Below are 288,358 nucleotides of genomic sequence, written 5' to 3'. Positions count from 1 at the left end.
TCTCTCTTCCTCTCTGTAAAAATCAATAAAATATATTTTTAAAAAATTTAAAAAAAAGGTAAAATTTTGGTTCGTTCATACTGGGCGGCTATTGTATTGGCTGTTGGTCATTTTTTTATTTGCCACTCTAAGAGAAAAGAGGTCAGTGCCCCTAATTATATAGTCAGGTATTGCATGTTTTAAAAATTCTTTTGGCACATCAGTTAAAAACCACTGGTTTATATCATATTGCTATTGAACAGCACTTTTTTTTTTTGCTATCTTTTTTTATTTCTTTATAAGGTATTACATATGTGTCCTTATTCCCTCATTACCCCCCACCTCCCATTCATACCCCCACCCCCCTGTTGTCTGTGTCCATTGATTAGGCTTATATGCATGCATATAAGTTCTTTGGTTGATCTCTCCTCCCTTACCCCCACAGCCCCCTACCTTCCCTGAGGTTTGATGTTCTGATTGATGTTTCTCTGTCTCAGGATCTATTTTTGTTCATCAGTTTATGTTGTTCATTATATTCCACAAATGAGTGAGATCATGTGATATTTATCTTTCATTGCCTGGCTTATTTCACTTAGCACAATGCTCTCCAGTTCCATCTGCTGTTGCAAATGGTAAGAACTCTTTTTTACCACAGCATAGTATTCCATTGGTGTAGATGTACCAGTTTTTTAATCCACTCATCTGCTGATGGGCATTTAGGCTGTTTTCAAATCTTAGCTATTGTGATTTATGCTGCTATGAATATAGGGGTGCATATATTCTTTCTGATTGGTGTTTCTGTTTTCTTGGGATATATTCCTAGAAGTGGGATCACTGGGTCAAATGGGAGTTCCATTTTTAGTATTTTGAGGGAACTCCATAGTGTTCTCCACAGTGGCTGCACGAGTGTGCATTCCCACCAGCAGTGCATGGGGGCTCCTTTATCTCTGCATCCTCGCCAGCACTTGTCATTTGGTTGACTTGTTGATAATTGAACAGCACTTTTATATTGTTTAGTGATTAGGAGCACAGTCTGGAGTCACTTTGAAAACCAGTTGTATGATGTTAGGCAAATTACTCATTTTGGGGGGTTCCAGTTTCATCATCTGTAAAATGGAATTAATAACACAAATCTTATGTCATTGCAAAGCCCCTACAACAGTGTCAAGTACGTACTGAGCAGTCATATGTTTTATCTTTATCTGCATCTCTATCTCCCTAATATATACTAACTTTTGTTTATGGACTCCAAATTTTAGTATCACTTAATCTTAGTGACTCAGTGGGTTTATTAGTCTGCTCAGACTACCATTACAAAATACCACAAACTGCCAAAACTGGTTTGGCTCAGTGGTAGAGCGCCGGTCTGCAGACTGAAAGGTCCCAGGTTCGATTCCGGTCAAGGGCATGTACCTTGGTTGCCAGCACATCCCTGGTAGGGGGTGTGCAGGAGGCAGCTGGTCGATGTTTCTCTCTCATCAATGTTTCTAGCTCTCTATCTCTCTCCCTTCCTCTCTGTAAAAAATCAATAAAATATATTTTTAAAAAATACCACAAACTGCATGGTTTAAACAACAGAAATTTATTTTCTCACAATTCTGGAGAACAGAAGACCAAAACCAATGTGCTGGCAGAGTTGGCTTGGTTTCTGGTGAGGATTCTCTCCTCAGATTGCAGATGGTGCTTCTTGATGTGTCCTCACATAGTAGTCTATTGTTTTTTTCTCTTCTTATAAGGACAAGCAGTCCTATGGGATTGGGACCAAACCCTTGTGATTTCACTTAACCTTCATTACCTACTTAAAGGCCCTTTCTCCAATTGTAGGCACACTGGGAGTTAGGATTTTAACATGAATTGGGGGAGGGGGAACACAAGTCAGTCTATAACAGTGGTTAGGTGTAAATCGTGCCTTAGACACATATAAAACTGAAAACCAATGGATTCATAATTTTGGATCCATTCACAGTCTACCATGAGGAGCAGGTGACCACCAATCAACAAAAAATGCTAATTTCAGTCAATTGATTTGACCATGACATAAAGGTATTTGGTGGAAGGGCATGATGGTTCCCCCTGACATCAACCTCAAAATACTTTTCCTATATTTCTAAACCAGCCCAAGTTTTAAAACTTGGTATGAATGGAATAGCCCTGAATTTAATACAGTGCTTGCTCCATATCATCTCTTGGACTACTGAGTTTGATTACTGCTGTGGGAACCCCTTTCACATCCCACATGGTTCAGGGTTCTGGTTCAGGGTTTGGGTTCTGGAGAAGGCCGCACACAAATGAAAAGAGACTAGAAAAGCATTAATTTGGGAATATTGGGGGCCAGGCAGGAGCCCACCTCTAATGGGAGGGTGACTCGCTGCTCTGGCCTTATTATCCCTTTTATTGAGACTATGGGATACATCCATAGCCCTTGGGCAGGAAACTCCAATAACAGAACTTTACATAAGACAAACAGAGGTGGAGGCTGCTTCAGCTAACAATGTTTCAACTAAGCAGTGAGGGAACTAGCTCTGACCTTGCAGAGCAAGGAAGGTTGTTGACAATGATCAGTTTCCGGCATCTTTCCCTTCCCTCCCCCCACATCCGTTTCTTTCCTTTAAAAAAACCTTGCATCTGCAGACTAGAAATAAACATATAAGAACAAAAAATGTTTGAGTCCCAATTTCAATGTCCAACAGTTTTGAGTCCCACTTTCAATGTCAAAAGTTCCTTATGTGTACATGTCAGGAATGGTATCTAGATGATGGACAAATGGTGGCAATGCACATCTGACCCTCTCTGGTTTGGTCCTGGGCAACCTGCAGCTAAGCACAGCTGCTGTCTGCTAGTATAGCAAGGCTTCGTCAGCGTCTTCCATCTCTGGACTGTTTCTCCTCTTGTCTTCATGGCTGGAGCATTCCTGTCAATTCCTCTCTGTTGCAGGAATCCACATGATCTTGGAGTTGTTTTCTGAAAATATACAAACCTATTCTTGACCAAAAGTTAAGGAAGGAATCTTTTCTATAAATTTGACTTGGGATCATTTTTACTTTTAGCCCAAACGATTTTCCTTTGGCTTATTTTGATATCATGTGTGTTTTTCATGGGAGTCCTGCTGTTAGCATTACAAATGAAAATTAGTTTCAAAATAAAAATTTCTAGATGTAATTTACTTTCAGGATATTTTTCCTTACATAATGTTACTTTACTATCCCCCCTTTATTTTTACTTAATTATTAGGAGGCTTTTGGAAAATTTTTATAATGCAATCTTGATAACTTTAAATTTTAATTTTTTTGCACAAAAATATGACTGCTTTAGGTTCATTGCATGTTAAGTAATTTTACCATCAGATGACCTACTATAGAAATTCTAGTTAATACTCTAGGAATAGCTTTTTGTCCAGTACAATTAAATTTTCTTTAATATTCATTTATTTCAATTAGCCAATTTAAATTAATCTGAAAACTTGCCGAAACCGGTTTGGCTCAGTGGTAGGGTGTCGGTCTGCGGAATGAAAGGTCCCGGGTTCGATTCTGGTCAAGGGCATGTACCTTGGTTGCGGGCACATCCCCGGTAGGGGGTGTGCAAGAGGCAGCTGGTTGCTGTTACTCTCTCATCGACATTTCTAGCTCTCTCTCTCTCTCCCTTCCTCTCTGTAAAAAATCAATAAAATATATTTAAAAATAAAAAATAAAAAAATTAATCTGAAAACTTGACTACTATTTTACTGTCAAATTTAATACTCTAACAACAATCTTAGTTTACCCTACAAATATTAATGGAAAGGATTATTTGCATCCTTGAGTAGGTTCTGAGCATTCCTGGTGTCAGGCTGGATTTAGATATAGGGCAGCTGCTGTCGGCCAAGTCTCTCTTTGTTACCTGGGTCCCGATCTGAGCTGGGACAAGTCTGTTTGTTGCCTAGGTCCTGATCTGAGTTGGGTGTGGGAAGCGAAGCAGCCATGGGGGCAGGAGACCTCCTTCAGAAGGGGTGGGGGCTCAAGCCCCTGCAATGTTGGGGGGTGAGGGTATGACCTCTGTTGACCCCCAAGTTCTCTCCTGATGGTCCCTCTGTGACTGTGCTTGTCTTAGGTTGTTCCTTCCCTGAGGAATTATACCCATCTCTGGCTAACTAGTCATCCTCCAGGGCCAAGCAGGGTGATGTGAGGTTCAGTTCTGTCTCCTTGGTAGCCTATGCTCCTGTGGCCTCCATGCCCGGCACCTGCTTTGGGATCTTCTCACATGCTGGCAGGGCCCCGGCACTGATCACATATCTTGGGGAACCCAGTATTGTTCTCCAGGGAGGACCCAGCTCATACCGTTGGGCGAGAGACAGATCCCTGGTACCAGCCACCACAAGGCTTCAACCTCAGCATGAACAGAAAGCTCAGGCAACAGCTGTGGGAGGGTCCCTCTTGGCAAAAAGGGCAAGAGAGGCCAATATAGAATGCTCAAGTGCCTTCCCAGTGCCTTAATTCCTTTCATGCCCTTTTTTCAAAGAATTAGTTTGTAAGTTTGGAATAATTGTATAATATGCTGTTGTAAAATATCAAAAATTATGACATTGTAGAATAATACTATGTAAGGATATTCTTTGCTCTACGCCATGGCAATTCAATTTCAAACTAGCTATCAATTATTTAGTTCATTTTGCCCTTCTTAGAGGCTAAAACCTTCATAGCATTTAAAATATATTTATTAATTTTTTTATTTAATAAGGTTTTCCATGCAATTACAAGTATATTAAATCTGTTAAATTTAAAAAGATTTCCTTTAAGAAGAGAGAATAAATTTTTTAAATATATTTTATTGATTTTTTTACAGAGAGGAAGGGAGAGAGATAGAAAGCTAGAAATGTCAATGAGAGAGAAACATCAACCAGCTGCCTCTTGCACACCCCGTACTGGGGATGTGCCCATAACCAACGTACATGCCCTTGACTGGAATAGAACCTGGGACCTTTCAGTCCGCAGCCAAACCAGTTTCGGCTAATTTTTTTTTATTACTCCGGGCCCTTGGAGCTTTCTAAGAAAATCATCTCTGTTAAGACCTTGAAATTTTAACATGGAAAAAAACCCATCATATATATATATATATATATATCCATATATGATTTAAAGATTATAATATTTTTTATAATTATCTTAAGATATCAACTAGATTTTAAACTGTTTTTTGCATAGAAAATTTTTGGTTGAAATCACTGAATTAATCCTCTTTTTAAATTAGACCAACAATAAGCAACTTATTTTGAATTCCTAATTATTAGAGAAAACACAACATTTTATTTTCTCAAAAATAAGTTCTTATACTTTAGGCATTTAATTACCACAACTATATAATTTCTCCCCATTTAATTTGCACTTTGAACTTGTAAAGCTGGCAAGTCAAATATTTAGCATTGTATCATTTCAAAATATCAAGCCTTTAACTTTATTATTTACATAATTAAGCAAACTTCCAAAAAAAATGTTTTGCTGCCTAAGGAGTTTGAAGGAAGTTTGTAGCCATTCAAATGCAAATTACCACATTCCTTAGCATACTGGGAGAGTGGGCTTTCACATTGGATCTCCACTTCTCTCTCTTCCCCCACAACCTCCTATTTCAGGGGAAGCATCAGCAACAGATCTGGCCATACATTTTTTTTAATGCTTAATAGATAAAGACAGATCTCAAATTTTTTCTTTCTTTTTCGCTTTCTGAAGTAATAACTAACATCCAATTTGGCCAAGATCTACATTTCCCTGCGAGTTCTTTTATAATTTTTAAACAAGGCATTGGGTAATCTTATTGTGGAAGAGCAGATAGCCTTGCCCTCTCCTGTCACCTTTGAATTTCTCCACACCATAGGTGGTTTCAGCAGTGGAGTTTCACTTCTTATTACATATTTTAAATTCCAAATACAAACTAAGATTTTAATTTGAACAAGAATCCACATTCTTTAACCATACAAAACAAAAGTCTATAATAAAGTTTACTTTATTCTTCTCCATTAGCCTGGCTGAAAAAGACATTCCCACCCTATTTTCAGATCCGGGTTTTGCAGCTGGCCATTGGCTTTGGGTGTGGTGAATTTCCCTCACCTGTTTTTAGGTGAATTTTCCACACCTTTTCTCCATTTATTTTTTCCCTCCTTTGTTCTAGGTGAAAAATATCATCTCCTCCAGACATCCCACGTTAGGCACCAGATGTGGGAACCTCTTTCATGTCCCATGTGGTTCAGGGTTCCAGTTTAGGATTCAGGTTCTGGAGAAGGCTGCACACAAATGAAAAGAGACTAGAAAAACATTAATTTGGGAATATTGGGTCTAGACAGAAGCCCACCTCTAGTGGGAGGACTACTCTCGTCCTCTGGCCTTCTTGAGACTATGGGATACACCATAGCCCTTGGGCAGGAAACTCCAATAACAGAAATTTACATAAGACAAACAGAGGTGGAGGCTGCTTCAGCTAACAATGTTTCAACTAAGCAGTGAGGGAACTAGTCTGACCTTTCAGAGCAAGGAAGGTTGTTGACAATGATCAGTTTCCAGCAAAAGGCCATAACAAGAGATAAGGAAGGCCACTTCATAACTCTAAAGGGATCGATACAACAAGAGGACATAACCCTGATAAACATATATGCACCCAATGCGGGAGCACCCAAATACATAAAAAACTTCTGAAAGATATCAAGGACAATACAATCAAAAAGCTCCCAGAAAACAAAAGCCCAGGGCCAGACAACTTCACAGGGGAGTTATACCAAACATTCAAGAAAGAACTAAAACCTATCCTCCTTAGACTATTCCAAAAAATTCAAGAGAAGGAACACTTCCAAGCTCATTCTATGAAGCCAGTATTACCCTAATACCAAAGCTAGATAAAGACAACACAATGAAAGAAAATTATAGGCCAATATCCCTCATGAACATAGATGCCAAAATCCTCAACAAAATTCTAGCAAATCGGATCCAGCAATACATCAGAAAGTTCACACACCATGACCAAGTAGGATTTATCCCGAGGATGCAAGGATGGTACAATATCTGCAAATCAATAAATGTGATACATTACATAAATTGAGAGATAAAAATCACATAGTCATCAATTGACACAGAAAAAGCACTTGACAAAATCTAATACCATTTCTTGATAAAAACTCTCAGCAAGGTAGGAATAGAAGGATCATATCTCAGCATAATAAAAACCATATATGACAAACCCACAGCCAACATTATACTCAATGGACAAAAACTAAAATCATTTCCCCTAAGAACAAGAACAAGACAGGGATGCTCACTTTCACCACTCCTGTTCAACATAATACTGGAAGTACTAGCCATTGTTATCAGACAACAAGAAGAAATAAAAGGCATCCAAATTGGAAAAGAAAAAGTAAAACTGTCCTTGTTTGCAGATGACATGATACTGTAAATAGAAAACCCTAAAGACTCCATCAAAAAATTATTAGATTTAATAAATGAATTTAGCAATGTAGCAGGATACAAAATTAATGCCAAGAAGTCTATGGCATTTCTTTACACCAATAGTGAGCTTACAGAAAGAGAGACTAAAAAAGCAATCCTATTTACCATCACACCAAAAAAAAATTAAGATTCTAGGAATAAACTTAACTAAGGAGGTAAAAGACCTATATGTGAAAAACTACAGGACACTGAAAAAAGAGATAGAGGAAGATATAAACAGATGGAAGAACATACCATGTTCATGGATTGGTAGAATCAACATCATCAAAATGCCCATACTACCCAAAGAAATCTATAGATTCAATGCAATCCCCATTAAAATACCTAAATAGAAATTTTTTAAAAGAAGATAGAAGGAAGGCCAAGAGACATATGAAAACATGCTTAAAGTCACTAATTATCTGAGAGATGCAAACCAAAATGGCAACGGGGTATCATCTCACACCTGTCAGAATGGCTATCATCAACAAATCAACAAATGACAATCGTTGGCGAGGATGTAGAGAAAAAGGAGCCCTCATGCACTGCTGGTAGGAATGCAGATTGATGGAGCAACTGTGGAAAACACTATGGAGTTTCTTAAAAAAATTAAAACTGAAACTCCCACTTGACCCTGTAATTCCATTTCTAGGAATATATCCCAAGAAGCTAGAAATACCAATCAGAAAGGATATATGCATCCCTATGTTCATAGCAGCACAATTCACCAAAGCTAAGAGTTGGAAACAGCCTACCTGCCCATCAGCAGATGAGTGGATTAAAAAACGGTGGTACATCTACACAATGGAATACTACGCTGCGGTAAAAAAAAAAGGAGTTCTTACTATTTGCAACAGCAGATGGAACTGGAGAGCATTATGCTAAGTGAAATAAGCCAGGCAATGAAAGATAAATACCACATTGTCCCACTCATTTATGGAATATAATGAACAACATAAACTGATGAACAAGAAAAGATCCAGAGACAGAGAAACATCAATCAGAACGTCAAACCTCAGAGAAGGTAGGGGACGATGGGGGTAAGGCGAGATATCAACCAAAGGACTTATATGCATGCATATAAGCCTACCAATGGACACAGACAACAGGCGGGGGGGGGGGGGGGGGGCACATATATGGGGAGTTGGGGAGTTAATGGGGGGATGAGGACACAAATGTAATACCTTAATCAATAAAATAATAAAACCAGGTGAGACTGTTAATACTAATCACTACCGATGACAAATAATCAATTTGAACCATGCTTTGATTGTGAAATGACCAGAATGGGCCAGAAGACACAGCAAAGTAATTTTGCTTCATGATAATGCACCATCACACACTTCAAACCAGTTAAAGACGTGTTAAAGATCTTGCCTGGGCCAAAACCTGTTTGGCTCAGTGGATAGAGCGTTGGCCTGCGGACCGAAAGGTTCCGGGTTCGATTCTGGTCAAGGGCATGTGCCTTGGTTGCGGGCACATCCCCAGTAGGGGGTGTGCAAGAGGCAGCTGATCGATGATTCTCTCTCATCGATGTTTCTAACTCTCTATCCCTCTCTCTTCCTCTCTGTAAAAATTCAATAAAATATATTAAAAAAAAAAAAAAAAAAGATCTTGCCTGGGAACTATCAACCCACCCACTGTATTCACCAGACCTTGCACCTTCAGATTACCACTTGTTCCAACTGATGGACACGTACTTTCTGAACAGCACTTCAAAACATATGTAGAAATGGAGCCCTAACCGGTTTGGCTCAGTGGATAGAGCATCGGCCTGTGGACTGAAAGGTCCCAGACTTGATTCTGGTCTAGGGCATGTACCTTGGTTGTGGGCACATCCCCAGTGGAAGGTGTGCAGGAGGCAGGTGATCGATGTTTCTCTCTCATCGATGTTTCCAACTCTCTATTCCTCTCTCTTCCTCTCTGTAAAAAAATTAATAAAATATTAAAATAAAAAGAAATGGAAAATTGTGTCTCTGAATGGTTTGCCTTAAAACAAGAAAAGTTCTAATGGGATGGTATCCCCAAACTAACTGAAAGATGGGGGGAATGTATAACTAGCGATGGACATTACTGTAGATAAAGCACTTTTGATGTTTCTTTTGAAATTATTGTGATTTTTTAAATTACAAAATGTGCCATTATTAACCACTATACCTAGTAAGTGTATCTACCTATACGTTACTTGGTTATCAGTCAGTTATCAGACAGAGAGCATGACCTTATTCACCTAACTTTTATTGTAGCACATTTTTATAGACCTGTTCTATTTTATTATTTGTTATTGTTGTTAATCTCTTACTTGCCTAATTTATAAATTAAACTTTATCATAGATATGTATAGGAAAAAAACATAGTACATACAGGGGTTGGTACTATGCAAGATTTCAAGTGCCCACTGAGGGTTTGGGATGTATTTCTTCCCCATTCCCCCGCATAAGGATGTACTATTGTATATGCTACAACATGGATGAATCTTGAAAACATGGCAAGTGAAATAAGCCAGACACAAAAACATAAATATTATCGGATTTCATATATATGAAACCCCTAGATGAGTCATGTTCATGGAGACAGAAAGCCTAATAGTGCTTCCCAGAGGCTGAGGGGAGGAGGAACTGGGGAGTTATTGTTTAATGAGTACAGACTTTCAGTTTGGGAGAAAGAAAAAATTCTTGAGATGGAGAGTGGGTGATGGTTGCACAATGTGAGTACACTTAATACCACAGAATTGTACATTTAATGATTTCATTGGTAAATTTTAGGTTACATATATTTTACTGTATGTTTTTTTTAAAAAATCTATGCCTGCAAGAATAGTAGAAAGAAGCAGAGTTTAGAGATTAGCGGTAGTTGAGAGTTCTAGTCTGACATCCATAGGCTCTGAGCACAGGGGAAAGTCATTTAGCCTATCCAAGGCCCAGGTCCTCATCTCTAACATGAGACAACAATCCCTACCTTGCAGGGCTGTTCTCAGATTTCAGGATGATGTATGTAAAGCACCTGGCATCATATCTGATATTGAGTAGGTGCTCATCAAATAATATTTTTATGAACTGAAAAGATATATATATTTCAATTCAGAGGATAATATATGCAAAAACAATTTACTTTTCAAAGGCTGAAGCTATATACACAAATTATTTAGATTACTTTTACCAATGACTATTTGCAAAAGAGAAACTATTCAATATCTAACTACCTTATTCCAAATTTTAGCTTCACCATCATCTTTTATTCCTAATTGGGCCATAAGTCATACCAGTAAAATGCTGCCTCCCTGGGGGTCTGAATCTCTGAGCTCCAAGAGCCAAGGATTATTCTATTTTTCATCTCCCTTTGGGTTGCAGCTTACTGATACCTTCATTAAACATTTCATTACTTTGCCATTAAGTGACTCTCTGTTTAATGCTCAATTAAAAGCTAAACAAGTGGAAAGATTTCCTACAACCTCATAAGAAAATATCCAGGACTAGAATTAATCCCTAAATTACCTGTATGTAGACATAAATTTAAGCAAACACACTGAGGAGAGCAATTCCTTGTGTGCTGCTGACTCGTTAGGGAACAAGAAGGTCGAAGGTGGCAAAACAATTCTGTTCGCAGGAGGCCCCCAGTGAATTAAGGTTAAAAGGACCTGCCCTTGTAGGACCCCAGATCTCTAATTGGGACCTTCAATTCCTGTAATCCAGAGGGATTGGGACCAGACGCTCCTAGATTATTGCCAAAGCCCACAGGTGACTCATGAAGAAAAAACAATTAGTGTCCCCAGAAACCCTTCCGTTAGAGAAGAGACATCTAATGAAACCTGATGCGGGCCCAGCCGGGGAAGGCGCTGGGGAAGGCGCTGAGTGAACATTCAGCCATTAGCAAAGGAGAGGGAAGTCTATCTGGTCCCCTTTTCAGGTTTCATCTAAATATCTGAGGGTGTGTTGTTGTTTGTTTTTCCAGAGTAAAGAATACATTTTAAAGAATACAAGGGAGATTAGACCTATATTTAAGAAAGATGCCTTCCTTTGTAATTCCATAATCTTTAAGGGGACAGTAATAAAAATAAAACACATCATCTACACAACTCAAACTTCATACAATTTGCTCTTCTAACACACAAAGCCTGTGTGAAGAATCTAGACGCTTGCAAGTCCATTAAACCACAAGGGCAATCCAAGCAGGGGAGATTGGTATGGAAGGAAGCTTCTGGAAATTAGCCTCCCAACTCACAGTTTTCAACCTGCACCGCACTCTGGAATCACGTGAGGAGTTGTTTTTTTTGTTTGTTTTTTTGTTTTGTTTTTTGTTTTTGTTTTCTTTTAATACCAATGCCTGGAACCCGCCCGTGAAGACTGTGATGTGATCTGTATGGGCACAGTCCGAGCACTAGAGTTCTCAAAAACTCCCCAGGTGATTCTAAAGTAAAACCAAGGACAAGAACTTTGATTTACTTTTCTAAACAAAAGCCAAACAGAAGGATGGAAGACAATCTTTTCAACCACTCAGGACCAGCGCGTAATTTTCAGGGTCCAGTGCAAAATGAGAATGTGGGTCTCTTCGTTAAAAAATTACTAAGATCTCAAAAAGACAACAGGAGAGCGTTCAACCAGCCTGGGATCCTTCGGAGTCTAGGGCCCTGTGTGACTGCACAAGTCACTTACCCATGAAGGCAGCCTTGGTTCCACTCTTTCCCAAACCAAACTGTCTTACTTTGATTTTTAGGAGCAAGTCTCTCTGGAATGGAAGAAAACATGTCATCTGCCCTCAATGTGATGTTTATTGTGTCTCTAAATGTTCTGAAAATAACTAATCCCTGCACAATATCATTGTCTAAGCAATTGATTTGCCTTGAAAGGTCTCTCACTTCGCCAAGTTTAATAAAAAAGTCAAACCACAGAACCAATATGTACTTCATAACCTCATCCACAGTAGGGAAAACACCTTACTATGAAGTATTAACTCTGAGTAAAGGCATGTTTGTTTTTTCTTTTGTTGTTGCTTTGTCTAGAAAGAAAAACAAACCAAACCTTTGAGTCCGGAATAGTTACTCTCTTTTAAAAACTCATTAATTCTCACATCCCTGTCCCACACATCTGGCAATTATCACACTCCAAATTTTATTCTCTAGCTTCTACAGTAAACACTCACGCTTTCAAGTCTCCTTTTACTTATTGTTCTTTTCTATTTACCAATTAGTGATTTTTAATTTTTTTTTATAACTTCAGGGAAAAACTTAATAATTAAAATAGTGTAGAAACTCCCTAGTTGCAAATTTTGTCAAACACTCTATCCAGTCCTTTCAGTAAAGGATGGCTTCCCTTTCTCTCTTCCACTGGGACAGTCTATGTTTAAACAATGTTAGGAGAGCCCCCTGGTGGCCAAAGTAAAATTCTAACATTGGCAAATTAAATAAATTTAAACATTGGCACAATAGGAAGATTCTCAGAAATGAATAATTCCATGCCCTACCCCTCCCCACCCAGCCTGTTCTCTTATTGTCACCACGATTGGAACTAGTAGGGGAATGGATGGGATTGGGTTACAGATAAGAAGGCCTGATTTGGGGAAGGGAGGCGGGGAAGGAAATCCAGTTAGAACTCAAGATATCACCTCTGCCCAACAGGCCTAACCTCTCAGTCTTTCCCGCTTTCATTTTGCAGTGCTCCACTGTCTGAGATCCACTTGGGCTAGTAAGCGTACTCTTTTAAAAAATGCAAATATCTCAATTCCACAGAGTCTAGTAATAGATTAATGGTTCTCCAAGTGTGTTTCTCAAACCAGCAGCATGAAGGTCACCAGGGGACTTGTTAGAAATGAAAATTCTGGGGTCCATCCCAGACCTACTAAATCAGACTCTGGGGGTGAGGGCCCAGTGATCTGGGTTTTTAGAAGCCCACCAGGAGATTCTGGTGCATGCCAAAGTTTGAAAAACACTGGCTTACACTAGTAGCTCTCTTTTTTACTTGTGGTTTTTATTTACTTTTATTTTTTAAAATTATACATTTGGACACAACATGGTGTTTTGGTAGGAATATACATAGTAAAATGATTGCTATAGTCAAGTTAATTAGCATTTTCATCTCACAAAGTTACCATTTTGACTGAATGTGTGTGGTGAGAGCATCTGAATTCTGCTTTCTTAGTAAATTTGCAGTTATAATACAGTAGTATTAATACTAGTGGCTTGGTGCACAAAATTTGTGCATGGAGGGGTGTCCCTCAGCATGGCTTGCACCCTCTCCAATCTTGGACTCCTCAGGGAATGTCTCTCTCAATCCAGGACCACTGGCACTTAACTGCTCACTTGCCTGACTGCTTGATCACCTCTAACTACTCTGCCTGCCAACCTGCTCGCCCCTAACTACCTTTCCCCCACCGGCCTTCTCGCCCCCAACTGCCTCCCTGCCAGCCTGATCATCCCCAACTGCCCTCTCCTCCTGGCCTGATTGCCCCTAACTACCTCTGCCTCTGCCCTGCCACCAAGGCTTTGTCCAGAAGGACATCGGGAAGATCTCCCTGTCTAATTAGCATATTACCCTTTTATTAGAATAGATAGTCATCTTGCTGTACATTAGACTTCTAGACTTATTCTTCCTGCACATCTGTAACTTTGAACCCTCTACCCAAAATCTTCTAATTTTCCTGCCTCCCCACTATGGGTTTATCCATGTTGTCACACATGGCAAAATACCCTTATTTTTTTTTATTATTATTTTTTTAAATATATTTTATTGATTTTGTACAGAGAGAAAGGGAGAGAGATAGAGAGTTAGAATCATCAATGAGAGAGAGTCATTGATCAGCTGCCTCTTGCACACCCCCTACTGGAGATATGCCCGCAACCAAGGCACATGCCCTTGACCGGAATCGAACTGGGACCTTTCAGTCCCCACGCCGATGCTCTATCCATTGAGCCAAACCGGTTTCAGCAGAATGCCCTTATTTTTTTAAGGCTGAATAATACTCTGCATTATTGGCTCTTCTGGTAAAATAAGAGACTTCATTTCAGAGGTACCCAATCTAAATGTGATTCAAGGACTTTATTATAAATCTAAATATATTCCTTCTGATTCACAGGAGGTCTAGAGTGGGATCCAAAAATCTGTTTTTAGCAAGCACCCCAGATGATTCTGATGCAGTTGGTACAAAGACCACGTATCCCAAATCACTAATAGAGTGGGTGTGGTATTAATTCTAGCACATGAGACACATTAGGGATTTTAGACTTGAGTGGGCAGCCACAAGTTAAGAAACATTTAGGATAGCATACGAGTGCTGGATCCTTAGAAGAAGGTACAGAAAGGGAAGTTGGCACTGGTCAAATATAAATGTTCTTGTTTTAAAATGTGTGCCCAGGATAGGCTCTGACTCATAACAGCAGCAGAACTCTACTTCCTTCTCATCTCTACTTTCTTCTCATTTCAACTAATGCTCCTTCCCTCCAACACCCAGAAATCAGATTATATTAGTTGTTATATAAATCATGATGGCTTAATTGAGCTTTTGTTGGGTATCCAGAGAAACTAACTAACATATATTATATTTTTAATAGGAATGTGTTCTAATTTACAATAAAATATTTAAAAGAAACTTTTAAAACTCAACCCATCTATAACTTGGATAGTGCCCTGACAGGTGTTGCTCGGTGGTTAGAATGTTGGTCCTCGAACCTAAGGGTCTCGGGTTTGATTCCTGGTAAAGGGCACATACCTGGGTTACAGATTTGATTCTTGGCCTGGTCAGGGCATGCGTAGGAGACAACCAGTCAATGTGTCTCTCTCACATTGATGTTTCTTTCTACTTTCCCGCCCCCCCCTCTACTCTCTCTGAAGAAGCAATGAAAAAAATATCCTCAGATGAGGATTAAAAGAAAAAAGAAAAGAAAAGTTGGATACAGGCTGATTCATTTAATTTTTATCTTGTCCTGAACTTTTTGTATCTCAAATAGTGACTAGAGATATTTCATAGAGAGTGAATGTCAAATTAATATTTAATTTGATTTGAAGTTTAGAATATATAATCACTGACTATATAACCTTAAGACTTACTAAATAATAATCTTTTATTGCTTGCTCTATCCCATAATATACAACAAGAGGCAGTTATATCCATTAATGTATAACTAAAGTATGTATTATATGCCTATATTATTGCTACATACATGCACAGTGTATTATATAATCATCTCATATAATATGCATATTTTACATGTATTGTACTTTACATAATATAGTATAATACGGTACATATGTATTAAATCAATTTAGGCACAAACAATATCATGAAGGTTATGCAACAGTATACTCTGTTTTTACCACCTTTTTAGACTGAAGAGATTAGAAGGATATGAACATTGGGCCCTTACTCATACCACTTATTCAAACAATATTTTGAAAAGAATATCTCATAATATTTATAACCTTTTAAACATCTTATAGATTTCCCCCCAGAATATTCCAAAACTTGAATGCTAAAGAAACTCATGGCCAAATGCTAAATTCTGAATAGCAATTGTGGCCTGTGGATTAGATGAGAAAGTAGGCCAGGCTAAGGCCATTCCCACACCTGCTCTGTAAAAAACAATTCAAAGCAACCTTATCTCTAATGTGGGGGGGGGGGTATTTTATTCTAAAACACCAAAATTACCAGCCTAACATACTTCTGGTGGATACCCCTTGTGGAACTCTGCTTTCTTACCTTTTCCCATAAGCCTGCTTTCCACCGCCCCTCCTGGAGGAGGCAGACAAGGAGATAACCCTCCATGATCTGAGCAGGGCTTTCCCTGTTTGGGACCACGTCGGTGTGACTCAATAAGAAAACCTATATTCCTGATCCACCTGGTCAAGCCAATGCATCCCCCCTGGGAATGCTCTGGCAACCCCTTTCCTCTTGAACCACATCCAGCTGACACCCCCTGTTAGAAGCAACTGCTGCTTTACGCTGATCACACCCCTTAGCATTCCCAACTTAGGTTCTGTTCTGAGTGTTAAGGGTCCCCAAGTGGATATTTTAACATGGAATCTGCTTTTTTTTTCCCTTGGTCTTTTGAAACATCCATAAACACCTAATAACTTTTCTTACCAGAAATACTGCAGCAATTGTGAAACACACACACACACACACACACACACACACACACACACACACACACGCCCTCTAATGCAGTTTAGTGCTTTGGGGCCTCCTTCTCCTGCCTCCATTCCACCCTTCCAGAAAAGTTTTCCAACAGCTAAGCCTATTCCAAAAGCTTGTGAGGCCAACCAAAACCACAAAACAAAATAAAAAACTCCAGGGAATTCAGGTAGTAAATCCCATATTTCTCAAGAGCTCTCTCAGGAATGCCTTGATAACTTTCAGTGAAAGCAAAAGCATTCCTCCTAAGATGGGAGATGAATAGCCCTTCAGAGATAAAGTAGATCTTTTCACTCAGAAAGTAAATGTACCTGGGAATTAAAAGCTCTAGAAGGCCAATGAGGGTCCAGTCTAAGAATTCCGTGTTTCAGCACAAGCCAGGAGACAATTGGAGACTCCCACTGGCCTTGGGGAGGGATGGCCAGTTCTTGCTACAGAGCAGCAGCACCACCTCGTGTGCAAAATCTTACTGCTTTGTTTTGTTTCCTCAAGGACCAAACTGGAAAGCCTACATCCCTCTGTGCTCTGAATCATGGAGTCTTCATCGTTTTCAGGAGAGGCCGCAAGTGGAGAAATATCAGAAAGCACATCCCTGACTTCTCTGTCAGGAACAAGTAATAGCAGGAATTTGCTGTTTACACAGCCTCCAGCACAGCCCTTACCATGTTGTATTGGATCGTTTGTTTACTTATCTGACGTGTTCTTGACTGTGAGCTCTTGAGAGAAGAGACTGTGCTCATTCTCTGCATTTCCAAGTTACTCCAGCCTTTAACCAGGGATTGACACATGGGACAGACTGACAAGTGGAAGGACTTGTTGGAACTTTTAGGTGGGAAAACAAAGCAGCTGTGATATCAGCACTAAATATTTTCCATCAACTAGCTCTGTAGGTTGAATTGCCAGATTTACCATTAGATTTTGATCAAATACAAGAAACAAAATCTACTTTGCAATACTAAGGTCCACTGATGTGACCAGATGTTTCCATGGTGGAAAATAAAGTGATTTCTAACTGATTTATCTGAAGGATAAATTATGACATAAATGAGAATGTCTTAAGTAGATAACCCAAGCCTTAACACTCAAACAAATATGCTGGAGATCATTCTACAAATGCCCATAAACCTAAATCAAATCTCTTATTATATCAGTAAAGGATTTAGGGGAATCTTACCATGATAAAACAATCCAAGAGCACTCATAATATTTATCTTCTTTCTAGTAGTGCTCTAACATTCAGAAAGTCAGCAAAACTGATTTATTAGAAGTCACCCAGTGGAGAACTTTGCCTGATACAATTACGCCCAATTCACACACACCCTTCATCTGTTGAGAACCACAGCAGTGAATTCAGCAAGCCAAAAAAACTTGAACAAAATTATACAGTCCTCAGCCTCCAAGAACAGTCTCTCCATCCAAAACTTTTACAAATTCCCAGGCCAGCAAACAGTGTGACTAATTCTGACTAAAATAAAAACCAGCTGTCTGAAGCACTGTAAAAACTATATATAAAAATTTAAGAACAATGCTCTGTGATTTCAGTAAAGATACAGAAAGGTATAGAACGTAGTTGTAGTGGGGAGATGTGAGTTTGAGAGCAACTCTAGACTTCTGCTAACTCTCAAAGTTCTGCTTTGACATTAGCTCAAAGGGAATACTCTCTGATGTACTGATTTCTGAATCAAAACCTCCAAAGGTGACATCATTCCTAAAGGGATTCAGTGACAAAAATGATGTACATGGCATCATTACAAAGCCCCGATTACTGAAACAACTACACCAATGTCCTGGTAAAGATAGACATATTACATCATGGATGAAAATCAGAATCTTCATCTGTTTAACAGACTCAATCTGTAAAGTACATGAAATGTATATAGTGGCCCTTTGTGTTTCTATTATTAATTATTATTTTCCTTTTGAAAGGAATCAATTAAATCTTAGAGAATAGATGCCTTTTGGAATTGAAGGAGGAGGAAAATAGAAGGGCCAGAGTAAGGCTTAAAAGGAGCTATGTCTGAAAATGTAATTCTTTTTATAATTGGGCATTTATGCAATTCATATTGAAATAACTATTCACAATGAGATAGCATAATGTTTTTGTTTTGTTTTTTGTCAAATGATCTTTTATTGAAATATTTTCCTTTGTAGTTCTTCTTTTTTAAAAAAATATATTTTATTGATTTTTTACAGAGAGGAAGGGAGAGAGATAGAGAGCTAGAAACGTCAACGAGAGAGAAACATCGACCAACTGCCTCTTGCACACCCCCTACCGGGGATGTGCCCGCAACCAATGTACATGCCCTTGACCGGAATCGAACCTGGGACCTTTCAGTCCGCAGACCGACGCTCTACCACTGAGCCAAACCTGCTTCGGTGAGATAGCATAATGAAAGGTTGTGCTAGGACATCTGGTGATACCAGCCATGTCAACCTAATGTAAGTACTCAGAGCTCCAACACCAGCTGTGGGGAAACTTGGGTCTGTTTTCTTTGAATTTTTGCAAATTGAAGGCATACTAGAAATGCTGAGGTGCTATGTGGACTTTTTTTTTTTTTTCATAGCAGTTCTGGAAAAGAAATTGAAATAACTAATTCCCTCCCTTTCCCAGATGAGGAAATCCAGACACAAGAAACTGAGAAAACCTAATAAGGATCACACCAGGCAGGGCTGAGATTGGCATGTGTGGAGCCTGCATTTTAGTCATACTAAGGTTCTCTTGTATATCCAGCTCTCTGCTAGGCACCCTGATATGAAAATCAAATATAATGTCTTATAGTTATTGGAACCTAGTTAGGAAGGAAATATATACATATAAAACATTTCCGAGCCACAGAAATATATTTCCAAAGTTGTGTATCTCTGCACTTTGTCACCGGCAGGACTAAACAGAACTGATTACCTGGATGAAGTAGGACACTTGAAAGTTGAGGGATTTCTGAACAAACCATCTGAAAAGCAAAATAATTCCACTAGCACCCAAACAGTTTCAGGGAATGGGATATTCTGTAGCTCCATGAATCCTAAATGCTAGTGTGCATCAAGAACCATATAGGGGTTTGTATTCATTGATAAAACATAGTTAACATCTATTCAGAGTTTGCTATGGGCAACACTTATGTAAAGCATTCATACATATTATCTTATCTAATCCTTATGACAGAGTTAACTTGCCACTTGGGTCACTGGAAGGTGTGGCCGGCCTGCAAACCACTATAGGCCCCTCTCCCAGGCCACCTCATGCCCCAAGGGAACCTCCACCCTAATCCAGGATACCCTTCAGGGCAAACCAGCTGGTCCCCATGCACCAGGCCTCTATCCTCTCTAATAAAAGAGTAATATGCAGATTGATCATCACTCCAGCACACAATATGGCTGCCCCCATGTGATCAAAGATCCTGCCCCTATGTGGACTGATGGCCATCAGGGGAGGGCAGTTGGGAGGGACCAGGTCTGCAAGTGAGCAGTTGGGATCAATCAGGAAGGCAGGCAGGTAGGCGAGCAGTTGGGAGCCAGCACTCCTGGATTGTGAGAGGGATGTCCCAGATTGGATAGGGTACAGGCTGGACTTAGGGTCAAACCCCCTCTGTCCCCATGCATGAATTTTGGGCACCGGGCCTCTAGTTATATAATAAAATAACAGTGAGTAGTATATAGAAAGAAAATAGAATTTTTTATAGAAACCCTTAAATAAGTCTCAAGCTGCTCCTTGATAGGTATATTGAGCCCTGGCTGATGTGGCTCAGTTGGTTATACATTGTCCCATGCACCAAAAGGTCACAAGTTTAATTCCCGGTCAGGCACATAGCCAGACTGCAAGTTCAATCCCTGGTTGGAATCCCTGGTTGGGGTGCATGCAGGAGGCAACCAATCAATGTTTCTCTCTCTCTCTCTCTCCTTTTAACTTCCTCTCTGTCAAATCAATAAAAACATATCCTTGGGTAAAGATTAAAAGGAGAAGAAGGAGAAGGAGAAGGAGAAGGAGAAGGAGAAGGAGAAGGAGAAGGAGAAGGAGAAGGAGAAGGAGAAGGAGAAGGAGAAGGAGGAGAAGGAGAAGAGTGAATTGACTGGGTAGAGGAAAGTGAGCCCATTCAATGAGTGGGAAACAAAATGAGCTAAGGATAATGATAATGCTATTCAGTGCAAGGACACAGAAATGAGACACCGTCTCACCAGAGCAAAGAATTCATGTTAGAATAGAAGAAAATACAATTAGAGAAGAAGGGTAGGATTTAATTTTGGAGGTATCTTCAAAATTATACAGAAATATTTAGAATTAAATAAAAATAAGGTGTGAAAGCCCTTAGTACGGTGTCTACTCATAATTTAGGACTCAGCCTCCATTAGTTGCAGTTACTGCTGATGTTGTGCAATGAAGAGCCACGGGAGATTTCTAAGAAGAGATGTACCGTGAAAGCAGTGCTTTAAACAAAGCTGGCGGTGGTGCACAGGACAGAGTGAAGAAGGAACAACATGACAAGACTAATGAGGAGGCAGTGGTTCAGGAGTGAGGCAATGGGAAAAGAGGAAGGGAAAAATAAATTCCACCATAACTACTACTTTCTGTCTGTCAGCCATTTCTCCACACAGCCACCAAATGAACACTCAAGAGCAAAACCTTCCCACATTAAGAACCTGTAAAAATAAGGGTTTGATAGTCCTCTAAGGCATTCAGAGATTATTCAAGCAGTCTCTGGAGTGACTAAGATTTTTTTTTTTTTTGTACTTTTGTGAAAAAGAGATCAAACAGCAAAGGGGCCATTTATCCAACCATTAGCCCTTTCCATTTATACCCTGAAACCCCCAGTGGTACTTGTAATAATACCTTGGGAAGTATCCAGATTCCTTAGAAGCCCTGCTTTCACACACTTCACCTAACCCTGTAGAATCTACCGATCACACCAGGTGGGAATGAAGCCCAACTTCTGAAGAGAAGACAGAAACAGTCTCCTGGTAACTTTTCCTCCTTCACTTAGATAGGGTTACCTCCATTTCTGCATAGAATGCAGGCATTCTGATGCGTCTGAGAACTTTAGCCAGGGCACCAAGGCTGATTGGCCTTCTTTCAAACTTTGTCTTAATGACTTGACCTCCACCAAGTAACTCTATAGTGTTGCAGGTTAGAGCAAGTAACATAAACAGTCCCTCTGGTTCCTGATGGCATTATTCCACAGGCTACTCTTGGGCAGCTTCTCAAGTGTTTTTACATCTCAGTTTGTTGTCCTGTCTGCCAGGAAAACAATCATATTCACTTCATAGGGAAGATGCAAGTCTTAATGAATGTTTGCAAAACATTTCGACATCCTCTAATGAAAAATGCCATAGCTGAGCAACACATAATTAGAGGCAAGTTTGTCCCTATGATCCTTTCAGAGAAGAAAGTCACATAGAAGCAATAATTTGCATGTCTATCATTGTCACTCATTCGTTGATCAAATTCTTGACAAATATATATCATCATCCTACTTTCTGGTTGAGAGAGCAAGTCTTTAATAGCTAAAAATAAAACACATAAAATCACCACATCACCTCCTCCTTCTCTAGCCAAGGACACATTTTCCTCTTCTACTCGAGCAGCAAATATGAAATCATGTCCACTTTCCTTAAATGCAGCAGAGGTGGGGGGAATCCAGACCCAAAATGTTAAATGACTTGCCCAAGGTCAGTCCAATTTGACCAAAGACACTTTGATTCCAATTCTACAGCTCTAATTTTTCTTAAAATAGTCTGAATTTATTAATCAAGTCACCAAAAAAGAATGTAAAAGACAGAAGGAATATTCTCTATGCCAACCAGAGTAAGGATTCCTGAAATGTACCAATTAAGTGGATAGGGGCCAATGACTCTCTTCCAAAATATTTTATGTTTGCAAGTAATGTCCCTTCCATATCTGAGTAAGAGCATTTCTAATACATAGCAGATTTCTTTTATTTTCCCCTGGATGCCTTCCCCAAGCTGTTTTACAATAGGAGGCTTGCTTCTAAAGTCCATTCTGTTCCCTCAAAACAAAAGTGTCATAGCAAGTTCAGCTACTTGGCCCCCAAAACCATAGCATATGGACAGATACCAAAGAATACTCTTGAAAATTTCTGCATTCTTACATTTAAATGCCTGACTTATGTTTTCTTCTATTAAAAAGAGTTATGAATTATAAAGTTGTTTTAATCAATTTCCATTTGCTTATAAAAAAAATATGAAAGAGCCAAAACCGGTTTGGCTCAGTGGATAGAGCGTCGGCCTGTGGACTGAAAGGTCCCAGGTTCGATTGTGATCAAGGACATGTATCTTGGTTACGGGCACATCCCCAGGAAGGGGTGTGCAGGAGGCAGCTGATCAATGTTTCTCTCTCATTGATGTTTCTGGCTCTCTTATCTTTCTCCCTTCCTCTCGTAAAAAAGCAATAATATATATATATATATATATATATATATATATATATATATATATATATATATTTTTTTTTTTTTTTTAATTATGAAAGAACTCTAATTTTGCTCTGAAAACACAATGATATATAAAGAGTGGACATTTAGATGCTGATACATTTTTCTCCAACATAAATGTCTCTCCCACAACAGCACATTTCATAAGACTCCTAAAAGAAAATTCCTGACAAGAAAATAAAATTGTAAGAATATAGTATTTATGTCACTTAAATACATTTTTTCTCATATTGCAATGTATAAAAATTAAATAAAGGCACTACAATTATTTATATATGGTAATGTGGGAAATATCCCAACATTTAGTTATTTTTACTATAAATATATTAACTGATCCCAGTTTTTCTAAAACGAAATTGTAATAATTGGAGAGGGGGGTGGAATTGAGGAGGAAGACTCTAGATGGAAAATTGCTCATTTCTAGAAAAGAAAAGGTAGGATAGTCCTCCCTTGATAATCCACATAAAGTGTTTTTACTTCAATGAAATGAAAAGAGCATTGATTAGAAACGCATTTACAGGTTCATAACTCTACACAATTTTTAAAACTCTGATTAAATAGTGTAATAGCCCTGAAATATACAATTGGCTCTTTATTATTTAATCCAGAGGTTGGCAGCTCCAACCACAAAGCAGAGCCAACTACATCCCGCCACAAGAACAACACCATAACTTCACGCTCATGGTGAGAATTGTATGGAAAACAAATCTGATAACAAAAACCAGACTTGGAATGCATGTGGTGCCTGGTGTTGCTTTTCCAGAAATGTTTTTATTATAATAATTAATAGAGTTTTTCAAGGAAAGAAAACAGGAGGAAAGGAACAAGAAAGCATCTGTGTCGTTGGGTAGTAGTAGAAGAAATGCTTTTGTAGGTGGGGGTGGGGAAGACATAAATGTGTGGAAGTGGCATTTGGGCTAAGTCTTAAAGGACGAAGAGAGGTTTGAAGGGGAGAAAGGTGGGAAAGAGTCTACTCCAGAATATGGAACTAACAGCCTGGTGTGAAAGGATCAAGGGCAGAGGGAGGGAAGTGAGCATAAAGGAGTGTAGGAAGTTGGCCCATATTATGGAGAGCTGTGTGAGAGATACAGTGTGATGGGCTGTTATGGTTTATTTGATGTGTCAACTTGACTGAGCCAGAGATGCCCAGACATAGGTTAAAAGTTATTCGGGTTGTGTCTGTGAGGGTATTTCTGGATGAGATTTGCATTTGAACCAATACACTGGATAAAGCAGATTGGGCTCCCTTCTGTGGGTAGACAGCATCCAATCAGTTGAAGGTCTGAATAGAACAAAAAGGCTGACCCTCTCCCAAGTAAAGGAGAACATCTCCTGCCTGACTGGCTGGAACATCTTTTTTTTTTTTCTCCTTTCTTTTCCTGTTTTTGGATTGTCTGAAACTTTGGCTCTTTTTGGGTCTTAAGCCACCGGCATTCATTAGAACCACACCATTAGCTTTCCTTGGGCTCCAGCTTGCCAATTGCAGATCTTAGGATCTTGACTAATAATTCATGGGATAAAAATTTCAAGCGTCGTTTTTCACAGCTCTCTTTGCCTTCTGAGTACAAGTCTGCAACTGCACATAGATTCTTTAATGTGTTCCCAGGGTTCATAGATAAGTTGAAAATTTCAGGAAGAGTGAAGAGAACAATTTGATTTACCAAAGTGGTGGCATGAAGCTTCTCTTGAAGAGAAGTTTCAACTCAAAGATAGAAGTGAGAAGATGAAAGAAAGGCGGACAGAGTTTTGAGGAGGAATTAGCAAAGAGAGACGGGGAGGAATATAATATAAATTAATCTGTGACTTTGGGGAGAAAGCTTTACAAAAAGGATTGGAGGAAGTTTTGCTGTGAGCTATATGGGACCATTCTCCCTGTGCTCTAGAGGCTCCAATAAAACAATTATTGCTTTAAAAATTTTTTTTTCCCAGAGAATAAGAGAGAGAGAGAGAGAGAGAGAGAGAGAGAGAGAGAGAGAGAGAGAGAGAGAGAGAGAGAATCATCAGTTGGCTGCCTCCTGCACCCTCTCCCCACACTGGGGATCGAACCCACAACCTGGGCATGTACCCTGACCAGTAATCGAACCATGACCTACTGTTTCATAGGTTAATGCTCAACAACTTAACCATGCTGGCCAGGCACCATTACTGCTTTTTGAAGTCAGATTCATGTTTCTTTTAGATAAATCACCATGCTGAGGGAGGCCTCAAGGAAGGAGCAAAAAAGAAACAATTTTTTTTTTAGTTGTTCAAAATAAGCCTTTCAGAAAAGATAAAGAAGCAAGTAGAAAGGAAAATAAACTACTCACCAGAACTCCTTTTAGGAAGAGCACTGCATTAGCCAAGATGACATAACAGAAACCCAACAAACAATGATTTAATTAAATATGAGATTTTGTTCTTTCCCATGACAATAGTTCCAGAGGCTGATAACGAGGGCAAGTGAAACAGCTCAACAAAGTCTCAAGGTTGTCCTGCTGTTTTCCTGCTCTGCCATTGATCTCCAAAGTTACAAGAGGACAATAACCTTGAGAACCACTATGTCTGTCCAGGCAGGAAAGAAGGGAAAGGGCAAAGGGTAATGGCAACTGAATCTGCCCCTTTATATCAGGAAATCATAGTTTTCCCCAATGCCCCATATAGCCTACGTACATCTTATTGGCTCTAATAAAAACTTGGGAAAATTAATACTTTATCTGAGTTCTGTTGGTAAGGAAAAGGAGTGAATAGATATTGGGAAGGCAAGTGGCAGTCTGGCCACATACAAAACATTTACTTGGAAGAAATCTTTTGATTAGTCAATTCAGATAAAAGCTTAGGCCAAAACCGTTTTTGGCTCAGTGGATAAAGTGTCGGTCTATGGACTGAAGGGTCCCAGGTTCGATTCCAGTCAAGGGCATGTACATTAGTTGCGGGCACATCCCCGGTAAGGGGGTGTGCAGGAGGCAGCTGGTCGATGTTTCTCTCTCATCGATGTTTCTAGCTCTCTATCCATCTCCCTTCCTCTCTGTAAAAGATCAATAAAATATATATATTTTTAAAAGCTTAGACCTTAAGGGAAACTGAAGGAGGGCAAAACTGCCCTGTGTGAGATGAAGAGAGGAAATACTTAATTGCTCAGGGAGAAACTGAGAGGACAGAGGGAAAGAGCCAGCAAGATGATGTTAGGGCATTATTCATTCGTGATTCTCCTCTTTGATTCTCTGCAAACCTTCATTAAAAGGGTATTTCCTCCTCACTCCTTTAAAAAAATCATAGAACACTTGAAGTTAGTGGATTTCTTATGGAAATAAGGAAGGTATGGAATTCAGCATCTAATATAAAAATTCTTGTTGGTTTTGGGAGCATGGATATAGGGAAAATTAGAAAGAAGTAACCCACCAGAAATCCTATGAAAGGCCCATGGAAGTGCTTTATTCAACCACAAGCACAGCAAACACCCAGAAGACAGAACAACCAATAAACCAACAGACAAACAACAAAAACATTCATGTTAACGTTATATCAACTGTCATCAGAATTCAGTTAGTGAAAAGTTTCAAACTACTGCAATGAATCACTTATTTTCACTATTTCATTAATTCCAAATCACCACCAGCTATAGCCTATGTATAAAGTAATATATGAAATGTATTATAACCTTTCTTATTTGCCTGGCAATATTCTTTTCTGGGCACATAGGTGATGCTCTTTGATACTCACCCCAACACAAACGTTTCTATGTGTACTACTGCTATATGTGGCAGGTTACTACACATATAGTGCCTTAAAACACCACACATTGATTATCTCACAGTTCCCATGGATCAGGAGTCTAGATATAGCTTGACTAAATCCTCTGCTGTATCAGTCTCACAAAGCTGCAATCATGCATCAGCCAGACTACATTCTCATTTGGAAGCTTGACGGGACAAGAATCCATTTCCCAGCTTTTCAGGTTGTTGATAGACTTCATTTCCTTGTGACTACGTGTCTGAGGGCCCTGGTTTTTTGATAGAAGTTGACTGGAGATCTCCCTCGGGTCCTAGAGGCTACCCATAGTTGTTGGACATGTGTGCTTTCTCAATATGACTGTTGATTCATCCAGCAAGGAGAAACATGAGCATCAGTCTGCTGTCATATATTGTAACATAATCACAAAAGTGACAGTCTGATCACCTGTGCAGTATAACATAGTAACCTAATCAGGGGAGTGACATCCCATTATCTTTATATATATTTGAAGTTAGTGGATGCTGTTTGATACTCACCATATATCTATATCTATATCTATATCTATATCTATATCTATATCTATATCTATATCTATATCTATATCTATACCATCTATATCTATCAATATATCTATACCTATACCAATACCTACACCTATACCTATACCTATATCTATACCTATACCTATACCTATACATATACTATACCTATACCTATATCATTATATCTATATCATCTATATCTATATCTATATCTATATCATCTATATCTATGTCTATGTCTATGTCTATGTCTATGTCTATGTCTATGTCTATGTCTATGTCTATGTCTATGTCTATGTCTATGTCTATATCATGCATACTGACCACCAGGGGGCAGACACCCAATGCAAGAACTGCCCCACAGGCCCCAGGCCAGAAGGCAGGTACCAGCAAGGACCCCCTGATCTCCCCGCACTGGTTGCCCCGCAGAGTGGTGGGGGGTAGGGCCAGCAAGTGGGCAGCACCAGGCTGGTCAAGGTGGGTGCCAGTGCCCCCCACTCCCCAATCACCCTGCCAATCATCCCACAGATTGGCCCTGAGGGCCAGCCAGGCCTTCGGACCACACTAGTTTCCTTATAGCTTTTGCCCAATGTGTCTATTTTCCATTCTTTTGCTAAGAATGTATCTTTGCTAAGTGTGTCTTATGTTTTAGATATATGCCTTATAAACAGTATATCTGGATTTTTGTTTGTTTGTTTGTTTAACATAGCAAGTGGTTCAAATGGCAAAAACTTCTTATATTTCCTCTACTTTTTCATCTTCATTGAGGTATAATTGACAAATAAAATTTTCTTATGTTTAAAGTATACAGCATGATGAGCTAATATTCATATATTATGAAAGAATTCCCACCATCAAGTGAATTAACATATCCATCAAATATTTGCAAAACATATATCTGAATAGGGATTACTACCCAAACTATATAAAGAAGTCACAATTCAATAGCTAAAAACACCAAACAAACCTAAAACAAAACAATCCAATTTAAAAATTGGCAAATGACCTGAGTAAATGTTTTTCCAAAGAAGATAAACAAATGGACAACAGGTACATGAACATCACTAGTCATTAGGGAAAAGCAATCACAATGAGGTATCACCTCATGCCTGGTAGAATGGCCTTACATTTAGCTTAAACCTTAAACTTACACAGTAATGTATGCCATTATCTAAAACTAGGGAAAAATTAACATCCATCACACATCACAGCGTGTGTGTGTGTGCGTGCGTGTGTGTGTGTGTGTGTGTGTGAGAGAGAGAGAGAGAGAGAGAGAGAGAACACAAGCTGTACTCTCTCAGCAAATTTTGATTATTGGCATAAAGTCATTCATAGCTTTCTTTTACTATCTTTTTAATTTCTGCTGAATGTCACTATATATCTTTTTCATTACTAATAGTGTTTTTACATGTTCTCTTTTTCTTCATCATCTGTCTTGCCAAAGATTTGTCTATTTTATTAGACTTTTCAAAGAAACAACTCTGGCTTTGTTGATCTTCTTTATTTTATCTCTATTTTTTCTATTTCATTAATGTGTATTCTTACCTTGGGTTCTTTCTATTCTCTTTGGGTTTATTCTGATGATCTTTTGCTATTTTAAGTTGAATGCTTAGCTCATTAATTCTTCATCCTTTCCTTATTTATAATGTAAATATTCAAATATAGACATTTCCACCCTGGATCAGTTGGTTGAGTGTTTGCCCTATTCGTCAAAAGATCACTGGTTTTATTCCTGGTCAGAGAACATACCCAGGTTGTGGGTTTGATCTCCAGTTAGAGTGCTTGTGGGAGGCAACTGATGGATGCTTCTCAATCAATCTCTCTCTCTCTCTCTCTCTCTCTCTCTCTCTCTCTCTCTCTCTCTCCTTTAAAAAAAATCAGTAAAACGTATTTTTAAAATATAGACATTTCTCTCTGTTTTTGCTATATTTCATGAATTTTAATTTAGTATTTTCTTTACAATAATTCTAGGCATTTACAAATTTCCATTTTGACTATGCTCTTATTCATGAGGTATTTAATAAATGCTTTTAAATTTCTAAATATATAAGGGTCATATGGGTTTAATTTTAACTTTTCATTGAAGAATAATATGAACACACAAAGGACGTATTATAAATGCACAGCTCAATGGATTTTTTTACAAACTATTGTAAATAGAGCCATGTCACCAACACCAAAATCAAGAAACAGAACTTTCCCAGTCCCACAGAAGCCTCCCCATGCTCCCTTCCAGTCACTACCTCCTCCACAAGAGTAAATACTATCCTGACTTCTAACAGCATAGATCTGCCACCTTTGTATTTAATATAGACAAAATCATTCAATATGTGAGCTGTTTTATCTTCTTTCGCTCAATCATGTATTTGTGAGATCAACTACTGTTGCATATAACAGTAGTTTGTTAATTGTCCCTGCTGCAGAACACTTGCACCGCAATTTCTCTCTGTTCTACTATTGATGGACATTTGGGTAGTTTCCAGTTTAGGGCTATTATGAACAGTGCTGCTGTGAACATTCTAGTACTTTTTTTATTGAAAGATATACACTCCCCTGCAAGCCCGATTGCCCCCGACTGACCTGGTTGCCCCCATCTGCCCTTCCCTTCTGGCCTAGTCACTCCCAATTGCCTTCCCCTGTTGGCCTGGTCACCCTAACTGCCCTCCCCTGCAAGCCTGGTCTCCTCCAACTGCCCTCCCTCCCCTGCAGGCCAGTTTGCCCCCAACTGCCCTTTCCTGCTGGCTTTGTCACCCCTAACTGCCCTCCCCAGCTGGCCTAATCACCCACAACTACCCTCCCCTGCCAGCCATCTTGCGGCAGCCATCTTTGACCACATGGGGTGGCCATCTTGTGCCAGGGCATGAGGGTCAATTTGCATGTTACCTCTTTATTATATAGGATTATACTATCAGAATAGATTACTAAAAGTAGAATTTCTGAAAATGAATGTATGAATCTTCATACAGTTTCCAACTTACTTTGCAAGAATCATGTTAATTTATCTACTTCAAAAATGATGTTAGACAATACCTTTTTCAGCATACTCCCAAATTATTATAATCAAGTCTGCTAATTTGATTAACTATAACAACAACAACAACAACAACAAAATAACATCTGCTATATACCTATGTGTGATGCATCTAGCAAGGGCAGTTTCGGTGAGCCTGAGGAGGGGCAGTGAAGGATTAAGAAAAAACAGACAAGAGAAAATAGTTAGGGCTTGAAGGATCTCCAGTGCCTGGATGAGGATATGAAAAGATCCAGCCTGCAAGCTGAGGCTTTATTTTATAGTCAGAGAAAAACAAGAAAGTGGTCAACATAGTTATAATGTTCTTGTGAGTGTCACTTGTTTTCACAGCATTTGCTGTATCTCCCACAGCCCATTAGCTACCTAGGAAGTAACTAGGGATGGCTATAAGGTTAAGCTTAATTAAGCTAAGAGGACTCTGTCTGCCCTCCAAGCTGGGACTTGTTTGTGGCCCTCCCACAGGTCAGTCTGAGGCTTAACCCTAGAGTCGCTCCCTACACCTATCTTTTGTGGAATGTTTGTTCATATCCTTTCTTTACTTACCTAAGTAATCTTTTAAAAAATATATTTTTATTGAGTTTATTTATTTCAGTCAGGAAGGGAGAGGGAGAGAGAGATAGAAACATAAATAATGAGAGAGAATCATTGATCAGCTGCCTCCTACACGCTCCATACTGGGGATCAAGCCCACAATCCAGGCATATACCCTGACTGGGAATCAAACCCATGACCTCCAGGTTCATAGGTCAATGCTCAAACACCGAGCCAGGCCAGCTGGGCCTAAATAGTCTTATTGATTTTCTTATACATTTATGTAAAGTTCTTTATGTAACAAAATTAGTAATCTTTTGTCTATCGTATTTTTCTGTAAATACTTTCTCACCATGTTTGCTTTAAAATTTTCATTTATATTTTTACATAGAGTGGTTTCCAGGATTTTTAAAAATAGGATACACTTACATTTAGGAAAAGGAAAATCATGGATAACTTTAGAATTCTCTTTCAGGCATATGATATCACAAGACATTAATTATTCATCCCTAAAAGAGTCAAATTCTTCAAGACTAAGTTTTCTACAACCAAGCCAAGGCTTTTGCATAATATTTAAAACAAATTGGCAATTAACCTTGCACAACAGAGCAATGATGTAAGATGACCTTTGCAATAAACACTATTTAAAAGTCAGGTGGCTTCAGTCAACACCAGCTGGAACTACTCTATAGAATAAAACGTGTCTTATTTTCTGCTGCTTTCAATGCCAAATACAACTAAAATCATTACTAATTTGTACCAAAGATTCCAGAGCAACTAACAGACCATAACTAAGATATACAATTCTTATTTTTTGAACAAAGGCCAAACAAGTTGAGTTGTCATTGATTTCCCTTCATGGAGCCTTAGTTTTCTAAATCTATATTTTGAGAATAAGCATCTTTTCTTGGTAGGCCAGATAATAGAATTTAGGGAAAGAGTAAGAAAAGAAAAAAAAAGACCACAAACATAGAAAATATAGAAATTATTATGACCTGGAGCAAGCCACATGTAATCCCTAGGATATTTGCTTATGCACCTGGGCATTTATGAAAACTAGAGGAAAAGAAAAGATGCATTTGTTGTGACAGTAACACTCCACTTTGCTTTGCAAGAGGAGGGAGTCCTACCATGGTTTCTGTGCTCACATCTGACATGCCAGGGCATTTTGCAAAAGAAATCAGTGAGGATGAAAATTCAAGTTATTTAATGTCTGCATGATTCAAAAGGCAAAACTAGTCTCAGCTTCCTCTTCTACTCAAATCGGAGTGAAGATTATAACTCTGAGGGATTAACAGTGGATGAGATGAATGGTGTTGTCACAACCATAGTCTCCACAGCTTCTGAGACATAAGAGTATGAACCAAGTCCAAGACTGATTTACTGCCATTCCTTATGTCCAGGATATATGGTGTAGAAAGGTAACAACATTGGAAAGATTTGACCTTTGGGCCAAACAAGCAATAGGAAAAGATGTATTGATTTGAGGTTCTTTTGGGAAAATATCTGCTTATATAAAGCAATTTTCACATAAACATATTATCTTACTAATTCACTTGAACCCTTCCTGGGAGCCAGGTATAATACATCTGTATCTCCCATGTATCCATGCATCTAAAAGTGCTTTGAATATAGTAGATATTCAATAAGTGCTTTTTGAGTAAATGCATATGTAAACAAACCTCCCTCTTGTAAAATGACCACAGGAATAGGTCAGCCATCACATCCCAAATGTAAAGAAGTAGTGGTTTGCTTCGTGGTGATTCACACACATGCAAGCACACACAAAACAGCATGATGTACTAGGTGAAGAGGGATAATTATATTTAATTAAATGGGTCACATCAGTCACCATATCTTTTCTATACTCAAACCAAAGCAATTCTACTTTCAACACTATAACAAGATTTCTGAAATAATATCTTTTTAAAACAAAGTAAATTTCCCCAGTAGTGGGTGTGTAGGAGGCAACCGATCAATGATTCTCTCTCATCTAGCCCATTATTTTATCCCTGGATTGACCAGGTTGTAAAAGGTAAAATAGACAGTATTTGGAAGTTCAGGAGTGTGTCATGGTGCTTCGTCAAGGTTTTCCATAATTATACAAGGAGAGTCCAAAAGACAGGGTAGGAAGATCATCTGTAAGTCCTGCCTTTCTCCAAACCCATAATTCTGAGTCCTACAGTTGAAAACAGGAATTTGCAACAACTTCTGTGGGCCATTGTGGCTAAGAAAGGATACATATTGGAGTCTTATGCCAAAATGAGGGGGAAATAGCATGAAGACTTAAAAGTGCTTGAATGAAAAATAACATCAGATAATGCATAGTATCCACTTCAAGACAAAGAAATAAAAAGGTATTAGATGTTTGGGTTTGAGAAACTGAGATCATTGATAAAAATTACTTTAAAATATTTTAATTGATTTTTAGAGAGAGTAAAGGAGACGGAGAGAGAAACATCCATGTGAGAGAACATCGATCGATGGGCTGCCTCCTTCAAGAGGGGATCAAGCCTGTAACCTGGGCATGTGGCCTTACTGGGAATTCAGTGCACGAGACGGAGCCCAACCAACTGAACCACACCAGCCAAGGCAACAAAAAATTACTTTATGTTATAATTTATTTTACACAATGTATTTTCCATGGCCCTTCTTTAATTTTCTCTTTGAACTACAATATTTATGAGTTTCTCTCATCCACTGGACTTTTAGCTTCTGGCATGTAATCATGCATATTACATCATTGTGTTTTCAGGAGCAGGAACATTAAAGCTGTGGGGGGGGGGGGGCAGGGGGGAAGCCCTAGCTGATTTGGCTCAATGGACAGAGCATCGGCCTGTGGACTGAAGGTCCCCGGTTCCATTCCAGTCAGGGGCACATGCCCAGGTTGCAGGCTTGATGCCCAGTAGGGGGTGTGCAGGAGGCAGCCAATCAATGATTCTCTTTCTTCATTGATGTTTCCATTTCTCTCTCCCTCTTCCTTCCTCTCAGAAATCAATTTAAGAAAAAAAGATGTAAAAAAAAAAAAGTTTTTGAAGGAATAAATAAGCAAACTCATTTTCTTTTATTTTCTTCCTACTCTCTCCCTTTTATCTTCCTTCCCCACACCCCCTTCTCCCTTATTAAGATAGAAATAAAAACACCTGTGCTCCAGCTCTGGTTCTGATATTTACTAACTCTTTGGGCCACTGTTTACCTTATCTAAAAATGGGAATAATAGTAGTAATACCTGCCCTTCTCTAACTCACTGACAGAAACATCATGTCAATTCCAGTGAAATGAATCATAGGATATCAATCAAGAGACAGTAATTAGATAAACCAAATATGTTGTTTTAATAATTTTATTTATTTATTAACTGAATCATGGACTGATCTGCAAAATGAAGAAGCAATTAGGAAAACCTAGAAGTGAATAAATACGTGCAGCAAGGGAAGAGTCATAAACTTTCAAGTGCTGTCGAAGGGCCAGTTAGTGCACCATTAACTTGACTTCCTTTCCCAGTTAAAAATACAGCATCACTACAAAGTATTCACCAGGAGATTAAGCAAAACTAACTCCAAATTGGACAACTGACCACAGGCTACATCTGAGTTTCCCAAAGGCTCTGAGGGAGTTATAGCCCTTTAAGATACCAACTTATTTACAAAAGCAACATTTTATAGACCTTCTTAAACATAGGATTAGAGACAGTATCTCCACCACCACCGCTCTTTCCCCACCAGCTTACTTTCTGTCCCACACCTAAAATATACTTGAGATCTGACTCTTTAGATCACTTTAACAGTTCTGTGGTGGCTTTCTCCAATGAAGTGGAGAGGGTGTTCCTGCTTAGCAATTGCTAGATTGCAATTCCAGAGCAATTGCAATTCCAGAGCAATCTCCTTCAACAGAAAGTTGATCTAACTAGTAACTGGCAATATGCATCACGAAAAAGAGAAACTGTAATAATAGGAGAAAACTAAGGCATACTTGGCTCACAAAAGTCTTAGCAACTGCCAGAATTCCTCGACATTTGCAATAAAAAATAAAAACCAGAGAAAAGGTAACTTTTCCTGTAAAAAAACACACACACGCGCGCAAAAAAACGAACTTGCTCATTTGTAAAATAAAACAAAACTTTATGTTGGTTTATATGTGTACTTGCTCCTCATAGGTATGTAGCTGTGAAATGTTTTAATGTGTTATATCTGTGGAATGTTTGCATATGCTATAGTAGTAATGCAATTACATAGGAAAGTCCAAAGGTGAACTTTTTCAACCAAACTAGTAGACTCACACTGTTCTCTCATCGGAGCTCCAGACTTCAGCACTGAACTGCATTCTTGACATCACTTCTTGTATGTCTCAAAGGCACTTTAAACTCAAACTCAATGTGCCCCAAACCAAAATCATTATTTCTTTCGCTCCTCAAAACTTGGTCCTCTTCCAAGGATCTGTGAGTGAATTAATCCACCATCCCTCCTGTTCCACCAGTCAGAAACCTATCATGTTTGACATCACCTTTTTACTCTACAATATTCAGTTGTCAAGTTCTGTGCATTTTATCTCCTTAAACTCAGAGGTAGACTGTGGTCAGTTGTCCAATTTGAAGTCTCTCCCCTCCATGTTCACCACCACCACCACCACCACCCTAAACCACTCTCTCACATGGACAACAACACTGGCCTCCAAAGAGAACTAAGTATATTCACTGTGGCCCCTTCCAATCTCTTCTCCTTACTTTAGTCAGAGGCATCACTTCAGAACACAAAACCAACCTGTCACATGCATGTCTCATTTAAAATCCTTAGCCCTAGCTGGTTTGGCTTAGTGGACAGAGCATCAGCCTGTGGACTAAACAATTGGTTCTAATCAGGTCAAGGGCACATGCCAGGGTTGCGGGATCAATCCCCAGTAGGGGGCATGCAGAAGGCAGTCAATCAATGATTCTCATCATTGATGTTTCTCTCTCTCTCCCTATCCCTTCCTCTCTGAAATCAATAAAAATATATTTTTAAAAATCCTTGGATGACTCCCCTTACGCTTGGGATCAGCACAAAACCCCTTAAGATAGTCTACAATGCCCCACATGATTTGACCCCGACCCACCTCTCCAGCCTCAATTCACACTATACTCCCTCTTCCTAGGAAGAGAGGAGAGATAGCAGACATGTCTCCAGGTCATGATCTATCTCCAAAAGTAATAATGTTCCAAAAATTTCCCTTTAGATAATTTGTTGATAAGACAGTCTTTACACTGATGAAATAATGTTGGAGGAAACAAGACAAAAAGACAGAGAAAGTATGTGCTTGCTCCAAATTTGACACAGCCTGCCAACACACACACACACACACACACACACACACACACACACACAGTTATAAACCAGCCAATTTTCTGCTCTTGCTCTCTTTGTTCCAGCCACAGTCCCTTCTTCCTCTGGACCTTGGGAGGTAGGTAGGATTCAAACCACATTTGTCTGACTTTGAAGGTCATGCACTTTCCACAACTTCATCTCATCTTCCAAGAAGTGTATCTCCAGGTAAATTTAGACATTATAATAATAAGTGTGCTAAAAACTAAAAAAAAAAATGCTCTATTCTCTATTTTCTAATGAAAAATTTCAAACACACACAAAAACAGAGAATAGATAATGAGCTCTCATAAACACATTACTCACACTCAAGAATTACTAACATTTGCAATTATATCATCCATTGTCTTTTGTTTTTGTTTCTCTTTGCTGAAGCATTTCAAATAAAATTTAAAACAACACATCATTTTACCCCCATATGCTTCAATATGTATCCTTATGTAATCATAAGGCCATTATCATATTTTTTAAATTAACAATAATTCTCTAGTATCATCTAATATCCAGTCTATGATCAATTTCTACGATTGTCATGAAAATATCTTTTCATAGTTGTTGTGTTTGAATCATGCCCCAAACAAGGTTCACATATTTCATTTAGTTTTTTGTCTCTTAAATCTATCTAGTTTTCCCTCTATGACATTGACTTGCAGAAACCAGATTAATTGTCCTGTAGAATGTTTCATAGTCTGGACTTATCTATTTTATTCTTTGAGAAATCATTTAATTTGTCCATCTCTCCCTCTATTTCCTGTAAACTGGAAACCTTGATTAGACGTATGTTCAACTTTTTGGCAAGAATATTTTATAGGTAGTACTTCAAATTGTATTTTATTAAGAAGCTCACAGCACTCATTTTTCCACTTTTTAAAAAATGTCTTTATTGATTTTAAAGAGAAATAGAAACATCAGTTAGCTGCCTCCTGCAAGCTCAAAACCTGGGTATGTGCCTTGACCAGGAATGAAACCACTGACCTGTTGGTGCATGGGACTACACCCAACTAACTTAGCCATACTGGCCAAGCTCATTGTTCCACTTTTAATGATACTTAGTATTTGAGAGAGAGAGAGAGACAGACAGAGAGAGAGAGAGAGAGAGAGAGAGAGAGAGAGAGAGAGAGAGGAGAAAGTACTCCTGCCATTTGCATAAAATGAACAAACCTGGAGGATACTTTGCTAAGTAAAATTAGCCAGACATAGACAAATACTGTATGATCTCACGTGTGGAATCCAAAAAGATCAATCTCATAATCTCATAGAACCAGAGAGTAGGAAAGTTCATTGCCAGGGGATGCAGGTGGGAGAAATGAGGAGATGCTGGTCAAAGGATACAAACTTTCAGTTATAAGGTGAATAAGTTCTGGGGATTTAATGCATGAAATAGTAATTGTATGTGAAAATACAATTATCTCAAAATAAAAAGTTTATTAAAAGAAAAATATTTTTTCAACAAAAAGTGAGAGTGAGGCCATGCCAACCATTATTCCTTGTGAAGTTAGAGGGCAGAAAGAAGAAGGGGTGTTTTGTGATGCAAGAGCAGAGTAGGAAATGGCTATTTTAAAATTGCACCTTTATACCATGTGAATGTGATCAGTACTCCACCTACCACCAGCCAGGGTGTTTGTATTGCCAGCTGAGAGGAAGGTCATCCAGCTCTAAAATCCAATTCTAGATCCCGCTTTGCCAGGAGTCGTAACAACTGTCCTCGGTCAGGTTTCCTAGGAAATAGACTCCGACATGGACATTTGTGTCCATGATTTTACTGGGGATCATACCTAAAAGGGAACAAGAGAAATAAGATTGGGCAAAGGAAGAAACTGCTCTGTGATATAGGCACAGTTGAGGTCTCAGCCAGTGTCACAGGAAGCTCTCGAGTTGAGATGGTCTTTCAGAGTTGTTCAAAATTCAAGCAAGACAGCCACACCTTCTGCTCTTTCCTGTAAACAACCAGTCAGTAGATACAGTCTGTAGGCCATCAGCAGCTATAGTCAGGAAGCAGAAATCTGGGCAGAGCACTACAACGTAAACACCTTCAAATTCTACAAAACTCAAGGGTCTAGGGCAGTGGTTGGCAAACTCATTAGTCAACAGAGCCAAATATCAGTAGTACAAAGATTGAAATTTCTTTTGAAAGCCAAATTTTTTTTTTTAAGCTTAAAGTTCTACCGCCACTTCTTCAAAATAGACTTGCCCAGGCCGTGGTATTTTGTGGAAGAGCCACACTCAAGGGGCTAAAGAGCAGCATGTGGCTCGTGAGCCGCAGTTTGCCGATCACAGGTCTAGAGGGGAAAGAGAACCATTATATAGAATACATGATTTAAAAGGCAAAATGACCAAAAGTAAGGCGTGGGCTTTGCTTTGATCTTAACCCAACTATAAAAAGGCATCTTTGAGGAAACCGAGGAAATTTGCATGTGGAATAAGAAATTATATGACTATTATTGACTAGAGGCCTGGCCTGCAGGGATCTGGCCAAAACCATCCTGGTGTACGGATTCATCCAGGGCATTTCCAGCCTGTCTCACCCAGTCCTGATTAGGGCTGATAGGGACCAGCTGGGGAGAAACTGCGGGAGGGCTCTAGGGTGTGTCTGGCCTGTCTTGCCCAGTCCCGATCCAGACCCCTGCAGCAAGCTAACCTACTGTTCAGAGCATCTTCCCCTTAGTGGTCAGTGCGCATCATAGCCACTGGTCAAATGGTTGAACAAACAGACACTTAGCATATTAGGCTTTTATTATACAGGATTTTTTTCCCCTATAATAATGGCATGGTGATTATGTAAGGAAAAAAATCTCTTCCTACTTGAGGTGCAGACTGAAATAAAGTTTGAACTGGCATGATGTCTGGAATTTGCATGAAAACATTTCAAGAAAATAGTGGAGAATTTTAAAAAAATGTTTTTAAACAATGAAGGAGGAAGGAGATATAACAAGACTGATAAAATGTTGGTAGCTGTTGAAGCTGAGCAGTGGGTGATAAACATTCATCCCTCTATTCTCTTTCTATTTGTTTACGATTGCCATAATAAAAATATTTAAGGACACGTGATGGGTAATTGAGGTGCGTACCAAACATCGCCCATAAGCACCGTGAGATCTGTTGCCACCATTGGAGCCCCAAGGCCCCTTCCACGGTGTCTCTCTAGATAGAAAATGAGGTCCACATTTAAAATATTAGACCTGAGTTGCCAGGAAATTCTAACTCATTAGAACACACTGGAACCATCAAAGGTTACTTAAGACAGAACTTTTCTGTACATTGTTCATCAAAGAGTACCCAGAGCCCAGCATTCTGCTTGGCCCAGTGTAGGTGATGAATAAATGTTTGTGGAAATTAAAATGCAACAAGTTCTCCCTTGCTTCTCCTTCCTGTCACAGCCACCTCTCCCTTAATTTGTTTCTATCCTCCGGACTCTCTGGATTCTATTAGGAATCTGTGCCCTATGGAACAGGGTCAGAAGTTCCTGCTGTCTTGTTTTTGGCTCTGTGTGAGCATTGGCACTTCATATTCAACTATTATCCTTATTGCTATTATCAATAATGACCTCCCTCTCTTCAAAAACAACTCCACTTCCAAGTGGGTGTTCCGCATAAGTGAAATGTTGGAGAAGAGCAGTAATAGGTAAAACATGTTTCAGGGAAAGCAAGAGAGCAGGAAGTTGGGGAGGGGGAAGCTGAGCTTCACTGCAATTGGATAGAAAAACAGGGAGGGAAGAGAAAGAGACTGCAATCGGGGCAGATCCAAAAAACCCTGAGGACCTGTGGGAAAAAGTGTCAGACTTCTGGCCAGGAACTGAAAAATATGTCTGCAAAATATGTATAGCACAGCAACTAACCACTCCGACCCCCCAATATCCTCTCTCCAGGCCCCCGAAGAGCTGTCTTCCCGCACCTTCCACCCTCCTTTCCCCGGCAAAGTCCAAAATCAGCAGTCCGTGTTGACATCAATGTGCAAAGGGCTGGAGACCCAGGTAAAACAAAAGATGCCTGAAAAAGGCAAATGAGAAAGGAACTCAAGGAAAGTTTACGATGGAAAAATAAACACAGGCAAAACAAACATCCACAGAGAGGAGAGGGGGGGAAAACAGAGACAAGATCAGCCAGAAAAAAAATTAGAACAAAAACAATGAGAAAAGCCAAGAACTGGGAAGAAAAAAAAAAGAATGGACTAAAATAAAATACAGGCATAATCGTCTGAGGAAAAGAAGAGGAAGATGAAAAGACAGAATTAGCATTGGGGCATAAAGCTAAAAGCTGTTATACACATTGTCTCAATCTTCACACCACTCTCAAAAGTGAATATTGCTAATATCCATTTTACAGAGGTGAAAATACTAGTAGAGGCTTAGAAGCTTAACAACTTATTTGTCTAAGGCCATACATATGAAGATGATGAAACAGAATTTGAACACAGTTCTGCTCATTTCAAAATGTACATACTCTTGTAGGCTATGCTAGATTTAAAAATCTGACAAACGTGACTTCTAAATCTCCTCGATTGCTTTCATTAATATTAATAACCATATTTCAATTATTTCTTAAATTGGGATAACTTCTTGAAGCAGATCCTGGAATGCTTTAATACCTTCAAAAACAGTATCCCTCTCAGCCACTCAAGCTCCTACATTTGACCTAGGAATCTCTCCCACATGGATGAACCATCTAACCACATGCAAGCCGCTGAGGTATTATAAAAGGAGACAACAATACCCACCTGTTCAGGTGACTCTAAAGCTGTCAAAAAACAACAATAAAACATTCCTCTGGGACTAATCTGGAAAGGCAGAAAATTACAGGGGGATAGAGTCAGGAACAGCAGGTGACTGCCACCAATGTGAAAACGTCCTTGAAGCTGACAATGAAAGAGTGGGAGCAGGAGGGGTGGTGGAAGGGGGGGAGTAGTGAGAAGGGTCTAGTGTGTGTGTGTGTGTATTAGGGGCCTGAATGGTATACAACTCTAATGGTATATCCTCATTAGATCCTAAGTTTACAGGGGTCTTCAAACTACAGCCCGCGGGCCACATGCAGCCCCCAGGGGAGTCTGATCCTGCCCGCCAGGTTGTTTGGGCAGTGAGCGCAGCCAAGGTGTTACAGTAGGGATTAGTAGTTCATATAGTCCGGCCCTCCAGCTCTCTGAGGGACCGTGATCTGGCCCCCACTTTAAAAAGTTTGAGGACCCCTGTCAGACTCTACTTTCATTTTGTCCATATCAGCTCAGTACCTTAAAATTCACAGGCACTTGAAAATAAGTTAAATAACTAAATAAATATCGGGGGGTTATAGCCTGGGGAATGTCCCTATCAGGATGTCCCTTTCCTTTTGAAAAACAAAGTTACTCTTAAATTTCATTTTTAATTCTAGAAGGAAGTCAGGACAATGGCATGACTAACTTTTAGAACTAAAGTAGCTCTCTTTTCAGCAAAAAAATAAAAGTAAGTAAAGGGCTGGGACATCCGGGAGACATCAGAAAGAAGCCAACCTGACAGCAGTCAGAACATATTGGTTTTCCTTTATTCCTTAGGTTTCTTCCCAATTAACTTTTCAGTGCATTCCCACCCGTCAGTTCTTGTATTCCACGTTTAATAATATAAGACACATCAATTAGAGTCTGTGCAGATAAATGACAACCAAGCCTGGCCTTCCAGCGGGAAACCTTGAGCTGTGGAAGTCTGCATCCTTCCACAAAGAACCCCTCCTCCAACATGACTTTACAGGCCCCTTAGATTTACTGACTGGGCTCTGAACACAGTGTTGATTTTCCTGGTTCATAAAGCCAGGCAGAGTTCCTGCTGCCAAGCAGGTGTATTTGTTTTTGAATGATAAGGACACTCACTTGCTCTCAGTTTAGGCTAATAATAAACACTTTCGACATCCTTCTAAGTCTGAAAAGAGGAAAGAATAAAAATCCCTCCAGCAACAAAAAGTCTGTTAATGGAGTTTTATTCCTCAGAGAGCATATGGCCTTGTACAAGAGCTGGGTGCTTGCTGGCTAACCTTTCTGGTAAGCACACCCTCTGAGCATTGCTTTTGAAAGCCCTCTCCTGTCAATAGAGCCCTGAGGTTAGGTTTGCCTAATTAAAAGGAAAGGAGGCTTGAAAGTCGGGGAAAATGGAATCATGAAAAGGAGTATATTGGTCCCAAAGAAAAGCTAGTGGAAGTCAATACCAATGAGGAAACTCTTTTCACCCCTTTACCCTAGCTGCCTAGAAACATGCTGCCCATCAGAGTGGAGATTTGATGAAGGAAATAGTAGCATAAGTAGACAAAAAGAAAAAAAAGGTAACCAGGGAAAATGCAGACAAAGGAAAATTCAAGAAGGAAGAAAGCAGCCTGAAAACTTAACGTTGCAAACAAGGAGGTTTAGGAAAGAATATACATCCAAATTCACAGTGCTAGCTCTCTCTGCTTTGGCTATCAAGGTGGTGTAGATGACTTCTGGATCAAGTTGTTCAGCACCCTGAGGAGGAATAGAGGCGGCGTGGTAGATTCTGGGCAATGAGCCACTCACTTTTCACCCTTGATTCTCAATCAATCCCACTGTGTGTTTGTTGTTTATTTGTTTGTTTAACCACCACAATTCACTTGCTTTGGCTGGAATCTGACAAACGTGGACACCACCAGCCACAGATGGGCTCCCTCAGCTTTTGATGTATCCACTGTTCTCACAGAGGATGAAAGAGGGTGCCATGTGGGCACAGCACACCCACCATTTCTGGGGCCTCCTGGACTGGCCATCAGCACTGCCAACAATGAAGACTAGGCCTTAGCTGAACGGATACTCAGGAACATTGACACCTACAGCAGAAAGAAAAAAAAAAATGGCGGCTCATTCCGGCTCATTCTACTCGTAGGCATAAAAGAACGCCTGGAAACAATTTATCTTGTTTTGTTTTGCCCTTTTCATGTAACTTCATCCTGAGGCTTTTAAAGTCTCCACAAATCAAACTAACCCTTCTCTCTCTCCATTTGTTACTACATGGTTTTAATTCCTAAAACAACCCTTTCCTGGGATATTTTACTTACACCTTTACTTCTTTTCTTCCAATACATTTGCATTCAAAGATGAAGATTTGCTGTTCTCTTTTGAAAATGCAAAGCTACTCCTAAATTTTCATTTTTAATTTTAGGCAGCACATACATGGGTATTTGTTTTAATAACTTTTCTCTAACTTTAAAATTTTTCGTAACTATAAAGGCAAGAGAATTGTAATAGAATAACTTGAAAATGTTTTATATTCTGATTTTTTTCTCTTCCCTAGAGTTAAGATATAGCTAGAAAAATTACTACCTAGAGAATTAAATTTATATTTTCTGTGCTATGTCTTTCTCTCATGTGAGTTTTATATGCAGAGAGCATGTGTTTTGCAGGTGATGACTAGCGTGGCATTATTTTTAAGGTTGAGCTGTGCAGATACTCCCTATTCTGTGCATAATTGCTTCATGGGTTCCTCTTGTCTCACTTTCTTCATCAATCATATTTCTTTATTTCAGTCTTTTTACCACATATCTGCCCTACAGTTACACATCCAGACAGAAATGTCTCCTTAAGAGATGTATGTGCAAGTATTTAGGGGTAAAGAGTCTGAAGCATTTTTAAATAGTTCAAAGATAGGTAGTTAATATATATACAGATGTGTGTATATACATATATGTATATTATACATATGCATATATGTTTCTATACATTTCTGTTTATACAATGTTGTATATATGAAAGATAAAATAAGTGAATGATAATTTATTGAAACTTAATGGAAGGTATGTGGGTATCCTTTTTCTGTATGCTGAGATTTTTCAAGATTGAAAACTTAAAAGGATGAATGGAGGGAAAGAAGAGAAATAGAAAGAAAGAAAGAAAAAAGGAGGAAAGAAGAAAAAGGAAAGAGGAAATGGAGGAAGGGAGGATGGAAGGAAGGAAGGGAAGAAGATAAGAAGGAGGACAGGAAGGAAGAAAAGAAATGCTTCCTTAAGACCCTGAAAGGTATGGGATTTAATTGTCTTGCTCATTCAGAGAATTCGAGTGGTCAACAATAGCTCATAATATTACATTTTAATCACCTCATGTCGAATTACTGCCATTTGCACAATTACTTTATGGTCATTTGATACCAATTGACCTGGATTTTGTTAACTTTCACAAAGCACCTTCTTGTTGAGAGTCCACTGAAATTTAGCTGTGATGCTGTCTGCTGGCTATTGTTCAATTCCATGGTTCTGACCCTAGCCGGTTTGGCTCAGTGGATAAGGCATTGGCCTGAAGACTGAAGGGTTCCGGATTCAATTCCAGTTAAGGGCACATGCCCAGGTTTCAGGCTCAATCCCAGTAGGGTGCGTGCAGGAGTCAGCCATCAATGATTCTTTCTCATCATTGATGTTTCTATCTCTCTCTCCCTCTCCCTTTCTCTCTGAAATCAATTAAAAAATATTTTTTAATTCCATTGTTCTGATTTGTAGGTGAGACCTGCCATAGCATAAGTACTTCACACCTGCTCACCAAGAAGCAAAGAGAAAGGACTCAAATAAACAAAACCAGAAGTGAAAGAAGTGAAGTAACAACCGATCCACAGAAATACAAACGATTATGGAAAAAATACTATGAACAACTCTATTTCAATAAAATGGACAACCTAGATGAAATGGACATATTCTTAGAAAAATACAAGCTCCAAAACTCAACCAAGAATAAAAAAACCTGAATAGGCCGGTAACTACTGAAGAAATTGAAACAGTGATCAAAAATCCTCCCGCAAACAAGAGCCCTGGTCCGATGGCTTTACAGGGGAGTTCTACCAAGCAAAGAAGAACTATTATAAAACCTATCCTCCTCAGACTATTCCAAAAAATTCAAGAGTAAGGCATACTTCCAAGCTCTTTCTATGAAGCCAGTATTACCTTAATCCCAAAACCAGATAAAGACACCACAAAAAAAGAGAACTACAGGCCAATATCCTTGATGAACATAGATGCTAAAATCCTCAACAAAATTCTAGCAAATCAGATTCAGCAATACATTAGAAAGATCATACACCATGACCAAGTGGGATTTATTCTGGGGATGCAAGGGTGGTACAATATCTGCAAATCAATAAATGTGATAATCACATAAACAAACTGAGAGACAAAAATGACATAATCATATCAATTGATGCAGAAAAAGCATTTGACAGAATTCAACACCCTTTCTTGATAAAATCAAAGTGGGATTAGAGGGATCATACCTCAACAAAATAAAAGCACTATATGACAAACTACAGCCAACATCATACTCAATGGCAAAAACTAAACTCATTTCCACTAAGAACAGGAAAAAGACAAGGATGCCCACTTTCACCACTCCTGTCTGACATAATACTGGAAGTACTAGCCATAGTGCAATCAGACAAGAAGAAGAAATAAAAGGCATCCAAATTGGAAAAGAAAAAGCAAAACTGTCCTTATTCGCAGATGACATGATACTATATATAAAAAAACACCAAAAACTCCATCAAAAACCTATTAATCCTAATAAATTAATTTGGCGATGTAGCAGGATACAAAATTAACACCCAGAAATCTATGGCCTTTTTATACACCAATAATAAACTCACAGAAAGAGAAATGAAAAAATATCCCATTTATCATTGCATCAAAAAAATTAAGATACCTAGGAATAAACTTAAGGATGTAAAAGACCCGTACTTGGAAAACTACAAGACATTGAAAAAAGAGATAGAGGGAGACATAGACAAATGGAAGAACATACTATGTTCATGGATTGGTAGAATCAACTTAATTAAAATGCCCATAATACCTAAAGCAATCTATAGATCTAATGCAATACCTATTAAAATACCAATGGCATATTTCAAAGATCAAGAACAAATTCTACAAAAATTCATCTGGAATTTTTTTTTTTAAAAAGACCCCAAATAGCAACAGCTATCCTGAGAAAGAAGAACAAAGTTGGAAGGATCACAGTACCAGAAATCAAGCTATATTATCAAGCCACGGTTCTCAAAACTGCCTGGTACTGGCACAAGAACAGACATATAGACCAACGAAACAGAATAGAGAGCCCAGAAATTGACCCAAGCCATTATACTCAATTAATATTCGACAAAAGAGGCAAGAGCATATAGTGGAGTCAAAACAGACTTTTTAATAAATGGTGCTGGGAAATTTGGTCAGATATATGCAAAAAAAAATGAAATTAGATTAGCAACATACACCATACACAAAAACAAACTCAAAATGGCTAAAGGACTTAAATGTAAGATGGGAAACCATAAAAAAACCTACAAGACTCCATAGGCAGCAAAATTGCAGACATATGTTGTAGCAATATCTTTACAGACACAGATCCTAGGGCAAGAGAGACTAAGGAGAAAATAAGCAAATGGGACTACATCAATATAAAAAGCTCTGCACAGAAAAAAACCCCACAAAAACAAAACAAACAAACAAACAAAAACCATCAACAAAATAACAAGAAAGCCCACTGCATGGGAGAACATATTTGCCAATGTTATCTCCATAAGGATTTAATCTCCAACATTCATAGGGAACTCATATAACTTAACAAAAGGAAGATAAACGATCCAATAAAAAAATGGGCAAAAAATCTAAATAGCTACTTTTTGAAAGAGGACATTCAGAAAGCCAAGAGACATATGAAAACATGCTAAAAGTCACTAATCATCTGAGAGCTGCAAATCAAAAAAACAATGAGGTAACACCTGTTAGAAGGCTATTGTTAACAAATCAACAAATGACAAGTGCTAGAGAAGATGTGGAGAAAAAGGAACCCTCCTTCACTGTTGGTGGGAATGCAGACTGGTGCAACCACTGTGGAAAACAATATGGCATTTCCTCAAAAGTTTAAAAATGGAACTGCCATTTGACCCAGTAATATCACTTCTAGGAATATATCCTAAGAAAACAGAACACCAATCAAAAAGGATATATGCACCTCTATGTTCATAACAGCACAATTTACAATAGCTAAGATTTGGAAACAGCCTAAATGCCCATCAGCAGATGAGTGGACTATAAAACTATGGTACATCTATACAATGGGATACTATACTGCTGAAAAAAAGAAAGAATTCCAGCAGCATGGATGGAATGGAGAGCATTATGCTAAGTGAAATAAGCCAGACGGTGAAAGAAAAATACCACATGATCTCACTCATTTATGGATAATAAAGAACATTATAACCTGATGAACAAAAAGATAGATACAGAGGCAGAGAAGCATCAAACAGACTGTCAAATTACAGAAGGAAGGCTAGGGAGGTACAGGGGGAGTTAAGAGATCAACTGAAGGACTTGTATGCATGCATATAAGCATAACCAATGGACGCAAGACTGCGGGGGGGGGGGAGGGGGGGGGACATGTGCTGAGGTGTAGGGGAGGCCAGGGGAAGGTCAACGGGGGGAGGGGGGAGGAGATATATGTACTATTATTTGTAATACTTTAAACCATATATATAAAATTCCATTGTTCTGATTTGTAGGTGAGACCTCCCATAGCATGAGTACTTCACATGTGCTCTTTTGTGTGGTTGCAGGGTATCCTTTTATTGTTGACCATTTGTCTTGAGTTAGTTGAGATAGGTATTATTGACTGAATCACCCAACCAGTATCTTCAACCTAGCCACGCAGCCCTAGTCACTTTCTACTGAGACGGCATGTGTCACAGTTCTAGCCACCATAGCATATATGAAAATCTGCTGGGTTAGCCTTCTGGATAAGCCCTTGATTTTCCTCATAAAAGGGGCCTTTTCACCATTGTGTCCTTAAGTCTTTGCCATTTGCCCTTCAGCTCCTTTTTTCCTTTCCCCTGTCTGGAATGCAGGCATGACATCTGGAACCACAGCAGCCATTTGGAAATCCCAAAGTGACCAGAATGAAGATGACAGTGCAGTGAAAAGAAGAAAAGGAGTCTATGTTTCTGATGGCAGCAGTAAGCCACCTTGCCGGTCTTGGACTTCTTGTTGTAGATAACACCCTGTAAGATTGAAACCTTGTGTAGGAGAGTTATCTATAATTTGTAGCTAAAAGCATACCTCATTGGCTTGATGGGTTTTGCCACCCCTTAGAAGACTTGGTTCTGGCATAGCTAGAGTCGTTCCCAAGCTCATACCACCCACCGATGATGCCCTCATCAGAACTTGGGCTGCCCACAAGTTGACAAGGGAATGAGTATTTTGTGTGTCACTTTTCCCACACTCCACTGAGGGACAGGCCTTAGGCTCTGAGCTTGACTGTTTCTTTTATTTCCTTCAAATTCTTATTCTTGAAGAGCACAATGATTTTTTTCAGACTATTAGACTAATTCCAATTTTTTTAAAGATTAGGCAACCTTGCTACCTTTTTCCCTAGAGAATTACCCAAACATTGAGCTGAAGAAATTGAATGTAGTCTGTGAGTGCTGGTAAGTGCAGCCAGAAATTTTTTCAAGAGCTAAATCTGTTCGTGGCCTTTGAAAATGTCTGGAGACTCTGGAGTCCTGGTCTTGCAATAAGGCAGGGAAACAGGGAGAAAAGACATGCTTTTGATTTTGTAAAATTTTTTAAAGAACAGGTTAAGTAAATAAGGTTTGTATAGAAAATGCAGATAAAATTCCTCACCTTGGTACTGCTAACGTACAAACCAAGCCAGAACAACTTTCCCATCCCCATAGACTCGAGGCCTTAGCTTTGGGCTGGGCCCCATAATGCTCTCTGTTTTGGAAACCCCAAACCATGCAAAACTCAGTAGGTATGGGTTTTGGACAGGCCAAGTTTCCGCCTGACCTTGGCTAACCTTGCAATCAATCATTCTTCTAGTACTGGTCTGGCCAACAGTAAAGGTTGTGGTTTTGTCCTGGTCTTACCACAAAACTTTGTGATGAAACACTAAGAACCCACTGAGATCTGCACTTCCATTCTCCTCTTGTTTCAAACCCTTTTTGCAAAACCTGATGACTTCCATAGAATGACTGTGTAACTGGTTTCTTTTGTGTTCCACAAAATTTCTCAGAACCAAATTTCTGTCCAGCAATATTTTTGAGAACCCAATAATGAAAAAGCAGAGAAAACCACCGAAACGTATTCAGTGTAAAACCAAGAGGATCTTACAGATATGACACAAATCTATACGATACTACTATTACCGGTATACCAATTATAACAACAACTCAAGTACTTTGAAAGTCAGAGTAAATAAAATTGCTGGGGGTTGGGTATCATGTGGTAGAGGAGCCAGAGGAAGGAAACCCAAGAACTGCCAAATGTTGCCCCAGACTAAAAGTGCAGGAAACATAGAACCTGGATAGCATCATGAGAGATCCAAGGGGATTTACTCCCTCTGAAGAGCATCTCCACGTTTTCCAGCCCACAACCCTGGGTTAAATCAATAAAGAGAAACCAGAAATATGAACATGTAATCTTTGGGAAGGACAGAGTACCTCATTCTAATGAGCTGATTTTGCCATTAGAGGTGTAAGAAATAACATCTCAATTCTGTAAACTGGCAGGGCATTGATGTTGGTAAAGACAAGAGTGCCAAAATGTCATATGATATCATACAATATAGATTTTTGTCACCTAGAAATCTGGGGAAATTTCACCAAGCACCAATCACTTCCCCATAAAATACTGAATTCCAACCACCTTGAGTTACCGGGGTCCTGTGCTAGACATAACCAGCAATAAAAACAGAAAGCTTCCTCTGCTGTGAGCCCTTTCCAAATCTGAATCCCATTTTGTAGGTTTAGAAATTGAGCCACAAAAACCTATTAATCAACTTTGGAACGGAGAAATACAATTTTTGCTTTAGCCCAACAGACTCTTCTGTGAATTATTCATGATGTTTTGAATGATAGGAAAAAGAACCAGAAGAGGAGAAATATATACCACAAGCTTCTGCAAGATCCCAAGAGGAGAAAACTGGTCACATCATGCCAAGAAGACAACCCTACAGTCAGGAATAACATAGGGAACAACCTCCAGAACTTTAAAATTTCTGCAAAAGTGATTGAAATGCCCCAAGGAGGAGAAGGCTAAATGATTTTCCCTTTTCTAGTGCCCCTTCCCTCCACCTCTCCCATGTAGCTACCACACAACCTCTATCCAATTCTCATGTCCTTCCAAGGATTAATCTGGCAGAAACTTCATGAAGTTCTTAAAAGAGCAAAACATGTTTTTATTTCCCCTCAAAGCCATTTCTACCTTCTTGCCCTCAATGGAAATTATGTTGTCCCAATGCTCCTATGAATCCCAGTCCACTGAGTTACCCCATAAGTCCCAGGTGACGTTATCTTCACAGAGCCCACTAGAGTAAAGTGATGCAAAGGGACATGTCTCCTGTAGACCCCCAAATAGGGATGACGGTGGCAAAACCAAAATTCTAGGATGAAGATACACGTTTGGCATTGAAGTCAACACATGGTCGCAACCAAGGGGATCACAAATTTCCTACCCTTCTGCAAGATATAGGTGAAGGCTCCTGAAGGTAAGTCACCACTCACAACTGCCTAGGTCACCAGTGTATAAAAGGCAGGGAGCTCATAAAACAGAGGACTGGCAAGCTTCTACACAATAGCTCAGTATAATATGTTTGCATTGCATTTGTCTCCCGAGTATGTTTTTTATTTATTTTTATTTTTCCCCACTGTGCAACTTGCTTCAGTCCTATGTTTTTTATAAATCTTCATGCTTACCCAAAGATCACATTACTTGAGAGGCATTACAGCTGTCCTTGTGACCTAAAATCTAAGGGGTGTTACTTGGGCACTTTCCCATGAAGGACTGCAACTGATTCACCATTCTTGGGTTGAGATAAAGGAAAGTGTGTAGAGCATCCACCAGGTGGCACTCACACCCAAGGCTACAGGAAGCTGTCCTGCAGGTCAGAAATCTTCGTTCACAAAAAACTGGTTCATTATACTCAGTAAAAAGTAGACAGAGTCCTTCTTATTAAAAGATCATTAATTTCATTCCTGGAGTCTTTTTAAATGAAATTTTGACATTAGATATAAGCAGCCAGTCAATTGATGTCTTTTTTTTTTTTCTGGTATAAAGTAATCGAAGAAGAGATAAATTCTTTTATGAAAATATAGCTTTGTGGAATGTTATGAACTGAATGTTTGTATCCCCCCAAAATTCATATATCAAAAATTTAATCCCCAGTGTGGTGGTATTTGATAGCAGGGTGTCTGTGGGCTGATTAGGCCGTGAGAATAGAGCTCTCATGAATGAAATTAGTGCCCTTATAAGAAGAGACCAGCCGAAACTGGTGTGGTTCAGTGGATAGAGCCTCGGCCTGTGGACTGAAGGTCCCAGGTTTGATTCCGGTCAAGGGCATGTACCTTGGTTGTGGACACATTCCCAGTAGGGGGTGGAGGCAGCTGATCAATGATTCTCTCTCATCGATGTTTCTAACTCTCTATCCTTCTCTCTTCCTCTCTGAAAAAAATCTATAAAATATATTTTTTTAAAAGAAGAAGAAGAAGCAGAAGCAGAAAAAGAGACCAGTGAACTAGTTCTCTTCTCTTTCTGACATGTAAGGACCCAAACTAGGAAGAGGGCACTCACCAATAACCCAGCCATGTTGACAGCCTAATCTTGGACTCCCAACCTCCAGAACTTTGAAAAATAATTGTTTGTTGTTTAAGCCATCCAGTCTACGGTAATTTGACCTAATAAATATATTTCTGTTGTCCCTTTCCTAACTTAGCAATATTTGAAATAGGAGTAAGGAATCACATACCACTTTGAATGTTAAAAAAAAAAAAAGCCAAAACCTGTTTTAAAAGAAAGACTTGAGGAAAAGAAAAGACAAGAAGGCATTCCTTGTTAAAGATTCTCTTAATATAACAAAGTGGCTACAGTTGCCAAATCATGTTCATGAAGGCCCAGGAATAGTTTTGCAAAAGGGATGATCATAGATAATGCTTAGAGTGTATTTGCCCTTGAGTCACACATGTACCTGTTTTTATTATTAACCCATATCATCTCTTCCTGGACAAGCAAAATCAATCATTCTATTATTTTAGTAAAATAAACAGAAGAACAATAAGGACTTCCTGGCTGTATAAGATCAGGTGTACTAAAACTAGCTAATATTGCCACCCACTGAGCACTTATATATCATACAGTGAATAACCTGCAACATCCAGCAATTTAATTTTTTTAATTGAATTTATTAGGGTGACATGGGTTCACGAAGCCATAGAGGTTTAAGTGTACAACTCCACAAAACATCATCTGTCCACTGCATCGTGTGCCCTCCCCCAAGCAAAGTCTCTTTCTGTCCCCATTCCCCCCTTCTTTCTGTTTATCACCACACTGTTCTGTGTCTATGTGTTTTATATATACTTTTTTTTTTTTTTTTTCTTAATCCCTTCACCTTTTTGCATCCGGCAATTTAATTTTTACAGCAATACTATGAAGCAGGTGGCACAATTATCTTGTAGGAAAGAAAAATGATGTTTAGAAGCAAGTTACATAATATATTTTAGCCTCATCTCTTCCTCTCTAAAGTGGGGATAAAAGTATGGACTATTGGGGGAGAATCCAAGATGGCTGCTCGGGTAGGCACCTAACCGCAGCCGCACGCAACAATTTCAATAAAATACAACTAAAATATAAAATGGACATTACCCAGAACTACAGGAAAGTCGACTGACTGGAAATCCTACAACAAGAAGCAAGGAGAAAACCAGAAGGAAGCGCGGAGGAGCTGTAAAAGCCCAAGGTACGGAGACACGCGGCGCGCGCATGGAGAGGACGGAGCCGGAGAGGAGGGAGGCCGAGTGCCTGGCTGGCGTTCCCTAGCGGGAAGGAGATAAAACTCCGACTGTGCTGGGCCCCTGACTGCTCTGAACCCCAGTTCTGGGCCAGACCCCGGGGACTCAGGCTCAGCCATAGGGAGCTGGGCTGTAAGTCGGCACCCCGGGGTAGCGGAGAAAGGAGGTCCCTGCGGCGAGCACACTGCGCGCAGAGAAGGGAAGGCCGGCTGTGCCGTAGGCCTGCCCTGGCGGGAAGGAGACAGGGGCTCCAGACTGCTCTGAACTCCATCTCCAACTCCACTTCCAACTGAACTGAACCCCAGTTTCGGGCCCATTGCGGGAGAGCCTACACTGTTTGGTAGCAGGCAAAAATCGAGGGCACCTTTCTCTCAGAGGTGCTTACAACAAGTACTCAAGGACCCTGAGTCTCAGGAGTCGCATAGGGCGGGGCTGACAGAAGCCAAGGCTGTAGGCTCCACCCTGAAACTCCGCCCCATCAGAAAAGCTGCCTGTGAAAATGCCTAAACCAAATAGATCACAAACGAAAGAAATGGAGGACAAAAAGCAACTGGATATAGAGTTCAAAACCACACTTATAAGGTTTTTCAAGAGACTCCTAGAAAAGGCCGATAAAATAAATGAGACCTATGAGGATATGAAAAGGGATCAACAAGAAATAAAGAATACATTGTCTGAAATAAAAAATATTATACAGAGTCCTAAAAACAGAATAGAAGATCGCAAGAATCAAGTCAAAGATTTGGAATATAAAGAGCCAAAAGACATTCCTCTGCAGAAGCTAGAAGGCAAGAGAATCCAGAAAATTGAAGATAATGTAAGAAACCTCTGGGACAACTTCAAACGATCCAACATCAGAATCATGGGGGTCCCAGAAGATGAGAGAGAGCAAGATATTGAAAACATACTGAAAGAAATAGTGACAGAAAACTTCCCCCACCTGGGGAAAGAATTGGACTTACAAGTCCAGGAAGCACACAGAACTCCAAATAAGAGGAATCCAAAGAGGACCACACCAAGACAAATCATAATTAAGATTCCAAGAGCAAAGGACAAAGAGAGAATATTAAAAGCAGCAAGAGCTAAGCAGGTGGTTACCTATAAAGGAGCTCCTATACGATTGTCAGCTGATTTCTCAACAGAAACCATGCAGGCCAGACGGGAATGGCAAGAAATATTCAAGGTGATGAATAGCAAGAACCTACAGCCAAAAATACTCTACCCAGCAAAGCTATCACTCAGAATCGAAGGTCAGATAAAGAGCTTCTCTAATAAAAAAAAGCTAAAGGAGTTCATCACCACCAAACCAGAATTATATGAATTGCTGAAGGGGGTTCTTTCAGAAGAGAAAGTAAATAAAGATAAAAATTATGAACAACAAATACGTAACTATCAACAAGTGAATCTAAAAACCAAGGAAATTAAATTTAAAAAAATCTGATGAACAATATTAACTGTTGAATATAATAGAATCAGAGGTATGGAAGGGGAGTGAACTGATGATTCTTGGGGAAAAGGGGAGAGGGGAATGTGGGAAGAGACTGAACATAAACTGTGCACCTATGGATGAGGACAATGGGGGTTGGGGAAAGGGCAGAGGGTGGGGTGGGAAGGAGGGGGGAAAGGAACACTTGTAATAATATGAACAATAAAAATTTATTAAAAAAAAAAAGTATGGACTATTTCTTAGGATTGGAGAATTAAAGGAATCCATGCAAAGCAGTTAGCCTGATAAGAGTAAGTCCTAAATATATGATTACTTTTACTGCTATGACTACTACTATGTATTTATTATTATTATTATTATTATTATTACTATTACTAAGGTTAAGTTATTTGCTAAGTATCACACAAACAGTACATTCCAGAGTCAGAATTTGAACTCAACTCCAAAATTTGGGTGCTTAGCCTGTAGGAGACTTGCCTCTGAAGGTCTAGCCAGGGTAATCCTCAGAATAAAATTATACTTCGGGAAATCTGGAAGTTACTCCCTATTATGAAGAAATTATACAAGAATGTTCATCAGAAAATAGCCTTATCTCTAAGTTTCTCCTTCCAGCCCCAAAATGCACACATGGATAAAGCAAATGCCTCGCCTCCCCCAGTCCATCTGTGGGTCAAGATGACCTTTCCTCTTCCTGACCAAAATATGACATCTTATTGGTCATAAAATTACATCCTTCTCAGGGGAGGAGGGTCATTAGCAGGAATTTAATGAAGAACCATGACTAGTGCAAGCCAGAACCACCAGCACTGAGCCAAGGTGACCACACCATAGAATGCAGAGCCAAGTCTGGATTCTGGTTTATCCAGTATCAGCAGCATGACCTAGGTTGAGCTGTGTAGTCCAAGCACATCAATCACAGTGAATGGTGGTACTAAACCATGGGCATTAAGGGACAAGTTCTTTACCTAATAACTTTATTAAGCTTGGTATAATTTTTTAAGATTCTTGATATAATTCTAATCCATACACCCAGTTAGTTTCACTCATTTGCCATTCTTCTAACTGCCTTGGAATATATATGTGAAATTCTTTTGGAGCTGCACATTAATATATTGCACCTATACCCCATTCTTAGTTTATCAGGATAAATTTATTTAAGTTATATTATTTTGGATTTTGGATTCCCAAAGCTTCTGTGTTTTACTCTATCATTTCTTGAACATCTACCATGTACTAGGCACTATACTTACATTTTTTTAAATATATTTTATTGATTTTTTTACAGAGAGGAAGGGAGAGGGATAAAAGAGCCAGAAACGTCGATGAGAGAGAAACATCAACCAGCTGCCTCTTGCACACCCCCCACCGGGGACGTGCCTGCAACCAATGTACATGCCCTTGACCAGAATCGAACCTGGGACCCCTCAGTCCACAGACCGACGCGACGCTCTACCACTGAGCCAAACCGGTTTCGGCTATACTTACATTTTAAACACATTATTATATCCTTAATTTTCAAGTGATTAGTCTAAGCCAGGGGTTCTTAACCTTAGATTAGTTTTAGGGTGCACATGTATTTGATGAAGAAAAAAAAATCACATCTATATTTTAATTAATCTCTAAATGAAATTTAACATATCTTTCAATTATCGCTATAGGCAGCAAACCAAGTAGTATTCATAGTACCTGTGTCTTTGTCACCAATAGAAATCACAGATATTTTCAAGGCACATTACTGCTGCAGATATCTCAAAATATCACTTACACTAGTCATTGCTTTTAAATTACACTAATTATTATAGACCAATTGTTTTTAATTACTGTTAGGGTCTAATACCAATGAATAAAAACAATATTTATTACTGGATCACAATTTAATAATTGTACTAAGAATAGTTCTTAATTGATTTCAATGGTGTCTATTTAAAGACATTCTGAGAATAAGAATCCCTGGTCAGGGCTGATCACAATTACCCCAAACCCTCACCACGGATTGGTTTATAAACTAGCATGTGACCCAATTCTTGTCAAAGAGACAACAAAACATTGGTTGGCGGAGGCTTCCTTCCTCCTCAGAGCTTAAGGAAAAGAAAGTTCTCCTGTCCCTCCGGATGCAGCTGTGACTAGATGAGTTGCCTAGAACTACAGCAATCACCTTGCAACCAGCCTAGGGATGGCATCAACTCACGGAAGATGGTCTAGCCAGGAAGATTCCTATGAGATACTGCCTAGAGGCTCATACCTGGAACCTGCCCTACCTTCAGCCAGTTGAGGTTGTGGTTTTCTGATATTTACAGCCATAGCACCTAAACTCTGTGCTGCAATACATAGATCTTAAAGAAAAGGCCTCTGAGGTGGTAACACACAAATGGCAGAAAGGGTTAAGGTGGAAGAGGGGTGATCTTAAGGGTCAGAGGAAACGGTGTCTGTAGAGTCCTTGAAGAGTGAATGACTTTGACTTATTTGAGGCACTAAAAGCTCATAGGACTGAAGTATGGTGCCTGAAGGGAAGAGTGAAATGAGATTTAAAAACGATCATCCTGGGCCTTCTAGACCACAATAAGAAGTTTAGACTTAATTCTAAGTGTAATTGGAAGCCAAGGAAGGACTTAAAGTGGAGAAGTGACATGATCCAAGGCTCATTCTGGCTGCTGCTGCTTGTCGGATATACTAGAGAAGGAAAGTATGGCAGTGGGAAGACTTCGAGGGTCTATTGCAGAAATCCAGGTAAGAGATAACAATGCCATGAGCTATAAAATGGGAATATTACTTGGAACAGTTGTTCTCAAATTTTAGTTCGGGGAAGAATCACTTCTGGATGTTTGTTTAAAATACAAGCAAGCACACCAGTAGGTTTTGATGCAGGTGGTCTACAGACCACACCTGTCAAACACCAACATAGAAACATTGGTTAAAACCTTTTAATCTTGCCATGGCCAGTGTGGCTTAGTTGGTTGGAGCAATGTCCCATACACAAAAGGGTGGCAGATTTGATTCCAGATCATGTGTTCCATCGCTAGTGCAGTGTGTGCAGGTGCAGGAGGCAACCAGTAGATGCTTCTCTCTCATATATTGATGTTTTTTTCTCTCTCTCTCTCCCTCCCTCTTTTTCCAAAATAATCTATGAAAATGCATATCCTTAGATGAGGATTGGGGAGTGGTAGCCTTTGGGTGAGACCACTTTCCAAAAATAATCATCTGCCGTTCTTTAAATTCTCCCAATATAGCAACTTTCAGATTTCCCAGGTAAAAAGTCCTGAAGTCCCAAACCCCTTAGCATCACATGGTTTTTCCTGACAGTTTCACTTCAATCTCTCCCAGCTGTTCCCTCTAGTCCTGTACTCAATCTGGACTCCATGAAAGACGAAAATAAGGTTTCTATCATTCACTGTCCCTTATGTCTCTTCTCTGAACATCATTTTTTCAGCCATTCAAAAAGCACCATCTAGGTGTTTGGCAATGAGCTGGGCATTGGTCATACCAAAATAATACACTTTGTTTTATATGACAGTTGTCCATTTTCTTCCTTTATCTCCCCTCAGATGCCGTCCATGCTATAAAATGTAGCATTGCGAAGTGGGGGGGGGGGGGGGGGAGAGAAAGAACACAGAAGGAAATTAGACTCAAGAAAACAGGAGCAGAGACATACATGTTCAGGAACAAGAATTCAGAAAAATATAGGCTGATGAGGCTCCTCTGGGATCCTGATGTGGATGGGATCTTATTAAAAGATCCTTAAACAAAGAACAAGCAGCCTCTAATATCAGGACAACATCTGACAACTTGAGAGTACTCCAGAGACATGTATTGAATACTCAAAAGAGAGAACTATGTGTACAGATTGTTTATAAACCACTGGGGTCAAGGTGTTCTTGTTGAGGGGTGGAAGAAACAAAAAGGAACTATAATGCCATCTTCTGAAACTGACCAAGACAAGGTCCCCAGATCATTGAATGCTGATCCCATCTGAAGGGTGAACAATTTGAGAATTCATGAGATATTGTTTGGATTTTAACCCCAGTTCTAGACCCTTTGAAGTTTATTATAATTAATGTGCTAAACCTAGGCTTATACTCACCTCTCTAACCCTCTCTGAAATGTGACTAAAAGCATTTTATTGAGAGCATAATTACTGTTTCTAGAAATAATACCAGAAATTCTTTTTAAAAGATAAATATTGAAGTGTTTTGAGTGGGCATCAATGGTTACGGTAAAGCTTTAAACGCTTCTGCCAAGAGCCTTACAATCATTATTCAGTAAGTAGCAGCCTGTTCTCAGGAATTATCTAGAACCTCAAACATTTTTTCTTAGCCACTCTGAACTCGTTTTTTAAAAATATATATTTTATTGATTTTTAACAGAGAGGAAGGGAGAGAGATAGAGAGCTAGAAATGTCGATGAGAGAGAAACATGGGCCAGCTGCCTCTTGCACACCCCCTCCGGGGATATGCCCGCAACCAATGTACATGCCCTTGACTGGAATCAAACTTGGGACCTTTCAGTTCGCAGACTGACGCTCTACCACTGAGCCAAACCGGCTTCAGCTGAAGTAGTTGTTTTTTTAATAAAATTGTGATGCTAATGTACACAGATAATAATTTAATAAAAAAAAATTGTGATGTTAGTTTTATGTAGGCATAATCTTAGGCACTTGGAAGAAGCTAGTTTAAAAAGTGTAACTGTAATTCATATACATGTTTATACTTGTTAACCAACGTAAGTACTATTGTTCCAAAAAATAACACTGTTTATATTAGATGTGTTTTTCCTGGTTTAACACACAGTTAAACACCTACACAGTCACCAAATCTAGTTAGATAAAAATCTCTCATTTATCTTATGACTATTTACTATAGTTAACATTTTCCTGAGTGCTCTGGCAGCATATTTTTTGTTTTGTTTTGTTTTGTTTATAATGAAAATCCTGCCTGGCAAAGGTCTGGAGTCACATTCTAAAGACAAAGATCCTCTTTTTAAAATCCTTATAATAAAAATATTTACCACCCCCCTCACCCCAAACATGAGTGAGAATATTCATACACCGAGTGTCCAGATTATTATGATCTCTGAATGCATAATAATCTGGCCACTCAGTGTATATCCAATATAATAAAAGGCTAATATGCAAATTGTCACCTCAACCAGGAGTTCAACCAGTAGGAAAGCCGGCCAACTGCCCATGTCCCCTCCCCCTGGCCAGGCTGGCCGGACCCCACCCATGCACAAATTCATGCACCAGGCCTATAAATATACACTATATATAGAGTGAGTGGTCAGATTAACATGTATTCAGAGATCATAATAATCTGGCCAGTCAGTGTATATTATAAGCAATTCAATGAGTCCAGTTTGTATTTGGTTATAAAATATGTGAAGTAAAAAGTTTGTACTTTGGTTATAAAATATGAGAAGTTACGATGATGTTTTTCTGTGTGATTATACTGCCCATTTCACAGGGACAATCTGTCTCAAGACCAGTCATTCAGCCACCTGAACAGTTCTCAGTTTCCGCCAGCACAATCTTATCAGGAGAGATTGGGCAGGGAGATAAAGCTATCCCATATAAGGTTGCATCTAGAGTCCATGGCCAAATCCCCTCTGTTAACGCTACGTTTGATCCAAGAACCATTTTGTGGATTGCTCATGAATAACATTTCTAACCATAATTTCTCCACTCATTGTTAGAAAGGAGAGCTTTCTTTATACTTAACTGGTCAACTTTTTAAAACAAATGTGACTTCAGTTCTATGAATTAGAACTGAGGCCATGGGCAGATTCTTTCTGAGACAGCCACTTTAAATCATACTGCCAGGAAGGGAGGTGCGTGTACATTTGTGGTTTTCTAGCTATTGCCAAATTCTCAAGGTAGAAAAATGTTCCTATAAAAGCTAAAGGTACATTCCACCACCCCTTCCCCTTGCATCTATCATAAACAAAGACGTTACTGAGTCGGAAATCTCATGAGATGTTTATTGTTTCAAACCTTACTTTTATTATCTATCATTGCTTGTACATACATGGCCAAGAATTTCACTTTTTCTGAGATTTCATTCTAGGCAAAATTCCTAATTTAATTGCAACACTGAGAGCATAACTAAATATTTGGATTCATTTCTGGTGAAAGCAAGGGGGGCAGAAGTTTAGCAGAGATCGCTGTGCTGACATGTCAGCCTCCTATATGCAAAGCCATTGGCTCAGCCAGGCAGCACAAGCACAGAAAAGTTCCCTTAACCTTCTAATCCCTTCTAGCATTACATTTCTCCTTTTCACAAATCGTTGGCTAATTAGAAGCACAACCTTATCAGAAAAAAAGAGAGAAAATATTTTTTCTTATCCCTTTTAATCCACCTTCATTACCAACTCTACTGTCTCCTCTCACTAGACTTAATTAATTGCCCACTGTTAATGAATCAATCAATAAACATAGTGTTTATTTCCATTTGTAAAGACAATTAATTGCATTGAATCTACTGGAATGGTAATGAGGATGTGTAAAAAAGGAAGACATTTAAAAAAAGGATACAGGTGTTTTTTAAAAAAATATATTTTTATTGATTTCAGAGAAGAAGGGAGAGGAATAGAGAGACAGAAACAGCACTGATAAGACAGAATCATCCATCGGGTGTCCCCTGCATGCCCCCCACTGGAGATCAAACCCACAACCTGGGCATGTGCCCTTGGCCGGAATCGAACCTGTGACCCTTCAGTTCGCAGACCGACATTGTATCCTAGCTGAGCCAAATCAGCTAGGGCAGAATACAGGTTTTAAGAAATGACTGGATAAATCAAATTGCTGAGAAAATAAGTTACAGTGGTCTCTGGCTTCCCATACATTTCAAAAAAACTATGGACATGGAAATTCACTAATGCTCTTGTTTATTGTCTCTAAAATAGCTGGTCCAAGATAAAACCTTTTTTGACGTTGACCTGAAGCATGACTGCACTTTGAGATGGTATTTCATTCATCCTAGTAATCCATTGATTCCTATAAAACCCAATGATTCATTTTTCTTAGTAAAATATTACCATCCTGGTAGCCCAAGTAGTTACAGTATTAGTATCATAGTTTCAATGATTTGCCAACATTTTAGAAAAGTTTCTATTTTCTTCCATTAAAAGTGTTTGTAGGTATTATAATCTTTTGTTCAGTCTTAAGAGGTTAAACCAATTAAAATATATCTAAACAGAAAGTCTTCAAAACTTCCTTGGCCATCAGCTTATCAGCCATCAACTTAACAACTGTACGCAGAAAAATACCACACTGCAGTCCAGAACGGGGAAGGAAAAATAAATGCCACCTTCAGTTATGGTTAGTACTTAAATGAGCACGGAGGAGGTCTCAAACCTGAGTTTCCACCAGGTTACCAGGATTATTGATACCACTTCCAAGAGAACTAAGGAATGTAAGGTGAATTATGTGGTCAGAACCTGAGGTTTTATTTCTCAGCTAAGAAATAGGGCATGTTAGAACTCTCTTCTCTTAATGAATGAAAGATACGATTTCAACACCGGTGTTGGTATGTTCCGTGAAAGAGGGCCAATGCTGAAATTATAAATAACAGTGTGGCTCAAATTAGTCTTCGTAATACAGACTGGCCTGTGAAACAAGACGGAGCTAGAAATGAGGCCCTGGGCCTTCTGCCTCTGACCCACTCTATTCAGGGGGTAAAAGGGGGGATGCAATCACCTAAAGAATTTCCCATAGGAAACCACAAACCCCAAAACCTCTGGTACCACCTGCATGTCCTTCTGCACAAGGGTTGGCCCACCCCAACTCTGTTCAATTCTTCAGAGCCAATGCGTGTACAACTGTACCAAACCACTGAGTTTCACAATGTAACTTGAGACAAACTGAATCTGAAAGGCTATTTTATGGGTATTTTGCCTCCACTCCCGCAGGTAATACAATCCACAGTACACCCACTGGCTAGCAGTATTTGACTCTCCTAATCCTCATTACCATACTTCCTTTGGTACACTTCTCTAGGGAAGTATGGCTGAGAGAACCGTCAAAGAAAATAGGTCTTTCTTAATCACTTGTGTTGTTCATAATAAGTGTAATGGAAGATTAAAATAAATCTTGAGTCTTGTTTGTGAGTTTTCTTCATATCTTCACAAAAACTTGATACTTCTGCTTTACTATATTTTATCCATTTCAGGTAACTATTCAATATCAAGTCTTTATTATCCCAAAGTCACATGTGATATAGTTGGGGTGGGAGAGGGGCAATGCTCACAAATTTTAACATCTATCACATATATGTTTTTACAGTAATTTTGACACCATATAATGCTAAAAACTTGAACACTGAAAAACAAAGCTTATTTCATTTCATTCCTTGTTTAGCTCAACTAATGTTAAAATATTTAAATTTTATTTAAAAAACTGACTGTTTTTCCATTGTTGTTTTTTTTTTTGTGTGTGTGTGTGTGTGTTTTGTTTTGTTTTTTGGCCTTAATCAAAAGAGGAAAAAAAATACTTGTAGCAGTTGAAGGATCAGTCAGCTGAGATTGCCCTAGAATTAAAATCATGAAATGTCATGCATCATAAATATACTGAAAACCTCTAGTATGCTATTTTCTAAGCACTCCATGGGGGCTAATTCATTTTAGCTATAACTAATTTCCAGTAGAAAGTTAATATACGTCTGAGGATATTGATAAGTCTTTCAGTTTGGGGAAGGTTAAGTGATTGGATAAGAACTGCTGATTCAGCACTTACCTATAAGTCTTTTAGAGAAACTCTTAAGTTGAGGAGCCTGTATTTCCACACTTGTTTTATTTCACTCTAATACATCTGCAGCATAGAAATAAGACTCCCCTCTTTATCCAACCTCAAGTTCAGTCATATATTCTTTTATTTGAAAAGAACTAAAGCTGATTTAGAGCGGACGTGCCTTTTGGAACTCCCCAAACCATTTCATTTCTTGAATGATATGCTAACGGTTGGAATCTACCCAAATCTCCTTAAAGAACCCTCTGCAAAGTTTCATCTAATTTAAACTAACTTATTCCTTAGTATAAAATGCTCTTTCTTATTTCTCTTTATTTTTTGAGTGAATACACAGACATATTTCTTTAAAATATGTTTTCGTTGATTTCAGAGAGAGGAAGGGGGGAAAGAAAGATAGAAACATCAATGATGAGAGAGAATTATTGATTGGCTGCCTCCTGCACACCCCCCACTGGGGATCCAGCTTAGAAACCTGGGCCTGTGCCCTGCCAGGGAGTCCAACTGCGATCTCCTGGTTTGTGGGTCTACACTCAACCACTGAGCCAAATGGACATATTTTTCATTTCTAAATATGTGGATGATAAAACAATTTAGAAACAAAAGCATTACATAGTTCTTTATCTCAATCACGTTTAAAGCAATGGCAGAGAGCATAATTCTGATAACTCCTGGCCCTGGCACTATGCAAATCATTTGATAACATGCAAATGATTTAGCAGCAATATAGTCATAGTTCCAAACATAGTTCCTAATGTTTCTGTGAATATAGGACACATTCTTAAAAGTGATGGCCTTGAACTCTCAGCTTTTCTATCATTTCTGTCTGTGTACAACTTAAATTTAAATATTTACTCCACAAATAAAAGTAACATTTCAACAGGTATTTGCCAAAAATAAGCATTTGTGAGGACATGTGCAATTCTGCAGGCACAAAGCAGTGTATCCTAATAAAGAGGGAATATGCTAATTGGTCCTCATGCCATCACAAAGATGGCAGCACCTACAGCCAATAAGGAGGGGATATGCTAACTGACTCCCCCACCTTTAAAGATGGTGGTATTCACAGCCAAAGATGGCAGCACCCAGTCCCCTTAGCCCTGCTGAGGCAGCAGGCACACTGCAAACCAGGCCCACTCCACAGGACTGCCTCCAGAGTCCCCCCGTTCCCTCAGAGACCCCCAGCCACCCAGGGCCGCCTGAGGCTCAGGTAACCAGGGCCAACCAAGGCTTGCGCTGCTGGCAGTGGCAGCAGCAGAGGTGTGATGGAGCATCACCTTCCCCTGATCACCAGGTTGCCTCCCACCCCTGAAGGCTCCTAGACTGTTAGAGGGAGCAGGCTGGGCTGAGGGACCCCCCTTCCAGTGCATGAATTTTAATGCACCAAGCCTCTAGTATGTATATAACAGACTTTTTGGGTAAATTTCTAAACATACATCTGCTTTCTCTACCTCAAGGAAATCTGAGTACAGCAGGTCCTCAGGTTACATTGGAGATCTGTTCCTATGGCGCAGTGTAACACGATTTTCGCCGTAAGTCAAACCCACCTACTAAGCACCTATACCACTCATATGGAGCACATACGCAGCAGTAATGAAGTGAAACAATAAAAAATAAATTTTAAAGAAAGATAATTCCTGACCTTTACTTGTGGTAAATAAATAATAAAAAACATAAAGCACATATGTACATACGTCAAAATGACGGAACTTTTTTTATATAAATAAATGGGAGATGGCGACATAACCACGAAACAACGTATGTCAAGTCAGACATAACCTGAGGACTGCTTGTATAACAAAATTTTTACACAAAAGAAGTGTTGAGCAATTCCTGAGCCTATATGGTGATTGACTATAAATTGATCAATCCCATAAACTAAAAACTTAAGCATATAGATTTTAGTTGGCTAGGATACTTTTGAAGAAATTGAAGATGCTGGAGGAAAATGCAGTATTAAAGAACTGAACACAAAATGTTTTTTCCAGTAATGATAATGAAATCATTGGGAGGGAATTACAGTGTGTGAGGACCCATCCTTAAAGACACCTACCACATGCATGCTCCAACTACTCTATAGGTTTTATATTTACCTTTGCTGGGGCTGTTCCTCCTACCATTAGTTCTCTGGTTCTACCACTGAGGCAGGCTAGGGAGCAAAAGTCCCAAATATAAACCTCAAATTTCCCCTCTCTCTCTCTCTCTCTCTCTCTCTCTCTCTCTCACACACACACACACACACACACACACACACACACACAATTTGCCCAAGCAAGTTTCAGCCATGCATTTTGCTTTCAGTAATACCTGACTGAGAACATCAGAAAGACCTTGAAATCAGAGAAGGATGTGCAATGTGTCAAAATGAGCTATTCATCCCTGGTGATCATTAGCGAGTGTCACAAGAGAAGAAATGTACCCAAGAGGGTCCTGCGAAATTCCAACTCTGGGAATTGTGTTCTATCTAAAGACTCTCCGTCATTTCAACAGCCCATTCATTTACTCAAAAAATATTTATCAGGTGCTATTATATCCAGCACTGTGTTAACATCAGCAAGGCATTAAATCTTCAAAGTAGGTTCTTATTCTACACTTATGTTGACACATTTAGGTGGGGCCTTAAATTCTCTACTCAGCTGAATGCTTTAGTTCCCTCCCAGGTAATTTGTCATTTTCAGGCACATTTAAGTGGCTTTTATTTTTCATCAGTGGAATTCTGCCACATATGATGGCATCTACATAAGTGTTTAAGTCACGAAGAACAACAGAGATGACCAGAATCCAATCATTATAGATTAAATATCATTTCAGAATTAAATTGCTGGAGTTAAACTTCTAAATCCTAGACTGAGAATTTCAAGAAACGTTTCCTCTTTGCCTGATGCCCAAGGCTAGTCAGATCTTAGGTCTCTATCAACCCTGAGGGGCTTCCCTCAGTGATTCCAACAAGAGCAAGAAATGGCCATGATCTGCCCTCACTGGAAACTCTATAGGATCATGGGAATTTTCCCAGGCAGCTTTGCAAAAAAAGTATAAGAAGGCTTCCAGGGTGTTATAAGTATAGCTAGTATTCATTTAATCTTTTGTGGCAAGCACTTTACATTTAATACTTCAGTTCATTGAAGCTTCACCGTACCCATGCCCTGTAAGCATTAGAGTTCCAGTTTTCCCTGATGAGGCTCAGAGAAGTTAGGTAACTTGACCAAAGTCACCCAATTTGCATGTGTGTGCAAGTGATGGATCTGTGACAACACATTATTTGCTTTACACCTCAGTTCTCTCTGTAATGTGTTTTTACGTTAAAATAAGGAGGGGGGGGGGGAGTGGGGTACCGCCTGCCTAGTCCCCATGAAGGTTGGAGAGAGAGAGGGAGATGGGGACTGATGATGCCGTCTGGGAAGGATTCCTGAATTCATGCAGGAAGCAGAAGGAAAATTCTGGAAGAGAACAAAGCAGCTGTCTGGGTTAAGGAGAAACACTGGCCTCGAGGGGCCTTGAATTGACTTCCTCCTGCCAACCCTGAGGTTGCAACAGCTCCGGGTGCGGTGATTGACAGGGAGCGCTACCCGAGGACGGTCAGCCGGGCGGGGTGGGGGTGGGGGCGTGAACTCCTCGGCTCCCCTTTCCCCCATGCCCACCCCCCCTCGCCCTCCCAGCCGCCCTGGAGAGCCCGGGGCAGGGCCGGTGCTGAGTGACGGGCGGCCGAGCGCGAGGGCGCGGAGTGAGGCCGCGAGTCGCCAGCCGGGGCGGAAGGGACGCCTCTGCCCCAGCGCCGGCGGGGGTCCCGGCGCCCCCACCCCGGCCAGCGGGGCCCGGCACACGGGGGCTCCCCGGGGTCTGCGCTGGGCCTGCGGCCGGGTTTGCCTTCCCGCTCCGGGTTGACCCTGAGGCCGAGGTGACCGTGGCGGCGGCCCACGCTGTCCCGGGGCGCAGGGCGCTTGGGACGCGGCGTGGAAACTGGCCCCGAGGGCGCCCGGGCCCCTGCCCCGTCCTCTCCTGCCCGCTGCCCGCTGCCCGCTGCCCGCTGCCCGCTGCCCGCTGCCCGCTGCCCGCTGCCCGCTCCCCGCCCGCCCTGGCTCCAAAGCCTGCCAGCCGGCTCCAGCCTTCTCCCTGCTCTCCCCCCGCCCCGCGCCGGGCTCCGCTTTCCCTCCATCCACTCCAGGCCGAACTCAATCCGAGAAGGCTCCTTTGAGCTTTTGTGCTCGCTGGGGAAGATGTGGGCGCAGGAGGGATCGCGTTACAACTTTCATTTCCTGAAATGTTTGAGGGAACATCCAGGGTTTTTATCCCCCCATCAGGCCGGGCGATGGGCTCAGGTTTCAGGCCTTGTCACTCAGCTGTCACCAAACAAACGGAGCTCTCAGAGCCGCGGAGAGGGAGAGCTACCTGCTATTCATGACCCCGGGAGCAGGTGATCGCTCATGGGAAAAGCAGGTAGAATTAATCATAGGGCTGCTCTCTGTTTCCTCTCCGCGCTGGCAGACCTGCCCACAGTGTGAAACCTGTCAGAAGACAAATTAACTCTTTCTCGTCCCCCCCCCCCCCCCCAGGGGAACGAAAAGCACATTTTCAGAAAACCCAGTACCCACCCTCACACCAAATGGTCCGAATGAGAGTTGGAGAGATCACCTTTACCTCTTATTTTTGTGGGGTTCCAGTCTTGGGGGGAGGGGGGGGTTGGGGGGGGAGGAGGAACTTGGAATCTGGAGGAGCCAGGAGAGGATGAAGCGTCTTCAAGTCATCTGATTCCACCTAATGAGAGGAGCCCAGGTGTGGTCTCTGCATTTAGGTGGATTCCAAGCTCTCCGGCCTGTCAGGGTGCCAGTGAGGGTTGGGCTGACTCTAACAAAAGGGAAATCTCTATCCTAACTTCCTTCTGTACATTGGTGTTTCTCCTCCCCTACACTCTGTATAAATCAACGTGTTTGAGCATCCATGTTGGGCTCGAAATTACAAAATCCAAACAGTTTCAAATCTCCTCCATTCTTTTCATTTCTAACTTAACTCAGAGGTAATTTTTTTAAAATGACTTCTTGCCTTAGTTGCACAAAAGCAGAAAGGTTCGCCTACTAGTGTTCTTTTGCTGTGTGGGTACAACTGCTACTTGTTAAATATTATAATACAAATTTTAAATTAATTTTTATTTTATATTGTGTTCTTGTTCCCCCCCTATATCTCTTTCCCTCCCTAGAAAATCAGAAAATTAGAGGGAAAGAGAAAACGCCTACAGATTTTGCTTCTAAGATATATTAATGTTGGAGAAGTTAACCAGGATAGTTTGGAGGCCTTAAATCAGCCTGAATTTTTAAAAACAGAAATATGGTGAGGGGCCTGCATTGCCAGGCTGCCATTTAGTTTTTTCCATAAGGGTTTGTGTGTGTGTGTGTGTGTGTGTGTGTGAGAGAGAGAGAGAGAGAGAGAGAGAGAGAGAGAGAGAGAGGAGAGAGGAGAGGAGAGAGGAGAGGAGAGGAGAAGAGGGGAGAGGAGAGGAGAGGACAGGAGAAGAAAGGAGGAGAGGGGAGGGGAGGGGAGGGGAGGGGAGGGGAGGAGGAGAGGAGGAGAGGAGAGGAGAGGAGAGGAGAGGAGAGGAGAGGAGAGGAGAGGAGAGGAGAGGAGAGGAGAGGAGAGGAGAGATAAGGTAGTTAAAATAATCCTCCTGGCCTTCTTCATGAAGATTTTGCCTGTTTATTTTGAAAACAGCCATTGGTTCCAGATTCCCAGAACTCGTTTTCTTATTTTAGCTATTTGTTCTCAGAGGTAGAGCCCTGAGCAATATTATTCTTCAATTAAATCAAGAACTTGGCTTTCAGAGGAAGCATGTTATGTTCATCAGCAACACATAGAAAATATTCACCACACTTATCTGTAGACAGACAAGGCTTCAATGGTTGAAATGTTCTTTTTTACTTCATAGATACAAAGGCACATTGACCTTCTCTCTAGCTTAATTTTTAAAAAAGCTTGTTGCCTTCTTTCATAATTGTAGCATTATTAAAAAATTCAGAGATAATGCTTCTTCCTTGTAATTACCTCCTTGACCTAGAGGTAAAATTGCCTTTTGCAAAATATTGCTGACTATGCTATCTCACGCTAAAAAAAAAATGTGCGTTTCTATACAAGCCCTGGAAGGTTCTGCTCCCTTCCACCAATCACACCAGTCCCCACCACTACCACACACACACACACACACACACAAGCTGCAAAAGTTAAGGGGAATATTATTGCATACTTGTGCTTACAGTTTAAATATAATATCTGAGTAAGAGCCAACTAAAGATGTCACAGCTATGTGGGTTTGGTTTGGTTTGGTTTGGTTTGGTATTTTTTTCGAAGTCCTGTTGCCTTTTCCTGGCATTTAGATCTTTGGGATAACTGGCAACTCAAATTAGAACTGAAGTGTTGCAAAGCAGCTAAAGCCCTGCCTTAAGGGGGATGAAAAGGAGAGTGGAGTTTGTAAAAATACTTAATATAAAGTAAAGAACACTAGAAAGTCAATTTTACAGACTTGCGGCCAGATTCTGCAGACTCCGTGTCAGGGATGCTGACCAGCTCTGTGAGATGTTAAAGAATACTAAAATGTTCTTTAAGAATCTTAAGACAATTGAATGGCCTGTGTCAGTAAGAAGATGTATAGTCTAAGACTGTTTTTTCCTTTACCATCCTACATGTATGTCAATTCAAATACTGAACCATCACCATGTATCTAGTATAAATAAGCCATGGCATTTTGAAAAGCCATACTCAATGGAAAATCATAAATTAAAATAAGTTGTATAGCAAATGATTATAAATGTGCCTGTGCAAATCCATGGGTCTTTCTATTTGGATCTGCCTATGTCAGTCCCATAAATCTTTTATCTTCTAAGTTAAGGCTGGTGGGAAGAATGACCAGAGGGAGGAAGCTGGTATACATTTCTAAAGCCTCCTTATTATTGTAAGAAAAGGGCCAGGATCTATCTTTCTATTTATCTATCTGTCGTTTTAATGACAACCACGAATGGCAGTGAAGAAGGGAGCGCAGGCACTATCGCCTAGTAGTATTTTGATTACAGCTGGGTAGCCATTTCAGGTACACTTAAGTGTGTGTTAAATCTGAAGTTCACCTTTTTCTCTTTCAGAGATAAGACTATTTGGGTTTTAGTTTTTTTGTTTTTGTTGTGTGGTTTTTTTTCTTTCTTTCTGCGCTTTCCTGTTTGATCAGGGGGTGGTGGTGTGCTTTTAAGAATATTTTAACGTTATGGCAAAAGAAAACAATCAGTAAGCACTCTCCCAGAAGGAGAGGGAGAAAAAAGCAATAGAGAGGAGCAAACCTTAAGGTGGCAGTGCTCCCTACCTGCTGAGAACTGGGGTCTCAGCTGTTCATTAACAAGTGGAAAGGAAAGAGGCTGAAACTCTGAGTGGGGAAGAGGCCGCGCATCCAGCGCCTCAAGCAGTCTCTCTTTGTTTTTAATTGCTACTGCAGTGTTGTTTCTCGCTGTCTGGAAGTTACCACAGCGTCTAAAACCCTGATTGTCATCCTCAGTGGGAGAACGGGTTTCCAATTTCATCAGCTGGAACCAAGTGGTGTGCGAACACTCGGTGGAAAACGCTAGAGAAAACTGCGGCCTCTCCAGGGCAGCGCTTTTTTCTGGGTAGAGAGGGGATAATAAGCCCACGATGTTGGCTCGCTCTTTCCTGGCTGGCTCACGCATCTCTTCCCGGTGGGGCTATTGGATTCAGCCAGACTGGGGAAGGGGTCACTAGACGTTGGGGCCGCAGAGCATACCTGCAGGCTAAGGGCCTGGGCCCTGGGGAAACGTCAGCGCGCTGCCCCATCCGGGACGAAGCGGGTACCCACACAGGTTCTCCCGGCTTCCCGGAGGTTAGAGGAAATAGCCTAGGAGAGCTTTTAGGCTTCTACTCCCGGGAAAGGCTCAGAAAGAGGAGAAACAAGGAACACCAGCGCCTCTCCCCACCTTAGCTCTGTCTCACCTTTCCCTGCCTAAGCCACCTACCTAACCCGCCAAAGGACAGAAAGTGCGCCCCGACATCGGGAGGCGGAGGCCAAGCGCGCTGCCCGCCCTGGCAGTGGCTTCCGGCTGGGGAAGGGGCGATGCCCTCACCAGGGCCCGGACCGGGGAGAAAACGTCCGCCCGTGCCCCGCGGAGGCGGTGGAGCTGCCGCCGCCGGTCCTGCCCGAGACTCTACAAACCGAGCCGCTCTCCTTGGCCGGGGACGTCCTTGCGACCAGGCCGGGGAAGGAGCACGCTCTCTGGCTGGCACCCCTCCGCAAGGGCCGCGGCCCAAAAGCCCGGGTCCGAGAGCCCAGGCCGAGGCTGCAGGCAGCAGAGGAGCCAGGTCTGATCCGGAGCTGGAAAGGGAGAGCCAGGAACAGGCGGCAGGGCCCAGGCCGCTTCCCGGCCCGGCTCAGATGTCTGAGCCCGCCGCCCTGGGCGCAGAACGCGGGTCTGAGAGCCAGGGAGCGCCCACCCGCGGGGACCTCGGCTCCAGGACTGCGAGAGGTGGTGCCCCTGGGGTGCCCAGGACAATGGCACCTGCGTGGTCCCGAGAAGTTCAGGCCAAGCCTCCTCCACGGTCTGGCCCTTCGAGGCCGGCCGTGCAGCCTCTGCTCTCCCGGGCGCAGCGGATCGGCCCCAGGCCCCGCGCTGTGATGCGGGAACAGCGGCATCTCACTCAGGGAGGAGCCTCGGTGATGCCCTCGGGAGAGTGCGAGTAGCAGAAGCCATAGACCCTCAGAAAGGAGCGAAGCCTGGGGATCCCCAACGTGGAGATCTGCCTGCACTTTCCCAAAGTCTCACAGGCGGGGAGGCCGGGGAGTGAAGCCCCTCCAGCCTCGGGCGCCGAGCCGAGGAAGGGCCGCTGCGCGCCAGGTCAGTGCCAGGTGCCCGCGGGCCCTCCGTGTCCGGGGAGATCGGCTCCACAGACTCTGTTCTCCCATCCGTGCCAACGTCACTGCCTCTTCCTGAAGCTTCCACTCCAGCTGGGGGAAGGCCGAGCTGTCCTCGCCTGGAGAATGGGTTCAAGAGCAGCGAGCCTGCGCCTCGATGGGGCCTTTGGGGCTTTGGAGTCCCCCCACCTGCTGAGCCCAAAGGGGAAACGGCCCGCCAAGCCCCCAGACCTCTGAGGACTGAGGAAGCTGCGGTCTCAGCCCAGAGGTCTGGAAGAGGAGGCAGCCGGACCCGGACAATCCTGTGCTCAGACTTAAACCATCAAAAAAACAAACCGACCTAGTATTGGTTCTGTTTTGTTACTTTTGTCATTGTGCTTGGCAAACGGCTGTAAGGTTTCGTCCTTAAAAACACTTTACGGATAAGCCATTGTCCATTGCTTTTGGCTATGGTTAGGAAATCTGTGGGGGGAGAAAGGAAAAGTGGCTTTGATTCAGTTCAACTGCGAGGCCAAGGAGGTAAATGGGAAGTCCTTCAGCAGCTGGTCCTCAAGGATTTCCTCCAGGGGGGGGGAGGATATATATATATTTTATCATATGGCCCTCATGATCGCCCTACCATGATTGCCAAGAAAACTCAAAACAACCCACTTTCTCACCTCCTCCTGCTTCTCCCTCGTCTAGCCAGACCGAGGCGAGGGTGGCAGAGGGCATGTATTGTGCAATTTCTTATTAAACACATCTGGAATATGCACTCTGGATCGAGTGCCAGGGATTTTACAAAGAGTTTATGACTGCGACAGAAAATTGTCCTTTTAACGAGTTTACAAGCAGTAATCACAGGGGCTTTTATAGGATCAGCCCGCTGCTCTGCTCCTCGCCAAATCTGCTGACATTTCCAAGATTCACCGACCGAGGGAGCAGGAAGTGGGCTCCCGTGCCCAGGGAGACAGCTTCCACGAACCTAAAATTATACCAGGCAGAGCTGGAAGGGTGGGGGGTAGTCCGCGGAGGAGGAAGAGAGGGCATGTAAGAAATTAAAGTAATTGGCCCTTCCTTATTTTCCAGGGAGATTTCCTCGGCGTCCTTTGAAGCCTGTCAGGGTCACTGAAAGCTATCTTTGTGCAGGCTGTTTGTTTTGGGGAGTGAATGTGAAGAATGTGCGGAGATCCCGGTGAGAGCCCCCTCCTGCAGAGGGTGGCATTTCTCCACGGCCCAAGACCTGGAGAATAAACACCCTAGTGACTTAAATAAACACCAACTTAATGATCCAAAACACTAACAAGGGAGATTGGGACCCTGAGCTCCCAATCCAAACGATTGTCTCAGAGCGGCTGTGTGCACATCTGTCCGTCACCGAGGGGAAAAATGACTTTATAAGTAAAAGTGACTACAGTTAAGTACAGTGACCCTTTCTCCCTTGAACTCCGTCAAATCCATTTGACATTTTAAAAATACCCTCCTACTAATAAGGCCTTAATCCCCACCCCACCTCAGTTTCCTAGATCAGCACAGGGAAGAGGAAGGGAAAAAAAAAAAAAGAAATTGCTATATTAAAGGTGACACGGATGGGGAAAAGTTAAAATTATGAAACTGTCATGTCAGAAAATAAATAGACTCTCTCTGGGGAACAATATTTTACAAAGCACAAGCAAGCCAATCCTGGTATCCTGAGTAGAATTTTAATAAATAATGCCATTGGTTTCACTAATTTTAAAAGCTAAATACAGAGATACATCATTTTTTGCCCCCGGCAAAAATTAGTATGGAGCCTACCTGATTGCTGCGATTTTTCCAAACGCTCCCTGGCAGCACTGCCGAGAGCTTCTGCGCTGCCGCCGCTGGTCTGCTTTCTATTTGTACAGGTTAATTCACACAGCTCCTCTCCTTGTCCGAGGCCCCCTCCTTTTTTTTTTTTTTTTTTTTTTTCCTCCAAACCGATAAATTATTTTACCTTCACAGTCTGGTCATAAACTTGTTAGTACAAAAGAGTTGAGTTAACAAATGAATGCTGTGGAGTAGAGCTAGTGGTAAACAAAATTGCATATGTAAATAATAAAAATAAATTAATAGCTCAGAGCCAAATTCACTCTTTTTCTGTCACATAATTAACTCAGTCACCACTCTTGGTTCAGGTACCCTGCAATCCATAACCACCATTAAGTAGAAAAGCGACAAAACTATCTGTTAAAGTGGGGGGTGGGGGTGGGGGGGAAGGGGAGGTGAGAGAGAGAAGGGGCAGCAATGGCAGCAATACACAACTCACCTTTGAGAAACAGAATCATACTCCTGGTGTTCTACTAAGTTTTAATTTAGACAGGTTTAGGTACAATAGAAAAGAAACCTGGAAACACATGCTGTTTTAGTAACAAATACCAGATTGCCAGATTTGTCCCATATTTGTTGCAGGCTAGAAACTAGGAACAGGGGCAACCCTTAACAGGAGTAGGATACAGAGAGGAACGCTGTGAGGGCATGAAAAGAAATGGCATTCAGGAGTGTTTTGTTTTCTCACATTGTTACATTTTTAAAGCTTGCCATAAAAAAACCCAAGAAAACAAAGAACCACCAAAAACCCCACTAAATTTGACAAAAATAGCTGTATTACTGCTAATGGTCACTTCTATCTCTAACTGCCTCACACAGAGAGCATTAAGACATTTAGGCACTTGTTTTTCCCCCTAATACTGTTATTTCATGTTAAGCTATAAAATTGTTTAACACTAAATATGAAAAATGTAAACTTAATTTTCCCCATCAAAAAAGTTATAAGATCGTATTTGTCCTTTTCACCTTAAGAATGCAACTATTTCCTCCTGGGCTAGAGGCTCTTGTTTTCACTATTTTGACTTATTTCTCTCTCTCTCTCTCTCTCTCTCTCTCTCTCTCCCTCCCTCCCTCTCTCCCTCCCTCCCTCCCTCCCTCCCTCTCTCTCTCATTTCCTTTTCTTCTTCTCAAATTTTTTTCCATAAATAAATTAAGAGGAAATAATTAAAATCTAGTTGATTTGTAATTCCCATTCTTTGAAGGAAAAAAAAGAAGGACTACTGAAGCAGGCAGATGGGTTGCCTAGAACTAAGACTGGGTGACTGGGTGCTTTTGTTTGTTTGGGTTTTTTTTTTTTTCTTTTTTTTCTTTTTCCTGATTTCTGCACTGAGAGGGGAAATGCAAAAGTAGAAAGAGCTGGAGAGAAGGTGACTAAGTTTGAGATCACTGTTGGTTTTGAGTTTTAAAAAGATATTTGTGAAAGTCCACCGTTCCTTTATGCACAAAGAACCCCAGAAACAAGCTGCAAAAATGTTCCTGAATTCTATTTACAAGTGTCCCTAGTCGCTGCTGCTTCGAGGCCCCAGTCCCCCCCACTTAGGACCCCAAGTCCACCAGACTGGAGGTGAGAGGGCCCAGCAAGGAGTCCTGGAGCTGGTGCTGGTGGGCTTGCAGGCCGTGGCTGGGCTGGGAGGCCGGTAAGCCCGGGAGAGCATAGTTTGAGCTCCTGGCGTGGCCCATACTGCCCTGCAGCAGAAGGACCGAGTTCTGGTCTGGACTTTGGGGAGGTGAGAATTCTTCTTCTGAGCTGGACATGAGCGGCTTGCCCCCTTCCAGAGGAGAGAGTTGGTTCTGCTTGTTGGAGGAGGAGTTATTGTTTTCGGTGTTCTCCCTGAGAAATAGAGGACAACACCATATGGTTAAAAAAAAAAAAAAAAAAAAGTGTGAGCTGGAGGGAGGGGAGCTGGAAGGGCCATTGTGCAATCAGTCACAGACTCAGATGGAGGAGCCCTGCTGGGCCACCCATGCCACGGGCCTGGGGAAAGTTAAGAGACTGGAGAAATGGCGAGCCAGTCCCTTCCACCTCCAGATTTCAGAAAGCCAGAGCAGTGGGGCTTATGTAAAACACACATCATTTTAAAACTTTTGTTCAGACCATTATTTTTAAACACCTATCAACAAGCACCCTATTTAGGAGTTTGATAATCTCGCGGGAAATGGTTATTGGTGATGAAGAAAATTATCAGGGGGTAAACAGTGCCCAAAGCACACACGTTTGGGGTGAACCGAGTCAGCTGTCCTGCTTCCATCGGAGGAAAGAATTACACGCCGCGTTTCCCTGGCCCCGCTTGCTGAGCCGCAGGACAGGTCACGGGAAGGGGTGTCCAGAGCGGCCCAGTGACCGGAGCAAACACGGGGAGCGCGGCCAGCGGCCGGTTTCATCAGGTCCTGGGCCCTCCGGCCTGGCCTGCAGGCCTCCGTTTTGTAACTAAAATCTAACTGGAACCACACTGTCCCTGTCCCCTTGTCACTCAGTCCTCAGCTCTTCTCGCCGCCCTCCCGGACTCCCCACGGACACCCACCCCGGCGCACCCTGCCCCGCCAGGGAAACGTCCTGTCCCTGCAACAGCCGGCGCGGGTGCGGGTGCGGGGTGTCAGCAACAGCCGGCGCGGGTGCGGGGTGCCGGGTGTCAGCGGGGGCGATGGGTGCCTGTAGACTTCCAAGATCTGGAAGCCCTGGGCGCTTCTGCCGAGTGCTCGCAGGTCCTGCGCACCCCAAGAGCCAACCTGCCTCCCCTCTCTCCCCACCCCCCCCCCTTCTCTTAGTGTCTCCCAGAAAGCCCACTTCGGCTGGACGTATCCAGAATGGAAAGCGGGGGCGACACCTTCGGCCCCCTCAAACTCATAGGCAAACAAAGGAAATCCAACTGGCCCTGCGCTCAGGTTTCCCCCCAAACTCCTTGGACTCCCCGAAGCGCTCTCCCTGCGGTCGCCGCCACCCGAATCTGGAAATCTGGAATCTCAGTCGGAAGCTGCTGCGAGCGGAGGGACGGGGCCAGGTGGCCGGGGTGCTGGTGCGAGGAGTGGGGAGGCAGAGGCAGTTTTCTAAATAAAAAATGTCTTCTGAGCTCCGAGGCCAGAGAAGCCTGCGGCTGGAGACCCCTTCCCGGGCCGGTGCGGCGGCGCGGACCGCCTGGCGGACGGGCCGGGCGCCCGCAGAGGAGCGATCCTTGCTGGGCTCGGGGGCGCCGGGGAGTCAGCGGGCGCCACCTCTCCCCACGCTCTCTTTTTGTGGGTTTTTGGAAGAAGACTCCTCCCTTAGGAAGGCTAATGCGAAGGAAGGAAGCGGCGACCTCTCGCCCAAAAGGCTAGCCGGAGAGCTCCAGGAAAGCCCGGGAGTCTCAGGCCAGCTCCATCCCTCCCTCCGGGAAGAGGAGCGAGGTTCGAGCCCTCTGCCCCTACCGAATCCTTCCCTTGCGTTAGCCATCCGCACTCCCCTTCTACCGTGTTTCCCCGAAAATAAGACATCCTCCGAAAATAAGACCTAGCGCATGGAAAGGTAAGACATCCCCTGAAAATAAGACCTAGCGTAACTTTGGGAGAAAAAAATTAATGTAAGACACTGTCTTATTTTCGGGGAAACAGGGTAGTTGGTCTAGAAACACCCTCTCCACCCCCCCTTACTCCCCACCTCACCCCAACCAGCCAGGGAAGGAGGCAGGAGAAACGTAGCGCCCATATTTCTGGGCACCCACACCCCGAGAAGCCCACGCGCGGGCGCTCCCATCACGCCCGGCCCGGCCCGGCCGGCGCCCTCAGAGTTCATGAACTCTGGCTGCGGCGCTGGGGCGGCGGGGCGCGCCCGGAGGACGGGTTCCAGCGGGCGGGGAGCAGCAGGACGCGGTGGCGAGCGCCTGCGGGGGTGGGAACGGGCGGAGGGGGAGGGGGGGGGGAATGGCAGGCATCCCGAGGTCGCCGGGGCGGCAGCAGCAAGCGGGGAAGCAAGCACATCGCGTACCTTTCCTTGGCCTCGGCGGCCCGGTCTCTCTGCCTCCGGTTCTTGAACCAGTTGCTGACCTGCGTGGTGGTGAGGCCCGTGGCCTCGGCCAGCTCCCGCTTCTCCCGCGGCGACGGGTAGGGGTTGTGCGCGTACCACTCGCGCAGCACGCCCCGCGACTTCTCCTTGAAGCAGTAGCTCGTCTCCTCGCCGTCCCAGATGGTGCGCGGCAGCGGGAACTTGCGGCGGACGCGGTACTTGCCCACGGCGCCCAGCGGCCGGCCGCGCAGCTTCTCGGCCTCCACGTAGTGCGCCTTCAGCCACAGCTGCTGCAGCTTGGGGTGGTTGTGCGGCGAGAACTGGTGGCTCTCCAGGATCTTGTAGAGCTCGCGGAAGTTGCCGCGGTGGAAGGCCACCACGGCCTTGGCCTTGAGCACGCTCTCGTTCTTGTGCAGGTGGTCGCAGGCGGGCAGCGACCACAGGAACCTGCCCAGGCGCTCCAGGTTGCCGCCCTGCTGCAGCACCTCGCACACGCACGCCACTTGCTCCTGCGTGAAGCCGAAGGACGGCAGCATCGACATGGCTGGGGCCTGCCGCCGCCTGGGCGCGCTGTCCGGTCCGGGCGCACGCGGCGGGGAACGCGGAGCCGAAAGTGCAGGGGGCGGCGGCCGCAGGGAGGGGGGCGCGGCTGCTCCTACGAACCCCCCCTTCCTAGGCTTCCCCTAGCAGGAAAGAAAAAAAAAAAAGCCGAGATTTGGGGATGGGCGAACCCAGAAAAGAGCTGGACGAGGAGGAGTGGGGCGCGCGCAGGACACCGAGAGGCCAGCTCACGCCGCAGCCTGTCGGGCCCAGCCGGCTCGGCCAGCCGCCGGGTGGATGCTGCTCGTTGCCGGGGAGCTTGGTTTCTGTTCTCCCGGCGGCGGCCTTAAAGCGCGCAGCGCCCCCGGCGCGCTGATTGGCTGCGGAGGGCGCCTATCCGCGCCCGGCCAGCCCGCGCGCCGCCGGGCCGGGCCGGGAGGCCGCGCCGCCCCGCGCGGGGAGGGCGAGGCTGCGGAGTGGGGGACTGGGAGTGGTGAGAGCAGAAGGACCCGGAGAGGTGGGAGCGAGGTGGAGGGCGGGGGAGGGGGGAGGAGGGAGCCGTGCAGCCGCAGGGGAGCGGGAGGGCGGGGGGCGGGGGTGTGATCGCGTCAGGACCCTGCAACGCGAGCCCCCTCCGCAGTGTCACCTAAGGGCAGCCGGCAGCCGCGCACATCTCTGCGCAAATCAATGACTCCAGACCTTCTCATTCTCCTCCTCTCCCTCCGTACCCCTGTCCCTCGCAGACGTGCCCTTTCCCGGTGAGCTCATATTTAATTACCTTAATGTTGGAATGAATAAATAATGGATTGATGAATAGCTTATGGAACGAGGTAAATAATACAAGAGCAAGCCTAGAGCTCTGGGCTGCAGCCGCCCCGGAGAGTGGCTTCTCTCCGAGCTGGCTTGGGCTCCAGAAGCCAAACCAAATTTCCTCCTCCCTTCTCCGCCCCTCGCCCCCACCGCGCTCCAAAGCGCAAGTGTACTGCCAGCGGGACAGCGCTTCCCTCGTCGTCAGAAGCCCGAGACTATGTAGGACCACTCGAAGAGCCAGCCGTGTAGAGCAGAGCTGCAGAGCAGAGAAGGATCCAGAGGATTCATCTGCGACTTGATTAATGTTCTATGGTTTAAGCCTTGAGGACTCAGTTTCCCCTTCGCGCGGCTGCGTTTCCCAAGGCCAGCACTGCTATTGCGGAATGCCCGGAAGCTTTACTTGCTGTTAGCAAAAATGCTTTGGGAACCTTTTATGAAAGCCGCTGGATGGGGTGTAAATTAAATAAAACTGGTCCGGCTCCAATAGCCTTCCGATTGTAACATAATCCTTGCCCTGCACTGAGAGAGACACATCTCTCAAAGCAAGGAGGGATAGCAGCTCCTAGAAGATTCAAGAGAGGTGTGTGTGTGCTGTGTGTGTGTGTGTGTGTGTGTGTGTGTGTGTGTGTGTGTGTAGATTGCAGGGCTGGCCTATTTTACTGCCAGGGAATGAGAGATGTCCTGCAATTTCAGTCCCATCATCTGTTATTTTGTGTATGTGTGGGGAATGCTTAGCAAAACTGCACAAACAGATGAAGCTGTAATTATCTTAAGCCTCATTTGCACACCTTGTTCCAAAGCAATTACTAAGAAGATTTTGAAAACAATTAGCGTCTCTAAACAAAGATAATCTATTGTCAGTAGCTGAGACCGGCAGAAGATAAGAACAATGCTCCGGAGATAAGGGGAGCCGAATGGTGGAAAGGGAGTGACTTTATGACTATACTTATCCCTGATTAGATAAGTTCAAAACAGAATTGTAAGTACACTTCAAAAAATGTGTTTGTTTTAAATGCACCCTCCTAGTGAATGCAAAGAACTGACGACTCTTTAAACTTTTTGATTCCACCAGCCAAAGCCCCGCTCTGCAGAACCCTTTGCATATTGACACATAAGTGGGAGACGCAGAAGCGCTGTGTGGGTTTCCCCTTGTATTATTTATATGGTTATAAGAGAATGCACCCGGTCCAGGGTACCATGTAATGCACGTTTTGAACTCGTGAAGGGTTTCCGCCTCCTTGGCTGCCTCCCAGGAGATTCCAAAAAAAGAGAGAGGCTACTTCTCTGCTGAACTCCCCACACAACGCTTTTTGCATCCTTGAAACTCTGCAGTGTCCCGTGCAATTAGACCATGGAAACAGATGCTGATATTTCATTACCTTTGGAATTGTTAAGTGCATTCAGTGGATGCACATTATTTCAAAAGAGCCCCTACCTACCTTATGGTGCACCCAATGACTGACTTTCTAAACTGGAAGCCTGGCATGGCTCACCCAAGCCCGTGTGTCTGGTAATTTCCCCCCTCACAGTCTTATTTTAGTACTCCTGGTGTTTCAATGAGGTCTTAAGAAGCTGCAGTGTCCTGCCAGAAGGAATGTCTCTACTTGGAACAGTTCTTATTGACATGGCAGCTGTGAAAGGACCTGAACGGAGGCTTAAACTCGGCTCTACAACTCAGTTAAATACACCCAAGTCTGGAGCAAGTGTGCAGAATTACAATGTGTGTGTGTGTGGGGGGGGAGTGCAGGGAGGGTCTCTTAAAAAGACAAAGGATGAGTATTGAGTGTACTTTATAATTAACAATTTTGTATAAGGAAATGAGGCATAGCTTGGACAAATAAGGGCAGGTATAAATTTACAGGGGATGACAGGGGGCAGAGAGATGGCAATTAGACATCAATATGACCACTCCTCTCCCTCCCCAGCTTCCTCCAGACCTCCCTGCCCACTTCTTTTCATCTCCCTTCAAAGGGAGTCAGGACGTACTAGACTTTGGCGACAACTGGGAAGAGGACAGACAGCGTGGATGCCCTGATTGCAGCGGGCACCAGGCTGGGTGAGAAGTGGCGCTCAATCTCAGAGACCAGCCCAGCGGCCCAGCCTTCCTCCGGGCTTTGAATCCAATAGATCTCATCATCAGAAAGAAAGGAAAAGTGCTATGCGCTTTGTCCTAAGGAGCCTACCTGCTATTTCGATCCCTTGGTTAGGGGAACCAATTGTTATAAATGTTAATTATTGGCTCGGATATATAAGGTTTCCCAAAATGGACCCTTTCACTGAAAACCACTAAAAGAGGGAAAATGACATGAATTTACAAACCACATAAACCAAATGATCCGTTTTAAAATCGCGCACAGAAAGGTTGGAGTTGTTCTAGTAACTTAAAACCTCTGCTGTCAATGCAAATCACAGGAAAAACAGAGATGCGCCGGAGATTTAAAGGGAACGAGCAATTCTAGCTGCCGCCCTAGTCTCCTCGTGGCTCCCCGGGGGAGCGCGCTGGAGAGGGGTGCCTGGCTCCCGGTTTCCGCTCTTATAGCCTCCACTCTGCAGGTAACGGGCCGGCCGGAGCGCACAGCTCCTCTAGGGAAAGGCCACAGCGGAGGCACTATTATTTGCTGCTGGAGTTCCTGGCTGTGGTGACGGGAGGCCTTGGTTCAAAAAACCTCTGGCTGGGACCCCCTAGTTTCCCTTCTGGCTTGGAGCGAGAGGCTTCCTTGGAATTCCTTCGCCACGGAGAGCAGCGGGGATCCTACTCTCACTACAGATATTTGGAAGGGAAAGGTGTCGGAGGGGTTTCTTCCACAAATTAGCGTCCTCGAAGAAGACTCATCACACGTTGGTTGAAAGGACAACATTCATCTTTTCCCTCTGCTCCTTCGGAAACTCGGGGACCGGCTGCCCTGGGGACCTCGGGCTCCGCCGACCGGCGCGGCGCCGCCGGGGCAGCCGCCCACCTGCCTCCTGGGGCCGCCGCTCCGGGCTGAATAGGCAGGGAGCTCGGGCCGGGCGATGTGCGCACGCGGAGAAGAGAAACCCAAAACCGGTCCATTAGTAAATGAGTTTTGTGTTGTCAAGGTTCTTTCCCATCCACTTGCTGTTCTGAAAAATAGATCACGTTTCGTTATCTTTAGTGGGAATCTGCAACTTGACACCGGATCCGCGCCGTCCCCGCCTCCCTCCCTGTCTTCCAGCCGCGCTAGGCCGGGCGAGGGGAGCCGGCCGGCCTCCTCGGCTTAGTTCTGAACAATGAAGATTTGTCTGCTCCCTAATATATTTATGTATGTACGGAGGGAGGGAAGGAGGAAGGGAGTTTTCTCCTGGAAGCGGGAGGCGCGGGAGCAGAGCCTCCAGCTTCCGTGGTGCGAAAGCTCAGCGCCAGCCCAGGACGCAGGGCCGCTGCTCCCGCCCACACCTGGACAAACAGGGCTGCGGGCCCATCCCCGCTCCCTGCTAAAATCCCTGCCGCCGGTGCGGCCCTTGAAAATAGTCTCCACATTGTACCGGGTCAGGGGAAGGAGAGAGAGAAAGAGGGGCAGAGACACAGCGGAGCGCACTCTGATTGTGGGGGAACAGGGCTCGGGGAACAGACTGTATTTGGAGGAGTTATCCCCTCCTTGTGCGTACCCACGTCTGACCTGTCTGTCTGTCTATCTATCTATCTATCTATCTATCTATCTAATTCTCTCCACCTGGAAGAGGAAGCTCGTTCATTGTGTGTGAACCTTTCTCATTTTTAATTCTCTTTCAATTTCTTTCCTCTCCATTTCTCTTCTCTCCTCTCTCTCTCTCTCTCTCTCTCTCTCTCTCTCTCTCTCTCCCTCCCTCCCTCTTTCTCTGAGTGTGTGTGTCTCTCTCTGTCTCTCTCTTTCACTCACACACACACACACACACACACACCCAGTCCCTCTCCTCTTCCTGTTTCTCTATTTCTCCCTCTGCATTCTCCTTCCTCCGTGTGGCTCTGGGCCCTGCGCGGATTCTTTCAGCCGGGCTCAGGCGCTGGGAGGCTGCACAGACACCATGCTGGTGGCCTGCACCAAGGTGCCTTTGAAGTCTGGGCTGGGGTGTGGGCTCAGTCCAGGGCCCCCACCACCCTGAGGGGTGGCCTTGGCCGAGGGTGGGGGCGCCCGGTTGTAGAGCGGAAGAAAACCGGTTGGCCACCTGGGGGGACACTGCAGCCACGCTCTGAGGAGCCTCAGGCCCAGGCACTCGCCAACCTGCCAGATCTGAGCCTGAAGATGCCACCCAATATCAGATGCCAAACACCTTTCTGGAAAGCGAAAGAGAGCGTTGTAAGAATCCATTTTTTTTTTTTTAAAGAATGTAAGACACTCCTTGCCCCCTTCTCTTTATTAGGGTGCCTTAAGGCAAGTTTACAGAAAGATACTCTTATCTTCCACTGAGTTTCCAATCAGCCCCCCCCCCCCTTAACTAATGTACATCCTGAACACCGCATCTGTCTAAGCTAAGAAGAATTTCCTTTGGGGAGGCGAGACCCTGCAGCTCCTCCTGTTCAGAGGAAAGTGCTAGTGACAGTAATGCAGGGTGACACTAAATAAACAGTTAGGGTGGACTGGAAAGATGGAGTTAATTATCCAGTGAGCTGCGTCGCAGCCCAGACCATCAGGGGCTGATTTGTTTTGGCTCACAGTCCGAGGAAGGAGACAAACCACTCTCTTCTCTGCATCTCTTAGGGATCCTGACCATTGGTTTCTCAAACAAAACACAAAACCAAAAGCCACTACTCAGGTATCACTGTTTCAATTAAAATTTGGTTTATTAACTCCTTTGCAGACTCTGCAAAAAAAAAAAAAAAAAAATGCCCGTTCCATTGTCCCATAGCCCTGGAGGGAAGTGACCCCAAAAACGCACTCCCAAAATCTTTTCTTCAAAGGCCTGTTGGTAAGGGAAGATCCAAAACCCTCCTCATCTCTCCACTTGGATTTTTGCAATAAGTTTATATAACTGCGTGTTTATAAAAACTAAGATGTTAACCTAGTTTTCACGATGGCTTTACTGCCCGCCCTCTTCTCCCCCCCCCCAAAAAAAAAATCAGGCTTCATGAAATTTTAGATGCAATTAGATTTATTGCTTTCGTGATTCACTGACTATCCGGTTTCTTCAGGTAAGCCTTGCACTTACATATAAATCCTAGTAACTTAAAACGCCTCCCTCCCCACTTTGCTTCCCCCCTCCCTCCCCCCTTCCCTCCCTCCCGCCCCCACCGCGCCACATTCTGATATTAATAATCCCCGGCTGCCCCTCTTTCCGGGTCATTACGGTACTGCTGGTCTCTAATCAATCCTAATGCGATGGCAATTGGAGTCCCTGATGACTGCGGCTCGGGTTTCTTGTAATGGCTCTACCACATTTTCCTGGACCTCCTTCTTTAACCTGAGATGCCAGGGGGACGAGTCCCTTCTCTGCTGCTGATTACTTCAAGATGTGGGGGCTGCTCCGAGCAGGAGGGGAGAGAGACACACACGCACCGCTCGGCTACCACTGCGGGCTGGGCGGCTGGGGAGAGCGCCCGCACCCCAACGTCTCTCGCTCCTTCTCTTTTCTTTCCTCCCCATTTTCCAGGCCCAACCCCAGGCCGGCAGGCCGAGATGAAGATTCTGAGCGCACTTTCCCCCCACCTCCTCCTCCCTCGGTGCAGAGATGCCTCGTGGTCCCTCGGCCTCTCCAGTTCTCTCGGGTTCCAACCCTGAGGCGTCCGCCCGCCCGGGCCCCCAGACCTAGGCCTCTCCCCACTCCTCCGAGCCGACTCCCCTTTTGGGTTAGTTTCTCCCAGGACCACCCACCCTCCCCAATGCCAGTGCAGTTGTCACCGCGTTCCCCTCGCAGTGCTGGATGCTCCCAACTAATTCCTGACCCAACGCCGGGGGCCCAAGCGTGGCCGGGTCGTATCTGGATGTGACCACGTCTTGCCCGGCCTTTAGGGACAAAGGCCCGCGCTCCTTTCTGCCATGGCCTCCGGGAGGGAGAGGGGACTGGGTGTGGGAACCCCCGGCCGCGATCTTCTCGCTTCCCCGGCCCGGGGTGCAGGCCCGCGGCGAGGCGGGCGGCTGTTCGCGGCATCGGTGTCGTTGCGCATCTCAGGCCAACGCCATTTAGCCAACGCCATTTAGCGTAACCCGAGCCCGGGATAATTGCCACGTTTCTGCCGCGATACTTTTTTAAAAAACAAAAAAAGCAAAAAACAAGATAATGCGTCTGAATTGCGGAAGAAAGTGCTTCAGACAAATTGGGCGAGGAGCTGACGGGATGGATCGCTTTGTTCGGGGCTGGCGGGCGGTTTGTGACTCAATTAGCCAGTTTCTGGGAGCCGCCTGCGCTGCGCAGCCGGGTCAGCGGGAGGCGAACTCCCCCTGGCGCTCCGAGGCAGCGGGAGGGGCTGGGGCTGGGGTTGGGGTTGGAGTTGGGGTTGGGGTTGCGGATGGCTGGGAACACTTCAGGCCTGCACCTATGTCGAGGCAAATCCACGCTGTGGGGGATGTTTTCCATTCCCGTTGGAGCACATTGGGTTCTAAAGGATCCAGGTTTTGTGGATCCCCTGCATCCGACCGGGCCACGCGGCGTTTGTCGGAAGCAGCAGCCCTCGGAGCTGCGGGGAAAGGCGCCCTGGGTGGGCCGTGCTGGGGAGGTGCCCACTCACCCATGCCTCTCCGCACGTCTGGCCAGTTACTGAAATTTTGCAACCGCGTCCCCAACGCCGCCGCCGCCGTGCTGGGCGCAGCCCTCCTGCAAGCCGGACCGCGAGGGGCGCTTCGGGGGCTGCGCAAGGCCTTACCAGGTTCCCCGGCCTCTCCCGCAGCCCGCCCGCCACCCCCACCTATCCACCCACCCGCATGCAAGCCCGGGACCACCTTTCGCAGGTCCGTCCCGCGGTCCCGGGTGCGTCGCTGTGCCAGGTGCGCGCGGGGCCGGAGCCGGGTGGGGAGCTCGCCCCCCGCGTGCACCGGCCCCGCCCCCCGCAGGCTGTGCGGGCCCCGGGCCGCCAGGCCTCGCCCCGCGCCCGGCCGCCCGCACCGGGAACCCCTCCCGGGGGCCGCGCTGAGCTCTCCGGGGCCGGGCACGGCTCCGCCCCACCCCGCAGCCGGCGGTCCGCGTCCCCGCCGGCCCGGCCCAGCCCAGGGGTCTGACTGGAGCAGGCTGCGGACCCCGCCGCGCTCCCGGCCGGTCCCCCGGGCTGTTCTTGGGGCGCCAGGAAGGAGGGGACGGGGCGGGGGCGGGCGGAGGCGAGAGCGCGGCTCTGAGAGGTCCGCGGAGGCGGGAGGGGAGACGCAGGCCCGCGGCAGGAGCGTCTGGAGGAGAGAGGGCGCTGTCCTCCTGGACAAGGATTCCGATCGGCTGGAACGGAAACGAAACAAAAGGAAAAGGAGAGGAGATCTGCCCGGGAGAGCCGCCGGGGTGAGGGGCGCGCGGCGGCGAGGGGCCAGGATGGCCAGCGGGTCCTCAGCCCGCAGCCCGGGGAACGCCTGCCCCGCCGCGGCCCTGCCGGCCCGGGCAGCCCCGCGTGGGTCTCGCCGCAGGACGGGAGCCTCCTTTCTCTCTCCCCACATCCCCACAGTGACTGCCTCTCTGCAGGGCCTTCCCTCCCTCGCTTTCCCCCTCGGAGAACTGGAGGCCCAGCGGGGAGTTGGGCGACGCGCCCCGGGCGGTGGAGGTGCTCCCGTTTGCCCGAGGCCAGCGGGAGGGGACTTGGAACCCCAACGCCCTTTCCGGGAGCGAAGCCCTCTTCTTTTTCAGTTTCCTGCGGAAGGAAACGGCGACGCCAGCCAGCGTTGTTTTGGTGTGTGTGTGTGTGTGTGTGTGTGTGTGTGTGTGTTTCTCACATCCAAGCACCGAAGCAGGTGGCCTCACCTGGGTTGGCGGCACTTTGCCCAGGAACCACGAAGGGATAGAAAACCCTCTTAGTTACTGTCACCAGTTGGCCGGACCAGAGGGTCCCGAAGACGATCACCTAGTCCCCATCCAAACACACCAATCTAAAAACGGAATTTATATTAATTCCGGAGATACTATCTCCCTCCTCTCCAAAAGCACATACTCATCTGTCATCTACAAAGAATGACGAGTTCTTGTCTTCCCATGCTTATACTAAGCCAGGCAAACAAAACAAAAGGAGCCCAAACTCACTCCTGGTCCGTCTGGAAAGGTCCCTCTGTGTTAACGCACGGAGTTAAAGGACCTCCTGATTTGTAAATAGATACTGGACCCCATCCTCTCATCACAGGTCGGCCACCTGAGAGCCTCAAGCTCCAGCCTCTCTCCCTGGGAATTTCCTGGAGAGTCGTGCCTCTTCCCCGGCCCTTTCAGCAGAATCCAGGTGGCCCCGCAGTTCCGCCTTTGGCAAGGGAGCTATTTCCTAGGAGTAACTGGGTGGGCTTCCATCCGCCTGCCTTTTCACGTGGAGAACCGCTCCTCTTGTGGGAACGTCTGTTTCTATTCATCCGATTTTGTAATTTCTTTGATCAGCCTAAATATTTTCTTGGCAAACGGAAATTGACCATGCCATGAATATGATAACAACCTGCTTGGAGGGGGCGGGGGAAAAAAAAAAAGCTATTTTGTTTCCAAGCAGCAGAAAGGAAAGGGGTAGGGGCGGGGAGGAGCTGGCTGGTAGGAATGCCTGGTAAGATTCCCTGCGTACATCGTTTTTGCAAGTCTCTAAAGCAGCTTTTGCAGTCTCTAAAGCTGCCTTCCTCACCTAATACGGTTTCTTCCCCTTCTTCTCTCCTCCCCTCAGATAAACACACACCTGGTTTCCTAAAAGTCTTTGATTCTCTTTATAAAAAAAAAAAAAAAAAATAGAACTTCAATGGATGCCCCTGGAGAATTTCCCTTTAAAAACATAGATGAAAGGCAAGGTTAATACAATGTTCTCTTAATCCCTTTGCCTTCTGAGTCAAAATAAATATTTTCTTCTGCATGTGATTGTACATCCTGCCATTTGGCGGTGGCTATAAGCAAGTTGACTGGTAATAAAAGCGTTTCGAGGCTGCGTATTAAAGGCAGTTCTCTTGGAATAGAGGGGGGTGGGGGGGCGAGGGGGGAGTCTTACTTCACAGGCAAGAGTTGGTGGGTTTCTGAAAAAGCTGCAAGAAAAGGACCTTTCACCTCTCATTAGTGATGCCATCAGTGCTCCGGCAGAGTGGAGCTGAGGTCATGTTACATATGGCACACAGTCTGCTCAGCACTTGAAACGTCAGCTTTGAAATTTTAGAGAGGGGAAAGGTCATCTTTAATAAGCTAAAGTCTGGGGCTCCCATGGCCCTCCTTGCAAACTGGGTGGGTGTCCATATGCTTCAACCCTTCTGGGTAGGTTGTTTTTTTTTTTTTTTTTAATTTGCAGTTTTAAGCTGATTTTTGTTTCACATCTTCATTGTAGCTGTAATGTTTTCAGCTGTTAATACTCCAAAGGCCTTTCATTTTTTATAGCAACTCTGTCATCTTTCCTTTTTTTTTTTTTTTCATGCAATCGTAAAATGGTCTGTTCTGAGTGATAGCTTTTTAGAACTCGGCTTCCCAGGAGAAATGAAGTGTATCTGTCCATCTGCATACATGGATCCAGACATGTGGGCTATAAGGTTACCCTTCTGAGTGGGTAATTTAGACCTCACTCTTGTACACTACATAATTTACTGATCCTTCAAAACATGAAAATTTTCATATTATGTAAAAGCTCTAGTTTCTGAAAACTTCCTGAGTACTACTAACATTTTTTTCATGCCAGTTACTGAAATTTCAAATTTTATTTTTACCACGTGGGGGGGGGACTCTCAAATCAAAATACATTGCTTCTTTCATCAGGCTTCAAGGTAAGGCTAACTGACAATGCTATCATGGTAGCTACAACACTGGTGTGTGTGTGTGTGTGTGTGTGTGTGCGCGCGCGCTAATATCTCACTTCCTTGATCACAAAATATTAGGGAAATTTGTAAATGTTTACTCCTCAATTTTGTTCAAGAAATGAAGTCAACCAAACCCATGCTGCTGGATTATCCCTAGACCTATTTTTAGCCACTGTCAAGATGGACATAAATATTTTTCTTTCATGAAACTCTGCAAGAAAATTCTCAATAGTTGCCGAAACCGGTTTTGCTCAGTGGATAGAGCATAGGTCTGCGGGTTGAAAGGTCCCAGGTTCTATTCCGGTCAAGGGCATGTACATTGGTTGCGGGCACATCTCCGGTAGGGGGTGTGCAGGAGGCAGCTGGTCGATGTTTCTCTCTCATCGATGGTTCTAGCTCTCTATCCCTCTCCCTTTCTCCCTGTAAAAAATTCTCAATAGTAGTTTGTCATTTACTCAGTTCCAGAAATTTTTTTTATATGGATCTACTGTACAAGAGAGGCAGCCTCGCCAAACTTGACATGCATCCCTCCCTTATTTTTCTCTATATCTGTCAACCCATCTTATCTCTTTATCGTATATCCCAGATTTTAATTGTCCCTTCTTTTACATAAAAGTTACACGTTTTGTCCCTATAAAATAAACTTTAGAAAACAAGGCAATTGTGTATGATAGTCATATTCAAGCAGTAAACTCAATGATATTTAAAAACTCCCTTCTCCTCCTGCAAATGGACAACATTGGAACAATCTTCAAACATCCTCTGGAGCCAAGTAGGGGTTCCTCATACTAAAGAACTTAATGATTGTAATATGCAGATAGGTGTTGGTTTTATTTCTAGTCAGAGTCTCAAAAAATTCTTAATTTGAGGTGAGCAAAAATGTAAAACAGTCTGCACAATAGCACTGGAGCTATAAATAGATGGATGATTTCACAACCAAGAATGGCATCAAGTAAATGATTTATTTCTAATCATTTTCCTACATTAGGGTTTACTGCTCATAAGCTAGTGGACTTTATGATACTTTAGCTAACCCAAAGACTCGAGGCTTGGATGTCTCAAATGGTTTAGTAAATCCAATCAATCTAGTCAATACAAAGTGAGATAAAGATGCAGATACTCTCGTCTTAGGAGTGCATGTATGCTTGGGGGGAAACTAGTGTTGCTTTATTTTGTTTTTTGACTAAATTTTAAAGCTCCCCAAAATATTCCAGGAAAATTTAAAAGCAGATCATGTCATTCCAGTAAGTCTGAAAAACAGGAGGTGGAATATTTCAAGAGGCAGGTTCATCATTGACAGGTCGATAATTCATTGAAGGCCTATAAAAGGAATACTAATAATTTACATGTTTTATAGGATCCCTCACTCAAGAACCTTTAACATTTTACAAGCCTGATCGCATTCATCTTCTTGCAACTTTGGGAGGCATTATCCTTATTATAGAGTGGTTACCCCTATTACAAAAATATGGCAAAGAGATTGTATAATTTGCCCATGAAATTATAAGTCAGAAGCAGCTTGCAGATAAGAGCTATTTATCCAAGATCCTTCCCAATTTATCTAAAAAGCAATTTTCCATAAAGAAATCAATGATTAAAGTGATTTGGATTCAGTGAGCCCTCGTAAAATGTTGTTCTCCTTAATTTAGAGTCTGAAATTCAAGATCAAGATTGTGAGAAATGTCATAAATATCTTCAAATTACCAAGAAAAAAAGAAAACGTAACATAAAGTGCCTCAGTCTTCAAAGATCTGGTAGTTCTTCCATCCTGGAAATAAGCCATAGTCTTAGTTGGTGCAAATGTCATGTGGGAGGAGACACACAGATTACAGAACCCTGAGGTAATTACTACAGCTTAACTGTCCCATGGAGAAGCCACTCTGTGTTCATAAACAGGGTTACCATAGAGTACAGATTCTATGACAAGGTTTGGCCTGTACCTTTAATGCTTACAATTTTTTCTTTGGCTTATTTAGAAAAAGAAATACTAGACATTCCAGAAAATTAAGGATTTGTTTAATCTTGAGGGCAGTGCTTCACAAATTTTAGGGGGCACGCAAATGACATGGGGCACTTGTAAAAATGCAGCTCACTGGGCCCTGCACCTAGGTTTGGATTCCCTAGGTTCAAAGTGGAACCCGGGCATCTGCATTTTAACAAGCACCCCAGATGATTTTATTGCACTCTGTCACTGGGCTACTCTTTGAGAATAATCATTCACTCGGCATGAGGTAGAAGCATTAAAAAAAAAAAAAAGGTTCTATCAGCAAGACTAAAGTTTAACTCCAAACGTTGACCTAACCAAAATTTACTTTGCTTTATATGATTATTGAAAGAGGACTTTTAGGTTAGGTTTTTACTAGGAGGGAGGCTGTTGGGTTTCTGAAGAATTTTGTGGGAATTATAGTGTTTCTAGCTTGTAATTAGGTAGGAAATTATTTGTCCTCCTTAAGTAATTAAATAGGAAATTATTTGTCCTCCTGAATGGCTTAGCAGGGAAGTGACACCAGACCAGGAAAATTAAACAAGAAAGGGAAATCTCTGAAGAAAATCCAAGCACCAGTCAAAAAAATTAAGCCTGTGAACCAGGATGTCCCGGTTTGATTCCTGATCAGGGCACATGCTAGATCTCCAGTAGGGGGTGTGCAGGAGGCAGCCGATCAATGATTTTCATCATTGATGTTTCTACCTCTCTCTTCCTCTTCCTTCCTCTCTAAAATCAATATATATATATATATATATATATATATATATATATATATATATATTTTTTTTTTTTTTTAATTTTTTTTTTTTTAAAGTAAGTAAAGCTTGTTGGCCAAACAACAGTGAATAGGAGCATGAGGGAAAACAAGGAGCCAGTATTGCCTTCTGAATGCCACTTAAACAACCAAACAATTTTTAAACATGTCTCAATGTACATGACCCCTTTAGAAGAGTGTAACCAAGTTGAGTTCTCTTTCCCCAAGATTTGCAAGAAATGGAAATGCTCTGGAGTGTTGCCACAATATGATAAAAGGAGTAGAATATAAAGTCTAAGAGGAAGTTACAAGTGATTTTCTATGCTACAAATATGCTTATAAAGGTATAGGAAGGGTTTTTACAATAAAGGACGCAACCACATAAATCACAGCTCCTTCCTTTTAAGAGGGAGATTAAACAACGGAAAGGTTCATAATCATAATTTATTCTTTTCTTCTCCCTTTAAAAAAAAATGCCATTTGAAAATGAGATCATGGGAATATAGACACCAGACTCTTTGCTGTTGGAAGAGGCCAAGAAGTTATTAGTTGAACCTGCCACTCTAAGTAGAATCCCTCAGAAAATCCCTCTTGATGAGACAGCCCTCAGCTCTGCTTGAACACACATGCATTGGAGAACTCACTACTTCACATCTGTTTTGCATGTTCACCAAAACAAGAAAGATATTCCTGGTGGTAACAAAATCACATGAAATCCATGATCCTGTACAAACTAGATAAAATGTGAGAGAAACATGGTGGGGATCTTCTAATTACCTGATGGTCAAGTTAGGAAGTTAGAGTAAACTACTAGCTAAACTGCTTTCTCAAGTTTCCATTTTAGGCATGTCTACTGTTTGCCCACTGCCTGTGGGCTGCTGGAGTTCACTATAGGAGAAGTAAATATTGTCATTTCAAATAAAGAGCTGTTTATTATATAACAGAACAGAGGTTGCCTTCTATTTTTGAGACTCTGGTAAGTTAATTGGGGACAGTAGCCAAAGCAGCTGCCCAGGAGATGGTGTTTTCCAACAGCTACAGTCCTTGAGCTAAACTGGGCTCATGTTTGTCTACAAAACTGGCAATCACATTGTTCTTTTCATTGAATGTTCTTTGGCTCCAGTTGGGGTTGAGTAAGTGGGGACATCCTTTGTACTGCTTTACCAGCCCATTTGTCTCCTGCAGTGAGGGGAAACCATAAGCCAAGACAGATCAAAGCTAAACCTGATGGCCTGCTACCATTAAAGGGATTCAGCCCACGCTTTTCCCCATGAAAGGGGAAATGTTGACTTAATACCTATTTCTATCTGAATCAGGGGTTCCAAACTTTTGATTGGTTGGGGACTGAGCTTAGTGAGGAAGGAAGAAGAAGGAGAGAGAGAGAAACATCAATGAGGAGAGAGAATCGTTGATTGGCTGCCCCCTGCATGAACCTAGTGGGGATTGAGCATGCAACCTGGGCATGTGCCTTCAACTGGAATCCAACCCAGGACCCTTCAGTCCACAGGCCGATGCTCTATCCACTGATCCAAACCAGCTAGAGCTTCAACGGGTTTCTTACATTTGATTCTCACTTCTGAGATGAGTGAGGAGGAATAATATTATTAACTCCATTTTACTAATAAAGAAACAGAGCTAAAGAGTGTATAAGTGATTGGATATGTGGTAGAATGGAGGCCATAAGCCTGAGCTTGCCTATCTCTGTTTACCCAGTTCTTAGTCTCATTTCTAGTAGATGAAAATACATCATGTACCTCAAGCTTTTTAATAGCTATAAAATATTTCATGGATTAAAAAAAATTATCTAGCCGAAACCGGTTTGGTTCAGTGGATAGAGCTTCGGCCTGCTGACTGAAAGGTCCCAGGTTCGATTCCAGTCAAGGGCACGTACCTTGGTTGCAGGCACATCCCCAGTAGGGAGTGTGCAGGAAGCAGCTGATCAATGTTTCTAACTCTCTATCTCTCTCCCTGCCTCTCTGTAAAAAATCAATAAAATATATATATATTTTAAAATTATCTAACTTTTCTCTTATTGATGAACATGTCTTTCCCCCCCAATCTTTTTCTTTTATAATGATTCTTTGTCTTCACACATATATTTCTGAGTACTCATGTGACTATTCTAATTGGGTAAGTTGCTAAGAGTTAAATTACTGAGTCAAAGTATATGTATCTTAAGATTCTGATGAATGTTGCCAAATTGTCCTTCAAAGTTTGTACTGTTTTCCATTCCACTATCTTTCCCTAAATGCCTATCTATATTATTTAATCTTTGCTAGTCTGATTAGGAAAATATGGCTAATTAATTTTTTTAAAGTTTAGCATCATTATATCTCTAAAATATATAGATATGAGGAAAGCATATAAATTTGGTGTACAGTTCAATGATTTTTACAAATGTACTACTATACATCTGAGTAACCATCATCCAGATCAAGGTATAAAACATTTTCATTTCCTCAGAAAGTTCTTTCTTGCCACTTTACCCACCCATCCCAGGGGTCATCACTCTGACTTCTGTCAACATTAATTAATTTACTCTATTCTTGAATGTAGTGTAAATGAAATCAAACTATTTTATGTCTTTTTCTTTGCTCAACCTAATATCTGCATTCATTCATATTGTTGTGCATATCAGTTAATTCTTTGTTATTATTGCTTTGAATTACATTGCATGAATATGCAATAGATTAATAGTCCATTCTCCTGTTGATGGACATTAATGTTTCTAGTTATTTTACAGCAATGAATGACATTGCTATAACATTCTTGTATATGTCTTTCATTGGCCGTGCATATTCATTTCTTTTGGTCATACACTTAGAGTAGAATTGCTGAGTCATAGAGTAGGTATATGTTTAGCTTTCATAGATACTGCTTAATAGTTTTCTAAAGTTGCACTCCCACCAGCAATTGCATGAGAGTTCTACCTGCTTCCCATCCTTCCCATTACTCAGTGTTTTTAGTCTTTTACATTTTAGACTTTTTGGCAGATAATGATAGTTTCTTGTGGTTTTAATTTTTATTTTCCAGATGAATAATGATATTGACCATCTTTATTTTCCTGATGAATAATGATATTGACCATCCATATGCTTATTAGCTATTTGGATATTCTCTTTTGTGTGATACTTGTCAAGCCTTTTGCCTGATCTTTAAATTGTTTCTGTATAGTTTTTTTATTTTTTTATTTTATCTGATTTGCATGAGTTCTTTATACATTCTTTACCTATCTTTGTCATAGATAGATAGATAAAATAGTTCCTAGTCTGTGACTTGTCTGTTTATTTAAAAAGATTTTTAATAAAAGTTCTTAATTTAAATAAAATCCAATTATATTTTTATTCTTTTATGGTTATTATTTTTCTGTTCTAGTTAAGAAATCTTTATCCTAAGATCAGGAAGGTGTTCCCCTATGTTTTCTTCTAGAAATTAAAATATTTCAATTTAATATTTACACTTAAGAGCCACCTTCAATTAATTTTTTAATATGTTGTCAAGGTAGAAAATCAACTTTTTGAGGATTTTTTTCCCCTATATGGATATACAATAGTCCTACACTCATAGGTTGGGGGGAAAAAAACAACTTTCTTCCACAGAGTTGCACTGGCACCATAGGGGGCAAGTATTCAGTATTTCACCATTAAATATGCCAGCTATAGGGTTTTTTTTGTTGTTGTTGTTTTTTTGTAGATACCTTTTGTAAGATTAATAAAGTTTCCTTCTATTTTAAATTTGTTGAGAATTTTTTGAATGCATGTTATGTTTTATTAAATGCATTTTCTGTGTCTATTAAGATTATTATATGGTTTTTCTCTCCCCCCCCCCCCTTTTTCATGTACTGAATTACATTGATTATTTTAGAATGTTAAAACAAACTTGCATCCCTGGTATAAACCATAATGTATTTTTATCTCTATATTCAATTTGCTAGTGTTTTATTTTGAAATTTTGTATCCGTATACAGACAGGACTTTGTCTTGGGCTCAGATTTATGCTAACCTCATAAAACAAGTAGGTAAGTGTTCCCTTTTTTGCTAATTTCTGAAAGTATTTGAGAGAGAATATCATTATTTAATATTTGTCAGAATTTCCCTTGGAAGGCACCTAGTCCTGGATGATGATGATGATGATTATTATTATTATTATAGGAATTTAACTATATATCTATATATTTCATTTCTTTTTTTTTTTTAATTGATTCCAAAGAGAAAGATAGAGGAGAGAGAGAGAGAGAGAGAGAGAGAGAGAGAGAGAGAGAGAGAGAGAGAGAGAGAGAGAAACATCAATGTGAGAGAGAAACCTGAGAAACCTTCACCTATTACCTTTAGTTCAGGGATCAAACCCAAAACTTAGGTCCTGACTAGGAATTGAACCCATCACCTTTAGGTGTTCAGGACAACACTCTAACCAACTGAGCCGCAATGGCCAGGGCTATATTCCATTTCTTTCCTTTTTTTTAAAAAAAATAATATATATTTTATTGATTTTTTTACAGAGAAAGGGAGAGGGATAGAGAGCTAGAAACATCAATGAGAGAGAAATATCGATCAACTGCCTCATGCACGCCCCCTACTGATGTGCCCGCAACCAAGGTACATGCCTTTGACCGGAATCGAACCTGGGACCTTTCAGTCTGCAGACAGACGCTCTATCCACAGAGCCAAACCGGTTTCAGCTCCATTTCTTAAAGTATATCAGACTATTGGTATTTTACTTCTTTGTTTCAGTTTTAGTAAATTATATTTTTCAAAGAATTTGTCTATATTGTCAAAATTATTAGCAAAAGGTTGTTCATTATGTTCTCCAAATATTTGTAGACTGTGTAATGACATCACATTTGAAACTCCAGATATTGGTTATTTGTTTCTCTTTTATTGATTATTCTTGCTAGGAATTTTAGATTTTATTACTCTATTTAAAGAACAAATTTGGCTATGATGACTTCTCTATTGTATATATACTTTCTATTTCATTGATTACTGTGTTCTTTATTATTTGCTTCTTCTTTATTTGAGCTTATTTGAGTTTCATTTACTCTTCTTCTAGTTTCATAAAAGGGAAGCTTAGAGTATTGATTTTCCACCATTTCTTTTTCTCATGTACTCATTAGAAGCTATTAATTTTCTTCTAAGCACTGCTTTAGTTGCATTCCACACATTTGATGTTTTATTTTCATTATTCTTCAGTTCAAAATATTTTTCAATTTCCTCTTTCACCTACAGGTCATTTAGAAGTATGTTCCTTAATTTTAATACATTTTTGGAATTTTCTCCTTATATTTCTGTATTGATTTCTAATGGTCAGAGAATATACTTCATACAATTTCAGTCTTTTGAAATTTGCTGAGTCTTTCTTTATGACCCAGCAGATGGTCTATATTTGGTGTACATTTGAAAAAAAATGTATATTTTGCAGTTATTGGGTATAGTATCCTATAAATATCAATTAAGTTAAGTGGCTTAATAATGTTTAAATATCTTTCTATTGATTACTTGGTCTTCTTGTTTTTAGTTATTGAGAGGTGTGCTAAAATCTCCAATTATGACTGTGAATTTGTTTATTTCTTTTTTTATTTTACTTAACTTTTTCTTTATATATATTAAGCCTATGTTATGTCCATACAAATTTAAAATTGTTGGATTTTCCTATTGAACTAACATTTTTATTATTATGAAATGTTCTTTATCTCTAATAACACTCTGGCCTGAAAGTACATTTTGTTTCATAAGTATTGTCATATCAGCTTTCTTTTGATTAGTGTTTCATGCTATGCCTTTTTCCATCTTATATTTTCAGATTATCTGTGTCTTTATGTTTACATGTGTTTCTAATAAAAACATGTAATTTAATCGTTTCCAAGAAACTGACATTCACTTACTTTTAATGAACTTATTTATATAATGAACTGGAGGCCCAGTGCAAGAAATTCGTGCACTGGAGGGGAGGGATCCCCTTAGCCTAGCCTGCTCCCTCTTGCAGTCTGGGCCCCTTTGGGAATGTCTGGGGATGTCTGCCTGCTGGCTTAGGTCCAGTATCCCCAGGGACAGGGGCTAAGCCGGCAGTCAGACATCCCTCTTTCAGTCCAGGACCCCTCGCTCCTTACCACCTGCCTGAAGCAGAGGTAAGGAGAGGCTCCTGCCACTGCCATTGCAGTTGCCAGCCATGAGCCTGGCTTCTGGCCGAGTGGCATTCCCCTTGTGGAAATGCACTGACTACCAGGGTTCAGCTCTGCGTTGAGCGTCTGCCCCCTGGTGGTCAGTGTGCGTCATAGTGACCGGTCATTCCACCGTTCTGTCAATTTGAATATTGGGGTTTTATTATATAGGATTGGGTTTCAGTCTACCATCTTCTATTTGTTTTCTATTGGCTTCATCTTGTCTTTAAATCTATTTGTTTTGTTTATTTATTGACTAGAAGCCCAATGCATGAAGATTCATGCTAGAATGGGCTTCCCTTTCCCTGGCTGCCGGCACTGTCTTTCCACTCTGGTCCAGCCCCTTTCCACTCAGGCCCCGGAGCCACCTCTTTCCATTCTGGGAGCAGCCTCTTTCTGCTCTGGCTCTGACTTACCATGCTACCCAGAGGCCCTGAGAGACCTGGGGTGGGGCAGAACATCTGCATCATCGCTATGGCGAAGATGCAAGCATCCTGCCCTCATCACTCAGTTCCTGTGTATGCAAATTAACTGTCATCTTTGTTGGGTTAATTTGCATATCACTCCTGGTTGGCTGGTGGTGTGGTGAAGGTATGGTCAATTTACATGTTTGTCTATTATTAGGTAAGATTTTAGAAAGAGAGAGGAGAGAACCAAAATGGTGGTGTAGGTAAATGCTGGTGCTCACTGCATCCCAGCACCACATCAAAATTACAACTAATATACAGAACCACATTCATTCAGAATTGCCTGAAGTCTGGCTGGATGTAAGGCCTACAACTAGAGAAGTAAAGGAGAAAGCACATGGAGACTGGTAGGAAGGGTGGAGGCATGAAACAGGCTGGTCCCACACTCACATGTGGTGTGTTTTTTGATGGGTATATCTAGGTTCCAGAGGCCTCCCATGAGGATCAAGGGATCCCAGCCCCACACCAGACCCCTCAGGACAGAGTTCCAGTGACAAGAAGAGAAGTCCCCATAACTTTGGGCTATAAAAACCAGCAGGGATTGTAACTAAGTAATATAGAGACTGTTGGGATCCCAGGCAGTGACTCTTAAAGGGCCCATCACAGATTTACTGGGAGTCGCTCCCTCTGAGCTCCAGCACTGAGGCTGTAGCTTGGTGGGGATCCAGGAATATACGGGCAGAAACAAGATTGTCAGGGACTGGTGCAAGAACTCTGGGGCAGCTTTCTCCCAGACAAAAGTGCTGGCAGAGGCTATTGTATATATGCTGAGTCCTCCCCCCGTTGCAGAGCTCACTGGTAACCATATCTGAGTTTCCATCAGCCTGTCTCAAACTATTGGCTCCACCTTGGTGATTTCCTGAGATCCTACCCCAGGCCAATTTGCAGCCCCATCCAAGCTGTTTGCAGTGGCTTTCCATGTTTGACTCAGGCAATAAACTTTCCTGAAATCTCTCAGAACAAGCAGCAGCTGGCATCAGTGTGCCCCATTCCTCTCAATAGGGCCAAGGCCTGGCAATAGCAGTAGCTTGCCTTGTTTCACATCTTGGCCTCTCCTGGGTGCTTTCAACTTCAACACAAATAGCAACCATCTGCAAATTGCTCTGTAGCTCATGACAGGTGGCCCCAAGAAGGGCACAGGCAATGGCTGACTTTGACCTCCTGGGAGGCCCCAACTATTGGTATTTTACTATAAAACTTCAGACCACACCAAATTATACTCTACACTTCCATGAGTGCCATACTAACACCAAAGCCAAGTCCAGCTTCATAGGAATATTTTCTGCATAGCAGTTAATCCACTGTAGTTACAGCTGGTTTTCCCAGCCAATTGGCCTGGAGGTCAATTCCTCCCAGTGACACCAACAGCAATCAAGGCTCAACTACAAGACACAGCCCACACAAGGATGCACCTAGAGTGCCCAACTCAAGTGATTGGGAAAACTAAGTCACTGGGCCCTACAGGACACCTACTGTATAAGGCCATTCTACCAATTCCAGGAGACATAGCATCTCTATCTAATTCATTTAAACACGCACGGGCGCACACACACACACACACACACACACAAAAAAAAAAAAAACAAAAAAAAAACCTATGGCCAAATGTGGAGACAATGAAACATGTCACAAATAAAAGAACAGAAGAAATCTCCAGAAAAAGAACTAAATGAAGTAGAAGCAAAGCAAACTACTAGATACAGAGTTCAAAACAATAGATATAAGGATGCACAAAGGTCTTAATGAGAGCTTCAAGGGACTTAGTGAGACTTTCAAAGATCTTGGTGAGAATTTCAAGGAAATTAGTGAGAACATCAAAGACATGAAAAAGGACCAGTCAAAAATGAAGAATACAATAACTGAAATGAAGAATAAGTTACAGGGAATCAACAGTAGAGTAAATGATGCTAAGAGTCAAATCAGTGATTTGGAATATGAGGAAGCAAAAAATACCCAATCAGGAGAGCTAAAAGCAAAAAGAATCCAAAAATATGAAGACAGTATAAAGAGCCTCTGAGACAACTTCAAAAGTACCAATATTCACTTTATGGGGGTGGGTGCAAGAAGGAGAAGAGAGAGAGAAAGTAAGATATTGAAAACCTATTTGAAGAAATAATGACAGGAAATTTCCCCCACCTGGTGAAAGTAGACTTACAAGTCCAGGAAGCACAGAGAGTCCCAAGCAAGAGGAACCCAAAGAGGCTCACACCAAGACACATCATAATTAAAAGGTAAAAGCCAAAGGTAAAAGACAATGAGAGAATCTTAAAATGAGCAAGAAAAAAGCAAATAGTTACCTACTATGGAGCACCCATAGGACTGTGAGCTGATTTCTCAACAGAAACTTTGCAGGCCAGAAAGGAGTGACAAGAAATATTCAAAATAATGAACAGCAGGGACTTACAACCAAGATTACTGAACCCAGCAAAGCTATCATTTAGAATTGAAGGTCAGATAAAGAGCTTCACAGACAAGAAAAAACCAAAGGAGTTCAAAAATATGAACAACAAAATGGCAATAAATACATAGCTATCAGCAATTAAATATAAAAATAAACTAGCAAGGAACTTAATGAACAAAATAAACTGATGAATAAAATAGAACCAGCGGCATGGAAACATGGAACAGTCTGACGAATCTCAGAGGGAATGGGGAGTGGGTGGGAAGAGATTAACCAAAGAACATAGCATATATGCATTACCTATGGACACAAAAGATACAGTGGTGAAGGCCTGGGGCAGGATGGGAACCAGGTGGAGGGAGAAGAAAAGGTGGGGGAGGGGAACATCTTTAATACTCTTGACAATAAATATTTAAATATTTTTTTTAAAAGAGAAAGAAAAGGAGAGAGAGAGAGAGAGAGAGAGAGAGAGAGAGAGAGAGAGAGAGAGAGAGAGAGAGACATCAGTTTGTTGTTCCACTTATTGATGCATTCATTGGTTTGATTCTTATATGTGCCTGACCTAAGACTGAACTTGCAATTTTGGTCTCTTGGGACAATGCTGTAACTAACTAAACCATTCAGTTTGAAGTGAATTATTAGAGCAGCCCTGGAAAACTAAGACAAAGCTCTTTAGAAACGTTGATGTTTCAATACTTCTTTATCTTGATGCTCCAATACTGCTTTAACCACCCCTTGGTGTCTCAGCTAAGAATGCCTGTCCCAGTTCCACCTGAAAATTCTCCACATGTATTTGCAAATGCTAGACTACCTCGGGTACAACTGACACTCTTCAGAGCTCAGTGAAGCTGTCCTTCTGTCCGTCTGTGTTTGTCCTGGATTTCCACCTCTGATGTGCTGTTCTGCAGTCTGTCTCAGGTGTGAGCGGTCCCTGGGCTGCTCCATTGCACCACTGGCCACTTCTCCAGCCAGAACATCAGACATTTCTCTCAGCTGCTTTGCTCTACCCCATTGCTTTCTTGCATTCCAGGTGGCAATGGATCCCTAAAATTGTAATTTGTTTGTAGTAACTTGTTCCTACCTAGCCCCTCCTCCCAAAAGCTTTTAGTGTGTTGTCTTTATCCATGGTGTTCTGAAATTTCACAATGTGTCTAGGTACGAATCTTTTTTAATCCTGTTTTGTATTTAACAGGTTCTTTCAGTCTGAAATTTTATACCTCATATCAACTCTGGGGGATGTTCTTCTATTTTTATGATTTTTTCCATCAGTTCTCTATTCCTGGGTGTCCTGTTGGACAGATATAGGTTCTTTTAGTTGGTTCTACCTCTCTTGAAGTTTTTCTCTTGTGTTTTTCATTTTTTGCTCTATGTGCCAAGAGATTCCCTTGTATTTCTTAGATTTTATTATTTTTATTTTGTTATTTTTAATCTCCATTAACTCTTCATTGTTTTCCTTTGCTCTTTTTTTTTTTTTAATATATTTTATTGATTTTTTACAGAGAGGAAGGGAGAAGGATAGAGAGCTAGAAACATCGATGAGAGAGAAACATCAACCAGTGCCTCTTGCACACCCCTCACCAGGGATGTGCCTGCAACCAATGTACATGCCCTTGACTGGAATCGAACTTGGAATCCTTCAGTCCGCAGACCAACGCTCTATCCACTGAGCCAAACCGGTTTTGGCAGTTTCTTATGTTTTATGAATCATCTTTATTTCTGCTGTTTGTGCCAGTTTTTTTTTTTTTTTCTTCTTCTTAAATATTTGTTTTGGTGATGTTCACTTTAGCTACAGAATTTCCTCTCGGTCTATGTTTTTTTAATATATCAAAGTCAAATTTGATTGATGTAGGTAGCTTGGATAGGGTTTTCTTTGTTCGGACCCTGACTTAGAGCTAGGTTTCTCGTTTGGGGGTAAGAATGTGAGTGATAGGATTCACATTAAAATGCTGGGGCAGGTGTTCAGGTTGAGCTTGTCCTCAAATACCTCAACAAAGTGGGTCCTCTCTGGTGCTCCAGACCTGTACTCGGAGTTGTTATTGCATGAATACAATACATATACCGCCCAAATTTCTTTGGAGATAATGTTTCCAACTTGCCTTAGTGCAAAAGTCATTGCTGTATAGTATGATAGGAGCAGGGACCAAGGACCAAGGGCAGCAGGGCTCCATGCTTTGGCTCCATCAGTCCTGATATATGTACCCATCTTTAGAGTTGGTGGTGAGGGCAACAGCATTTATGGGTTGAGCAGGGAAACTGTATTCCTTAGAGGTGATTCGAATGCTTTTATCTGGACATAACTGTCCACCATAATAGGCAAATGTGATTAATCCCATTTTATGAGTGCATTCGGTGAAATATTATGAAGGAATCATGGAGATTAGGAATGGGGAGCAATATGATTTATTAAATCAATCTAATATAAACACCACCATAGTTGAACATTGTGTTGATCATTGTACAAAAAGCTAGAGGAAATGGTTAAGCATTTCCATCAATGTAACCTTGGCCCAGTTCACACCAGTTGGGGGTGGAAAGGAAGCTGTCTGAGGAGGGAGAAGCTCTAAAAATCACTAACATTATAACAAATATGCTGTAGGCTTCACTAGAGACCAACTTCCAGTTTCTGATTTACTGAATATCTTTCCACTAAAGTGAGTATAGAGTAATCATGGGAGGAGAATGTAGCTGTGGAAAAGACATTTGGAATTTCACAGAATGTTTTGGGCCTGTTTTACAACCCACTTGTATTCCGTTCCTATCCATTTCAAAGGCTTTTCTGAGTGCTGACAAGGAAGAAAGTTCTGCTAAATTTGAACCTTTTAAATAGATCAAGATTTTCAAACATGGTCAGATTTGATGCAGATAAATCTCCACCACAACACAATGTTGATGGGATCATTCATTTACTGTTTTTTTAAAAGCAGAGTAACTGACAATCCCAAATATGGATCAGGCATTTAGCCTTAACAAATGTAGTAATCAACATAGAGAGTGATCAGCTTATCCAGTTTCCCATCTATGTTTTAGCTGAGATGTTTAATTTTCATTTTCTCCTTTCCACTGACATTCTAACCTAGTGAGGGAGGTCTGATAGGCCTTTCCAGGGGATGTTGTTACTTCCTCTTTCTTACAGAAGAACCGGAATTCCATTTGGAAAAGGAAATTACATTGGGCTTGATCAATAACCTCAAAGAACTAAAAGAAAAAAAAGTACCTGTTATTTGATTTTAATATGTACTTGATGTCCATGATTTGTGTTCATGTGTTAATTGTTGGGTCACTAGCAATTAGATTAGCCATTGTTAACGTCTAAAATGGATTTAAATGCAAAGAGAATCGATACTTGAGCTAAATGTTTAAATATCACAATACTAACAAGAGAGGAATCTTCCCAATTGAACTACTTTTTTGTTTTCTGCATTTTACAACACTGAGCGTATCTAGGAGAGGTGAAATTTACCACTTTGTAAAGGACAATATAAACATCTTGCTGTGGTAATAGAAACGATGAAAGTGACACGTGCATGAGCAGTAAGTAGTAAGTACAGCTTGTGAAACTAAAATATCTTAGCATTAAATTAGACAAGAGATTATAGTAATTACTATGGCCGATGTTTTTAAGCACTTGCTGGGTGCTTGACGCTGTTTTGTTGTTTTTCATTTAAACTTCACAACGATTTTATGAAGCATGTGCTAAGTGAGTCTGGGAGGATCCACCTCCATGAAGTTACAAATAGGGTTGAAGCTTAGTTCTGCTGACTACAGATCCAAAAACCCATATAACCTATCTGCTATGTTTTAGCCAATTGTGATTCTAGATATTTTAAACAAATGGAGCTTTAAAGGTAGAAAGTCCAAAAGACTGATATATTCAGAAAGATATTGGAGTTTACCATTACTTGCTCCTATAGTCCACTAAATAAGGTCTCAGAAACTATCTTGTTAGATTTTGATACCCCCATAACCCTAAATTTTGTTTGTTGAATTAGATTCTACAATTGTAATAGTGAAATTCACACAAAAATGTAACTACTTAAAATTTTTTGTAATTAAAAATTTTTAAATGTTCAAATGTTCTTTTGACTTTGGCAAATTTTGTAAGAATTATTAGAGTGTATACAATCATAGAACATAGAAACTTTCTGAGACTTTATTTAGTGGACTATAGGAGCAAGTAATAGTAAACTCCAATATCTTTCTGAATATACCAGTCTTTTGGACTTTCTACATTTATGGATTTGAGTTGGGGAACTAAACCTGTGTGTGTGTGTGTGTGTGTGTGTGTGTGTGTGTGTGTGTACCCACATATATACACCTATGTGTATACCTGACCTGTGTTAGTGGTGAATTTGCCTAATTAGAAATAATTTTAGTCAAATACATTAGCCATTGTTTAAATTACATTTAAATATTGGCTCTGTTTAAAAACAGCAAGACCCTTTGGTGCAGATTCTCCTTGTTTTTTGTTCTCAAGTATTACTTGAGAAGCTAAGCATAGTTATGTAAATGTATGTCAAGTAGGCCCCCTGGGATTTGGGGAAATGATATAACAGGATCTTTTGTGGCTCGACAAAGGCTACTTATATGGAGCCCTTGGTTTGCAGAGTTGGACCCTGGAGAGGGGAGGTAGGGGTGAGATGAGTAAATGTGGCCAAATTATGGAGAACCAACATGTTCTTTTTTTGCGGTTCAATATTATTAGAACATCTCTGAAGGACTGACATAAATTTTTAAAAATATTTTTTTAGCCGAAACCGGTTTGGTTCAGTGGATAGAGCATCGGCCTGAGGACTGAAGGGTCCCAGGTTCGATTCAGGTCAAGGGCATGTACTTTGGTTGCGGGCACATCCCCCCAGTGGGGGTTGTGCAAGAGGCAGCTGATCGATGACTCTCTCTCATCGATATTTCTAACTCTCTGTCCCTGTCTCTTCCTCTCTGTAAAAAATCAATAAAATATATATTTTTAAAATATATTTTTTTTATTTATTTCAGAGAGGAAGGCAGAGGGAGAGATAGAAACATCAATGATGACAGAAAATCATTGATTGGCTGCCTCCTGCATGTCCCCTTTTGGGGATCAAGCCCATAACCCAGGCATGTGTCTTGACCAGGAATGGAACCTGACCTCCTGGTTCATAGGTCGATGCTATCACTGAGCCACACATAATCTTGAGGGCAACCAATCAGTAGGTAAGGACACCAACAGCCTCCAGATGTAAGTTACCTCAAGGCAAGGAAAGTCTTGGCCTGGTGGCCTGGTACTCAGAGGGTCTGGGTGGTCCTGGTACAATGTTGATGAGGTTGGATGTCCCTCCTGACATTGTCACCTCAGCATAGAGGGTGTGCCTTAGAAGCAAATGATTTGAGCATGTGAAGTGATAGCAACACAATTGATACCCCAAGCCTACAATGTTCTGGGCTGAATTCAGCATTGGAAGGAGTGGTTCATTCTTTCTTGGTTCAATGATTTTAAAATGAGGTAAGTTAGCTAGCTATACTCCAACCTATTCAAGTGTAAATTACAGCAATATTTTAACATACTCCCATTTTACCAAATCTGATATTCAACTTCAAAATTTCAGGTTTTGACTACATTGACAATTATATTTTGAATAAGTTTTTCGTTAGATAAACATATGCTTTATTTGAGAATGTATATTTAAAAAAATTTATTGATTGGTTTTTTAGAAAGAGAAAGGGATGGAGAGGGAGAGAGAGAGGTCCATTTGTTGTTCCACTTCTTTATGCATTCATTGGTTGCTTCTTGAATGTGCCCTGACTGGGGATTAAACCCACAACCTTTTCGTGTTGGGATGATTCCCTAATCAACTGAGCTACCCAGCCAGGACTATTTGGAAATATATTAATAGTCTGAACATATCTTTCTTTTAAACTCAATTTGCTTTGGAAAATACTATTTCAAATTTGGACCACTGATTCCCACTATTTCGTCAAAACTGTTTGTGTTGGATCTGTGAAGGACCTCAAACAGTTCTGTTTCTATCTCTGCTGCCATGGGAAAGGAGTTTTTGCAGAAGCATGTCTGTAGAAGTGTTTAGATTGTACGAATCACACTTTGCGGTAAACAGGACATGGACCACTCCTCCAATTTCTGGTTGAGAAAAATGAGATAGATTATGTGAGCTAAGGATCTCACAGCCGGCTAGCAGCAGCCATGGGATATGCATGGGCTATTACTGACTTTTAAAGCAACAGGCCCTCTCCACTCACTGTTATGTGCTAATGATCCTTATGAATAGTTTTCTAGACTAAAAAGTGCTTTTTAAAAAGGAGGCAGATCTGACTTCAAATCCAAAAGCTTCCACTTCTCATCTTTGGTTGGGCAAGGTACCTAAACTTTGAGCTCTAGTGTCCTCATGTAGAGAATGGGAAAAATAATATAAACTTAGCAGGGTTGTTATTTAATGAACTACAGGTTTTAAGTGCCTGGTACTGTAGTATTAATAAAAGAAATACTACACAGTGAATTGAGTCATAAGAGAATAGAGCAGATTATATAAATTTTTTTCAAACCATTGAAATAATAAATTTAGAAAGGCATCTAGTGATGTATACAGAAAGAGCAAAGTGGATTTCAAGTTCTAATGAGAAGGTGGATATAATTTCCCTCCCCCCCCCCCCCCAAGTAATCAGAAGGCCTGTAAGGAAGTATTCCAGAGGTATTACTAAACCTCAGTACAAGAGGGAGAAAGAAGGAAATGATGTTATTTTTTTTACTTTACAACTTTTCCCCCCCTGATTATCCAAGATAACACTCTCATTGCAATTCTCAGTGCAATGGGCAGTTGCTATTCTGATGGCTCAGCATCTAGCTTTCTTCCAGGTATATCACATGCCTCATCACTCTATCTAGCCAGAGTGGGTGCTGCTATTTTGCTTTGTTTTTAAATTCTTGTACAGCATGAGGAATGTGAGAGGCCCCGAGACTAGCCACAAACATAAGCAGAACAGATCCTGTGACCTCCCCTTGGTGCTGTCTTCTTTCATAAGTCTACTTCCCTCTCCACAGTGATTGGTTTAAGAATAGATACCTGACCCACGTTGACTAATCACAGTGTCTCACTACTGCCCTGTTACTGTGATTGGGTAATGGTTGGGCATGTGATCTAAAATGAGCCAGTGAGCCTGGTTGGTGTGGTTCTGCGGTTGAGGCTCAACCTATGAACCAGGAAGTCAGGGTTTGATTCCTAGTCAGGGCACATGTCCAGGTTGAGGGCTTGGTCCCCAGTAGGGGGCATGCGGGAAGCAACCAATCTATGATTCCCTCTCATCATTGATATTCCTATCTCTCTCTCCCTCTCCCTTCCTCTCTGAAATCAATAAAACTTTATTTTAAAAAATAGAGTGGGCCAATGAGAATTTTTCATTTGGATTATTTTAGCTGGATCTGCCCCTAGCCTGTCCAAAAGAATGGAGAACATTTTTTGCTTCTTTAGTGGCAAAACCCTAACGGGCAAATCCAGGAGCTACTGACAACAGAGTTATAATGCATGTGGAGGTCCACCACAGCAGACACTGACCCCAATGTGCAGTTCTAGTAACTGATTCACTGAGCCAATAAACATCCTTTTAATTAAACTAGTTTTATTTGGATTTCTGTCACTTATAATCAGAAACCTTGACTGATATTAAACAAAGAAGTATAAAGAAGCAGAATAATACACATTCATAGTGCTACTCCCCAGTGGCAACAACTATTATATGTACTTGTTGCCTTTTTACTAAGTTTATTTTGTTGTTGTTTGTTTTTCATTATATCAATTTCTGGTACAATTGAAGGTATTAATAATTATAGTTTTCACAATTGTTTCCATAATAGTGGGCATTTAGGCTATATCCAAGTTTCTGATGCATTATGGGCATACATTTTTGTTTGTCTCTCAGGTTATTTCTTTGGGATATATTGCTAGAAAGATAAGTACAGAGTCATAGAGTATTAATAGTGATTTTTAAAGTTTTTCAGTTTTGTTGAAAAAGTGATATATGTGCCCTAACTGATTTGGCTCAGTGGATAGAGCGTTAGCCTTCGCCTGTGGAAGGGTCCCGGGTTCGATTCTGGTCAAGGGCATGTACCTTGGTTGTGGGCACATTCCCAGTGGGAGGTGTGCAGGAGGCAGCTGATCGATGTTTCCCTCTCATCAATGTTTCTGACTATCCCTCACTCTCCTCTCTGTAAAAAATCAATAAAATATATTTTTTTAAAAGAAAAGAAAAAGTGATATATGATAAAAAGAATTAAACAATTTAAAAGGATATAAAAGGGCCCTAACCGGTTTGGCTCAATGGGTAGAGCATAGGTTTGTAGCCTGAAGGGTCCCAGATTCAATTCTGGTCAAGGGCACCTGCTGGGGTTGTGGGCTTCATTCCCAGTAGGGGGCGTGCAGGACACACCCGACCAATGTTCTCTTATCATTGATGTTTCTCTCTCTCCCTCTCCCTTCCTTTCTGAAATCAATAAAAAATATTTTTTTAAATAAAAGGATATAAAAGGGAACAAGTTATCCTTCTTTCTTCAATCATGTTTCATCATGTAGCTTCTTCCCCAGACTCTCTGTGCATGTGCGTGTGTATCTGTGTATCTTCTTGTCACCTATAAAGAAACCCATTAAATTATGGTTTTGTAGCAATAAATCTTGTGTACATTGATTTTCAGAATTTTAACAATATATTTCTTAAAAACTGCATGGCATTTAGTTGCCCCCTTCCAAAGATAAACATCTAAGCCCTTTCCAATCTTTTGCCACTACAAACAAGTCTGCCCCTAATCAGGCCCATTGGGGGTGGGACCAGGTTGTCCAGAGGGAGGGGCCTTGGGACATAAAGTGACTGGCTGGTCCCCCATCTGCTCGATGGGGGGGCGGGTTGGCTGGCTGAGGGAAGGGACCAGGGGATATTGGCTGGCTGTGGAAGGTTGGCTGTGGGAGCACACTAAACACCGGGGGTAGCTCCTGCATTAAATGTCTGCCCCCTTGTGGTCAGTGCACATCATAGTAATTGGTCAACTGGTCATTCTGGTTGTTTGACCGTAAAAGTCCCTTAGGCTTTTATATATATAGATTCCTGGAAGTGAGGTGGCTGAGTCAAACGGTAGTTCCATTATTAATTTTTTGAGGAAACTCCATACTGGTTTCCACAGTGGCTGTACCAGTCTGCATTCCCAGCCTTTCTACAGTATGGATGGACATGGAGATTATTTTGCTAAGCAAAATAAGCCAGCTAGAGAAAGACAAATATCACATGATCTCACTTATAAGTGGAACCTAATGAACAAAATAAATTGACAAGCAAAGTAAGTCTAGAAGCATGGATTCATGGAAGAGACGGACACACCTCAGAGAGGAGAGGTGAGGGGGGACGGGAAGAGATTAACCAAAGAACATAGCCCATGGACACAGACAATAATGTGGTGAAGGCCTAGGGTGGGACAGGAGCTGGATGAGGGGAGGGGAAATAGGGACATCTGTAATGTTGTCAACAATTAAAAAAAATAAAAATATGAGCAGTTTCAAGTTATATTTTAAACTAGGAATTATGCATTGCCTCAAAGTTTTCTTTTTAATCCTCACCCAAAAAATATCATTTTATTGATCTTAGAGAGAGAGAGAAAGAGAGGAAGGGAGGTGGGAATGAGAAAAAGAGAACACGAGAGAGAGAATGAGAGAGAGAAACATTGATGTGAGAGATAAACATTGATTAATTGCCTCCCATATGCACACTGACCAGGGATCAAACCTGCAACCTAGTTATGTCCCCTGAGTAGGAACTGAACCTGCAATCTTTTGGTGTAGGGGACAACACTCCAACCAACTGAACCACCTGGCCAGGGTTATTGCCTCAAACTTTTTAAGGAGACAGGAGATTATAGTAATTTAAAGATGATGTTTATCATTCTAATGGGAAGGTGAATCTTTAGATCTGTAGTGGGAAAATGGCACTTTCTGACCCCTTTATATGACTACTTTCAATCTGTTATCTAGAAGGGATAGTCCAGTGGTTGGCAAACCACATGCAGCTCTTTGGCCCCTTGAGTGTGGCTCTTCCACAAAATACTACCACCTGGCGAGTCTATTTTGAAGAAATGTCGTTAGAAGAAGTTTAAGTTTAAAAAAATTGGCTCTCAAAAGAAATTTCAATCATTGTACTGTTGATATTTGGCTCTGTTGACTAATGAGTTTGCCGACCACTGGGATAGTCCGTAGGCTTCAAGAAAGTAGGCAGATACCACTAATTGACCCCCAGTGTATATTGTCCCCTTCTTCCTTTTAGGAATAGAATTAGTCTGCCTTGTAGCAGGGCGTATGGCCATTCAGATAGAGGCTATAGTTCTCTTAGAGCCAATAGAAGGCCATCCATTGTTTAAATTACACAGTAAAAGGTACTTATTAAATAAATAAAAAGAAATACAAAAAGGTGTTATATTTCCTAATTTTCAATCAAATGTATACTTTGGGTTTCTCTTTGGCACATCTCCTATGTCATGCACATCTTAAAAAGCAAAGCAAAACAAAGCAAAATCCCAGAACAACCTTTGTTTTTCTATAGATCATTCTTTTTTATAAATTTAACTCTTAATTGTCATTACTTTTTTGTTTGTTTGTTTTTATATTTTTTATTAATTTTTTACAGAGAGGAAGGGAGATGGATAGAGAGCTAGAAACATCGATGAGAAAGAAACATCGACCAGCTGCCTCCTACACACCCACTGCCAGGGATGTGCCCACAACCAAGGTACATGCCTTTGACAGGTATCAAACCTGGGACCTTTCAGTACTAAGGCCGATGCTCTACCCACTGAGCTAAACTGGTTTCAGCTATAGCTAATTTTTATGGTTTTATTATAGCTAATGATTTTTCAACTCAGGAATCCTCTTGAAGGAAAATTTGCAGGCTCTGGATAAGATGGGTGTGGGGAAAGCTACACTGTTTATTATTTTCAGAGGATCCAACAGCTCAGATTCCATTGGCTGATCCTTGATATCCAGCAGGAAAGGGGGGCACACAAAGAAGGGGAAAATGAGGACATTCTCTCTTTTTCTCTGCTCATACACACACACACACACACACACACACACACACACACACACACACCACTTGCTGCACTTAGAAATAGGGAACACTTTGCTTAGTTTTATTCATTTGTAACTTATCGTCCACGATTACAGCTTCGTACTTTTGAGTCTTCAAAAGTGTTCCCTGATATGCCAGTTCCCCAGGATAAAGGGCTGAGCTCATTATACCTTAAGCTGCTAACTACCAACATCATGATTATCAGCTAAGGCTCTTAGGGCAGTAGGGCATTGCCTGAGAGAAAGGCAGACCAACGAGGGAGCAAAGTAGATACGTATAAGAAGGCGAAAGAGTACAAAGCTAGACCTGCCTCACCTAGCTCTACATCTCTAAATAATTCGGGGGTACAGGTTGTTGAATCATTATCAGTTATTTTATCTTTTATATTTGTAGCCCTTGGCAGGTCACAGCGTCCTTTCACTCTGTAATTGATCTGATCTTCTTAACCTGTGGGTAGGGAGAGGGAATGCATTTTATTAACTCCTTTTTTTCCTTTTTTAAAATTACTGAATGGATCTCAAGTATAATAATATCCAACATACCCATTTGAATGGGGGAAAAATTAGGCCCAGAGAAGTACATTGATATTTTCCATATCTAAAGACTAATTAGAATCCAGATTTCCTGATGCCGAAACTCTACGTCCCATTTTCAATTCCTCATAGACGCTTTAGACATCTGCTCAGTTCAAATAATATCTCCACAGAGAGAATATTTTTAGAAAGCATATCTATATATAATTATAAATAACTTTTCTGTACACCACCGCTATTTTGAAACATTGATCTAAAAAAGCTTAATGAGTACATTTCTGCTTATGAAATTGTCTGGCAAACTTATGCCAACTTCTATCAACTGGAACCATTTGGAAGTAAATGGAAGAAAACCTTGGAGCAGTAAGGAAAATAATTATTATAAAGACCATCCACTAATGCTATAAGATTCACATAACCACTTTCTGGCTTTACCCCCAAAAGTATTTACTTTTGTCTTTTAATATATTTTATTGATTTTTTACAGAGAGGAAGGGAGAGAGATCGACCAGCTGCCTCTTGCACACCCCCTACTGGGGATGTGCCCGAAACCAACGTACATGCCCTTGACCGAAATCGAACCTGGGACCTTTCAGTCTGCAGACCAACGCTCTACCGCTAAGCCAAACCGGTTTCGACTACTTTTGTCTTTTAAATAGGGATAATACTTGAACCAGTTTAGCCATACAGATCCCTAATCCATAGCAAGTGAAATGATCTAAAGGGATAAATGACTGTTAAAGTTACTATGCATTTAACAAATAATTTTTAAAACCCTACTATGCTCTACTATACTAAATGTCAGAGAAACAAAGATGAAAGTGTAGCAAGGCAGACATATAATGACAGTGATATGATAAGCACCACACTAAAGGAGGATATTAATCCCCACCTATTCACAGACTGGGCCATGGCTATGAGGGTGAACTTCCTGAAGTATTATATGTAGTGAGTCTTGAAGATTGGGTGGTAAGAAAAGACCTGGTCCTTTTGGGACATAGTTTCATATGGTTACAGATGTGACTAATCATAGGTAGGGCCTGGGCTTTGTATGTTAGGGAGTTTAAATGGTATTTCATAGGCAATGGAGGGCCATTAAAGTTTTAAACTGGAAAGCAAGGCTCAGATAATAAGTCTTGAATTCTGAAAGTTCCATCTGAATATACTTGTAACGTAGCCTGAAATGAGGAGCAGACATCAAAATACCAGATAGGAGGTAGTGTGATTGTATAGTTGAGAAGTTGTAAGTGCCAAACCTATAGCAGTAACCTTAGAAATAGAGGGGAAGGAATTGATTCAAGAGACAATGAAAGAGAAGATATGGATACACGTAGTGATCTGACGGAGATGAGAAGAAGGGAAAAGACTACAGAGTGAATCCCAGATTTAAAAAAATATATATTTTTATTGATTTCAGAGAAGAAGGAAGCAGGAGAGAGAGATAGAAACATCAATGATGAGAAAGAATCATTGATCAGCTGCCTTCCGCATGCCCCACACTGGGAATTGAGCCCACAACCTGGGCATCGATCCGTGACCTCCTGGTTCATAGGTTGACATTCAACCACTGAGCCACTCTGGCTGGGCATGAATCCCAGATTTTATATATATACATATATAATCTTTATTGATTTCAGAGAGGGAGGAGAGATAGAAACATCAGTGATGAGAGAGAATCATTGATTGGCTGCCTCCTGCAACTCCCCCCTTCCTCCCCCCCAACACACACACTGGGGATCAAGCCCACAACCTGGGCATATGCCCTTGGCCGGAATCGAACCAGGGACCCTTCAGTCTACAGGCCGACACACCATCCACTGAGCCAAACTGGCTAGGGTGAATCCCAGATTTTTATGTGGCCAATTGGTTAATGAATGCTATGAAAATGAGAAACAGAGATTGGGGAATAGACTTAGAGCAAAGACAATAGTTTAAAAATTCCTATATGGAATCAAGGTTGACTGGGACATTCTGAAAATATCCACTAGGGAACTGGATCTACCACCCTGGAGTTCAGGGAACAGGTTCAGGCTGGGACAATCCCAGCAGGAAGCTGGCAGCTTTGGTTAGCAGCAGGAGGCAGAGTAGACAGTAAGCTTGGAGAGCTCCAAATTCTGGAGCCACTTGGGGATAAACTGCTATACATGCTTCAAGTATTTCCTGTCCAACAGCTTAGGACAACCTGTCATAGTTTAGAAATTTCTGCCTTCACTCTTGCCTCCTACAATTCCATTCTCCAAGGAATAGGCCTGGTGATATTTTAGTGTAAATCATGTTATATCGTTCTCTTGCTTCTCAGAGGCAAATCCAAACTATTTGGTACAGAATAATGAAGCTCTACCTGTGATGAGACTTGCCTATCTCTCTGACTGGATCTCCTATCACACGACTCCGAGAATTAACACTGTGATCTAGCCGTTCTGCTCCTGCCTCCAGCCCTGCTGTTCTCTATGTCTGGGATGCTCTTTTCTAGGTCTGGCTGGCTGGCTTCCTTTCATCATTCACGCTTCTCTGCTGAAATATTACTTCCTCAGAGGCTTTACTTGATCAATCTAATGTGTAGTCCACCTCTACCATTTTCCATTCTTAACCCCATTACACCCTGTTGTTGACTTTGTAGCACTGACCATTATCTGAATGTACCTTATTTACTTTACTAGCTCTTGTATTGGCAATGGTGAGGTCCAAAGGTAAATTTCCACATTTATTATTTCTTAAGAGAAACTGGAAAAGTGAGATACAATCATACAGCTGAAAGTCTTGAATTCCCATTGAGGGATTTTATTTGACTTGCCAGTTTTCCAGGAGCCAAAAAATGTTTGAAGGTCAGTGACCTTGTCAAATGTTTTGAAATACTTGTTTGGTTAAGATGTTATAAAATGTAATCACTTCACAATACTCTGACCCTGTACTCACTTACTGAGACACTATTCACTTTAACTGGATTAACTACATAGAAAATTGCTGAACTAAATAAATGAACAGAATGGCAAGAATATAAAAAAAAAATCTAGGCATAATATCTGAAATTAACTTGATGGCTTGAACTATTTTTGTAATTGAATTGTACAGTTCTACTTATTAGTCTCCTCTTCATTTCAGTGTGGGAGGCACACACAATCAGATACCACATAATTTTAAAATTAGGACCAAACTGTACCAAGGCTGGGGCTTCTATACACTCAGAAATGCAGTTATCTCCATAACTATGTCAAACCACTGGTGGACCCAACCATGGTATAAGCAGACTTTGGAGTGCTGTAAAAGGTGGGTTATAGCCCAGCTATAACCAAGAGGTCAGGGTTCAATTCTGGTCAAGGGGATATGCCTAGATTGTGGCTCAATCCCCAGTGGGGGGCATGCAGGAGGCAGCCAATCAATGACTCCTTCATCATTGATTGATGTTTCCAACTCCCTGGCTATGTATAGTTATATATATATAATTATATATATAGTTTTGTTGAGCCCTTTCAATAGGATTGGGAGTGGAAAGATCTTTGGACCTTTCAACTTAATTTCATTAAACCTTCTATAGTGCCAGATTCAGGTTTTGGGACACCCAAATGAGTAAGAAGCATTTCTTTTCTTAAAGGAAATAAGACATATAACCATTTAATTCTGAGTATGCAGTACCGTTAAGTAAATTGCATAATTTTGTAGAGATCAACAAATTCTATTTTTCCAAAATGATATCGTTTGTTCTTCTATTTGCCAGCCTATGAAATGTTTGTGTGGGCTCTTTTTAATTTTCTTATTTCCTTCTTTGCTTTGTCAGGGAAAAATAACTTTCAACATATGGTATGTATAAATATAAAGTTTATTTAGCATAGTGTTTAGAAAAATAAGTTCACATCATTTCAGAAAACAAATAAAACACTTAATTGTCCAGGCATAAACCCCTATTACAGTACAACATACATACTTTAGAGCTCTTTGGTTGGGTAATTAAGCACAGAAATGTTCCGGGCCATGCTCTGTGTGCCATCACCTAACAGTGCAGTAAAGACTCAGTTACCCCATCCCATGATATACATTCTGTGTAGATTTTCTCTTTGTGTAAGGCACAGGAAAACCATATCGAGTATATAACTGGTTGCCTCTAAACATACAGTACATGCAACTAAAGAATAAATTTCTTTTTGATAACCCTGAAAGCCAAGAGTCACATGCTATATAATTCTGAGTAATAATAAAATGTATGGTGGTAATATTAAATCAACAATGATGTATCCGTTAGATACAAAACAAATGTTAGGTTCTAATCATCTAAGTTCTAGGAAGGCTTTGAAACATCTTTTTTTTTTTTTTTTGTAAAATGTAAAAGTCTTTCCCCCAGTTTTCCTGAATTATTTATATTTGTATGAGATGATCTGTCAAGAACATTTTAAAGAATGAACCTCTGGCTATGTACTAATGCACACTTGTCTAAGATGTAAGCAGGGCAGGCTGCAACACATGCCCAATAATCCAACGTTTACCATGCAAGATGTAACGGCATATACAAGGTGATTTAAGGTCAGTGTGCAATTTACTACGGATATTTATCTATGGCTATGACGTCTACCTGCCTTTCGTAACACAAGAAAGGCACTGAAACGTGTTCAATTCAGTCTTTTCATTGCTATAAATATACACGAGCTATAAAGCAGTACAACACAGGTGCTCTTGCTTGATTGAGGAACAAATGCACCTTCTCTTTAAACAATAGACTGTCCTTTACTGGACAACAGACTGTCCTTTACTAGATGTAACTAAGAGCTATAATGCCAAGTTCTGGCTGATAAGAGTGCATAATTAGGCTCACATAAAAAATCCCACAGCCAGCCGCAGGGGTTGGGGTTTGCAGGGAGAGTTATTTACCCCTATTCTGATTCCTCCGTGGGGATCATTAGAGGGTCATTTGCAGCATCTTCAAGCATTGGTTTATGTAGGAGAGAAATTCTGCCACATGAACTCCAAGGGTTCTGAGGTCTGGCCCTTGGCATTGCAAAAGACATTTGCAATTCTGTGCGTGGAGATCATGGGATTTATCTTATTTCATTCACATATACATGGGCTTCATACCAGCCGGCCCATAATTTACTGAAAGAACAGAAAAGAACAGTACGTTCTTTATAATGTGCATTGATTCTTACCTGGTATATTGTGTAGCTACCTGGAGTAATTGTAGGGTTATAATTACATCACGTTGGGAGTATGAATGGGTTTCTTAGGTAAGTCTTAAGTTTTGTGCTATCTTTTCTTTTTCTTATGGGAAAAAAAGAGGAAGAACTATGAATAAAAGAGGCTCGTTACATTTTTGGAAGACAGAGAACCTTTCCAGTTATATATATAACATATACAACTTTTAAAACCTTCCCACCTCCCTTATTGGATGGTGATTTTTAAATAATTAATAAACTCTTGATATCTGCAGCAATCAAGTGGAAAACATCATTTTCATGTAAACTACACCATGTAATTAATCTCAGTAACATGATCAGCGCACACCCAAAGAAGAAACAAGCTGTACAAGTAGTGGTGGAGTGGAAGAGAACTCTAAATCACCTGACTTTGTAAAAAACAAAATGAAAAACGTGTAAGTTCCAACAGTTTAGAAACATTAATCCGTTTTATAAAAAAGAAAGAAAAAAAAGGGATCTAAGTTCTTTATCAAAATGATGGAAGAGGAATTCTTCCTAGGGCTCTTCGTCTATGCCTGCCAAGTTCCACTTGCAGTAACTTCCGATTGACAGAAGTTAAGTCCTCTATGGCCCTTATTCAACACGCTGGGCCTGCAGTGATCTGGAGTGGACCCTTTGTTCTGATCTTAAAGAAAGCGAGTTGTAGTGGCATGTTTATGTTCAACAGCGTTAAGTCGTCTCTGAAGAGATCATTTTCCCACTTTTGTTGCTTTTCAGAGATCAGAGACTTTACTCACTACAGAAAGGTTATTTGCATTATTACAGCTTGTGTTCAGAGTCCTGATAAAAACTGTACCCACAGCTCACATTATCAAACAAGCTTCTGATAGAAACCCCAAAAGATTTACTTTTAAAGAAGACGTGACAATATAGTGCAAACAACAGTCATATGTCATAAGTCAAAATGTAAGATCTGATTCAAAACAGTCAGAACTAAGTTTCAACAGGATAGAATTATGCTCAATAGAATCTACATATTCTCTCTTTACTTTAAAATGGTTGTTTTCATAGCCTACAGAATTGATTCTACATGGTAGTCTAAACTGTTATTTTCATTGAAATGAAAAGCATTAACAGTAATTGATTGTTCACCCATTTGCATCATAAACATTATACATTATAATAAAAGCGAAACTTAAGTTCTTCGATTTAAAGCAATTCTGTGGTGAAATTATCCCTGTTAGAATAGTAGAAAAGAGCCATCAGTGCTTCCGTTGACACTTCCGTACCTTAGTAAGAATAATAAAAAGGCCACAAGGTAAAAAGGCACATAGAATTCTATATAAAACATATTTAAATGAACCAGAGAGCTGCTAAATAAAGAACAAGGATGTGAAAAAAAGTACCAAATTCCAAAATTGGGAGTTGGATTTCCTGTTTCAGTGTTATTAATATTGACCTTAATAGACTCCTGATAAAAATCATTACTTTTAAAATTCTACAAAAAGTAAAACTTTGCTGGAAATAACTATGTTCACTTCCTGTTCAAACAATAAAAATAAATTAAACAGTAAGAAAACATCTTTTTTAGTTCATAGTGTCTGAAGTATCAGAGAAACATATACAGCATAAATAAAATTCACTGTACTTACTCAAATCCTTGCTTATAGGACTAATATATTTACACTCATACTGAAATTTGTTTCAGAGTTTTTAGTGGAGTTGCAAACTTTCTCAGCCACACAGAACTATTAGCAATCACATTTGGAAACATGTAGAGACAAACCAAGACTTTCACAAAAATGTTGAAAAACAGAAATGCATATATTCAAAAATATACCCTTCGAATAGTGGAGTACCATTATGCTACTTAAACCTCATCAATGCCCATGGAGTAAAAGTAAACAAAAAAAAATTGTATTGTTTCTAATGCTCTGTAGTGACATTTAATTTTGTTAGGTGCATACATTTTTAATTTAAAAAACTATCAAGTTCCATTTGACCTCAGAATTATATTAAGTCAACCAAATGATACACTTTGACTTGATATATTCCATCTTGTTCCTTTGTCTCCATCTATTTAAAAGAGAACATATGTGAAGAAAAAGACTGCAGTAATGCAGTCCTACTTCTGTGATCTTCATGCAGATCAATCCAGTCTTTTGAATGCATTTACTTGCAAAACTAGTGTTTCCCTTTAAATGGGAAAATGCTTTATGTCCTCAGGGCTTTGTGAAAAGATTTGCTGTCTGATGCCAGGAGGAAAAAAAAAAAAGGGTGGGGGGTGGGGAAAGGGAGATAAAGTTTATAAGTCTTGCATATCTTCATCCAATTGGACAGTTTGGAGCTTGGCAAGCTCTTTTTTGTCTGTTTCCAGGTCTTCACAGACAGTCTCAACCATGCCCTCTAGGACATACTTGGATTTGGAGTCCAGCATCATTAAGTTGCTTGTGGCTTTGCTCTCTGAATTTGTTAAGAAATTCTCTTTTATGTTAGCTACTGATTGCAGAACCAACCGATGTTCTCTGACAAAATCCTGGTGCACTGCGGGGGATGGGTGACCCACCTGATCTTCAGGAACCATTTCCCCAAGGGCAGCCTGGGTCATGGGGACGGACAATAGATCTTGACCAGTAATAAGGGAGCAGTTCTGAAGAGTTGCATAGTTAGTGTTGCTGACAGATGTCACAGTAGATTTGCTTGCCACAGGTGCAGACATTGACTGGCTATCAGCAATGTCAGGGTTTAGTTCCGTGGGATTGAGTAGGGTAGGGGGAGTCAGGGAAAAACTGTGGGTTGGGGATACATTAACTAGTGAGGAGGCCAGTGGGTGGAGGCCACTCCCCGAGATATTTTCGGAAGAAATACTTGCATTTACTTGTGCATTCTGATTGACAGGCATCAACTGAGAAAACACCAGGCTCCTCTCCAAGCCCTCTTGTTTAACAGACCCTATAGTCTGGCCTGAATTAGGAACAGTGTATACCACGGCACTGGGAGCAAGAGAGCTCAAGAAAACCTTTCCTTGCTGGACTGTGGTAGACTCACTTGTAAATGTGCTCCCATCTGAAGTGCTTGAATTTACTGAAACGTTACCTAAAAAAAAAAAAAAAAAAAAAAAAAAGTACAGATGATCACTGATTAAACTGATAAGGGGGGAAAAAGTTACCTTTTTATATGCATGATTTTCCTCGAGTTCAGTAGAATCACCCTGAGCACTTCAAACTACAGAGTCACAGGCTCCACTCCTAAGAATCTGGCTCAGTAAGTTCTAGAACAGGTGTATTTTTAACTCCCCGAGGAATTCTGATGACCAAGTGGGAGTGAGAACGACTGGTTTAGAAACCAAATGTGAAAACCAATCTTTTCCAAGTTCTAATTTTAGTCAAGTTTTTTGGTTCAGAAAAAAAATATTCATTACTTTCCATATAGATCCCAACTTGTTATCTTTCATTTAGCTGATAGTTATTGCTAACTGTGTCAGTCAGAACTAGAAAACACAAATGCAAAATAAAATGCCTTTGTTCAGGACAAGCTCAGTAACTCACATAACATATAAATGGAAGTGGAGAAAATGCCACATAAAATGAGTTACCCTGGGGCTTAATGTTAACCATGTAAACCTGTACAGACAAGTTGCAGACTTTTTCACTAAACTAGCCATAAAATAATGTCAAGTCAACACAACATTCAGTAAGATACGTTTTTCTTTTCTTGTGTCAGTTCGGAATTTTCGGTGTTGCAGTGATAGGAGAAATTAATGATAATAATGAAATGGAATGTAAAAAATATAGATTAATATAAAGAACTAGAGCTTATGCTTCTATTTTCAGGTTTGAATCTTTTGAGACTCTTGTTATGATAGTCTGCAGAGGCCAGAAGTAGAAAAAAGAAATGTAAGTAGAAAGCTGAGGAAATGTTCAAATCAGGTAACTCAGATAATGTAGAATCAGATCTTTGCCCCACTCCCACCATCAAACAAAACTTTTCTTTCTGACTCTTTACATAGGCCTAGTGAAATGATGGCAAAGATCTTGGCATGGAAGGAAAGGTAGACGTGGGGGAGTTTTGTGACAGAATAGTTTCAGAAGGGCTATTTACCCTGATCTTCAATTAGATGTTTAGTAAACTTTTAATCATTTTGAGAAAACAGTAATTCAAGTAAAACATTTGTCTTCTTGAATTACTACAGTAATTTTGTGATTATATCACTACTTCTATTGATAAATCAATGCCACAGAGCTATGAATGTCTTCCAAACATTTTAAATTATCCTAAATGCAAAGGAATGTCTTTAAAATGAAGAAAAAAAAAGAAAGAAAAAGAAAACAAACACACTATATTTGAACTTAAAAAATTAACCACTTGAAAATATTCATCATGGAAATACTTGTGTTAAGAAAAACATTTCTATGTATGTTTGGGCTCTTTCCTAATGTTAATGTTTGTTCTAGGCTGAATGAATAAAAAAGGTTTTTTATTTGAAAAACTTTAACTTCATCTTAAGTATGCCTTAAAATTCCTGTTGGCTGCTAAACTGTAGCAAAAAATACCTGAAATAGATGTTTATTTTCTTGTGTTATGTGGTTGTGAAATTGATTGCCAGTGCATATGTGAACAAAATAATCAGTTATTTTTGATAGTGCCATAAATAATATATTGATAATAAATGTGACATTTCTCCAACTGCTATCAAATATAAATAAAGTAATGTTTTTGAATGCATATAAATTATAAGGTATCAATGAAGGGGGAAAAAGCAGATGTAATCTAAAACTTGACATTTAATATAACTGCAATTAAGTGATAAATTGAACAATATTTTCAAAATCAGCTAAAGAAATCCAATTGAAAAATGATACAGGTACAAAGTATAACTTTGTAATGATGGTAAAATAAGAAAGAAAAAAACAACCCTTATTTTCTCAGATTATAAAGCGAGAAAAATATGTAGATATTCTGCTTTCCCATATAAATGCCAACCATAGAAAGATTATCTATCTTGTCCAGGTATTTTTAAGAAAGGCCCAGGTATCTCCTTTTGAGAAAGGCTGAATCCCCAAATGCTTTACTAAGAACTGCAATACAGAACCACAATGAAGAAACATGGCTTCCTGGACCCATCTGGTTAAACTTAAGCCTTCCAATCACCCAGACAGCCAAAGGATTGACAGCTCTGTCATTTGAGTTTAACTTTTTAAACTGAAAATGCTATTTTTATTCATATTAAAGACCCCATTAAAAAATTAGTCATCAGTTTGCAATACTTTTCTATGGTAGCATTTTACCAGATTTACATGGGAAAAGGATTTCTGTTTTTTCTCCTCGCTCAATCTATATACCAAGCTTTTTGGCCAAATATGTTCTCTAAAATGTTACAGACGGTTTGGAAATTTCCTAAAGTGAGACAAGGGATTAGATCCACATTAAAATATTATAAAACTAAGCACTTTGGCTTTCCCTGTGGTTTTCATATTTTTGCCCTCTGTTGGATAGTGACTTAGCGTAATCCTTTCCATAACCTGGAACAATGAAAAAATAAATAGTATGCTGCAGGTCTGTTGTGTTTTACTACCATTTTACCTAAAGAGAAACAAATGTACCGAAAGGAATTCACTCCATTACATTTTTTTCCAATAATGCCTCAAATGAGCTGAAGTAGATCACAGTTGTTATAAATAGATCTTTTTTTTTTTTTTTTTGATAAAGCCATTTTATAGGAAGCTGACCTTTAAGGCAAACAATTACTTATTTTGTGTTGATAAAACAATTTGGACTTTCAGACTTGCTTGTAGGAAGGCAACCATGCATTAATATCATGCTCTCCTGAATGCAATGGGATTTGCAACCTTCATGGCCATTCTGACCATTCCTGTTTCTATATTTAAAAAAAAAAAGAGAGAGAGACATAGAGCCATCCAGAATTGGTTAAAGTCAGTGAAGAATTGGCATATCAACTTCTGGTTTCCCCAATTTTAGATTATGCTTCCTTTAGCAGATTGTTAGTAAAGCCACAAAAGTATAAAATAAGGCTTATAGTTGCCCTCACTAATAAACTGCACTTAGGAGGTGAGTACATGTGCAGAGCAATAGACAGCCAATCACATGTTCTTCCGGTTTTCCTTTAGATCTGTTAGTCTTATTTAAAGGAGGAACAGGAATCAAACACAATTGATCCAATCTTGCTCTTCTAAAAACACTTTATAGTCGAATGAATAATGCTTAGGTAAAGTGTACACATTCTTATCAACTGCTTCACTAACTACGTGCTCTTGGCGGTGTTATTAATTTTTAATCTTAAAATGTCAAACAATGGGTTGTTTTGTAAGCACCGATTGACTTATCATATTTCTATCATCGTAGACCTGACAAGACTTGCTATGAACTGTATTTTTCCATTCAGCGGTGAGGAAAATAAAAGCCCATCTCCATGATGCCAGGGACGCAGGCAAGCTGCAGATTACACGGGTATTGTGAAGAAGGAGAAACAAATCAGGGCTATATCCTGCAGCTGTGGCTGCCAATAGGGTACCTGAACAGTCACATCAATCCATAGCTCTCACCACATGTGTCACTTACAGCAGCTGGCTAAACACGCCGGGCGCATTATCGGACCAAATGAGCATTTTACCTTGTGAAGCTGCCCCTGAAACAGGAGGCAGCTGCAGTGGAGAGAATCCAATGCTTCCATTAAGAAACTGGCTGTTGGCTCCGGAATTGGGGATCTGGACGATGCCGTACTGGTTAATCTGAACGGGTGTGGTAAAAGTCACGACAGAGCCTCCGTCCTGGGAAGCCACAGTCTGAATGCCTTCTCTTTTCACCTCCGTGCTGGGGATCAGCCCCGGGAAGGACACGGGGGCGCTGGGGCTGTAGGAGCTGGTGGCTGCCGAGTTAGCCGGAGAACTCTGGAGGACTTTGAATTCCTTCACATCCTGGGAGGCGGAGCCCAGGATGTCACTCATGGACATGCCATTGCTCACAAGGTTGGATGCCATTTTGGGCGGGTTCAACGACACTGTCTGCGTATTCCCCACATTTAATCCGTTTAGGATAACTCCATTGGGTCCCTGAAGGAAAGAATTACCATTGAGGAAGACCGGTGAAGTACTTGCGGGTACCAAGCTTCCATTCAACAAGACTCCAGAGGAGCTTAGGATCTTAGCATTTCCGAGTTGTTGCATGTATACTGGCTCCATGTGACCGGAAAGGCTGAGGTTGGTGACACCGTCAGAGGAACCGGAGAGTGGATGAGGAGACAGATCCTCATGACCCTTGCTGGATTCATCTTCAGTGCTGGGATTGCCATCCGACTCACTGCATGGAGAGGGAAACCAAGGCATGAAGGAGGTCAGAGAGCTGGCATTCCACAGAGTGCCGTTTGTTTGGAGAACCAGCTTCTAACCCCATTAACGGTAGCATTCAAGGGAAGCACAGCAGGAAATCTTTTAGTGCTGCTTCAACCAGGAGGCCTCTCAGACTAGACAGAAAATCTGGGAAGATGCCAATGCAACTAACAGAATTTACAGGAGAATTATGTGTATAGCATTAAAGTTTTTCCTTTCTGTTAAATATGCCACTATACACCATAGAAAAAACTCATTCATTATCCTGGTCAGTCTCCCCTTCAAGCCAATTCAGATGAGTGTATGTTGAAGGTAGTAAATGAAAGTGCACAAGGAGCAGGAAGTGGGAGGGGTCCTGTTTTGCTTGTCAGGTAGTTAACAAGATATCGTTTTTTTCTCACCTGCTCCCAAACTTTTACTCCACCAGACTGACAACTCTTTCATTCAACAAAGTGGCTGGCCTTGTGGCAAAGGCACTTTCAACCCAAGAACTGTTGTGTGCAGTCGCCCCTGAATCCAAAGGAAGCCATAGGGGCCTAGTTACACACACCATCCAGTGCCCTGGTGAGGTGGGAGGGAAAGGGTGGGTCACTCAGCTGCCTGGTAGCTACCAGGCCCCTCCCCAGCCAGCACTCTTGGTCCTTCTGTTCCAGACAGGACTGTTTTTCAGCTCCCCAATTTGGGGGTGGGGGGAGAGAAAAGAAATCCAGGGAAGGGTAATAGTGGGGGTTCCCCACTTGGTCTGAGGGTAGGTAGGTGGGGGAGAAATGGCGAGTAGGACATGGCTCGGTGGGACTCGGCCCATAAGAAGATCCGACATCCCTGCAGTGCCCAGCGGCCGGTTCGCTTTCATGCCCAGGGAAGGGGATTACTGTGGCTTTGGGCTGCGGGGCCAGGAGCGCAGAAAGCGCTTTGATTTACGAGCTGAGGCTGAGCCGCCGTCGCCGTCTGCGAGGGTGACTCACCGGGGGTGCGGGTGGGAGGCAGATCCGGAGAGGGGCCTAAACCAGGCAACTGGGCCCGGGACGGGGGTGTAGGATTGTGGGGGGTGGGGGGCGGGGAAGCAGGTAGAATGTGGTGCAGGAGACCCGGAGGACGCGCCCCGCCCCGGGAGCGGAGGCTGCAGGGCAGCTGGCCTGCGCCCGGCACCCGCTCTCCACCCTCGGCCTCCAGCTCCCGGGATTCTGTCGGGGCTGGAGCCACGGGACCCGTGGCCTCAAACGCGTGTGGGGGCAGGTTCTGGGCCTCCGGCAGGCCGGAGGGTGCAGGCCGGTGTCAGGGAGCGTTTTGTTTTGGTTACCGCGGGCCGGCCGCGGGCCAGCGCCCCCTCCTCGCCGGGGGCCAGGAGCTCGGGGCCGTCGGGCAGGGCGGGCGCTGCGGGCTCCGGAATGCGCCGGGCGGTCACCTTTGCCCGGCCGGGCGGGCTCCGGGGCCCCCAGATTCCTTCTCCAGCAGAGCCTGGGGGCTAGAGACACCGTCTTTCCAGGCCACCTTCTTACTTTACTTCGCTACACACACACACACACACACACACACACACACACACCAGGTGTCTGACTCTCAAAAGAGGTGGACACCCATTATAGCCTACCAGTCGAAGGGAAAAACAAAAACAAAAACAAACCCCAGCTAGTCCAAAAGTTCAAACCCGCCAGGGTGGGCTCTTGGGAGGTGCGGCGTGGAGAGCACCCCCACTCCTCCCTGCGCCCCTCCTTATGCCAGCCATTAGCCTGGCCAGTCTCTCCTGACCAGGGACCAGGCGGGAGCCACGCCGCGTCCCGGGGCCCAGCAGGCAGCCCTCGGCCCCACCGCCCCGGCCAGGCGGCGCTGAAACCCGAGCCGTAGGAGCTCAGAATCAGGTTTCAAAACACCGCAGCGCCGGGGCGCACCGGCACCCCGCGCTGGCGCGGCCGCGGAGGGGACCAAGCGGGCGGGGTGAATGATTAACTCTGTCATATAAAAACCTCGACGGCCCGGGACCCCCTTCTGCGCAGCCAGCCCTCACCACCAGCACCCTTCTCCCCCAGCAGCCGCCGCCGCCACCCCCGGCGCGCGAGGCAGGGGGTGGGGCGAGCCGTGGGCAGGGGCGCCCGGGGGTCCGGGAGCGCGCGGTGCGCCCCCCCCCCCCGGAGGCGCGGACCCCGCCGGCGCTGGCCACCTCCCCTCCGCCGCCTCGGGCAGCAGGAGCGGCCTCTCGGGCGCCTACACCCGCTCCTGTGCCCCGCCAGACGCGGGGAGAGAGTGGTAACTTCAAAGCCACAGGGAGGGAAGGGGGTGGGAAGCCGGGCAGCAGTGACCAGCCGGGTGGGGGCGGGGACTGAGCCCCAGGCGGGCGACGAGAAACTTCTGGGGTTGGGGGGGTGGTGGAGGAAAAGGAGAGAGGTTCTCCCGCCCCTCGTCTCTGCCGCGCGCCCCCCTCCCCTTTCTCGGTCCGGCGGGGGAAGGGAGGGGGGCGGGGAGAGGTGGGCAGCCGGACCAGGCTGGTGGGGAAGGTAAGCGCCATGTTTGCGAGCGCCAGGAGGAAAAGAAAGCTGGGAAGGGGGTGGGGGAGAGGAAGGGGGAGGAGGACGAGGAGGAGGAGAAGGAGGAGGAGGGGGAGGAAAGTTGGCGCTCACCTTTTGGACTGGGTCTCCGAGGGGTTCCGATCGCGCTGCCGGCGGTTCTTGAACCAGTTGCTGACCTGGGTGAGGGACAGGCCGGTGATCTTGGCCAGGTGCCGCTTCTCGGCGGGCGACGGATAGCGATTCTGCTTGTAGAGCTCCTTGAGCGCGTTGCGCGACTTCTCCTTGAAACAATACACCGTCTCCTCGCCGTCCCAGATGGTGCGGGGCAGCGGGAACTTCCTGCGCAGCCGGTACTTGTCCACGGCGCCCAGCGGCCGGCCGCGGGCGCGCTCGGCCTCGGTGTAGCGCGCCTTGTACCAGAGCTGCTGCAGCAGCGGGTGGTTGGCCGACTCGAAGCTGTGGCTCTCGAGGATGCTGTAGAGCTCGGGGTAGACGCCCTGGTGGAAGGCCACCAGCGCCCGCGCCTTCAGCAGGCTCTCGTTGCCACGTAGCAGGTCGCTCTGGGGCAGCGACCACAGGAAGCGGGCCAGGCGGTCCAGGTTGCCCCCCTGCTGCAGCGCCTCGCACACGCAGGCGACATGGTCGGGCGAGAAGGCCAGGGTGGTGTGCGCCGCGGCGGCGTGGTGGTGCCTGCCCACAAGTTCCGAGTGGAGTTGTACCTGATCCGCCGCCGCTGCCCCTTCCTCTCCGCTCACCCCGGCGGCTGCAGCGGCGGCGGCGGCGGCCCCGGGCTCCAGGGGGAAAGGGGCTGGAGCCGGGGGGCTCAGCCCCGCCGCCGCCGCCGCCGCCGCCGCCGCGCCCCCCGCCACTTCGCCAGGCGCCTCCTGCCCTTCCGAGGCGCTTTCCATCCCATCCTCCTGCTTGATGTCCGCCGCACTTGCGATCTGCCCGGTGGGGGAGGAAGAGGACATTTTTTTGGTGTTGTTTATTTCCCTCCCTCGCACTCTTCTCCCCTCTTTCTTTCCCCCCCTCTTACTCCTCCTCCTCCTCCTCCTCCTCCTCCTGCTCCTGCTGCGTCTCCCTCCCCCCTCCCTTCCCCCCCTCCGGAAAGCCCACTCCCTCCCTCCCGGTTTCGGCTGGATCTGGCCGATCAGGTTTCCCCCCCGACCACGCAGTCACCATGAAGATAGCTGCGAGAGAGCAAAGTGGTGTAAAAGGATAGCCGCCTGCCCGCCGCCGCTCCCCCAACGGGACTCCGCGGGCTGCTGCACGCTATATGGCACCGGCGGCCCGGCCGGCCGGGCGGCGCCGCCTCATTGGCTCCTGCGCGCTCCGCTCCGAGGGGGGAGGAGACACCGCTCCTATCCCCGCCGATCACCCGCCTCCCACTCCACCCCTCGCCGTTCCCTCTCCCCCTGACCCCCGGGCACCTACCTATACCTGGAGGAAAACACCGGCATTCTTGGCAGGCCACGCTCCCCCCGGGTGGGAAGTTACCGAAGGTGGCCTGAGAACTGGACAACAGACTCTTTGCAAAGACAAGTCTTCACGGTTCTCCAGAGGGGGATAATAATGGTGTGTGTGGCCTAAAGGTCCGGATGAGAAACTCTTTAACAAAGAGATGACCCCCCCCCACGCCCTCCCCACCCCCCCGCGCCTCCCCTTCTCAGCATATTCAGATGACAGAATTTCAAAGAGGACAAACTCAGAAACTTCCCTAGCTGTTACTCTCTTTGACCCCGCTTTCTGACCTCTTTATTATGAAGGGTATTCAAAAGGGTCAAGAATGGGATGGCACTAGGGAATGTTCTAAGGGGGAAAGCATTTACAGTACGTAAGTTAAAATTCCAAAGAGAAAAATGCTTGGAACCTTACCATAAGGAGTATAAGAAGCCCAATGAGAAGACAAAAAACAAAACACAAAACAAAACACAAAACAAAACAAAACAAAACGCCTTAAAAAATGTGTTTAATGTTAAATCACCTGAAGGGCTGGCAATCCAACTGAGTTTAACGTGAGCATATAGAATATTTAACCGTGTTTATTCAGAGTGAGTAGATTTATCTAAATCTAAATCCAAGCTTTAGATTTAGATAACAGTAGGTAAACTTAAGTCTTCTGTATGAACATTAAAAAAAAAATGTAAGTGTATGAATAGCTCTTTAAAGATGACATTCCTGGCAGAAACATCATCTCTGTGTGCAGGTGTCTTGGGGAGATCAGTGCAGGATCAGCAGCTCTTCCTACAACACAGACAGATGGGAGACTGCCCTCTGGTTTGAGGTGAAGCGCCTGGGGGTGGAGTCTGCTGCTCTTTGCAGTTATGTGTCTTTCCTTCATGGCTTTGTGTAAGGTCTTTAGTCAAAAGAGGATGACCCCATCTCTGATTCTCTGATTTCTGTGAGTCAGTTGGGTCCATTTGTTGATGCTTTTTCTCAAAATCCTGCATTTTAATAACATCATCTTAACCTTTATGTCAGGGTGGCCTTATGCTGTTTCTGCTTCCCAATTACCCATAACTGCCTACTTCAGCATATCATAGAGCAGCTGTGTAGGTCACCTGCTGTCAGGATGAACTTGGTGAAGTTTTCTTTTTCATTGGACAGCCTGAACTTTATGGATGGTCAACCAAGATGTCATTTGATTTCATACTTAATTTTCTTTTGTACAACCCTAAGGAAGCCAGCACTGATCTCGCTGGTAGATTTAAAATTCATAATCAAGGAAAAGACCACATGTTTCTACCCCATTGAAAGTGCCTAGTTAGATATTGAGCTCAGGACAATATCTTCCTTGATTTTTAAAGAATAATATATATATATATATATATATATATATATATATATATATATATATTAGAATAATTATGACATATAGAAAAGTTACAAAAAGTTACAAAAAAGAGTACAGAGGACCTGGCCAGGTAGCTCAGTTGGCTAGAGAGTTATCCCAATACGCCAACATTGCAGGTTTGATGTCCATCTCTGGTCAGGAGACATACAAGAAGCAACCAATGAATGCATAAATTAGTAGAAAAACAAATCTATGTGTCTATCTCTATCTCTGTAAAAAAAAAAAAAAAAAAAAAAAGTACAGAGAGTTCCCATATACTTTCTTCGTAATGTTAACATTTTACATTGGAATAATACATTTATCCAGCCCTAACTGGTTTGGCTCAGTGGATAGAGCGTCAGCCTGAGGACTGAAAGGTCCCTGGTTCGATTCTGGTCAAAGGCGTGTACCTTGGATGTTGGCACATCTCCGGTAGGAGGTGTGCAAGAGGCAGCTGATCGATGCTTCTCTCTCATCGATGTTTCTAACTCTCCATCCCTCTCCCTTCCTTCCTATAAAAAAATCAATAAAAATCTATTTAAAAAATACATTTACCCAAACAAATTAACATTGGTGCAATATTATTAACTACTTAAACTCTACACTTTATTTAGATTTACCAGTTACTCCACTGATGTCTGTCTCCTGAACCATGATCCAATGCAGGATACCACATTGCATTTAGTTACTTGAATTTTAAAAGCATACTTATCAAAGCAAAGTAGACAGGAGATAATGTGGTTTAGTGGAAAGGATGTGGATTTGGGGATCAGCTAGCTAGACATAGGATTAATCCTAGCTCTGCCGTTTATTAGCTATTTAACTATAAAAAGTGGACAGCATTGTTGTGAGGATTAAATGAGATAAGATGTGCCAAAAAGCACCTGGCACACAATTAATCTTTGTTAAATGTTTGCTCTCTTCCTCCTGATAGTACAAAGTAGGAAACTTTTCAGTTGTATATGCCTAAGAGAAATTAACTTGTTGATATTACGGGGCTATCCAAGTTTAGGTCCCAGAAGTCTTCTTCAGGTGAATTATCTATCAAATATAATGCAATGACATGGAAAACCATGTATTGGGTTTCTCTGCATGTCTTCTGTACGGCGCCTCCAGAGCACCAAGTTCAACATGATATAGAAACAACAGTGACCTTTTGCTGATGTCAGTAGTCTGAGCTACACTGGTATTCTATAGCTCCAGGAGGAGATTCCTGTAGGACCAGAATGAAATCCAACACCAGCCTCTGGATTCCTTTAGCTGGCTTATTCTGGCAGCAATTTAAAGTAGACTGGAAGCCCTCGCCTCCAACATGGTCAGTTACAATGGGACACCAGACTTGAGGGTGTGTAGGGTTCACCTTAGAGCACTAGTTTTGCCAAAATGATTTGTAAAATTGATGAATACTTTTGCCTCTCCTTTTATGCCTGCCATGCTGTGAACATTGAGTCTGCTGTGCTGCTATAGAGTCTAAATCTGTGTTGCAATTTGGGAAAACAAAGTTGAGGCTGGGATTGTGTGAGAGTGAAAATCAAGCTTCTTGTTTCTGTATCTTTTCCTTCCTGCCTGAAGAGAGAGATGCGAGTGCCTGGAAATGTTTTGCCACTTTAGTGTTCAAGAAAATTTGGTCCAGCACAGAATGCTACACTTTGCTTGACTATATTTAATGGTTTTGCTACCAAGAGTGGAGATTTCTTTCTCAAGGCTGACTTTGCAGGTCTGAAAGATAGAGGAAAGGCCAGATAACCATATCTTGGCACACTCTTACTATTTCAGAAAGCTTATGTACTTGTACCATTAAGAAAGCTAGGTTCGCCCAGCCAGGTATAGCTCAACAGTTGAGCGTGAATGAGCGTTGACCCAGGAACCAAGAGGTCACCTGTTTGATTCCTGGTCAGGGCACATACCCAGGTTGCAGGCTCAATCCCCAGTGCAGGGATTGGGGGTGGGGTGCAGCCTGCAGGAAGCCAATCAATATTCTCTCTCATCATTGATGTTTCTATCTCTCTCTCCCTTTCCCTTTCTCTCTGAAATCAATAAAAATATATTAAAAGAAAAAAGAAAAAAAAGAAATGTAGGTTCTAAAGTTATCTTCCAGGCAGAGGAGGTGTTCTATTGGATTGATGATATGTATTCAGCATTTCTAAAGGATCATTTATTTGCCAAACACTTATTGAGTTCTCATTAAGTACAAAGTGTTGCATCAGGTACTGAAAGACAGAAAGATGAATAAATTGGGGCCTCTGATCCTGAGTATAAAAGCCAGTGGGAGAGACAAAACATTCATAAGTAAATACAGGGTGTGGGAGTGGTCAGGGTAAAGAGACTAATTTAGAAAGCAGGAAGGGCAACGAGGAGTGGCTTTTATTTTGAATTTTGAGAGAAAAAGGAGAGAGCTCATTAGAAGCAGAGGGAACAAAATGAGTAAAAGCATGGAGCCATGAAGTTACGTAAAAATACTGAGTATCTCAGTGTGTCTGAAATGTGTTTTACGTAAGTGTGTGGTGGGAGATTAGCTTAGAAGGCATGCTGGGGAACAATGATGAAGGACTTTGATTGAAATGCTCGGTTTGCTGTGGTGTGGTGGACAGAGTAGTCCTTCTACAACTGTTAAATCTACATAATATCATGGCCATAGTGGATAGGTGCAGGGATGGCCACGTGCCCCAAACTAGAACAGTCAGAATACTTGCCTGGGGTTTTAAAAACTTGCATGAGGAGATTAGTTAAGACTGGTAGAGGGAGCCTTGCATGTATTTCCTGGGAGTTCTGAGTGACCAAGCGACCAGCCTGTGGCATGGGAAAGAGGAGGATGACTTAGTGAGTTTCGTGGGTAATAATAGTGGAGGAAGAAGATCCGGGCAGAGAGGGAATGAGTGTCAGGTTCTAGTGGTCTCGTAGGGAGAGCAGCTTTCTTGTGGTGATATGAATTTTCCCAGGGGCTGGGGAAACCCCACTTGAACCGGCCTCCGACAAAATATGAATTTATTGGATCCTGATACCAAACAATGTGAAGATGGGGTCAGTGAAATGAAGACCCATGGTGTCATTTCACTCATCTTCGCCTTTCTCAAATTAGTTTTAATCTTCCAAAGGGCGTTCCCCAGAAGGTGTAGAACCAGGGCTCTCAGTAGTTGTTCCCGGCTCACATCCTCTCACTTCATTAAAGAGGCGGTGCTGTTTTTCCCTCCCTGCCAATTTGACAAATTCTAGGGAAGATTTATATTGGTCCATTAAGGGTTTATGTCAATCCGTAGGCCAGCGGATCAGCAATGCGTTAACAGGCACGTTGAAACTCCAGAGGCCTGTGGGAGAGGATCTGTTTTCCGTAAGTTGTTGGTTGGGGGAGAGGAGGATGATATCTAAATATGCTCTTCAGATGAGGAAAACCCAGCCTGGAGTCCTGGGACTGAAAAGGAGAGTCTGCATTTGAGAAAGACACTGCCCCAGAGAGGTAGAATCTACTCTTAACTGAGAGAGGAATGCTGGAGGATGAGCAGATTTGGGAGGAGTGGTCCAGGTGCATGTCTCTTCAGAAATGGAGGAAACTTGATAATTTGGTGGTTTTAACATAGGCTGAGGCTCTGTTTGATTCAGCAATCTGTTGCTATTAGTGCTTTCCTTCTCAAAGTTTTCTGACTATTCTGTGTTAGTGACCCCTACCAGTAATAATGGTGTACATTTCAGAGTTTCTATTATGCATGAGGCATTGTAGTAGGGCCTTTGTATATGTACATGTCACGAAATTTAATCATTATAGCACTCCTGTGCAGTATATTATATAGAGGAGGGAAACAGGTAAGGGATAATAATAAATTTGGTTCAAAAACAGATCTGTCTGGCGTGGTGAAGGCCTGGGGTAGGAGGTAGGGGGTAGGGGGCTGGGGCAGGATAGAAGGAGTCAATGGAGATTAAAAGGGGACATATGTAATACTTTCAACAATAAAGATTTAGAAAAAATAGATCTGTCTGATTTCAAAGTATAGGCTCCTCCCCATTACATTGCCTCTTTTAGAGACTATTGCTAATAATATTTATACTACTTTAATAATGGCTAACAGTTATTGAGCTCTTACTCTGTGTTAAGTAATGTGTTAAGCACTTAAAATGAAATATCTCATTTAATCTTTACAAGTGTTATCCTCAACTTATAATTGGGAAAGCTGAGGCTGAGGTCATATAGCCACTAAGTGATGAAGCTCACATTTGAATTCAGCCAAATCTGTTTCTACTGTCTCTAGCTCTATGATGGTTGTAGCAATGGCTAAAAGTTGTATTTGCTCACTGATCATATTCAGCCTTTCACCAGAAGTTTCCTGCTCTGTTAAAATATAAAGACCCTAAAAGTTGCCTTTATTCTTAGAGAGCTTCATCCTGAGTCAGGTAACTGGTTTGGATGTGTTCTCTTTCAGTAAGACAATAGCAGCACAATAAGCCTCCAGGTTAACACAGCATTTGGTATTGTCTAACAAACAATATGATGATCAAGCAGATGACAGGACTTATTTATGTCTATATACTAATATAAAAGCCCTGTGCTGCCATGGTCAGCTTTGATCTGCTGTTTCCCAGATGTGGTATTCAGTTGTTTGTTAGGTTTTCTCTTCATATCCTGTGGTAATCTAAACTGTATCTCCACACTTTGGGTTGCCTACTGGGTTCACCGTTAAAAAATGTGGGAGTTGGAATAGCCCTTTTAATGTTTTTATTGAAAAGTGCAAAACTGCTATGAAAAATTTATTTACTGATTTTTCTTTAAAGAAAAAGGAAAGGAAGGGAAAGAGGGAGGAAGGAAGGGAGGGAGGGAGAGAGATATATTTGTTGTTCTACTTATTTATGCATTCATTGGTTAATTCTTGTATGTGCCCTGACCAGGAATTGAACCTGCAATCTTGGTGTATTCCAGATGATGCTCTAACCAACTGGTGGCCAGGGCAAAAACTTTAAATTACTTTGAGTGTATACAGCTGGTATTCATTGTTTGGGTTATGAAAAGTTTTGTATTATTGTCCATTTCTCCTGATGGAATTTGGGTCCGAGTACAAGATAATGCTTGGCATAACATTTTTTTCATATTACACTACTGATAGTCATTCCCTCATTTTTCATTTACTCTACATATTGAGGAAGTATCAGCACATCCTTGTTATGGAGATAAGATTGTGTCCCTTACAATGGGAGGAGTTTATTTTCTCATAGAGCTGTTTACAGACTTCCCTTTGCAGCTTTTGTAAATGCAGTGAACATGGCTTACAATTTCCAAAGAGATTTAGGTTCTCAAATCTTAAAATTGCTGATATAAAGTGAATATTCTTTTGTGACCCCCTCTCTCGTTCAATATTTGGGGGAAAATATATATATTTTATGCAGAGAAGGTAAGATATATGAGAGCCAGGTGACACTGTTAATCACTGTAGAGCAGATACTAGCTATTATTTATAAAAGTATTCTGACATATTTAGTGAGAATCTGTAATATTTAGGATCGGTGCAGAGATTTTCATCCTAAAATTTCCAAACTTTCTATCTGCAAATGCATAGTATTGTATTTCTGTGCTTTCATGAATGTGCAGGCATAAGGAATATACAATAAAGCACAACCCATCAAATCGTAAATAAAATAAAATAAAAAAATACTACTCTGAATGTTCTGTACACCAGCCATACATCTTTCAAAACATGAGAATGTTTTCAGACAGAACAAGATGTAATACATGTTTCTAATTGTGAAACTGTTCCTTGAAAAAAAGTTCAGTTTGGTGCACAATGATGAGGCTTTGTGTGCCATTTACCTTGTAAGAGCCCTCCCCCGAAATCCAAGGTATTGCTGTCTCACGGAAGCTAAGACCCACCGAGGCTCCTGGCAGGACCGGAAAACTCGCAGCCGGAACCTTTGTGCCGCGGTGCCTCTTCCCGGCCGGCGCTCATTCGCAAAGGGACCGTCTCGGCCAAGTGCTTGTTGGTGGGAACCTGTTCGGTGTCGGTTCTTAGGGGCCAGGGAGGTGACTGGCTTTGGCGAAGCCGGCGTCGGGGAGTCCCTACGAAAGAGGGCACTATGGACGATCAGGGTTGCCCACGGTGTAAGACCACCAAGTACCGGAACCCTTCCTTAAAGCTGATGGTGAATGTGTGCGGACACACGCTGTGAGTCGGGGACCGTGAGTGGTATGGTGGGGGTGGATTCACACGCGCAGGGCTGGAGGAGAGAGAGCCCAAAGATGCTTTGCCTCGGTTTCAGGGAGAGAAAAGGCGTCATTCGTTTTGACACCCGGAAGGAAGAGGGGAAAAGGGCCGTTGTTTCTGTGAGCCGGCTGTCGCCGCTGGCCTGCCCCGGGCTGCCGCCTCCCGGGGTGGCCGCCGTGTGTCAGCGGCCCCTCTCGGAGCCGGAGCATCTGGACTCTTATTTCCAGGCTGCGCTGTCTCCTGGGGTCCAGACACATCGCCGGGTAAAAACATGGGGGGTCGGAGTGTTTACTTTCACGAAAAACAATTGTGTTGAAACGAGCGAAAGTGCTCTGAAAACAATCCCTGTGAGAATATGCCGCCCCCGTCTATATGCCCAGTTGTCCTGATGGAGTTTGGGTAGAGTCTCATCCCTGAAAGGGAGAAAAATCCAGACTCCAGGCCCTTCATTCTGGAGACATAATAATAATAATGGTTGGCGTTTACAGAGTGCCCGTTATGTCCCAGGCTCTGTCCTAAGCGCTTTATCGTGAGATATCTTACTTCGTTCCTGCCATAGCTTCCTGAAGTCGGTGCCAACGTTCCCATTTCACAGGGAGGGAGGTCGGGACTGTCCCGGGGCCTTCATCAGGTGGGCCTGCCCGGATTGGAATGCTGGAATGCTGGAGGTTTCACTCTGGAATGCCCGGCTTTTTTTTTTTTTTTTTTTTTTTTAAGGGGCTGGGCTGGGAGAAGGAGGGAGGTTGGGTTTGTGTACTAGTATTTTGAAGAATAAATACAGGGATTGGTTAACGTATTTTTTATGGTTAGATGTGGTTCACCAAAGCCTGTGATGTTCGGTGCTCCATTAGGGTGAGCGTCTATTGCATTCCTGTAGTTCCTCTGTTTCTTGGAGATTTAAAAAAAAGGGTGCCTAACTACAGTGTGGTAGACAGAGTCTTTGGGTAAGCATACATTGCATGATTAGTTGTAGTTAGAATTTGATGGGACTTATTAACTTGGTCTTTTTACATATCTTAAACTAATCTTAATTTTTATTCTTTATCCATGCGTGAATGGGTTAAGATTGAAAATAAGGTAAAAGTAATTAGGGAGAATGCACAGAAAGGGAAAGAGAGGCAAACACTATATATAGACTATTAGGTTTATAAAAAAAAGTAGTTTTCCTTTTTAAGATAATTACTTATTGATGGGTTTGTAGAGAGAGAGAGAGAAAAAAAAGGAAGGAGGGATGGTGAGAGAGCGAGAGAGTGAGAAACATCAATTTCTGAATTCATTAGTTGCTTCTTGTATGTGCCCTGATGGGACCAAACACGAAACCTTGGCCTATGGGAGGATTCTCTAACCAATTGAGCTACCTGGCTTGGGCAGCCTCTTAGGTTTTTATAGAGATTTTGTTCAGTTTCTCTTCATTTTCCAGTAACACAGTTATTACAGTGATGCTCCAAGAAAGGGAGTTTGCTTTTTTGGACAAATACTAAATGTAATTGATTGGAAGAAATTTCTGCCTAATAGAATTAACCAAGCAGGGAAGATTCCGTGATTTCAGTAAAATAAGTGGCATTTTTTAGACAATTACAAAATACCCATTTTTAATTAAAAATTACTTTTGTTCGTCCTTAGTCTCTTTTCGCTTTCTCATAAGAGTTAAGAATCATCCCGACAGACATTCCAGGGTGGCAGTTGTTTTGGTTTATTTGCTAAGCTGTTTGATATAGAACACACTAGTCTTTTTTTTTTTTTTTTTTTTTTCCCCCACTTGAACTATGAATAAGTGAGTAAAAGACTAGAGGGCATTGGCTAAGAGAACAAACTTCTGACTTTGAATTCTTTACTCTTGTAGACTCTGTGGCTTTACTCATTCCTTGTGTTTTATTTTAAAAATATTGTACAGTAAAGATAATAGTGTTACTTATATTACATTATTTGAGGATCACATGATATGTGTAAACTATTTGGAGGTGATTAATAGTTTCTATCATGTAGTATTTGTTCAATATGACTATCATCATCATCATTATTATTTGTGGATAGTATAGGTGCTAAGCAAAAATGAAATTAAAATAGGGTTTATTTAGCTTGCTATGGAAAATTTGCACAAAAATGATTACCTTTAAATGAATGAGACTATAAAATGTGAAAATGTGGCTTAAATTATGATGATCCTAATTTAATTTTCTTAAAATGAGCTCATTATCATGTTCTCTTATGGAAATGGGATTTTACATATCTTCTTAAATTTTTCTTTATGTATATCTTAGGTATCTTTTCTAAATAAGTCTGTATATGTTTTCTTTATTTCTGTAAGTGTGGATTATAGACCACCCTTCATTTGTACATGTTATTATAATTGATTTAACAGGTTTTTAAAATGAATATTTAGATTTCTAGTTTTTCACGAGTTAATTATCTATATCTTTCTATCTGTATCTGAGCACTTAGGCAAGTATATCACGAGATATAACAGGGTAAACTATAGGGCAAATGCCTAAATAGTGGAATTGTATGACTTTTAATAGGTATTGCTCCATTATTCTCAAAAAAGACTGTATTGATTATGCCCCAAGCAACTATGTGTGAGCATTTCTTTCTTTCTTTTTTTTTTTTTTTTTTTAAATATATTTTATTGATATTTTACAGAGAGGAGGAAGGGAGAGAGAGAGAGAGAGAGAGTTAGAAACGTCAGTGAGAGAGAAACATCGACCAGCTGCCTCTTGCACACCCCCTACCAGGGATGTGCCCGCAACCAATGTACATGCCCTTGACCGGAATCGAACCTGGGATCTTTCAGTCCGCAGACCGACGCTCTACCACTGAGCCAAACCGGTTTCGGCGTATGTGTGAACATTTCTATTGCCATTCACCTTTGGGCATTAATAAATTTTTTTAATCTCACTATTCTGGTAGGTAATAAAGCATAGATTTGATGTGAAATACTTTTGATTTGATAGTGTGTTGACTTTGTACAGCATGTATTTCACAGGATTGAACTTTGACATTTTTATAATACACATGTTAATCTGACAGGAGCAGGAATGTGTTATTATTTAGCATTACTATTTATATTAGTTACCACTTGCTGTCTAATGAGTTACTCCAAAACTTAGCTTAAAACAGCAAACATTTATCTTACATAGTTTCTGAGGGTCAGGAAGCTGAGAATGGCTTAGCTGAATGCTTCTGGCTCAGGGTCTCATAAGGTCTCTCAAGCTATTGTCTGAGACTAGAGAATTTGTTTCCCAGGTCACTCTGTGGTTCTTGGCAGGAGGCTTCAGTTCCTCCTGTGGACCTTCCATAGGGCTACTCATGACATGGCTTTTCTCAGGATTAATGATGAGAGAGAACCAGAAGCCGCAGAGCCTTCATAATCTAATCACAGAAGTGACATCACCATCACTTCTGCCATATTGTGTTAACACTGAACAGTGCTGTTGCAACGTGGGCAAGTATTTACACACAAGAGTGTGAATACCATAAGGCAGGGATCACTGGGCCATCTTGCTGCTGGCAATCACAGGGTTGTACTCACTTTGATTTTTGATGGTGTCCTCTAGTAGCAAAGACATTTGGGCATGTAGCAAAGCCATTTTAGGAGGCAAGTGATGGAGTAGTAGTATTTCCCAAAAGATACGGCATATTGGATTGTGGGAAGATGAATTAGGAGTACTACTTGTGAGAGAAAATACAGCAGTAGCAACGAGAAAAGAGGTAAAACACGAAAATACTTGTCTCCCTTTACTGCTAGCAACTGAGGAAGCATATTCCCTTATGTATCAATTCAGTCCAGCAAGCAGCTAAATGACTTGATTGCAGCATATCAGAGAAGACTGGATTCCATTTTTGTTTGTATTTCCTTTTTAAATTTATTGATTTTTTTACAGAGAGGAAGGGAGAGGAATAGAGAGTTAGAAACATTGATGAGAGAGAAACATTGATCAGCTGCCTCCTGCACACCCCCTGCTGGGGATGTGCCCGCAACCAAGGTGCATGCCCTTGACAGGAATCAAACCTGGGACCCTTCAGTCCACAGGCCGATGCTCTATCCACTGAGCCAACCAGTTAGGGTTTGTTTTGTTTTTTTCAATTCAAGCATAAATGTTATCTTAATTTACAGAAAAAGGTAATTTTTTGTTTTGTTTATCAGGACCACCTATTTTAAGAAATAGGACTTTCATGGAGTTTTTTCATAGAATTCTGAAGGCATATTGCGTTAGATAGAGTCAGTTATACCTAACTAGAGGCCCAGGGCACGAAATTCATCCCTCAACCTGGCCTGCACCCTCTCGCAGTCCTCCCCCACTCCTTCCCCCATAGCTTGCTGCCCTGCCCCCTCCTGTAGCTCTCTGCTGACCACCTGTAGCCAGTAGCTCGCTGCTGCCCTGCTATAGCTCTCTACCTGCTGTCCCGCCCTCCTATAGCTCCTCCCAACTCCCTCCCACCACCTCATAGCTTGCTGTCCTGCCCCCTCCTGTTGCTCTCCACCTCCTGCTTGTAGTTCACTGCCCCATCCTCCTGCAGATCTGTGATCTGGTTGGTCGTTAAGCCTCATGGAGTTAACAGATAATTAGCATATTTCTCTCATTATATAGGATTTTTTGTAATTAATGAATGAAAATGGGCTCTATGCAGTGTGTGAAACAAACTATTTGTTAGCACTATCTGGTTTGGCTCAGTGGATAGAATGTTAGCCCTTGGACTGAAGGGTCCAGGGGTCGATTCCCGTCCAGGGCACATGCCCAGGTCCTGGGTTCGATCCCCAGTGGGGGGTGTGTGGGAGGCAGCTTATTAATGATTCTCATAATTGATGTTTCTATCTCTCTCCCTCTCCTTTCCTCTCTGAAATCAATTTAAAAATGTATGTATATCTATATACATAAAAGCCTACATGACCATCCAACCATCCGACCATCTGACTGGTAGCTGTGGTGCACACTGACTATTGGGGGCAGACGCTGAACACAGGAGCTGCCAAGCTGTGGTGACGTGGCAGCTGCGGTTCTCGGGTGATGCACCTGGAACCAAAGAGGAGGCCGATTCCGGGGTGTGTCACCTGAGAACTGCCCTCTCAAAATCTGGGACCCCTCGGAGGATGTCGGAGAGCCGGTTTTGGCCTGATCCCTGCAGCCAGGCCGAGGAACCCCACCGGTGCATGAATCCATGCACCATGCATCTAGTATATATTTAAAAAAAAAAAAAAAAAAAGTACTATTAGCCCTGGTCAGTGTGGCTCAGTTGGTTGGAGCATCAAACCTACACTGAAAGGTCCCAGGTTCTATTCTCAGTCAGGGATGTAACTTGTCGATGTTTCTCTTCTACATTGATATGTCCCTCCCTCTCCCTTTCTCTCTCTCTCAAATAAATAAAAACATATCCTCCAGTGAGGATTTAAAAAAAGAAAGAAAATGTTTAAGAAAAAAAAAGTATTACTAAAGAAACAGAAATCTGAAATTCTGAAACCTAATTGTAACCATTCTCCTGGTTTGGGAAAAAGGGCCTTTGGGGAAGCAAATAATTTTGGTGGGTATACTCTAAACTTCACAATTAGCATCAAGGGAACAAAAATGTGTAGATGGTTCCAAATGCATAAATGTTTTTGTGGAGCAGCCACTGAAGAGCAATATCTAAATACTAGAGGCCTGGTGCACGACATTCGTCCCCTGGGGTGGGGGTGCCTCTCAGCCCGGCCTGGGCCCTCTCATAGTCTGGGACCCTTTGGGAGATGTCCGCCTGCCAGGGAGTGGGCCTGAGCCAGCAGTTGGACATCCCCGGAGGGGTCCTTAGTGCTGCTGCAAAGGCAGGAGAGGCTCCCGCCACCGCCCTGAGCCCAGCTTCTGGCTGAGCGGCACTCCCCCTGTGGGAGCGCACTGACCACCTGGGGTAACTCCTCGGGCGAGCGTCAGCCTCCTGGTGGTCACTGCATGTCATAGCGACTGGTCATTCCATCGTTTGGTAGACTTGCATATTAGGGTTTTATTATATAGGATGAGAACCTTTAGGAAAGTGGATAGTGATGTCTGATTTGGCTGTCAGGCTGAGGATGGAAGTCTGTGCAAAAGTACATGCTAAAGAACTTTGTTTTGTCAAAAGGATTGATAGGAAGCTGGCAGACACAGTTAATTTAAAATAGGAAGGAGTTTAGCAATTACCTTTTTAGTTCTATTCTACACCTGTCCTCCCTTTCTTAATAATGGGGCAACTAAAGCCTAAGAAAGGTTGTATGACTGTATTGCCCACCTGCCAGTTCCATTTTTTTCTTTCTGTGTAAATCCCAGATAGGAATTATGCAATTAAAATTTGATCACATTTGTTAAATGAAATTCTTGTCAATGTAAGGCAATGAGTTTGTAACTTAAGCCCATTTTAAGTAAAAAATGAAAAATACTACAACATTATCAAAACCAGTTTAATATGCTTAGAACGATTTTCTCTTTATATTTTAGTTTCCAAGATACTAGCTTAAAATAAAAAAACCCTTTAAATGTTATAATGATTTTTCCATCAATCCTGTATTTTGCCATATCTTTTTCTCTGATAATATATAAACAATGTCATAGTATTTTGTTCTTGAGGTATAATTATATACAAAGTAGGAAGCCCAACTATGAAGTATTGATTATGTAATAAAATGATTTGGAGGATAACTTTCTTTTTAGTTAAATTAGAAGCAAAGTTTTTTTGGAGAGCAAAAGATCTCACAATATCTCTGAAAAATCTACAATTTAGACTTTACTTTGTGTTACTATATTCAAATGTCTAGAAAGATTATATCAACTACCTCACAAGGATAAGTTAGTTATTTTGTAGAATTTTTATTTTGCATATTTCAGTTTTTGATATTGTATATCAATAAATATATACTATATAAATTTATAGATAAACATATAATCTAAAAAGATAAAATATAAAATTTAATGAACTTCATTAGAAATGTTTTGGATTATTATGTTTCCTTTCATTTACTAAGTTAAAACATGTAAAAAACAGAGTTTTCAAGTGAAGAGAAATAGTTGTATACCTCACTCAATTTTTTTAGAACACAAATATGACAGTGGCTATATCATTGAAAATTAATGAAGGCTCCATCAATATGGTGCAGTGCCCCTGCATCACTGATTTATATATATTTAATGAGCCTGCTATTCTGATTTCAGGTAGCTGAAGCAAACTGCATCTCGCGTTAACTCTGATTTACTTTGAAACAGTTCATTTTATTAAAATATAAATGTCTTGAAATTTACCAATGTTAGTATAATTTCTTCATAAATATTTCTATAATATTTACTTTCTAGATATAATTAATTTGTAAATAAACAAAGTATCCGTTCTGTTTCAAATAATGTTTCCAAAACAAGTTGTTTTATTTGATCTTATTTTTTGGTACTGATCTGTGGAGTTAGAGTGGAAAATATGAGGGAAAATAATTAAAAAAGTAATAGGATTGTGAAGTGTGATGTTATCTTTTTGAGATCTATTGGAGCATATATGAGAACCATATGAAGCATGTATTTCTATATTCTTTGGCATTAAAAATATAATTTTAATATTTTTATTTTTAGTTTTACTTTAAAATACTTTAATTTAAGGTATATATTTTGTTTTATTGAAAACATATTAAATATTTTTGACAACAGAAAAGATTATGCATAATATTTTTACTGAACATTTTAATTTTTGCCTTTTGATTCTTGTGTTGCCCATACATGCAAAGGAAGAATTAGGTAGAAATCAATATTATATAATGTGCAGTTTTTATGGAACAGGAATTTGCTGAGCTACCTAGTTCTTTATTTTCTAAAAATGCTAATGTGGCCAGTCAAATGAGTACATAATTGATATCTTAAAATTTAATAAAATATGTTGTTAGTAGATAATAATTCCTTATTCATATTTGTTCTAATCCCAGTCAATTGATAGCAAAGGGAGTGAGTTTCTTTGGGAAGTTGAGGTTTATAAGCAAAAATTTAAAGACAAAAACTTACTCTTAAAGTAGTTTAAATGTATTTTTTAAGATCTAAAGTTTAATATGTTATAATGGATGTTTCTACATTGTTCAGATTATGAATATCTTATTTCTCATAATTGTAACTGGCACATTTATTAATATTTAATTTCTTGTGGAGGTTAATTGCAAAAAGCAATCTCTGTAATGTGCTACAACTAAATGCAAAAACATACAATTTATAGTAGGAATGGTGTCAATAATAATAAATTACCACAGCTAGTGTAAGTTTAGTGCTCATAATCCCCCCTTGGGAAATATATTATTTGTGTCTCCTTTGGCTTTATGTATTTTGGACTTATATAATTTGGAATTAGAATAGAAACTAACATTTATATATTATATGTAGAAGTTAGAATGTAACAAATTAAGAAATTATTAAAAACATATGGTCAAAGTAGATTGATTAATAAAATACCTAACAGAGGACAATTATATACATATGTAAATACCCGTTTTTTTTCCTACCAAAACATAGAAACAGAAATTAAAACTGTGTTTTTGATTATATTCTTTTTACACTGTGGTCCCAATTGCTGTACTCAATTATGGGATGTTGGTTTCCAGATTATGTTACAGAGAGACATTTTGGTGCGGTGGTTAAAAGCATTAGCTTTGGAATAAAAGAAACGAGTTAAATTCTTGTGCTACCACTTACTAGTTCTGTGATCTCTAAAAGAGTTTTTGAAACCCCCTACTCCCAGATTCCTAAATCTCTAAAATGGTGATAAAAAGAATATTACTGCCCTGGCTGGTTTGGCTCAGTAGATAGAACATCGGCCTGTGGTTCGATTCTGGTCAAGGGCACACGCCTGGGTTGCGGGCTTGATCCCCAGTGAAGGGCGTTTAGGAGGTAGCTGATAAATGATTCTCTCTCATCAATGATGTTTCTATCTCTCTCTTCCTCTTCCTTCCTCTCTGAAATCAATAAAAATATATTTTTTAAAAAATAGAATATAACTTCTTACTTTACAGGTTTGTTGTGAAGATTAAATAAGTGGCAAGTTGTACAAAGTGCTTGGGATGATGTTATGCCTGGCATGTAGCAGCTAATATTTATTGGGCACTTATTATTATTAAGAGTGGTGGTGTCAATCTTAACTATTATGTAGTGTTTCTTCGTGAAAAATTATAAAATATTTGTACTAGTAGAGACTTTTAAGTATGCTAAGAGTGCTGTTCAACCATATGTAACCACAGCTAGCAATTTCTATACACATGCATTTCTTTTTTTGTAAAAATTAAACACAATGAGGATTGTGCTATATGACTTTTTCTGCAATTTAGTTCATTCATTTATCAATATACTAGAGGCCTGATGCATGAAATTTGTGCACTATGTGGCAGGGGGGTGGGGGTAGTGTCCTCAGCCTGGCCTGTACCCTCTCTCAGTCTGGGATCCTTTGGGGGATGTCCGCCTGCTGGCTTAGGCCTGATCCCCAGGATCAGCCAGCAGTCAGACATCCCTCTCGCAGTCCAGGGCTCTCGCAGTCTGGGACCCCTTGCTCCTTACTGCCTGTCTGCAGTGGAGACTGGAGAGGCTCCCGCTACCTCCACTGCACTTGCCATCTGTGAGCCTGGCTTCTGGCTGAGAGGCGCTCCCCCTGTGGGAGTGCACTGACCACCAGGGGGCAGCTCCTGTGTGGAGCATCTTCCCCCTGGTGTTCAGTGTGCATCATAGCGACCAATTGTTCCACTGTCTGGTTGATTTGCATAATCGGGTATTATTATATAGGATTGTGGATAACTTTTCATGTTTGAGAATACAGATGTATGTCATTCATTTTTTTTCTTGCTCTTAAGTTTTTTTTGTTTTTGTTTTTGTTTTAAACATTTTCAATTACAGTTTACTTTCAATATTATTTTGCATTGATTTCAGGTGTATAGTATAGTGGTTAGATAATCATATACTTCACATAGTAGCCACCCACTCCAGATATTTCAAGTACCCAACTGACACCATACATAGTTATTGCAATATTATTGACTACCTTCTTATGCTGTACTTGCAGAGCATTTCAGCTTTTGCAAATGTATTACTATTGACCCTTGAACAATGTAGGGGGTGAGGGGTGCTGACTCCCAAGCAGTTAAAAATTCTCATATAATTTGACTCTCACCAAACTTAATAGCCACTGTTGATCAGAAACCTTACTGAAAACATAAATAGTTGATTAATTCATATTTTGTATGTTATATGTATTATATACTGTATTTTTATAATAAAGCAAGTTAAAGAAAAAATATTACTAAGAAAATTATAAGGAAGAGAAAAATACATTTACAGTGTTTATTGAAAAAAAATCTGTGTATAAATGGACCCACACAATTCAAACCTGAGTTGTTCAAGGGTCAAGTGTAATTTATGTAACCCGTCATATATTAATGGAAGTTTTGGTTGTTTCCAGATGTTTAATATCACAACTTTTCAGTGCACATTCTTATCTGTGTGTATATGTGAGTATATAAGAGAAATTTCTAACAGCAGAGTACTTAAAATTTTAGTAGGTATTGCCAATATTTTTTCTTTTTATTTGCTTTGCTTTTTCAACTTTATTGAAATAGAATTAACATTCACCAAATTGTACATATTTAAAGCATATAATTTAATAAGTTTTGACATATTTACTCACTTGTGAAACTGTCACCCCAATTAAGATAATGCATATTTTTATCACTCCCTTCCAAAAGTTTCTAATGCCCTTTTGTAATCCATTTTCCCTCCACTTTAATCTCTAGACCATAACTGAGTTGCTTTATCTTATCATAGTTTGCTTTTGCTATAATTTTACATGGAATTATATAGTCTGTATTCTTTGTCTTTTTTCACTCAACTTACTTATTTTGAGAATCATATATGTTTTTGTGTGTATGAGTGGTTCATCTTTTTCAATGTGTGGCTTTTATTGCATCTTTAAAATATTGAAAATAGTGAGTGCCTGGCTAGCTCAGTCGGTAGAGCATGAGACTCTTAAAATATTGAAAATAAGTCTGAGGAATCATTCTGCATTTTGCTGTTTCTATAGCTGAACAATTTAGATCTTATTCATCAGCCTGTTGAACTATTTCCTTTTCAGAAACATAGATACCATCAGCAGTTAGTGCTATGGCCGGTTCCTTTCTATTTCCCCACCATTTGTCAACCTGGAGCCTCTTCTTTTTCTTTCCAAGGAGACTGAGTTCTACATTGATGTGATAACTGTGCGTCTCTTCAGAGAGATGTCCACATTTTCTGGGATGTCAACCATCTGATTGCTATGAATTATCTTCATCCTCACAGTAGATGTGGCTAAGTGCAGTGGTTCATTCTTTATTGCTGAGTAGTATTCCATTGTAAAGATATATACTATTTTTTATCCATTTACCAGTTGGTGGACAATTGACCTGTTTCTAGTTGTTAGTATTATAAAAGAGCTGCTATAAACTTTCATGTAAAAGACTTTGTGTAAACATAAGTTTTTGTTTCTCATGGATCAATAGGAGTGTCTTTAAATTTCACAGTTTAATATTTTACATTTAGATCTGTGATTCATTTTAAGTTAATTTTCATGTGTGCTATGAATATTATTTTTTCCCTCTACAAGGATATCTAATTGATCAGCACCATTTGTTGAATTGTCTCTCTTTTTTCCCTTTGGGTTGCTTTAGTGTTTTTGTTAATAATCAATTGACTAGCCTGGCTGGTGTGGTTCAGTGGTTGAGTGTCGACCTATGAACCAGGAGGTCACAGTTTGATCCTTAGTCAGGGCACATTCCCTGGTTGAGGGCTCGGTCTCCAGTGTGGGGCGAGCAGGAGGCAGCTGATCAATGATTTGTTCTTATCATTGACATTTCTATCTTTCTCTCCCTCTTCCTTCCTCTCTAGAATCAGTTTTAAAAAATATTTTAAAAAATCAATTGACTAAAAAGGTTTGAGTCTATTTCTGAACTATCTGTTCTCTTATATTGATTTATATGTATCTTTGCCCATGCAACTGAACTGTTTTAATTTTGCAGTTTTATGGTAAGTCTTAAAATTTGGTAGTGCAAGTTCTTTAACCTTGTTTTACATTTTAAAAATTGCTTTGGTCATTGTAGATCCTTTTATATATTTGTGTCAATTTTAGAATGAGTTTGTCAACTTTTATAACAAATGCCTGCTAGAATATTGATTGGATTACTTTAAATTTGGGGAGAATTGCCATCTTGTCAATATTGACCATTCCAATCAATGAAGTTGATATATCTTTTGATTTATTTAAGTCTTTAATATCACTCAGACAGGTTGTATAGTTTTCAATATAGAGGTCTTGGTCAACTTTTATTATATTTGTTTTTAGGTAATTTGTATTTTTTGGTTCTATATATAGTCTTAAAATTTCACTTCCCATTTGGTGCTAGTATTATAGAAGAATACAATTGATTTTTTTTTATATGAACTATATATATCCTGCAATTTTGCTAAATTCATTTATTCTTGTAGATGGTTTGTAGATTCCCTAGGATTTTCTATAAAAACTAGAGGCCTGGTACATAAAATTCATGCACGGGGGGCGGGGCAGGGGAGTAGGTTCCTCAGCCTGGCCCGTGTTCTCTCCCAATCTGGGACCCTTCGGGGGGTGTTGGACATCCCTCCCACAATCTGGGATGCTGTATGCAGCAGTGACCATGCTTTTCCTACTGGTAAAAGGCATCTTGCTGTTGTATGGACAGCTACAGTTTTTTGCCCTGATAATAAAAAGTAGCACATAACATGATCCTTCTGAGGCAGTAGTACCATTTCCCTACCTTATGGGTGGAAAAACTGAAACGGAGAGAAGTAATTGGCTTTGCCACACAGTTATAAGTGTCAGAATCAGGGCTAACTGCAAAATGTGCAAGCCAGAGTCCATGCATATCATTGGTGCATCACTCTATTTTTTCAGTGTTAGAGTAGCCTTACCAGGTTTTAATTTTTAAATCTAAGAGACTGTAGGGTAGGTTCCCTAGGCCTGGCTGGCAATCAGGGCAGCTGCCATGTGAGTAAGTCATGTTAGGTTTTCCAGCCCCCGTCATGTCTTCAGATGACAGTCCTGGCTGACATCTTGACAAATAAACTGCTACTGGATTCCTGACACTCAGAAACTATATGAGATAATAAATGTTTATTGTTTTAAGCTGCTAGATTTGGGAGTATTTTGTTATGCAATGATAGATAACTAGTATGATCACTTCATCTTTATTTAAACAAAAAAAGAGCCCTATTGGTTTGGCTCAGTGGATAGAGTGTCGGCCCACTGACTGAAGGGTCCCAAGTTTGATTCCAGTCAAGTGCATGTACCTCAGTTTGAGGCTTAATACCTGCCCTGGTAGGGGTGGGTGTGGGAGGCAACCAATCCATGTATCTCTCTTAGATCGATGTTTCTCTCTCTGTGTCTCTCCCCCTCCCTTCCACTCTCTACAAATCAATGGAATAATATCCTTGGGTAAGGATTAACAACAACAATAAAAAAAACACATATTACCAAAACAATGTATATTATTGGGGATTATTTTTTTGTGATAATTGGGAGATATTTTCAGGGGCCTGTGTCAAATAAGCTATTGTCATTATGTAGAGAAATAGTTTTGTCCAGAGATGTATAAATTATTTTAAGAAGTAAAGTAATCTAGAGGAATCCAGTAATGTTGTTTTGCTATAACTGTAAATTGCAAAGGTAAACCTTATATCATGTAAACTTTGATGATAATTTGGTGTTTTTTAGTGAGAACCTTGTAACTTTTCTATTATTGACTAAGGTCTTGATTAAATTTTATGATAATGCACTAATTTTATGATAATAGTAATTTGAGGAGTTAATTCTTAATAAAAACACTTTAGCTTATATATAGATTTGTTTTTATGAATTATAAGTACAATAGTATTGAATTTTATTTGGAATTTATATTGTGAACTTGTGTAAGGTAGAAATCATACATAGTGAATGAATTACCCTTGATAAGACCAGAAGTTGTCAGTATGGAGTTGATGATGCAAAGTTGAATGAGAGGTAATCTTTGCCCTGAGGTCTTAACACAGAACAGTAATGTTATGATAAATGTTGGAGTCATCTGAGGAACATAATTCAGATGGTGGAAGGTAGTGGCACCACCAAATATAGTAGAAGATCCAAGTCAGAATTGTGGGAGTCATTCATTGTTTACATATTCTTGGCTTATATCCAAGAATCACCACATCCTGCCCATACTGTCTCCTAAATAAATTTAAAATCTCAGAGTTTATAATTATTTTGTGACTTAAAAATGATTTTTAAACTTATATGAGCAATTTCTTCTTATTTAGATTTTTTTTTGTTTGTTCTGTGGAAGTCTTTTAATTAGATTTTATTTAAATAATAGCAGAAAAATGAAGCCAGTTTGAATAGGGAAAAGATCCTATATAATAAAAAGGTAATATGCAAATCAACCAAATGGTGCAACGACCAGTCACTATGATATGCACTGACCACCAGGGGACAGATGCTCAACACAGGAGCTGCCCCATGATGGTCAGTGTGCTCCCACAGGGGGAGCATTACTCATCCAGAAGTCAGGCTGATGGCTGTTGAGCACAGTGACAGTGACAGGAGCCTCTCCTGCCTCCATGGCAACACTACGGATGTTAGGACGGGCCTAAGCTGTCAGTCAAACATCCCCCGAGGGCTTCTGAACTGCGAAAGGGCTCAGGCCAGGCTGAAGCCCTCTTTCCCCCCTACTGCACAAATGTTGTGCACTGGGCCTCTAGTATATATGCAACTAGCCCTAGCTGGTTTGGCTCAGTGGAGAGAGCATCAGTCTGCGAACCAAAGGGTTCTGGGTTTGATTCCACTCAAGGGCAAGTACCTTGGTTGCAGGCTCCTGCTTGGCCCAGGCCCTGGTTAGGGCTCATGCAGGAGGCAACCAATTGTGTTTCTCTCAATGTCGATATTTTTCTCTGTCTTTCCCTCTCTCTTCCACTCTCTTTAAAAAAACCAATGGAAAAATATCCTCGGGTGAGGATTAAATAAACACACACATACACACACACACACACACACACACACACACACACAGAAACTGAATGTGAAAGACTAGAGTTACATACAGTTTTTGTGCAATTAAATAATATATTCCAAGTGGATAATATATTATCCACTTATACCTTAATGAAATGGTATGGTCATACTAATTTGAAATTTGAACAAGTTGAGTCATAGTACACTTTTACCTTGCTTTTTCAATTAGTGGGAGGTCTTGAGTATTAGCATATACCACTTTGCCTCCTTTGTAGCACTTAATATTTCTTTGTATGGATGTTTCTCCTTTTGATGAAAATTGAAAAATATGAAATGTTGAGTTTTCTAAATTACTATTTAATAAAGTATAATACAACAGTTAATTACCTACAACAGTGTATAAAAGTGCCTGTTTCTTCACACACTTTTGCAGCACTGAGGATTTCATTAAAGGCTATGTTGGTTTTAATCCATTGTGATCAATTATACCTGTTGTGTTTCATATTGGTATTTAACAGCAAATCTCCAATATGATTGTTAGAATACAGACAAAAGGCATTTTTCCCCTTGATATTTGTGCTTTAAGCAAAATACAGGTTGAAGTTTCAGTTTAAAATCATTTAACTTTCTGAGTAATTAAAATCTTGAAAGAACATTTAGAAATACAATTGTATGAAATAACTATTGTTTGTAAGCATTTTATCCACCTTTTATTTCTGTAAAAGAGTCATATTACAGTTAGTATGAAATCTATTCTTTGGGCAGCTGGAAAGCAGGACAAGGAAAAATAATTCTCCTCTTGTCCAGTAAAAAGTACATAGTGCCCTCTAGTACCAGACTTGGGCTTTTTTTCAAAGGATAATGGATTCCACACAAGTGAGTCAGTCTTTTGTGTCCTTACCAGGTGCATTATTGATTTTCATGATGGCAGTCTAGGTGCTATCATTTAACAGTAGTTTTAGCAAATTCTCTCAAGAGCGCAAAAGAAACAACTAGAGATTTTTGTATTTTGAGTGCAAGAAAATGAATTTTCCTCAACATTTTGGTCATTGTACTTTTTCTTGCTAGATGCTTATGAACTGTGACTCCTTTAAAAATCGTATATAATGTATGTAGTTTTTTTTTTTTTTTTTTGCGTGGACTGTGTCATAGGATTACCAATCATTTGATGTTCACTTGGCCCTTAAATCCCATTACTAAAATAAAATACGTATTTGTTTTAATTAAGGCAAGCATTTCAGAGTAATCTTAATGTAAGAAATCTTTGAACAGATTTATGAGTGAAAACTGTATGTGAGATCTCTTAGTAATTGGGGAAAAGAAACTACCTCCTCTTTTAAAGTTAGAGATGATCTTTTTTTCAGTTTTTTTTTTTAATTGTTAGCTCTGAGGTAGTAGTTTAAACTGTCATAATACTGCAAGTTTATTTTATTGTCCACATTTAGTATTTCAAACAGTTGTAGTGAAACATTCATTTAGCTTATATTTCCTTTTTTGATATTTATGGGGTTATATTTTCCTTTTAAAGTTTTCATCACTTCTTTAACAAATACTGAGTACTATTATGTGCAAAGCATATTCATAGTTTATAGAATATTAGCTTTTGCCCTGGTTACTAGTTTTTTTTTTTTTGTTATCAAATATAAGCTAATTAAAGGTTTTATGGGTTGCTTTTTTCCTGACTTAAATCATGTTTTGTAAATAATACTCTAGTTTAAATGTGATATTTAAGCTTTTTTTTGTGTGTGTGTGTGGGTTGATAATTTTTAGCATGTATAAATGTCCTGGCTAATCATGGAATCAAACTATCTAGATCTGTGTAATCCTTGTATTATACTTAATATGTTTCAGCATTTGGTAGTGTGTTCTTTTTCAAATCATATATTTATATTTTGTTTTCCCTCCGTTTTCTATTTTACAAACCATCTGCTCTCTTATCTCGTGGGAAATTGCTGCTTCAATTTGAGTCAGTAGCTTTAAGTTTATAGCAATCAACTGGGAGATCATAATTTTATCTCTTTGCTAGAAATCTCATGTGTAATTCTCAGAAGGAAAACCCCATAGAACTCTTGGATATAATTATTTACTTTCTGGGCAAGTCTCATCTTCATGAGAAAATTTTTAGTTCTTTACTTCAGTACCTTATAATGCACTGTAATTGGTTTCAAATGGATTTTTAAGAGAGTGAATGTTGAAAAGTATTTTAAGATTTTCTGTAGTAAAATAATTCTACATTATGGAATTCTTTAAGTGAATTTTATGTATGCTTCACCAAAAAATAATTTGTGACCACTTGGCTAGAAACTTTTTCTGAGCTGTGTTATTGTATATTTAAGCAAAATACATAAAGAAAACTAAACATATTTCTTCTAGCCCAGTTTGTAGTTCAGACTGTTAGTTGATGTATAGAGACAGATTATTCTCATATGTAGACTTTTTAAAGCCAAAGGAACCTTCTAGAGCAAATAATCAGCTAGTTCAATTTCTTGATTTTAGTGGATGACAGATTTTTTTTTTTTTTTTTTTAGAAAGCTGTTCTGGCATTGAAACTTTGAAAGTTCAGTTTGGCCTCTTCCTCAGTTAAACTCAATGAATGAAGTTAAAAAACCAACAACACCCCAATTCCCATTGGAACTAATGAAAATTTCTTACTGAGGGTTAAATGAGCACAGTTATCTTTATTTATCATTCATCTTTAATTGTTAATTTATAGATGAAATGGCCATTGCTGCATTGCTTAATTAGTACTTTATTTTTTTTTTGCAACTTTATAGTAATGGCTATATAGCATGTTTAATTTTCAATGAACAATTAAACAGGAATGGCTTATTATTTCTCCAACATGTACCTATAGTATGTTAATTCCTTAGAATCATAAACTTTTTATGTTGGAAGAGATCTCAGAACATCTATTTCATGTCCTTATTTTTTAAATGAATAAACTAGGGTACAAAGTGGTTGAGTGATTTGTCTACTAGTCTCCCATGGCTGTAAAGCATTTTGTATGCCAGCCTCCAATGTGATTTAGTAAGGTTAGAGCCCTTAATGTTGTCTGACTTCAACTTTCACTTGGTTAAATTCCAGTGTATGAATGTGTTTTATTATCTGCTTTCCTACTTAGTGTAAGTTATCAAGCAATGAAAATTCAGAATTTATGCGAATAGTAATTGAGCACAATCATTTCTCTAAACCTATCATTATCTATAATTTAGAATTACAATGACCAGGAAGCAGTGTTAGTATAAGCATAGTTCAATACATCCATATTAATCTACCTGGCAGAATATAACATTTTAACATACCTTTTAGATCCACAGTGATGGAAAAATGATTAAATTACTTATTGTCAAAACAAAGAACTACTTTAAATATGGTCATTGAATAAGCTATTTTGCTTCATGTAAACTAGCTTTGCCTAAGCCCCAGAGATATAGTCACATGGATTTATCTTTCAGTGACAATTGTTTACTGTCTAGGTTTATGTTTAATGCAGGTGCTGGTGATTGAGATTCTTGACTTACTGCCCAGCATGGAAAATGATTGGTTTTGTTAGCTATACACAGTACTGTCTTTTAAGGTTCACTTTCTAATGCAGTTAAATCTAACTTAATTATTCCGTCTTAACAGTGTTTTTGAAAGAATTGTTAGGGGTCTGATATATCTGTTGGACTAGTGTGTATATGTAAACTTCTGAATAAATATAAAATGAAAAATTTATGTGTGCATGGCACTTATTGCAGTAATGTAAGGTTCAAAACTAAAAAATAAACATTAGGTTTATACATTTATACATTTAACTTGTACAATATTTTCATAGCCCTGTTTTTTCTGGAGAGTCTATTTGTGCTCAGTACTGTTTTCCTTTTTCCTTATTTATGACTTTATATTTATTTCCGAAATAACAGTGACAGAATGCTAAGGAAACCTTTCTTGTCTGTTTATCAGATAGTAAAGCCAATTTAATTGTTTTTGATTTTTGTATTGCTTACTAGCTGTCAAATAGTCTAATATGCAGATAAAGCTTATCATAAATGGTTACAAGTTAATGGGTTATTTGCTTTTAGAACTCGTACTTTTAGCCTCTTTTATGTTGAATTAATGTGTGAAAATGACATTCACTAAGGGCATTGAAGAAAGTAGGAAAGATTTGAGACAGGATTAGGCAGTAAATTGAAAAGATTTGGCGATTTTGTTGGCTATGAAGGTAAGTAGGAATAGTCTAAAATAATTCTTATATTTGAGATTTCGATGATTAGGTGAATGGCATTTATTGATTGACTTACTTATTAAATGTATTTTTATTTCAGAGAAGAAGGGAGAGGGAGAGAGAGATAGAAACATTAATGATGAGAGAGAATCATTGATCAGCTCGGCCTCCTGCATGCTCCCTACTGGGGATTGAACCTGCATGTGCTCTTGATCAGAATCCAATCCAGGACCCTTCAGTCCTCAGGCTGATGCTCTATCCACTGAGCCAAACAAACTAGGGCAATTGAATGGAATTTTAAAGTTTCGGTGAAATTTTTTTCTGAAGCAAGATAGGAAATGTATCAGTAAACAAACAGGCAAATCGATAAGCAAGTGATAATAGCTGAAATGGAGGGTTGATTATAAAAGGTAGTGAAATTAGGAGTAAGCTGTATTTATGAGAAAAAGGAAATATCAGATATTTTGGAGGTCTGGAGGATGAGAACAAGGAGGTAATGAGAGATTGAGAGCTGGTATTTCAGAAGGTTGTGGCCAGAGTTTGGAATATAACTAAATAGGCTGATGCTGTGTCCAGTGCTGGAGAAGCTAGAGGCAAGAAATCTAAATAACAGACAAGAAATGTCTAAAAGATTTAAAAAATAGAGCATTCATAAAATTAAGATTCATTGGAAAACAGAGGCATAACCAGAATAGTTTATTGCTAATTGCTTCTATTCACAGTTAAATTGAATATAAGAATCTTATCTTACTTGCCAACCTAAGACATATTGTGTTGTGTTAAAAATTTAACTTTGTCATATAACTGTGATTTTATCAGAGGTTGGATATAACTTTCTTTTAAGTGTAGAAGCCTTTTCTGCCTCCATACAATCATACAATTTAAAACCATAATCTTAGAACACACACACACACACACACACACACACACACACGTATGTATTTTTAAATGTTAAGTCTTGACATACAAAGGTATAAATATAACTTGAAAATGGTTATTTTAATAATCTATTAACTTTGCAATATTTGCTTTTGCTCATGTTCTAAGATGGTGATTCAGTTAATGTAAAAGGATTGCATTTGTTAAATACAAACTATTCTCTCCCCCTGTTTTTGTTTTTTATTTTTGTCTTTGTTTTTTTAAATATATTTTATTGATTTTTCACAGGAAGAGAGAGGGATAGAGAGTTAGAAACATCGATGAGAGAGAATCATCGACTGCTGCCTTTTGCACCCCCCCCACTGGGGATGTGCCCACAACCAAGGCACATGCCACTGACCAGAATTGAAACCAGGACCCCTTAGGCTGACGCTCTATCCACTGAGCCAAATCAGTTTTGGCGATCCTCCCCCTGTTTTGGGGTACCAATTTTGGTTTTCAGAATTTTTTTTTGAGAAGCTTTCAGATATAGGACAAATAATAAATTAATGAATAATTAATACCATTCATTATATTATTGCTTAGATTTCATTTTGAGGAGGTTCATTAACATAATTTGATAATTTATTTTTTAAAAACCAAATGTATTGGTTGGTACTTATTAGAACCTCTTATGTATTACAGTTGAATTTGAAACAATAAAAAATGAGAATAAATGATTTTTAAGAAATAGGAAATGTTAAAAAAGTTAGAAATCGGAAATGTTTTCAGATAACCTGGAGAAAGTGTTGGGAATTACAGTTTAATAATAAAAACTAATGTTTGTACCTAAATCAAATTTGAGAGAGTCTGTTTTAATAAGTAGTTAAGGTTTGGGTTCAGAGATCTGTTTCTCTTATAGTAAACATTTTTAATATAGGAACAGATCAGGGAAATGGTTTCCATATGCTTCTTGAGGTGTTAACAATGCACTTTTGGATGGGGAATGCAATATAAAACTGAACTGCATTCTGAAAGGTGAGTGGAGGAGTATTTCAGTGTAATATATACAAGAAACCCTTATGCTTGTGGATTTGTGACTTATGGTTTTGTGAGTTTCTGGTTCATGCAAATTACTCCCTCACAAACCTGGAGTATAACACACCTTGTTCTGTCTGGCCAGCTTATAGTCTTAGTCTGCCCAATATTTCTTTTTACTACAGTTCATCCCTCTGGGATCTTTCTTGGATACCCTCACTATTTACTATTGGGAGAGTTGAGGCCAATTTTGGGGCCTAGTCTAAGGGACTTAAGATCTATAAAACAAAGAGGATGGCTGGGGAAGAAAAAAATAGTAATCCAAATGGTTGGTAATGTCTTGTCAGACTTGTCAGACCTTTCTGGGTTTTCTAACTATCTTAGAGGCAAGAATGATTCCGTCTTCTTTTTTTTTTTTCTATGTTAATCCTCACCTAAGGATATTTTTTCCATTTTTTCATTTATTTTTTTTTGAGAGAGAGAGAGAGAGAGAGAGAGAGAGAGAGAGAGAGAGAGAGAGAGAGAGAGAGAGAGATATCAACATCGATGTGAGAGAGACACATCAATTGGTTGCCTCCCACACATACCCCTACCAGGGCTGCCAACCTGCAACCCAGGTATGGTGCTCCTGACCAGGAATTGAAACCTGACACCCTTTGGTTCCTAGGCCATGCTCTAAGCACTGAGCACACCAGCCAGGGCAAGAATGATTCAGTTTTTAATTATGGCTAATTTTATTCCTGCTTGAGGTTGAATATGTAGTATTATTATATTACTTACTTACTAAGAATTCCAGAACATATCCATTTAAAAATAGAACGGTTGTCCTTAATGGTATTTGTAATTTTGAAGAGTTGCATGTTTAATAACTTTACTCCTAGTTGACTTTTAAAAGTCTTGGAAGACCTTAAAGGTTTTTTTTCCTTTGGTCTATGTAAGTGATATGGCCCACAGAAACACAAGGAAAAATTCTAATGGATTTTAGAATCATATCTCTGAACAGGAATTTTCTAACCTTTTAGGATAACAAAGTATTTCAAATGAAGGTAGGACAAGAGGAGGGTTAGATCAACCTAGAAATGTTTTTAAAAAGTACTACTAGTCCTGGCCAGTTTGGCTCACTGATTAGAGTGTCAGCCTATGGATCAAAGGGTCATGGGTTCAATTCCTGGTTAAGGACATGTACCTCTGTTGCAGGTTACTCAGCCCTGGCAGTGGGGTAGTGGCGCATGTGGGAGGCAACCAATCAACGTGTCTCTTTCACGGTGTTTCTCTCTCTCTCTCTCTCTCTCTCTCTCTCTCTCTCTCTCTCTCTCTCTCTCTCTCTCTCCCCCCCCCTCCCTCCCTCCCTCCCTTCCTCCCTCCCTCCCTCCTCCCTCTCCCTCCATTCCACTCTCTCTTGCAATCAATAGAAAAAAATATCCTTTGAGAATTAAAAAAGAAGTACTACTACTTTTATAGAAATGCTTACTGTGTCTTAGTCATAATATTGAATGCTCTTTATTCATTATCTCTTTTAATCTTTATAGTACCTCTAATTGGTAGGTACTGTTAATATCCTCTTTTTATGGATGTGGAAATTGAGGCTGAGAGATTTTAAGTATAATTTGCCTAAGGTAAGAAAACTAGTAAATGGTTCAGTCTGGATTCACCAGGTCTACTTGATGACAAATTCCTACTTCTAAATTACCATTTAAAATTGACTTTCCACAAACCCTTTTTGTCTTTCTCCTTAGATCAGAATGGGTGTGATGCCAAGACTATGTATATTTCAAAAGTTACCCTAGTCTCCAAGATTATAATGTTGAGTTTACATTTTAAAATTATTTTTGCATATAACATATATGTAACATATGTAGCTTAATAAATAATAATAAATAAAACACCTATGTACTTAAACACTTAGATTAAAAAATAGAATATTACCAATCACTTTGAAGCCTCTATCCTTTCTCTATTGTATTTCCTCCTTCCATAGAGATGACTACTACCCTGAATTTTGTGTTAATCATTCTTTTTCCTCCTTTATAGATTTGTTACATATTGCTGGTTCTTTAAGCGGTATATTATTTAGTTTTGAGTTTTATGCAAGTGTATAAATTACATATGAGTTTTCTTTTAAGTGTACAATTCAGTAGTGTTAAGTATATTCACATTGTTGTGCAAGAGATCTGTAAAACTTTTTATCTTGCAAAACTGAAACTCAGTACTCATTAATACCCATTCCCACTTTTCCTATGCTTAGCCCTTAAAAACACCTTTCTATTTTCTGTTTCTCTGATTTTAACTACTTTTGATACTTCACATAAGTGGAATCATGCAGTATTTGTTCTTTAGCGACTAGCTTGTTTCATTTAGCATAATATCCTCAAGATTCACTCATTTTGTTGCATGGGGCAGAATTTCCTTCTTTTTTTAAGGCTGAATTCCGTAGGGTTTATATACCACATTTTGTTTATCCATTCAGCCATTGATGGCCATTTAGGTTATTAATATTTTCATATTTTGGCTATTGTGAATAACTTTACGGTGAACTTGGGAGTGCAGATATTCTTTTAAGATTCTGATATAAGGCTCAGGATCTTGGATATATACCCAGAATGTGATTGCTGGCTCATATGATATTTTTTAATTTTCGGAGGAACCTCCATACTACTTTCCATAATGGCTTCACTATTTGACATTCCCACAAGCAGTTATAAAGGATACTAATTTATATATGTGTCCTTTTTCAACTTGTTCATTCAACATTATGTTTTTGAGTTACAATTTTACATATAGTTGTAATTCTTTTCTACTACTATATATTCTTTGTCAACATTTGGTATTGCTAGACTTAAAAAAAATTCAGATGTCAAATGGTATTTTACTCTGGTTATATATTTCCTTGAATGTTCATCTTTTCATGCTTCTTGGTAGTTTTTGGTTCCTCTTCTATTAATGTCTCTATTTGCTGAGAATCTGACCACTTTTCACTCTTATCTTCATTGCTTTCACCTTGGTTTGAGCACCTTCATTTATGATAATAGCCAATGATTAGTTTACTAGTTTTGCTCATGCCCCTATATCTGTTTTCCACACAGCAGCCAGAAAAACCTATTAAATAGTAATTTATATCACATTACTCCTCTCCTCTAAACTCTGCAGTAACTTCCATTTCTTGTACAGTAAAAGCCAGACTTCTCACAGTGTTCTTTTCTGTTCTAAACGATCTTTCTAGAGCCTCTCTGATAGGCTGAATGTGGACAAGGATCTTTGTTTTGCTCACGGAGTCATCCCAGTGCCTCCAAAAGTGTCTGTCACATTGTGGGCACTTAATATTTATTAATTAAATTTGAATTTGGTAACTAAATAAGTGCCCATTTTCTATGGTGTGTAGATTTTCCTCAAAATATTTTTAAATAAGTACAAATTTTCTGTAAAACTAAATAATAATAGACAACACTTTTATACTTTTTTTTCAGTTTTAGTGGAAGGTTTAATTTTCCCTTGTTGAACACTTGTTCAGATGAATTAAAGAGTACATGTTTAAAGGATCTAATTACTTTTGATTATGAGTTTTATAACAGAATAATCACTAGGCAATTTTAAGATCAAAACTAGAATTTAAATCAGTAACTCAGATTGCATTTTTGGTTTCATCAGAGATAACCTCATCTCATGTTAATCACAGATGGACAATCTAACGCATCAAAAAGTGAAAAACTGACTTGAGAGTTCTTGTTTGTAATCTCGTGCAGGATGCCAGGGTGCTGGGTAGAAATGAAGAGTGATTCCAAGCCTCTGAGATGGCTGAATAAGCAAATGAGAGGGAAGGCAAAGTCTAAAAGCTGTTGTTTTTGATGAATTGAAATTGTGGTAGATGGTAGAGAAGCTTTGAGAGTTGGAACTGTGAAGTTTGATGTAGTGAGTGGAACTATACTAAGGTGTTATATTCATTCGACTAATATTTGTCCTGAAATATAGGACTTGGGATACTAATGAGCATAACAAATGTGATTCCTGTGCTTGTTGAATAATCTAGTAGGAGAGTCAGATATTAAATACAAAAATTAACATAAAATTATTTGTTTTGATAAGTGGGTGATGGAGAGCAGAATGTGTATCAGTTGGGATTTAGACAAGAAAACAAAAACCACCCTATGTTTATTAAGCCATTAGGAATTTAATACAGGCAATTACTGACTTGCAAACCTCCTAGAAAGACTGTAACAGTAAGGGAAGGGAAACTGCAACATTCAGGAAGTCAGGAAGAGCAAAATTGTAGAAAAACTGCTGCTGCTGATTTCAGTTATTTTTGATCACTGCAGTTGTTGATTCATAGGAGAAAACCTAAAAGCTGTAGGTGAAACCTCATATGGCATATGCTTATACCCACATGCCTGTCCATTGCTGCTAAAGGGGCAATAATATTTCTACTGTCCTTTAGTCTTCCCAATCTTTTGCAGATGTTTATCAAGAGGTAGAAGCAAAACTGGAGCCTTGGTGCTAGATATTTTGGAAAATATAATCCCCAGATTTCCCAGAGGCCTTGGGAGAACAATTACCCTAGTTCACTATGAGAGAAGATAACGGCTATCAACTTTAGATTGGATGGTAAAGAAGCCATCTCTAAAGAGGAGACTTCTGTTGGATAAGATCTTTTAAAAAGTGGAGAGGTCAGTTTCTGTTAAGAATTTTGGCTATTTTATGGCACAAGTGGAGGGCAACCTTAGATAGTAAAATAGACAACTTTTCAGTAACTGCCTTTTCTGAACAGATGACATTTGGTTTGAGACTTAATTTAGAAGACAGCTGTAGGAAGATTGGGGAGAAGGGAATTTCTGTCAGAAAAGATAAATACACTGCATGAAAGTTGAATGACTTTGTCATGTTAGAAGGACAGAAAGAAGGAGGAGTATATTGATTGATAGGACATGTTGATGAAGAATGAGATAGAGGTCAGATCATCTAGTATCTTCAAAAATCTGATAATACATTTGGATTGTATGCAATTTAGCATGAGATCCCATTGGATCATGAACAAGGAAGTATAATGAGCTGATTTCCAATTGAAAGATTATTCTGGCTGTTCTATAAAGAATAAATTTTGGGGAAGGAGATGAGAGAGTTGGAGCAATCGTGGAAGCAAGGACAGTTGAGAGGCTTTAGCAGTATGTCAGTTAATAAGTGACAGTGACTTATAACAATAGAAATTGCCAAAAATGGATGCATTTTAGCAAGAATTTTAGATGTTATGTCAATTGGTCTTTTTATAAGTTAAATATGAGGAACTAGGAAGAGAGAAATTAAGGAACTTTTAGATTTTTGGATTGAGCAACTGAGTGGATGGTGGTGACATTTACTGAAAGAGGAATACTTGGGTGAGGAGCAGGTAGAGCAGGATGAAAGAATCAAGAATTCTGTTTGAACTTGTTATGTTTGAGATAACCCTAGATATCTAAGTGGAATTCTTGTTTAGGTAGTTAGCTAGAATCTGGAGCTCAGGAATGAGATCAGGTCTGTAGTCTAGTTAAAACCATTTATACTAGATGTGATTATTTATGGAGGAAGAAGAATGCCCAGGAAATAACTGTAGGCACTTCAACTTTTAGATGTCTTACAGAGGGGAAGGAGTCAGCAAAAGAAATGGAAAAAGCAGGCAGACAATAGGAAAACCAGATAACTGTGAGGTTACAAAAGTATAGAGAATATAGTATTCTCAGATGGAGGAAGTGGTCAATGTATTAATGCTGCTAAAAGTTTAAATGAGGACAGATTCTCTGATTACTGGCTTTGGCAAGATTGAGGACATCAGTGAAATTCTCAAGAATTGTTTCAATGGAAAGTCAGGAATAAAAGATGGATTGAAATGAGTTAAAGAGAGAATGGAAGGTGAGACAGTGAAGATAGAATTAAAGACAATTCTTGCTTCAGGAATTACATTGTGAATGGGAGCAGAGAAATTGGGTGGTAGCTGGAAAGGAATGTAGAGTCAAACTTGCAGTAGTGTGTGCGTGCACACACACACACACACACACACACACACACACACACACACTGTGTGTGTGTGTGTTTTAAGATGGTTGTTTTTACAAAGGCTTTCCCATAATCTATAGAAAAGATTTAGTAGTAGATCCTCCCCTCAAGGAATTCCTGTCCCTCTTTCTAGAAGACCCCCTCCCCTTGTCCTTTGTTCTAACTTTGCGGTTTTTGCCTTTATAAGCCTGTAAGAAGTTCTGCTCGGGACTTGACTTGGCCGCTCCTGTGTGAGTAACAGGTCAGGTCCCAGCGCTCTGAAATTAAATCCTCTTGCTGTTTGCATTAAAAAAAAAAAAAAAAAGAAAGAAAAAAAAAAAAAGAAAAAAGAAAAGATTTAGTAGAGGAAGAAATTGACAAAGCAGGAGAAGGGGGGGGGTGTGGAATTGATGAATTAAAGTACTTGAGTAGAGAGTAGGGAATGGGATGCAGAGCATAAGTGGAGGGGAGAGGTTGGCCTTAGGTAAGGGCAGGGATATGTATGTATTTTTCATTTTAACCTAAAGAAATGCAGATTAATATGGTTATGGAAGCAATTAGATTGATGGCATTGGTGTTCAGAAATGTGATTATTTTTGTCTGACCACATCCTATATTAATTTAATTTGAGGCTAGGTTGCCAGCTATGATTGAGGTGAGAATAGGAAGTGGAAGTCTGAGGAGAGAAGAGAAAGTATGAGATAGTTCTCTCAGGGATTAGGAAAATGAATTTACTTAGGAAGTGTAGAAGGAATGCTTGACAGTACTGACAGCTCATTTGAGATTTTTGGTGGTGGTTTTAAAGTAAATTCTGTTCATAAAGTTGTGAGATGCTTTCTTTAGCAAGAATGAACAGCTCACATACAAGCATGGACTGCTGAATAGATGGATTCAATCACAGATGATCATGAAGTATAATCGTGGAGAGACTGCAAGCGAGTTAAGTATAATTGCAAAGGATTGGTTATAATACTAGATGCTGAAATGTAAGCTTATTTAAGTTAGAACTTTGAGGGCCTTATCAATGAGGAAGAGTAATAGGGTCAGTGGATGGGATGTCCTTGTGGGGTCAGAGGATAGAGTGATGATACCCAGTGCAAGTCAACTGAAAGGAGAGGAAGAGTATTTTAGAGATTAGGGTGCTAGAAATAGAGAATCCAGAGATCTATCTACTGATAATGACAAGGTGGAGAGTTGAAGGTATGAGAGTGGGTGATTAAAGTGAGATGGAGCAAGAGATTTTGGAGGTGAAGGAAGCCAGGAAGTAAGTGCCTAGGACTTATGAGGATGTTCAAGTTGCAAGAAATGAAGATAGGTATAGTGGTGAACAGGAAGACCATGAGCAAAGTATAGAAAACTGTATTAGGGAGAGAGAAGTGGATACTATTAGGGAAGTTCATAATGGAGGGTAAAGATGATGGGATTCACAGCTGGTATGGCATTAGTTGAAATGTTTGGACAATATGAATATACTTTATTGGTAGTACTATGGAACGTATTTACCACTAGTGGGTATAAATGATACTAGTAATGTGGAGGATACAGGAATAGAATGAGTGTAATCATGACAGGGGGAAAAAGGTGTAGTATATTTGAGATAGTTTAGGAGTTGTATAGTGTTTTAAGAAATTAATTTGAGTAGTTGAGGAAGTAGAATGTGCTTATATAGCTTTAGGGCATTAGCTGTCTTTGTAAGGTATGTATTCTTTCCCTCTTTATATAACCCCACTTTGACACTTTATTACCTACTAGATGCCCAGGGCACAAATTCATATTCAGGTGGGGCCCCGCCAGCCCGGCCCTAATTGGGGTGGATCGGGGCTGGACCTGTCGGGAGGAGAGGGGTAGGGGCCAAGGGGCCGAGGGCGATTGGCCGGCAGGCTCTGCCCCCAATTGGGGTGGGGAGCTAATTGGGGGTGGGACTGGCTGTGGGGAGGGGCTGTGGGAGGTTGGCTGGCCAGCCCCATCCCCCGATTGGTGTAGGGGGGGATTGGGGCAGAGCTGGCTGGGTGGTGGGTGCTGATTGGGGTAGAGCCAGCAGTGGGGAGGGTCTGTGGGCAGTAGGCTGGTTGGCTCTGCCCCCAGATGGGGTAAGGGGGCTGATCAGGGGTCATCAGCCTGGGGGAGGGGCCATGGATGGTTGGCCGGCTGGCCTTGCCCCTGATCGGAGTTGGGGGACCGATGGAGGGTGGGGCTGGCTGGGGGGAGGGGCCATGGGCCAATTAGGGTGGTGGGGGCCCATCAGGGGTGGGGTCAGCTGGGGAGAAGGACTGTAGGCAATTGGTTGGCCAGTCTTGCCCCTAATCAGAGTGGGAGGGCTGATAGAGTGTTTTAATTTCTTATAATAAAACATTATACAACTCCTTAAACTATCTCAAATATACTACACCTTTTTCCCTCCCTGTCATGATGATACCCATTCTATTCCTTTTGGGGTAGGGGGGCAATCAGGGGCAGGGCCTACCAAGGGGAGGGGCTGCAGGAGGTTGGCCAGCCGGCCCCACCCCCTCGATCAGGCTGGTTCACTGGCAGCAGTGGGCGTCATAGCAATGGGTCGTTCCAGTTGTTACGGCGTTTCGGTTGCTGGCTTTTTATATATATAGATAAGATTATGTTTTTCGGGCGATGTATACTAATTGCTTGGAGATAATTTTTGTCTGTTTTTTATTTTGATGTACTACAAGTCAAAATAAAAGTATTTGTTTTAATTTTATGTATTTTAAAACTTTGTTTTTATGACTGTTATTCTTTATTTTTATGAGGTAATTTTTATTGCCTGTATGGTTTATAAAATACATGACCTTTGTGTCTGGCTCCTTTTACTTAGCATAATGTTTTTAAGGTTTATCTTCATTGTAGCATGTATCAATACTTCATTCTTTTTTATGGTTGAATACTTCTGTTGTATGTATGTAGCACAATTTGTTCTCCCATTCATATGTTGGTGGACATCTGGGTTCTTTCCTCCTTTTCATTATTGTGGATAGTGCTGCTATAAACATGTTTGTACTTGTATTTGTTTGAGTACCTGTTTTCAGATCTTTTGAGTATATAACTAGGAGTGGAGTTACTGGGTCATATGGTAATTCTATGTTTAACTTTTTGAGGAACCAAAATGTCCACAGTACTACCACATTTTTCACAGCAGTTAGTGATAACATTGCTGGTGGGAACATTTTTCATTCCTACCAGCAATGTATGAAGGTTTTCACATCCTTGCTAATACTTGTTATTATCCATTTGTAAAATAGAGCATTCTAGTGAGTATAAAGTGACACTGCATTGTCATTTTAATTTACACTTTCTTAATTTCTTAATTACTAATGATGATCGTCTTGTCATATACTTGTTGGTGATATGTATATATTTTTTGGAGAAATTCGATTCATGGCTTTTGCTCAGTTAAAAAATTCAGTTGTTTGTCTTTTTATTGTTGAGTTGCAAGAGTTTCTTATATATTCTAGCTAGATACTAGACAGATTTATCAGATATATGTTTTATAAGTATTTTTCCCACTTTGTAGAGTATCTTTTAACTTTTATTGACATTGAGCATCTTTTCATATCTCTTGGCCATCTGTATGTCTTCCTTGGAGAATTGTCTATTCACGTCCTTTGCCCATTTTTAAATTGGATTATTTGTTTTCTTGGTGGTAAGTTTTATAAGTTCTATATAAACTTTGGATTTTAACCTCTTATCAGATGTCTCATTGGTGAATATATTCTCTCATCCAGTGGATTATCTTTTTATTTTGTTGATGGTTTCCTTTACTGTGCAAAAACTCTTTAGTTTGATGTGGTCCCATTTGATTCTTTTTTCTTTTGTTTCTCTTGTCTGAGGATTTATATCAGAAAATTTATTGCTACCAAAAATTTTTGACATTTTGCTGCCTATGCTTTCTTCTAGGATTTTTATGGTTTCTAGTCTTTTTTTTTTTTTTTTAAATATATTTTATTGATTTTTTACAGAGAGGAAGGGAGAGAGATAGAGAGCTAGAAACGTCGATGAGAGAGAAACATCGACCAGCTGCCTCTTGCACACCCCCTACCGGGGATGTGCCCGCAACCAACGTACATGCCCCTGACTGCAATCGAACCTGGGACCTTTCAGTCCCACTGAGCCAAACCGGCTTCGGCATGGTTTCTAGTCTTGATATTTAAATCTTTAATCCATTTTGAGTTTATTCTTTTGTGCAGTGTAAGAAGGTGGTCTAGTTTCATTATTTATGTGCATATCTGTCCAATTTTTCCAACACCACTTATTGAATAGACTGTCTTCAGTTCATTGTGTGTTTTTGCCTTCTTTGTCAAATATTAATTAACTATAAAGGTATGGATTTATTTCTGGGCTTTCTATTCTGTCCCATTGATCTGTATATGTGTTTTTATGCCAGTATCATGCTGTTTTGATTACTGTGGTCCTGTAATATAGTTTGATAAATATAGGGTGATTCCTCCAACTTTGTTCTTCTTTCTCAAGATCGCTGTTGCTATTCGGTGTCTTTTGGGGTTCCATACAAAATTTTGAAACATTTGTTTAGTTCTATGAAATGCTCCATTAGTATGTTGATTGGTATTGCGTTGAATCTGTAGATTGCTTTGTGTAGTAGGGACATTTTAAGGATATTAAATCTTCCTATCCATGAACATGGTATATGCTTTTACTTATTGGTATCTTCCTCAATTTCTTTCTTCAGTGTCTTCAGGTCTTTTACATACTTGGTTAAATTTATTCCTAGGTACTTGATTCTTTTTAATGCATTTGTAAATGGGATTTTTTTAAAGTTTCCTTTTTCTGATAATTCATTCTTGGTGTACAAAATTACAACCGATTTCTGGATATTTATTTATTTTTATTTATTTATTTTTTTTATTTAAAAAAAATATATTTTATTGATTTTGTACAGAGAGGAAGGGAGAGAGATAGAGAGTTAGAAACATCGATGAGAGTCATCGATCAGCTGCCTCTTGCACACCCCCCACTGGGGATGTGCCCGCAACCAAGGTACATGCCCTTGACCGGAATCGAACCCGGGACCCTTCAGTCCCCAAGCCGATGCTCTATCCATTGAGCCACACCGGTCCCGGCTGGATATTTATTTTGTTTATCCTGCTACCCTACTGAATTTACCAGTCCTAGTCCTACAAGGTTTTTTTTTTTTTTTTTTATGGAATCTTTAGGGCTATTTATATACAATGTCATGTCATCTTCAAATAATGATAGTTTTACTTATTACTTTTTTTTTTTTTCTATTTGGATGCCTTTTTTTTTCTTGTCTGATATTTGTCACTAGGCCTTCCACTACTATGTTGAATAAGAGAGGTGAAAGTGAACATCCCTGTCTCGTTCCTGATCTTAAGGGGAACACTTGCAGTTTTTGCCCACTGAATATGATGTTGGCTATGGGTTTTTTGTATATGGCCTTTATTACATTGAAGTATGTTCCCTTTCTTCCCACTATGCTGAGAATTTTTATCATAAATGGGTGTTGGATTTTATTAAATGGTTTTTTTTTTGCATATTTTGATAGGATCATGTGATTTTTATTCTTCAACTAGACGCCTGGTGCACGAAATTCATGCATAGGTAGGGTCCCTAGGCCTGGCCGGCGATCATGGCTGATCTGTGGGGTGACCAGCAAGGCGATTGGGTGTAGGAAGTGGTTATAGGGTTAAGCCTCGGACTGACCTGTTGGCAAAGCTACAAATAAGTCCCAGCTTAGAGGACACAGCCCTCTTAGCATAATTAAGCTTGACCTATGACACTCCCTAGATCCTTCCTGGGTAGCTAATGGGCTGTGGGAGGTGCAGCTAGTGATGCCAAAACAAGTGAAACTCACAAGAACATTATAACTAGAGTGACCATTACCTTGTTTTCCTCTGACTATAAAGACTCAACTTGCCATCTGGGTCTGTTCTGTGGTCTCAGCCAGGCCCAGAAGATGCACCTAGACCCAACTTATTCTCTTTGTTTTTTCTTCATCCTTCACTGGCTCTCCCTCAGGCTTGCTGAACCCTTGGCTGTGCTGGTGCAGCACAATTGGAGGACCCCTGCTGGCACCCACCTTGTCCAGTCTTGGGCTTGCAGGCTGGGGCAAGCTCCTGCATTGAGTGTCTGCCCCCTGGTGGTCAGTGCGCATCATAGCGACTGATCATTCCACCTTTTGGTCGATTTGCATATTGGGCTTTTATTATATAGGATTTGTTTATATGGTGTATCATGTTTATTGTTTTGTGGATATTGTATCAATCTTGTATCACCAAAATATATCCCATGTGATCATGTTGTATGATCTTTTGAACATATCATTGGCTTTAGTTTGCTAATATTTTGTTGAGGATTTTAGCATCTTTGTTAATTAGGGGTATTGGCCTATAATTTTCTTTCTTTGTCATGTCTATCTGGTTTAGAATCTTTTGTATTTCTTTGGTGTCAGTTGTTACTTCTCTTTCATTTCTGATTTTATTTACTTTGGTCCTCTCTTTTTTCTTAATGAGTCTGGTTAAAGGTTTGTCAATCTTGTTTATCTTGGTTTCATTGATCTTTTGTATTTTTGTAGATTCGATTTCATTTATTTCTGCTCTGATCTTTATTATTTCCTTTCTTCTGCTCACTTTGGGCTTTGTTGTTTTTTTTCTTCTTCCAAGTTCCGTTAAGTGCCAAGTTAGACTGAGCTTTTTCTTGCTTCTTGAGGTAGGCCTTCCATGCTGTGAATTTCCCTCTTAGGAGTGCTTTCCCTGTGTTCTACTGATTTGGGGTTGTTGTGTTGTTATTTTCATTTTTTCAAGTATCTTTTTATATCTTCCTTGATCTCATTGTTAATGCATTCATTGTTCAGTAACATGTTATTTAGGAGCCATGTGTGCTGCGTCCAGCACGGACAGGTTCAGTGAACCTGAGGAGCGGCAGTGAAGGATTAAAGAAGACAGACAAGAGAATACAGCTAGGGCTCAGTGGGACACTGCTTCTCTGATGGAAAGACAGAGCCACGGCCTGCAAGCCAAGTCTTTATTTTATAGTCAGAGCACACAAAGCAAAACAAGAGTAGTGGTCAACATGTTTACAATGTTCTTGTGAGTTTCACTAGCACTTGATGCACCTCCCACAGCCCATTAGCTACCTAGGAAGGAGCTAGGGAGGACTAAAGGTCAAGCTTAATTATGCTAAGAGGACTCTGCTCTCCAAGCTGGGACTTGTTTGTGTCCCTGCCACAGGTCAGTCTGAGGCTTGACTCTAGAGCCGCTCCCTACACATGTGTTTGTTTATTTTTCAGTTTTCTTCTTGGGACTGATTTCAAGTTTCATAGCATTATGTTCAGAGAAGATGCTTGATACGATTTAAATCTTTTTAAATTTACTGTGTCTTGTTTTGTGTACTAATATGTGTTCTATCCTAGAAAATGTTCCAGGCGCATTTGAAAAGAATGTATATTCTGCTGCCTTGAGGTGGAATGCTCTGAAGATATCAATTAAACCCATTTGATCTAGTGTGTCATTTAAGGCTGCCATCCCATTATTGATTATCTGTCTGGAAAATTTATCCATTGATGTCAATGGGGTGTTTTAAGTCCCCTACTATTACTGTATTTCTGTCAATCTCCCCCTTATATCCATCAATATTTACTTTCCCTATACTTTATATATTCAGGTGCTCCTATTTTGGGTGCATAAATGTTTATAGGGGTTATATCCTTTTTTAGGATCGCTCCCTTTATCATTATGTAGTGTTCTTCTTTTTTCTTAATATATCCTTGATTTTACAGACTATTTTGTCAGATATAAATATTGCCACCTCATCTTCTCTTCCCTTTCCAGTTGCTTGGATATCATTTTCTATCCCTTTACTTTTAGCCTGAGTGTATCTTTTATTGTGTGGTGAGTCTCTTGAAGACAGCATATACTTGGGTCCTGTTTTCTTATCCATTCAGCTATTGCACTTTATGTTTTTTTATTGGAGCATTTAAGCCATTTACATTTTTAAGTGATTGATAGGTTTATGTTTATTGCCATCTTGTTTTTTTAAATCTATGTTCCTCTGGTGTTTCTTTTATTTCTTTTTCTATTTCTTCTTCAGCTTCTTAAAGGAATCCCTTTAATATTTCTTATAATGCTGGTTTGATAGTAATAAACTCTGTTAGCTTTTCCTTGTCTACAAAGCTCTTTATTTCTCCTTTAATTTTAAATGCTAGTCTTACTGGGTAAAGTAGCCTTGGTTGTAGGTCCTTGTTTTTCATCACTTTGAATATTTTGTGCCAATCTTTTCTGTCCTGAAATGTTCCTGTTAAGAAATAAGCTTATAGTCTTATGGTATGGGAGCTTTTCTGTAGGTAACTGACTGCTTTTCTCTTGTAGCTTTTGACAGTGACTTTTTGTGTTTAACTTTTGGCATTTTAATTATGGTGTGTCTTGGTGTGGGCCTCTTTGGGTCCATCTTGTTTGGGACTCTCTGTGCTTCTAGGCTTGTATGTCTTTTTCTTCACCAGGTTAGGGTAGTTTTCAGACATTATTTCTTCAAATAGGTTCTTGATCCCTTGCTTTCTCTCTTCTTCTTCTGTTATCCCTTCACATGGATATCCCTTCATGTTGTTCTAGAGATCCCTTAAACCAGTGTTTCCCAAAGTGTGGTACGTGTACCTCCAGGGGTACGGGAAGAGTTTGGTGGGGGTACGCATTGCACCGGAGTTTGGTGGGGATATGCACTGCACCGTGCTTAGCTGCGCCTAATTCTACATTCTCATGAGTATGGGGGTTACTCAGCGTTACGAAAATTATAGAAGGGGTACACGTAAGTCAAAAGTTTGGGAAACACTGCTTAAACTATCCTCATTTTAAAAGTCTTTTTTCTTTGTGCTGCTCTGATTGGGTGTTTTTTCCTACTTAGTCTTCTAAATTACTGATTCCATCATCTGCTTCATCATCCTCTGCTTTATTTATTCCAGTGTATTCTTTATTTCAGATATGGTATTTATTAATTCTTTAAAAAAATATAAAGAGAGGAATGGAGAAAGATAGAAATATAGAAACAACAATGATGAGAGAGAATCATTGATTGGCTGCCTCTTGCACACCCCTTATGAGGTATTGAGTCTGCAGTCCAGGCATTGGCCTTCCTCAGGAATCTAACTGGTGACCTCTTGGTTCATGGGTCGACCCTGAGCCACTGAATCACATTGGCTGGGCACATTATTTCTGATTGGACGTTTTTTATGGTTTCTATATCCTTCTACATGCTGTTGAGCATCCTTATAATCATTACTCTGAAGTCTATATCTGATATATTGCTTACCTCTACTTTATTTAGCTCTTCTTTTGGATAATTCTCTTATTCCTTCATTTGCAGCTTATTCTTTGTCTCTCCATTTTGTCTGTTTGTTTGTGTTTGTTTCTGTGTATTAGGCAGATCTGCTACACTTCCCAGTCTTGGTAGGGTGGCCTTATGTAGTAGGTCATCTGTGGGACCCGGTGGTGCAGTCTACCTGAACATCAGGATTTGGTAGTCTAAGAATGTCCTTTGCATGCCTTATCTGGGCCCTTCTGTTGTAATTGAGTCTTGATTGCTATTGGCCCATTTATGCATGGGCTCATCTCTTAGGCTGGCTAACAGTGAAGCTCAGCCCCAACACAGTGTGTAGGCTTCTGTGCAGGGGCTGATCACACGAAATGGAATTTGCCTCAGCAGGTTTTGGTGCCTGCCAATATCTCCCTGTGGATATTCTGCTTGTGAAACTTATTGGATCCTGCTCTGTTGTTGTCTGAAGCTGGCCAATTGGTGTATTGGTTCTGGGCCTCTTTAGAGGGACTCTGGTGCAGGACAACGTCAGAAACTCTGTGATTGGCCCTGAACAACCTGTTTGGCGATATCAGTGATCCACAGCTTGTAGCTCTCTCTGCTGGGCCTTTGTATATGTGGAAAGGACTAAGCTATGTACCAAGGTGTGCTTTTACTAACCCCGGGCCCAGGAACAGGTCAGGCAAAGAATCAAAGCACTGAGGGTTCTGCCTCTGCCTTCAGGATGTCTTTTAGTCTCTGTCACTTAATGTCCAGCTGTAGTCTTCAGTAGGGAGTAAGCTCCACAGGGTGGGGCAAGAGGAATTCAGTAGGTGGGGCAATTGCTTCTCCCAGGCTAATGCTGCATGGATGGGAAAGGCCTGAAAAGATAGCTTCTACAATATGAAGCAGTGACTCAGCACAGGGATCTTTGTGGCTGTCCCCTCAGCTCTCTCCCTAATGCCACCAAACCAAGACTCTCCTCACACAGCTCTTGTCCACTCTGCCCTCCTTCTGCTGGAGCCCCATGTGAGTAGCTGCAAATGAAATTTTGAGTGATGGCCCTTTAAGTGGGTACCTGCATTTCCAGCTATCTCTCCCTGGCAGAATGAAATCCTATTGCTTTTCACAGCCAGATGTTATGTGGGCACCTTTACCAGTTTGCCTAGTTTGGGTGAACCCCCCACAGATGAGCTATTTTTCTAGAACTTCAGCTGCTGCCTGTGAGCCCCTGGCCAGCCTTTTTGTGCCTCCGTGCTTCCTGCCAGTTTTTATGTGGTTTCCTCTTATTTTCTTTAAAAAAAAAAATTAAAAAAAAAAATTGATTTCAGAGAGGAGGTGGGGGGAGGGAGAGAGAGAATGAGAATGAGAGAGAACCATTGATCAGCTGCCTCCTGCACATCTCACACTAGGGATTGAGCCCACAACCTTATGACCCAATCGGAAATCAAACCATGACCTCCTGGTTTATAGGTCAATGCTCAACCACAGCCATGCTGGCTGGGCTGTGGCTTCCTTTTATAAGGTTTCTCTCCAGCTGGTCTTCAGTTGGTTATTCAGGATGATTTTTTTTTTTTTTGTATTGATATTTTAGTTGCAAATCCAGTTTGGCTTCCACCTAATCTGCCACCATCTTGGAATCTGGATCTGTTCATTTCTGATAGAAAAGTGTTAAAGTCTTCAATATAATAGTCAATTAATCTATTTTTCCTTGTACTTCTTCCAGTTTTGGCCTCACATATTTCAGTGCTCTGTTATTAGGTACATGCACATTAAGGATTGCTGTGTCTTCTTGAATAATGACCCCTTTATTATTATGTAATGCCCTTCTTTGTTTCTGATAACTTTTCTTGTTTTTAAGTTTGTTCTGTCTGAAGTTAATGTTGATAACATTGTTCCTTTTGATTAGTGTTAGCCCAGTATATCTTGTTTCTTTTGATTAGTGTTAGCACAGTATATCTTTCTTCATCCATATACTTTTATTCCGTATGTGTTTTTATATTTAAAGTGGGTTTCTTGTAGACAACATATACTTGGGACTTATTTTTGATCCACTCTGACAATCTCTGTCTTCAACTTTTCCCTTACCATTAGAATTTTTCTTTTTCTCTGTCATATGTATTTGTTGTTATGTATAGTTTACTGAGTACTTATTAAGTGGCAGGCACTAGGGATAGAGAAGAAGTTAGGCCAAATTCCTGCCCCATTCAGTTTGCATACTAGGGTGGTTACAGAAAATGAACACATAAAGAAAGACATAATTTCAGATAATGCTAAGAAAGGAGTATGTGTGGTTCTAACATATCTTCTTGGGCAAGATTATAACTAACTTGAAGACTGCATTCTAAAAGTTGTAAATATTTAAAAGTTATGAATCAAGGTAAATCCTTGGTGCAGTCTTAGTTTCCACTCTTCATCCTGAGTTCCCTGAAGCCTGCATTCTCAAGTCCCAGGGGCTAAAAGAGCTGCTCTCTTCTCTGGCCAGCCTTTCCACTTGCTAGTCTGATTAAGTAGCATGGGTTTGTTGGGGCAGGGCAGGAATAATTGGGTGGTACTTAGATCCATTTTCAACTTCTGTAGTTGGATTTTATTTCCTTTAACTACAAAGATTAAGGGAAATGTATCACTCTCAGTCATCCCAGTCCTGTCCAATCCCCAGAAATCTGGTACAGAGAGGTTGACCTCTTCAGTTCCTTGCTCTTCCAACTCAGGACTTCTAAGTTCTTTCCCATATTGCACTACCCAGAAGAGAGGAGAGAGGGGATGCAGGTATCTGGGAAACCAGTGTAGGCAATCACTTCGGTGGATTTGGGCAGCCACCTTTAACTGGTTAAAGTTTTTATAAGTAGTCACTCTTTCTAGTAGTTCTTGGGCATGAGTTGTGGTAATTTTCTCCTTTTTCCGCATGTACATACGGGGGCACTCTCAGTTTTTCATCCTTTGGCTTGCACTTCTTCAGCTAGCACTTCTCTTTTATAATTTCCATTTGTGTAATTGCTTACTGAACTTTCAAGCTTTCTTACAAGGCTGAAAGGGGAAAAAGTCTTGGTCTTAGTGATTGTAACAGAGGCTTTTCTTGTCCAGGTTTAAGGGTGATACTGGACTGAGAATGGAGGTGACCACAGACTACTCTTTTACATGCCTCTTTGACACTCCTTAACCTGCTACCTCTGAATCCTCCTAGTCCCCAACTCTATTTGTTTTAATTTGTAAATTTGTTTAATTTGGTAAACCAAATTGGTATTCCTTGGAATACCTACATCTGAAAAGTAACTTCAAAATGAAAATGAACATTTTCCCAAGACTTTTTGTAAGATTTTAAATAGCAATGACTAATCTTCCAAGCCTCAAAAAGCTTACCCAAACACCCTCCCTACACCAAAACATAAAAAGGAAAACTATCTACAATCTTGTACATTTGAATACTAGCTTAAAAGTTATATTCTATTTTTCTCTGAACAGGTGTGAAAGTTGTGTGGACTTACTATTTGTGAGAGGAGCTGGAAACTGTCCTGAATGTGGCATTCCTCTTAGAAAGAGCAATTTTAGGGTACAACTCTTTGAAGATCCTACTGTTGACAAGGAGGTTGAGATTCGAAAAAAAGTTCTAAAAATGTAAGTATTAGTGCTTGAATGATCCGTTCCACAAAGAGGATTTTTAAAATAATTATTTCAGTAATTGAGATAATTATTTCCAGATAGAAATGTGGACAGTTTGGCAAGTATAAATTCATCTATGTATTTGTTCAACAATAAGTTTTTAGAGAACTCAGAAATATTAATTATCTAGCCTTTAATAGAGAAGAGTAGATTCTCTTGATTGATGGCTTCACAATTCATTTATTTGCCATTTTTACTTTAATTTAGTTAACAAAATATATATTGAGTACCTACTATGTGCAAACACTGCATTCTACATATTAGACTCTAGGTATAGAATGAGTAAGATAGCCCCTCTCAAAAGCATGGTAACATAGGATAATATAGAAGTAGACAATTTAAAATAGGTAAACCAAAAAATTGAATTATAAATTGAGGAAAACGCTTTGAAGTTAATGGCTGAGTGTTGATGTGGGTCAGTGATATCATATAAGGCCTGAGGGGGTAACATTTAAGTTGAGATCTGAAGGCCATTAGAAAAAATCATATGCTAGCTATGATTTATTTTGATATATAGGATGTCCCAAAAAAATATACACACTTTGAATTATTATAAAGTCACTGTTTATTAACATATAGATTTTCAAAATTTAGAACGATCTATATAAATGAATAATTTTTTTTGTCAATGCCTGTTTTCAAATTGATGACCGTTCTGGTTCAGGCACTTCTGATAATATGAAGCAATGAAATCATTTCGTTTGGTATTAGTGCGCTCTCACTTCATCAACTTTTGCCAGTTTTGACCTGTAAACATTATCTTTTATGCATTTCTATGAAAAAGTCTAATGGATAAATTTTCTTGTTCAAAGCATTTGTCCAGCTTCACCCATTATTTCAAATCAGTTAAATCGGAAAAGGAGTGAAAATTAAATGAATGGATATTAAAGTTTGTATATATTTTTGGGGGGGATACAGGCTGTCCCCCAAAAATGTATACACACTGAATAATTATAAAGACAGTGTTTGTACTTAAACTGTGTTTTCAAAGTTCCAGGAGCATTTTAGGATGATTTTTTTTTTTTTGTTCAAAGCTTTGGCTGGGAAAAACAAACAAACATCAATTGAGCTATCAGCTGTTAAAGTGTGTGTACATGTTTTTGGGACACCCTGTATATTTTTGTATATGTGTATATACCTATATATTCTTTTTCATTTATAGTTTATTTTTTACTCTTTATTAATAGCTTTGGGTTTCATTTTATCTGTTTTATTACAAGCTACCTTATTGTTTTGGAAGTTTAAAGAGTTAATATATATTTAATCTATTATTGTTTTATTTTATTTATTTTGGTTTCAACCTTGGTCACCAGTGTTTTAGCAGCATCTTTCTAGGCACCTAACCAGTTTATCAATGCCCCAAGCTGCTCTTTTATTATTTGAGATTACTTCTAGGAAATACTCTCTCTTAGATTCTTGTTTTTTTCTTTTTCTTATCATTAATGCCTATGGTTTTCCAATTCTTCAGAGGTATCTATAATAATAAAAGGGTAATATGCTAATTAGACCAGACGTCTTCTGAACGTCATTCCAGATGTCTTTCCTGACAAAGCCAGGGCCAGAGGGAAGCCAGCCCAGGTCCCTGGTGCCTGCTTGTAGGCGGAGGAGGGAAGCCCAGATCCCAAGTGCCAGAGGGAAACCAGTGCCAGAAGCCAGGGGAAGGAAGGCCTACTCTTGCACAAATTTTCATGCATTGGGCCTCTAGTATTAATATTTACAAAATTCTTCAGGCTATAACTGACATGAAAAATTGGATTGTATTTTTTGAATTAATTAACTTTTAGCTTTCTGGAAATTAATGAATCTATAAGAAGTAAGCAATATGATTTCCAATGATAGGCTTGTTTAAGCTCATTTTCCATTCTTTCATGATTCAAGTTTCTTTTTCTTTCTCGTGTAAGAAAGAGTTTGTGTTATAACACTTTCTCCTGATTCTACTTCTCTGTAGTCTAACAAATATAGTAGTAAGAACAACATTCTTGGTCTAGTCACAAATCTGGTTGTAAGAAAACAGTCTTTTATATAGTAAACAATCCTTTTCTATGTATCATGTATGAATTAAGTAAGAATAAACAAACTAATTAGATAATATTGAAAGCAAGTAATATGTGATATGTTAAATTTTCCCCCTTTTATAGATACAATAAAAGAGAAGAAGACTTTCCTAGTCTAAGAGAATATAATGATTTCCTGGAAGAAGTAGAAGAAATTGGTTAGTTTTTTATTGCTTATACTTTTGGTGTTCTAATGTGTGCATTTATCTTTCGGATGCCAAGGAGAACATTTAAAAACTCTAACAAGTTTTATTGTGATACCTGATATTTAACTAATTATTCCCTGTTGCACTTAACCATGTTTGTTATGTGAAGGCATACTTAAGTAAAGGATATACTTAAGTAATAAATATTTTATCTTAGGAAAAATATGACAAATACCACTTTTTACCTGGGAAGGAAGGCTGTATCTGTACATGCCATCTATATGTTGGTGATGTATTAGAGTAAACAAAAGGAAAGAATATTCAGATGAAAAAAAACATCCAGGATTTTTAATAACTATGTCCATGGTGACTAAAGCCATATGTTGTTTATCATTTATGCTTCTGTGATACAGTAGTTTCAAAACACTTTGAAGTAGTTGACTAAGTGGAATTCTTTTATTTAGTATTATTCTAGAATCAGAGGTTAAAGTAATCTTAGTGCCTTTTATTTCTGTTATGATTAGTTAAAAGGATGTTTTAATTAAAAGAAAATATTATTTCTGTTTTTTTAAATAAGATTTCAGAGGTGTTAAAAAGTCTGTACGTAGTTGTATATCAGTTAAAAACTAATGTTTTGGAGGAACCAAGATGGTGGCCTAAGTAAACGCCTGTACTTGCTGCCTCCCACAACCATATAAAAATTACAACTAAAATACAGAACTACAGTCATCCAGAACTGCGGGAAAGCTGGCTGAGAGGAAGTACTGCAATTAGAGAAGTAAAGAAGAAAGCACACTGAATTGGTAGGAGGTGCAGGTGCACGGAATGGGCTGGGGTGGTCCAGCACCTGGGTGTACCGCTTTTTAAATCGGGAGGGAGATTGCCTCTTTGGAGGCCGCCTGGAGGAACAAGGAGTCCCAGCCCTACACCAGATCCCCAACCCAGGGTTCAGAGCTGGGGAAAGAACTCCCTACGGGCAGTAAGAACTACAGACTGTAACAACCAGTGTGGATTGGGACTGAGTGACACACAGGCTGCTAGAGACCCAGCTCCTCCTTAAAGGCCGGTACCATGAACTGAATTTACCAGCTCCCACTTGCTCTGAGCTCCGGGCTTTCCTTCCCCTGGCTGCCAGCACCGCCTTCAGTCTGGACCAGAGCCGCTTTTCCACCTTCCCATGCTGCCCGGAGGCCCGGAGTGGCTGGAGCGGTGTGGAATGCCTGTGTTATTGCCATGGCGATGGCGCAAGTGTCCTGCCCCACCCCTAGTTGCTCCCTGTGTGTGTATGCAAATTAACCTGGCATCTTTGTTGGGTTAATTTGCATACTCCTGATTGGCTGGTGGGTGTCACGAAAATACGGTCAATTTGCAACTTATTCTGATTAGTGTAGATTTTCTGAACTTCAGTTCAATTTTGCAAATATTAACTGTTCTATGTGAATTGCTTCACTTGCTGGAGTTATGATTTTTTGCCTTCAGTAAATTCAGACTCTAAAGGGGGAGATAATTATGTAAACTAATTACTATAATGTGAAAGTAAGAATTTATAAAGTGTTATGGAATACAGATAAAACAGTTCCACATTTAGGAAATACAGTTATAGTTTGATCTTAAAAGATGAATAGGAGTTTAACAGGTAGAAAGAGGATGGAAGAACCTTTATAGCAAAAACAAAGTCACGGGAGATACAGGGTTTTGAGCATATTGGAGAATAAGCATGTAATCTGCTATAGGTAGCTAGAACTGGCGAATGACTAGAAATGAGGCTTGAAAAACAGACTAGGCTGTCAGCTAAGCTGTCAGGGTAAGAATTTATTCTATGACCAGTAGTGAGCCAATGGGACAGTGTTGTAGTAGTATGGAATAATGACAGGAGATACTCAAGGCTTGGTAATAATTTTTAAAAGACCATTCCAATAATTTGGATGAGAAATCATCAGAGCTTGGAGTAGGTAGCAGGGGTGATAGATAAAGGGGGTGTTTTAGAGATAGAATATTCCAGGGACTAATTTGATGTAAGAATGAGCAGGAAGGGTAAATTAGAATAATCTGACCTTGAGCAGTTGTATGGTATTCATCAGGAAAATAAAAGCTGGAGAATAGGCAGTATTTCTTTTTGTTTTATTTTGTTGGGTGGAAAGTATAGAAATGAAGGATATACTAGTTTAGCCTTTTTAGGGTGTGGCTCCACCATTAGTTGTGTGTCATTCTGATTGTTGTATACATAAACTTCCTTTAAAAATCTTGTTTCAAATGCTGTTTACATTGTGTTTTATTTTGCTTTCAAAGATGGTTAGTTAGGCCTGGCTGGTGTGGCTCTGTGGTTGGGCATCTACCCTCTCCCTCCACCTCCCACTCCCAAATAAAAGTTCACAGGGTTTGATTCCTCCTCAGGGCACTTGCTGGGCTTCAGGCTCTATCCTCATTAGGGGGTATGCAGGAGGCAGCTGGTGGATGATGTTTCTCTCTCATTAATGTTTCTATCTCTTTATCCCTTCCCCTTCCTCTCTCTAAAATTCACTAAAAATATATTTTTTAAAAAAAGATGATTAGTTAGATGTTTGCTATATCTGTATTGGCTATCTCTGTGTTAATCAAAAGTATAAAATGTTAATTTTTAAATTGAATTTATTGGGGTGGGTGACATTGATTAATAAAGTTATATAGGTTTCAAGTGTACTATTCTATAATACATCATCTGAGCATTGTATTGTTTGTTCACCACCCAAAGTCAGGTCTCCTTTCGTCACCATTTATCCCTCCTTTACCCTTTTCTACCTCCCTTTTCCCTCTGGTAATCACCATACTTAAAATGTTTATAGGAACTTCTAAGTGCCTGATTGAGCTGTGTTTATACTATTCATATAATAATTTTTATAACTCTAAGAGAAATAGACTTTTTATCTCTATTTTATATATGGAGACAAGGTGGAGAGGGTTTAAGTATTGTGCCCAAGATTACATTGCTAGTAAATAATGGTACCAAAGTTTAAACATAAGTTTTCCTGACTCTCAGAAACCATGAAAGTGCTGGGTAGTATTTGAGAGTAGTTAATAGTGTTGAATCTAAAACATTGGTTGTCGATTGGTGGAATAGTGGGAAATAAGAGGGAAAAAAGTATAGATTGTTGCCATATTTTGAAGGCTCTTATGTTTGAACTTGATCTTATAAGTAGAAGGGTTTCCTTTAAGATGCTAAGGCTAGAGTGAGTAATAGAGTTGTTAGTGTGGCTAAGGAATCAGTGTTTGAGAATTTATAAATGGGGGATTGGTCATTTTATGTAAATTTCATTGTGAAGAAAAAATTTTAAATAGTAGAATTTGAATAATTGCGTAAAATTGAAGGGCACACATGAAGATGAACTTTCTTATAGCATTAACAATAGTTTCTTTTCTGTGGTTATGACAATCTAAGCATAAAAATTCTTGTTCTTTTTGGCCCCAGGGATTATCTCAAAGGTTTGTTCTTAGTTTCATAATAAACAGATTATTCTTTTGGTTCAGGGTATTGCTTATTTTGAAAGGGTGAGAAAGTCCTAAGGGCTTTAATTATAAATTTTGGATGTCAAAAAGACTTGAAAATTGTACTTAAATAACATTAAATCTTTCAGAAAATACAATACGATTTTGTTGGCTTTTAATACTTGACTAAAAGCAGGTCAACATCTGAGCTACACCAGTATTCAGATAAAAAGACAAATGATTGTATAGAAATTTATCTCCTATTTCTTTTTCTTTAAGGCTATTATACCAACCTGATTCATTGTAGCATGAATGAAACTTGCTTCATTTGAAAAGTTTTTAAAATCTACTTTTGTGAGGTTTTTGTTCTTGTTTTTAAAGGGAGAGATTTGTATTATTTATGATTATGATTCACATCTGTTATATTGCTATTAACTTTGCTTTCTAAATTAAAAATGAAATAAATTGGTTATTTTAGTTTATTAGAATTCATCAAAGTTTTTAATAAGCATAAATGAAAGAAATGATATATAAACAGATAATTTAACTTAGAATTTCACTTTACCTATTTCTGGGTTCTACTAAATGAAAAGTTTAAATCATTTGTACACTGTCTAGCTTTCTGGTAAAGTGATTTTTTATCTTTTACTAGAGGCCCAGTGCATGAATTTATGCATGGGTGGGGTCCTTTATGAGGTCCCTCAGCCTGGCTGGCAATCAGGGCCTATAGCAGGGAGGGGGGCTGCTGGCCTGGGGGAGAAACTAAGGGAGGTTGGCTGATCTGGGGGAGGGGCTGTGGGAGGGGCCTGGCCAGTTGTAGGAGGTGGGCTGGCTGAGGGAGGTTGGCTGTGGGAGCACACTGACCACCAGGGGGCAGCTCCTGCAATGAGCGTCTGCCCCTGGTGGTCAGTGTGCATTATAGCAACCATTTGACTGGTTGTTTGGTCGTAAAGGCTTTTATATATACTAAAGGCCTAGTGCACGAATTTGTGCATCAGTGGAGTCCCTTGGCTTGGCCTGCAGGATCCACCAGTTTTGGCCCTCCGACATCTGGCTTAGGGGATATCCAAGGGCTGAAACTGGCCCTCCGACAATCCCCCAAAGGGTCCTGGATTGCGAGAGGGTGCAGGCCAGGCCAAGGGATCCCAGTGGTGCAGGATTGGGGCCGGGGAGCGATTTGGGAGGTTGGCAAGCCTGGGAGGGACCGTGTGAGGGCTCCAGGGCATGTCTGGCCAATCTCGCTCAGTCCTGATCAGCCAGACCTCAGCAGCAAGCTAACCTATTGGTCGATTGTCTGCTCCCTGGTGGTCAATGCATGTTATAGCGAGTGGTTGAGCGGCCTTAGCATATCATTAGCATATTATGCTTTGATTGGTTGAACGAACGGCCTGACGACTGGACACTTAGCATATTAGGCTTTTACATTCTATTGTAGTAGAGTTCAACATAGGATATCGATTTGATTACCTTTTCTTCTCAGTAGATTCATAACATAAGAAACCAAATTTATTTTTGTAATTTTACATCTGCTTATTATGCCAACTGTGTCATTCAATTCTGTAATTATAAAGGTCATTTTAATTTAATCTATAAAAATAATTGTATATGTTAGCATTGGTTTATTTCTTTTTTTCCTTTCATGATAAGTCAACAAATATTTCTTGAGCTCTTAACAAATGGGAAAGTTTTCCCCACCTCCATTTTTAATAGACTTTATTTTTTAGATCAGTTTTAGATTCATAGCAAAATTTAGCAAAGAATACAGAATTCTTACATACACCCTGCTCCACATATGCAGAGACTCCTTCACTGTAAGCATCTCTCACCAGAGTGGTAAATTTATTATAGTTGATGAACCCACATTGATATATAATTATCATCCAAAGTCCATAGTTCACATTAGGGTTTATTCTTGGTGGTGTACATTGTATGGGTTTTGTATAATATTTTATGTATAAGAGAGTATATATTCACCAATATAGCCTTAACATTCTCTGTGTTTTTTGCCTTTTGTCCCTCTTTTCCTCCTTCCATCCAATGTCTGGCAAAAAAACTTTCTTTTACTGTCTCCATAATTTTGTTTTCTTCAGTGTGTCATATAGTTGGAGTCATACTGTATGTAGTTTTCTCAAGCTTCTTTTGCTTAGTAATATATATTTAAGGTTTCCCCATGTCTTTTCATGGATTGATATTCATTTCTTTTTCATGCTTGAATAATATCCCCTTTTCTGTATGTACTACATCATTTATTCATTCACCTACTGAAGGACACCTTTGTTGCTTCCATGTTTTGGTAATTATGAGTAAAACTGTTGTGAATATTTGTGTGCAGGTTTTTGTGTAGACAAAGTTTTTAATACCATTGGATAAATACCAAAGCATGCAATTATGGGATTGTACTGTCTTCGCAAAGTGGCTATGCCATCTTATATTCTCACTGCAATGAATCAGGATTCTTTTTGTTCAGCATCCTTGCCAGCAGTTGTTGTTATTAGTATTTTGGATTTTGGCCATCCTAATGGGTGTGTACTGGAAGTTTTTAATTTAAGTACTGGGAGTGTTAAAGACATATCAGACCTAGTATCTGCCCACAAGTAACACTGTAGGTCAAATAGATGTGTACATTGAAAATAATTATAAGTACAACCAGAATGATGTTAGATAATGTATTGTGGGCATTTGGGGATGGAGAGATTGTACCTGCAAAGTGAATTATAAGGAAGACCTGGGGATTATATTGGGTATAGAAAGATGAGCCAGATATGGATATCCACAATTGTTCTGGGTTAAGATTGGTACTAAGAAGGGCCCTTTGATCGTGGGCATGGAGGTAGGAAAGTGTTGGGCAGAGGAATAGCTGAACTAGACTGAAAGTGGTTTTTAGGCATTGAGAGAAGCAATACAACTAATATTGTAGATAAGGTTCAGGCTTTGGAATCAGCATACTTTAAAATCCAGGTTCCAACATTTATTAGCTGTATACGTTGGTCATAGTTAATATATTTATAGCTTATTTGTAAAGTGTACCTATCTCATAAGGTTATTAGGAGGATTAACATGATGTAATTAGGTAAAATGCTGGATATAGTACCAGTCATATGTATTTCATAGATGTTTGATACACACACAAAAACACATACAAGTGTACTACGGAGTGTATTCTTTAAGCAACATTTTGAGAAGGAATTCATTTAAGCAGACAAAAGAAGGAAAGCCACACTGGTTGGAATTCCTGGGTCTCTCCTTTGCTTCTCTCTCCTACCTTGCTTCTTGAAGAGGATCTGAGGAATCTGCAGAACTCACAAAGCACAGAGGGAAAAGGAATTTGAGAGATTTAGATTAAATTTTTTCAAGGCATGATAGATGCAGAAGCAATGAGTGAACTTAGTGACTCATGACTGAATAACATAATCATAACTTTATTTTAGAAGGGTTAATTGGTAGTTGATTCCATTAAAAGGAAGGACAGTTTCTTTAATAAGCATTAAAAAAAAAACTAGCACAGTGCTAAATTTTATTTAATGAATAGCACAAGGATACTTTTTGATTTGCTATTATCACTTGACTAGAGGCCTAGTGCATGAAATTTGTGCATGGGGGGGAGGGGGAAGGAATGGACGGACCCAGCCTGTGCCCTCTCACAATCCAGGACCCCTTGGGTAGGGTCTTTAGGCTTGGCTGACGATCATGGCCTGTTGAAGCTTTCCTTCCCCTGGCTGCCAGCAGCTGGCCCTGCCCCTGCCCCTGCCACTGCCACTGCTTGCCATCTGTGTGGCACTGTCCCATTCTTCCCCACCACTTGTCACCTCCCTCTGCAGGCAACAGGCATGGGGTGCAATCACTTGGTTGACCTGGGCCTCCCTCTGCAGGGTGATCGCTGGCCTGCCCCACACACCCACCACAGTGTTGCTGGCTGTTGGCCTAGGCCTTCCTCTTTGGGACAATTGATCATAGAGTCCGCCCACCTCACTCCACTAATCGTATCGCACCTGCCTTGGCTGGCCTGGTGTCAGTGCGTGTCATAGCATGGTGGCCCAGAAGGTCGTCCGGACAGTTCTGCTGTTTGGTTGTTAGTCGATTTGCATATTTCACTTTTATTATTATAGATTACATAGTGTTTTGTATTAGTACTCTAATTTCATTTGTGTAGGAGTGACCTCCCTATTAAAACTGTCTTTGAAAACAGGAAATATGCTCACAATGTTTGGAATCTAATAGATAATAATTAAATTATTTTCTCTTTCTTTCTCTTATGTCTGGATGATACAGAGATTGTATTAAATATGACCATTGACTGCAAGATGAAGTACAAAGTATTGAATGCTATGTAAACTTCATGGAAAAGTATTTGGGTAGACCTTAAATATTGAGTATATTTTCAGTAGTAAGGAAGGGTGATCAGGAATGCTAGACAGAATAGTGTGATGAAAGGAATTGGAGCAGGAAGTGTTGGGACATTTGGGAAATGCAGAGTTTTCTAGTTTCAAGAGTGGCCTTTATGAAGGAGAGATAAAAGAATAGTTATAGCCAGATTGTTAGTTTGGGTTATAGCCAGTAGTTGTAGCCAGAAATGTTCTGAATTCTAAATGTTTTTTTCCCCCCTAGTAAAATAAGGGATGGCAGACAATGGTAGAGGTAGGAGGTGATATGAGTATGCTTCAGAAATATAGTGTGGCATAATTGTATATTATGGATGGGATTAGGATATAGGTTAAGATACAAAGATCCCGGAGAAAGGAAGTTAAGTCAGAGATTATTATAAATTTTCAAGGAGAAATTAGATCCTGTTTTGGTCATTTGTCAGGGCAGTTTTAAAGAGACTTTGGTGACAGAATCTGTAGGATTTGGCAAATGTTGCTTGTAGAATACAAAGGAGAGTGGATTAATTTAATGAAGTGTTAAGTTTTGGCATTTTAGCATGATAGTCCCATCATTAACAGATAAAGAATTTACAAGAAGGAGCAAATTTGAATATAATTATGTGTTTGGTTTTCTAAAATGTACTTTGAGTTAGTGTCAATTCCTGGCATTTATTTGTTTGAAACTGGGAAGTGATGAGATTGCCCAGAGAACATTGAGGGAGGAAAGAGTGCAAAAAACAGAATCATATAGCTTAGAGAACAAGAAGAGCCAGAGATGAAAACAAATGAGTACTTTGAGTAGTAGTAGGAAGATTAGAAGAATATATTAGCAAATCAATCAAGAGAATGAAGTGCCTGAGGGGAAAAAAAAAGTGAATAAAGAATTAAGTAGGCATAGATGTTGAGGATGGTGGAGGTTGTGATTTGATGGGTTAGTGCACATGTGTCAAACACAAGGCCCGCGGGCCAAATCCAGCCCGCCAGGCCTTGCAATGTGGCCCGTACCGCGCTGTCATCACTGCACTCCGCTGTCAGTTTATGACATTGTCAGTTTATGACTGTTCAGTAAACCATTCGGCCCGCGATTTAGGCTGGATTTTAGATTTTGGCCCCTTCTCTGATTGAGTTCGACACCCCTAGGTTAGTGGATGGCCTGTTAAGTACAGAGAGTATGTTGTGAGTGGTTGGAAAAGGTTATAGAATCAGACCATATCATCTAATGGATCGCAGTTGCCTTTGTGAAGGCCAATGCTAGTTTGGAGCCACCTTTTCTGTTTTGTGTTGGGGTCAAAATATGACTTATGGAGAATGCCCTACATTGCATCCTCGCTAGATTCCCAGGTTTACCACAATTATTACTTTTCTACTTTGTGATAAAAAAAAAAGATGGAAAGGTAGCTAGAGGGCTATTATTTATCATTTTCTTTGTTTCTCCCAGAGTTATTAAATTGTATATAATAGAATTGAGAATTGCTTTTATTTTTCTACATACCTAAATGAGCCTGAATTTTCAACATTGATTATGATAAATTGATGTTCTGAAGTAAGTTGGCCTTTTGGGGAAATAAAAAAAATGGATGAGAATGGTCTTTTGAGTATGTTTGATAGTCTTAATAAAGTCGGTAGCCTTGTGTTGGGCCTCCAGTATTTTTAAATTTGATAGGACTCTAGAATCCCAAAATCTAGAAACTATATGAGATGATTGTTAGTTAAAAGAAGGAGTGAGATGGGGAAGGAACTTGTAGGAACACAAAATATATTTAGTGCAGATCAAACCTTTTTATAGGATAAACAGCAGGAAGCAGTGGTTAGTAATTGGAGAAGGGGTAGAAAGACTAATAATGGATAGAGAAAGATTACAGAGGAAGCCAAGGGAGATCTGAATTGAATTATGGAACAGGAGAGTCTAAATGATTTGGATCCTTCTTGACAGGTTGGTGCAAAAACACTAAGTGGTGGAATATTGGGGTGGTACTTTATAATGTGAACTTATATATGCCAAAGAGGTGTTTTTCTTATTCAGAGTATTATAGCAACCTTTTGATTTATATATATATATATATATATATATATATATATATATATATATGAACTTAGAAGGTATAAAGGCATTTATAATTCAAATTATTTTGAGTTGGAATTTTAAACAGGCAGATCTAATTAACAGAAAATTTATCAACTATGGTAACATTTCAGCAGCTTCTCTTACCAAATTATTTCAATTTTAAGTTTTGGTGCCAGTTTATCCTTTACATTGTCTATTAAGTTTCAACTCCTGTTTATTTCATATTTTTCCAGAGCTAGAATAGATGGAAAATAATTCAAGCTTGTGACTCTCCATGTTGGAGACCACTAGAATGTCAATAAAACCTGTTTTTAAAAAATAAATTATATATAAGTATATGATTTTTAAAATCCTTTTTTTTTTGTTTTTTTGTTTTGTTTTGTTTCTGGACCACAGCTTCTTTTGACTATTGACTCTAACCAGTACAGTAAATTCCAGACTTATTCTTTTTTTCTTTAAAAGTTTTAAGCATTCTTTTATATGCTTCTAAAGTTAAAGTGGGGACTATAAAAATCAAATTTAATATGGTTATGGCACAAACATATTTTGTGATAGTCTGACACGTCCCTTATATTTGGCTCAGAAAACATAATTGCTGAACTATTAGTCTAGTCTCTAAAATAGATAGTAGGTAAAAAGATATAAATAGAGCTATAAGGAGTGATAACCTGATTGAATTAAGTTACTGTGAAAATTTGTTTTTTACATATGCAAGATATATACTAAAACTATATTTCATGTCATTTCCTTTCTGTTGTAGTTTTCAACTTGACCAACAATGTGGATTTGGACAATACCAAAAAGAAAATGGAGATATACCAAAAGGAAAACAAAGATGTCATTCAGAAAAACAAATTAAAGCTGGTTAGTTGCTAAGTATTTTCTTGTTCTTTTATTTTAGAAATGAATGCTTCTACATGATCTTTAAAAAAGCTATCATTCTCTAAAAGTAATATTTGTAAAGAATTTAGCTGTAATTTAGACCAGAAATACTAATAAATGTATATATCTATAACAATAAATGTGTAATATGCTAATTAGACCAGATGTCCTTCCGGATGTCCTTCTGGACAACCATCTGGGGGAAGCTGGGGCTACAAGGGGCCAAGGCATGCTGTGGCGACTGTGAAGGCTGAGCCCCTTGTACGAATTACGTGCATTGGCCCTCTAATAAGCATATACCAGTAAGTAGGAGGCACACATTACTGTAGCAAAAACAATTTTGGTGGGATTATTAAAATATATTCTTTAATGTTAAAAGAATTGTATGCATGCAGAGATTTAATTGTCTAGCTTATGCAGATTAGTATAATTTGGCTTTCTAGTTTTGGGGGAAAGAGTTAATTATTTTTGAGTTACTTAATTAGGAATTTGTAATTATCGGTAAAATTGGAAAAAGTATATTTAGATCACATAGCTTGTATTTTTATCTTGAGTTAGAGGACTTCCTCCTTATAGATAAAGCCCTCAAGTGGTACCTCGGACATGGACTAACTTACATGGCTAATGTCTTTTTACTAAACTGAGGTAGCAACTTGCCTTTCATGTTTCTGTGAATGCTGAAGTCTCACTGTTGCAGAAGCAACAGAGTTGTATCAAAGAAGAAAAGAAAAAAGGCAATCTCTTGCATGATTAGGCTCATAAAATGACCCATTTCTGCCATAGAGAAACTATTACTGAGTTGTCTGCTAAGGATATCTTATGTTTCATGGAGCTGTTACCTAACATCAATCAATGTGAGTGTGAGAAACTGAATAAAGGGGTTTTAATCTTGAAATAGAGTATTAGTGAAGATTAACTTAATTTTTACTTTCACTTTTCTGGATTCTCATGAGCAGGAGAGATTGCAGTGTAAGAATGTGTTTCAATTTAGCACAAAAATATTTAGTTCAATAAACATTTGTTCAATATCTGCTAGGCTATGTTGTACAAAGATGAATAAGAACCCTATTTTCTAGGGATCAGGTAATTTCACTATATAATGTCATAAGCACATGGATACCTAACCCATTCTGGGAAAATTGGGAAAGGTATTCCAGGCAAGGTCATGCTTATGAAGCCTTGAAGGACAAGTAGAATTTAGCAAGATGAAGAAGATGGGACAAGGGCGAGGGAAAGGAGGCTGCCACAAGAAAGTTCCAGGCAGAATGAAATCATGAGCAAAGGTAAGAAAGCATGGATAATCACGGAGAGTTCTAGGAGTTGTCTATAGTTCTGTATTGCCAAAATGAGAGAGAGAGAGAGAGAGAGAGAGAGAGAGAGAGAAAGAGGGGGGGAGGGGAGGGGAGGGGAGGGGAGGGGGAGTAAGGGGAGGGGAAGGGAGAGGAGAGGAGAGAAGAGAAGAGAAGAGAAGAGAAGAGAAGAGAAGAGAAGAGAAGAGAAGAGAAGAGAAGAGATAGAGAGGGGGAGAGAGAGAGAGAGAGAGAGAAGTTGGAGAAGTGAAAGGGCCTAGGTCACCTAAGACCTTAATGTATTGTGAGGATTAATTTGGGCTTATATGGAACAGTTTTTTCTATGTTTTAGCAGGTAAATCTTTTTTTTTTTTTTTTTTTTTTTTTTTTTTTTTTTTAACGAAAGCTTGCTCAGCATATTTTGGTTGAAATGATGATGATGCAGGAGAGATAGGCTGGATTCTCATCTGCTCAGTCTTTACTATAGTGTATCTTAAGGCATTTTATTAGGGAATTCCCAGGATTCCTTAGAGTACTGTTATAAGAACCTGACTATTGATGATTGTCATTGAAGAGTTTTTAGCAAGGTGATAATAAGGCATTTTATTAGGATATGTTTAATGGTATTGTCCTTATTAGGATACTATGTTTAATTTTAGTGGAGGTTGAATTTGAGAGAGTTAAGTCTGGAGTTCAGGAAGTTATTGAAGTCATTAGTGAGTTCAGAGATCACTTAAACAGCAATGGAGAAGTAAGGATGAATTAAAGAAATATTTTGAGTTTAAAATAGCAAATTCTATTGATGGATTGAAGTGGCTGGTGAATGCAAAGAAAATTGATTGGATAAGGCAGCACTAATAGGAAGAACACAGAGACTTTTAGTCTTTCAATTTGCTTCCCTTCTCTTACTCTAATACCTTCTTCATTGTCTGCCTCCATGTTTGATTTTTAATGATGATTATTTTCCCAGTTACTCAATCAGCTAGCTTGCCAACCAATATTTATTGAGGCCTACTATGCACTAAATAACTCATATATTCTATTTCAGTGAGAAAATAGAGTCTACCAGTTCTTCATTACCAAAGCTGATAAACTCTTTATGAGTCTGAATCTCATTTGGCCTGTAGTCAATATTTGTTTCATGAGTTGTTTCTTGGTGTTGAAACTTTTCCTTAACTTTTCTGGCGCTTCTAGTCATCTTTCTAAATTCTCCTCCTTATCTTACTGTTCTCACTTTTCTCTTTCTTCCTCTTCATAGACTTCTCTTTCCTTCCTGTCTCTTAAACACAGTCTCCTCTTAGTGCTTCTCTTTATGATTACTCTTTACACCGATTACTCTCAAATGTTTCTGCAGTCCATTAGTTTTCTCCTGAGCTCCTAGGATTATATTATGTAATATGCTCATATATCTATAAATGGTAAATAGACATTTCTTTTTGGATGTATTCTGGGCAGTTGTAATTCAGCATTCCAGAACTGAACATTTTAATCTTCACAGTCACTTATTTTTCCTATTATGTCCTTTTTCCAGTTGTTCAAGGCATATCTGCTCAGACTTCATGTTGGTCTCTCCTTATCATTTTTCTTTAAAAAAAAATGTTTTTATTGATTTCAGAGGGGAAGGGAAAGGGAGAAAGAGAGAGAAACATTAATGAGGAGAGATAATCATTGATTGGCTGCCTCCTATAACACCCCACACTGTGGATCGAGCCTGCAACACAGGCATGTGCCCTGTCCGGGAATTGAACCTGGGACCTCCTGGTTCATAGTTCAATGCTCAACCATTGAACCATGCCTGCCGGGCTCTCCTTATCATTTTTCAAACCTAATTCCCCTTCTGATTTTATCATTGTTTAGGGCCCTCATAATTTCTTACCTGGGTTATTGAAATATTTTTCTAATTAGTCTTCCTGTCTTTAGTTTTGAACCCCATTGAGACATCTTTCTAAATTCATTCAAATTTTCTTAATTCTTGCCACTTGCCTTAGTGTGGCACAAATTCCCTTAGTATGGTATGATACACCTTTCATGTTCTGCTCTCTGCTTGCCTGTCTAGCTTTATCTAGAACTGTTTCCCATTTTCACACCTCATGATTTGGCCATAACAATCAAACATTTCATCTTTATTCATGACTTTGCAGCTTTGTTTTTCTGTCTAAATGGCTATTCCAATCTCTAATGGGGGTAAATACCTATTGTCTGAAGTCTTAGCTCATCTTACATATAATAGTTTTTTAGGACTGTTGGAACAAATTACCACAAACAGGGTGGCTTATAGCAACAGGAATTTATTCCTTCACAATTTAGGAGGCTAGAAGTCTGGAATGAAGGTGTCATCAGGGCCATGTTCTTTCTGAAACCACAGGGAAGTGTCCTTTTTTGCCTCTTCTAGCTTTTGGTGGTTGCCAGCAACCTTGGGCACCACTCTGATCTCTTCCTCTGTCTTCCCATGACCTTCTCTTCTGCATGTACACGTCCAGATTTCCAGTTGACCTTAACTTGTTTACATCTGCAATGACCCTGTGTTGAAATAAGATCACATTTGCAGGTACCAGGGGTAAGGCTTCAATGTAAGGGAACCCTAGTGCACTGTTGGTGGGAATGCAGGTTGGTGCAACCACTATGGAAAATAGTGAGAAGTTTCCTCAAAAAGCTAAAAATGGAACTACCTTATGACCCAGTGATTCCACTTCTGGGAATATATTTGAAGAAACCTGAAACACTAATTTGAAAGAATATATGCAACCCTGTGTTCATTACATCATTAATTACAATAGCAAAGATATGGAAGCAACCCAGTTGCCCAGCAGTAGATGAGTGGATAAAAGAGCTGTTAACCATATATACAATGGAATACTATTTGGCCATAAAAAGGAATGAAAACCTTTTTTTTGCAACAGCATAGATGGACCTAGTAGGGTGTTATACTCAGTGAAATGAGTCAGAGAAGACAAATACCATATGATTTCACTAATATGTGGACTCTAAAGAACAAAACAAACAAGAAATCATGATTTCAGTAGTAGGAATTGCCAGAGGGAGTTTTCAGCTTTCTTCCTGGGGAAACATTATGATGTTGAACCTCAAAGTGATTGAAATTTGATGCAGGGGAGCCCTTAAATATGGATGCTTCTCTTCTTAACTTTCCTAGGCCTCTCTGAACTCACTGACTTATATATCGGGGAGAACCTGGGATGCTTTTTTGGAATGCCATTGAACCACTGGATTCATTGTTCTAATTACTCTCTACACCATTTCTAATCTACTCCTGAGGTGCTTTCACACAGTATATTTCTGTGACTTTTTGATCTGCCAAAAGCCTGCAGCCATTTAAAAAGCAAGGGAGGAAGATATACAAATGGCCCAGGAGAGAGGCCACATGCCTTTCAGAAGTCCCAGAAGTATAAAATTTCAGCTAGTCTTTTGAAATGCTTGTCCTAGCAGGACCTGGTGACTAGAGTGGGTATTTGAAGAAGATGGTTTGATTTCCACTGTGAGACACTATGAAAAAAACACACAGATATTTAAAACTGGGAAAAAAAAAGACTTCAATGTATATTTTTGTTGGGTTTTTTTTTGGAGGGAAGTTTATTTTATGCATGAAATAAAAATATCCAATATTGTTTAAAATTTTATCAATATATAAAAAAACCTAAGCGACCATCCGACCAATAGCTATGATGTGCAATGACCACTAGTGGGCAGATGCTCAATGCAGGAGCTGCCAACCTGCAGTGACTTGGCAGCTGTGGTTCTTGGGTAACTCACTCGGAACCAGAGAGGAGGGAGCCTGATTCCAGGGTGCGACACCCAAGAACTGCTTTCTTGTAATCCAGGACCCCTCGGGGGATGTCTGAGAGCCAGTTTAGGCCTGATCCCAGCAGACTAGGCCAAGGGACATGAACTGGGCCTCTAGTTTTACATAAAAGTATACTCTTGTCTGAGGTCTCTGTTAATTTTGATATTATGTTGGTGATCCCCAAACCTATAATGCTCCCTCTCCCCATTCTATATCGTGTGACTCAATGGTTGAGCATCAACCTATGAACCAGGAGGTCTAAGTTCGATTCCCAGTTAGGGCACATGCCTGGGTTTTGGGCTTGATTTCCAATGAGGGGCTTGCAGGAGGCAGTGATCAATGATTCTCTCTCAAGATTGATGTTTCTATCACTATCTCCCTCTCCCTTCCTCTCCGAAATCAATAAAAATAAATTTAAAAACACACAGAACAAAACAAAACAAAAAACACTACAACATTTTAAAGAGTAAGAGTCAAGGTTTTAAAATAAAGCCATTCAGATTTGTCCTTTTATTTTTTATTCATAAGACTTAAAGAGGAAAGACTTGGTGTAATGCTGCATTAGGCATAGTATGAGTTAGGTTTGGGATAGATTTCAGAGCCTATAAGTAATTAATACTTCTAAAGAACATTATAAAAGGTGAAGGAGTAGACCTGGAGTTAATTCTATATACATATTAGCTTTGAAATTAGAATTTTTCAGTCCATAAAGAGGACTCTTGACATTTACATGCCTTTATTAGAAAATAAATGCATTAAAAAAAACTTACCTTAATGAGTGGTGGTTTTTTTTGTTTGTTTTTTTTGAATTCTAGCATCAAAAAGTCTTATTTTAGCTTGGGAAAAACAAGCTAAGTGCTATGATAAGTTTTCATTATCTTTTATGTTTGAGAAATTGTTGCTATTAAATAAGCTCATCTTAAATAGAGTATGTCAGTCCATAGTTCTGTATAAAGATTGTCTGTTTGTTGTTTTATTTTTTATTTTGTTTTGTTTTCCTTGTTAAATCTCGTAAAATGAATGCTTGAAACTGTCTCTAATCATTATAAATAAATTAACCAATTATTAAGTACAGTTCCTGCAATTCTGCAACTTGCCTCAATGTACTTTGCTTAGGTGTTTGTTTAGTGCTACATGTCATTTTCTTTAATAGTAATACATCCATATGAAATAAAATGAATTTTAGTTCCTTTAAAGTGGAATTGCTACACTATCTATATATATAAAGAGCTAGGATTGTAACATCCCAAATGACTGAAGGCTTGACTGAATGCCAGGCTGTGTGCATAGTAGGCAAGAGGGCTGAACTGCTGACCTCTCGGAGAGAAAGAGAGGTGGGGCTGATCAGCAGTGGCATTGGCTGCTGACAAGCCGGAAGAGAGAAGTAAAGTGATCAGATCCTGCTTCTGTCTCGGGCCTTGCCAGCAACAAAGCCTCTCTGTCTCTCCCAGAGATCATCAGTTCAGCCCACTTGCCAGCAGCCTGGGTGGCTGCTGATCAGCCCTGCCTCTATGATCAGGTGATGAGGCAGGTTGGGGGGAAAGGTAGGGGTGGTCAGGCTGGCAGAGGGGCAAGGTAGGGTGATTAGGCTGGCAGGGGGCAAGGTAAGGGCAATCAGGCCAGCAGAGGGGCAGGGTAGGGGTGATCAGGCCAGCAGGTAGAGGGGTTAGGAGTGATCAGGCAGGCAGGCATATGAGTGTTTAGGAGCCTGTTGTCCCAGATTGCAAGAGGGATGTCTAACTGCTGGTTTAGGCCCGATCCCACTGGCAATCAGACATCCCCGGTTGGGTCCCAGATTGGAGAGGGTGCAGGCCGGGCTGAGGAATCCCCCTCCGTGCATGAATTTTGTGTACCATACCTCTAGTTAAACAATAAGTGGCTACTGTGTTTTATGCTTCTAAAAAAAACAAATCAGAATGTGGTATAGGATCGATTTTGGTTACTAAATTTATTCTATACCAAATGTTTCTGTTTTAGACTCAGGAACAGGAGGAACTGGAAGAAGCTTTAGAGGTAGAACGACAGGAAAATGAACAAAAAAGACTGTTTATACAAAAAGAAGAACAACTACAGCAAATTCTAAAAAGGAAGAATAAGCAGGCTCTTTTAGATGAACTGGTATGTATTAATGCTAATTACAATAAAAAATCGTTAGTCTTTGGGTTCGTGTTTCTTATTTATTATGCTGTATAAAGGCATCTTAATGGCATTTCTGCAATTTGTGCTGGTGTATTAAACTTTGATTTCTTTTAATTGCTCTAACCTTTAGTTGAGATATTGTTAGCTGAAGCAGCCTCCACCTTGTTTATCCCATGTAAGTTTCTGTTATTTCCTGCCTAAGGGCTACATGTAAATTTCTGTTTATGTTGCCTAAGATGTTTTCCCCAAAGCCTTAATAAAAGGGGATGGCAGGGCCAGAGCAGTAGTAGTTCTCCCACTAGAGTTAGACTACTGCCTGCCCCCCCATATCGCCAAGTTGAATTTCAAAAACAAAAAACAAAACAAAACAAAAACACTTTGATTTCTTTATTAAAATTTTTTTTTTTTTACAATACCCATTTTATTTAAAAAGCGACAGTAATATAACTGACATAGTAATCCAACAACCTGTTAATAGATTGTTTACATGTTTCTAAGCTTACTGTCTAAAACACATTGTTTTCCAAGCATTTTTTTCTATATTAATACTGGTTTTCTAATAACTGGCTCATTTTAAATTGTTTTGGCTCCGGGCTGAGTTTCCTCCAGTTATTCTGTGAGAACTATATTTAATATTTTTGTGTGAAAAGGAATGAGAAGAAATAGTGATGTTTTGCAAGTTATTGATGTTTTCCTGCAATTAGTCCCTCTAGTTGTTGATATTGGTAGATAACAGCCATAATAATAACTAAATTTTATGAACTGTTTCATAGACTTCATATATTATTTGATGCTTTTTAATCCAGTGATATTGATAAACTCACAACTAGAAAATCATACGCTCCAGGGATGTCTTTTGTATTCTTCTCTTTCTTTTTTTAATCCACATAATTTTCATGAGGTCCTCAGTTTAGCTGATATACTGCTTGTTATTCTGTGATTGGGTAAATGTGTATGTGCCTATTTTCTACTGAGCTTTTTTGCCCAAAAGCACATAAGCCAGCTAACCAGAAATAAAAAGAAAAAGCAAGATTATTTAAATTAGAGAAAGGTAGGAAAGTAAAGGATAAGTAAGGATAAAGGCATTTTAATGAGGCTTAGAAAATGCTTATTATAAACCCTGTGTACTTTGAGTGCAATGTAAATTGGTTTTAAAACTAAGGACAGAGGCATATTAATAGAATATGCATCCTAGCCAATTTGGCCCAGTGGAGAGAGCATCATCCTATGGACTGACGGGTCCTGGGTTTGATTCCGTTCAAGGGCACATGCCCAGGTTTTTGTGCTCGATGCCTGGTAGGGAGCATCTCATCATTGATGTTTCTATCTTTCCCTTTCCCTTCCTCTCTGAAATCAATTAAGAAGTTTTTTTTTTTTTTTTTTTTTTTTTAAAGAATATGGCATTTTCCTTAGCAACTTCCATTAACTTTTCTTGAAACTATCATGTGGCACATAAAGCTTTAACATGTGAAATGATACGGGTTGTGTTTTATAGTTTTTGGAGCCATATATTTTGTGAGAAATTAAAACCTTTAGTAAATCAATTAGTAAATATTGATGTTATAATTATTTATTGAAATATTCTTTCACTCATCATTTTATTTTATTTATTTTTTAAGCCTTTTTAAAAAACATATTTTATTGATTTTTTAGAGAGGAAAGGAGAGAGATAGAGAGTTAGAAACATCAATGAGAATCATCGATCAGCTGCCTCTTGCACACCCCCTACTGGGGATGTGCCCACAACCAAGGTACATGCCCTTGACCAGAATCGAACCTGGGACCTTTCAGTCTGCAGACTGATGCTCTATCCACTGAGCCAAACTGGTTTCGGCATCCCTTATCATTTTATTCAAAGAGGGACATACTTATCTTTGGTAATGCTGCTCCTCTATACACTTAATTGAATTAATAAATACAGAACTTAGACATAGGATGAAAATACACTTTAACTCTTTTTTTTTTTATATATATATATAATTTAAATTCTTTATTGTTTAAAGTATTACATAAATCTCCCTTTCCTCCATTGACCTCTCCCCGACCTCAGCACATGTCTGTCCATTGGTCATGCTCATATGCATGCATACAAGTCTTTGGTTGATTTCTTACCCCTTCACCCCTTCACCCCCCCAGCTTCTCTCATCGGTTGGATAGTCTGTTTGATGCTTCTATGACTCTGATTCTATTTTTGTTCATCAATTTTTGTTCATTGTATTTCACAAATGGGTGAGATCATGTGATATTTATCTTTCTCTGACTGGCTTATTTTGCTTAGCATAATGCCCTCTAGCTGTTGCAAATGGTAAGAATTCCTTCTCTTTTACACCAGTGTAGTATTCCTTTGTGTAGATGTACCACAGTTTTCTAATCCACTTGTCTGCTGATGGGCACTTAGGCCGTCTCCAAATCTTAGCTGCTGTAAATTGTGCTGCTCTGAACATAGGGGTGTATATATACTTTCTGATTGGTGTTTCTGTTTTCTTGGGATATACTCCTAGAAGTGGAATTACTGGGTCAAATGGAAGTTCCATTTTTAATTTTTTGAGGAAAGGCCATAATGTTTTTGTTTTCCACTGTAGCTACACCAGTATGCATTCCCACCAGCAGTGCAAGAGTGTTCCTTTTGCTCTGCATCAGGCTCCAACACTTGTTTGTTGATCTGTTGATGATAGCCATTCTGACAGGGGTGAGATACCTCATTGTTGTTTTGATTTGCATCTCTCAGATGATTAGTGACTTTGAGCATGTTTCCATATGTCTCTTGGCCTTTTCTATGTCCTCTTTTGAAAAGTGTCTATTTAGATCCTTTGCCCATTTTTTGATTGGATTGTTTATCTTCCTTTTGTTAAGTTGTATGAGTTCCCTGTAAATGTTGGAGATTAAACCCTTATCGGAGATAACGTTAGCAAATTATGTTTTGCCATGCAGTGGGCTTTCTTGTTGTTTTGTTGATGGTTTCTTTTGCTGTGCAGAAGCTTTTTATTTTGATGTAGCTTCATTTGTTTATTTTCTCCTTAGTTTCCATTGCTTTAGGAGCTGTATCGGTAAAGATATTGCTATGGCAAATGTCTGCTATTTTGCTGCCTAGGGCTTCTTCTAGGATTTTTTTTTATGGTCTCCTGTCTTAACGTTTAACTCCTTTATCCATTTTGATTTTATTTTTGTGTATGGTGTAAGTTGGTGATCTAGTTTCATTTTTTTGCATGTAATTAAAGAGTTTTTAGATTTTATTTTGAGGTTATCTTTGCATAGCAATTTCAACTTACATATTTTTTAAGTCTCAAAGTACCAAGTTTGCCTGCCTCACTGAGCTGCTATTGGCACGAAGCTTCCATTTAATTCCCTGGAGCAGGAAGCATGATGTGAAACTGCAAGTGTTGTACATTGTGTATAATCTGGAGTTAATATTGGTTTTTGTGAGAACCCGCCCCCCCTCACTTCCTGTTTTCTTCACCTGCAAGTCATTACTGCACATACTTTCTTCACTGTTTAGATCATATAACATGGTGGTTAAATAATCCTTAGCAATTTACTATATTCATTAGAACAATTAATTACATTACATTGGTTTGGAATACCAATGAAGTTTGGGTTTCTAGGTTCCATTTTAAAATTTATTTGTAAAGATTTGTTGTTACTTTAATTTTTAAATATTAATTTTTTTGATTCAAGTGTTGACATACATTTAGTTCTTATTGACAAAAGAATTCATTAAATTTCTTTTTATCCTAAATTCTTATTAAGTAAAACACTACATTATAATTCTTTTTCTTTGTATATTATTGAATTACATTTTATAAAAAAAAGATAGCATTGGCACTTGTAAATATGTCTAGAAGCTTAAATTTTAGGGTTATTTTCTGGATCCAATTTAGGCAGTAAGTACTATTTATAAGAATTTCTTCTCCTTATTTTGGGTTTGGTCCTTGTGCTAAAAGTCACTTTTTAACCTTTTATAAAGCATTGGCATTATATTATACTGTAGATGACAGGATTTTAATGTTATGGTATTAATGTTTATGGCTTAGTATTTACTATAATTTTGCCTAAAAAGTCCATTTATTTAATTCTAACTGTAAATTCAGGGTGGTTTTTTTTTTTTTTTTTTTTTTACACTTTGGAAAAAGATTTTAAAACAGGTCCTGATTTAGTTAATCTTTTTATATTCCTGTTTGAAAATTCTCTTGACTTTATGTCTGAAATTTTGTATGGGCTAATATTGCTGTCAAATGTAGTAGCTGATTTTTATTAGAAATATTGTTTGCCAGATGGCTTGCTTAAAGTCAGTTAAAATAATGTTTTAAAAATGGTCATTATAAAGCTTTTAATGAGTATTACAGGCAGTCTTATTAAAATTTCTTTAAGTATTAAACAAGGTACCTTCAGGCAATTAATGTAGGTTAAGGAACCTTTCAAGGTAAAATGGAAAGCATAGAAGAATGGGATAATTTGAAAGGCTGAATCTGCATTTTATGTATTCCCAATAGGATGTGAATTCCTCATAGTTTATTTTACTCGGTAGATTTTGTTGTTGTTAGAGCTCCTGCTTAATTCTAGGTTAACATTCACAAAGATTTTCAACCTCCAAAGTTTTGACTGCTAGAGTGGAATAAAGCAGATTTGAGGTAAATTGTATGCCAGAGTAGCAAAATTAGTTTTAGATTCCTAGAATGTTTATTTTTATTAAATTTTGGCTGTTTTATGAATATATTTTAATAGTTAGATTCTTTTATGTGATATTGAAACCAGGCCAAAGTATTGATTAGCAGGTTTTTTGAAGTGAATACATTGTCTTGATTTTACACAAGAACTTTAAGTTTTTAAGAGTAAGTACCAGGTATGCAAGAGCATTTGAGTTCAATTGGGAAGCAATGTTTTAACTTTTCAGTCAATTTTTTTTCTTTCTGTTAGTGTTTTTGCATATGAAAAGATTGTAGTAGCTTTTAAGAGATTTTGGGCCACACAGCCTATTTAAAATGTCCTGTAATTTTATTATAATATTCTTAGTAGAAATCTAGAATAGCTACAGAGATTCATAGCAGTGCTGTTACTAATGCATTACTGATGCCTTGTAGTAGAATATGAATAAAATATATATTCATTCTCCATTATTGATAAAGCTAGTTCACAAGGAGTTTGCTCTTTAATATGGTTATATTTTATAAATAAAATGTGTTCTTCCACTTACTTTTAAAAGATTTAATCTTTGTAATGTTGCTCTTGCAGAGAACTTCTGTTATAATTCTTGAGGTACAGATTTATTCTAGGACAATTCTGTTGAAGTAAATTGGCTTGTTTTTTGAATTAGTTTTGTACTAGGACTTTATGTCCTTTAACTATATTAATTAGCCATATTTGTGCCTAAAATATGATTAAGTTATTAGATTTGGGAAGAAAATTAGATTCTGCTTTATGTTTACTTCATACTGTGAAATGTTAACATGATAGAGTTTTTTTTTAATATTAAGTTATGTATGTTTCTATTTAAAAAATTTATTGGCCACTTGAAGAATATGTTTATTTTTGTAAATAACCTAGATTTGCAAACTAGGAACTAGAAATGCACTGTTGCCCTTTATTTTTTTCCACAGATATAGGAAGTACTCTGTGTGTGCATGTGTGTTTGTGTGTATCTGTGTGTGATCTTCCCTCCTGGCTTTCCTCTGCATGTTTCTGTGTTCTTATTCAGTTGACAACTCAGGAAGGAAAAGTCTGGATATCATTTAGTTTAGACTTTAGCTCCATAGCACTTTAAACATGTAAGAGGACTTCATGTTAAAAAGGATAAATAGCTACATATAAGAATTAGTAATTTGCTTGTTATTATTATGTGTGTATATAGATTTATATAAATAGTGATCCTGATTTAGTATCAACATAGATATTAAAAATGTTTACTATTATTTTGTTAATTAAAATTTAGACTTATTTTCTAGAAATAAGTCAGTAAAAGAGAAAATAAATGTAGTTTTGGTTGTACTTAACAATCGTTCCATTGTGCAAACAGAACAAGGATCATTTCCAAACGGCCTCAGGTGAAATCTAATGGGAAACAATTTCAAACTAGTCTGAATTCACTGGTAAAAAGAATGTGTCTTAGATAAACATCTGATCCAAGTTATAGTACTTTGTACTACTCTTTTTGTGATTAGTTTCTAATTTTTTTTATTTTAATAAATATGGTTGGCATTGCTTGATGAAATAAGACCCTATTATATTTTCTTTAATGTGGATTTAAAAAAATATTTTTTTGCAGGTTTTGATTTATGAGTATAAAACAGCCTTTTCTTATTATGGAATGTTAAATTTTTTTTGTTTTTGTTAAATGTTCTCCATAAAGTGAATATTTAGGTTGACATCAAATACTTATGAAAAGGCATAATTTAAAATAATAGACCTGTTGCTCTTAAGTTTTTCTTTTTAACTATTATATTGCACATTAACTTTTCTTACAGGAAAGTTCTGATCTCCCTGTTGCTCTACTTTTGGCTCAGCATAAAAATAGGTCTAACCAATTGGAAATGCAGCTTGAGAAACCCAAACCTATAAAACCAGTGACATTTTCTACAGGCATCAAAATGGTAAGCCATATTTTAATTGCTTGTTGGAAAGATATATTTCAAGGATTATACTTTATAATTTTATATTGACTTCTACAGGTAAATGAAAAGGTTTATATGTTTAAGAACAGTGTATAATCTTGGCTAGTTGTTTGAAGATATGAATATATCAGTGTATGAGGAAAGGGAAAATTATTTTGTCGTACATAATAATGGTTTGTATGTGTTTTCTTATTCTACATAAAATTTTAAGCTTATAGTGTAGGAAAGCATTCTTAAAAGAAAATGCACACTTCTGGTTTCTGGTATGGCATGTAAGAAGCTTGGAAGTTGTCACTACCTCTCACAGATAAAGCTTGGAAATTGCCACTGCGTCCTCAGACTGAAAAACAACTTTTCTTAGAGTCATAAGTGAAGAGAGGTCACAAGGCTAATTACTGACCTTAAAATTGGAGAGACTGGCTGAGAATACAGAGAATCACAACTGACTAGAGCAGTTTGCATTCCCACCAACATTGTGTGAATGTTCCAGTTGCTCTGCATTCTTGACGATACTCAGTATTATGAGTTTTAAATTTTTTAGGCATTTTAACAGGTGTGTAGTGGCATCTCATTATCATTTTAATTTGCATTTTCCTGGTGACGAATGTTGAGCATCTTTACATGAGCTTGCTTATTTGCCATCATTATTTCATTTACCTAAACATTTAACTTAATACATTAAATACCTTACTAGAAAGTTTTGTGACATTATTTTCTTCCTTCTCTCTCTTATAACCTTTTGTTTTGTGAAATGTAGTGTGTGTGTGTGTGTGTGTGTGTGTGTGTGTGTGTACACACACACACACACACACACACACACAAAAGTGCAAGTCAGGTAAAAGAAGACAAGTATTCTCAGTGCTCTAGAAACCCTCCTCATAACCCCGCTTACCTAATCAGCAACTTCTTTTTCCCAAAGTAGTCACAATTTTTTTTTAATTGATATTTTTTTCTGGCTCTTTAAATAGCATTAACATCTAAGCATATATACCTTAACTTGATAAATGTTTGCTTGTTCATGTTATATTTGTGAGATTCATTCAGGTTTTTGCATATTGGTACAGGCCATTTATATGCAAAAGTCTCTGCACACAGCTTGGATGGGGCAGAGTCTCAGGGTGGAGCAAACAGCAGTGGCTTCCCATCAGCCCTTCTTAAGAAGCCCCCAGGGTCTCAGTGTCCCTTGGTAATAACTGCAAGCATCTCTGATAGAAAGTCGCCCTTGAGTTTCGCCGGCTGCCAGACAGTCCAGTTTCTCCCTGTATGAGTCTGGGTCCCCAGAGTCTGGCCCGGAAGTGGAGTTCAGAGCAGTTGGGAGCTTGTGTCTCCTTGCGGATTGAAAAAGCCAGCCATATACTCAGTTACCAGCCCTCTCCTTGCGCGCCTTCATACCTCTGCACTTTACTTCTGTAGCTTCTCTGAGTCTCAGTGTGCTTTTCTCTTCCCTTCTAGTTGTAGAATTTCCATTTAGTCAGCCTTCCTGTGGTCCTGGATGATTTCCATTTGTCTTTTAGTTGTAGTTTTGAAGTGCTTGTGCAAGGCAGCAGTTCAGGTGTTTACCTATGCCTCCATCTTGGTTTCACCCTCCATGTTTTTTCTCTATATTTTGAACATATAATTGCTATTTATAGTAGCTGTTTTGACCTTGTCTGCTAATTTCATTACCTTTGCCATTTCTCTGTCTGCTTCTATTGACTGATTTGTTTTTCCCTGGTGTGGCTCATATATTTCTGCCTTGTTTTTTAATATCTTACAATTTATGGTATACCATTAAATATTTTCAGACTTTGGGAGCAATTAAGTCACCTATCATCTGTTAGATTTTTGCAAGGATTGCTTTTTAAAAAAAATATTTTATTAATTTTTTACAGAGAGGAAGGGAGAAAGATAGAGAGTTAGAAAACTGATGAGAGAGAAACATGATCAGCTGCCTCCTGCACACTCCCTAATGGGGATGTGCCCGCAACCAAGGTATATGCCCTTGACCGGTATTGAGCCTGGGGCCCTTCAGTCTGCAGGCTGGCGCTCTATCCACTGAGCCAAACCAGTTAGAACACAAGGATTGCTTTTAAGTTTTGTTAGAGCATAAAAGAAAAGACTTTTATGTCAGGCTATAATTTAGCTTCACTTTCAAGGTGATATCTTTTTTAGGACTATACATGATACCCCATGGATTGAGAGACCTTTTTACCTTGTTTATTGAGAATATGAATTATTCTGGTCTTGCATGGGAATTGCTTGATCTATTGGTTTCCAGGTTATTTACTTGGTCTTGAGTAGTTTACATTCCCTCGTGTGCAGATCATTACCCAGGCAAAAGTTAAGGACATTACTCTAGCATTTCTAGAAAGCAGAGGTAAGCAAATTACATCTCAAAGGCCAAGTCCCACCCACCACCTGTTGTTGTAACTAAAGTTTTATTGGAACATAGCCATACTCATTCATATATGTATTGTCTTTGTAAGCTTTCATGTTTTAATCGCAGAGTTGAGTATTTATGACAGATATCATATGGCCTGCAAAGCCTACAATATTTGTCTGTCCTTTACAGAAAATGTTTTCTGAACCTTGCTTTATAGTTTTCTCTGTGTAGCATTTTCTTTTCTGATAATCTGCCCTGCAAATTATCCTGACAGCCCAGGCTTATTTTGGGTTACCCTTCCATGTATCATGGCCTGGAAGCAGCCTCCATGGATTCAGCCATGGTGATATAGAGCTAACCTTATTTGTTTCCCTTCCCTTGGAGATCTCAGGCCTGAATTGACTGATATTCAGTTTCTGAAAACCATTGGTTATAATATTTTTTTCAGTTTTCTAAATACTTAATGTGGAGATTGGTTTATCTAGTTCTCTCTCTCCCTCTCTCTCTCTCTCTCTCTCTCTCTCTCTCTCTCTTTTTTGAGAAGAATATGTTTAATATAATTCAACATTTATTCAAAACAAAATATTTTAGAAAATTAAAAACAGAGTAGCACTACCTAAACTTGATAAGGTAAACATACAACACCTATAGCTAATGTAATATTCTATATAATAAAACCCTAATATGCAAATCGACCAAATGGTTGCCCCCTGGTGGTCAGTGCACTCCCGCAGGAGGAGTGCCAGTCAGCCAGAAGCTGGGGTCAGTGCAGTGGTGGGAGTCTCTCCTGCCTCTGCTGCAGGCGGGCGGTAAGGAGCGAGGGGGTCTCAGATGGTAAGAGCCCCAGACTTCAAGAGTGATGTCTGACTGCTTAATTCAAATGTTTAAATATGAAAATGACCATTTGTAATGATAGAACCAAGATGGTGGCATAGATAAACACTTATACTTGCTGCCTCTCACAACCACATCAAAATTATTACTAAAAGGCAGAACAGCTACCACCAGAACCGCAGGAAAGCTGGCTGAGTGGAAGTTCCACAACTAGAGAGGTGAAGGAAGTGCATTGGGACTGGTAAGAAGTGCGGAGGCTCAGAAAGTGCTGGCACCTGGATGCTCTGCACTTTTAATTGGGAAGGAAGATATTGGACAAAGCTTACACTTATGGACGAGGTCAGTGGGGTCAGGGGGAAAGGCCTGGAGTGGGATGGGAACTGGGTGGAGAAGAGCTATGGGGGGAAAAAAGAGGAACATCTGTAATAATCTGAACAATAAAGATTAAAAAAAGAATTACCATTTGTAATAGCATCAAAACATGAACTACTTAGGTGTAAGTCTAATAAAATATGTATAAGAACTGTATACAAAAAAGTGTATGCAACAAAATTGTGATGAGAAAAACTTAAAATATATATAAATGGATATAGATAGATACCCTGTTTCCCCGAAAATAAGACAGTGTCTTATATTAATTTTTGCTCCCAAAGATGCGCTAGGTCTTATTTTCAGGGGATGTCTTATTTTTCCATGAAGAATATGGTACACATTTATTGTTAAATGAAAATAAAGGAAATTTATTACCTGTATATGGTACGGTGGTACGGTATTACTGTAGTTGTCAACACAAACCAGACAAACTGTGAATCCTACAGTATCAAGAATTTACTCATTTATTCAATGACAATCATGCCATCATCTTCTGAAACATCATCATAACAATCCAATTCCTGAATTTCCTGGTGAATTTCTTGTGACTCCATTTCTTTCAGAATCAGTGGACCAAATCTCTCATGTTTAGCCTAGGGGGGCCTTATTTTCAGGGGGATGCCTTATATTTCACTCAGAAGGAAACCTGTAAGTAGTTCTTATTTTCGGAGGATGTCTTATTTTCGGGGAAACACGGTAGATATAAATATATATTAGAGGCCAAATGCACGAAATTCATGCACGGGCGGAGGTGTTGTCCCTCAGCCCAGCCTGCACCCTCTCCAATCTGGGACATTCCTCTCACAATCCCAGGACTGCTGGCTCCCAACTGCTCACCTGTCTGCCTTCCTGATTTCTCCTAACCGCTCCTGTCTGCCATCCTGATCACTCCCTAACCACTCCCCTGCCAGCCTGATTGATGTCTTACTGCTCCCCTGCCAGCCTGTTTGCCTCCAGCTTCCCTTCTCTGCTGGCCTGGTCATCCATAACCACCCTCCCCTGCAGGTTTGATTGTCCCCAACTGCTCTCCCTTGCGGGCCTGGTCCTTCCCAATGCCCTCTCCTGCTGGCCATCTAGTGGTGGGCCATCTTGTGTCCACATGGGGGTAGGATCTTTGACAACATGGGGGCAGCTATTTGTGTGTTGTTGTGATGGTCAATCTGCATATTACTCTTTTATTAGATAAGATAGAGGCCTGGTGCATGGGTTGGGGCCAGCTGGTTTGCCCTGAAGGGTGTCCCAGATCAGGGCAGGGGTTCCCTTGTGACATATGGTGGCCTGTGGTCGTTAGCAGGCCGGCCATGACCTTTGGCTACTCAAGTGGAGGCCCTTGTATCTGGGATTTATTTATCTTCTAAAATTGAAACTTTGTAGCCTGGAGCAGTATCAAGCCTTCTGCTTGCTCCATGGCAACAGCCATTTTTGTTGTGATTTATTCATCTTCTATAATTGAAACTTTGTAGCCTTAAGCAGAGGCCTGGGCTGGCCAGGGCTGCAGTAGCTTGGCTTCCTCCATTGTTGGGGGAAACCCTAGCCTCCTGCTCTCTCCAGCTCTGTGGCTGCCGTTATTTTCTTGGGATTTATTTGACTTCTATAAATGAAGCTTTTTAGACTTAAGCAGAGGCCTGGGCAGGCCAGGGTATGTGGAAAGTTTGGCTTCCTCCATGCCAGTGAAACCCAAGCCTCCCTCCTGCTCTCTTCATGGCCGAAGCCATCTTGATTTGGTTAATTTACATACTTGCTCCTGATTGGCTGGTGAATGTGGCTTGTGGGTGTAGCGGAGTGATAGTTAATTTGCATATTACTCTTTTATTTGATAGGACACACATACACACACACACACTGTGTACTAGAGCTGTGGTCAGCAAACTGTGGCTCACGAGCCACATGTGACTCTTTGGCCCCTTGAGTGTGGCTCTTCTACAAAATACCATGACCTGGGTGAGTCTATTCCAGTGTTTCCCAAACTTCTCTCATGATGAGAATCACCTGGTGGAGTTGTTAAACCACAGATTCCTGAATCCCACCTAAGAAGTGCTAAACTAGAATTTTGGGGAACATACAGGTAAAACTGTATACTTAACTAGTGCTCTAAGACAATTTTACCTATAAGTTCCCCAAAATTCTAGTTTAGCACTTCTTAGGTGGGATTCAGGAATCTGTAGTTTAACAACTCCACCAGGTGATTCTCATCATGAGAGAAGTTTGGGAAACACTGGTCTATTCTGAAGTAGTGGCATTAGAAGTTTTAAGTTTAAAAAATTTGGCTCTCAAAAGAAATTTCAGTGGTTGTACTGTTGATATTTGGGTCTGTTGACTAATGAGTTTGCTGACTACTGGGATAAACAATTTTTGGTTGACAGTATTTTCCTGATAGCACATTGAATATATCTTCCCGCTATAGTCTGACTTTTGTGGTTTCTGATGAGATTTCAGTTATTAATCTTAGTGGGCTTTACTTGTGTATCAGGAGCCATTTCTTTTTGTTACTTTCAAGATTGTCTCTTTGGCCTGGCTAGCGTGGCTCAGTGAGTGACATCAACCCATGAACCAGAAGATTATGGTTCGATTCTTGGTGAGGGCATATGCGTGGGTTGTGGGTTCGATTCCTGGTGTGGGGCATGCAGGAGGCAGCCAATCAGTGATTCTCTCTCAATATTGATGTTTCTATCTCTATCCCTTTTTCCCTTTCTCTTTGTTTAAAAATTTTTTTTTCTCTTTGTCCTTTTGTACTTTAATTAAGGGTTTTAATTTCTCTATTTTATCAACATTTATTGCTTTATTATAGAGAGAGAAATTTTAAAGGAAAATTTCATAGATATTGTGTTTTAAAATACTTTTAGAGTATATGTATTTTTTATATGTTTGCCTTTTTTTGTTTTGTTTTGGTAGTCCTGTAATTCAATAATATCTATTTGAGGAGGTGCTACTTTAAGCATCTTTGCTAGTGTGAAATGTTAATAGTGTTTTAGTTTCATATTTTATTTCATGTGTGGCATTATGTACCATTGCCTTCAATTTTTTTTTTCTGCCTCATGAGATCTTATACACATACATATATACCTTTTCCTTTATATATGGCAGATAAAAACATCTGGATGAAAATAAGGCTTATGGGAATAAAAATATTGATTTTTCTTAAAGAATATATGATCTTATATTTTTTGATGAATATTGAATGATAATCCTTAGGACTAAGTAAAACAAACTGTAGTATATTTAGTGTTTGCATTGAGGCATTTATTAGTTTCTTTAGGAGTATATGTCCATAAATATTTAGCTCTGTATTGTATCATTGTCAAGTAACATCTGGGACTAAAATTCCCAGCTGGGTATCTAATTTTGCTGTTTATTCTTTTGCAAGTGTTACTGTGAGCAATAGGCAGGCAACAGAAAGAAAGAAGGTGATTGGGACCAAGGGGGAAAAAAGACTAAAACAGATGGTAGGGAAATAAAATTTTGTTAAGCATTGTTTGTTTAGGCTAGTTTTCTTGCTAAGCACATGGAAATACTTTGCACGTTTGCAAATTACTGACTTGCTACATGTTATTGTTGAGAAACAGCAAATCATTCATATAATATAAATATAATTATAGATTATTTTACTGGAACTTTTCCATTTCTGGGTCTTATTTTTGGTAAATATCAGTACCTTCTTTCAAATCATAGTGCGACTATTTTTTAGGAGAGCATAAACATAAATTTCAATTAAGTGGTGCTAATGCAAATAAATGACAAGCATTAATTTAAAACTTTTCAAGTATTTATAGTCTTGTTGAGTTATATTCTGCTTTAAAAATAAATGTTATTATTGGGATTGGAGTTTTTAGAATACTCCTAAAGTCAATATAGTGAGTTGCTTGGAAATGTCTGTGAGGTTAGATTTTTGTGTCTTTAATCATATATATAAAATATTGTGATTGAAGAGAATTTTATGACGTTGAATGAACTTGCATGTATATATGCAGCAAGGATATTACTAATCATATACCCCCCTTTTAAAAATAAGATATTTTTATTGATTTCAGAGAGGAAGGGAGAGGGAGAGAGAGAGAGAAACATCAGTGATGAGAGAGAATCATTGATTGGCTGCCTCCTGCATGCCCCCACTGGGGATTGAGTCTGCAACCCAGGCATGTGCCCTTAACTGGAATTGAACGCAGGACCCTTCAGTCCTCAGGCCAATGCTTTATTCACTGAGCCAAGCCAGCTAGGGTCCGCTTTCTCTTTTACTGATATTTCCCTAAAACCCAGCAGGAAAATGGAAGTCAGGGTGACAGTATAAGCCTTTACATTCTTAGTTAAGTTTTGGGTTTTTTTTTTTTTTTTTTTTTTTTCATTATACCACAGTGGCTCTTGAGTTGAATATGAAAAGTAGCATAAATCAAGACAGATGAAAGGAGAAAAAATAATTTAATATAGGAAGTAATGTTATACTTTGAACCAATCATATCATCAGTGGTAGTAGCTCTTACATGGCCCTCTTTTCTTGAGTGAGGATTATTGATAATTAGAGGCCTAGTGCAAAAAATAATGTGTTTTGTATATTGTTAGCTTAGAGGACTGTACCATCATTCAAAACTTTTCAGGTAGATGTTTTGAGTTCTAACTTTCTTTTTAAAATATGTTTTTATTGATTTTTAGAGAGAGAGGAGTGGAGAGGGAGAGAGAGATTGAAACATCAATGAGAGAAACATGGATAGGCTGCCTCCTGCATGCCCCATACTGGGGATCGATCTCTCAACCCAGGCATGTGCCATTACCAGGAATCGAACTGATGACCTCTTAGTGCAGTGGTCAGCAAACTCATTAGTCAACAGAGCCAAATATCAATAGTACAACGATTGAAGTTTCCTTTGAGAGCCAAATTTTTTAAACTTAAACTAACGCCACTTCTTCAAAATAGACTTCGCCCAGGCCATGGCATTTTGTGGAAGAGCCACACTCAAGGGGGCAAAGAGCCGCATGTGGCTTGCGAGCCGCAGTTTGCTGAACATGGTCTTAGTGCATGGGATGATGCTCAATCCACTGAGCCACGTGGCCTGGCCTTATTTTGAAGCAGACTTTTGAAAGGTTACTGTTCATATGGTGATGATCGCGTGTGGTAATTTTATCTGGTGGAAGTGACTAACAGACTGTGGAGATGGGGCAAAATATCTCCTCTCTTCTTGTTCCTGATGAAGTTGATGATACAAAAAATAATAATCATTATTGGTAGCATGTTGTGGACACTTGATTCTGCTATATTTTTTATTTTATTTGATCCTTTAAAATAATTTTACAGGTGAAACTAAGGATTGTTAAAAAAAAAAAGTTGCCCAAGGTAAAATTGGGATTTGACTACTTGAACTCCAAGGCCCATGTTTTTAACATTGTATTATTCAAAGGGGTTATATAATACAGGGACTTTAAAAAAAATAGAGTGAATGCTTGCATTCTTGATAGAAGGAAGATATATAGATGGGAAAGCTGTTGTGGTGTAGAGAACCAAAATAAATGGAGACTGGGAATGTTCTTCCAGCTGCTTTAAGTTATTTGGAGGTTAATCTGGGTTAACCTGCTTGACATTGCAACTATGGGTTCTTTGGATGTTATTTTTAATTATATGACTTCAACAAGAGTAGTTTTGGATATTATGGAAATCTTAAAGCACATGCATTTCAAAACAAATAGAGGCTTTAGTCATTTAAAACATAGCAGCAGCATTGGCATAATAATAGAATGTGGTGTAAGGTCAGGTCTTAGGCATTTTTTAAAATAAGGTCAGGTCTTTAGGCATTTTTTAAAATATATTTGATCCATGTTTTATAGTTATCCTCAATTTTTATATTGCCTCATATTGTATAAATTAATATTATGAATAAAACTGGTTAGTAATATTCTGCACGCTAATTATATCTATTTTAATATGTAATGACAAAACACTTCAATTGAATATATTTAGTTTTTTCTGAAAGAAGACTACATATGTGAAAAAAAATGTTTTTTGTTTTGATAATGAATTAAAAAAATGTCCAAACTCATAACTTCTACTTGTATTCCCTAGTCACACGGAGAAAGTATTAGGGATATAAATTGTTTAAAACATCTTTTCTTAGGAAAAATATGAATAGGTTGCTTAAAATGTTAAACTTTAATGAAATAGATTTTTATTTAACTCTTCAGTTATTTTGTCTTCACAAAATACATTTGGTGCCATCTATGAACATGTCTGTTTTGTTTACTGCTAAACCCCTCATTCCTAAATATGTATCATTAAATTTTTTCACCATTTAAAAAGTTAGTTCAATAGTACACATAACATAAAACTTACAATCTTCACCATTTTTAAGTTTACAGTTCAGTGGTATTAAATACATTCATATTGTGCAACCATTTCTACCATCAGTTTCCATAAATCTTCATCTTAAAAATGAAACTCTATACCCGTTAAAAAATATTCCCTTCCACCATAGGTGTACAGTTTTTACATTTAATAGTAAAGAAAAAAATTAGAAGAATTTAGAGCAATGAAATATTCACCTAAATCAACATATTTCAGTTTCCTTTATGTTGAGCAATTAGCTGATAAGCCAGTTTGAACCTGACTTTCAGGGTAGCATACTTTTGTGGTTATATTCTTCTTTTCATTTCAACAAGGCAAGTCTTGATGATAGATCAATTAGCAAATCCTGAAGAATTAATGTAAATAGTGTGGTAACTCAGAAAATCCTCCTTTCCTCAGGGTATCAGATTTACTGTTGGGTTGAGGAAGTAGCGTGGCAGCAGTCTTGTATATCAGTTCAAAATTGTTTAGAATAGGAAATGTTTATATGTATGTATTTTTCAATTATAGTTTACATTCAGTATTATTTTATGTTAGTTTCAGGTGTACAGCCTTGTGGTGTGACAGTCATATATACTTTATAAAATGATTTGCTCCAAAATTTCAAATACCCACCTGGTACTATACATAGTTATTACAATATTATTGACTGTACTCCTTATTGTATAAGGCTTATACTGTACTTTATATCCCTGTGACTATTTTATAACAACCATTTGTGCTTACCCCTTCACCTTTTTCATCCCGACCCCACACCTTCTCTTCCTCTCCCTCTCTCTCTCCCTCTCCCCCCTAAACTCTATTCTCTGCATCTATGGGAAGTGTTTTTAAAACATTATGGAAAATTAATTAAAACTGAGCTTTGAAATTTAAAAGAGATCATAAAACTGTAGAAGTAAAGGCTTATGTTTTCTCTGAAATGTTTTTAAAATACCAACAAGAACACTATAGGAAGATTTTTTTTTTAAACCCATTTTATTCAAGTATAGATTCTTGAAGACAGGTGTTTATTAATTACTTTATTGCATTGACCTGGCTAAGGGGACAATAAGGCAGATAATTATCCTTAGGTCTGTGTATTAGAAGTATTATTTTTGAATAAATATTAAGAGATCAACTTTAACAACTCTTAGTATAAATGATTTCTGTGCTAACTTTTTACTCATGTAAAATGAATCTCAATATGCCATACAATTGGTGACAAATAAGAAACTGTGCAATTAAGAGGAGATCTGTTTATTTAAGGGCTCTCAAAAGTTGTAGAAGATTATACTTGGCTATATGTGAAGGATAAATGTTGCAGAATAATGCCCCTTAGTTTTCCTTTTATTATAAATCTCAGCTATGTGTTCAGCCCAAGGGCTCAGTGCCAAAAAGAACAGGTTCAACTTGTCTGTGAGGATTTGCACCACAGGAAAGTGCACAACTGCTTTCTGTAGAGGTCGTGGTGGAGGTCATAGGCATGTACAGTTGAATGAAAGCAACTTTAAAAACATAGAATGGATAGTATTAAGATTCAAGAATCCATGTTAACTTAAAACATAAAAGGATGGAAAATCCTGAACAGCACTCTCATATACAGTATTCACTTTTTATATGTTTATACCAGAATGTTTTCAAATGAATTTAAAATGAGTTCTTTAGCATGTTGTGCCAGCATATTTTTAAAAGAACTTCAGAATCCCTTTTATAATAATTGCCTAGACTTGGAAACATTGACTGTTTTAATGTTAAATTCTGAGCAGTGCTCTGAGCAGATTTCGGATATTAAAGGTAGGCTATGATGGTGGTAGGACAAAGTATACAGGTGTGTGTGTGTGTGTGTGTGTGTGTGTGTGTGTGTGTTGTGTATATGTGTGTGTTGTGTGTGCTGAGGGAGGTCAGAGGTGTATGCGTGTGTGTGGGGGTTAAGTTCTAATGAAAAGGTAGAAGTGATCTGAAGGAGAATGCCTACCTGAATCATATTTCTCTTGAGCTTATGATCGAACTGTTCAAAGTCAATAACAAATAAAATACTATCTTATATATCGATAATACTAGTAGCGCTGTGCACGAATCATTGCGCCAGTAACTTACCATTGGCTCGCTGCCACCATCCAGTAGCTCTCCGCCCACTGCCCTGCCCTCCTGTAGCTTCCCCCACCCCCACCCCCTCTCATAGCTTGCTGCCCTGCCCTCTCCTGCAGCTCTCCAGCGACCTTAGCATGCTGCCCCACCCCCCTGTTGATCGGTGATCCGGTCATTACGCAGTCGGTCATTACCTTTCACAGCGTAAGGACCATTTGCATATTACAACTTTATTATATAGGATGACTTTCCCCAAGTATCTTCACAAACACTTTCAATTTTTTTTTAGTAGTAAATAGAAGTAACTCAGAAATAGCAGGTGGAGAGACTATAAGTCTCATGACTCCAGCCAGTAGTATCTTTGGGTTTAGTATAAACCACACCAGGAAATGATACAATTAACTAATTAAGCAGATGCATAGCTTACCTAGACTTGTGTTTTATCTAGTTGTATTTGGTCATAGAATGACTGTTCCTTTTTCTTTTTAAAAATGGTCATCAAAATGGTAGGCAGCCATTATTTTCAGTGTAGAGATTAATTAGTAATCTTTAGAATATGCTTCAACAAATGCAGCTGATTGGCAGTGTCACCTGTCTCAGCAACTGGTAGAATGTTAGTGATTTTATTAAGCCTGTAATTTCCAGAAGTGCTTCAAAGCTGTATTCATTAAAGTCTCCCATATAATTACTTTCTTTGTTCTCTAGGGCACTGCTTTACTAAATGTGTCTCTCTACTTTTTGTGTTTTACTTATGAAGGTTATAAAAAAAAATAAAATTTTTTTTTTTAGCTAAAACTGTGTATACTTGTGTTTGTGGAATCACCATTTATGCTCAGTAAACATATACTGTTCCCAGACAAGACACTTACAAGTGATTTTGCTTTTGTAATTTGTATCGTAAGCATAAAACATCTGTTAATTTTGAAAACTGATGTGTTAAAGTATAGTAAAATATAATTTAGCTCGGCCGGCATGGTTCAGTGATTGAGTGCTGACCTGTGAACCAGGAGGACAGGGTTCGATCCCGGTCAGGGCACATGCCTGGGCTGCAAGCTTAGTCCCTAGTGGGGGATGTGCACGAGATAGACAATCCATGATTCTTTCTCATCATTGATGTTTCTCTCCTTCCTCTCTGAAATCAATAATAATAATAATAATAATAATAATAATAAAATACATATATAATTTAAAGAATTGGTCATTATAGTCAACTTTCTAGGAAGGTAGTTCTACATTGTTAGGAATTATTCTTGTTGAAATAGTCTTACTAGTTTATATTTCAAAGTATATTAATTTACATAGATTAATAGACAAACCATCAATTTGTATGTTATTTGAGGAAATAATATTTTGTTTATTATGAAAAGAAGACTTAATTTCCATTATTTCTAAGAGAGCATCTAAAAATAATGAAGCACAGCTCTGGCCGAGTGGCTCAGTTGATTGGCCACAGATTGATACTTCTCTCTTTCCATACCACTCTATAAAATCAATAAAAAGTGAGGATTTAAAAAAAAAAATGAACCACATATCTCAGTACAGGTGAAATTTGCACCAAGTTAAATGTATTATGAAAAAATCAAGTGTGAATATTTTCTAAAAAATATCATGTTTTAATGTACTAGTACTTCTATACTAATTGAAAAAGCACTCATACTAATATTTTAAAATGAACACTTTCTAATAAATATAAATATATATTATTAAAAGCTTGAAAATAGAATCAGTTCTTGTGGTGGCATATCCTTTCTATCATACCTTCACAGTGCCTTGTATCTACTAAATGTTAGATAAATGATTTTTCATACTGTAGTTCTGTTATAGAAAAGTGTTTGGTGCATTTGGCAGAATAGGGTTTAAAACCTGGGTAGATTACTTGGCCTTGAAAAACTTCACTTTCTTTTCCTATAAAACAGGCAAAATAATAATTATCTATAATGTATATATGATACCTACCATGGCATATAGTAAATATTCAATAATTATTTCTGTGTTCTTTCCACGGAATTCCACTGTTAATAATTACATTCCATATGTGCATGACAATTTATGTGGAATTGCAAGTGAAAGAGGATTAGGGAATCCTAACTACTCTATTCTGAATTTACAGTCCAGATTTAATTGCATGATGGTTTTGTGAAGACGGCAGCGGCAGTGGTGGTGATGTGTGAGGAAGGCAGTTTAGAATGGTTAGGGTATCTATAATAATAAAAGAGTAATGTGCTATTAGACTGGATGTCCTTCCAGACATTTTTTTGGGATGAAGTTGGGGCTGCAGCTGCAGCTGTGAGGAAGGGATCAAGGCAGCCACTGCAGCTGTGCAGGCCTACTCTTGCACGAATTTCATGTATCGGGCCTCTAGTCCTATATAATTAAAGGCTAATATGCAAATTGACCGAACAGCTGAATGACTGGTCGCTATGGCATGCACTGACCACCAGGGGGCATACACTCAATCCAGGTACTATCTCCCTGGTGGTCAGTGTGCTACCACAAGGGGAGCACCGCTTAGCCAGAACCTGGGGTCAAAGCTGGTGAGCGCAGTGGTGGTGGCGGGAGCCTCTCTTGCCTCCATGGCATTGCTAAGGATGTCCGACTGCAGGCGTAGGCCCATTTCCCACCAGTCGACACCCTTGGAGGGCTCCCAGACTGCGAGAGGGTGCAGGCTGGGCTGAGGGACCCTCCCCCCACCCAAGTGCACGAATTTTGTGCACCAGGCTTCTAGTTTATAATATTTGCTGTGTCCTTTTAAGACAGAAGAAGGAAAAAGGCAGTTACAGCTTGGCTTAGTTGTCTACTTATTTTCTACAATGGGAATGGCACAATAATGACCCAATCTGTAGTTAAATGATCTCAAATAGAATCAGGAGATTTGTTATGTAATTTTTTTTGGGGGGGGATGGCCTGGAGTAGGGGATTGGAGAGAGTTGGATACTGTTGTATCCTTACAAAACATTTGTTCATTTATGAAACAAACATTCGTAGGCACTGTAGTAGGCACAGAGTTTAGATCCTAAGCTTTTTGCTAACTTTTCACTGAAAAATATTTTTGCTTTAGAAGATTACTAATTTTATGATGTGCTATTTTTTTGGTTTGTTAATATAATAATAGTAATACTTTTAGAGAATTTTTTATAAATTTTCATATTTTATCACATTTAAAAATTTAAATTTATGTATAAGTTGTCATTGCAGTTGGTTAGAGAAAGATTCACTTACAGTGCCAAGATAAGAATTCTTTCTTGGAAGCTATTTTTTTTTTTTTGTAATTACTAAAAATAAGCTAAAATGCTATATGCCTGAAAAGTTGTTTTTAAATTTTTGGCAAGTACTGTTTTTCGTAAAATTAATGTAGACTCTTTTAAGGAGACAGGTTTTTGTCTCACCAAATAGACTCCTTGATGTTTTTCTTTTCTGATCTTTTTATAGAAACAGATACGATTTGCTGGACACTCTGTCCTCTTGGCAACAAATGGTGGTTCAGTAGCAAGACAAGCATCAGAGAAAGAATGTAAAAATAATAACTTATTTTCAACACTACCTCATTTATCAGTGCTCAGGGAAAAATAAAACCTAGAGCAACAAAAACAAACAAAATAAACACAATCTCCTCTTTGGACTCTACCTTTTCTTAAGGTTCTGCTATCTCCCTATTTTTTATTTTTTTATTTTTATTTTATTTTATTTATTTATTTATTTTGCCTTATGATTTGATGAAAACACTAATCAAGTTCACTCAGTGTTTCCTGTTTCTTCTATCATTGATATTCTGGCTCCTATTTTCATTCTTAGGCTGAAGTTACTCTTGGTATTGAAATTCCCTTCACTGCAAATGCTATTACCTCTTTCTCCACGCCCCCCCCCCCCCAAATATTTCAGCCCCATTCAGTCTTTATAGCCCATCTCAAATGTCATTTTTTCTCTATAAACTTAATTGAATGAACATTCAAATACTTATCATGTTCAGCACTCATATCATTTGTACATTTAACTTATTTGAATTCAACTAAAGTTGAAAAAAACACCAAACTAGGGAGAAAAAATAGCAAAGAATTCTTCTCTTCCCCTATAAAGTGTTTTCAAAATAACATCATTGCCAAAAGGAAGCCAACTATTTTATCTGGTTTTCCACAGAACAGTAATCTATTCCAATGCTAGAGGAAAATCTAGCTGAATTGGATTTATATAAAGATATTACGGTTTGCAAAGAACAATGTACTATACTTTATGGGTTTATGTTAAGGATTTTTGAGGGGTTATTTTGAACAGTTTTTACCTTACTCTAACTTTAGAATGTAATCTTTGTGTAAAATGTGACTTTACTACTACAGCTCGGTTGAACTTGAGTCAGTCACATCATTTAGGACCCTTCTAGATAACATTTGGATCTCTTTTGAATGTTGATATAGAACTATCTGAGACAGAGATAACTAGTTTAATTCATTTTTGTCTTTATTTTTGCATTTTGGGGGGAGATAAATCTGTATTAATGCAATAATGGTCATAATAGGTAAAAGCAGGAGAAAATGCTATGGCTTTTTATTTCATGTTCACCTATCTAGTTTGAGATGCTTGGCTTTTTTCTTTTTAATGTACAGACCTTAGTCCATTAAAAATATTTTTATTGACTCTAGAGAGAAGAAAAGGGAGAGGGGGAGAAAGATAGAAAAAATAGATGAGAGAATTATCAACTGGCCCCCTCCTGCATGGCCCCTACTGGGGATCAAGTCTGCAATCCAGACATGTGCCCCAACTGGGAATCGAACTGGTGACTTCTTGGTGCCTGGGCCATTGTTCAACTATTGAGCCACACCAAGCCAGGCAAACACTTGGCTTTTTTAAAATCAATTGTATGTGACCACAAAGATATTGCTGCATTTAGTTTCCATATGAGCCGTAATAGTTCTACTCCAATGCAAAGGAATTTATAGAAATATTTTTTTAAACATGCAGAGTTAGGTTGTAATTATATTTGAGATGCTTTAATGATAGTAATATTTTAAAATATATATTATTTCCTTATTTTCCTCTAACATTTTAAATTTCTAAATGTTACATTTTATTTTTGAAGTTTTTTCTCTCTCAAGAAATAGTTTATATTGCTGTAACAATAAGAATTGCAAAACAGAATTAATGTATTATTATTATTACTTTAAATGTTTTTATTGACTTCTGAGAGAGGAAGGGAGAGGGAGAGATAGAAACATTAATGATGAGAGAGAATCATTGATCGGCTGCTTCCTGCATGCCCCTTACTGGGGATCAAGCCTGCAAGCCTGGCATGTTCCCTGACTGGGAATGAAACTGTGACCTCCTGGTTCTTGGGTTGACACTCAACTACTGAGCCATACCGGCTTGGCAAGTGGATATATTATTAAAGAGCTTTTCTTTTTTTTTCTTTCTTTTTTTTCTTTCCCTGTGGTAATTTGAAGATTAAATGGTGTATGTTGTAGAGATGGGATCGCAAATATATTTATTTAATAAAGCCTTAAAGTAACTTCAGTGCAGTCAAACAATTTGATGACATTAGAAACAATTGATAGAAATAGTTTTGGAGACTTGACTTGGGCAAGTGAGAGTACAGTTCTTTTAGGGCTATTTGACTTTTAATTTATTTAACAAGAAGCTTAAGCCCAACTAAGTGGTTATATAAATTATTCTTTGATGTTTTAAAGCATAACTTACATATTTGAATGGAACTGATCATTATTGAAGAGCTAGAAAAATATAGTGCTGTTCTTAGTGTATTCAGGATGAAACCTTGAATTCTGGAAAAGCTTGTTTTCTTTGAGAAATAACATTTTTGGGGAAATTTGGTAACCTAACTATTGGGCACCATATTTTAAAAGACAAGAAATGCTGGATTCCAAAATGGTGGCAAAGTAGAAGCTATATTGACACTCTCCCAGGACCAAACTGGAAATAAAACAAAAATACAGAAGAAACACCCTGAAAAATCAGCTGAGGACTAGCTGGAGAGAACATTGGTAACGAAGGACAGAAAGTGGAGACTGCGTAGAGACTGGTAGGAAGGGCAGAGGCATGAAAGGGCTGGCTTGGCTCCCACAGGCAGCAGCTGAAGTCCCAGAGAGATATCTCAGCTGTGGAAGAGTTCCCACTGAGAACGCTGGTGTCTAAACCCCAAGCTGGGCCCCCCAGCCCAGAGCACCAGCACTGAGAAAGGTGCCTACATAACATCTGGCTTTGAAAAGCAGCAATGTTGCTCTCTGCCAGCAAGAGACAGCTGGAAATGCAGGCACCCTCTTAGTTCTCAGTGGGAACCCCCCACACCTGAGATCTCTCTCCAGAACTTCAGCTACGGTCTGTGGGAGCCCAGCCAGCCCTTTTGCAACTCCGCACTTCTTACCAGTCTCTATGTGGTCTCCACTTTACATCCTTGGTTATCAGGGTTCTCTCCAGCTGGTCTTTGGTTGATTTTTCACGGTGGTTTTTCTGTATTTTAGTTATATTTCCACTTACTCCATTACCATTTTGGAATCAAGCATCTTTCCATGTTCTCATTTGCCATTTGTATATTTCCTTTGATAGTCTATTAAAATCTTTTTAACTCTAGAAAAAAAAATTTTGGGCTTAAAATTTTTTCTTCAGTTATAACGTTACTTTGCATATATTTTAGATACAAATTCTTTTGTCTTTTCTTTTTAATCCTCACCTGAGGATATGTTTATTGATTTTTTGTGGGGTTAGGGAGTGTAGGAGGGGGAGAGAGAGGAGAGATCAGTTAAGTGCCCTCTAGTTTGTGCTTAGACTTGGGATTTAACCTATAACCTAGGTATATGCCTTGACTGGGAATTGAAGCTGCAACCAGTTGGTATACAGAGCAATGCAAACAAACAAATAGTCCAATTAAAAAATAGGCAGGAGTCCAGCTGGTGTGGCTCAGTGGTTGAGCGTTATCCTATGAACCAGGTTGTCACGGGTTCAATTCCCTGTCAGGGCATGTACTCTGATTGCAGACTTGATTCCCAGTGTGGAATGTATACAAGATAGCTGATCAATGATTCTCTCTCATCATTGATGTTTCTATCTCTCTCTCTCCTTCTCCTTTCCTTTCTGAAATCAATAAAAATATATTTTAAAAAATAGACAGGAGACCTGAACAGACACTTCTCCCAAGAAGACATACAGATGGCCCACAGATACATGAAAAGATGTTCAACTTCATTAGCTATTAGGGAAATGCAAATCAAATGCGTGATATACCACCTCTCACCTGTTAGAATGACTATTATCAACAAGAGAGGCAGGCCTCTTCTTAACCTGTTTAGTGCACTATAGATATTTTTTTAGAAATAGTGTAAGATTTATCTTGCCAGTTTCATGTTTATTTAATTAAAAAGGCTGTGAAACATATGAAGGTTAATTTTTAAAATAATGTTAATGGCTAACCCGTTTGGCTCAGTGAATAGAGCGTCAGCCTGCAGACTCAAGGGTCCCAGGTTCTAATTCTGTCAAGGGCATGTACCTTGGTTGCAGGCACATACCTAGTAGGGAGTGTGCAGGAGGCAGCTGATTGATGTTTCTAACTCTCTATCCCTCTCCCTTCTTCTCTGTAAAAAAAAAAAAAAAAAAAAAAAAAAATATATATATATATATATATATATATATATATAGCAATGTTAATGAAGTTTTCCAGGTATTTTACCTTTTTCTGTTTTCCATATATTATCCCAGTAAGATAAATGAGTAAATCAGAACATTCAAAACTCATCTTTAAAAATTGTGGTAAAATATATGTAATATAAAGTTTACAATTTTAATAATTTCTGAGTTTATAGTTCTTAGCATTACAAGCATTCACATTGTTGTGCATTCATCACCATTATTCATCTCCAGAGTTTTTTTTTAATCTTTTCCAACTAAAACTCTTGCACCCATTAAATATTAACACCTCATCTCTTGGCTCCCCCTAGCCTCTGGCAACCATCATTCTACTTTCTGGCTCGATGAATTTTACTACGTTAGAATCTCCACAGAATCGGAATTATACAATATTTATCCTTTTGTCACTGGCTTATTTTACTTAGCCTCATGTCTTCAAGCTTCATTCATGTTTTAGCATGCTTCAAAAAAATTTTTTTAAGGCTGATAAATAATAAACTTTTTTAAAATTGATTAAAGTATTATATATGTGTCTTTATCTCCCCATTTCCCCCCAACGCTCCCACTCATGCCCTCACCACCCTGTTGTCTGTGTCCATTGGTTAGGCTCATATGCATGCATACAAGTCCTTTGATTGATCTCTCCCTTTTACCCCCAACATCGCCTACCTTCCCTCTGAAGTTTGACCGTCTGAAGGATGCTTCTCTGTCTCTGATTCTGTTTTTGTTCATCAGTTTATGTTGTTCATTATTTTCCATAAACGAGTGAGATCTTGGGATATTTATTTTTCTCTGACTGACTTATTTCGCTTAGTATATTGCTCTCCAGTCCCATCCATGCTGTTGCAAATGGTAAGAATTCCTTCTTTTTGTGTAGATGTACCAGTTTTTTTTAAGCTGATGGGCACTTAGGCATGGTAAATTGTGCTGCTATGAACATAGGGGTACATATATCCTTTCTGATTGGTGTTTCTAGTTTCTTGAGACATATTCTTAGAAGTGGGATCACTGCGTCAAATGAGAGTTCCATTGGTTAGTCCATTTTTTAAAATGATCCAATTAAGTGTTAATGTGAAAGTAATATTAAGAGGTATTGCTTTCCTTCATTTTTCTAACAGAGTCAGCATATTCCATTAGCACCTATTCAAAAGCTTGAAGAAGCTCTATATGAATACCAACCACTGCAAATAGAGACATGCGGACCACAAGTTCCTGAGTTTGAGATGCTAGGAAGACTTGGGTAAGTGCCCCAAAGAACTTCTCATTGAGTAGCTGATGTTTAGTGCTTTGTTTTTACCATTTTGAGCTGACACACTAATGTTATTAAATTTGAGTTTATGGAAGTTTATACTTTTTTATAAAAAAGAATGGTGCTTTGCCCAGCTGGTGTGGCGTGAAGGAGGCAGCAGATCAATGGTTCTCTCTCATCATAGATGTTTATATCTCTATCTCCCTTCCTCTCTGAAAGCTATAATAAAAAGGAATGATGCTTAATACTAAGTTAATAGTTTTTTGTTTTTTTAAAAACTATTTCGTTACTATTTTTTGGGATTGACATTGGATTGTATTAGTTCCCTTTTAAGGCTTTCCTTGGCAACCTTATTGAAGTAGCTGTTCATTTTCAACTCACTGCGTATTTTTTAGAAAGAGGGCTTTAATTTAGTCTGTAGTAAGCCAGTAAAAATATGAGAGTTGAGCTCCTTATCATGAAAAAGAGTAGATTTACTTACTGTCTGCTGTATACAATGAAATAGTATTATGAGAAATGAGTCACAAAATACATTTTGTGAAAAGATATATTGTAGAGCTGGCCAATGACTCAAAAGTTATATGCATCCATTTTGAAAATGAATGTGGGATTGTGTCTTTTGTGAGGTATAGAGATGATCACAGTCTTTCTCAGGAGTATAGGTAGGTGTTTGTAAACAGGCACAGACTTTGTTGGATGGAGCAAATCTATTTTGTTGTGGTGTTTCAACATAGATTATTGAATGAAAAGATCCAGTATTGGTTGTTTTCTAACAAAATAAAATGTAAAGTTGTAATGTGAATAGAAAATAATTACTATGAAACCAAGTAATTAAAAAAAAGATCCTAACAGCAAAAACAAGATAGATGAAAAAATAGATAAAATCAATATGAGTCTTCAAAATAAAAATCAAAGTCTTGAAGATGATACATGGTATTTTGCATATGACCATGGAGGCTCCAAGGGCAAATTACTATTAAAATGATAGATAATTTACTTATTTGCGATTTGGTAGATCTTATGATTTTCTTTAGTTCTGTGTGCTCCTAACGTCCTGCAATCTCCAAGCATGAAGCCAAGGGAATGTGAAACAAAATCTAAAATGCCATTTGAGTCTGAGATAACAAATTCATAAAAAAATTGCCCTAAATACTAAAACTGTAGCTTGAGGAGACAGTCAATATAAGGTTGTATGATGTAAAAAGTTATAAGTGAAATAGACATTGACATCTTATCTCTTAAAATATTTACTTTTAAGTATTTAAAATAGTACTCCTTTGTTACATACTGTTTTTCCAATAATTTTGTTATCAAAATTACATTTGAAAAATCATAGAAATAGCCTTGCATAATAACAATGCACAAGTAAAATGTATGAAAATAATTAATACAAGGGGGTAAAACTCTGCTATTGAAATGTTCTTATACTATGTGTGGAGTGGTATAATAGTATCTGGAGATAGTCTATAATAAGTTAACGATGTTTAATATAAACCTTAGAACAACTACTAAAAATGTAAAACCAAGTGGGATAGTCAATAATTCAGTATCAGAGAAAATAATAAGATCATAGAAATACTCCGTTAATGAAATGGAGGGCAGGAAAGGGAGGTGGGGAGGAAATATATGGGACAATTAAGAAACAAATAGTATGGTGGCAGATTTAATATTAATGATATCAGTAATTACATTAAATGCCAAAGTTCTGAACAAACACCATCCAATAAAACTTTCTGAAATGATGGAAATATTATGTCAATGCTATTGAAAATAGTAGCCATATGTAAAATGTTTCTACAGAGCACTTGAATGTGTCTAGTGCGATAGAATTGAATTTTAAGTTGAATTCTATGGAGAGCAGCAACAGCATTCAGATAGGATCAAGCCTCGGACTGACTTGTGGCAAAGCCACATACAAGTTCCAGCTTGGAGGGCAAAGCCCACTCAGCATGGTTATAGCCAAATGATGTATGTAAGCTTGACCTTATCTAGTAGTCCGACCCTGCCGTCCTAGGTAGCTGAGGGATGTGGGCTGTAAGGGGTGCAGTAAGTGCTTGATCGAGTTCAGATGGCAACAACAGGAAAGAAGCAGATTTGGAATTTGCAAGAACATTGTAAACATCTTGCCCTTGTTTTGCTTTGTTTGATCTGATTATGAAATAAAGCTTTAGCTTACAGGCTGGGTCACTGTTTCCTCATCTAGGCACAATGATCCACCTGGTCCCAACTGTATTCTCTTGCCTGTTTTCTTTAATCCTTCACTGCCCCTGTTTAGGTTCACCCCTGGCCGTGCTGTTAATTTCCAATATGATTTAAATAAACACATATGGCTGTGGCTATCATATTGGATAGCCCGGGATCTAAATACTCCAAATAATAAGCTGAGTTTATCAGATTAGATTTTTAAAAGTGATATTATTTGAAGCCATAGACTTTCTTATTTTTTTTCTTACTATTCTAGATGTAATTTAGAAATTATAATTTTGTTATAATTTTCAGAAATATTTATAGAGAGACTGGAGAAGTTGCCCTATGAAATGACTTTTCAGAGAATGATTTGTCATCCTCAAAGGTGCTGCTCTTAAGGTACCAGGAATATTAACTTGAGATGCCTAAAGGTGTAATTATTACATACCTGTCCCAAGAGTTGGTCCACATCTTTGCTAGAAGATTATATCTAATAAGTTCCAGTTATCCCTTTACAGCAGGTTTTCCCCCTCTAGCTTCTATCCTCTTTCTTTTTATTCCATTCTATATTATGTTATTCTACAGAGGGAACAAGTTTAATTTTCTGTAGAGGCAAATAGAAAAAAAATTAACTACCTCTTTTTCATTTTCTTATATCTGCTCTGAAATCTTTATGGCGTGAAGTTAAGAATAATACACTTGTACTTTCACTTTAGTTGGTGCAAAACCATGGATGCAAGCACTTTCAAAATAATTTTAATTATATAATTTTTAGGGTGGATGACATAAGGTCTTGGGAGAATGCCTCCTAAAAACTATGTTTTTGTCCTCATGTTTAACTTTGACTAAGGATAAAATCAAAAGTATATTGCTATGAGGTTTTAGGTGGTTTTCACTGAGATCTTTCCTAATGTTAGTTAAACTTGAGCAGTAGATGAAGACTAAATGAGAATCTCTCATTCAGGAGGGTATTATGAATATATAGTTAAGATTGCACTGACAGTACTTTTTGGATTTGCTGAAGGCAATATATAAACATGTTCTATTAATTCTGTGCCAGTGGGAGCAAGCATTGGGAAAACTTAACTGCTAATTGAAATTCCCCAGACTATGACTTTAGTGGTTAGTAAAGTCTCATTGATTGGCACTGTGAGACTGTCTTTGTAATCATCAACTGGCTTTCTAGTGAATATTTTACTACCTTCCACCCAAAGAGGAATTATTCCCTTAACTGATATAAGTTATAAGCATTGTATGGGAGGGGGGGGGGGGCAATGGTAAGATATGTACACATATAAAATTTTAATAAAAAAAAGTTATAAGCATTTATCAACTTCATTCATCAATTTCAAAATTATTTAATCAGCTATCACTACTGTTTTAATAGATATGTGCTTTATTTTACATGAGCTGTTCATTTGTGAGCATATTATAGAACTATGGAAAATTTTGTTTTATAAGATAAAATGTAATCTTCAAGCAGGATATATATTTTTCAGTTACCTTTTTAAAAAAATCTTTATTGTTGAAAGTATTACAGATGTCCCCATTCTTCCCTATTGCTCCCCTCCACCTGGTTCTCACCCAGTCCCAGGCCTTCACCACCCTATTATCTGTGTCTATGGGTAAGGCATATATGCATAGTATAAGATCTTTGGTTAATCTCTTCCTACCCCCACCTCCTTTCCTCTTGGATTCCTCAGTCTAGTTCCATGTTTCTATGTCTCTGATTCTATTTTATTTATCAGTTTATTTGTTCATTAAATTTCCTATTCACGTATTTTGATTTAGATTCAATTGTTGATAGATACGTATTTATGGCCATTTTATTGTTCATTTTTTAAATCTTTTTTCTCTTCCTTCTCCTCCTCCTCTTTTTCTTCCTTCTCCTTCCCCTCTGCTTTTCTTTGCTGCTTTTAAGATTCTCTGTCTTTAACCCTTGGCATTTTGATTATGATGTGACTTGGTGTGGGCTTCTTTGGGTTCCTCTTGTTTGGGACTCTCTGGGTTTCATGGGCTTGTAAGTCTATTTCTTTCACCATATAGGGGAATTTTCTGTCATTATTTCTTCAAATAGGTTTTCAATATCTTGCTGTCTCTCTTCTTCTGGCACCCCCATGTTGCAAATGTTGGTACACTTGAAGTTGTCCCAGGACCTCCTTATACTATCTTCATATTTTTGGATTTTTTTTTCTCTTCTGATTGGGTACATTTTTGCTTCTTCATATTTCAAATTGCTGATTTGATTCTCAGCATCCTCTACTGTTGATTCCCTGTAAATTATTCTTCATTTTATTTAGTGTATCCTTCATTTCTGGCTGGTACTTTTTCATATCTTTGAAATTCTCACTAAGATCCTTGAAAGTCTAATTAAATTCCTTGAAGCTGTCATTAAGATCATTGAACAACTTAATAATTATTGTTTTGAGCTCTTTGTCTAGTAGTTTGCTTGCTTCCATTTCTTTCATTTGTGACATTTTCTTTTGTCTCCTCATTTTGGCTGCTTCCCTGTATTTGTTTCTATGTATTCAGTAGAGCTGCTATGTCTCCTGAAATTGGTAGAGTGGCCTTGTGTAGTGGGTGTCCTGTAAGGCCCAGTGGCTCAGCCTCCCCGGTCACCTGAGCTAGGTCCTCTAGTTGTACTCCTATGAGGGCTGTGTGCAGTTTTGTTGTAATTGAGCCTTGATTGCTGTTGGAATCACTGGGAGGAATTGACCTCCAGGCCAATTGGCTGTGAAGACCAGCTGTGATTATAGTGGAAGCACTGTTGTGCAGTAAACACCCCTATGAAGCAGGACTTGCTTTAGTGGGGCTTTGGTGCTCACTGAGTCTGTCCCTTGAGTGTGTCGCTTGTGGATGTGTGGAGTTGTAATCTGGCATGGTCTGAAGCTGTCCATTGGGTGCAGTGGCTCTGGAGTCTCCCCAGAAGTGCAGTCAGCCACTACCTGGGGCCAACCCAAAGGAGCTAGAGAGCGATCAGTAGATGGCTACTATTTGTATTGGGCCAGAAAGTGCTCAGGTGAAGCCCAGGTGTGAGGCAAGGCAGGATGGTTCTATTGCCAGGTCTTGAGATAGGATTGGGACACGCTGACACCAGCTGCTGCTTGTGATGTTGTTACAAAAATTTCATTATGTTTTCTAACTGTTTCTTGCTTAAATATACTTTTATTTTGTGTCAAGCTACTTTACTGAGCTCTAATAATTTTAATTGTTCTATTAGGTGAATATCTGGAGTTTTATTTGAAAGTCAGTCATCTGCAAAAATGATTGCAGTTTTTGTGTGTTTATAATATATAACATATACTTTGTTTTAATTGTGAGGGCATTACTAAATTAACTGTTTTTTACTGGCCATGACAGCAGAATGTCTTTAGTATCTTTTTTTTTTTTTTTGGCATTTGAATTAGAAATCAACTCACACATCTAACATGAACTTCTTGCTTAAAGTTTCAGTTTGGCTCTAGTCTGGTAAGTTTTACATCTTTTTTCTGCAATCATGGAAAAAATTATGTTTCTGCTTGAAGCAGTTGTCAAACAAGCTTCTTTCATCGACAGTCAGACACAGGGCAGCTGAATGAGGCTGTTTAGTCTAGAGTAAATGCTCACGAGATTACAAGGTCACTAAGGAAATGTAATTATGCAGCTGATTCCAGAATAGTCTTTCATAGTAAGGACTTTAAGAGTATTAAATCACAATATTAATTTAAAAAATATATATTTTCCAAAATTAAGCTCAGAAAGAAAAGCAGCACCAAATAATTATCATGAAATATAATTTTAATTCAGATTTTTTAGGACCCTAAAAAAACAAGTTCAGTTTGTTATTAGAATTTGGTCAATTCTTTCCAAATCACTATAAAATTCCTTAGCCCCTGTATTTCAGTAAATATTGGGAAATGAAATCTCATAGTATTTACCTCATGTTAATTGAGAAAACAATCGGTAGTTAGCACTTCCTTTATTTTTGTTATTCATAAGATTATTAGGCACTTCCTGTGCCAGTTTCTTTTCTTCTAGCTACTGAGAAAATAGCAATGAGCCAAAACAGAGAAAATAAACACCTGCTGTCATTAAGTTTACATTCTTCTGGGGTGAAACCAGCAATAAAAATACATGAATGAATCTGTTAGATAGTAATTAGTACTTTGAAGACAAATACAGCAGTGTAAAGGGAAATATAGTGATTACAGTAAAGTGCTATTTTTGTAAAGGTAGTGGTGGAAGCTGTTGTAGGATGATATTTGAACCAAAATTAATTAAGCAAAAAAGCTAATCATGTGATATCACAGGGGCAATCAGAAGGAACTGGTAAGTGCAAAGACCCTGAAGTGGGAGTGTGTGAGGAAGAGAAAGCAGGATAATGTTAGAAGCAGAATGAATTGGAAAATGACAGGAAAGGAGGTCAGAGGGGTAGCAGGTTTTTATGTAGGAGGCAGGCTGAGCCCAATTAGATCATGTCCAGATTTTTAGATAATGGTCAAGACCTGGGTTTTTACTTTGATGGGAAGTCATAGGAGAATTTTGGTCTTGGGTATATTACTTAACTTAGAAACATCTGTAATAGGAGAATTGATGGTAGGATGAAAGCAAGAAAAGTTGTAGCAGTCTTGGTTAAGATGGTAGTGACTTCTAATACTAAGCCAGGGCTAAGCAGTAGAGTTGAAGTAAACAGTGATAGCCCAGTGATTGTAAAGGTGAAGAAATAGAACTTAAATTCTTGGAAGATTTAAGTTCTTGAAAGCTTGTGTTTAAAGCTTTCACCTGGAGGACATTTGAAAACTGATAGAATGAATCCTAAAGAAACAAAGATATGAACAGTATTAAAATTTCTGGAATTTATTGTGAATAGATGTTTATCAAACTGTCAGACTCATTTTTATTATTATTAAGATACTAGAGGCCCGGGGTGTCCCTCAGCCTGACCTGTGCCCTCTCGCAATGGGGGAGTCTCCGGGGGATGACTGACTGATGGCTTACAGTCTTAGCACTGCCATGGAGGTGGGAGAGGCTCCCGCCACCGCCACTGCGCTCGTCAGCTGTGACCCCAGCTTCTGGCTGAGCAGTGCTCCCCCTGTGGGAGTGCACTGACCACCAGGGGGCAGCTCCTGCGTTGAGCATCTGCCTCCTGTTGGTCAGTGCATGTCATAGTGATCTGTCATTTTGTCATTTGGTTGATTTGCATATTCGCCTTTTATTTTTTACTAGAGGCCTGATGCATGAAATTTGTGCAAGAATAGGCCTTCCTTCCCCCTGCTGCTGGCAGGCACCTGGGACCTGGGCTTCCCTCGCAGCCCTGGCTTCGTCTGGTCCAATTAGCATATTACACTTTTATTATTATAGATTATATAGGATTTCCTAGATGCCCTGGCTGGGAGGCTCAGTTGGTTGGGATGTTGGCTGGTACACCAAAAGGTTGCCGATTCCATTCCCAGTCAGGGCACATACCTAGGTTGTGGGTTCAATTCCCCGTCACGGCACCTCTGGAAGGTAGTAACTGATCAGTGTTTCTCTCTCACATCAATGTATATGCACCTCATACTGTTTTTTTGTTTTGTTTTTAAATATATTTTATTTATTTTTTTACAGAGAGGAAGGGAGAGAGATAGAGAGCTAGAAATGTCAATGAGAGAGAAACATCGACCAGCTGCCTCTTGCACACCCCCTACTGGGGAGGTGCCGGCAACCAAGGTACATGCCCTTGACCGGAATCGAACCTGGGACCTTTCAGTCCACAGACCGACACTCTACCGCTGAGCCAAACCAGTTTCGGCTGCACCTCATACTGTTGCAGCAACCTGGTTATTATTTAACAGGAAAGGAGTGAAAGGGGAGACCAAATAGTATAGGCATACCATTTATGTACTTTTCCAAAAAGTTACATGTAATATTCCCAAGTTTGTCCCCCACTGATTTATGGGGGAAGGGACTAGACAAAGGCAATTTAGACGCATGCCAAAGTAAGGTCTAAGTGACTTGGGAGACTGACTGCTCAACAGTCACACCTGGAAACAAATAATTGGCCAGGATGGACATGACCATTGCAACCTCGAAATATGAATATTTAAATTTCTAGACAATGAATTGAGCGCCCTCTCTCTCGCTCTCTCTCTCTCTCTCTCTCTCTCTCTCTCTCTCTCTCTCTCACACACACACACACACACACACGCATGCATGTGCTCCAGTGCTCCCCTGTGCACACATGCTGCATGGCCATGTTGGGCTCTACACATGGACTGATAGACTTTAATCTGGCCTAATTTGAACCACAATGGCTGCATCATCAACAGACACTCTGGACACTGGCTCTCTTTCTGGTTCTCCCAAACTCCTAGCTGCCCCTTTTTCAGGACTGGTTTGGGGGAATGGGACATTGCAACCCAAGGGATGTAACTCTACACCAATAAAATCTATCACCTCTAATAATCCCTTATGGGCTTCTGAAAATTATTTCAGCTCCATCCCAAAACCACAAAAACAGTGGAGGATCCCCACTCATTTACTCCTCTAGCAGCCTACCTACCAGCCTATGGTACTTATACACTTAAAAACTATAGCAAGTAAGTTATGATACAAAACAACATAAAAAAATGTTGATGTGTTCTTTTAGCAAAATTAGTCCAAGTTCTTGTCTCATGTTTTGTTGAGTGAAATCCATCCTGTTTAATGGCAGACTGGATGAGAATATAGTATTTCCTTTCTGCCCTTAAAAATTCACGAGTGACTGCCAATGGGCATCAGGAATTTGTTTTAGGGTGATAAAAACGTTCTAAAGTTGGTTGCACAACTCCATAAATTTAATAAAAATAATTGAATTGTACACTTAAGAATATATAGGATATATTGGTAACTCACTGATTTTTGAGAAAACTCACACAAGATATTGTCATAGCCTCTTAAGAGATGAAGAAAAAAAAGCAATAATTTGAGCAGTGCAGTAAAAAAAAAGAATTGATATAGTTTTGATTTATTTAACTATTACATCATTTTTCATGTGAGTTAGTCATTCTTTTGCTTATTATTCTTAGTGTTTTTTTAAGCATTGTAGAGAATAATTGAAATAGTAGGATGATAAAACAATGTTTCAAGCTATAGTAAAAATAAGGTCACTATGATTTCATAATCTAAATTACCTACATAGTAATTTAATTATGGCAATTTAGAATAATTTTATTCTATTTTTAAACAGTTTTACAATAAATGGCACATATTTAAAATGCATGGTTTGACGAGCTTTGATTATGTGTACATACAATTATGACATCTTCACAATCAAGGTAATGAACGTATCATCGGTTCCAAAAGTTTGCTAGTGTCATTTGTTAATTTCTCCTTCACATCTCTCAGACCTTCACTGATAAACTACTCATGTGCTTTCTATAACTAGATTAGTGTCCATTTTTCAGAATTTTAGGTTCCTTGGCTGTGGCACTTTTTCAGACTTTCCTAAGATATGCCAACATTTTGAGTGGGGTTATTAAATCAATAGATCAATTTGGAGAGAATTGGTTCTGTTTTAAAAAGAGTCTTCTGGCCAAAGCCGGTTTGGCTCAGTGGTAGAGCGTCGGTCTGCGGACTGAAAGGTCCCGGGTTCGATTCCGGTCAAGGGCATGTACCTTGGTTGCGGGCACATCCCCGGTAGGGGGTGTGCTGGAGGCAGCTGGTCGATGTTTCTCTCTCATCGACGTTTCTAGCTCCCTATCTCTCTCCCTTCCTCTCTGTAAAAAATCAATAAAATATATTTAAAAAAAAAAAAAAAAGAGTCTTCTGATTCTTGAACAAGGTATATTTTTCCATTTATTTAGGTCTTCTTTAATTTCTTTCAGCAATGTATAGTTTTAGTGTATAGGTTTTATATATAATTTATCAGATGTATCCCTAAGTATGTTATATAAGGTTATTGTAAATGGTTTAAAAATATTTTTATTTATGATTGCTTATTTCTGGAATGAGGAGATAGTTAAATTTTGTATATTGATCTTATAGCCTACAACCTTGCAAAATTCATTTGTTAGTTCTAATAATCTTTTTTAGACTCATACAAATAATCATGTCATCTGCAAATGCTCTCTTATTAGTAATATTATAAACTTTAGGCTTGTCACAGCCTCTTCATTTCTTCAGCTCTTTATCACTATGAAATGATCCTCTTTTTTTTGTTTATTTGTTAATTCTTACCTAAGGATAGTTTTTGTCACTGATTTTAGAGTGTGTGTGTGTGTGTGTGTGTGTGTGTGTGTTTTGGTGGAGGAGATGTGAGAGAGAGACATTGATTGGTTACCTCTTGCACCTGCCCAAGCTAAACTGGGGATGGAACCTGCAACCCAGGAATTGAACCCTCCATCCTTCAGTGCTTGGGTTGACACTCTAACCACTGAAGAACACCGCCATGGCTAAAACGATCCTCTTTATTCCTGGTAATATTTTTTGCTGTGAAATCTAATTACTTTGATATTAAAATAGCTATTTCAACTTCCTTTTGACTAGTGTTAACATGGTTTGTTATTTATGTTAAAAATATAATGGGCTTTACTTGTTATTTTTAAATGAATGATACTTGACTCTTGACTCTTGAACAGTGTGGGAGTTAGGTGCACTAACCTCCCCCTCACTCCCCCCGCCCCCCTTTGTGCAGTTCAAAGTATGTGTATAACTTTTGACTTCCCCAAACTTAACTATTAATAGCCTATATTGACTCGGAAGCTTTACTGATAATATAAACAGTCTATTAACATATTTTTTTATGTTAAATGTATTACATAACTATTCTTAAATAAAGTAAGCTAGAAAAGCATTTTATTAAGAAAATCATAAGGGCCTTAGCAGGATTAGGTCAGTGGATAGAGCATTGGCCTCTGGACCAAAGAGTTCCAGTTTACATTCTGGTTAAGGGTACGTACCTTGGTTGTAGGCTCCTTCCCCACCCCGGCCCTGGTTGGGCTCCTGCAGGAGGCAACCAACCAATATGTTTCTCTCACATCGATGTTTCTCTCTGTCTTTTCATCTCTCTTCTAATCTCCCTAACCAAAAAAAAAATCAATGGAAATATATCCTCCTCAGGTAAGGATTAACAACAACGAAAAAAGAAATCATAAGGAACAGAAAATACATTTATAATATTTATTGAAAAAAAGTTCACATATAAGTGAATCCATGTAGTTTAAACCTGTATTCTTCAAGGGTCAACTATAATAAATATTTTTCAAATTTTTAGCTTTAATTTTTAATATGGAAAATATAGGTAGATATAACCCATCTAAACAAAAGCTTTTTGGGAGTCCTCAGTAATTTTTAAGAGTGTAATGAGGTCATAAAGCCCAAAAGTTTGGGAATTGGTAATGTGCTATTTTTTTTCATTAGATATGCAGCTTTTGTATTAATCATCTGTTTATTCATCAATTTATTTATCAGGTGTTTATTAAATCCAATTTATTTTTAAGAAATAAATGTTTATAACACATGGTTTTGATCATCAAAGAATTCTTGATATAGAGTCGAAGATTATTATGGTGTGTAAATAAATACCCTGTTTCTCCGAAAATAAGACAGTGTCTTATATTAATTTTTGCTCCCAAAAATGCGCTAGGTCTTATTTTCAGGAGATGTCTTATTTTTCCATGAAGAAGAATACGGTACACATTTATTGTTAAATGAAAATAAAGGAAATTTATTACCTGTATACGGTACGGTAGTACGGTATTTGTCAACACAAACCAGACAAACTGTGAATCCTACAGTATCAAGAATTTACTCATTTATTCAATGACAATCATATCATCATCTTCTGGAACATCATCATAACAATCAAATTCCTGAATTTCCTAATGAATTTTTTGTGACTCCATTTCTTTCAGAATCAGTGGACCAAATCTCTCATGTATCAAGGTGGGGAGAGGGGGAATCACTTAAAATGACACAGGGAGGATCAGAGGGGGGAATCAAAATGGCACAGGAGAATCAGGGGGGGGATTACCATTTTAGTAACCCCTTTTGATCCTCCTGTCTCATTTTTAAAAATATATATATTTTATTGATTTTTCACAGAGAGGAAGAGGAATAGAGAGCTAGAAACATCGATGAGAAAGAATCATCGATCAGCTGCCTCTTGCACACCCCTTACTGGGGATGTGCCCGCAACCAAGGTACATGCCCTTGCCCGGAATCAAACCCCGGACCTTTCAGTCTGCAGGCTGACGCTCTATCCACTAAGCCAAACCGGTCCTGGCACTCCTGTGTCATTTTGATTGCCCCCTCTGATCCTCCTGTGTCATTTTAAGTGATCCCCCTCCCCCCACCCCTGTGCCACTGAACACCTTCACCAGACATCCCCCCTACCCCTTTATCAGACATTTACCCCCTTGGGCATGCCTGGGGATTGTCACTGGGCTTGCTGGGGCCTGGATCTGGGCTGGAGCAGGGTCTGCCACTGACTGAGAACCTTCAGTCATCATGAGGGCAGCTGCGAGCATCAGGTAGTCTCACCCGAGACAGACCAGCACTCACCACCTTGGCCGCATCCTGTCTGCTCTAATCCTCCTGTTCTTCTGCACGCATCTGCGAAAGTCTCCTCCTCTCTCCCTCCCCATGCTCACCGCTCACTCTGCTCACTCTGACCTCCGCTCTGCCTCCACACAGCAGTGACATCAGGACTCTGCGTAATGTCACTGGTTGCTAGATGCCAGTCGGGGCGGCCCTAGTGACCAGTTTATGGTAAATTAATTTTCATTCTGAGACAGAGCCTAGGGGGGCCTTATTTTCGGGGGGATGCTTTATATTTCACTCAGAAGGAAACCTGTAAGTAGGTCTTATTTTTGGAGGATGTTTTATTTTCAGGGAAACACGGTAGGATATAATGCAATATGATATACAGCTCCCATAGTCTCACTGTGCTAAGCATACTGTAAAACAGCATAGATTTTAGTATTAAACATATATGGCTTCAATCCAAGCCATGTTCCTTTGCTATGAGAATTTATCTTCTCTGAACCTAACTTTTCTTATTTGTAAAATGGAGATGATAATAGAATGTATCTCTAAAGATTATTTTGATTATATAAATTTATTTTTCTTGGGGCATAGTACTTTTTATACTCAGAAGAGTTCAATAACTGTTCATTGTTATTGTTTTAATAGTAAAGAAGCTTTTAGAGATAGAGGTCAAATCTGGCTTTAGAGGCAAGGGAAGGGTTCATAAAGGTGGACATTTGTTGAATGAGTCTAATTTTGATTGATCAATAATAGGAAGTAGAATAAAGGCATGCCCTCCAGTAATTGGGATTATATACTGCCTGCACCTGATGAAAAATCAGTGTGATTAATGAATATCACCAGGATGAGATATTACCAATAGAAATAATGTCATCTATTCCTGTTAATTTATCAAACATAAGATGTAATAATACCAAACTATTAAACTATTAAAGTTATCACTTTAACCTTTTAAAAAATAATATATATATATATATATATATATATATATATATATATATATATATATATATATATATATATTATTGATTTTTTTTTTACAGAGAGGACGGGAGAGGGATAGAGAGTCCTGCACACTTCCTACCAGGGATGTGCCTGCAACCAAGGTACATGCCCTTGACCGGAATCTAACCTGGGACCTTTCAGTCTGCAGGCCAACTCTCTATCTACTGAGCCAAACCGGTTAGGACTATCACATTAACCTTTTAATGTAGGGATTAAGAGAACATACTCTGGAGCTTGTCTGTTTAGGCTTGAATATTGGGTTTTTCATTAACTAGTTTTAATACTCTGGGAAGTTTACTACTGTCTCTGTGTCTTAATTCCTCATTTTCAAAGTGTAGATAATATTAGTGTTTATCTCATAGTTATGAGCATTAAAAAATTAATAAATAATATGCCCTAAGAATAATACCTGGCACATGGTAAATACTACATGCATGTTAGCTATTTGAGTGACAAATGCTACCATTGGAGTTAACATTTGGTACTAGAAATATGGCCCTGGCTAGTTTGGCTCAGTGGATAGAGTGCCGGCCTGCTGACTGAAGGGTTCCGGGTTTGATTCTATCAATGGCACATGCCCGGGTTGTGGACTCTATCCCCAGTAGGGGGTGTGCAGGAGGCAGCGACCAATGATTCTCTCATCATTGATGTTTCTCTCTCTCTCTTCCTCTCTGAAATCAATAAAAAATATGTTTAAAAAGGAAATACTGCTAATATATAGTGAGCTCCATATATATTGAACTTTAAAGAATTTTTAAAGCTTAATTTCATCTTAAATTTGTTGATTGGTTTTGTTTGTTTTATCATTGTGACATCAAAATTTCATAATTTTTCATAATCATAATCTCATCCTAATTTCTCATTAAGTTTCATTTTCAGGTCAAAATTACTTTATTATAAAAACTATGTCTAATTATGGGTCATTTAATTGTCCTAAAGTGATTGGTATTAGTTTGATTCTTTTTCAAAATTGTTTTATTTTTAACCTAGGTACTGTTTCTGTTTATATAATCTCTATTTTCATTAAATGTTATGATTTTCAAAAAGCCTATTAAGAATAATAATACCCTGTAGTTCGTTTTCTATCCAAATATCAACATACATAATTTACACATATTATACCAAGCAGAATTATTTTCTAGTCAGTGTTCTGTAACATAAATAGTAATTAAGGAATGCTTGTTAAATGCTTAAACAGATAAGGAAGAAGTGAGATGAGTATGCGTGTAGTCTTCATCATTTATGTTTTGCTTATAATTGTTTTAAAGAACGCTTAGTGGAAAATGTTAAGTGTTTTAGAGGCAGTTTAGAGTCTTGTAAATAATGATTTTAGTAATAAAATGTAGAACAGAAATTAATCATGTAAAGATTTGTATTCTCATTGTGGGTGATATGTTCATGCTTGCATGAAGTGAGGTTCTTTAAAGACATCAGCAAGAAGAGTCTCTCTTTTAATTAAATATTGGCTAGCCTGCCAATTGAAGGTACTGTAAAGTATATAATCACTAACTAATTCTTGATTTTTTGGCCAAGAACTCAGGAATCACAGGCTAGGATTCTGATAATTATTTGGAGGTATACAATGAAAGATTCTTGTTCTCTTAAAAACCACTTGCAAGTAGAGATAACTTTATTTTCTTTAGGTATATAGAAATTTTATTTCCATTTAAAGAGACTAAAGTTTTTTTTAAAAAGAAAACAATCTGCAGATTGAGCTGTTAGGAAATTATTAGAGGCTAGGTGCATGAATTCGTGCACTGGTGGAGTCCCTCGGCCTGATCTGTGTCCTTTCGCGATGATGTTGGAGATGTTGGAAGCCTGGTTCATGGGTTCGGCCTGATCCCTGCAGGCCAGGCTGGGGTACTCCACTGATGCACGAATCCATGCAGTGGGCCTCTAGTCTATCCATATAAAAGGCTAATATGCAAATTGTCCCTGCAGGAGTTTGGCCAGGAGACCGGGAGTTTAATCTCTCACTATGATGTGCACTGATAACTAGGGGCGGTGCGGAATGAAGGAAGGCCCCAGCCAGCAGCTGAAAGGCTCTGATTGGCTCTGATTGCTGGCCAGGCCTAGGGACCCTACATGTGCACAAATTTCATGCACTGGGCCTCTAGTATGCACTTAAGATCTTCAGTTAATCTCTTCCTTCCCTCCCATCTCTCCCCTTCCTTCTGAGATTCATCAATCTCTTCCATGCTTTCATGCTTGTGTGTTGAGCGTCTTCCCCCTGGTGGTCACTATGCATCATAGCTACTGGTCAAACAGTCGAACTGTCGAATGGTCGCTTAGGCCAGTGGTCGGCAAACTCATAAGTCAACAGAGCCAAATATCAATATTACAACAATTGAAATTTCTTTTGAGAGCCACATTTTTTAAACTTCTAACGCCACTTCTTCAAAATAGACTTGCGTAGGCCATAGTATTTTGTGGAAGAGCTACACTCAAGGGGCCAAAGAGCCACATGTATACGTATAGATGGGTAACTTGGTGACTCTCTTAACCTTTCATATTTAAAACATGTTGGCTCTTGGGTTAAAGAATCCTGCTAATTTGTAGTTATCATGTTCTACGATTTTAAGTTAGGTCTGTTTTCTTTTTCTGTCTCTTTATTAACTAACATATAATTCATGCTTTTAATTTCTCTTAATTCTTCTACCATGAATTTACCAATTAAATTATCTAGGATGAGAAACATTAGCTTTTATACAAACTATTGAAACAATTATTCAGTCCTGTTTTCAGAAAGAATAGAGATTATAACAATTTAGAGTTGAAAGAAGATGCAATAAACTACAGGGTGGGGCAAAAGTCGGTTTAGAGTTGTGAGTACATAAAACAGTTTATTCTTGAATTATTTATTAATTATTGTATTATTTTCCATATGAACAACTGTAAACCTGCTTTTGCTCCACCCTCTATACAATGTGTTAAGACAAGTATGCCTTTCTTTTTCTAAGTTTTTCCCAATTATTGGCGTCACATGTATGTAACTTTATTAAGAGCCTCTATTAAATAAATATGTTCATTGAGTTTTTCCCATTATACAGGCAATACATGTTCATTACATAAAAACTTTGAAAATATAAGTAAACAAAAGAAAAATTACACATGTTTCAATTATTGAGTTATTCTTTTCAATGTGCAAAATCATAATAAGCCATTAGTGGTCTCTACTTTCAGGAAATAATTACCTATGCTTTTTTTTTCCTTAGCATTTTATTATCTAAATGTCAACCTCCTCCTTCCTGGTTTGGAAGAAGCCAGTGTCACTACTCCTCAAACAAAAATCCAGCAATGAAAAACCAGATATTTGGTTCTGCTGGTACAGAATCAAAATATATTTAAGCTTTGCTTTTAATAATTTTCAATTATTTTAACATGATAAGAATGCCCAAAGTAGTCATTATTTTGATTTGAAGGTAATGTTACCATTTTTTTTTGTTTCTCTGAGTAACTGGTTTTAAATGTAAAAACATAAATCGTAAAGAGTGGGAGTGGAAAAATGGGGATGGTTTTCATTTGCTATAATTTCCTGTGAAACGTAGCTCTAAACAAGGCCCATATTTACAGAAGACAATATAGTTTTATGTACAGTGGTATATTCAGTACATTTTGAAATTCTTTAACCAGTCATCTGTATTTAATACTTTCATAGTAAATGTGTTTAATAATGCTAGGTGAAATTTAAAATAATTTTATAATAATTTTACAGTAGAAACACCAGTTAAATCAACCTTTTGGTAATAAATGTCGGAAAAAAATGAATCATTTTTGCTGCCACTGCAAAATCAATTGTGTAACTGTTCTTTTTAAACTGACTTTTACATTACTAAATTCTAAACACTACACTCCTGTAACTTGTCAGAAGCAGGTTTTGGTTAATAGATATTTTTGGTGATGTAATGGGAACTTTTGGCAGCGAGTCAGAATATAATGGACTGTGATTAATGTTTTAATAAGTACTTTTCTATTGCTCATGATGTAGAGGAGAAATGGTTTCCTGCTTGGATTGATAGGAGAATAACAGGTGTGCATATAGTGTTTTTTAAAAAGCATTTGAATATTTTTCTTAGAATAACTAATGTTTTTATATGATTCAAATTTCTTATCATAGGAAATGCATGTTATACAGAAACCTGCAGTTGATATGGAAAAATAAAATTAAGAGATAATAACCGAATGCCTATTTATTTTTTAGTCTTTTTCCCTTATTGAAGTCTCTGTAGTTTGATATTAGTTCTTACTATAAGCTGAAAGGAATTCAGGGATCTGCTTAAATTCTAGGGTATGTGAGTTCTGTGTCTCATTGTTTTAAAACATTCACAGTTCAGAATTTTAAAAACTTGTTTTGTTTTTTAACTTCTCTAAAAAGTTTTTGTCTTAAGGCCAGAAAGAACAGGTTGATAGTCAAATGGAAAAGTGATCATGTGAGAATTCTCTATTGCAAAGGCCACTAGTCCAACCTATAAACAGTAAAGTTCAGAATTTTAGAAAGTTAAATCCAAATAGATTTTATGTGAGCCTTGGAAGACAAATCAGAAGGGGTTTTGATTTGATGGGTTCATTTACAGTTTTCTGGTTCTTTCATTTTTCTCAATTTAATTTTGGTAACTTATACGTAAGAAGTATGCATTATTTATTGTTAAGTAAGAGTCCTAGGACTCAGTATAGAATATGATATATTTGGGAATAGTATTGTACCCTCTGCTTTATGTTTGTCTTTGAAATATATGTAAAATGGAGCATTTTTCTTAATGAACTCTTTTTTGGGAGAAAAATTAATAGTTTTCATCAGTTTCAATGGGATCTTGATCCCAATTAAGGATCTAGAGTAACTTTGGCATACATCAGAATCACTTGGAATTTACTTAAACACGGATTGCTTGGTCCTGCCTCCAGGATTTCTGATACAGTGAGATGAGAGTGGGGCCCCAGAATTTTCATTTTGAACAAGTTTCCAAATGATACTGATGTTGATTGGGGATACACTTTGAGAACTACTGGTATAGCCTTGGAAAATAGCCTCCTAGACCTTTTCCTATTTTCTTATATAATGTATATTTTACAAAAATACTTACGATATATTAATTTGTTACTTCTTTGTACTTACTGTAATTTTCCATATTTATCCATAGTATCACTTAAAATATTTCATATCATAATTTATTTAACCAGTTCTATATTAGACATTTAAGTCACTTTTTGTTTGTGGTTTTTATAAATAGATGGTTGCTAAATTTTTGTGTAATTTTCCAATTATTTTATTAGCAAAATCCCTGGATTGAAGGATAAACATGTTTTAAGGCCCATTTGAGGCCAAATGACTTTTAACATCTGGTAAACACCTGAACAGTAATAAATGTAATGACCACCACTTTAAAAGAGAAGAAATTTAAAAAGTAAAACAAAAAAAACCTCTGTGTTTTGGTTCAGTAGTTTCATCTTTTTAATGATGAAAACTTGTTTGATCAGTAGATTTTTCTAAGTTAAAAACATTTATTGTTAAAAACATTTATTTCAACCTTTGTAACCATAATTAAATTTCTGGAGAGTAATAATAGCTTTAAAAAATAATTGTGAGATATTTGCCTTGTTTTACTGTGTTGGTATGTCACATAAACATAGAGTTTACAGTTTACTCAAAATATATATAAATAAATTTGTGCCAACATTAAAGACCTATTCAAATTCAGTGCCTGTGTTTAAAAAAATATTGTACTCCATGTTTCCTTCTATCACAGCAAAATTGTGATGTAGATTAATGTAGGGATTTTTTTTTTTTCCTATCGAGAGCTTGAGTAAGAAAAATTAAATCAAGAGACATTGTTTTTGGATTTGAAAAAAATGAAATACTCTTTCAGCCAATTTTAAAATTAAGAGATAAGACCTGGCCGACCAGTGTGGTTCAGTTGATTGAGCATCATCCCATGCACCAAGAGGTGACCTGTGAGATTCCCTGTCAGGGCATTGCCCATGTTGCTCTCCCGGTCCCCAGTAGGGGGCAGCTGATCAATCTTTCTCTCTCACCATTGATGTTTTTATCTTCCTCTCCTCCCTTCCTCTCTCTGAAATCAATAAAAACATAAAAAAAATAAAAATAAAAATAAAGCCTTAGGTGGCTCAGTTGGTTAGTATCTTCCTGATAAGCCAAGATTGTGGGTTTAATCCCCAGTCAGGGCACATGCAAGAATCAACCAAAAGAATGCGTATATGGGTGGAACAACAGATATATATATATATATATATATATATATATATATATATATATATATATATATATATATATTTTCAATTAAAAATGCAAAAATTAAGAAATAGAAATATATTAAATCTCTCTGTTGTGTTATAAGACCATCTTGATAAATAGCATCCTCTTCCTCTACTCTCAAAGTACTAAACCTCTACGGAGATAAATAATCTCAGAGAGTGCCACAAATGTGATCACTGACAGGTGTCCAACATTGGAGGTCTTGTGTAAAGCAAGCCAGGGAGTGGGTGAGGAAGAATTGACAACTGGTGCACAGATTGAATGATCTTTTCCAGCATGTAAATGTGTTCCACTATGGAGCTGAACTCAGACATAAAGATACATTAACATAGCTGAGTGCAGCAAGTCATAGAAAAATGAATAAAGTATTATACAGGATGTTCATTCTCATTTACTTTATTTATTCGGACTTTAACCAACTTAAAAAAATAATATGTTTTTATTGATTTTAAAGAAAGAGGAAGGGAAAGGGAGAGAAGGAAACATCGATGTGAGAAAGAAACATCTTTTGGCTGCCTTCTACATGACTCCTGCTGGGGTTTGAGCCCACAACCCTGGGATCTAACTGGTGACCTGTCAGTGCATAGGAGGATGTTCAACCAACTGAGCGACACTGGCATAAACTATGCTAATACTTTTGGGAGGATTGTTAATGTTTTTGTTAGTGCTCTGATTATGAAGTTTGCATAGGTGTTGTGTGGACTTTCTAAATTCAGTTTTACCCATAATTTTAATGTATATATTTAGCAGAATGTGAGATCTTTCAAGAACAATATCATGTTATTACAGATATGCCAGTATAGAGGTAAAGGCCTCTGGTTCACTAAGTCAGAGTAGGCTCAGTCAGAAATAATTTAGCAATGGAGATTTTTTGATGCAGCTTCAGTCTTGATTGTGGACTTTAATCACAATGCTGTTTATTTGGTCCCACTCTCTGTTTAGAAACCTTAGCATTTAAAACGTCTTTTCCAGATATGAGGTGAATTCATTATCTCAGGAATCACCCTTATCTATAATAATAGAAGCATAATATGCTAATTAGACTGGACAGCTGAATGACCTACTGGACATCATTCCGGATGAAGCCGTTGCAGCGGGGAGCTGAGGTAGAGGTGGTTAGGGGCAATCAGGCAGGCAGGCAGGCAGGCAGAGGTGATTAGGGGAAATCAGGCAGATGAGCAGTTGGGGGCAGTCAGGTAGGCAGGTGAGTGGTTAAGGGCGATCAGGCAGGCAGGCAGCAGGCAGGCGAGCAGTTAGGGGCAATCATGTAGGCAAGCGAGCAGTTAGGAGCCAGGGGTCCTGGATTGTGAGAGGGATGTCTGACTGCCAGTTTAGGCCTGGGATCAGGCCCAAACTGCCAGTCAGACATACCCTAAGGGGTCCCAGATTGTGAGAGGGTGCAGGCTGAGTTTTTCTATAAAAAGTGTTCAAAAGGAGAAACAAGTTGTCTAATGTTGTGGCTTTCAAAGATACAATTCCTTCCCTGGACCTTTTCTTTATTTGCCTCTGGAAATGACCCTCAAGTTGGGATACTCACTAAAGCCTAGACAGAAAACACAGGCACATGCATTACCCATTTGGTAAATTTTATTATTCCCTGTCAAAAAAAAAAAAAAAAAATGTGGTAAAGGAAGAGTTGGATGGGCTTCTGTTTAGCTTTTGAAAAGTTGCAAAATGTTTTTAATCCCAAAAATAGAATACATTTCTGAGAAGCTATTGCCGTTTGCCCACATGTGTGCATGGTCCAATTATAGTATTACTTGTCATTTTGATTTTAACCATTCTAGTGAGTGAAAGTGGTATCCCATTGCAGATTTAATTTGTACTTCTCTAATGACTAATGATGTTGAGCAACTTTTTATATTCTTATTAACCGTTTAACATCATCTTTGTTGGAATGTTTATTCAGATCTTTTACTTGCTTTAAAATTTGGTCATTTGTCTTATTAAGTTATAAGAGTTCTTTATATGTTCTAGATACCAATTTGTTATTAGATATGTAACTTGTCAGTATTTTCTCCCCAAGTGTAGTTTATCTTTTCATTTTTTGATGGTGTCCATTAGAGTATAAATTGAATTTTGATGAAGTTCACCTTATCAATTCTTTTCTTTCATTGTGTGTCGTATCTAACACATCTTTGCCTAACTGAAGACCATGAAGATTTCCTGCTGTTTTCCTTTATAAGTTTTAACTCCTATATTTAGGTATCTGATCTATGTCTAGTTAAATTTTGTGTATTGTGTAATTTATAGATCCAAGTTCATCTTTTTTGCACATGGATACCCAACTGTTCCAATACTATTTATTGAAAATAATATCCTCTTGAAACCAAAATATGGTGGTTGAGTTTGTTGTCTCGCAGACAAAAATTTGCAGACAAAAACGGTGAGCGGAAGCAAAGTTTATTGAGTGAAGCCAGTCCTGGAAAAGCTGCACCTGGGATTCCAATGGCAGGCCAGTGTCTAGAATCAGTTCCATGTTGCAGCCGGGTGCAATTCAGTATCCAAGCTAATTAGGAAGTCCATTAGTCCATGTGTGGAGTCCCACATAGTCATAAACCATGTGGGTGCAAGGGAGCATATCTGCTGCCATAGGAGAGCCAGGAACCCAGTGCACCAGAGAGAGAAGAAGAGAGCATGCTTTTTTGTCTAGGGATGGATATATGCTTTGCTGGCTCCTGATGGGTCATTTAAACGAATTCTGGCTTAGCAACATCCTTGGGATTGATTATATGCCTCACTGCCTTGTGATTGGTTATCTGCAAACTGCCTGTCTTAACAACATCCATACATTTTATTTATTTGTGTACTAATTTATTTAATCTTTTAGTTATTTAAAAATATATATTTTTATTGATTTCAGAGAGGAAGGGAGAGGGAGAGAGAGATATAAACATCAATGGTGAGAGAGAATCATTGATTGGATGCCTCTGTATATCACATTCTGGGTATCAAGCCATAACCTGGGCATGTGCCCTGACCAGAAGTCAAACTGTGATCTTACGGTCAAAGGTCGATGTTCAATCAGTGAGCCATGCTGGCTGGCAGCATCCATGCATTTTAAAGCTGATGCCTCCTGTGTGCACCTTCTTTCTCCCCAGCTGGGTCGCCTTCTCCGGGTTAGTTAGGTTCCCCTGTTCTTTACCCCCCCCACCCCCACCCCACCCCCCACTGCTGGTCCCAGTCTCTGACTACCTAGCCCTCTTCTTCTATCTCCTCACTTTTTTGTTTGAATTCCCTTTAAAAAGCCATGTGTTTTACATATTATCCCCAGTAATTCTCACTATAAGCAAAGTTATGTGATTATTGAGTCCCTGAATTTTTCTTTGATCTGAGGAATGTTGTCTTTTCTTTTCCTGAATTACGTTTTTACCTTTGGACCTACCTGGAATAGTGAGTGTTAGACAGTGGTGTGTATTATGTTTGAGGAATGTTTAATTTTAAATGTGATAACTATAAGGTAACATATCACATCTTTTCTGTCAATTTATAATTAAATCTTTAAAAATATTTATTATTACTGTTTTAGTTCCAAGATCCTTAGCAAGGAAACATTTTGACAGGAACCACCCTCTTTCAACCTCAAAGTAAGCAAACACCTAAATTTCTAATGTCAAGAAGTCTAAACTTTGTTTCGGTCTTCAAACCCAAAATCTTTGTATTCAAAGGTCAGAAAAATATAACATGCCTTGGTAAAGCAAAACTGGCTCCCTTAATTACTTTTCCAGGTAAAAAATTAGAGGTCATTGATGCAGTGTTTAGTTTTGGCTGTGTTACAAATACTGTCATCAGTTAATTCCAGAGTATTTGCTTAAGAAGACATCCTCCTTCAAAATCCTTGTTACTAAAGACTTATCTTTCTTCCTTATATTTTTTAGTCCGTTTTCCCCTGTAGACTGTAAATTATTCTAAACATGGAAACATCTCTTATTCATTTTAAGTTTTTCCATTCAATGTATCATGTCCCATCTCATCCCAAAGTGTCTTGAAAGCACAGATGTTCTGAAATGACCTTTTAAACAGAAGACCACTTAGGCATAGCAGAAAGAGCTATGAGAGTGCCAAATGCCAAGATTCTTCTTCCTCCTAAAGTATATTAAATGTAATCCTGCTGGGTACTAAAGTTATGAACATCAGTCACCCATGGTTCCTCCTTCAAGAGCTGACATCTGGAAAAGGAGCCTCTTATGTAAGCAAGCATACCATTATATGGGAGACTGTCAAGGACGGCTTTGTGGAGATGATGGAATTCCATCTCTATTTTAAAGGACAAATTTGAACCTGTAGTGCATACATAGACAAGAAGGAGAGAGATTTGAAAGAGCATGGTGGAAATATAAGTAGTTCAGTATGGCTAGTGCAAAGGGGTTGTAACAGAGGGACAAGAAGCTAGTTGGAGTCCAGATAATAGAGTCTTATTTGCCATATTAACTATTTGGGATGAAACACGTTTTTCCTTTTATTTCTGTGTGTCTTAAATCAAGGTAGCAAAACCACTTTTCCTTATATTATAGCTATAGCTGGTCTCTGGACCATGCATTTTTAGTTATAGGGAGCTGTTGAAGAATTTTTAATAGGTGACATACTCAGATTTACATTTTAGAAAAATACTTCTGAAGGCAGCAATGTGGAGGATGTATTTGAGTAGGCTGGGGGGAAAAAAAAATAGAGAGCCAAAAACAGAAACATCTGAAAAGTGAGGATGGAATTAAGAGAGTGAATTTGAGACTTAAGGGATAGAATTAGTAGGATTTTCAGCTAACTTCACATGCAAGTGAAGAATAGTCTAGGAAAATGCTATGTTTTTTGGCTTGAATGTCTGGACAATTGTGATGACTTTCAGAGGGAGAAGGCCTCCTTTCAAAGTTTTGCATGGCCTGCAGAATATGACAGTGGGACTTAAGACTGTGTGTGAGAGCTGCAGAAGCATCTGAATGATTAAGGCAGCTGCTTCAGGCTTTCTTTCTCCTTGCTCACTCTTGTTGTCTACTATGTGGGGGCAGGAAGAGAAGTCAGTGGGGGACAAGGACCACATTTATTCTGCTGCCAGAGAATATGTGCAGCTGCCACTTCCTTCTGATTCACCACCACCATTTGCTACAGCTGCTGGGTGTGACCAAAGTAGGTAGAAAGTAAAAACTTCTGTCATAATAAAGCCCATTGCAGCATTGCGGAGAGTAGAGGGGTGGCAACTTAATGCTGTTCATGATATTTGTGTTCATGATATTTCTCCAATTTTTGGCTTAGTGTCCTTTTTATTTTAGAAATCTGTCTATAGATAAATATCTTAGACCTAACTTGTTCATTTAATATGCAGAAACCCTTAATGTTCATGATAGTTGTGCAGTTGGTGTCAGAGAAGAATTGCATAGTTGTCTAGGTAAAATATTTTTAAACACTCTCAAAATCAGTTTAAAAAAAAAAGGTGAATTAATTATTTTTATTAAACAGCTAAGTATCTAAATGTTTTATTTATTTACTAGAGGTCCGAAGCATGAGATTCGGCTGCCACCACTGGCAGGTACCCGGGACCCGGGCTTCCCTCCGGCCTCGTCTGGCACCATAGATCTGGGTTTCCCTCCCTCCCTTGTAGCCTCGGTTTCATTCGGAAGGATGTCTGGTCTAATTAGCATATTATGCTTTTATTATTATAGATTTATTTATTTTTTAAAATATGGAATGCTTCATGAGTTTGCGTGTCATCTTTGTGCAGGGGCCATGCTAATCTTTGTGTTGTTCCAATTTTAGTATATGTGCTGCGAAGTGAGCACTATCTAAATGTTTTGTTCAATGATTTTAGGAATTAAGCATGCTATTTGTTCATAGGATAGTTTGTATTTAAATATTTTCCATTTCTAGAATGTTCAAACTTATTTTTACTAGTCCAAACTTCATATTATAAGGTCATTAGTTTTCACCCATTTTATATTTAACTATAGGCCTGGTGCATGAATTTGTGCATGGGTGGGGTCCTGTCAGCCTGCCTCAATTGATCAGACCAGCGGGAGGCGACACAGGAGGTTGACAGGCCGGCCCCACCCCCTAGTTGAACCCCTAGTCCAGGGGTCTTCAAACTACGGCCCGCGGGCCACATGCAGCCCCCAGGGGAGTCTGATCCTGCCCGCCAGGTTTTTTGGGCAGTGAGCGCAGCCAAGGTGTTACAGTAGGAATTAGTAGTTCATATAGTCCGGCCCTCCAGCTCTCTGAGGGACCGTGATCTGGCCCCCACTTAAAAAAGTTTGAGGACCCCTGCCCTAGTCGAACTCCCGGTCGAGGGGACAATTTGCATATTAGCCTTTTATATAGGATTGTCAATTTTCTACCTCCATGTAGTATGTCTTTATTTTTGCTTTGTATTTTGGACATTCCTGTCTAGACAAGCAAAGTTTTTTTTCTTTTTTTCTTTATCTTGTTCTTCATTCTGCAGCTGGTGATCTGTCCCAGGAGACCAAAAACTCTTTCAAAGACCATGTTTGGGTTTATCATTTTACTCAGTTATGCTTGTTGATAATCTGAGATTACAAATATGTAAATTTTGTAAGAAATACAGTCAGTGACACAAAATATTTTACTGTATCAGGTTGACATTCCATACCTGCTCATTTTCCTTTTGTTTTTGTTTTCTTAATTAGGTGGGGGGTGGGCAGTATCATCTTCACTGAGTGACCAGAGCCATTCTCCATCATGTTTAAAAATGGCAAAATCTGGCCCTACCCAGTGTGGGCTTAGTTGGTTGACGGTCATCTGGTGCACCAAAGGGTTGCTGGTTCAATTGCTGGTAGGGGCACATGCCCATGTTATGGGCTCAATTTCTGGTGGGTGGCAGCCATTCCATGTGTTGTTCTGGCATTGATGTTTCTCTCTATTCCTCTCTTTCTAAAAATCAATTAAAAAAAATTTTTTTAATGGCAAAATCTCTTTTAATCATTTGGTGTATTTCTACTTGTATAAATTTACTTTAATGTTTAAAAATCACAGCTTTATTTTTTTAAAATAAGTTGAACCTCTTAATATTAGTTATTATTATGTTAATTTTACTTTTCTGATGATCAGTAGATTTTTTAAATTGACATTTGTTTTTTATTTTATTTTCCATAATTTATTTGATTTAGGATATCAAACAGAAAAAAAATGACAGAGAATCCCTTTCATTTTATGGACACAACTGCATTTTTCATTTCTACTTCCTGTTTTGTAGCTTTATAAAAGACAGTTACTTTCAAATTGGCATGATATTGGTTCCAGTTGCAGATGGGAAAAATGAAGTTTTCTTACCAAAGCATGCAGGCACTTTCTTTTAGTACTAATACTTTAGCACCCAACGACAGCAGGAATTTATTATTACTTAATTTTGGCAAGTGATTCTCTCAAACAAGTTTTATTTAAGTTCCATTACCTTTTTTCTTATGTTAAGTGCAGCCTAAAATTAGACTGATAAATTAGTTTATCTTTATTTCTTAAAATGTGTTTCATTTAAAAAATATTTTTCTAAGAGAATTATGTTTAGTGCTTTTGTTTGTTTGGTTTTTTTTTTCTTGCAAAACTACAACAACCTTAGTATGCCATGAGTGTTCAGTGTTGGTTCATCATAAATTTAATTGCATTTCAGAACTGTTAATTTCACTTTGTTTAGCATTTTATTTTGTTTTTAGGAAGGAGTTACCATTTTTAGAAATTTTGGGCTTCCCCCCCTTTCCTTAGAGATATAATAATAATTATATGGCTCAAGGAAATACTACAGATGGAATATTCATGTATTTTTGCTATTTGTTTTTTACTTTGTGTTCTCTTATGTGTTAGATGCCTTTTAGTTTATCCTTTTAGGACATTACTTTTAAAGAGTTAAATGCTATAAGTGTAATACCCATATTTAATGTCACTTATTTAAGAATCTTAGTCTGCACCATTGACATTAATTCCTAAGACAGTTAAGCATACCATAGAGTTGTTGTTTAACTGTTTCTTATCTGTGATGCTCAGCATTTGTCATTTAAAAAATGCAACCCTGGTATATTGGGATAACTCTCTAACCAACTAAGCTACCTTGCCAGGGCTAGCATTTATCATTTTTAAAGCCATATGTCAGAGGGTATGCTCGTTTCTAAATAGCTAAATATTAGTGATTTTGCACCATAATTTCATGTGCTATATTATAATTTATTTTCAGAAAATTTGATTTGATAAGTAATCTTTTAAAAATATATGTTTATTGATTTCAGAGAGAAATACATATATATCAATGATGACCAGCTGCCTCCTGCAAGCCCCTGATGGGGATTGAGCCTGTTCCCTGACCGAAATCAAACTGTGACCTCCTGGTTCATAGGTTGATGCTCAACCACAGAGCCATGCAGCTGGGCTACATCAGTAATCTTAAAAACAAATCTTTAAGACGTGTAAATTACTTTGTAAATAATAAATTATAGTGCAGTACAGATGTTGTGAGGAGGGTTTTTGGAGTTAGATTGCTGAGGTTTAAATCCTGACTGTGTCCTTGCTTGGTTATAATCCTAAGTAAGTTACTTAATCATTCAGTGTCAGTTTCTTCTTTATAAAATAGACATAATAGCACCCATCTTCTAAGGTTGTTTTGAGTACCACGTGAGGTATATATGTAAAACCCTAGAATACTGACTGGTAGAATATAAAAGTGCTATGTGGAAAGTCTGTTCCCTTAGAATTTATTAATATTATACTGTTTTTAGGTCTATTGAGTTTTCTTACCTTTTCTTTCTTTCCCCATCCCCAATCTGATCAACTATGTATATTAATTCAATGATAAATGGTTGTATTGCCATTTTTTTCCTCATAGTTTTGGCATTTAGTTAAGTGTAAGCATTTGCTTTCTAATTACTTAAATAAAGATTTAGTTTATCTTTGAGGAAAACTACTATGGTTTTCTAATAATTGAGCATATAGGAAGTTTTCAGTTATTACATTGAGGCTCTTAATGAAACCATGGCAAAATTACAAGAAGAATTTAAGGAAAAATGTAAAGATAAAGGGGAAGGGACATGAATGACTAATTCCTCATTTTTGTATTTAATGACAGTTTTAGTTGTCTGTCATAGGAGGAAAAGATATGTCCTTCTTTGTTACTTAATAAAAAGAATGGGAGAACCAAGATGGCGGCATAGGTAAACACCTGTACTTGCTGCCTCTCATAATCAAAATTACAACTAAAAGGCAGAACAACTATCACCCAGAACCACAGGAAAGCTGGCTGGGTGGAAGTTCCACAACTAGAGAGGTGAAGAAAGTGCATTGAGACTGGTAAGAGGTGGGGAGGTGTGGAATGTACTGGCACCTGGATGCTCTGCTCTTTTAATTGGGAAGGAGACACAAGCTCCCGATTGTTCTGAACTCCAGTTCCGGGGGAGATTCTGGGGGACACAGACACGTGCGGGCAGAAACTGGACTTACTCGCATTGGGACAGGAATGTGAGGGTGGCTTTCTCTCAGAGGTGTCCATAGTGATCATTGTTCCTTAACGGGGGCGCGGGATGCAGAGACCCGGGGACTTTTCCAGTGCAGTGCTTATTGGCAGCTATGGCTGTTTGCTCTACCCTGGTGATTCCCAGAGACCCCACCACACCCAATTTACAACCCTACCCAAGCTGTACACATTGGCTTTTGCATATGAATGGCCTGTCATTTGTCCTCTTAAAACCTGTCAAACTGCAGCTGGGTCAGAGAGCCCCAGAGCTTCCAAAAGAAGGCCCAAGGCCCAGCAGCAGTAGCCTGTCTTGCTTCACAGCTGGGCCTCTTCTGGGCACTTCCAAACCCCATACAAAGAGGAGGAATCTGCAGATGTCTCTATAGTTCCTGTTGGGCGGCCCTAGACAGTGGCTGACCTTGCACCTCCTTGGAGATCCAAGAGCCAGTGTGCCCAGTGGTCAGAGTGAGACCATACCAGATTACAGCTCTTCACATCCATGAGACATACTCAAGGGGCAGACTCAGTGAGCACCAAAGCCCCACTGAAGCAAGTCCTGCCCCATAAGGGTATCTCCTGTGCAACAGATCTTCCAGGGTAGACACAACTGGTCATCACAGCCAATTGGCCTGTAGGTCAGTTCCTCCCAGTAATACCAATAGCAATCAAGGGTTAACTACAAGAATGTGCAAACAACCCGTGAGGTGAACTATAGGACACCCACACAAGGCCACTCTATCAACTCAAAGAGACTTAGCAGCTACACAGTTCATAGAAACAAACACAGGGAAACAGCCAAAATGCAGAGACAAAGAAACAAGTCATAAATGAAAGAAATGGAAGAAATAAAAATACTGGATATAGAGTTCAAAACCATGGTTATAAGGTTACTCAAGAATCTTCTGGAAACCTCCAAGAAATTTAGTGAGACCCTCAAGGATATGAAAAAGGACCAGTCAGAAATAAAGTATACACTGACTGAAATAAAGAATAATATACAGAGATCCAACAGCAGACTAGAGGATCTGAAGAATCAAGTCAAAGATTTGAAATACCAAAAAGCAAAAAACACCCAACCAGAAAAGCAAAAAGAAAAATGAATCAAAACATATGAAGATAGTGTAAGGAGCCTCTGGGACAACTTCAGGCATACCAACATCAGAATGACGGGGGTGCCAGAAGAAGAGAGAAAGCAAGATACTGAAAACTTATTTGAAGAAATAATGACAGAAAACTTCCCCCACCTGGTGAAAGAAAGAAACTTACAAATCCAGGAAGCGCAGAGAATTCCAAACAAGAGGAATCCAAAGAGGACCACACCAAGACACATCATAATTAAAATGCCAAGGGCAAAAGACAAAGAGAGAATATTGAAAGCAGCAAAAGAAAAACAGTTACCTACAAGGGAGTACCCATATGACTGTTAGCTGATTTCTCAACAGAAACTATGCAGGCCAGAAGGGAGTGACAAGAAATATACAGAGTGATGAATACCAAGAACCTACAACCAAGATTACTCTACCCAGCAAAGCTGTCATTTAGAATTGAAGGTCAGATAAAGAGCTTCACAGACAAGAAAAAGCTAAAGGAGTTCATCACCTCCAAACCAGTATTATATGAAGTGCTGAAGGGTATTTCTTAAGAAGATGAAGAAGAAAATGGTAAAGATAAAAAATTATGAACAACAATGTGACAATAAATACATTTTTATCAACAAGTGAACCTAAAAATCAAATGAATAAAAAAACCCCTGATGAACAGAACAGACTGTTGAATGTAATAGAATCAGGGGCAGATTGACAATTCTCTGGGGGAAGTGGTTGTGGGGGGTGTTGGAAGAGGTTGGACAAATAGTTTATGCCTATGTGCAAGGTCAGTGGGGTTGGGGGGAATGCCTGAAGTGGCATGGGAACCAGGTGGAGGGGACCTATGGGGAGAAAAAGATGAACATCTGTAATAATCTGAACAATAAAGATTTTTTAAAAAATTGGCATCTACAGTCCTCCACATAATTTAGTTGCTTTCTCTTGTTTACTTCTCTGCTCTAACTCTGTGATGTGGTATTCCTTTAAGAGGTTCTCTCTCACCCTGTAGATATAGAGCTTTGTCATACCCTTAGATATACAACTTTATCTTTTTGTGGACTCTCCAGAAGTCTGCTCACGTTTTCCTGAAGATTTAAGGGTTACAAAAGGAGGGATCATATCACCTACCTGCAACTACAGTATTGTGTCACTTTGTTTGCATTTCACCTCTTCTCTCTCCCATCTCTCTCCCCCTTTCTTTCCTCTTTTTAGTAACTTAAAGAAATTCCTTCCCTTATCTCATGGAGGCCAATTTCTCCCACATTTAAGTGTTATTAGGAGGGGCAAGGTATTTCACCTTCCCCATATTATCAAGGGTTTCCTTTGAGACAATAAAGAGTACAAACAAATAGTGCTTTTCCTGAAAGGGATTCTGGAAAGTAGAATTATCTGTACCTGAGTACATTTCTATTTGTTGATTATTTATTTATTTATTTATTTATTTATTTATTTATCTGCATTTTAGATGGTAAAATTAAGGCATACATGTGAGGGAAGATATGGAGTTGTCATGCTTAGTAGGTTCTAAAACTTACTCCATCATATTTCACAAATGGCGTAACCTCTGTAAGCTTTAGTTTCCTCACATCTTAAATTGGGAAATGTAATGCCTACTTTGTAGGGTTGTTGTGTGGAACAATGAGATAAAGTATTAAGGGGCTTAGGACAATATTGGGCACATAGTAAGCCCTTAATCAATGGTAACTGTTGTCCTCACCATTGCCGCCGCCGCCGCCGCCGCCGCCGCCACCACCACCACCACCACCAAGTTCTACTTCTACACCCACTGTAGTTAGATAGGAATCTTAAAAAGGAAAAGCATCTGGTAAATGTTTTAACCATGTACTCATTGATGCCAGCAAAAAATGTATGTGTTAAATAATACTAAGGTATGATTTAAAGAGAATGGATAGTTCTGATTTGGAAAAACCAACTTGTATACTGTTCTTCTGGTTTGTAACTTGGGTGATTATTAAATCTTAATAATTCATCTTGTATATGTAGAAAATTTAACTGAGTTTTAAATGAACCGCAGAAATCATCTAAGTAAATTGTTTTCTTTTTCCTTCTTCCCTCCCCTCCCCTCCCCTCCCCTCCCCTCCCCTTCCCTCCCTCCCTCCCTCCCTCCCTTCCTTCCTTCCTTCCTTCCTTCCATTTATATTACATTAATTCATTGCACAACAACCCTCTGATTGGTAAATTTCATGATTTTATAGATAAGGAGACGGGGCTTTAAAAGTGGCTAAATAACTTTCCAAAGCCACAGAGTTTTGGAAAAAAATATTTAAACAAAGAACTTCAAACTTCTTTCTACTTTGGAACAGATTCACACAGGCTTAAAGTTCCACAGGAATTTCAGTTGGGGATAGGAGTTGGGGCATCATGGAATTATAAAGTGTTATCCATACAGTTTACGCACATAGAGTGATCTCTAGCTAGGACTGCAGTGTCCTTGCTTTCCCTGCAACTATTAAAATGCTTACTTACAGTTATTTCTTGCATTTCTATGATTAGCTCATAATTTATCACATCTGGTGATTTGGACCTAGAAGTATGAGTGAAGCAGAATGTATTAACTATTGAAGGAGGTAGAATGTTTTCTGTATTGTAGTGTTGAGAAGGTAGACAGTTAACTGGCTCAGAAAATGACAAATGGTCAGCCAGGTGCCCTTGCTCATCAAAGACTTTTAGTTTATACAGCCCTGTAGTATGGAAGTGATTTGTAGATAAAAGGACTTACTGTGTTGTAGATTTCTTGGAAATAAGAACTTTGTAATTTTTAAGAATTAATTTTACATTTCTGATTATATTATATGAGAAATCTATTGCCATATAGGTTATGAAGAATCCCTTTTGCTTCTGATATTTTTTAAAAAGGCATTGAAAGTTATTTTCTTATTGTATAATAAGGCATCTATGTTATTTTCTAATTATGCTTGAATCTACTTGAAATTGATTAGCAAAGGGTTCCTGTTTATCAGAAGGTGTATATTTTAAATGTTCTAAAGTGCTAGAGTGTAAAAAGTAGACTACTAGTATCTGAGGAAACATTTATTCATTAAAAATGGGTCAGATCATTAATATAAAAAGTATTTAGTTTTACTTTTTTTGTTCACTCAGTATGTAAAGCTCTCCTAGTTCTTATTTCTATTAAAGTATGTTGTCACTATTTAATAAGTATTCCACATTAGAATTGTTTTCATTGTATCCAGTCTTGAAACTGTTTTTGTGACCCCTTTATTTATTTTCCCTTTTCTTGTCATTTTTTTTATAACTATAGCAAGTCTTAAACATTTTATATTAGAATAGAAATAAAAACTATAAACTGACATAAGGATTTTCCAATCTAAAGCTTATTTTACAAACCTTTTAAAATATGAAAAATGCAGAATAGAATTATGTTAAAAGTGGGATAAAATTCAGAAATAGCATAAAAGAGGCAGTCATTATGTTTATTTTGGAGGGAGAGTGGAAATTTGATCTGAGAAAACTTTTGCAAAAAGTGGTGTCTGTAGGGTACAAAGGATGACTAGCTATTTGCCAGACTGTTAGAAGGAGAAAAACATTCTAAGTAGAAAGAAAAGTTTATAAGGCTCAGAAGCCTGATCCAATAGACTGTGGATGCTAGAATAGAAAATATTGGTGGGGGAGGGATTAGGGAGAAGAGATTCTGGGAGATGAGAATGGAGAAATAGATAAGCTGAAGAATTTGGATTTTATTATACTATAGATTGTGGGAGACTAATTAAAAGGTGTTAAGTAGGGATGTGACTTTATGAAACATTCTTGTAGAAGGATAGTTAGTACAGCACTTTATAGATGTCATGGATCAGGGTTGTATACTAGGTAGCAAAGCTGAAGGCAAGGGAGGCTAGTTTATTGATCATGAACATTTTTGGGAAGTTAATTGCAAATATATTTAGAAGGTAATATCATGAGTTATAAGAAAAAGAGATTGTCTTTTTTTTTCTACTCTAAAAGTAAATTTAAAACATTACTATTTTATAATTTTCATTAAAATGTCACATTTTATAAGTGACAGGTTATTCAAAAGAAATTATCTGACTCACTATAAAAAACTAATATAGAAAGATACTACAGTTATTTTTCTTCATATGCTTTGGGGCTACTTTTTAGGTACATGAAAATTTATTAAATCTTTTTAGAGGATTACTCCTTTATTATTGTATAGGTTTCTTTTATATTCCTATTAATAGTGGCTTATTTTAAACTTATAAACAAACTATAGCAATATGTTCAACTAGCCTTCTTATTAGTATTTGCCATGTATGTGGTCTTTTTTAACCTGGGGTTGGGGAGATTTGGTAGGGTGAGTGGGTAGGGGTTAGAACTAAACTTGTTTCTTTAGCTTAGAGTGGCAGTGTTTCTGCTGCTCTGGGTTACTGAACTATCCCTTTATTTCTCTACATCTTCACTTCTATAAATAGTCCTTTTGTAAATAAACCCTCCTCAGGTTATCCTAAGGAGAGTGTGTCATCTGTTTTTAGTTGGAATCCTAACTGTTACTCACTCCAAAACTCAAGACAGTGTAGTCAGAGCATTCTGGCCTGGTCAGTAGGGCTTTCTTAACTTATCCATGGTTTTCACTGGGATTTAGCTAATTATAACCATCAGTTTTTTTCCTACCATCCCCCAACCTTCCACCCTTTTTATTTTGTTTTGTTATTGCTGTACAGTGCCCTGAGATGGTGAATCTCTTAAGCTTTACTTAAAGGTTTTTGTTTTCATGGCCATAGTAATGACTTTTAAAAGCAAATGTGTAGTTTCCAGTATTAAGTTCTGGTATGTGTTAAGGGTATCCTGAACTCCTTATCTGGGCTGAAAATGGACTGCCGTTCACTTTTTCTTTTTCTAATAATTTATTGAGGTGAAATTTACATAACAAAATTAACCATTTCACAGTGAAAAATACAGTGGCATTTAGTACATTCAAAATGTCTAGTTCCACACATTTCCATCATTCCAAAGTAAACTTTTAAACAACAACAACAACAACAAAAAAACAAACAAAAAAAAAACACCTCTTACCATTAAGTAGGTTACCACCATTCTACCTTATGTCTCTTTGGGTTTATCTCTCAGACAATTTGTGACCTTTTATGTCTGGCTTCTTTTTTTTTGATATTTTTGATGTTCATCCACATAATACCAGTACTTCATTCCTTTCCATGGACAATAATATTATATCATACAATTCATATATACATTCATTTATTGATGGATGTTTGGGCTGTTCCTGTCTTGGATATTATGAAAAGTGCTGCTGTAAACCTACCTCTACATGTATTTATTTCAGTACTTTTTAGTTCTTTGTAGTTTATACTGAGAAGTGGAATTTCAGGATCATGTGGTATATTTAACTTTTTGAGGAACAACCAAACTTTTCCATAGCAGCTGAATCATTTTTCATTCCTACTCGCAATGTACAAGGGTTCTAATCTTTCCACATCCTCACCAAGACTTATTTTCCTTTTTGAAATTTATTATAATTATCCTATTGAGTGTGTGAAATGGAATCTCATATTTAGTTTTGATTTGCATTTTCCTAGTGCCTAATTATGTTGAGCATCTTATATGTTGGTTGGCCATTTATTTGCATGTCTGTTTTGGAGAAATAGCTATTCAATCCTTTGCTCACTTTTTTAGTTAGGTTGTTTGTCTTTTTGTTGTGAGTTGTAAGAGTTCCTTATATATTTTGAATACTACACCCTTATCAGATATATAATATGCAAGATTTTCTCTCATCTAGGTTGTCTATTCACTTTTTTTGATAATGTATTTTTTTTATACACAAATATTTTAGTTTTGATGAAGTCCAATTTATTTTTTTTGTTTCTTACATTCCTGGGATAAATTCTACTTGGTCACAAATATGCTGTTGAATTTGGTTTGCTAGTGTTTTGTTGAGAATTTTTATATCTTTAATGATAAGAAATATTGGTCTGTAATTTTCTTTTCCTGTGAACCTTTATTTGGCTTTGATATTGGTAACACTGGTCTTACAGAATAAGGTGGGAAGTGTTTCCTGCTCCCCCCTTTTATTTTTTCAAAGAGTGTGAGAAGGATTAATACTAATTCTTTAAAGGTTTGGTGGACTTCACCAATGAAGCAACTTGATCCTGGACTTTTATTTTCTGAAAAGTTGTTTGTTTTTAAAAAAATATATTTTATTGAGTTTTTACCGAGAGGAAGGGAGAGGAGAGAGAGCGAGCTAGAAACATTGATGAGAGAGAGACATCAACCAGCTGCCTCCTGCACCACCCCCCCCCCACACACACACACACCAGGGATGTGCCCCCAACCAATGTACATGCCCTTGACTGGAATCGAACCTGGGACCTTCCAGTCCGCAGACCAACGCTCTACCACTGAGCCAAACCGGTTTTGGTTGAAAAGTTTTTGATTACTGATGTAATATCTTAGTTTTTATAGGTCTGTTGAGATTTTCTGTTTCTACTTGAATCAGTTCAGATAAATTGTGTGTTCCTAGGGATTGTCCATATTATCTAGGTATCTACTTTGTTGGCATATAATTATTTATAGACTAGAGACCAGTGCACAAATTTTGCAGAGGTCCCCTGGGTCTGGCCTGCGCTCTCTCTGGCCTGCGAGAGCCCTTGGGGAATGTCCAACTGCCGCAAAGGTGGGAGAGGCTCCCGCCACTGTGCTCACCAGCCATGAGCCTGCCTCTGGCTGAGCAGCGCCCCCCTGTGGAAGTGCACTGACCACCAGAGGGCAGCCCCTTGATCTCTTATTTGACCCATGGCTAGTTTAATTGTATATTATTTAATTTCCACATATTCATGAATTTTCTATTTTCCTTCTTTTTAAAAAAAATTTCTAGTTTCATTTCATTGTGCTCAGAGAGGATGCTTTGTCTGATTTCTATTTTGTGGCCTATCCTGTGCTTTGTCCAAGAGAGTGTTACATTTACATTTTTAAAAACTATATATTCTCTCCACAGCATTTCCTCCCAGGCTTTAGGCGTTCTATTATATCTCTCCACCGCATCTTTCCCCCCAGGTAGTGATGAGTGTCTTGTGCCATTTCTTCAGGTAGCCTCCAGACAAAATAGAACAGCTAAGCACAATAATTTGCTTATAATATCTGCTCTGTTTCCTCTGGAGTGGGTCCTGCTCCAACACAGGGATGATGGGCTGCCGAGCTGGGGAGGGTTTGTGGAAAGGACCAGTAACAATTCCACAAAAGTATCCTACCATTTTTAAAAGTATCCTACAGCTTAGTTTCTTTATTCAGCCTTCCCCTTGGTCGCTATAAACCTTCAACTGTTTTTCAGAGTTTGACAAAGTTGTTTCTGACAGTTTTTACATATTTTCAATGTTTCTGTGGAGGGATGGAAGTTTGGAGCTACTTTCTCTACCATTTTCCTAATGTCCTGGTCCCTCATTTATATCTATAATTCATTTTTGTCTTGACCACCATATGTAATCACTTTTAGATAGTCTTACTCATGATTCTGTTACCCTCTCCTGGTAAGTGGAGGTGACATTACTTTGGCCATATTTAACTTCTCTGAGCCGTGACTTACTCTTTGGAAATTGAGGTTAATCTTCTTTCCTCCTTCAATGAGTTTTTATGAAAACCAATTAATAGAAACATGAAAAATATTTGTATACAGTTTATATAATCTGTTGACCTGAACCTTATCAATGGCTTATTTTCTTTTATCATTGAAATATGACTCATCAAAACCATGGAGTAGAAATAAGTTAAACTGCAAGCTCTGAACCTATTCTCTGTTCTACATATTTTGTCAGCAAATTATGGTTACAGCAGAACATGCATATTTTTTGCATCACTGCAGACTAAAATGCTTGCCCTTGAGCAAAGAAAAAAAAGGAAGCAAACTAGGGGAAAACTCACATTGTCAAATTCCTTTAGCTCTTTTTTAATCAGATCTGAGTTTAAACATTGCCAATTACCTAGAGTATTAAAGTATAAATTGATTAAAATGCTGTATATCAGTTTTCTATGTGTTAGAGATCATTTTTAATTTTCTGTTTTCTTTATGCTAAGCATGAAGATTAAATATGAGATCTTTAGTTTTTTGTTTTTAGGTAGTATCTAAAATGTTTGCCCAAATTAGCCAATGTAAGTTTGCAAATATATTGGTTTATACCAGCATAAAAGCTGATTTCCTCCTAATGCCTTAAGAATGATAAAATTCCATAAGAATTATAAAACTACAAATTATCCAAGTTCTGATAATCCAGGCACTTCAATTTTGGTTTCTAGAACTAATAATTTTCTATGAGAAATTATCTTTGTTTTTCTGGCTAGTAATGAGAACCATTTTATTGTCTTAACTATTCATAGGAAAATAAATAATGAGAATTCAAGGAGTTTTCATGCAAACAAAGCTATTAAGAAGTGTAAAGTCTTTGTTCACTGTGAGGAAATAAATGTTTAGAAAATTCTTACTGTAAATATGACTTTAACAATTTTCCAAAGTCAATAAAATAGCTATTTGGCCATCTAATGAAAAATTCAGTCAGTGCAATTAAGCAGGGAATATGAAGACATTAATCAGAATTTCAAAGTTACTAAGAACCATTTACTATCATCTTGTGGGCCCAAGTGCTTTTCACTCAAGTCTCAGCAGTGCTTTCTTGTACAAGGTAAACTTCTTTAGGTATAAGGATATTTCCAAAACTATAGTCTCCTATTGTGTTCAGAGATGTTTTCTAGAGACACAGGTAGCATTTCCTTTTTAAAAAATCCATCTTCTGAGTCATGGAAAAAACTTATTTAAGAGAGAAGCCAGGTGCTTGCTTCGGCAGCACATATACTAAGAGAGAAGCCAGGTACAGTAAGTACGTTGGCCTCTATCCAGAACTTTTTGTCAGGAAAAAGATGGAGTCTCCATATGAAGGAATTCTAACATTATGCGTATTCTTTGTTTTTATTTGGAGTAAACTTGAATGCAAAATGGATTTCTTATAAGAAACACTTTACAATATGTGCCCAGACCTATGTTGAATAAATCTTTTGTCTTTCTCTGTAACCACAAGACAAGAAGGGCATTAAGGCATTGGGGTACTTTGTAAAATCCCATCTAATAAAAGAGTAATATGCAAATTGACATCACTCCAACACACAAAATGGCTGCCCCCATGTGGTCAAACATGCCTGCCCCCATGTGGACACAAGATTGCTAGTAAGGGAGGGCAGTTGGGAGGAATCAGGCCACCAAGGGAGGGCAGTTGTGGGCAATCAGCCAGCAGAGAAGGGCAGTTGGGAGGGACCAGGCCTGCAAGGGAAGGCAGTTGGGGGTGATCAAGCCTGCAGGGGAGAGCAGTTAGGGGTGACCAGGCCTGCAGGGGAGGGCAGTTAGGGGCAATCAGGCTGGCAGGGGAGCAGTTAGGCATCAATCAGGCTGACAGGGGAGTTGTTAGGAGGTGATCGGCTGGCAGGCAGAAGCGGTTAGGGGCAATCAGGAAGGCAGGCAGGCAGAAGTGGTTAGGGGCAATCAGGAAGGCAGGCAGGCAAGCATTTGGGAGCCAGCAGTCCTGGATTGTGAGAGGGCAGTCAGACATCCCTCCAGGGGTCCCAGATTGGAGAAGGTACAGGTTGGGCCTGAGGGACCCCCCTCACCCCCCAGCATGAATTTCGTGTACCAGGCCTCTAGTTCTTTTATAAGCACACTAGTAGCCCTGCACATGAATCCATGTGCCATTAGCTTACCAGTAGCTCACTGCCACCCTCCAGTAGTTCTCCGCTCACTGCCCTGTCCTTTAGCTCCCTTTGCCCCTCCCCCCCACCTATAGCTTGCTGCTCTGCCCCCTCCTATAGCTCTCCACCACCTGCTCATAGCTCGCTCCTCCATCCTCCTGTTGATCTGTGATCCGGTATTACATGGTTGGTCATTACGCTTCATGGTATAAAGGCCATTTGCATATTATATCTTTATTTTATAGGACACATTATATTTTATGAATTAGGATCACATGAGTAATTTTAGTACTTTAATTATATTGTGCTAGTACTTTAATTATATGACACTTACAAAGAATAATTGGAAATATATATATATATATATATATATATATATATATATATATATATATATTTTAAATATATTTTATTGTTTTTTTACAGAAAGGAAGAGAGAGGGATAGAGAGTTAGAAACATCTATGAGAGAGAATCATTGATCAGCAGCCTCTTGCACACCCCCTACTGGGGATGTGCCCGCAACCAAGGTACATGCCCTTGACCAGAATCAAACCTGGGACCTTCCAGTCCGCAGGCTGATGCTCTATCCACTGAGCCAAACTGGTTTTGGCTGGAAATATTTTTTAACTGTATGAATTGTTATATGGTTTCTGCTGAGTACTGTTGGAGAAAATAATATAACTGAGTATATTTGGTGCCATTCAGCAATCATTTTGCACAAACCTATGGTTGGTTTAACTTTTTTCCCACAATGGCTTTCTCAAATTTCTACATTCCCTCTTTCAGATTCAGCAGCCAACTGATTAACCTACTACACAAAGAAAATAGTATGAATGTATGAATTCATGTATGAAAAATGTATGAAAGTATGAATGTATTCCCTCAAAAGTCAGCCCCAACTATAAACTTGTCTGTTTGTATATATTGTTAGATCCTCTGTTCATCCTTAGATGCAGAAGGGCTTATCTTTTATCTGAAGCTACTCCTGCAATCTTTCTTCTGTGGTCTACTTTGACCTTCAACTCAGGGATATTATACCATCAAGTTGATCTCCACCTCTTTTTCAGAACTTCTCTGTTAGAGAAGAGGAGGTAATCAGGATTTAACACCATATCTGTTTGATTCTAAAACTATATTATAATAGTTTTAAAACTTTTAAAAGAAACAGGCTATTTAAAAAATATATTTCTAGGACCCCAAAAGATAAAAGCACAACTATTCTGATACAGTGGGGGGTGATAGGTTTAGTTTGTCCCCCTTTCCTTTCTGCCCTCATAATGCCCTAAAGGCATTTACTTAGAACTCAGAAAGGCAATTTAAAAGGTAAAGTGATTTATATTAAATCCCAAGCCTGTATTTATTTGTTTTAAACTCATATTTCCAACTGGATCCTGAAAATTTTTATTTTTCTACCTGTGTGTCTGACAAGTACCTCTGTTCCTTCTTTATGGAAACTTTTCTAACTACTGAACATTTTATTGTGGTGAAACTTCCTAATCCAGCCAATCTTCTGTGTCCCAGACTTGGGAGTTGTTAAATACTTTTTTTCTTGTTGGTATCTTACACATAATTAGACCATTAAGATCCTAGGGTCATAACCCCTAGACGCATTCATAATCATTTTCTTTGCCTCTCTTTTCACCCTCTCTTTCTCCAATCTGTCTTTCATAGAAAGATTTATAAAATTCAGGTCAGATTGCATTACTCACCCACTAACATTTTTCATGAGTCTCAATTATTTATTTTAAAAAATATTCATGGCATACAGAGGGCCCTTCAAATTTGACACTCAGAATACACCATGTTCTCTCAGGTCTCCAGACATTTTGTGCTTTTCCCCTTTTTGGATACCCTCTTTGCCTCTTTATCTATCTGAAAATTATTGTTCTTCCTTCATATACCAATTTATGACCTGTGTTTTCTGCAAGTACTCTCCTGACTTCTCCAGTGTCCAGTTCTCTTATATTTAAAAATTCTTTATCTTCATGTCTTCTTTTACACTTGACTTTGAGCTCCTTTGGAACAAGGACTATTTTCTCATTTAGCACCTAGCACAGTACTGGTATACTATAGTAAGTGTTTCAGATGTGTTAATTGAATAAATGGATTCTTTCCAAGAAGATAAAAAATTTTAACTTATATGGGTGTCAGCTGCATTATCTGTTTATGAGGTGGTGGGATAAGATTATTTATTTCTTATTAAAGAAGTCCCTCTAACATTTCGTGTAATCCTGGTTTGGTGGTGATGAACCCCGTTAGCTTTTTCTTGTTTGGGAAGTTCTTTATTTTTCCTTCAATTTTAAATGATAGGCTTGCTAAAATAGTCTTGGTAGGTCCTTGCTTTTCATCACTGAATATTTCATGCAAATTTCTTCTGGCCTGAAAGGTTTCTGTTGAGAAATTAGCTGACTGTCTTATGGGAAGCTCCCCTGTAGGTAACTTTCTTGCTCTTCCTGCTTTTAAGACTCTCTTTTTGTCTTTAACCTTTGCCATTTTAATTATGATGTGAGGGTCTGGGATAAGATAATTTTATTATAATATCCTCTCTCAGTTTTAGATTTCTGAATTACTTCCATTATTGTATTGTGTATACTGTCTTTACCTACTGTTCTCATTTATTTTATAAAACACTTAAAATTTATTTTCAATAATTACCTGTAGGATTAATCTGAAATGTATCTTTAAGGATGTGATTTATCTCCTTGGTCTTTATTTTATATCATTTCAAGCAAATCCTATTTTTGTTCCATAAACATCAGTGTTTACAAATGGAGGCCAATTAGGAACAAAATATATCAAAGTAATCTTAGTTTGGATTAAAAATTTTGTTTTTTACTTTTGTTAACTCACTGTGGCAGATACAACCCAAGCATGATACATAAATAAGAACACTATGTGTCAGTCTGGTGTGGCCCAGTGGTGAGCATTGACCCATGAATCAGGAAGTCATGGTTGGATTTTATTTATTGGCTTATTTTAATTATTTTGGAAATAATTTTTCTACCATAACATGGAATTCAAGAAAATAGTAGGATTTTTTCTTTCCTTTATCCTTTAAAAGTAATGAAATAAGAAACATAGGTTTAAATTAAACCTTTTAAAAAATTGAATTAAACTGTTAAAACTTCTGATTTTCAAAAATAAGTCATATGTAAATGATTAGAATGTGTTTTTAATTAAAATATTTTACCAACATATGCAGAGTCATAATGCATTGCCAGAAAATGCAGTTGGGAAGCAAAGGAGAATACTGAAAATGATGCTATGATTTTTTAAGTAAGAGGAAAATATTTTCTTTACATATGAAGTTTTTGGTTCAGATGGTATGTAACCAACTAACTGACTAGTCTATTAAAGCATTCTGTTCCAGAAAAGCTACATTTTTAAAAATAAAATTGATTGCATTAGCACATTACTTAATGATAATGGGCATAGATTTTCTTTCCCCCAAAGTGAGGCTGTGGTTTTGCTCTTGGAAGAGAATGCAAGTTTTCTGTGGGCTTAAGTATTACAAATGCTTTTTAAAAACTTGAAATTGTTATGCATTAAACCAGAACTCTTGGAGCTTTTTCATATTTTATTGCTTATGGTCACTCGTCCCCTGAGTAGATATTTTATGAACTTGTTTCTACTTGCAGGAAAGTAGAATTTTCCATAATTAAGAAAAAAACATCAGTTATTTTATCCACTTGACTTTGTCTTTGCTTGTTATTGTTTGCTTTAGAGATTTATATAAGTTATTGACATGATTCAGATTCCAATGTGTGAAATAGAGCTTTTGAGAAAGTGCTTTGAATGGAAAAATAAATATCTTACAAAACATCTAGCTTTGGGTGTGCCCAGTTCTGTTTGAATTTCTTGTTTTTCTTTGCATTAACAGCTATATTCCATTATATTATGTCTTTTTGAGTATAAAATGGGTTAACACACAGACTTCAGCTTATGAGATAGGATAAATCTCAAAGCAAATTTTAAATATATCTATTAAATAAAATGCTAATACTTATAATTTAAATAAAGTAATACCCCATCTCTCTGTCATTTTTATAGGCATCTTCTAATTTCCAGGAAACTTTCCCGTTGTCTTCAATGATTGATGTACAACTTGTGTTACCTTCAATTCTCTGCCATAGCTTAATAGTTCGTGGTGATAATTCTTCATATCCTCTGTGTTTTTATTTGCCATCTATTATCCTGGCCATTCGGAATTTTTATTTACTTTTAAAATTCTATACTCTTTGCTTCAAGTTAGAATGATTTATTGTTTTTTTTTAACGGGATGGCTATTAGTGAATAGATATTTATCTTGCTATTAAGAAACTTATCAGGAAATGTATAACATTTAGTCATGGTACTTAAAACTTTAGAAGTAGAGATAAAGTTCTGTGCAAATTCAGAGAAGGAAAGAAATAATTCTGCCTGGGCAATCCAGAGAAAGTGGCATCTAAAATATTGTTAAATATTTCAAACATAGAGGAATACAGAGAGTAGAATATAGAAACTATAATTCTGCCACTCAGAATTAACAAATATTATTTTCAAAAGTCAAAAGGTCACATCTCTCTTCCTTCTGAATAAAACAAAGTATGGAATGCTTAACCTTAGATTTCCTCATTCTTTATTTTTCTTGTTGTTTTTGTTACCAGTGAATGGTGATGGTGGTGGTTTTGGCTCATCTTTGTTTCTTGTATTCTGTTTTTGCTTTATGGCACCTATTTTTTCCCCCTGCAGAACTTTTGACTCCCTCAAACTGAACTACAGTCCTTCGATATCCACAAGGGATAGTTCTATGATTTCTTTTCTACCCATACCCCTAGACTTTCTTGTGACTATTCCTGAGCAAGTGAGCAAAATTTCTTACAAGTTTTTTTTACAGATGGGACAGCATTTTGTAGATTTAGGTAAATACGCAGTGGCCAAGCCCAGTTCCTACCTCTGACAGGACTGAGACCATTTTCTGTCCCTCATAGGGGTGTTGAATCACTGGTACCCAATACCTTTCTGAACGTTAGCCTCTGCTCATGCTCTGATTTTGAGTTCCCATATAATTTCTGACACATGAAAGTTTTCTTGCTTTTAAGGTTAGCTGTTTATTTTATTGTTTTTGTTTGTTGTAATATATATTATACATAATTCACATATCACATTTTGTGTTGCATATGGAAGGTTCTCATGTTTCTATTTATTTATTACTGATTTTTAGAGAGAGAGAAAGGGAGGAGGATAGAGAGAGAGAAACATCAATGAAAGAGAAACGTCATCGATTGGCTTCCTCCTGCATGCCCCCCACTGGGGATTGAGCCAGCAATCCAGGCATGTGCCCTGACTGGGAATCAAACAGGCACCTCTTGGTTCATGGGCCAATGCTCAAGCACTGAGTCATACCAGCTGGGTTCATGTGTCTGTTTAGAGTTGAGGGGTTGACATTTGAACCAAAGTTTTGGAAGATAGGTAATGGTGAGAGCATTCCAAGATAATGAAACACTATAAGCAAAGATATGGAATGTATTTATAATGTTTTCATAGGAAATAACTGAAAAACTGATGATTGACTTTGGCTTAAGTTTAGTGTACATGGAAACGACTAATGGGAAATATGTTTGGAAAGGTGGATTAGAATCAAATACAATGGGCCTTGAATGATAGGCTGAGGAATTTGGACTTTATCCTACATACTGCAGGAAGCCAATGGATGTCTACTAATATTTGTGTGAGAATGATGCAGTGCTTTGCACTAAGATTAATTTAGTAACTATGACTAGGTTGGAATAGTAAGAATATACTGTACATAGGGGATCAGTTAAGAGACAGTTAACAGTGATCTAAGAATAGACAACAATAGTGGCAAAGAAGATAATGTGAATTAGATATCTGTAGAGAGATAGTGTGATGTAGCTTTCTCATTGGTGTGCAGGAGAAAGAGGATTCCAAGATGACCCTAGAAGTACATTGAAACTATTAAAAGAAATTAAGAGATACACAGAGAGGGTAGGTTTGTAAAGGGAGATGGGTTGAGTTATGAAAATAATAAATTTGCAGTACCATTGGAACACACAAGCAGATAAAAAAAAAATATTGAGCTATAACTAAGATGGGAAAAGGGACAAAAGATAGTGATAAATGAAGCCATACATTTCAGAGACAGAGTCAAGAGTAGGAGATGAGGAGGTAAGCCAAAAGGAAAACTAAGAATTAGGAAGCAGGTGGAAAAAGAGAAATTTGGAAAATCATTTCTCAAAATGTAGAAGTGTGGCGCAAATTATAGGCATGTTATAGTAGCCAGAGGCTAAGAGCATTTTACAGCTGTTGGGTGTCTCCAGATTTTTAGAGAGGTAGAGGAGAGTGAGTACAGAAAAAATGGCCATTTAATGGTGAAGGGAATTAAAATACTGGTTATAAAGAATAAGAGGAAGGATAGTCAGTGAGAGAAGAAATAATATAGCATTTTAACTTTTGAAATAAAATATATTAGGCTATGGGCCCAGCTGGCATGGTTCAGTAGTTGAGCACAGACCTATGAACCAGGAAGTCACAATTTGATTCCCGACTAGGTCATATGCCCAGGTTGTGGGCTTGATCCCCAGTGTTGGGCATGCAGGAGACAGACAATCAATGATTCTCTCTCATCATTGATGTTTCTAACTCTTTCTCTCTCTCCCTTCCTCTCTGAAATCAATAAAAAAATATTTTTAAAAGAAAAAAAATATACCAAGCTATGCATAGGAAATATTGGTATGCATATATATGCTTGTGTATATATAAATGTGTTATATATGTAAATATGTAAAAATTTTTCCTTTTGTTTTTTAATAAGTAGGTGTTGGTGTCCTTGGATTGCTCTGTTACCCTATGATAAAAGAATAACAAGCAGGTCTATTCCATTTGTCTAATTAAAAATATAACACAGAAACTCTACTTAGATCTTCATATTTGGGGTACAGTAAAAGACACAAGAAAGAGGGCAACATTATTATTGTTGGAATAGATGTAAGTATAGATAGGAAAGTCACAGAGTTGAGAAAAGAGAGGTGCATATTAATTACCAGAAGGTAAAATATTTAGGAAATTTGGCACATGAAAATCCTACTTATCATGAAAGCATACTTTGTATAAATAGTATCAAAGAGAATACATAAGGTGGACAGGGACACTACACTTTATAGAATGTCTGTTCTATGCCAGATGCTTTACATATCTTTTTTTGTTTAATCTTCTAAAAAATACTATGAGGTATTATTGTCTTATTTTTACAGATAAGGAAACTGAGGCTTGAAAATAAAAAGCACTGTTCAAATCATCCTACCTAATAAAAGAGTAGTATGCAAATTAATCATCACTCTGCTCAAGCCACACCCACCAGCCAATCAAAGAGAGTATGCAAATTAACCCAGCCAAGATGGCTGCAGCCACAGAGAGCAGTTGAGAGGCTTGGGTTTGCCTGGCAATAGCGGAAGCCAAGCTTTCCACACACCTTGGCAGACCTAGGCCTCCACTCAAGGATACAAAGTTTCAATTACAGAAGGTAAACAAATCCAAACAGAATGGCTGCAGCCATGGAGCAAACAGGAGGCTTGGCTCCGCTCCAGGCTACAAAATTTCGACTGTAGAAGGTAAATAAATTCCAGATATCAGGGCCTCTGCTTGGGTCTCTAGGGGGCATGGCTGGCCTGCAAACCACCACAGGCCCCTGGCCCAGGCAGCCCCACTCCTCAAGGGAACACCCACCCTGATCCAGGACACCCTTCAGTGCAAACCAGGTGGCCTCCACCCATGCACCAGGCCTCTATCCTATCTAATAAAAGAGTAATATGCCGATTGATCATCACTCCAATGCAGAAGATGGCTGCCCCCATGAAGTCAAAGATCCTGCCCCTATGTGGACACAAGATGGCCACCACAAGATGGCCAGCAGGGGAAGGCAGTTGGGAGGCACCAGTCTTGCAAGAGAGGGCAGTTGGAAGCAATCAACCCAGTAGGGGAGGGCAGTTAGGGGTGACCAAGCTGGCAGAGGAGGGAAGTTGGAGGCAAATGGGGTGGCAGGGGAGCAGTTAGACATCAATCAGGCTGGCATGGGAGTGGCTAGGGTGATCAGGCTGGCAGGCAGAAGTGGTTGGGGCAATCAGGAAGGCAGACAGGCAAGCAGTTGGGAGCCAGCAGTCCTGGATTGAGAGGCTTCCCTTTGGCACCTGGGACCCCGGCTTCCCTCTGGGACGTGGGCTTCCCTCGCAGCCCCAGCTTTGTCTAGAAGGTCGTCCAGACGTCTGATTTAATTAGCATATTATGCTTTTATTATTACAGATTTTATTTTTTTTAAATCAATCTTTATTGTTCATATTATTACAAAGGTTCCTCATTTCTTCCCCCCTCCACCAGGTTCCCACCCCACCCTCTGCCCTTTCCCCACCCCCATTGTCCTCATCCATAGGTGCACAGTTTATGTTCAGTCTCTTCCCGCATCCTCCACTCCCCTTTTCCCCGAGATATAAATTTTATTTTATTGTTAATCCTCACCCACGGATAGTTTTTCCGCTATTTAGAGAGAGCGGAAAGGAAGGAGGGATGGTGGTGAAAGAGAAGTGAGATGGGGAGAGCGAAATATCAATGTGAGAGAGACATCATTTATTGGTTGCTCCTCTCTCCCCTTACATGCACCTGGGTGGGGATTGAACCTGCAACCTAGGCACATGCCCTTGACTAAGAATCAAACCCAAGACCCTTTGGTCCACAGGTTGATGCTCCAACCACTGAACCATGCTGGCCAGGGTGGTAGGCCACATTTTAAACCACTGATCAATACTTAGGCTTGCTAGTGGAATCATAGTGGCTATAAGTAGTAATATTAGCTGAAACCAAAGAATGGTTCAAACAGTATTTTCATGCCAATATTGACTGGATTAATGACAGCTGCAGTTGTGACTATGCTCTGTGCACTACATGACTATTTATTTATAGTCAGGGCACTGACCTCTTCCCTTAGATTGCCAAGTTAAAAAAAAAATGACAACCGCTACTATACAATAGCTGTTTGGTGTTAATGAATCAAATTATACCTATTTTTTGGTCAGATTGGAAAAATACATTTTTTGGTGTGCTGTTGAATTTTAGTAATCGATTTATGTGTGCCACAAGATGAAAAAAGGTTGAAAATCACTGTCATAAGGAGTCTCTATAATCAACTGCTTTTCTCCAGTCCATGATGCAGCCAAGTACTTAGCTTATTTAAATGTTCAGGTTCCTAACAATAACTTTTCAATGGCTCTCCATTGCCCTGTGAATAATTTCCACAGGTCTTAAACAAAATTGGATTTATTGGGGTGACATTGATTGTTTAGGCTTTCTTTTGGATTCTATCTGCCTACATCTCTAGCTTCATCCTTAGATGGAGACACCTTTCTCACATGTCTCAGTACATGCGATGGCTTGCTACTTCTTCTGTGCTCTTTCTTCTGCTGGATCACTGCTGCACTCCTCTGGCTCTTCCTTATCTTTTGGGTCTAAATTTACCTATCATTTTCTTAGGGAGACTTTTTCTAAACTTGTTCAATGTTGGCTTTCCTTTTTATCCAAAACCATAGAGCCCTGACTTTCTCATTGTATTAATTATTTAACATCTTTTTTCCCCCTTGCTGAATTACAAGGTCCATGGAAAACAAGGTCCATGGAATCTTTGCTGTTTTATTCTCAGGGTTACTTCAATACCTGGCATACATTAGGTACTCAGTAATTTTATGTTTTGAAGAATGAATGAGCTGCATACATATGAATTCCTGCATTTTCCCCGTCCCATCCTCAGGGAAAAATTACTCATCTTGCTTTTATAAAGATGTGATGAAACTTTTGGCACACATCTGTTAGCATGGACTCACTTCATAGTAAAAAATTACATTAGACAAACCAGAATTGGGCACTAGATTTTTAAAGGAACTTTAAGAAATTCAGAAACTAGGATATTTATTTTTATAATACCTATTTTATTTCCACCTCAGAAGTGGCCCTTGTCCCTCACTGGGATGTACAATATCTACATATGGTTATTTTTATATGACTCTAATGTGATTTATTTTTAGATTTTTCATGAAACTTTGCCTTCTCTCTCCCCTGGTTATTATCTTCAATAAATTAATAGGAATAAGTATCATAATGTTTTAAGAATCAGTAAATAAAAACATTATATACCATTTTTCTGCTTAATCTCATCTAACTGGTATAAGAACAATACTAAATTAGCCAAATGTAATTGTTGCTGAGATAAACATCTGATTTTGAGAGTTTATTTAAGATTCATAAAAAGTTTTTTGATCTAATGGCTACTCTTTTCATGGCTCTATTCAGATTACATCATCACACCTGATTCCTGAGATATTCCTATATTTGACGATATTGATGAAATCTGTTCTTATAGGTCTGTCATTGAGATACCCAGAACTACCAACTGCCAGTTGTTCATAGAATCTATTACAGCTCTATTTTCTATGTGTTTGATAGTTCACACTCAAGTCAAGGAAGTATTCCTTTTGCTGTATAGTTCCATTAACTTTCAGTAATAGCTACCTCTCCTAAAGCACCTAGTGAGTTCTTTGATAGCAATAAATCTCACAGATTATTTACTTCAGTTATAGTTCAGAAAGACTTATGTGAGCATCATGTGGCTTTTAATTTCCATATCTGAGCTTTGGTGTTCTGATGGTCTGAATGTCTGAAATAATTGGTCACTTGATTACTAAGTGTAGTAGTATAAATCTGAAGCAGCTTTACTAATTAGTTTATTAAAGTGTGTCCTCACTTGATGACTAGATAATAAAGCCAAGAGAAACATCCTGACTGTTTGTGGAAGTTTGTTATATTTTTGCTTTTAATTCATGAAGCCATTTGTTTTTATAACCAAACAGCCCTCAGAATTATGGACATTTCTGACATGTAGTGCTTTCTTCCTTTGTTTTAGATTATATGATGATCAATTTCCCTCTGTAGATAGCTCATTATTCTGACCTCATGATTAAATTAGGATACCTGAATACTAACCTCGGTTTTCGGAATGTTTCTGCTCTGTAGTGTTAATTGTCTGAGCACACTATTGCTCTGATTGTTTTTAAATCTCATTGAGATAGACTCCAGGTTGTTAATGTAAATTTTTTATAGTTTTGGCTGAATTTCTTACAAGAGCTCTTGATCTTGACAACTGAGATCAGATGGCTGATCTCTCTTAATGGCACTTATATTTAAATTTTGTAGGCTGGAAGGCAAAACTACTTGGAACTGGTCTGTTTAATGCATGATGGCTTTAAATGCAGACTTTAAAAAATGGGCCACCTTGTAAAAATAAAATCTTAGTCTCTAGAGTTCACTCCCTTTCTTGGTTTAAACCAGTCCAAGTTTTTAACTCTGTTTTTTCTTTTTCTTTTAACTCTCCATAGGGCCTGGTAATTTGCGGTAGAGGGAACTAATATGAACTTCACATTTTCATTTCAATTTAAATTCCAAGATTCTTTGATTCTCTGGAGCCAAAGTTTTTCAAGGGTTTTCATGAGGAGGTTATGACTGGAGGGGAAGAGTACTGCCTCTTGGTCTTGAGTGACGACCCTGCCCTCTGCCCCTCGCTCAGAACTCAAAGCATTGTTGAATGGCACTAAAATGAGCCGAGTCCAGGACTTCAGCCAGATGGTCAATATAGGGCTTTTAAAGGAAGGGAAATGTTAAAAGAGTAATCTCAGAGGAACTCTCTTATGTTAAAGAACAGAGAAAATGAAGTCTTTCTGAAGCTAAGTGTAAATTATACCACCTTCTTTGGGAGCAAAAGCTGCTAAATGTAACAGAAGAAAATGACAGTGTAGGAAATCAAAGTTCAGGAACAAACTTCAATGTGGTTTTCTAAGGCTTACTCCCCTCTAAGGATCCATTGCCTCCTTTCCTCCCCCTTCTCCCAAGTTTGTTTGAAAGGGATTTTGATGGGTAATGGCAAAGGAAGGCAACTTTAGACGGAGTGTAAGTTTAGGGCATAAGATGCCCTTTGTACAGGAATTATCTTAGACATGCTTTTGAAAACATACTCTTTTTTTTAGCCTTATTAAGAAAATAATCAAAGGTATGATTTTTAAATCTTTGCGTTTAGTCTGCTTTTAGTAAAAATAAGGTATAATAAGGTATAGGTACCAAAATAAGCAAACTTCTTTTTCCCCTTCTTGGTTTCTGCTTATAAGATTTACAGGTATTTAAAATAAACCCATGAGAAACAGAAATACTGCCCTGGGATTGGCTAAATATTCAGAGCAATTACCTCTGATCTCCAAAATCCAACTGAGCTTGACTTTTGGAAATAAATTTGGCTAAGACTTCTTCCTCATTTGGTTGTATAAAGGTGTACATGAAATGATACTGACCTCTGCCAGAAACCCCAGGAATCTTATTCAGTGATGTACTTGTAACGGTCATGAAAGAATTAAAATAACACAGATGTGGATTAATGTGAAAAAGTAGGCAAAATACAAAATTCTCTTTGTGTGGTTTCAATGTGGCAGATCCTTTAAAATACTTTGGTGTACCACAATAATTAAAGTGTTTAAGAACATTAAGTTAAGATACCTAGAAAATAAAGCCCACAGTTGAGTAACAGAATGAACTATGTTTTGTTTTTTTAAATATTGGAATTAAAGTGGGTTGCCATGGTGAAAATAGGTTGAAATATTTAACAGTAACTGTTTTGTGCAGCCCTAGAGATCAAAAACAGCAATGTAAATAGGCAGATCTTTAAAGAATCGTTCTCACAGACATGTTTTATGTAAATGATTGCTAGAAAGGAAATACATTTTCTTCAGTGCTGTGCAGAGAAATTTTAATTGACTTGGTTTGGGCAGTGAGAATCTACAACTTAGCATTAATAACTCAAATATAAAAATATTTGCTCATTGCACTGGATTATGACTGTGTTCAAGAAACACTATTTTCAAACACTAATTAATCATTTTAAATAAACTTTTTTTACACATTTATGGCATTACCGAGTATGACTGTTTATTACATTTTACCTATAAAAAGTTGAAACTGTTTTATATACTTTTTATGGAAACAGTGCACAGTCATAAATTAAAAGATGCAACTGTTTTGGATATTTTACTGGTGGTCCTGTGTTTTCCTGCCAGCAGTGCAGCTGTTTCAAGTTTCTCAGGATAACATATAAAAAGCTGTATGTACACTGCAGGTTTATGCTTGAATTGCCAAGCTAGAGATGGTATGACTCAACTTTCCCAGAAGCAAGTTGTACCAAAATGTGATGAATCAAAACAGCTAGTTGCATAGTGGTTTGCGTTACCACGATGAAAACCAGTTCTCATTTATGATAGTTGGCTTGTGAAAGTTGACAGACATTCCTCTGTGGTACTTGAATTTTGCCGTGAGTGAACAGCCATTGAGCCAAGACTATGCTTTTCTTTTGAGAGCCTGAGGAAAGGATAAAGTCTGATACATTATCTAGAGTAATGATAAAAAAAATTAGCTGGAAACATATAACAGGAATGAAACATTGCATTTCCAAGATACTTGTAAAAACTATTATTCACTTATTACTTGTGTGATAGTTATTTAGTTCCCAGTGATTTTATGCTTTGCCAGGTTGATTTTTAGATTTTCTAAGGTGATTTAACACTTACCTCATTTCTCATGCATGAGTCTTGACAGTTTCCCATTTTATTGTGTTCTGGGAGTTAATAAACAGATATTTTTATTACTGTGCAGTAGATTTGGTGAATTCTTATTTAAATTCTGTGGGACCTAAAGTTCTATCAAGAGTTTGAAAATGACTATTTAATAACAGTAGTTTCCAAAGTGGGATGCATTCCACTGGGATATGTAAGATAGGATATAGGGAGGAATTATTGGAACTTTTATTAAGTATCTTTATCTCATCCTTTAATTAGTTATAGTATATATTTTATAATATACTTATTACATTAGTATAATTATGTATTATATACTACTAGATGTATATAATTTATAAGTATATACATTTTGAAGATGCATGGTCAAGTATTTTTTACTGCTATAAACATCAAAAAAGTTTGGAGGTCATTATTCAATAAATATTAATTTCTCTCTTCCTTCCCCTTTCCCCTTTTCCCCTTGGCAGAGAAGCAAAGAATTGAGTTAACACCTTGACTTGTGGCAATGTGAATAAATTACAGCCAATTCCAGGAGCTTACACCGTGTCTTACTCTGACCACTTTTTCTATTTGGCCTCTTATATCGCCATATATTTTTTTAATCACACAAGCTTATTAAACATGGATACAAATGAAAAACAGACTTGTTATTATGTTAGAAATCATAAGTTGCTCATGCATCAAAACTTTGACACACAGGAAGTTTGAAGGAATGAGTAGAAAAGTTTCCAAGTTATTAAAATGTTCTGGTGCCTGATTTATTCATTTGCCCTACCCGTAATTCTAAGGTGGGTGAAGCTCCTCTACTTCCTGAGGCCTGAGTAACAATGTGGTTTCTTAAACTAGGCATTAACACAAATCTGGAAATATTTGTTTTCCAACAGCGCTGGTAGTCATGCTAACAAGTTGCCCTTCTTTGGATAGGATTCTCCAATTTTCTTAGGCCTATTTATCTGTCTTTATCATGGTAGGAAGTTTGAATTGCTAAATAATTACGTGTGATTGAAGAAAAATAGTGTCTTTTACACTGTCTTTTGAGATCAGTTCAAAAGATTCTTCTGTATTTACCAATGGGGACATTCTTTTGAACTCAGGTTCAGTCTCAGAGATTCCTTTACATGAAATTTTTTTAAGGTTTCCTTTCCTCTAAAGAAGGAGACAATATATAATTTTGAAACTACTAGTAGGTTCTCTTCCTTCTCTCAGTTGTTTATGTATTGGTTTCAGAACATACAGGGTTGGCAAAAGTAGGTTTACAGTTGTGAGTACACAAAACAGAGTTTATTCTTGTATTATTATTATTAACTATTGTGTTATTTATTTGTATTATAACTAGAATTAAACTTACTTTTGCCCACCCCTGTAAATACTGAATAGATAAGCTTTCCCCATCTATAATTCCTTAATAACAGGAATAGAGTTCTATGTGCAGATGCCTGTAGCACAACAATCTTCCAAGGTCGTTCTCTATTCTGATATCCTTTTGACAGTGACTACAACTTTTTATTCATGTATGTACACTTACTCTTCCCTTACAATTTTATTTTAATGTAATCGGTTTGGGCAATTTTAATTATAGGAAGGATAGAAAATAGAGATCAAAGCCCAAAACTTGGAAGGTTTAAAAAAAAAAGTAATGAATGATTAAGGATTAGATTAGTTGCATGGGGACTTAAGTGTTATGTAATAGATAGTAGTAAAACTTACTAAGACAGTGACAGGCAGTGGGTCCATTTTCATCCAAGCAGTTCCCACAAATCACCTCTAAGAATGCTTTCAAATCAATTTGAACAAAAGTAACCTTTAAAAAAAAAAAAAAAGAAAACAAAAGTATAAATTATCATAGGGTAGTAGGCAATTATCACACTATTATAAAGCAAATGAAAGAATGAAGAAAAACAGTATGGTGAGCAGAACTCAGCAGAGTGTTCATAAAAGAAGACTTAAATAAATGTATCTTCACCCAAATAAACATAATCAGTCAAACCAAAGATCCTTGGTTTTGTAATGGAGATAGAAACAAGCTTTAATTGTCCCAAGCTCTGTGCTTTAGGGGTTCATCATTATAAATAAATCCTCTATAAATTAAATATAGGTCTGCCTATATTTATATTTGGCAATATAAATATTGCCAAAAATGATGCCACAAATGGTGCGACCCATTTTCCTGGACTGGTTGGTTCCTTTGAGCAGCTATGGGCTCTTTCAGGGCTGCAAGAAGAAAGAAAGCACTGCGGGTTGGGGCTGGCCCCTGGGCCAGGGCTGCCGTGTGCAGTGCTCAACTGGGCTGCATGGTAGCTGAAGCTAAAGTAGCCTTCAAAATATTTCAAACGAATGAAGAACTTAAGATAGCCATAAGATGCTTTGAAATTCTCAACTTCCGGAAAGCCAGAAACAGCTTTTACAAGAAGCTGAAGAATGGAAAAAATGAGTGAACATAATAAACAAAAAATAACATTGAAGACTCCAAAGTATATGCAAAACAAATTCTATGTGATAATGAAAATCAGTTCAAGTCTCTGATGGAATGAATGCTTACAGCAAGAGTGGGCTGCTGTGCTAGGAGAAGACTTACGGGATAATTTGGAATTGGAAATGAAGAGTGATTCATAAAATGGTGCATTCTTAGATAACCAACTAAAAGGAGCTTTTTAGAAGCTGATTCATCCTGCTAAGCTAAAGGCTTCTTTAAAAACTCTTGAAGGAGAAAGAAACCAAATATACCCTCAATTAACTGAAGTAGATAAAACAAAGGAAAAGCTTATAGAGTGTACTGAAAATCTCCAGAATGAAGAAGCATCTTTACGGTCAGAAAATGAACAGCTTGAAAATGAGACTCAAAGGCTTCAGCACAAACTTAAAGTAATGGCTAAACTGTATCAAATAAGTGTAATCATACTTCTTAGGAAAGTAACAGAATAAAATTACCTATTAGAGAAAAAGGAAAAATTTTCTAAAGCAGGTGGAAAAGATCAGCATTGTAGCTGAAGCGTTGGAGACGTATAGAAAACGAGCCAAAGATCTTGAAAACTGGAGAAAACCATTCATTCTTACCAAGGGCAGATTATTCCCCCCGAGAGGAAAGCACATGATAATTGGTTGGCAGCTCAGACTGCTGAAAGAAATTTCATTGATTTAAGGAAAGAATATTCCTCCCTCAGACAAAAATTAACTGAGACTTATATTGAACTTTTAGAAAAAGATCTTTATGCACTTGATGTTCCAAATACTGTACAGCATTTGGCAGAGAGCATTCCCCATATGGTCCCTCACCGTGGGGTTGACCTTCATCTGAAAGGAGAGCTTTTCTCTCATCAGATGTACATTTCAAATCTGAATTCCTCTTTAAAATTTGAATCTGCTTGTCAACATAGGAAATGTCCAAACCTGTAAGAATTTTTATGAGTTTATTTGAGCCAAACTGACAATTGCTGGGAAGCAAAAATCTCAAGTGATTGAGAAAATGCTCCAGAGAATAATAGCAGTTTTGCACCTTATTTTATACACTACAATCAGAGAAGGAGTTAAGCCTAAAGGGAATTACATAAAATCCATTGGTGGTACATTAGGGAAGGCAGGGCGGGGGGAGATGGAGGGGGGAAGCAAAGCCAGTGATATCTCGGATTGGATAAAAATGACTCAAAATAAACACAGACTTCTTTTACATTGGTGGGTATAAGATAGTTAAGAGTTGACAATTAACAGGATAACAATAACAATGAGGGGGTCTTGTGATCTCTGCTCTGAGCTCTGATGGGAAATTGTGCTCCTAGGAATTTGGAAAAAAGGAAATTACCCTGAGAGAGAAACCAAGATGGTGGCATAGATAAACACCTAACTGCAGCCTCACACAACAGTTTCAAAAAATACAACTAAAATATAAAGTGGACATCATCCAGAACTACAGGAAAGTTGACTGACTGGAAATTCTACAACTAGAAGGAAAGAGAAAACCAGAAGGAAAATCAGAGGAGCTGTAAAAGCCAAAGGTACGGAGACATGGTGCGCACGTGCGGAGAAGACAGAGCCGGAGAGGAGGGGCAGCCGAGTGCCTGGTTGGCGTTCCCTAGTGGGAAGGAGATAAAAGCTCTGGACTGTGCTGAGCCCCAGTTCCAACTGCACTGAATCCCAGTTCTGGGCGAGATCATGGGGACCCAGGCTCATACAGAGGGATTCTAAGCTGTAAGGCGGAAACTCAGGGAAGCGGCAAAAAGCAGAGCCCCGGAGGTGTGCACATTGTGAGCAGAGGACGGGCTGTTGACTGTGCCGCTGGATTGCCCTAGCGGGAAGGAGACAAAAGCTCCAAACTGTGCTGAGCCCCAGTTCCAATTGCACTGAACCCCAATTCTAGACCAGACCCTGGGGACCCAAGCTCATATGGAGGGAATCTGGGCTGTAAGGTGGAAACTCAGAGGAACGGTGAAAGACAGAGCCCCAAAGTCACGCACATTGCGTACAGAGGACTGACTGTTGACTGTGCTGCTGGATTGCCCCTAGCGGGAAGGAGACAAAAGCTCCGGACTGCACTGAACCCCACTTCCAACTGCATTGAACCCCAGTTCCGGGCTCATTGGGGGAGAGACTAGACTGTCTGGTAGTGGGCGAAACTCGAGGGCACCTTTCTCTCATAGGTGCTTGCAGTGAGAACCAAACGACACTGAGGAACACTTAGACTCAGGAACCTCATAGGGCGGGGCTGACAGAAAGCCAAAGCTGTAGGTTCCACCCTGAAACTCCTCCCCATCCAAGCTGAGCACAGAGGCTTTTGAATAAGGCTGTCTCCCTGCATAGACACAGCTGATCCTCACAGCCAATTGGCCTGGAGGTCAATTCTTCCCAGTGATACCAACAACAATCAAGACTTAACTACAACAAGGCTGTACACACAGCCCACAAAAGGGGGCACCAAGAGTGTCCACCTCAGGTAACTGGGAGACTGACCCACTGAACCATATAGGACACCTTAGCACACAAAGCCACCCTACCAACTCAGGGAAGCAGCAAAAATGCTGAGACAAGGAAACAGATCACAAACGAAAGAAATGGAAGACAAAAAGCGACTGCATATAGAGTTCAAAATCACGCTTATAAGGTTTTTCAAGAATTTCCTAGAAAAGGCCACTAAAATAAATGAGGCCTATGAGGTTATGAAAAGGGATCTACTACCGTGTTTCCCCGAAAATAAGACATCCTCCAAAAAAAAAGACCTACTTACAGGTTTTCTTCTGAGTGAAATATAAGGCTTCCCTCAAAAATAAGGCCCCCCCAGGCTCTATCTCAGAATGAAAATTAATTTATCGTAAACTGGTCGGTAGGGCTGCCCCGCTGGCGTCTAGCAACCAGTGACGTTACGTGGAGTCCTGACGTCACTGCTGTGTGGAGGCAGAGCGGACAGTTGCATTGCAAATGCACTGGAGCAGGCTACCTTGACAAGAAGTACTCATTTAAAGACAGTGCTATTATTTAACATGAGAGATTTGGTCCACTGATTCTGAAAGAAATGGAATCACAAGAAATTCACCAGGAAATTTAGGAATTGGATTGTTATGGTGATGTTCCAGAAGATGATGACATGATTGTCATTGAATAAATGAGTAAATTCTTGATACTGTAGGATTCACAGTTTGTCTGGTTTGTGTTGACAACTACCATACTACCGTACTGTATACAGGTAATAAATTTCCTTTATTTTCATTTAACAATGAATGTGTACCGTATTCTTCTTCATGGAAAAATAAGACATCCCCTGAAAATAAGACCTAGCGCATCTTTGGGAGCAAAAATTAATATAAGACACTGTCTTTTTTTTATTTTATTGATTTTTTACAGAGAGGAAGGGAGAGAGCTAGAGAGCTAGAAACGTCGACGAGAGAGAAATATCGACCAGCTGCCTCCTGCACACCCCCCACCAGGGATGTGCCCGCAACCAAGGTACATGCCCTTGACCGGAATTGAACCCTGGACCTTTCAGTCTGCAGGCCAATGCTCTATCACTGAGCCAAACCGGTTTTGGCAATATAAGACACAGGGTAGAAATAAAGACTACATTGTCTGAAATAAAAAATATTATACAGAGTCCTAAAAACAGAATGGAAGATCGCAAGAATCAAGTCAAAGATTTGGAGCACAAAGAGCTAGAGGACACTCCTCTGCAGAAGCAAGAAGACAAGAGAATCCAGAAAGTTGAAGATAGTGTAAGAAACCTCTGGGACAACTTCAAGCGAACCAACATCAGAATTATGGGGGTCCCAGAAGAAGAGAGAGAGCAAGATACCGAAAACATATTGAAAGAAATAGTGAAAGAAAACTTCCCCCACCTGGTGAAAGAAATAGACTTACAAGTCCAAGAAGTGCACAGAACCCCAAACAAAAGGAATCCAAAGAGGACCACACCAAGACATATCACAGTTAAAATTCCAAGAGCAAAAGACAAAGAGAATATAAAAGCAGCAAGAGAAAAGCAGGTAGTTACCTATAAAGGAGCACCCATACGATTGTCAGCTGATTTCTCAACAGAAACCATGCAGGCCAGACGGGAATGGCAAGAAATATTCAAGGTGATGAATAACAAGAACCTACAGCCAAAAATAATCTACCCAGCAAAACTATCACTCAGAATCCAAGAGCCTCACTAATAATAATAATAAAAAAGCTAAAGGAGTTCATCATCGCCAAACCAGAATCATATGAATTGCTGAAGGGGGTTCTTTAGGAAGAGGAAGAAAATAGAGATAAAATTATGAACAACCAATATGTAACTATCAACAAGTGAATCTAAAAACCAAGGGAATTAAAAAACCTGATGAACAATATTAACTGTTGAATATAATAGAATCAGAGGTATGGAAGGGGAGTGGACTGACGATTCTTGGGGAAAAGAGGAGTGGAGGGTGCGGGAAGAGACTGAACATAAACTGCACCTATGGATGAGGACAATGGGGGGTGGGGAAAGGGCAGAGGGTGGGTGGTAACCTGGTGAAGGGAGAAAAAAATGAGGAACTTTTGTAATAATATGAACAATAAAGATTTATTTTTTTTTAAAAAAAAGGAAATTACCCTGACATTTCCGTCTTACCTAATAATAGAGAAACATGTAAATTGACTGCACCTCTGTTACGCCCACAGCCAACTGAATGCAAATTAACCCAACAAAGATGGCAGTTAATTTGCATACATACCTGGGTCTTGGGAATCTCCTCAGCACTCAGGTCACTCCCAGCCATCCATCAGAGGGGCGGGAGACTGGGGGAGGGGAGGCCCTTCCAAAGCCTAAAGGCTTTATGCTTGGGAAGGGGCCCAGCCTGAGATCGGAGGGGCCCCCTGCCCAAGCCTAAAGCCTAAAGCCTGGGCAGCCCGAGCCCGTGATGGGAGGGGTGGGGGCTGAGCCTAGGATCGGAGGGAAGGGGAAAAAATAAATGGAAACATATCCTCAGGTGAGGATAAAAAGAAAAATAAAGAAATGTCATATCCTATGAAAGACACAACTTAGTGTGTCTTTCATAGGATATGAAAAGAAAGTTGTCATTTTTTCATGGTGAAGGGACTGGAGTCCGTATTGATGAAAATACCTTGTGGCTACAGTGACTGGCGTGGCTGCAGCAGTGGAGTGATGGGGCTGGTGCCTTCCCCTGATCAGCCCGGTCACCTCCTGCAAAGGGAGGCCAGACTTTGGCTTAGGTCCGCTCCCAACAGGGAGCAGTCCTAAGCCTTCAAAAGACATCTCCTGAGGGCTCCCAGTATGTGAGAGGGGGCAGGCTGTGCCAAGGGACCCCTCCCCAGTGCATGAAATTTGTGCATGGGGCCCCTAATCTATATATATATATATATATATATATATATATATATATATATATATATATACACACACACACACACACACACACACATATATATATATATATATATATATATATATATAACTGTAATATGCAAATTGACCAGGCAGTGGGACGAACAGTCACTATAACGTGCACTGACCACCAGGGGGAAAACACTCAATGCAGGAGCTGTCCCCAGCCCTGATCACATCTTGCTGGCCAAACTCTCGGTCCTTCCCCCTGGTCAGCAGGCCCCGATCGCCTGATGGGGAATGGGAACTGGGGGTGGGTGGTAGCAGACGTGGGCGACGCCAGGCCAAGGTGGGTGCGAGCAAATGGGACCCCAACTGGTCACCCCACAAATGGAAGGCCACCGGCAGTGTCGGCAGTGGGGGGCAGGGCCAGCTGCCAGCAGCCACATAAGATGGGCCCTGATTGCAGGCCAGGCCTAGAGACCCTACCTGTGCACGGATTTCATGCACCAAGCCTCTAGTGTTATCATAAATGCAAAAGGTTTAGGCAAGGTAAAGATTGACCTTTGTCAAGGAAGATACCTGCCTAGGACAGGACTACACACCATGCCTTGCTTTTAGTTATGAAATTCTAATTTCAGACTATCCTGTGTGGTTACTTTAGATATCTGAGTTTGTGAGGCCTGCCATGCAGTCCTCCCTGAACTTGTTAGGTTTAGTATGTGACCCCTTTTTCATCCACAGCTTTACCATTGCTTTTTAAAATGTTTCCAATTGTATGTGCTTTCTATTTCAATGCTACATTTTTGTTTTGTTTTAGGTATTTAAACCACGTCAGAGCTGCCTCTCCACAGGACCTTGCTGGAGGCTATACTTCTTCTCTCGCTTGTCACAGAGCACTACAGGATGCATTCAGTGGGCTTTTCTGGCAGGCCAGTTAATCTTTATTCCTCCTTTATAAGATTTGGACCTGGGAGCAGAGCTAGGGAGCTGACTAAAGTAACGCAGACTTGTAAAATTGTAGCTATATGCAGTTGCACAACAACAGTACCAGCATAGCAGCTGTGCTAAAGTATTTATAAAGACAACATTGCAGAACTAAGCTGAGCCATATAGTGCATACATATTTGTGGGAAAAGATTTTTTTACTTGTATTTTTTGAGAGGGATTGAAACCTCATCTGATGAAAGATATGAATAATTTACCTATGTATATTTGAAATTGACAGACTTGTAAAATCTTTTTGAAAATAAAGCTAGACTTTATGCTAAGTTTTGTGGTTTTTCTCTTATTACAGTGTTTTACTTGAACACTTTATAAAATGCCATTTGAATACAACATTTAGTGTTAATATCCAAGTCTATTATTTCTCCTCATAAAATGTTCCTTATTTTCCCAGTGTCTTTTTAATGCTAGTCCAGACAAGTGGATATATTTCCTTCTACCAAAAAGTTATGGCAAGTAAAACCTGACCTGTGATAAAGTAACTGTTTTAATATTAAGGACTCAGTGCCTGTTTGGAGCAGTGGAAAGTGAGACAAACCTTGATCAAGGTGTTACAGTTCCCAGCTGTGAGCCATACTTAGGATAAACTACAGGAGAGTATTAACCTGCTTTAATGACAAATTCAAAGAAGTAAGTCAATAAAACTTAATACTTAAATGGCACCTTTCACCTCCAAAGTTAACTCATTTTATGATGAAACTTTGGAGACTGACTGGAATGGATACATTTTAAATGAAATTTCCTTATGAGACTCTGCTGTAGTTTCTGTTGACATTTCAAAGATTTTTAGTATACCCAGGATTTTGCTTAAAAAGTTTGGATGTGGATAGGATGGATATTTGTTGGATCTCAACCATTTATGATTATTGTATCGACCACTGGGTATGGGACATAGTTTCTCAAGCAAATTAAGGGATTTCCTATCAAATCCCCAAAATAGCAGATATTAATTTTATGAGTGGAAAGTTGTGTGAAATATCCTTATGTAACAACTCCCATCTTATTTGACTAAGCAGGTATTAATTTCAGGAGTACATCTTCATCTTTACTGTACTTCTAACCATCTTTGATACTGGAGAACACCAAGGCATCAAATAATTGAGTAGGGCAAGATCATATACACAAGTTAGTAAAAAGCCAGAATTAGAAAACAGGTTTTTTGTTTTACAGTCTGGTTTTATTTATACTCTATGAGGCTGCATCCTGTTTCTCATATCTATTAGTATTCCCCAACTGAGAATTGGCATCCTATATAATAAAAGAGTAATATGCAAATTAAACCATCACTTTGCTTCACTCACAAGCCATGCCCACAAGCCATGCCCACCATCCAATCAGGAGCAAATATGCAAATAAATCCAACCAAGATGGCTACGGCCACAGAGAGCAGGAGGGAGGCTTGGGTTTCCCCGGCAATGAAGGAAGCCAAGCTTTCCGCCTGCCCACCAGTCTAGGCCTCCACTCAAGGCTTTGTGGACTAAACAAAATTGAGGACATGTACTTATATAAGAATAGATAAATTGGCACAATTTTTTAATTAAGAAAATTCCAGATATAATTGAATGTTCTTTGTAATGCCTTTTTTAGAAGGAATAACATTTCCTTTAATTGGGATCCCTATGTTTTTCCTATCATTAAAATTAATTGTAAATGTAATTAAAATAACTGCTAATGGTTATCTGTAATGAGATTT

General features: G+C 39.3%; 4 protein-coding genes across 5 annotated transcripts; 1 reads left to right on the top strand and 3 right to left on the bottom strand.

Annotated features, from left to right (window-relative positions):
* Positions 1 to 74,285: 74,285 nt before the first annotated feature.
* Positions 74,286 to 78,784, bottom strand: SIX1 (SIX homeobox 1). The gene is made up of 2 exons (XM_084883295.1): positions 77,781 to 78,784; positions 74,286 to 75,653 (listed from the first exon to the last, which is right to left on the bottom strand). Exons 1-2 carry the CDS (start codon positions 78,338 to 78,340, stop codon positions 75,359 to 75,361), a joined length of 855 nt encoding a protein of 284 aa, XP_084739421.1. The 5' UTR covers positions 78,341 to 78,784; the 3' UTR covers positions 74,286 to 75,358.
* A 22,714-nt stretch (positions 78,785 to 101,498) lies between these two features.
* Positions 101,499 to 101,719, bottom strand: LOC311622329 (SNRPN upstream reading frame protein-like; the record flags this gene model as incomplete). Its single annotated transcript, XM_084883321.1, is given in 2 exon segments — positions 101,499 to 101,576; positions 101,585 to 101,719. Coding segments are annotated over 2 exon segments (213 nt in total).
* Positions 101,720 to 116,199: 14,480 nt separating this feature from the next.
* SIX4 (SIX homeobox 4) lies at positions 116,200 to 128,656 on the bottom strand. 2 transcript variants are annotated; one of them, XM_084883129.1, is made up of 4 exons: positions 128,548 to 128,656; positions 127,480 to 128,312; positions 124,150 to 124,835; positions 116,200 to 120,614 (listed from the first exon to the last, which is right to left on the bottom strand). In XM_084883129.1, the coding sequence occupies exons 1-4, from the start codon at positions 128,548 to 128,550 to the stop codon at positions 119,824 to 119,826; spliced, it is 2,313 nt and encodes a 770-aa protein (XP_084739255.1). In that variant the 5' UTR covers positions 128,551 to 128,656; the 3' UTR covers positions 116,200 to 119,823. The 2 variants fall into 2 exon arrangements, with proteins under 2 accessions (XP_084739255.1, XP_084739254.1); XM_084883128.1 differs by lacking the exon at positions 128,548 to 128,656 and having other exon boundaries at positions 127,480 to 128,398.
* Positions 128,657 to 136,132: 7,476 nt separating this feature from the next.
* Positions 136,133 to 286,931, top strand: MNAT1 (MNAT1 component of CDK activating kinase). Its single transcript, XM_084883279.1, has 8 exons — positions 136,133 to 136,344; positions 176,204 to 176,356; positions 178,540 to 178,613; positions 189,250 to 189,353; positions 196,437 to 196,577; positions 203,057 to 203,182; positions 223,905 to 224,026; positions 286,481 to 286,931. Exons 1-8 carry the CDS (start codon positions 136,256 to 136,258, stop codon positions 286,599 to 286,601), a joined length of 930 nt encoding a protein of 309 aa, XP_084739405.1. The 5' UTR covers positions 136,133 to 136,255; the 3' UTR covers positions 286,602 to 286,931.
* Positions 286,932 to 288,358: the final 1,427 nt, after the last annotated feature.

The sequence above is a fragment of the Pipistrellus hanaki genome, assembly GCF_964339955.1.
Source record: "Pipistrellus hanaki genome assembly, chromosome: 1".
NCBI classification, from domain to species: Eukaryota; Metazoa; Chordata; class Mammalia; order Chiroptera; family Vespertilionidae; genus Pipistrellus; species Pipistrellus hanaki.
The sequence above is the reverse complement of the archived record's forward strand: the minus strand, read 5'-3'. Positions and strand labels throughout refer to the sequence as shown.

Coding starts and splice junctions, on each gene's coding strand:
- SIX1 (XM_084883295.1), bottom strand. CDS start 78,340: ATGTCGATGCTGCCGTCCTTCGGCTTCACGCAGGAGCAAGTGGCGTGC. Junction 75,654..77,780: donor GCCGCCGAGGCCAAGGAAAG/GTACGCGATGTG, acceptor TCTATTTCTCAG/GGAGAACACCGAAAACAATA.
- SIX4 (XM_084883128.1), bottom strand. CDS start 128,339: ATGTCCTCTTCCTCCCCCACCGGGCAGATCGCAAGTGCGGCGGACATC. Junction 124,836..127,479: donor TCGGAGACCCAGTCCAAAAG/GTGAGCGCCAAC, acceptor CTCTCCATGCAG/TGAGTCGGATGGCAATCCCA. Junction 120,615..124,149: donor TTCAGGGGCAGCTTCACAAG/GTAAAATGCTCA, acceptor TTTTTTTTTTAG/GTAACGTTTCAGTAAATTCA.
- MNAT1 (XM_084883279.1), top strand. CDS start 136,256: ATGGACGATCAGGGTTGCCCACGGTGTAAGACCACCAAGTACCGGAAC. Junction 176,357..178,539: donor CGAAAAAAAGTTCTAAAAAT/GTAAGTATTAGT, acceptor CCCCTTTTATAG/ATACAATAAAAGAGAAGAAG. Junction 178,614..189,249: donor GGAAGAAGTAGAAGAAATTG/GTTAGTTTTTTA, acceptor TTTCTGTTGTAG/TTTTCAACTTGACCAACAAT.